This window comes from Ictalurus furcatus, chromosome 15 (genome assembly GCF_023375685.1).
Source record: "Ictalurus furcatus strain D&B chromosome 15, Billie_1.0, whole genome shotgun sequence".
NCBI classification, from domain to species: domain Eukaryota; kingdom Metazoa; phylum Chordata; class Actinopteri; order Siluriformes; family Ictaluridae; genus Ictalurus; species Ictalurus furcatus.
In genome coordinates, this window is record NC_071269.1 from 18,383,075 (window position 1) to 18,610,574 (window position 227,500).

Consider the following 227,500-nt stretch of genomic DNA (forward strand, 5'->3'; position numbering starts at 1 on the left):
GAAAGCCGAATCTCATGAATGTACATGCACTCCAGCAAAGATCTGAAGTTCTGGACAGTTCTGTAGCAAATCCATGTTGTGTTCTGCTGTAAACTGCTCTAACAGACCCTCAGCAGGGAGTGCTTTACAGTTTCTCACCTATGTTGCTCATTTTTATGTCTAAGCTAGCTCATTGTACTGATGTTATAAATAGCAAATGAAGGTGGGTGAGTGAAATGATGGCATAAACCAAGGCAGCTAGCTACATTTAATTGATTATGTGACCTTATCAAACACTTGAAATATCTTGGAAGATTAGAAAGTCACTCCTTTTTAAAGGAGCTATTAACAGAACAAGTGAGGCATATAAGAGCACTTCATTCAGATGGGTAACTTACTGCAGGTGTTACAGCTAAATGAACAAAAAAAAAAGGTTTTCTTGAATGGAAAACTTTACTGCTGTATATCAGTACATTTCCAGTTTTTACCTTAAATTCTCTGCTTATACTTACATTACTTTGATTAATATGCTGGATAATTTCAGCTTGCAAGCTTGGTAGGTCAGTCAGTCATGACTCAAAGCTCTAAAGTCATTTCCTGACAGTAGTAAAAATCAGTATACCTGTAGAGATTATATAACTACAATTTAACATTTTACATATGAATTAATCAGGAAGTGTTGAGTTGGTTCAGTGGTTAAGGCATTGGGCTACTGATCTGCAGGTCATAAATTCAAATCCTAGCATCACCAACTGTCATGGAATCTCCTTCAGCAAAAATACAAACGTCTGAGTCTTCAGGTTTTTGATGGCAAAAAGAGGTTAGACTTTTTATTACCATAGTAACAAGAGCCGAGTTGGTCTGCAAAGCAACTGCCTTGGCACAATCATAGCTCATGTATATATACCATCTTAAAACAATGACCTTGTTGAGTGGGGTTTTTCCATGTTTTCTTCTAATCACATTTCTGTCATCACGACACAATTATGTTTCTTTCTTCGTATCTTATCTATAACTGAGGCGCAAGCTCAGCCAACTTAATTTTTAAAAAAGTTGACATTTTACTGATTTGCGTACAGACTCAATATCTCTAAGCAGGTGTAGAGAGTGAGCTGAGAAATGATAGAGGAAGTCTAGAAGAAAAAGATACACTTTCTAATCTAGGAATGTGCACTCCGTGATTTTACACGTTAGTCACACGAGCTTGACCTACTTTGATTGTAGTTTCCCTCAATAATATACTGATTCTTTTCTAATATCTCATACACTGGTCACACATGATTAGATCTCAATTTGATTTCTTAACATATACCAACTGATTTCTTGCATGTACCATTTGCTTTTGAAAATATACCATACTAACACACACACATATCCTTGAACATTGGTGCATCTTCTCTAACACAAGTGGTGCCTTATCAGTAGTTGCACATTTTCGCACACAGGCCTTTGCTTACAACATTCTGTATTTATCTAACTTCTGCAGTTTGAACAATAGCCCACTCATAAAGCTTTGCAATAATAGTGGATACACACTAACAAATGACAGATAACAAATTAGCGAGCTCGGAAGAAAAAGATACAAACTGCGAGTGAGAACTGTATGCTCAGTGATTTACCACAAGCTGGAGTTACATCAATTTGTCCAAGTTTCACCTACATGAATATTCACTTATTATTTTATGATTAATAAAATATTCCATGTACTATTACAACATAATCATGTTTAAATGCTGATTTAACATTAAGTCACTCTCTCTTCATGATTGAAATGCATTTCAAAGTCATTATTAGACCTTATTTCAACTCTTCTATACCACTGTTGGGTCCTTGAGCAAGATTCTGCTCAGTTGTATATTCTGTCTCAATTGTAAGTCCTAAGAAGCATGTGAGGTCAATGTAAATGATGCCATGTTGTCCACCCATAAATACAGTCATACCAAATACTAGGGTATTACACAGATTCAAATAGGCTAAGAACTGAGCACAGGGCTAAAACATTACAATGGAAAATAGAAGCGAAGCAAAAATGTAAAGCAGTAAAGTAAATGATAAACATTTTGACATTGCCTTATCATTATTTTCTTTGTTTAAAAAGTGACAGTTTGTTAACCTTTCATGTTTTATGTAATACGAGCAAACCATGTGCTAACATTAATGTAAAAAACAAACAAACAAGATTTTATGGAACATAGCACCAGGCAGCAGTACCAGTTCAACCAGCTCTGACCAGTTAATCCTGGCTGGTACACCAGCTCTCCTATGCCTATTAATCTCTTCTGGACTGGAAGAGAGAGAAGACATGGTGTTTCAAACACTGAACCAGTCCGCTGTCCCTTGGCTGTTTCCTGTCCTGGTTTTTGTAGCACTAAAACATAAATTACAACAAGGTTAATTAATGCTCAGTGTTTACACTTATGACATTTGAAAGACAAATTATTGAAACCGTTATTGTGCAATTTTTGCTGAAAGCTCTTGACTTTATTTTCCCTATCCATGACTGATTGTTGAAAGTAGGAGCAGCTATTATCAAAAACTCACCAGCAAATAACCTTGTAAATCAAAGATAGGCTGCAGGAGTTATAATCGAGACAGATGATGTTGTAACAGATGTGCCTGAGCAAGGTCAGCTTTCAGTAGCAGAGCTTGCACAAGAGAGCCATGGCCTCTAGATACTGAAATTATAACAAAAACACATGCAATAGCTGAGTAATATTGCTCAGAATATTGAATTTAAACTCTTACATTTGAGCAAGAAGAAGTCAACATGTCAACAAGAAATCATCTGATACTGTTGTGAGAGACCCAAAAGGACCGATGGTTGACATGGCAGTAGAGACAGAAACCTTTGAAAAAGGTTTATAATGAAAGCAGTGACCCTTGAAACTAGTGAGGCAGTGCAGACTGACAGTCGCAGATTGGACAGGATACAGAGAAAGCCAAGTAGTGGCATTCACTAGCATCTCAAAATGGACTGCCTTCCACTAATATTGGCACCCTTGGTAAATATCAACAAAGAAAGCTGTGAAAAATTGCTTTTATTGTTTAACCTTTTGATATTTTGTTAAAAAAAAAAACAACAACACAAAAATACTCTGCTCTCATGGATATCAAACAAATGCAAACACAACACAGGTTTATCCAAAAAAAAAAAAACTTTGTTAAATATAGCTGTGCAACAATTATTGGCACCCTTTTAGTCAATACTTTGTGCTTCCTCCCTTTGCCAAGATAACAGCTCTGAGTCTTCTCCTATAATACCTGATGAGGTTGGAGAATACATAGCAGAGGATCTGAGACCAGAGCTGTTATCTGTCTGTGTGTGTGTGTGTGTGTGTGTGGTGTGGTGTGGTGTATGTATACTGCATTATACTTCTATGTACAAAAAAGCTCAAATTATTTATTAAACCTCTGTTCATTTTCACATCTGTTTTTGTTCTGCTTAAAAAAAAAACATGTAATGGAAACGTATGTAATGGTGAGTTTAAGTAAGAAATTTAAGGACGAAACAGTATCGCCATCAAAGAGAAAAGATGGTGACATGTTAAAAAAGAGTCATTGGCTTATTTGTCCTACAGACATGTCTGAAGGAAATTCCAGTGCATTTCTGAGCACCCAGAGCAATGCAGTGACACATTTCATCAAGCCAAAACATACACCCATTCTCCAACTTTCATACATAAGATAATTATACTTCCAGGGTTTCAATATTCAATAGCTGAAAGCACTCGGCTTCTAACCTGGTAATGCAATACTCCTTAATACTTAACACCAGTAACAGCAGGTCATGCAGGAGTTGACTGTTTCAGATTGCTCTCCAAAGACCTGATGAGAATCCAGTGGGAGGACATCTTTCACAAAGATGACAGCAGATCATGTTGAATCGAATCTCAATATTTTTTTTAAACAATACTCAGAGGGAGTTGTGGGAGAAAGATGAGTGACTTTTCCACATTCATTAGGTTAACTCAGAAGATGTACTACCACAAATGAGTCCTAAACACATCAGACTATGACCACCACCATTGGAAAGCCTATCCCAGAAGCCTGACACCACTCATGAAAACAATTTTCATTACAAATTATATTATTGACAACAACCTGAGTGAAAAGAAGAATCTTGGAAATATTTACATGAATTTCAGAGCTTCTTACTATTTGGTATGTCCCCTTTTTGCATTAATGACAGTGTGCAGGCGAGCTGGCATCGACACAAGTTTGTGCAAAACCTTATGATCCATTTTAGATCAAATCCATCGGAGTGTCCTCTGAACACATGTCTCAATAGAAGAGATTAGGCATGAGCAAAGTCTCACCTTTTGTACAAAGCAGTTAACATGGTCATTATCATTTGCTTATATTTCAGTAGGAACCTATAAATAGTGCTAAATATTAAATAATTAAATATGAAATATTCAAGAAATTTAACATTTACTTTCTTTGTTTTAAATATTTCAGATTTCTATATTATATATACACAGTGCTGTGAAAAAGTATTTGCCACATCCTGATTTCTTCTGATTTTGTGTATATCTCATAGTAAATAGTTTTAGCTCTTCAAATGAAATACAACATAAAACAAAGGCAACCTGAGTAAACACACAATACAGTTATTTATTTATTTATTTATTGGAGAGAGGGGAAAAAAAGAAAAAAAAAGTTAACCCAACACCTATCACCCATGCGAAAAACTAATTGCCCCTTTAAATGCAAAATGTGGTTGCGCCACCTTTAGCAGCAATAACTGCAACCAAAAGCTTCCGATAACTGGAGATCAGTCTTTCACTTACTTCTAGGACTAGGACTTAGTCCTACGCTTTGGATCTTTGTCTTGCTGCATAATCCAGCTGTGCTTGAGTTTCAATTTATAAACTGAAGACTTGACAATCTCCTTTAGGATTTTGTGGTAGAGAGCAGAATTCATGTTTCCCTCCATTATTGCAAGTTGCCCAGGCCCCGAAGTAGCAAAGCATCCCCACACCATGACACCTCCACCACCATGCTTGACTGTAGGTATGATGTTCTTTTTGTGGAATTCGGTGTTTGGTTTATGCCAGATGTAACGGGACCCCTGTCTTCCAAACAGTTCCACTTTCAACTCCTCAGTCCACAGAACATTCTCCCAAAAGGTTAGAGGATCATCAAGGTGTATTTTGGCAAAATTCAGATGACCCTAATGTCTTTCTGATAGTGTAGTCATGAACCTTTATTGATGCAAGAGAGGCCTGTAGGTATTTTGATGTTTTCCTTGAGTCTTTTGTGACTTCCTGGATGAGTCTTCACTGTGGTCTTGGAGGCATTTTGGAATTTTTTCCATTTGGAGATAATATCTCTCACTGTGGTCATTTGGAGTCCCAGAGACTTTGAAATAGCTTTGTAACCCTTCCCAGACATGTATTTCAATCACCTTCTTTCTCATCATTTCTGGAATTTCTTTGAACTTTGGCATAGTGTGTTACTGCATAAGATATTTTAACCAACTTCATACTGTTGAAAAAGTTCTATTTAAGTGTTGATGTGATTGAACAGGGTTTGCAGTAATCAGGCCTGGTTACATCTAGTCCAGCTGAACCCCATTATGAATGCAGTTTCATTGATTTGGGGAATTAGTAACTATGGGGGCAAATACATTTTCACATAGGCCCAGTTGGTATTGGATAACTTTTTTGCTTCAATAAATAACATTATCATTTAAAAACTGTATTTTGTGTTTACTCAGGTTGCCTTTGTTTTATCTTAGCTTTTGTTTGAAGATCTAAAACAATTTAGTATGAGATATACACAAAAACAGAAGAAATCAGGATGGGGCAAATACTTTTTCACAGCACTGTATGCTGTAGTTTGTCTCATACCATCACACCCTTTGGATGTCAGTGCCCAAAATTCACCCAGAAGAAATGGCTAATTTATTCAACTCACTTGTGAATGACACACCATTAGTGTATAGTTATGATATGGCAATAAAAATCCAGTTGTCTTGAGTGGTCTTGATTGGAAGCCTAAAGAAGAAGAGCAAACCATTGTTATGTCAATGTGATTTATTGTTTGGACATTCTCCAAAGCATTAAACTAAGAGGTTAGGGTAAGTTGGTCTTCTACTGTACAATTTAAAATAGTTCTGAATACAAGCACTGTCCCAATCCATAAAGTTTAAATAGCTCTAAAGAATTTTAGTATACAGTATGCATTTTTGGCTCACAAATGGGAACAGTTCAGGGATGAGTTGATGGATGCATTTTTATATTGAATATTTTTTTAAAAAATGTAATGTTTCCCACAGCTCATCAGTTGTCTTACTTCTCTTGAGCATTTGCACCCTGACTGATGTATTGGGAAATCTCTTGACATGGCAAATTAAAAAATATTAGCATGCATGCACCAAAACAGTGGCCATATTTAATAGTGTTTGTGTGTGATTGAAATAAAAAGAAAAATATGTTGAGGATTATTTTGTCCTGTTTTCATCTATATTGGTCAGTATCGTACTCTTGGTATGAGAATGACTTTCTATCACAACTACCATGTAAGGAAGAAAAACATGATATTTTTCACAGTCCACATTTATCAGGAAACTGCTGTGTATTTGTAGTTTAGAAATGTCCCAGAGACTGTAAACTGGACAGCCACATTTCAGTTTCTGCAGGGACATCAGACCTAGACATGAGAAATGGTAATAGGAAATTTTGTTGCTAAAGGTAGTGAGAAATATCACTTCTCCACAACAGGGCCCAGTTGTGCTTCAACTGCACTTTTAATAAAACAGACATTTCATCTTCACAACAGCAATGTCTGGAGATGGAGAGGAAGTGGAAAGTGGGTCAGGGCTCTTTCTGCTGCCAGGCTAGATGGACTCATTTAACTATAGAGTCATTTAAAAGGAGACCTGTAAAGGTTATTGGACAGAGTCAAGGAAAGACAAGGCAAGTGCTGAAGACTCTGTAATTCAACCAGTCATACTCAGTACAGCACAAAGAGTCCTGGCCGCTCATATGTTTCCCTCCCTCTCCTTTATTTACAGATAAAATTAAATACATTCATTTATTTCACTAAGTAACAAATCTGTCAATCGTTATTTTACAGAGATGTCTTTTCATCCAGTCAAACAATTCATATCATACTTTTGTTTTCAGACTTTATTTTCCACACTCCATTACTCTATTTTCCTGGCACATAATGTATTATTCATTTCTAACATTCCCTAACCCTGTGTTGACTTAAGTCCCATAAAACAATATGTAGAACTATTTACATGAGCAATCATCTTGAACTATGCTGTCACAAAACCACAATCATCATCCCTTCTCCCTCCCATATGGGTTCCTAAATCCATTCCACAAAACAAATGACCAAAAAAAAGAAAATGAAGTGACGCAGTTCAGTCTCGCTGCCCCATTTAACGCTGCATGTATTTGTTTCCCCCCACCCCCACCAATTTTAAAAGTGCATGCCTAGATTGAATTAAAAAAATACCTGTACAGAAAAAAGACTCTCAAAATGTTACCAACCCCACCACTACCAACCTACCCCTCCCTGACCACCCCACGAACATGGTGTGTGGAAAAAGTTATGATTTCTTTGTTCTTGAGTCTCAGTTTTTGAAATCCCAAATATTGAATTGCAACGAATGGCTGTAGAAAGTCAAAAAAGTGGTTTGGACTGTAGTGGGACTGTTGAAGAGGGTCTCTGAGGCAGCATTTAATAATGGGGCAGTAAAGGGGTTTGTGGGGTTCAGAGTCAAAGGTGACGGGGGCTGGGGTGACCGTTATGATAAAGCTTTTGCTTGATATGCACCATGTTTCCACTGGAGTCTTCCAGCTGTCGTAACTGTGTACGTCTACGGAGATCCCGCAAGTTGCAGAACTGAGGGAGCCAGGACCAGGACGGTGTGTCTGTAAAAAGCAAATGAGAAAAAAAAAATTTTTATTATCAATGTGCACCTCCATAGTCTTGCATTGCATATACAGTCCCCTCTGAAACTATTGGGACGGCAAGGCCAATTCATTTGTTTGTTCTATGTTACACACCAAAGACATTTGGGTTTGAGATCAAAAGATCGATATGAGACAAGAGTTTAGGATTTCAGCTTTTATTTCCTGGTATTCACATCTATATGTGTTAAACAAAAAAAAACAATATTTTTTGATATCTAGAACCTTTTGTATCAGACTACCAGTTTTTAGGCAGGCTAAAGTATAGGAACAGATACGTCTTGAAGTAAAGTCAAGTAAATAACACAATATTTGGTTCCATATCCCTTGCCTGCAATACCTGCATCAAGATTGCAACTCAGTGACATCACCAAATTGTTGGTTTCTTGTTTTGTAATGCTTTTCCCATGGCCTCTTTCAGTTGTTGTTTGTTTCGGGGGGTTCTCCCTTCAGTCTCCTCTTCAGGAGGTAAAATGCTGCTCAGTTGGGTTAAGGTCTAAAACCTTCCATTTTTTTCTCCCAGATAAAATCCTTTGTTGATTTGGCAGTGTGTTTTGGATCATTGTCTTGCTGTGTGATAAACTTCCTCACAATTAATTTGGATGCATTTCTCTGTAAATTGGCAGACAAACTGTTCCTGAAGACCTCCAGAAGCAGTCACACAAGCCCAAGCCATGACACTACCTCCACCATGTTTCACAGATGAGCTTGTATGTTTTGGATCATGAGCAGATCATTTCATTGTCCACACTTTGGCCTTTCCATCACTTTGGTAGAGGTTACTATTGGTTCTAGATATTTTGTGGATTATCTCTTTATTTTTTTGCTATTTCCAATCTGGCTTTACCCCTGCCCTGTGGAGGTTGTTGGTGATGTCACTGACTGTTGTTTTCGGGGTTTTCTTCACAACTTTCCCAAGGTTTCTGTCATCAGCTGTTGTTTTCCTTGGCCGGCCCATTCTGTGTCTGTTGCTCAGTAGACCAGTGTTTTTTTCCTTTTTCAGGACATTCTAAATTGTTGTATTGGCCACGCACAATGCTTGTGCAATGCTTCTGATTGATTTTTCCTCTTTTCCCAGCTTCAAAATGGCTTGCTTTTCTCCCATAAACAGCGCTTTGATCTTCATGTTGGCTTAAGAAATGCAGTCTTCACAGATGAAACTGAAGGCTAAAACCAAGAGTAAATGTTCAGAGCTATTTTTGTTTAAATAGTCAATCTAACAAGACATGCCTGGGTAACATGAAACACCTGTCAGTCACATGTTCCAATATTTTGTTCACCTACAAATTAGGTGATCCAATACAAAATGTGCTATGTTCTATGTTGTTTAGCACATCGAAATATAAATACCAGGAAATAAAAGCTGAAATTCTAAATTCTCTTCTCGTGTTCATATTTTGATAACAAACCCAAAATGTTGTCAGTCTACAGCAAAAACAAATGAATTGGCCTTGCCATTTTGGAGGGGGCTGTATGAACATGATTGCTACAGATTGCAACATGATTGCTACAGCAGACTGACATCATCCATTCATTCATATTCAGTAATTACTTTATGCTGGTCAGGTTCACCCTGAATCAAGAGCCTATCCCAGGAACACTGGGAGAGAGCCTGGAATACACCTTGAATGGAACTCCAGTTCATCACAGGGGACCCACATATACATTCATACACCCATTCACACCTATAGGCATTTTAGCATATCCAGGTCACCTATTGGTTTGTTGCCTTTTATGAAGGTTATTGATTGAGTAGACATTTCGTAGACAATTGATATTACATACTGACATATATAAATTTGTTCTAACTGGAGAACAGCATCTGACTTGATCATAAAATACTCATATGTGATACACAAGTAACACACACACACATAGAGAAAGAGAGAGAGAGAGAGAGATCAGTCTGCCCTGCTGGAAGGAGGGAGTAGTTATTTATAGCAATCTAAGGGTATGCCATCCACAAGGACTGTTGTGAAGGGTATCAAGAAGAAGCGAATAAATAAAGGGCCATTTAAAATCAGTATTTTCAATAAAACCCCAAGCTCCAATCAACACACATATAATTTGAATGTCAATGATAAGCAGATGATGGTATGGAGGCAAAACAATAGAGGCTGTGGATAAACTGGAATAGGAGACATCAGTGCCAAGTCACTGGCCCATGCTCTGTCATATTTACATTTTTAATGATCAAATGCTCACAATATAAAACTCTAGATGCAGCTGTACTGTTCACAGGGGGAGGGGGGATCAAAAAATAGTGAATGGATTAAGGTGAAAGGTGGCAAGTGGAGGAATGGATGGGGGGGGAATGGAATTAGAGAATGGGAGAAATGGAAGAAGCAAAAAAATCAATGTGTACCTCTCTATGCTGTGTGTGTGTGTGTGTGTGTGTGAGTGGGATGGGGGTTTGTGGAGGGTGCTCACTCACACATGTCTCCCTGTTGCTTGCCTTCTCTTTCCAGCTGCTCTCTTTCTATTTATAGCTCTCACGAAGCAGGAGCGTGCAGAGGGACCGGAGGGACAGAAAATGTGTGTGTGTGTGTGTGTGTGTCTGTGTGTGTGTGTTGGTGTGTGTGTGTGTGTTTGTGCTCATAAATGGGAGTGGGGATATGACCGTGTCATTCCCCTCTCTCTTCAAGCCTCACCTTCACTCCCCATCTCGGAGAGGCTAAATGAGGTTGGCCTGCCATAAGTATCACTGAAAGCCTTGGAGAGCTCCACTAAAGGGGCATCCCCACTACTTTTCATTAGCTTCAACCATTTATAGAAATATTTTCTTCTTCTATGCAGACAGAAATGTCATCCCATTATAATCATTGCTATTTTAAGCCATTTCACTACTGAAGAAGAAAAAAACAGGATTTTTTTTATATGTGTTGTGCCCATTATTAACTATACAGACTATACATATCACAGGCAATTGCTTTAGGACTGCATGGGAAGTCCGGCTTCTCCTAGAATTTCATTAAAATGTTGCAATATAATGTTTACCAATGTGTCTATATTATTCACCATTCTGGGTGAAATTCATTATTTTAAAATATCAGATATCTCACTGCAGTATTGTGCTGTTCGCTCATTTAACACAACCTGTTTTTGGTGAAAATGTGAAACTGTCTGTAGAAGCCCATAGATGCACCTCCACATGGCTTGAATGGAATCTCATGGCAGACTGTTTTAATGGAGCAAATAAATAACGTTCTCTGGACAACAGCATTCTAATGTATCATTCTGGGTCCAGCCTACCGCTACACTGGGTGTCAATGAGTGTGTGGGTGGGTGGGCGGGCTTTGCATAGAAAAATATATCTCAATAATTATTGGACAGTGCGGTCTTCATAAATGCATTTTTGTCCTGTCCAGATGCATGGCTTTTCCATATGATGATTGGGAGGGATCTCAAAGACCTCCCAAATCATTGAAACAGTAATGAACATGACTTCCATCTCAAACTTAAACATATCAGCCCCAGTCAGACTCACAGAGTGCTCGGAACTGCAGTAGTCGGTCAGTTGAGTAACATAATCCATAACAATTTTACACAACTAGTATAGCTTATTATCTTTGCAATTTGTAAACAAATTGTAAGTGTACATTTACGTTTGATTATTCCTTTTGGAATTTTTTTGTTTATTTATAGGACCAGCTACCTTCTTCATTTAAATTTAGCTAGCTAGTTAGCAGCTTAGTTGCTTTTTAGCATGATGAGGCAGACACCGCTAATCTTGTCGACCTGATTTTGGAAAAGTCTTTTTTTTATGCTCGTACTTATGGGTCCACAGACAGCTGTGCTTCTGGAATTTTAAATACCACCAGCCACCACTAACACGTATATCAGTGTTATTTAAGTTATGCTGCTTACTACATTATGGTTTGTTTAACCTGATTTCATAAATAAAGTCATATGAGTTTAGTAAGGTTGATGTGGTTGGACTTAAGTTTTACTTAAATTGAAAAGGTACGAACACCAACCTATTCCTATTCCTAGGGCAGTGGATTAGACATTGGATTATTGATTGGACGGTCATGAGTTCAAATCCCAGGATGGCTGCGTTGTCATTGCTGGGCCCTTGAGCAAGGCCCTTAACCCTCAACTGCTCAGTTGTATAAATGAGATAAATGTAAGTCGCTCTGGATAAGGGTGTCTACCAAATGCCATAAATGTAATCTTAATCTTCAGAAGGCTACATATGAACTGAGTCATGCAAGTTTGCAATTCATTATACATTACTCACCTCTGACCCTTATGCCTTCTCTTTCTTTGGGAAAGAGTAAATATAAGGGGAAGTAATATGGAATTAAAATTGTGCCAAATGTACTGAACGTAACTTTTCAAGAAACAAACAAAAAATATGCACTGAGGAAGAAGATAAAACAATCTGAAATTGAAAACAGTGAACTTAGTGGTAAAAATTTAACAGGGTCTTCAAATAAACAGCATTCTTTGTTGATAATTTTCTAAGCTTCATTTTTGTTAATCATGGTTTATGAATGCTATGCCAGAGTGTTTGTTTATGCTTTTAAACTTTTCATTTATGCTCTGCAAGTTTATGTTTGCCATTCTGGAACAAAACTTTCATATGGGTGGGCTTAACAGTGATTTACTCTCATTGGCTAATGAGATTTGTATCGACAGCTCTCTGACCTGGAAGTAGAGACTTCAGCGTCACGAATATTGGAGAGTGTTCTGGATGCGGTTCTCTGTATAGTTATAGTATTTGTACTTTGAAGTGGAAATTAATTACTTACTTAGTCAGTATATTAGTTCGTAATTAATATTTGAGGTTTGGGTAGTCTCATATCACTACTCATACATATTGTTTTTGGAGATGAGCTCTCAAGAGCAGTACAGAGCGGCACCGTCATTGCCATCATCATCGTCATCATCATCCTCCTCCCCAGCTAGACACTTGAGATTCACCCACCAAATCTCACTAGCCACTGAGAGTAAATCACTGTTAAGCTCCACCCACACATGAGATTTGTGTTAGAATGGCAAATGTAAAGTTGCGGAGTGTAAACAAAAACTTTGAAAGCTTAAACCAAAACCCTGGCAGCACATTCATAAACCATGATTAGCGAGAAGGAAGCTTATAAAACTGTTAACAAAGAATGCTGTTTATTTGAAGACCATGTTTCATTTTTGGTACTGAGTTGACTGTTTTCAGTTTCACAGTGTTTTTCTTCTTTTTCATTGTATATTTTTTTTTGTTTTATGAAAAGTTATGTTCAATACTTTTTGCACAAATTTAATTCCATAAAGTAACAGGTAATATGTAGCACATATGTATATGATTGCTACAGATAGCAACAGCATGCTTCCTTTTTGTTTTCCTTTTGTTCTACCATTTTAACTCCCATCTACAGATGATAGGTTATTAATGATGAAAGTTAAAAAGCTTTTTCTTTTGAAAGAACACTTCCATTTCCACTCACTACATACAGTATAAATCTGTGTTCCTCAGCAGCTCAGGTCACTATAACAAACAACTGTTAGTCTGCTTAGTGCTTTAGATACATGGACTGAAAGTGTACTGTTCACTTTCATAACCTTGACATCATAACCTTGACACCATAACTATGACAGCGACATAGGGAAGGTACTCTCTTCCACAGTATATAACCTATGTGCATGTGTCATAACAGGAATATAAATCATGGATTTATCCGTCCATCCAGCCATCCTCTATACCGCTTAATCTTTTTCAGGGTCACGGGGAAACCTGGAGCCTATCCCAGGGAGCATCGGGCACGAGGCGGGGTACACCCTGGACAGGGTGCCAATCCATCGCAGGGCACAATCACATACACACTCACACACCCATTCACACACTACGGACTCTTTGGACATGTCAATCAGCCTACCATGCATGTCTTTGGACTGGGGGAGGAAACCGGAGTACCTGGAGGAAACCCCCGCAGCACGGGGAGAACATCATGGATTTATCTCACTGCTTTATGGAGATGATCATAAATAGCAACCACGTAAAGCTTTTTAGTCAAATCTGTCAACCTATATCATTTTAAGAATTCCTAGTCATTTTCAGAAGAAAATCTAGGCTATAGTCATGAAATTTGAAGTTTACTGGTTAAAAGTTGCATAATCATATCTTTAGTCATGGTATGGAAGACCAACTGTAAAAGTCACTGTTCCTAGCTAACAATTAGGACAAAAGTTTTGCCATACTGTACCAAAACAAATGCCATACTTTACTGATCAGGAATTGTCTGGGTAATGTCTGGGTAACAGAGTATTCATCAATCTCTTTTCTTACGAGATTCCATCTTATGTGAAGTGTCTTAAGTCACATTTTTACCATTTAGCCCAAATTGTAAGTTAACACATGATCATGACAAGGGCTAAAAAACTGTAAAAGTAACAGAAAATGCATATACAGTACATCTTTAAGCCAAATGTAGACCTAAGGATAATTTCAAACATATAATCCCCAAATAATGTGTAAAATTGTCTTAAAGTTCAGTCAGAGATTAAGATCCCCATGAGAGAATCTTTCAGATCACTTTTTAATGTGTATTTATGTAAAGCCAATGTAGTGAAATCACCTGAACGTGGTGCTATTTTTCTTCTTTTTCAAAAGTGTCACATAGATGTAAGTAGGAAGAATTAATGTCATGACTCCTCTCTCTCTCTAAAGGTAAAAATAACACTGCTGTTGAGAAACAGGTCATTGATTAAAACTGCCTGTTTCTCATACAGTACTGCACAAATCGTCTTAAGCATTAGTTCATCTCCCAACACTGTAGCAAAAATTCTCATTGTAAAATTACTGAATGCCTAACGACATCATTTGCTCACCACTCTCCTACACACTGTCCAAGACCTCTCATTATACTACAGTAACGATGAGTAATAGAAATCTTTCGCATTCTGATGCTCTTAGGACTTCATTTATCACGACACTGGACATAAGGGTTGTCAGTTTCAAGCTTTCAAATTATTCTCTAATCAGAAGAGGTGTTAGAGTGAATTACTTCTTACATATATTTATTACTCATCAAGCATCCTACACGATATACATTGATGGACATGCATCCTTTAGTCATTATACTGATAAATGTATCCAGCACATGGCTCCATTACACTCACCATAGTAGCGGCTGGCTCTCCAGGCCCGCACAGCACAGTGTAATGCTCCATCTAGCCACAGCAATAGCCAGCTGATGCAGAAGCCCAACAACAGCCCCAGCATGAGGTCCATCTCCTGCTTGGTCACACTGTCACTCACAAAGTAGTTCTCCGATGAGTCCACCAACGAATGGTCCCCATCATATGGAATTACATAATGCACATGGTGTCTGAGAGAGAAAGAAAATATAAAGTGTTGGAGTTTGAGGAGTCCACTGGTGTAAGAGTCACCCCAGTCACTAAATAGCTAGTGAATAATTCATCATAGTTAATGAATAATATGATTTATAATGAATAACTGAATAATAAGTCAGAATTGTAAGGGTTTAAATAGATCCCTTTGATTAAGAAAAAACATTAATACTCTATGGGCCCTATTTTAGAAGACATGCGTACTGTAATATAACTAGCTATGTCATATAGGTATTGTGTAATCATGATTTATATATAGCAGGGTGATTTATATAGCATGGCCTCTGGTTTGATCCTAAGCACAGGTTATTGTCTGAGTGGAATTTCTTTGCATGTTATCCCTGTATCAACGTGGGTTTCTTTCGGTTTTCTCCAACCTCCCAAAAACATGCCAGTAGATGGATCAGCTACTCTAAATTGCCCCTAGTTGTTAATGAGCGTGTAAGTGTGTGTGCATGTTGCCCTATATATATATATACACACACACCCTCTCTTCATTACCAGTATTCCTGGGACAGATTCTGAATCCACTGCAACCTTAACCACGATACTGGTAATGAAGAGAGGATACACACATATTCACACACTCATTTAGCTTCAGGTATTAATATTTAGCCATTATAAAACTTTTTATTGTTCAGTTCTTCATTTCAAAGTATATTATTCATTAGTTATAATTAATTATTCAGTTACTACATTGAAAAAGATTGGGCCTGTTGATACTGGGTACTGGAAGTTCAAAGTAGGACATAAAATGTTTCTCTTCTGGTGTCTATGTGGCATTAAAAGTAAAAAAATATATATCAAATTGCTGAATATTTTACTGAAAAGCTAGCAATCCTGGTTTCCTTTTCCAATGCACAAAATCTATCTGGTTATTAAGACATTAATTTAAAGTTATTCCAGATTATCCTTCAAAAGAAATAGGTTAATTATTTGTCTTACACTTGATACCACTTTACTGAAACTTAGTACACACTGTGTGTTGCTTTACATTTCACAAATGAGGGTAAAAGCAGTGGCTAGATTAAATTGTATTTGTAAGAGTATGTGTATTGGTGGGTTGCATGCTGGTGCAGTGGGTAGTGTGGCCACCTCACAGTTCCAGGCTCCCTTATTATCCCTTCGATCCTGAATAAGTATGCATAGTTTTGCATGTTCTCCCAGTGTCCGTATACTGTAGGTTTCTACCAAGTTCTCCGGTTTCCTCCCACCTCCCAAACACATGCCAATAGGTGGACTATCTGCACTTAATTGCATCTAAGTATAAAGGAGTGTGTAAATATGTGTATGCATGGGGCCCAATAATGGACTTGTGTCCAATTCAGGATGTATTCCTGCCTTATGTCCAGTGTTCTCAGGATAGGCTCTGGAACCTGACCAAGATAAAGGGCTTACTCAGGAAGACAATAAAAGTTATGATATGATTAGAAATTAGAAATTCTATGCTTTAGAATGTACCTTGTGTGGCTGAATGTGACCTGTAGTTCTTCAGATATTCTGTTATGAATATGATGAATGAATGAATGAATGAATGAATGAATGAATGAATACTGGCATACTAGTACTACTAGGTCAGGGTTCAGAGTACATAACATGAGATATGTACCACCGACACTGACCAAAAAACTACTTAGCTACACTGAGTTTCTAAAAACACAGAGATCACCACTAAATGGTAGCATGAGAATCACATTACACACTCTCATTATACCAGTTAAGATGGTCTTAACTTTTCAATGCACTAAGAAAATGACCCACAATCTCCTAAGTCCCAGTATTTTTACTGACTAATATCCCTTGAACTATTTACATTAACTGTTTCTTTATTACTGAAACATCACTGTTATACTGGTATACATACATTTGAGTATAGAATATCATACCAGAATGTCATCACCATTAAAAAGCATAATAAAGAACCTTCACAGGAATCATCACTGAAATTTCATAATGGATTACACAGTGTCTGTGGTATGATTTCAGTCAACAGATCAGCTGTGCTGTTGTGCAGCAAGCACAATTAGCAGGTCAAAGTTGAGAATAATTTTAGGCTGACCTGATTCAGTACCCTTGGGTAGAGAATACAGGGCACTTAACAGAGAATTCAGTTGATTAGTCTACAGAGATAAAAATGTTGAGTAAATGGTAATACTGAATAGAGCATGCACACTAAATACAAACAGCCAGATATACATTTTATGGCCAAACGTTTGTGGCCACCTGACCATCACACCGATATGCACTTTTTGAATAGTCCATTCCAGAGTTATTCCTCAATAACCTCCACTCTTCTGGGAAGGCTTTCCACTAGATTTTGGAACACGGCTGTGGGGATTAGTCCATTTTTCCAGTTTTTCCACTCTATCCTTGGCAAACCATGTCTTTATGGACCTTGCTTTGTGCACAGGGAACAGGTTTGAGCCACTTAGTTCCAGTTAAGGATAATTGTATTGCTACTGCATACAAAGACTTCCTGTACATCCTATATGCGGGCTGCTGTGGCTAAAGTGGTAGAGCGGGTTATCCAGTAATTGTAGGATTGGCGGTTCGATTCCCGGCCCACATGACTCCACATGCCTCCACATGCCGAAGTGTCCTTGGGCAAGACACTGAACCCCAAGTTGTTCCTGATGGCAAGTTAGTGCCTTGCATGGCAGCTCTGGTGTGTGAGTGTGAGTGTGTGTGTGAATGGGTGAATGAAATACAATGTAAAGTGCTTTGGATAAACGCGCTATATAAGTGCAGACCATTTACCATTATATACAATTGTGTGCTTCTAACTTTGTGGCAACAGTTTAGGGAAGAACCACATATGGATATGATGGTCATGTGTCTACAAATGTTTGGCCACACAGTGTAGCACCCTGTATATACTAATATACACTCTCAGAAAAAAAGGTACAAAACTGTACTTTTCCTTGTTGCTGGGGTGGAATCATCAAGCATATACCTTTTGGGGTTTTTTTTCTTTTTTTTAACCTTTAGTACGGTTGTCCAATTTTATCCCCAAATGGCCAGTGTGGGTGCAGGTTTTCATTTCAGTCAAGCATGAGCCACACCAGATTCCACCTGTTTATTCAGTTGAGCTTGGCTTTCAATAGACTCAGGTATGGCTTCTGCTTTGTTGGAATGAAAACCTGCACCCACACTGTAACTTTCCTAATAAGATTGGACAGCCCTGCTTCAGTATATATCTCTTACCTTTAAAACAAAATCTATGGTACACAACTGGACCTTAAGGACCACTGATGTACCTTTAAAGCTTTACTATAAAGCTAATAAAAGGTCCACTACATGTACCTTTACAGGTGTAGAGCAAAATACTTGCTTAAGGTACAAAAGATTTACCCGTGATGGTACCATCCCAGTGACAAGGAAAAGTCCAGTTTGGTAGTCCTACCTTTTTTTTCTGAGTGTATAGTCTGATTATAACTATTACCACACCTCTGTGGAGGAATCCATGTCATGTTATTTGAATGTTGCATCTTTCTGCACTTTCTCCGTTCATCTATGGACATTAGATTCAATTCAGTATTCTAATGATGAAGCCTATATATATATATATAAGAAAATTCAACTGACAAAGGAAATTTTCTTCTCACTCCTCGTAACCTTTTCGTCATCAGCATTTACTTCGCAAAGCTCAAGAAAGATCAAGTCTGCACATTGCGCATTGTGGCGAACGCGAACGCACCAGGCCAATAAAAGAACTACGTAGCCTACTATGTATCATATGGTTGTGCTTTGGAGAAACACACACCTTGATACGCAAAAACCAAGAACCCCCTCAAAACACCGACACTGACAGATAGCAGCTCAGTCCTGTTAATATGCCAACGGATCGTTCAATCATCGCGCAACCATGAGATCAGATGAATATGAGGCCTATAAGCTATCATGCATCCATGTATGGATATAGATTGATTTAGATTGATGGGGGTAAAAACAGTCTTTCGGAGGTATGAAAAATGAAATGGTAGGCAGTATAAGGAATCCTCACAGGCCCCTGTTCTGTTTTAATAGATGAGAAACGCTTAGAGGCGATTGATGACAATGCTTCTGTAATCAAGTAAATCCTTAATGATAGTGTTTGGGGTTTTTTTTTTTTTTTACCTTCCACAGTTGCAGTGGCAGACGCGGTCCTCCCCTCGTAAATGCGGTAGGATGTAGTTGTGAAAGCGGTCCAGCAGCGCGTTCATGTCCATTAGACACGCTATCGCCTGCAGAGAAGCAGTCGAGTCAAGCTGGACATCATGACAACACTAGCACCAATCTGCTATTATGAGCAAAATATCGATGGATATAATTGAATAAACATATTTTCCCCAGGCAAGAACCGGCTCGAGCTGCTTATTATTCCTTTAATATGGCTGTGCATTTATCAAGGTTTTGAATGGACTTTACACGGTTTCTTATGCGCTTCTACTTTCTGGTGCTCCCAAATGATTTTTTTTTCCTCTCACCCTTAACTTAACAATTGACATTGTTTATGGCGATGCTGGTGCGTATTTCTTACCATTACAACAGAAGCACCAAGGATCATAAAAATCATGGTGGTTGTGATCATATGCATCCAAACTTCCAAATGCGCCGCTCTCTCTCTCTCTCTCTCTCTCTCGCTCTCTCTCTCTCTCTCTCTGTCTTTCAACCCAGAGGAGCCTGTCTTTTCAACAGAGCTGTATGTTTAAAACACTAAACATACAGTGCTAAAAGAGTCTGTCCCAGGAGAAGACGCTCATGGATGCGCCTTTACTGCACCTGCCTCTCAGTCCTGAGCGCGGATCGGCGCATAAGGTTTCGAGTGGCCCGGTCTCACCAAACCCCCCTATATTACCCACGGTTTTATTGTTGTCTCCATTTAGCACTGTGCTGAATCGAGCCTTAAATTTGCTTGAGCTTCAGGACTGGTGTTGAGCAAAGTGTCCTGCTCTACAGCTTGCTGATGCTCTTTCCCCGCTGCGTTCCAGCACCTTTGAAAATTTCCCAGCGACGATTAGCAAGATCAGGGAGAGCTCTAGAGGTTTTCTCCCCCCACACACAGATCTGGCTTGGAGTGCCGCTTCTTAAGAAATCGTCTGGTCGATTCCCCGTCTAGTAATCCTAGTAATCCATGTCCGTCTTTCATTCCTTATGACATGCAAGTTGATCAAGTTGTGGCGAAAAAGCTTAACGATGCACCAGTGGTTCCGGCCCAGCATTGATCTTGTTTTATAAGACAGGCGACACTAAGACAACACGGATCTGGATTCAGCCTCCTTCACTTCCACCGCATCTGCATCAACCACACACCCGGAGCCACACACATGATTATACAGTCCTGTTTCAGCCGTCGTGGTAACCAGGGGCATTTTAGCGATATGACTCTGTGTGTGTGTGTGTGTGTGTGTGTGTGTGTGAGAGAGAGAGAGAGAGAGAGAGAGAGAAGGCGGGGGACGTGTGAGTAGCCTACAGAGGTGACTAAGAGGTGGCAAATATATCTTATACATTCATTTCGCTCGAGCTCGCAAATCACTTTGAAATAATGAAACAGTTTGTGTGGGTTTTAGCTATAAGACATGTTCTACAGCAAGACCACACAGCTTTAACCTGCTCCATCCGCCCACTGGCTCGCTCTGCAGTTCATATTGCGCCATTTCAGTCGGTCTGTAGTGGAGCGTGTGTAGCCTCGCCTCCTTTGCTCTGGTATTCAGCAAGACCGCTGCATAGGCTGCTCACTATTTCAGTGACTGACCAAAGACACGTAGAGAGATGTCAGAGATACATTGTTTCAATCCTGCAGATTATTATTATTCTTTTTTTTTCTTCTTCAAGTTTGGCACCTCAAGGTTTGTGCTGGGTCAGTTGAAAAATTGCGAAATTGCATTTTATGCATACTATTGTCAGTACTCTTCTTTATCACTATTCAATTGCGTTTAATTTTTTAAAATGTCCAAACATCCACATATATGCTACATTTCTTGAAGGTCAGTGACCCTTTTTGCATACAAGGGCGCGAACACTTGCATTTCAGCACCCTGGATAGCAGCTACGATAAAGATTTACTGCATGATGCAGTAACCTCTCTCCCTCCCTCTCTCTCTCTCTCTCTGTCTCTCTCTCTGTCTCTTCAAATAGTATTACACTTTGTGTCTCTGTAAATTATTTGATAGACTACAGTAGTATTACGTTCACACCACCCAACTCTGACCTACAAATGTTTAAGGCTGGGCCTGGGAGACAGCTTTTATATGTGTGTGTGTGTGTGTGTGTGTGTGTGTGTGTATATATATATATATATATATATATATATATATATATATATATATATATATATATTTAAAATAATAAAGAAATATTTCTTTTTCAATCTGTGCAACAAGTGGAAATTGTTAAAGTATCTACTCTCAGTGGCAGCTCGTTCATATGGGAAACAGCCATTCTGTGAATGTTAATCTTCATAAAGTCCTCATACACAACTCCAAACATTTTAAACTCCATTGAAATACTAAATAACTCTTTTGCGTGACCAACGATTTTTAAAGCATTGCTATCTGACAAATGTAAGCAGATGTTATATTGATTTGCTCACCTTTCTAGATGTTGTGCAATCATGGGGCAGCACTCTCACTGCCCCACTTAGCTTCCATAGAGTTATTATTGCAACTAGTAGTCAAAACGGAACTGCAAAAAGCACTAATAGAGGCCTATTGAGGCAGGAATCAAAGGGGTTAACCAGATTGGGCTATTTTAAAACTACTCCATGGCCACTGAGATCTTGTTTTATAGCAAATAATCAAAATTAAATTGCAGACATCGTTTCTATGATGTACATAGAAACATTTATTATACAGACATTTATGGTGGATAATGTCTGTACATCAGAAGTGTTTATCATAGAGCCCTTGTTTCCCATGCAAAGACTAGGGGGGAAAAAGAAGAAAAAATGTGTCTGCCTTTTCAAATTCCCAGATTATTTTGAAGACTTTCAAGTCTTTTCTGTGGATTTTTAGATGTAGTTGGGTTAGAAAGTTTGTGGAAACTGGCAACCATGGTTAATGATATTAGCATTATTATGCATAAATTGTTTTGGAGAAATGCAGTGTTTATAGTATCAGTGTGGGACCATCCACTGCATCAGAGAATGAATCACAAGTGCAGAAAGCTAGAAGTAGGCATAAAGTATGAGGACGAATCAGTTTGGATGGTAGGAGGAGTCACAGCAGTAGATGTGTGTCAGGATCGAGTGCCTGCATCACATCAGGCAGCAGAAGTGCACAAACAACACACACACACACACACACACACACACACACACTCACACACACACCAATAACAACAACTCAATGTATGTCTGTCTGTTGAAAGCTTTCTAAATGACTGAGCGTGAACTCTTTTATTTAAATAAATATATAAATAATGTTTTAAAAGTTTTTTTCCTTTTTTATTTCTCGAAATATCGGGTGCTTCTCAATACACAACTTGATGCTTCCTCGTTTCCTCGCTCCTCCGTCCTCCAGCCCGTGACCCGGAAATCGATCGACGTCAACCATCTTGAAGGACATATCAATTCTCTAATTGCACCATGAGGAGGCGAGGAACGTGGAGTGAGGAAGCTTCCAGAGGAGCTAGGAGCGAGGATACACAGGTGTATCCTATAAGTGTTGATTGTCGAAAAGCCTGACGCAGGTATAAATTCCCCTCCTCCTTTACATCTGCAACAATCTCAAACAAAAAGTCCTTTGATGATGTGATGGAATGTTGTGTGAAATCTTATTAAATAATAATATGTTGACAAGGAGTAGACTATTGTAATTAATTGATCCTTGCATGTTTGGATATGCAAAGTTGCACAAACGATGCAACCATTTATGTATTGTTTATTAATTAATTGTTGAATAGCCCAGACATTTCACATAGGCTACTATCAGTGCATTTTGCTTTATTAAGAATGTTGTTGTTAACCAAGCTCCAACAACATAACGGCACATCAAACAAACAAACAATCAAACAACAAAAAAAAAAAACCATAACGCAGATCCCTGAAGCGCAGTCAGGTCATCCAGCTGAGCACAGTCATCATTAATTGACGTCGCTTTGAAGTGACGCTTGAGAAAGCGAGGATATTCCTTTGGTCTTGCTTCTATTCCTCTCTCCTCGCATCTCATCCTTGCGTCCTTCCCTCACATCCTAAGGGGGTGGAGCTAAGATTCAAGGAAAGGAAGCGAGGAAAGGAAATGAGGATGCACAAATAAGAAATGAGAAGCACCACAAGGGACGTGCACAATGGGGGGCTCTGGGAGCTCGAGCCCCTGCCCTTTTTCTAAATTATTTAAAAGTACCCCCTCAACATTAATTAATAAGCAATTATATTATGTAAAAAGCATTTGAATTCAAATTAGCATGAGAGCATGCACAAAACAGTAGGAAATGAAATCACAAGAAAGTCGGAGAATGTTTCTATTTATTTGTCCGGTGGAGTCTGCAGTCAGATAGTCTCGTTGTCATGACGCAATCGCGATGCGTCCTGCTTTAACAGGCAGACAGGTATGCTGAAACCACTAGCAGTATTGTATATGCTTATCACCGGTAGTTTTCAAATTGTTTATTGTTAATTGATAGTAACCCGCCGCAAAAATACTGCGCCTCTTGCTCTTCTTAATAAGTACTCTCTTTATTTATTTATTTATTGCTCGAACCGGACTCTTACCATTAGCAAATATTTTTACCGTTACTCTCTCTCTAAATTCTTGATGATTCCTACCAGTCAGTGGGTGCCCAGCCAGGAGATGCCAAATTGTCATTGAAATTCGACAACACTCGCAGACTTGTCCTCTTCAGGCAAAAAAAAAGAGGTTTATTACAGAACGATGGTTAATACAGGATAGAAAAAAGCAGGTTAGAATAATGAGAGCGCTCTAAAGCGCTTGTGCTGAACCACTACTATATATATGAAACGCACAGCATGACACACTTCTGTGTACCGATAAGAAGCAGTTTGAGGCAGTTCAAACAGGCTTTATTTTAGGATCTTAGAAGATGTGCAGATGAACCTTGAACAGAAGAACATGTTTGTGTCTCTGTAAGCAGATAAACATTCTGTACTAATCTCAGTGACATGACATGGCCTTCTTAGGCATTATCCTCCGATGAACATGAACAGAACAAAATTACTAAAAAGTAAAAATGAGTAATTTCCCTCACACTCTCCACTAAAAGTTGCCGTTTTGTTGTAATTATTTCTGTAAATGTAAAAAAAATAAAACACCATTAGGTTATATTACTAGTGTTATTCTCATATCCATTATTGTGACCACACAGTCTGTTTACAATGTCTATCAGAGTGATAATAATATGTAGTTAAGTTAAAGTTAATAGTAAAGTAGTAAAATTGGCTCATTGGTGATATAGCCCCCCCATTTGTTTGTTTGTTTGTTTGTTTGTTAACATTTGAGCCCCTGTCCATGAGGAACTCTCTGCACGTCCCTGAGCACCTACCGTATTTGTTCCACGACGTTTCGTTGCGCAAATCAATTCTAAAGTCTAAAATGGCCCATTAAGGCCACCGTATATCAGGAAGTAGGAGTCTGTACGTAGGTAAATAAAACCAGCCGATCGCTTTTATCAGACAAAAAGATTCTGTAAGGAACGTGATATCTTCTCACTCAGCAGTGTGAGTATGAATGTTTATAAATTTGTTGCTAAAGTAATTGCGAGTATTACTTAGTTGTTAATAATTTTAGTTTTTAGCTAGCTTTGCTAGCTACACAGTTGCCATGCTTTACCTAAGCAGCTATCTGTAGAAGCAGCATGTACACTGTTGAGTTTAGTCTGTCCTACATTAGCGTGCCTTGTGTTGTTAGATAAGGACCTGTATAATAATACCAATTTAGCTCTGGGATGCTGAGTAGCATTTCTTCTTGCTAGGATTTCAGGTTAAGCTAGCATACAACTCTTAATATTTATGGTAGCCTAAACTGTTGGCTAGCTCTTACTCACTTAGTTAATAATTGCGAAATTATTTGTCAGTACGTCAGTCGGTTATTTTAAACATAATGCTATTTTGAAACATCTTTGTAATTGTATTGGCTAATTAATAATACACGTTTTCTGTTCCATTACTGGAGCTAGCTAAGCTAGCCCTATTTAGCCTACATGATACACAATACTGCTATAACTGTCTTCGTTTGTGTCCGCATTTCTGTTTTGATTCCTAGACGATATAATGTCCTATGGGGTTGATTCTGGGCATGATGACAATGACGTTATTTGTTTTATTTTTGGTGTACTAATAAGTTGTTTTGTTGTCATAAAGCTTCATGTTTAGGTTGCGGTTGTACGTGGCTGTCATATAGATTTGATGAACTCCCATCAGCCGTTTCACTGAAGTCAGTGAAGTCGGGGTTGTATACAACACATCGCCATGTCGAGAAAGCAGTCAGGAAAACCTGTACGTGGGAACAGGAAATGTGAGCTGGAGAGAAAGAGGGATGAACGCGCAGCCCGTAGGGCTCTGGCCAAAGACCGAAAAAATCGGCCTCCAGGAGAGGAGGAAGGAGAGGAATTTGTTAGTTTTTCCAACCAACTCAAAGCACTTGGTCTCAAACTAAGAGAGGTCCCAGGAGATGGGTATGTTGAGATTTTTTAGTCAGAATATTTTCACACTCAGAACCCGAAACATTATCAGCTGACTTTTACCCGTCTGTGCATGCATCCCTTCACACAAGCCGAGAAAAACAGTACTAATTTGTACTGTTCCTTGTTGCTGGGGTGGAACTCTCAAGCATGCACATTTTGTGCCTTTAGTATGTAGTTTTTATGCAGAAAGGTGCATATAAATGTACCTTTACTCTAAAGTCATTATGGTCCAATTGTGTCAAACCTTTTTTTAAATTGTACACTATACAGATCAGTCATAATATTCAAACCACCTGCCTAATATTGTGTAGGTCCCCCCTGTGCCTCCAGCATTAACTTTCAGTAATTTTTTGGTACCCATGACCCTGTCGCCGGTGTCCTTCCTTGGACCACTTTTCATAGGTACTAACCACTGCATACCGGGAACACCCCCAAAAGACCTGCTGTGTTGGAGATTCTCTGATTCGGTCGTCTAGCCATCACAATTTGGCCCTTATCAAAGTCGCTCAGATTCTTACACTTGCCCATTTCTCCTGCTTCCAACACGTCAACTTCAAACTGACGGTTCACTTGCTGCCTAATATATCCCACCTTTTGACAGGTGCCATTATAACGAGATAATCAATGTTCTTCACCTCACCTGTCAGTGGTTTTAATGTTATGCCTAATCAGTGTATGTCCACATTTCCTGGTGAAAGATGCATATTAAAAGTTCAAAAGATAAGGGTTCCATCCCAACAACAAGCAAAGGTACAGTTTAGTACCCTTTGTTTCTGAGAGTGCAGGGCATATTTACTAGGATGCATGCATTTATGTTAACGTTGTCTTTACGCTGATAATGTCTTTAATTATGAAAGATGAATGATATTTTAAAGCTTCCCTAAAAGATGTCTATGCTGAGAACAGACATGCACTTTACGTCGTATACAACATAGAAACTGCTTGTTCCGAGCTTTGGCGGATCAGCTGGAGGGACACTCACGAGGTCACTTGCGTCTGCGCCAGGAGACTGTTCAGTACATGACGTCTCACCGGAAGGACTTTGAACCTTTCGTTGAGGATGATGTGCCATTCACTAAGCACGGTGAGGAATGGGGTTGTGAGTTTGGACGTGAAAAATAATTCTACTAGGAAATACTCAAAAAGAAGTGTTTGAAACACTTTAAACAGTCTTGTGAATTGAAAGCCATCCACTGTTCTGTGTAAGCCTGATATTCTGTACTTTTGCCTCAAATTATTTGAGATCACGTTACTTCATACATAATGAATTTTGTTGATTAAAAAAATGACACTAAATTGCCTGACAATTGATAGATAATTAGCCTTCTCATTTAAATACCCATGTGATGGACCTCCAGTGAGTTTAATTATAAAGAACATTTAACTCCTGCATGAGTTATTACCCTTCTGAGATCTTTTTTCTAATTAACAAATTACATGTACTGTCACTTGCAGCTACAGTGTATTCTGTATATTTATCCCACCCTACAGAGAAATGTCAGTAATGTCATACCAGTTGTAAACCGCATTAAACGTGCTTAAAATATTTTCTTTAAAGACAAGAACTCGACTTTATTTTTAACAGTAATGTTTTCTGCTAAATGCTGTAAATTTAAATATATTCTCTTCTCATCCTCCAGTGTCAGACCTTGCAGAGCCAGGGACCTTTGCAGGCAATGATGCAATAGTGGCCTTTGCTCGCAGCCAGCAGGTGAAAGTGGTCATCCATCAGCTGAATGCTCCATTGTGGGAGGTGATGTACAGCTGTTTGACTCTTATATTACCTGACTCTTGTTTAGATTCTTACCATCAGTAGAATTTAAATTATTTTGATGCAACCTCTAGGTTGTGGGGGAAAAAACAAGCAAAGGTAATGTGATGTCATCTTTTAGATAAATGGATCAGAGAAGCCATTATGTCAGGAGCTTCATATAGCGTACCGTTATGGTGACCATTATGACAGTGTCCGGCAGATTGCAGACAACTCTGAGAGCCCTGCCTGTCTGCGTATTGCGGTTTGTAAATAATCTTTTTTTTCTTTCCTCCCCCCACAGGTTCCCAACCTTGGTCCTGGAGTACCCTTTGTCCTGTACAACTTCAAATCAGAAAGGGCTGTTGATTAGCTGATTAATCACATGCAAGGAATACACTAAAATGTGCAGGACAGGGGAGTGGGTAATCCAGGACCGGGGTTGGGAACCTGTGTTTTAATGATTAACTAAACAGATCAAGCAGTACAAGAACAATTATGTTGCCTATTACAGATAGTACAGGTTATAGACTGATCTTACATACAATGTTGTTCTGCCCTTATGATAGAATCTAAATAATTCAAGACGGTTTGGTGATGGGGAGAAGGACAAACAGAGAGCCCCCTCCCCTAGCCATTCTCCCTCTGACGATGAAGATGTTATCCTGAATTCCCTGAAGACCACCAGCCCAAACAGTAAGAGAGACACTCTCTTTTTCCATACTCTTATCTTGGCCTTGGTGGAGTTCTTGTCTCCCCACACTGTTTCTGCATTTGGTTTGCATCTTTCAGGTCAAGCGGTAAATCCGTGCCAATCAATTGCAACCTCACAGACGTGCCATGCAGAATGGCTTGAATCCGAGCTGAAGAACCAATCATCACCCTGTGGCTTTGGAACAGGGAAAATGCCCACAAATCAAAGTGAACGTAGTGACCGCGTGTGTCTGCCTGAGAGTGGTACCAAATACAAACCCAAGGTTAATGCTGGTTATATTATTTATGTTTAAAAGCAATATGTGGATTTATTGCTTGGGATAAGGATATGTGTTATCTGGCATTCCCTCTTTTTGGGTTTCTAGATGTCTAATAAACAAAGGAAAGAGCAACAGCGTCTAGAGAAGAAGAAGAAGCAGGAGGAAAGGCACAGACAGAAAGTTCTTCAAGGCAAAGGTTCACATGACCATGACCAGAATCAGAATCTGCCTGAACCGGTTACACTTGTGCCAGCGCTCAACACTCTAAGCATCTAAAATAGTCTTGGACAAATAATTCTAAAAGGTGACTCTGCTGCTTTTTATTCAGTTATCCAAGTATGGCAAGAAATGGGTAATCTCTACATTGTGTATATGTGGAGAATGTGATTAAGTGCATGGAAATGTGCTGCCATCTTAATGACAATAAGAGGAAATTCTCTCTTTCGGGTAAAACCATCATGGTATGTGCTATGGTTGCCTTAGCTAAACTATCATATCTTCACTTATTTTTTTAAATTCACTATTATTTAGAACCAAAGAACAGTCCAAACTGTAACTGGGCAGTATGGAGAATAGCATTACGTTATGGTTGATGTTGGTGAATTGAAAGAAATTGTTTTTTCCTTTGACTTATAAGGAATTAGTTTCTGCTCCTGATAAAGGCTGCCAACCTTTATTGAAATTAGTGGGGTTCTTGTTTGGTTTACATTTTTGCATTCCCTTACAGAGGATTTGCCATCTTTATATTTTGAAACATAATTACATATTGAGAATATCAGCATGCATTCAGTATTTCATGTGAGGAATCATTCATTGCATATTCATAACCTGAAGAATTGTTCTGTAATTCTAGTCAATATTCATCTGTTCATGTTACACAAATGAGTAAGCATCACAATTTTATACGGAAGTGGAAATCTATTTATTTAAAATCAACAATAAAGTTCGGGGAGTCTTGTACAGTATAAGACATTGTGTAATGTGTATATAATTAAATATTTTACAAGCATGTTTTTGTAATGCAATACATTTGATATACCTTGATTAAGACAGTGTGCAAGCATGATGAGTAGTTTAGCGAACAGTAGGAAATGAAAGTGCTAAATTCCGAGTCATCTTATTTACACGCATGTTAAACTTTAAAGCAGCTCTTCATAATGTGGACATTATGCCAATAGTTTGAAATAATAGAATGTACTGTATGTATAAACCATAAAAAGCATCAATATCTCTGATAATCCACAAGGAGGCAGTAGAGGATTTCTGTGCCGCAACCCCATACTGGAAATGTGCAAAGCAAAAAAAAAGCACAACCATTCATGAACACATCCTGAAATGACAAGATGCAGGAGTAAAGTATAAAAAGCAAATCTTTATGTGCATCCCTCAGTAGACGTGTGTAGGTAGTGGATTGTGCCGCTGAAGTTTTCTGGAAACTGATTAAGGCCCTTCTTGACCACAAAACACATGTTACACCCTCTCATTAGTAGCTACAAGGAACTCAAAATCTGTTCCTTATTTTTATCAACCTTACAATCTCATAGAGAGATAATTATAGTGGCCTAAATGAGTGGTTTCTAACCCTGATCCTGCAGGACCCATACCTTGCACTTTTTGTTTTGTTGTGATGTTTTCCCTCCTCAAGTACCCCCATGTCAACACAGGAAGGGTGTTAATTAGTAGATTGTTTGAATCAGGAAAAACAACATGTAAGGCAGGGGAACTCCAGGAACATGTATAAAAACCACTGGGATAAATGGCCCTAATCGTGTGCCTTAACAATACATAATTTACTTTCAGGCAGTGTTTTAGATGTGCAACATTAGCTAGGTGTGTGTCCTAAGTTAACTTAACTATTAAAAGTATTTCATTGTTCCCTTTTCAAACATAAAATGTATAGGGCTGTAAGCCAACATATTCAATTAAATTCAATTCCATTACTAAAATATATACACGACAGACAAACACATGCTTTTGACTGATGTTCTCATTGGACATTTAATGGTTTCATTACCATCTTAACTTAAATACTACCAATTTTTCATTCTTTTTTGTGTTTAGGTGCATGCATAGTGTGTTTGCTGGTTTAAATAACTTCAGTTTGTCTATTCAGTGCAGTTGGTGTAATTGCTTTAGAGCACCTCTCTGTGGACAACAAGTGCTATAACTGTATGAGTTATAACCTTTTCTCTTCCCCTTTTTCCATCTGTGGTAAGGTTTTCAGCTCTTCATCCATCTGTCTGGCAGAACTACAAGTTGTGACTCCAAGTAAATGCAGCTGTAGGAAAAGTTTATTAGAAAAACAGAATGCTCAACAGGCAACATATTGTAACTGCATGCTACCAAAATTTACGCACAATTAAATTCAATATTTTTTAAATGTCGTAAATACTGTGAAATACAGAAACGGTATTAAAATGTCACACTACCAACCTGAGCCAAAGTGAGCCGTACAGCACAGGCCTTCTCCCCGAGCTGACTTGTAAACAGGGGAGACGCACACACGGGCATCGCTGGGTACGTGGGTAAGGGTTGTAGAGAGGAGGTGGGGTGGCAGGTATAAAGTGGAACGCTGCCTAGAGGATCGTATAGACTCGCCTTCCCATGTCAGCCAGTAACCACGTAAACCTTCAGCACCTCCTTTCCACTTGACCAGCACGGAGTCATTTCCCACTGTAGTGAGATGCAGATCTGCTAGAGCTGGCAACACTGACAAAAAAGACGGAAACTTAAGCTTTACTCATTCTGCACCGAAAGAAAAAATGAAGGAAACAGTTTTTGGTTGGATTCAAATAATATAGATTTAGAAGGAGTTACTGTACAACATGTTTAAATGTTAACACACCAATACCTTCTTGAGTGCATGCTTTGACAGACATGGCTTTCTCTTTGCCAGAGAAGTAGCTGGCACTCACGGTGACCAGGTACTGTGTCCCAGGCTGCAGGTTAGTCAGTACCGTTGAGTTCTGCCTGTTATTAACAGTGAGCACATGGAGTTTCCCTGTTGGAAGGGTGGAGTACTCCACCTGGTAAGTCTGTACAGATTTAGGCTGCAGCGGTCCCCAGCTCACTCTCACACTGGTCATGGTTGACTCAGAAACCGTCACTTGCACCGGGCTCTGGATCTCTGTGTCAGAGGATATTAGGGAAGAGAGGAGGTGTTTAGAAAAAGGGAACATGGAATGTAAACAGTTTTTGCACGGACACTATTTATCACTGTATTTAAACAACTTTAACCCATCACTTCACTTTTTGTATCAAAACACTCTGTCTTAATTTCTACTGAACTGTAGTGTAACTACCAGTCAAAAGTTTGGACACACCTTCTCATAGAAGGGTCTTCATTTTTTCTATTTTCTACTGTTTCTTCTTCTTCTTCATAATAATAATAATAATAGCACAATGGCATGTTCTCAAGGTGCTTCCTGAGGAAGTTTCACCCAGAAGGCTTTTCTTAAATAGGAAGCACACTTTTTGTTCTAAATAAAATGTAATTTTAAGTTAAAACTACTTATTAAAAATACATTTGGATTTGGTAATAAATTTATAGATGGGCCTTAACTTGACTACTTATATTTGTCTATAACAAATTCCAAGCCTTTATCAAAATGTCTCTCGTGTTCCTCCTGTCCCTTATTTCCTTATATTGTAAATTGAACAATGGACATATGAATCAAATTTCAATGTTTCAGACAGCATCCACTTCACAAATGAACCCATTGCTGTTCTCACCTGGCTGTGTGGTGAAGGTGGTATGTAGGGTGTTAAAGGCCTCTAAGTTGGATCGCGGTATTAGCGAGACATTGTATGTGGTGTCCGGACGTAGGTTGCTCAGCCTGGTAGAGCTGGAGTTGCCTGGGCGGGTGATTCTCTGATAGGGGCTTACAGCTGTGCTTTGGTCAGTACCATTCTCTTTCATACTCGTTTCTGTATGTCCCGAGTGAACAGGTCCAAACCGGATGTCATAGTACCCGGTACCTGCAAGCACAGGCCTCCAGTGCAACTCTGCACTAGTAGAGGTGATGTCTTGAACCTGCAGCCTCTTAGCACGAATGATTTCTGGGTAAGCAGAGGGAGAGGCATAAATAAGCAGAACAGTAACGAGAGAACAGAGTTTAACAAGGAGTAAGCCAAGAGGAATGTCTCTCAAAATAGAAAGCTCAGTCAAATGTGACAAATAGCAGCGTCATGAGCTGCTATGGGTATGGGTGAGCGAGTGTATCAGACAAACTCTATTAGGGCACCATGCCATGCCATATTTGATATTCCTAACCTGATCTGTATAATGTGCTTATGGTGTATGTGTAAGAGTCTAAAACTGGGCACTTACGTGACACTCAATCAGTAAAGAGGATTACTTATTATTAATACCTGGAGGCCCTAGGAAGGCTCCAGTAATTTTTTTTTTATAATTAGCCCCTCTCTCATTACAGTGTATATTGCTCTGTCCCTTTGCCTTGAAGACTAGTGTTGCTGTCTCAAGCTATTTGTGTCCCTGAGTTGTCTGGCCAAGGCGCCCAAATTTCTACAGCACGCACCGGTGGAGGCTGGAAGACCACACATCTACACCCATATACAGTGGATATAAAAAGTCTACACACCCCTGTTGAAATGGCAGTTTTTGTCATGAAAAAAATTAAACCAAGATATATCATGTCAGAACTTTTTCCTAAGCTCAGTGTGAAATTATGATCAGAAACATTTTAGGAAAATAGGAGAACTAAAATTGTTACAATAACCAGGTTTCACGCCCTTTTATAATTGGCAATGTGGCTGTGTTCAGAATGAACCAATCACATTCAATCTCATGTTCAAAAGTAATTATCTTACAGCTGTCATCAAATAAATTATTCAGACTAACCCCAACTAAATGCCTTTTTTTAATCTTGTTTCATCTGATTGCTGAAGTCATGGTCTGCAAAGAGCTGACAAAGCCTTACAGGGTCTCACTGTTGAAAGGAATTGATCAGGGGAGGGGTACAAAATAATTTCCAAAACATGAAATGCACCATGGACACTAAAGGCTCCCAAATTTACAAAAGGACACAACAAAAACTTACCAGGGAGGCTGCCAAGAGACCTACGGCAACATTAAGAAGCTGCAGGAATATCTGACAAGTACTGATTACGTTCTGCATGTGACAACAGTCTCTCATATTCTTCACATGTCTGGGCTGTGGGGTAGGGTGGTTAGAAGTAAGCCCTTTCTCACAAAAAACATCCAAGCCAAACTAAGTCACCTCAAACCATGTGATAAAATGTATTATGGTTTGGCTAAAAAAAAAAGCACATCAGCAAAAGAACACCACCCCCATGGTGAAGCATGGTGTGGCAGCATCATGCTTTAGGGCTGCATTTCTTCAGCCAGAACTGCAGGTTTTATCAAGGTGGAGGGAATCGTTAATCACTACAAATACGAGCTGATTCTACTGCAAAATATTCAGGTGTCTGCTTATAAGCCTAAAGCATTCATCCAAATCAACAAAAGAATGGCTTAACCAAAAGAAGATCAATGTTTTTGAATGGCCTAGCCAGAGTCCAGACTTGAATCCAACTAAAAATCTGTGGGGTGACCTGAAGTGGGCTGTGCGCAGGAGATGGCCTCACAATTTGATGGATCTAGAATGTCTATGCAAAAAAGAGTGGGGAAAATATTGCCAAGTCAAGATATGCCACGCTGATAGACTCTTACCCAAAAAAGACTGAGTGGTGTAATAAAATCAAAAGGTGTTTCAACAAAGTATTAGTTTAATGGTGTGCACACAGGTTGTTGTAAGTCCCCCCCCCCCCATAGAAGTTTCAGATTGTTTTTCACTTTATTTGTATACTTTGCAATTGCACATTAAATGTGAGAAAAGATCGGACATGATTTGTCTTAGTGTCATTCTTTTACTTCATAAAAACCTGCCATTTTAACAGGGATGTGTAGACTTTTTATATCCACTGTAGTCTGTCTGCTCTTATTCTTTTTTCCCCACGTCTATATTCAGAGGTTGAGCAAGATTAAGCATCTTTAAAGTGACTTGTTCTCTTTTCTCTTTTACAAAGTAATATGCTGATTGTTTAGGTCATTGTCAAGTCTCTACCTATTCCTCTTTATATATGTTTGAACTACACTAAATCCGTTTTTCTTAAACTAATTTCCCTCTGTTTTTCCAAATAAGCTCTTACCAATGATGGCATTCCTCAAGTCCTCAGTGATGATACTCATGTCTTCGATATCCACAAAGTGCAGGTGATCCTCAGCAGGTGGACTCACAACATCCCTTAGTACCTGGTAGTTCCCTCGACCAGTGGACACAGCCAGCACATAGACACCCTCGTTCCGCAGCTCAGTCATGAACTGCTGCACATCTCCAGGCTCCACACCATCAGTAAGCCACACCAGCACTCTTGGCAGTCCTTCTCTGGCTCCTCCTGGGATGCCCTGCTTCAACACCTCCTCCTTGGCGATCAGAAGAGCTTCCTCTGTATTGGTGTCTCCCCCAAGTTTTTGAGTCCTCTGCAGTGCTTCCTGAAGGTCCTGCTGCCTGCTATAAGCCTCGAAGCCAAACTCCAGGTGTGGCATTGTGCCAACCTGCAACAGCGCCATCCTCACCTGGCCATGACCCAGAGAAAAAGGCTGCACAAGCTCTGACAGGAAGTTTAGCATGTGCGAAAACTCAAACATAGAGACACTGCCCGAAGAATCCAACAGGAACAAGACATCGCCTTCACAGCAGTTCAAAACTGTTGGTGTAAAGGAAAGATCAGAGGTTTATGATAATGTTTAGGAAAGAGGTTTAGAAGATGTTAATACCAATCAGGAATTGATTTAGAAGGTCAGGCTCAGTCACACTTAATGTCCAAATAGCATCACACAGAGCAAAACAACAACTTACAAAATAAAGAGGTTCATCAAAGTAATATCTATCAATTTCACTGAACAGAACAGTTGCATAGTTTTGGAGTTTAATATTTTAGTACTGAACAAGATGTCAATTTCTCAAGAACACTACCAAGTGCTGTAAATTAGGAAAACGTGAGATGCAATTTCAACCATTACTTGTATCTCAAGGGGAACTGAGGTTAATCGAGCCATCCAAAGCACAAAATAAAATGTTTCCACAAAAGGAAGAAGTAACAAATGGTCTATTCTCACTGGCATCGTTTCTCCGATCTTGCTGTACTTTCCAGGGTTTTCCTCCCTGCTCCCACGCACTCCTTGACTCACACACACGCAACTGTATGCTACTGCACAAAATCTTCACTCCTTTGCTTTGCTGCTTTTTTTGGAACACCACAGTCACACAGTTATTAAAGTTCCACCAAAGGCAATAAAAATGGATAAAACTCAAAAGCTTAAGCAGAATGCCAAGTAGAAAAGGGAAAAATAAGAAAAATCCACCTTGAAGTGGCATAGAAAGTGTCAGATTTATAGGGAAAAAAAGGCTGCATGGTTTGATCAAAATATTTAGACTGAGCCAAAAAAGCAATAATGATCTGCCAGCAGTTATGGATTTCCTGGCAGAGAAAAGCTCCTTAAATTAGAGTTGAAAAATAAACAAACAGATGGTAAGTGGTAGCAGCAGGACTACTGGATACCATGAGGGTTAGCGGGGGGGTTAGAAGGGGCAGCGTGAGGGAGAAACAGACAGTAAAGGGGGAGGTGAGGACTGTGAGTCTCATAAGAATGAAAGGAAGGAATGCATTTTCTATTCCAGAGACCACAGTAGTGAGAAAGAATGAAAGCTGTGTGTGTGAGGGAGATACATCATAATAGGAGAGTGAACCCATGCCCAATAAGACAAGTCACTAACTAATCAAAAGGTCTAGTAATGCCTGCAGGCAGGGCAGCCGTGGGTATTCAGATTTGCAAGTAAACAGGCATTTTCTAATGCCCACTTTGTGCCCTTCGATATTTTGAACAAAGCCTCATTTTAGTGTCACAATACAATCCTTCAATAGTTTGCGAAACACTTGACTGCACATCGGCACAGTCAGTCTAACCAGTGACTCTTGAAGAATTCCCAAAAGCATTCAACCATCTCGAGATGAACCAGACAATGGGAAATGTCCTCATAATCCAAATACAAGTGACCACTACGAGGGCCGTCTGAAGATGAGAAGTAGGATAATCGAAGTATACTCCAAGTCACATTGGCTAGGATTTAATGTCCAACGAGGCATACTGACAATGATGAAATATAGCCTGACAAGTACATCACTGACTTCCTATAATGATGTGGGAAAAGAAAAGTATGAATTTATTTCCAGACAAAACCAGAGCAAAATACACGATCACACACCCACACGCTGTCTCTGCCTACACACATGCACACACAATACATAGCGTACATATGGTTGAGTATGAATTTAGTTAGCCACTTAAGCATCTAAAATGAATTTAATGAAATAATCTCTGTGCACCAAGTGACCTTCAATATTAAGACATGAACTGGGAGGATAGCGCCTGTGATTGAGAGAGCAGTGTAAAAACCTGTTGTGTGAGCAATGGTTAAAATTCAATAAAATTTTATTTTTATAGCGATTTTAACAATGGACACTGTCACAAAGCAGTTTTACAGAAATATATAAATTCATGATATAAATTTTTAATTGATCCCTAATGAGCAAGCCAGAGGCGACGGTGGCAAGGAAAAACTCCCTGAGACAATATGAGGAAGAAACCTTGCCAGGAAACACACAACTAATATACACCGGAGGTCAAAAGAATGGAAGAAAGTTGAGTTTTTTTTCAATTCCCAAACTATTTTACTTTTTTCATTTGCCAGACAACAGCACTAGTCAATTGATAGCTTGCCAATGTGTACTATAGAAAATCAGCTGGCCTTTCAGTGGTTAAGTTAAATACTCAATGTAATAAAAAGTAACAAAAGCATCTAGACCAGCATCTTACCAGCTGACATTCCACAGGCTATCATTAAAACAACATGATGGATTTTTGATGGCTGAAGAATTATTCCCATTTAACTTATACAATTAAAAAGTGTAATTTTTTTTAAGTATATCCTTTTAGTTGAATTTGAGTAGACTGGTTGAGCAGACTGGTCACCATTCCAATTTTCACCGGAAGTCAGGACCTGTGGCGAGGTAGTTTTATTTAATCATGTTCCAGTGTGCAAACACAGATAAGGGGAAGGGATGTGTTTCTACTTTTTTCAAATTCATAGAATGAACTTTGACTGATGATTGATGTTACTAGACAGGGTCATGGTGAGTCTGTTTCAGGAATGCTGGGCACCACCCGTGAATGCACCCTGAATGGTACTGCAAGGCGCGCACACTCCTCGACATGGAGATTTATAAAATCACCATATCAAACTTTAAAAACGATGGTGTTGGGTGACTTAATATAAAAACAATTAAAGAATCAGCCAGTAGTTTGTTATTTCTTTCTTGTCTTTTTTTTTAACTTTTAATTTATTTATTCATTTTCATATGATACATTTACATGTGATTCCTTTTCATGTGATTCATATACATGTGATTCAGTAGTTTGTTATTTCTGCAGATATTTTTTTCTGTATTATTATTAGGTTATTGTCTGTTATCCAGTGTGATATGGGGTGTGTAGTTACAGAGACCCTGGGTGGCCAAGGAGGGGCAACAGGGGTACCTTCTAATTATGTATACGACAAGTTCACCCTGTGTTTACCTTGTGAAAACGTTTCATGTTTATTTGCACAAAGTTAAATATTGTCTGTACTGTACGTCTAAAATTTGTTTCTCAAACTAAGAGAAATAATTAAGTTCAGATTTGATTGGTGTAATGTATGTAAACTGTGGAACTCACCTGAACCGGAGCTCGAGCTCTGCGACTTTCCCGCGCGCAGGTGAAAGCTGAACAGCAGGCATGTGAGCACGAGCCGAAACTCCATCGCGCGCTTCCCTGTGTTGTTTCCTGAGGCGCGGAATAGTATATTAGACTACTGAAAACGGTCACATCCACGGCAGGTAATAACCATGTTTCGTCCAGAGGTTTTGCCCTAGTAGTCAACCTTGAAAATGTTAGCAGGTCTTGCTTTGTTACACGCCTCCTTTTTCCCGAAAGAACACAATAAGTGCACACCTGTAGCTACAACTTCCGTCGACTGACTCACCCGGACTGCTGTGTCTTGCGGCAGGCTAAACCAAAAACAGATTGAGACTGTGAGAGCTAGAGCTACTGAATTTGCAACACTCCCTCCCTCCTTCCTGTAGTTTCTCCCCTTCCCTCCCCTCTTTTCTTTCGTTCCCTCCCTACTTTCAGTCGTGCTGTAGCCGACTGACCAACCTTCACCGGCTTGGAGTCAGTCCCAGCTTTTCCTCACTGTCATCTTTCCCTCATGTTGGCTTTGAATGTGGCTGCTACTCCTGCAGCTATAACTGGGCAGTGTCGTCTGAAAACAGAGTTCTATCTTATTTAGATTAGTTGTTTTAACACTGAAGCGGGAATATTTTTCATACAATAGCATATAAAGCAACTCAAAAATCACATTTCAACAAATATGGAAGAAGAGTGTGAAACATATGAAAGGCTCCTAGACAGATAACATACCACACAATTAAATGTATTTACCAGCAATTTGCTTTATTTGCATTGTCCCCAGAAGCTCTGGGGCCATTTCCGGACTGCACATGTCCAGATTTGTGTGTAGCGGAAATTAGTTTTAGAAAGTCTTGATGCTAAAACCCCCAGTGAACTTCAACAAGGGGTGACGTGGACCAACACACCCAGTAAGCAAACACAGACTAGTTGTAAAAGCCCAGTCTGGTGAGCATATATTGTCCTCAATTTTCAGCTGTACTAACATACAACAATTAATTTCTAATTCTACCTCTTCCACCTAGCAGGATTTCGCTATTAACTTAATTCAAAGCTTACAGTGACTTGCATATTGTGTGCCATGAGTCCAGCAGAAGCAGTAAATCAAGATCTGTGCACCTGCTAAAACTTTGTCCTGGCATGTGTATGGCTGTCGGATATGCATGCACGTTAGAATACACATTTTAGACACCAGATTCCTTGGGGCTGTTTGCAGTCTGAACTTATACATTATCGACATCGATAGCCATGATAATTTTTGATGTAATTTAGGATCTAGAATACAAGTTACCTCAAGAGCACCATACCTCATATTCAGCTAGATAAAATGTCAAATATCTACAGGCTTTAATACCCACTCATACCCTGGAAAGAGGTCTTTCCCAAAGTCGTAGGGGTTTGTGAACCACTTGGAGGCAAGTATGGACCTGCTGCAGAGATGAGATAAAAATCTCCAGCAACGCAGACCACGAGTGTATACAAGCAGCTCTGCATATTTCGCCATGGAGTTTTGTTTTGTTTTACACAGAAAATATGATGTAATGGCATTGCCCAGATACTATGAATGGAAATGAAAATTTCCATTGCATAAGAAGGCATCTATGGCAAAGAAATACTGATATGCATTTCAAGTGTTGTTTAACATAATTCTCAAATGAAATGGATCGGTTTGTATACTAAGGAAAAAGGTTCAATCTAGAACCCTTAAGGCTTCTTGTCTTTGTCTCTTTGTGTCAGGCGGCAGATACAGATGCAAATGCAGGTAAACAGTCGCTTTATTTAACAAGCTGGCAAGAGACAAAAAAACATGGTTAATAAACAGACAATGGTCAGGTGATGAACAAGCAACCTGAACTACACAAGGCAAAGGCAAAAACATGAAAATCAGAACAAGATCAATGACCAGAAAGATGATACCAAGATAAAGGCTTGGTATCAATTGGTATGCAACACAGGGCTTATACTTCGCACTGAATGGGTGATGTAGAGTCCTTATATAATGTGTGGCTGTGATTGAGTTCAGATGTATGTATAAGCCAGTGAACGTTTCTGTGGTTGTTGGGTGTTGTTGTCTGTGCCAGCCATGACTGTATGCCACGTTGTGTTCTGTTGAAGTTGGACGCTGTTTCCAGAGTTGACATGACACTAGAACTCTACACCAGTGTTTCCTTATCAGAGAGGGTTATCAAAGGGTTGCCCCTTTAGGAAGCTAAGAATCCTTAACTATCTAAAGAACCCCTGAAGAATCCTTTAAATTAAAAAAAAAAAAAAACAGTACCAAATGGTACATATGTTTGAAAGTTAAATCATTTAAATTTTTTGGGTGAGAAAAGGCACTTATAGGAATTAAACATGTTCTTCTAATAAAACAACAATAATATTCATTTAATCATTTATTCACTTATTCAATACAACCTGGATGACCCCTGGACATATTCATTCACAACTAGGTCCAATTTAGCGTCGCAAATCCACCTACATGCATGTTTTTGGGTGAAAACCCTGGGAGAAAATGCAAAATTCCACACAGACAGTAACCAGCTCAGGATCAACCCTTTAGCTTCCCACTGCACTGTGACATTCACTTGCTTACTTGCTTATAAACTCCCATTTGTAATAAACCTTTCAATGAAGACCAATATAATATCAAATTTACTACCCTAAAGAAAAGTGTTATGAAATACCAATAAGTAGAACTGCAGTGAGTTACACTTTGAGGTAGGTTTGCATCATTAAAGAGATTGTAGCAACATTCAAACTGAATATAAAAATAATCTCACCTGTCAGATTTATTGGACTGTGTCATTGAAACATGAGAGAAGTATTGGCATAGATGGCAGTGGGCACAGTAGCAGAAAGCCCAGTTCAGCTTTCCTGGCACAGGAGAATGGAAATATATCATAAATGACAGGACACAAAACTAAAGATTCAAATAAATATTTTTTAATCTCTTTTTTTATTATTATTATTTTGACAGGTTTAATGCTTCAGCTAAATGTTTTAAGAAATATTGTAGAAGTTGCTCTAATCAAAGCATTACTTCCCTCCAACATCTGGTATAATCATGAACATTTATTGGTCCAAAAGTACTGCATATCTGTATATGCCTTGTCCAGTGTCAGTGAAGGCCACTGTTCTATGCAGGAATAATTAAACCAAACACCTTATTTTACTTCATTTCACCTCACACGGCAAAAGTTATACAGATATACTGTTATACAAAATTATTTAGATTTCAAATACAGTACACCTGTGCGATCAGTGAATAGATGATAAATGGTGTAATATATGTATAATTGGTTTCACTATTATACATGGTGTCCCAAAAGTCTCCAAATTAACTTTTTTTTTTTTTTTACCAAAATGTAATTCTATTTACAAAACATCCTCTACATAATTGCTATGTCTTTGTAAAAACACATGTAAATGCATGTCCATCGCAATCTTGCGACAGCTTCCCAATCCAGCCATGAGAAGGATTTCAGTCCATTCTTCTTTTCTCTTAAAGGCTATCGAGGAAGAAAAAAACATAAACTAAGTATAAAAAATTTTGGAAGACATGTATGGAGACTTTTGGGACACCCTTTATAATGCTTAAATGAGTACACTGAAATAATGAAAGGAGGAAATCAGCTAAATTTGTAGGACAGGGGAACTCCAAGAGATGGAAATAGGAAATAACACACTAGGGCCTTAAGGCCTTTTGTGACCTCTGTGTTAATGAGCATTGGGCAGATTGAATAAATAATTAACATCCTCCTAATACCGAAAATACTCTGGAAACTCAAGTAGATTGTCCAGCCTTCCATCCTGTGTTTGTTATGAATTGTCTGAATGCCCCTGGTCTTCCTGGACTTAAGTACAATTTATCGATACCTGCGTCACCATAATTTCCCCTCACGCCAGTCTTTCTATCGACCCTGACTTCCACGTCTCTCTTCTCAAGGTCTGCACTCCTTCTGCCAGGAATGTTTCATGGATTCCTTTCTGGCCTCCATCTGCAGGTATGCAAGCTTTTATTTATCAGTTAATGTTGTTTCCCTTGGCTATGTGCAATATGTTTCACTGCATTAAGTTGCCACTGATTTCTTTTTAATTATATCTTTATTTAACCAGGTTACTTCTATCGAGAGATTGAAATATATGACAGTAATGTACAGATGTTAGAGTTAAAGCCATCACATCAAGCTAAGCTAAAGCTGAAGTAAGTAACTAAGTAAGTAGGTAAGTAATTTATTTCAAAAGCACATTTAAAACAACCAAAGTTGAAAACCAAAGTTCTGTACATAGTTAAGATCACATAGAAGCACATAGAAGTATAAGATGTCAATATCAATTAAACCATTTATAAGCAATCAATTAAGATCTTTACAATTAATGTAATTCCATTTGAGTAACAACCTTCTGAAGTCCATGAAGCAGTAAAAAAAAAAAAGCCTCAGCTATATCCAAAACTCTGGAGTAGTTATTAGCACACAGCCTTCAGACAATAACCTATGAATGAAAACTGTTGTACATAAGCAGGATATCCTAATATTTCTTGTGTAAAGAATCAGATTCAAATGGAAGGAATTTAATTCTACATAATGCACTTCAAAAGAGCGAGCCTTTGTTTATTTCCATGTGTCTAATAATTAGGTAATATAGAGTATTTTACAGTCACATGCATGTCTGCCTTCTTCCAAAGGTAGCAGAAAATGTTTCAGTGATTTTGCTTTTTAGGGTTCATTCTTTCCCAGTTCTCAGGGACCAACACCCATTTTATAAGTTTTCCATAGAGATGTTCCATGATGTCCCTGGCAAGTGAAATCTGTGTAGCCCTTAACATGTTTTTCCCTTCAAATGCGAATGTGACAATGTCCTGTATTGTTATTTTAAAAAGTTGTGTTTTTTTTTGTTTTTTTAGCAGAGCTAGGGTTTCTCCTTATGAATGACCAGCTGAGGTTTTTATGACATTCCAAAGGCAAGGGAAGTGTTTTACGTGCCTCAGAAGAATTCCTAAAACATATTTTAGGCTAGAGAAAATGTGATAAAGAAGAAATACTATGAGTTTGGGTGGATGATTTATTGTAATGGTTAAATTGCTGTGAATTCTATCACTCTATCTGCATAATGACATGTAAGTTAAAGGGTGAAATGATTCATTTCCTCCTCCTTTTCTATATTTGATTATAATTACTGCTCTCCATCACCAAGAGGGAGTGGTGTAATCATGAACTGTTTAGCTAATGAGTAAGCTTACTTAAAGGTCACTGACATAATTGTGTAACAGGTATTTATTTATCCTATGAGGAGAATCTAGCAAATGCTGCTGAATCAAATCGAGTTCAATGAGGCAGAAAATTCCCCATTTACTTGTTCTGTCAAGAGGTGGTTATATTCGCCTTCAGATCTGCAAGCATCTTTAATTCCCAGTTTCTTATTCTTCTCTTTTGGCATTTATCCTTTCAGATAATCTGCTTTCTTGTGTTCCTCTACAAGAATAAAAGAAAAACATCCATCCATCCATCTTCTACCGCTTACTCCTTCTTCAGGGTCACAGGGAACCTGGAGCCAATCCCAGGGAGCATCGGGCACAAGGCAGGGTACACCCTGGACAGGGTGCCAGTCCATCGCAGGGCACAATCACATACACACTCACACACACCCATTCATACACTACAGACACTTTAGACACGCCAATCAGCCTACCATGCATGACTTTGGACTGGGGGAGGAAACCGGAGTACCCGGAGGAAACCCCCGCAGCACGGGGAGAACATGAAAACTCCGCACACACATGGCCCCGGCGGGAATTAAAAGAAAAACAGTATTATTTATTATGGAATGCTACATTTGCGTTGCAAATCCTTATAAGGTTGTCACTTTTTTTTCTCTGCTTGCCTCCTCATACCTCTCTTCAGTGAGTGATAATCCAAAACAAAAATAAAAGAGGTAATACGTTCAATCACTCTTTTCAAACACTTTCCTTATTGCAAATCCATCTGTGAATGTCTGTCTTGTTCTTTTTATTTTCCTTGGTTTAACTTGGCAAGAATGTAATACAGCTGCACTCGCCTTTAGTTTATTCCCCAGTTTATTCATGACCTATTCTGACTTCCTCCCACCCCCAGGATTTCCTCAAGTGTCCAGCTGACTCCTACTCATGGTAACATACATACAAATGCTGTGTCCACTCTTCTCTACAGTATGTATGCATGAGTACATGTGGAAGGGAGAAACTGCCCCCACTGTTGAGAATAGTTTTGTGGAGTTTGGTCCAACCCCAAACCCGCCCCCATCTTTGGAGCCATAATCAACAGGGTGTCCCAAAAGTCTACATACGTAGTGGAAATGAATACTTTTAGCAAAATGTCTTCCAAAAATTTTCATACTTAGTTTATATGATATATTTTTTTTCAGATAGCCTTTAAGAATGCCTTTGACAAAAGAAGAACCTATTGAAATAATTCTCATGGCTGTATCGGGAAGCTGTCCCAAAAAATGTTGCCAAACTTATTAACAAGTTCAAAAAGACTTGAAGTCTTTCAGACCAACCTAAAAGTGAACATGCATGAACATCCACTGATGAACGCACAACTGACGTGGTGCTGGCAAACATAGTCCCGTACGTATAGTCTTTTTGTGTGTGTGTGTGTGTGTGTGTGTGTGTGTGTGTGTGTGTATGTGTGTGTGTGTGTGTGTGTGTTCTATCTCTTTTAAGTTTACTTTAACTGAATTGGTGGATGTCAGAGGGGTGTGTTTATTATATTTTGCCTTTGATCAAATGCCAAACTGTCTGAGAATAGCCCCTTGTAGGGAGGATCTGTCTTAACAGATCCTTGTGCGGATGTACTTGGAAAAACACAGACCATAGTCTCGCCTGGCATAAATATCACAATAGCAATGACTAGTGGTTATTAGTGAATATGAGTGCCTTAGTAAAGCAAAAATGTATGCAAAAGGATATGAAATTCTGGTGAAAATGTCTATTTATGGTAGCAGAATAATTTATTGACTGTCCCTTTTGTGTCATCTACTATCTCATCATTGTTAAGACTCCCTTTTTTGGCAATTGTTGTGTTCCTTGTTTCCAACTTAAACTTTTTAGTTGTGTCTCAAATTGAATACCACTGAGCTGTTACCTAAACACATTTATTAAACACTAAGATTAAGACCCAAAACATAATTTTATGTTTTTTACATGAGAGATTCATAAAACATAAATACTAATTGTTTTGTACTTGATGGTGTTGATTGCATTCAGTGCTACCTGACGTTAGCTAGCTAACTTAACCAACAGTTTTTGCTGTACTATGCACAATTGTAGACAGGAGTGGTACTACAGATTTTGATAGCTACTGTATATCTGCCACAAGCCTTGGCCTTCCTTAATGTTAGGATGATAGGAATGCTTAGAGCAAAAAAGTGTCCACATTTGTTTTGTTCTGTGAATACAGTATATCATTTGGGCCTTTATACTACATTACATTTGTTCTATGTGAGTACACCGAATATTACATTATTTGAGACACAGACTCTTCTCATTGTTTTTGCATATGATTTAAAGCTGTCAATCTCTCTATGTCCTTCCTTTTCTTAGTTTCATCTGTTTTTTTAATAAGTTCCTTATTTATAGTGTTATCTAGTCTTAACACTAATCTTTTCACAGGCTTACTGTCTTTCTGTGTGTCTAGTCTGTACCTGCCTGGCTGACACTGCCCTTATTACACATCACACTGAGTCAACACACTTCTGCTGATGACTCAAAGAAGACCGTTATTGTTAGACTACATCATAGTTGATCTGCTTCATATAATTATTGATGTGCCAAAAAAGCCAACTGACTGTCACATCAGTATTTCATTAAATCACATTCAGAGAGATTAATTACACAATGACTGACTTTCGCACCATGATACACATTCCTTTTTTTTGTGAACGAAATAGAACAATGTGTGAATAATAATTCCCGAATGCGGTGAAAACCCAGCTCATGTGAGAATTCAGTATGGAAAAAAGAATGGGAATACGTTTCAGGAATGTGGCCTAAATTCCCCAGTCATCTGTTATAAACTTTGTTGCAATTTGTCCAGCTTATTGCAGCTGCTTAGCATGCAGATTGTTTATCAGTGTGATGGCATAATAGCAAAAATATTTCCACATTACCTTTTGTTGAAATCATTTTACCACTGACAAATACTGAGAAGGCTGACCTGCATTTTCTATTGTTAAAAAAATGAAAGGTAAGTCTAAAACAAATATTAAAACATGAACATTTCTTGATATTTTGCCTTGTACATTCAGTCTGAAGTCACTTGCAATGACTGTCATTTGAAGTCACCTGAAAATAAGGACTGTTATACCATAAATCCTTTATCATGCTCCAGATTATGTGGGCACAGGCATAACCAGTCCTCCCAACTAAATATTTTTAGTACAATGAAAGATTTAATAAGCAATTTACAGGGTCGTGCAGTTCACAGCCTATCAGTGGAGATTATGACAAGCGATTATGGTGAACTACCTTTACATTCCTGTAGCATGTACAAACAGGAGAGCTACATAGCAAAAGAATAGATATTCTAAACAATCATCAGCAAGCCATAATAATAATCATAATCATAATAAAGGAAATACATTTCATTATGATTCCCTTATCTGACATTATATATTAGTTTACATGAACAAACTATGTACTTCAGCATGAATACACTATAACTCTATATTGTTTTTTTAAAAAATAATTAAACCAACAGCCTGAATAAAACAAAGTTCATGCCATCACCAGTATGAACTCCTTTTTGATCATATGTAAATTTGTTAACTGTAAAATTCTAAATTGAATAGCAATATATACAGTCCGATATTTACACCAGATTTCAGTAAGTTAACAGCATTTAGGATATGCTGTAATGTAATTTTGGATAATTTACAAGGACTTAATTTACGTGAATTATTTTTAGTTATTTACTAAATAAACATTAATCAGTGGGGTATATTTCACTGACATTTCAACAAAGGTCAATCAATACATGTGGTAACTTATTTTGTTACTTGGTTAACATCACTTGCAGTTTATTAATGCAGTATATAATGTTAGTTAAGGGAACCTTAATGTAACCATAATTTTAAATGATTTTAGGAGTATAAAAAGCTACCGTTTCTGGTGGTTTGACCTTAAAATGTCAATAAGACAGCACGTGGTTTTAAAACCATATTTGGAACACAATCTGTGAGTCACTGTAAGGCAGTGCTAAGATATTGCAAAAAAACAGTAAAAGACTTTTGAAATTCTGAATGAAACAGTGTAACAATAATGACACTCACATAGGCACACTTATTTTTGAACATGTGTGATGAAACATCACAGGAAAACGTTTTCTGAGTAGCAGTAGTTATAAAACTGTCTTGGAATGGCTTGTTTTTTAAGCTTAGTTAAAATTCTCCTACATAACTGTACATTCCTTCACACAGATGCAGATGTATCATTATGGATGTATGGTACCAGGCAGGAACAGGACAAATGAAGGTGGGGTGTAGGAGGGAGAGAGAGAGAGAGAGAGAGAGAGAGATTGGCAGTGTTATCGTCCCACTTGATGTAAAGTGCTTACATGGTTACACATCCATCCAAATACTGTATGTGATGAATCACATACAGATGAATCACATGAATCTGCTTGAACAGCCTTTTTTGTTTTTTTCACTTTGTGGTTACATTCATGTTCACATTTGTAAAAGTAATTCCCCTGATCTACAAGACCAAATGTGGCTTTAAGAGGATAAACATGCTTTGTCAAATCCGGTTATTGTGCATAGTGCCAAAGGCAATGACAAGTGTATTGTGTGCCAAAAGGGGCCCAAGTATAAGCTGGCACATTTAATGTTGCCACAACATTTGGATTCTGGGCCAAAATGTCCTAAAAGCAGCCAACCATATTTAATGACTGTACAGTATTTCAGTATGTTCTTTCCTCAGAAATGGATTTTGAATGGTGTATGTGTTCTGGCAGCCAGATTCAGATAAAGTATTCAACATCAATTCCTTGAGGGTATGTGGGCCAGATGAAACAGTTGCTTGATGCTCTCTGAGTTAAACTTCATGAAAGATATTAAAGAATCTGTTGCATCAATGCATTGTAATCCTGAATCTGAATTGTGTTTGTTTTTCTGGCTTTAAGGTAACATTCACTTTGACTTGTCTTACATTTTCACAGAAGATGACGAGCCCTGCGGGCACGGCTTAGTGGTTAGCACATTTGCCTCGCACCACCGGGGTTGGGGGCTCGAATCCATACAGAGCTTGTATGTTCTCCCTGTGTTTCAGGGGTTTCCTCCGGGTTCTCCGGTTTCCTCCCCCAGTCCAATGACATGCATGCATTTCCAAACTGTCCATAGTGTGTGAATGTGTGTGTGATTGGCACCCCATCCAGGGTGTCCCCTGCCTTCCTATCTGCACGACTACAAATAATTTTGTCTTTTGAAAGTGTTTTGTCCTGACTAGCCTTAAATAGTCATTCCTTTCAGTTACATCTGAACCTACATGCTTTACACTGTTTGACTTTTTTTTTTGTTAAACTGTACATGACTCATTCATAATCGCCTTGAACCCGATTTGAGGAGACAAAAACGCTTTTCACTGCAAATTAAAGACAAGACCTTAAATAAAATATTTGAGTCAGTGCTGCCCCCTTCTGCCCAACCCGGGTATCACACTTTTATTTTTGCTTGTTTTTGTTCAGTACATTTCCTCATTGTCAGTTACTTATGTGTCAGCCATTATGTGCGACATGCACCATTGTAATCTCATTTTCGTTGTTTAAAGTTTTCGAATTGAAAGTTTATGGTTCTGTAAACCTTAAAGTGGGTTAAATGAGTTTGTAGGCTTACAGCTGAGAGGGTTTGGATTGGACACGTACATGAGGGAGGAAACGTTACGTGTTGAAAAACTGAACTTTGATTTGACTCATAAGTAAGTACGTGGATAGGCATGGATGTTACGGAGTGAAACACGGGGCTTAAGGGCCAGCCTTGGGGAGCATGGACTCACCAGATGGAGGAAGCTCGGGTTTAGCTTTAGGTAAGTGAACGGGGCTCATGCTAGCTTTGTTAGTAGCGTGAAAACTTCCTCCAGGCAACTTGTTTAACTAACTAGCGTTAGCTTTCTGAAGGAATGTGGGATTTAGTGATGTAGCAGAAAGTACCCATTACTGTGTTTGCACTAAAAACTGTGTTTACACTTTATCTTTGTTAACTGTCATTACTAAGAACTGCTTTTTAGTCTGCAGAGTTTTATGTTGTTAAGTAGAATAGTATGAACACTAAGGCTAAATTCACACTAGGTGTCACATTAGGTGTCAAACGAGGTTCAAGCTGATGTTTACTGAAAGTAGGTCTGACAGTAACAGGGAACTCAGAGTGTTCACACGTTTCAGTCTGGTTGTCGTATCCCTTAAATATAATAACTAATAATAATTAGTAATTATAATTAGTAATTATTTTTATATATATATACACACACACACACACACACACACACAGTACTGTGCAAAAGTCTTAGGCACCCTATTTTATTTTAGTACAAACTTTATCAGATTTTTTTTTTATTTGATGACTTCTACATTATCGAGTCAGTACAAAAACATTTTAGATTTCAAAATTAAATGTTACCAAAAAAATGTTTGTATGTCAATAAAGAAAGTAGCATATTATGTAAGAGACCACTTTTCAGACAAAAGACATAATGAAGGCTGCTGGATTTTGCTGCAAAAATAAGAAACAAGTGCGACAGAGTCAAAGTCTCGAGAAGAACCGTGACTGGTTCTGCAGGGAGCTCAATAAGACTTACAGCTCATTACCTTATAAAACTGCACAGATTGTACCTGAAACTACATGTTTTTTAAGCAAAAGGTCATCACACCAAATGTTGAATTTGTTTAATTTAGTACTGTTTACTTTTTTTTAAAGTATTTTTTTTAATGTAGAAACATTTAATTTCATTATTTTCTTTAATTTCAGCATTTATTTGCATGTGACTTTTGCACAGTACTGTTTGTATGTGTGTGTGTGTGTGTGTGTGTGTATATATTACTGAATAATAAGTTTGTTTTCCTAAGTACAAATTTGTAATTATATGTAATTCCTAGTATAATAATTATAAAGTTTACTATTACTAGAGTTTTTACTGTCACTTTATAGTTATTTTTTTTTCGATACTTCGATGTGTATGCTAGCATGTGCTACTTAAATTAATTATGCGCTGTTTTTTTTTTTCTTTTCTTAATAGATCCAGGAGGAAAAGAATCCAAACTAAATGGCAAAGCTGAGTCAACAGCAGATACGCCATTTGGAAGGCAGCTCAGTGAACCAGGTCGATTTGCCTACGCCGCATTGTGTGGTGTGTCTCTCAGTCACCTTTTCCCAGGAACAGAACAAAGGTACCAGAGCAAACATGAGTTAAATCTGATCTTTTTAGTTGTACTTTATTTGTTAGGTGTTTAAAGAACATCTTTGTACAACATGAATGGCATGATTTCTTTCCGGTAGGTCGTTTCGGGAGCAGTATCTGGAAGGCTTAGTGCAATGGCTGGGTCTTGACGAGTCGGTCATGCCAGTTATGCAGGCCTTCCTGGCTGGACTTGGGTGTGAAGGCAGTGACACCTTCCTGTCTATTCTTCAGGCAGAGCTGCTACTCAGCACTGGATCTTTGCCTATTACGCAGGTGTGTAAATGCACACAGGTTTATCAGCCCATAGTGGCGCTTGTGTAATCACAACCCTGTTGGTATTGTAACCACCTGCTCTGCTCTGTTTTTATTCTATCTCAGGATCTTGTTTCCTTCTCGGTCAAAGATGGTGAGGGTCCCTTTTCATCTTTTTGACTACCTCTTATGATTCCTGTTGTGAAAAACCCTCCTACTCTTCTGCTCTAGGTGAGTATGATGCCAGGGCTCGCGTCCTGATCCGACATGTCAGCTGCCTACTGCGTGTGTGTCCTCAGCAGCTTGAAGATTTTGAGGAGACGCTCGGAGAGCGTTTGAGACAGGGAGAGGAGGAGAGCGAGTAAGAGATAAACATGCATACTTTTGTAATTTATATTGGTATATTGGTTCAGATATTGAACAGCATTAATTTATTGCTGAGTAGAGTTTTTGCATCATGTGTTTGAAGGATATTGTCTTATGGAAGTAGTTCAGCCATACACAGTTTTTCACTAACGTAAATGATCACCAAATATATTTGCCTAACAGATTTTGGATGACAGACTTTTCTTACTTGTTATCTTCATGAGTCTTGTAACTCCAGTGCAAAATCATATAAGGGGATAATTGGTTACATTTTATTTCCTTTATGATGCACTAGATCCATATGAAAATATTTATGGTCTCGTGGCAAACTCATACCTGTCTGTAGTCAATGTCAGAATGATTCAGTGGATTGTCATACACCATGTAGTAACCCTGTCTGTCTAATGAATCGCTCAGATCAACAAGTAGTTAGTCTTTGAGCAGTCTTAATGAATAACAAGTAAATGACTGTTTTGTTTTATTTTTGTGCCATGTTGCTTTCAATCTGGATTTAGTATGAGAGTAAGTACAAGGTTTGGTTTTCATCTGCTTTGCTCATGACCATATTATATTATTATTATTATTATTATTATTATTATTATCATTATTATTATTGTACACTTTTTCTTAATCTCTTCAGTTTGGGCAATACTAAGGGGTTTAGTATTCACTTCCAACGGTGTTCATTGTTTCTTTTTAAATAATTATGATTGTAGCAATCTGACCATTTTATAAAATGGTGTCTCTGTTCTGTTCTATTTCCGAAAATCTCTGTAGGTGTTTTGATGAATCACGGCATTCACACAGTCTAGCAAGCACACATAATTTGAAATAAATGCAGTCTTTAAGCATGTTATATCACACCTGTTTTATTTCCAAGCGAATCACAATATGTAGCTGTTTGTTGAAGTTCACTGTATTTGTGCACAGAGAAGAGTCATCAAGAAGAAGGAAGAAAGAAAGAGGGCGTGCACTGCGGCGTTACTTGCTGATAGGTCTTGCCACTGTTGGTGGGGGTACAGTACTGGGTGTGTTTAAACACATGCTTATTCGTTTGAATGCAAGCAATACTGCACAATGTACACTTTTGTGAATAAACAAGCATGTCATTTTCAGATCAGAATATAGTAGAAACTGTCAAAATTTCAGCATATGAAGCGTGGCAACATATTATGAATGTTTATCAGTGCTATTATGCTGCTTGGGTGATAAAATATTTTAACTACTTATAGTTTAACTATCACCTTGCTACTGAAAACTATAAACAAACTATTGGCTAATTGTAGTGACGCTCGTCTAATTAATCAGATTCAACAAATTTATATAAAATTATATTAAATGACTCATGCAGAACTGGAATTTTAGATAAGTGCATGTAAACACACTGATCTTATTATAGCCAAAATATGATCAAATTATTATGTACACTTGTACAATTATTTTGGCACTAGGATCATATAGTCGTTGTATATCATTATTTATTCGATGCTATTCCCTAACAAAACAACGGTACAGTTCTAAAGGTAACGATTCATCTTAAATTTGAGTTAAATATAGATATTCAATGCAAAGGGTGTCCATAAACTTTTGACCATGTAGCGTATCCCAGTAATGGCTGGTCAGCAACATTGCATGCCCCATCTGTTTCTGTAGCGCATTTTAGCTGAGCGATACTTCACGGGAACAAATATATGCTTTTCTGTGTGTTAGGTGTGACGGGGGGTCTGGCTGCACCTTTAGTGGCTGCGGGAGCAGGTGCAGTGTTGGGTGCAGGAGGAGCTGCTGTTCTGGGCTCAGCTGCTGGTATTGCCATCATGGCCTCCTTGTTTGGTGCTGCAGGAGCTGGATTAACTGGTGAGCTGAATTCCATTGCCTTATTGTTTTTCATTTCATTACTTTTAATTATCTGGCAGTTGCTTTAGCTAAAACAGTTTGCAGTTGAAATAGGAAAGAATGCAAAGATATAGTGGAGCAGTTGAAGGTTAAAGGCTTTGTTCAAGGGGCTGTCTCACTGGCCAGCCTGTTGTTTGAGCTCACCATCCATCAAATCACAAGATTAGAATGGTTTTTGATCTCCTTGAGTTATTCTTTGCTTTTGCACTTTTGATGTTTGACTTTGTCACTACTGAGATTGTGTTTTGTCATTGCTAGGTTATAAGATGAACAAACGAGTGGGTGCAATTGAGGAATTTGAGTTCCTTCCTTTGAACTCAGGGAAGCACCTTCACGTGACTGTGACTGTAACAGGATGGCTGTGCAGTGGCAAATACAGTCAGTATTCATTCCAGCTTTATTAACCAATTACAACACCGTAACAGACTTCCTATGAGTTACCTACAGACATTCTTTTCAAATATATTTCCATGAGAAATTTGTAGGCCACTCTTTGATTTTTGTTTTTTAATCTTCTGTGAAATGTGTAAGACACATTGGAAATGGGCAGAAATGACTTGAAAAGACATTTTGTCATGTATTGACCCATCTTTTTGTCTATTATAGGTTCCTTTCAGGCTCCATGGTGCAGTCTGGGTGCCTGTGGAGAGCAGTACTGTTTGAAGTGGGAGTCCCGCTACCTACTGGATCTGGGCTCTGTCCTGGACACACTGTGGGATGGGCTGGTCAGCGTTGTGGCCCAGGAGGCCCTTAAATACACAGTGCTGTCAGGTGAGTTGTTGAATTACATCATTGATCTGGATGCTATTTTGACATTATTTGAATGCACTGAAATTAGTAACTTTACATAACTTTACAGACTGACTATGGGTAATTCTAGTACATTTTATTTACGTATGACAGACTCAGTGTGTTTACATGCACACAGATCATTACCCTTTTTTGGCAGTTAAATATTTCCTGATTTTTATTCATTACAGAAATAAAAAAAATGTTAGTAAACCTAACTTTACTAATGTGCCCCATGCTACTTTTAATGGGGGCACGGTGGCTTACTGGTTAGCATGTTTGCCTCGCACCTCTGGGGTTGGGGGTTTGAATCCCACCTCCGCCCTGTGTGCATGGGGCTTGCATGTTCTCCCTGTGCTTCAGAGGCTTCCTCCAGGTATTCCGGTTTCCTCCCACAGTCGAAAGACACGTGTTGTGGCTGATTGGCATTTCCAAATTATGCAATTGATTGGATTGGCAGTTCCAAATCGCCCCTGAAAGGGTGTGTGTGATTGTGCCATTCTGCGATGAGTTGGCACCCTGTCCAGGGTGTCCACTGCCTTGTGCCCGAGTTCCTTGGGATAGGATTCAGGTTCCCCTGTGTAGGATAAGTGGTACAGAAAATGGATGGACGGATGGACGGAAATTATGTTATTCGTTAACAAAACAAGTGTAATTTTGTAGAACACAAAAATGTAAAGTTTAGTCTTAAATTCGAGAAGTATATACTTAATGCTTTATTGCCTGAGCACCTCTGAACATTTCTGGTCTTCCTCCTGCACAGGCATCGTTACTGCGCTCACCTGGCCCGCGTCTCTGCTGGCGGTGGCGAGCGTGATTGATAACCCATGGGGAGTATGTCTAAGTCGCTCAGCAGAGGTGGGAAAGCATCTGGCGCAGGTGCTCCGGAGCAGGCAACAGGTTTGTGAGGTGTTTTTTCACTTTACTTTTAATGACTTACAAGTGTGCAGCTCTTCACATTTGTACAGATTGTACATAAGTTCTAATTAGGATGGTATCCTTAGTGTGCTCTTTTCTGCTATCTCTGTTTGAACAAAGGGCAAACGGCCTGTCAGTCTGATTGGTTTTAGCCTTGGAGCTAGAGTGATCTATTTCTGTCTGGAAGAACTTGCCAATGATCAAGGTACTTTTCTTTTGGTCTCTCATGTATGATGGAAAGGTGAAATATCAATTTGCAGTGTGTGGCTACACTTGCAAGCCTTATCTCCTCCTGCACATTGAAAGACATGTCATATCTCATTCCTGGCCAGGTAGTGAAGGTGTCATAGAGGATGTCGTTCTGCTCGGAGCGCCTGTGGACGGATCAGAGAAAACGTGGGACAGGCTCTCGAAGGTTGTTGCTGGGAAGATTGTCAATGGTTATTGCAGGTTAGGAGAAGACATGTTGCATTTATACCTATATTTCAAGAATACATTGGAATTGATGGGGTTTTTTTCTCTTTTTTTTTTTAGGGGAGATTGGCTTCTTGGATTTGTGTATAGAAGTTCATCTGTTCAGCTGTCTGTGGCAGGGCTACAGCCGATCAGCTCAAATAATCGCCGCATATTTAATGTGGATCTGTCTTCTGTGGTGAGTAAAAGGCCAACATACAATCACCAACTTCATAGGAGCACATTCCTCTTAATGAATATTCTAATGAATATGGGTTGGAGCTATATAACCACCTTCAGCATCTATCTTTAGAATGTTATGGGATTACTGTATCCCCAGTTTAATCATGGGATCAAAATGTGCACAGCTCTACTAAATTATTTACAGGTGTTTTGGGATCTGTAGTAAATTTACATAAGTACGCTAAACCTGGATTTGAAAGTCATGGCACAAAGTATAGCCAGGCACAAATAATTACATTCATATAACATAGCAGTCATGCTGTCATATGTTGAGAATGACGGTTAATGATGCAATGAATACATTTATGGGAAAATGTATTTAAAGAAACAGACTATTCAAATATAGTTTATTTTATGTTACACAAAATAACACAGTACGCATATTTTACTCCGATTCACCTAGGGCTGGGCGATATTACTGAGCAAAAAAAATAATAACTTTTTTTTTGTTCTTACATAATGCAATTTTAAATAAATCGCATAATTTTTCAAAGTTTTATTCATTAGAATGAACTTTGGAAAATGTAGATGTGCAAAAACAGTAACAGCACCATCTATAGCAAATAGTGCCAACAACGGTTCTTTTCAATAAAGAATATTTAAAGAAAGTAGAATCTTCATACTCTTCTTTAAAAAAACAACAACAACATTGTTTGCATAACTTGGTGAACACTTGTTTCTCAGAGTAATTGGGGACCACGTCTTTCATGACATGAAATGCCACCGCAACTGAGAAGCCAACTTGGGGTATTCTTCTCAAATCCGAGTTCCTTCCCCGTTTACAGAGTGCCGTCAAATCAGCATGGTTGCGCACAGCATCAGAAATACACAAAGTAAAACATCTTACCTTTAAATGATTTATACTGTATATACAAGTATTAGCTTTAGATTAATCAACATAAAGACTCGTATTCGTTTGTTAAATCTAAAACATGCACTATACAGTTTGCTGTTCGAGAGAGATAATTTACATTACTCATCTGAGTTAGCTGCCTAGCTTGTTGCTAACAAAATACAAATGTTGCTAACAAAATGCAAACATGGGGGCATCAACTGTCGAATGTGCTGAAGTCGAAAATGACATAATTCCGACTGGGGAATTACCGCTTAGGATGTAATGCGGCATTACATTTTATATAAACTTATTCATCTGACTTGTCAAACTTATCAAATTCCATATCTCTGAAGTGATATTTGAACCTTTCTTTGCTGTGAGCTCAGACCTCAGTGAAGTGCTGCCTGATTATCTTGGCTATTTTTTATTTATATATATATATATATATATATATATATATATATATATATATATATATGTATGTATGTATGTATGTATGTATATAAAACACACACACACACATAAATATATAATAACATGTACAATCTCGATTAGAACATTTTGAAAATCGCGCTAAAACCAAAAAAAAATACAAAAAATAATTTTAAAAAATTTAATGGAATTAACCAAATTAATTGTGAAAATCACCCAGCACTAGTTTCAACCCTCTTTCTGCTGCAGTTTTGTGAGAGGTCACTCTGCCTTGTTTATTGAAGAGCACATAAAACAAGAGTCCATGTGACTGAAAGTAAATAAAGAATTATGTGATAAGGAAACTAGGGATGCACCGAATGTTTGGCAACCGAAATTATTCAGCCGAAATAAGTGAAAAGGTCGAATAAATTTGACCGAACAATGATGTGTTTGATGCCGTGACCAAATAGCCTAGCAACCAGAGTGAGACGCGCGAATGTCACGACCTCCACTTCCGGCAGTGCGCTCGGAGAGATGAGGGGGCGCACGCGTGCACGAGCTACATGCACAAGTGGTCAGCGAGCTCATGCTCTTCGGATGTTGACAACCGTGACATTGTTTACTGTGGACACGTGCGATTGTTTTGTTTCTGTTCCGGAGTATTCTGTCATGTCGCGAGACGTAAGGGAGTAGGGTACGGAAGCAGGTAAAGACTATCAACAAATCCAAATCGTAATCCAAAAAACGTAGTCAAGTCAGGCAAAGGGTCGGGCGATCGGCAAACAGGCATAAACGGGGCAAAGCAGGAACCAAAGTCGCGGTCACAGAAAACAGGGTCAAAACACAAAACAAGAAACATGAAATAGTACTATGGACTGGGAGTGGAAAAACCAGCTGGGAATAAATGAACTAATCTATAGTTTAAACTAACTAAATCTGTCAAGGTCATAACATTAACAACGTATCTATACTATATATAATACTCCACGAGGTGTACAAGGACGCGAGCGGTATATATCCCCAATATAATCAGCCGTATATAACCGAATATAACCATTTTTTGCACTCTTGTCAATGCACTTTTTAATGCACTTTTTTGTTGTAGGCTACAGTGTTACATTCTTTCAGCAGTCACTTATAGGCCTAACATCGGCTATTCAAGGGGGACTCAAAGATGACCACATAAAAATATTTTATTTTACTCATTTATTTATTTAAAGTTATATTGTGCCTTGTTGGTAGCCTATGCCTACTGGAATGAAAAAAAATGTTCAGTGTTATATAAATATTTTGAAATTGTAGTTTGTGTAATTGATTTTTTTTTCTTTGAAAAGCAAGACAAAATAGTAAGAAGCACATTTTGACTATTTAATTTATGCAATGGTGAAAAAAATGGCAAAATAAATGGAAAAAATGCGAAAAAATGTGTTCGGTATTCGGCCTTCGGCCAAGTTTTTCATTATATTCGGCTTCGGCCAAGAATTTTCATTTCGGTGCATCCCTAAAGGAAACCCATTCATTGATTAAAAGCTGCAACAGAACCATGGTCAACCAGCAACAGAGTAGTAATCAGCAGAAAGATGCAGCATAAAAGGCACACAGTATCAGGAACACAGCAGAGAACTTTATGTCTGAAACCTACTGGTATCAGTATTATTGGGGGTTTTTTGTTTTTTTTTTTTTGGTTTTTTCTTGTGCATAGGCACTCCTGCTGGTATGGTATGTCATTACTTGTTATTGCAATATCGGATATTACGGCAATTCTGCTATTGCAAAAGGCTGCGAATTGCAATTGAGCCCTCTGATAAATCACAGCATTTCTTTAATTCTGTACTGCGAGTGCAGTTCAAATAGTTGGAGGTTCAAAATATTGCAGGTCGATATTAAAACACCACAGATCCAGTTTATAGCAGTAAAATTGCAGTATGGTGTTTTTCCATGTGTGGTGGTCTGGGAAAACACTTCACATGGTAAAATCTTTTAATATTTACTTATGAACTAAATTATGTTTCTCTTTTGTGCATATCTCAGTCACAAGTAAAGTTATGTAGGGAATAAAACATAACAGGACATGCTGTTATGGGCAAATAATTAACAACGCGATGGTATGATGACCCAGAATTTATTCTTTTCCAAGAACCCTACATCCCGAAATGTTTTATTCCTCTTATACCACAGCAATTTATCAATGATTACTTTATGAAATAATAACAGATCACACTCTTAACCCTTTTATAGTTCTCTTTAAAGTTGTGGAACATCTGCAACACAAGTTACTGTTATCACTTATGTTATAGCAGCCATAAACAGACGTCCCCTCACCAGCCTCTCTCTCTCTCTTCCTCTACTGAAGTTAATAAGGCGAAAAAATGCAGCTTGTCAGGTTACCAAGAAACTAGAAAGCGCAAAACCTTACTGACTGTTACAGTCCACTGACACCCGAGACACCATACGAGTCCCTGTGAATGAGTTGTTACTATTCAATGATAATGTATTGAAATGACTGCATTAATATAAACCTGTGATTTGAATTACAGCCAGCACTATTGTCAGAGCTGCTGTTATAGAAAATTAATCAACACCTTCTGATCAATCTGATTCAAGAATTCAGCAATGCTGTGGTATAAAGCATTTTAAAGTCAGGTTACCCAAAAGTGAAAAGATAGAAAATTGCAATTAAATAGTCTACACCGGTTCCACTGAAAGACATCAACACACATTTATTTCATTTGCATTTATTTTAACATGTAATAAATTTTTAAAAAATTATAAATGTGACCATGAAAAATGTGTGTTTTTCCTGTCTTTATTCATAGATTATATTTTTGCAGCAGTGTTTGTTATACTGACTAATTAAAAAAAAAAAAGCCACCTACTCTGTGCACTTTGCTTTTCTGGAACTCAATTAATAGATATTGTATGGTAGCATACAATTTGTATTGTTCTCTGCTTGATATATCGCTTTGTTTGTATTTCTTCATTTGTAAGTCGCTTTGAATAAAAGCGTCTGCTAAATGAATAAATGTAAATGTAATTTTTGCAGAAAGCCCAGACAAGTTTAGAAATGTTTCTTAAAGTTTTGGTGTCAAATTATTCTATAGGAAGGAAATCCCAATTTTTAAAAAAAATTTTTTTGGTCGAGTTGGCTGTTTGCCAGAATTTAGCAGCAGCAACATTTGATGGGTTTTCCCAGGCCACCCAATATATTGTTCAGCTCACAGTCATTAAACGGAAATGAATCCAGGGACATTGTTTACTTTTTAAATTAATGTGCATGAAATGCAATAGTAATGAACATACATTCTCCTCCGAAACTATCGGAATGGCAAGGCCAGTTATTTTATTTTTGCTATTCGTTGAAGACATTGGGGTTTGAAATCAAAAGATGTATTTCAGAATTTCAGCTTTTATTTCCTGATATTTATAATTAGCTAAACAACTTAGAACATGACACCTTTTTGTTTGAATCCACCCATTTTTCAAGTGATCCAAAATATTGGAATATGTGACTGATGGGCATTTTTTCAATCGATTGTTAGATTGATTGCTTAAAGAATTCATATCTCTGAATGTCTACTCTTGTTTTGAGCCCTGGGTTTCGCCTGTGAAGACTGCATTTGTTGTTTAAAAGGATAAATCAACATGAAGATGAGAGAGCTGGAACAAAAGCAAGCCATTTTGAAGCTGAGATAAGAGGGAAATCAACGAGAGCCATTGCACAAGCATTGGGCATAGTTAATACAACAATTTGGAATGACCTGAAAATAGAAACAACCCAGTGGTGTGAAAAAACCCCCCAAAATAACAGCCAGTCACATCACCAAAAACCTCCACAGGGCAAGGGTGAAGGTATCACAATCCAACGTTCACAGAAGACTTTGAGAGCAGAAATATAGAGGCCATAACACAAGATGTGAACCACTCCTCAACAGTAAGAATGGGAAAGCCAGATTGGAAATTGCAAAGAGAAATGAGCCTCAAAAGATCTCAAACCAAGATTAACCTCTACCAAAGTTATGGAAAGGCCAAAGACCTGCCCATGATCCAAAACATTCAAGCTCATTGGTCAAGCACAGTGGAGGTGTTATGGCTTAGGCTTACATGGCTGCTTCTGGAACAGGCTCACTAATATTTATTGATGATGTAACTCAGCAGACTGAATTCAGAAGTCTGCAGAAACATTGTGTCTGCCAATGCATCCAGTCTAATTAGGAGGAACTTCATCATGTAGCAAGACAATGAGCCAAAACACAATGCCAGCACAACAAAGGACTTCACCAGGAGAAAAAAGTGGAAGGTTTTAGACTTGCCAAGTTAATCAGCAGACATAATTGATCATGCATTTCACTCCCTGAAGAGGAGACTAAAGGGAGAAAGCCTCACAAAAGAGTTATGTTTTGTGTGCCTTGTGTGTAATTGAGTTCCTTACTTAAGTACCCAGCAGTGGGTCAATGTCTTAATCACTGAGCTACTACTGCCCCAGGAAGAAAAATGCAACAGTTTAGTGATGCCAGTGGGTCACCGGCTTCATGCAGTCATTGCTAGTATGGGATATGCAGTCAAATATGAAGCGTTATTTACTTTCAGTTACTGTGAGTCTGTGGCTGCATCCGAAATTGCGTACTGTGACACGGGTTGAATATGTCCCAGACATACTACATCCGCCATGTTGGCATTGTCATGTGACATTCAACGTCATCATAAACACAAAAATCTTAAAGGGGCCACCAGATTAAAGCTACCACACTAACGGCAAAATGCACATCAGGATCATTAACTGAATTGGTAATTTAATGCCGGCAGTGTTAACAGACTGAGATAAATTCATTACCGTTAGCTTGGCTAGCTAAGGCATGAGGGAGATCACAAAAAAGCTTTCAAACACTGTGACACCTGTTTTCTTGTTTAAACCTTCAACAAGTTAATAATTTATTCAGGTATTGTTAAACAATTCATGTTTAACCAAGGTTTAATACTTACAAAGACCTGAAGCACTGTCTTCCATGATTTTTTTTCCTGAGCTCGTCCGCACCAGTCCTGTTGCATTATGGGACTGTTTGACTCATGTAGTGTCCATCGGTTGCATACTGCAAAATCTCGCCGAAAGCAGTACGCCATCCGGGTATTTCTCGCCTACTGAGAATTCGGACATACTACCCCTCTGGCGTACTGCTTTTCACCTACTGTGTAGTAGGGTAGTATGCGATTTCAGACACAGTACTTTTCTCACCTAAAAATTGGGTTGTCTGCCACTAAAGGTGCCATGTTCTAAGTTGTTTAACACATCTTGATGTAAATATCAGGAAATGACCTTACCATTCCAGTACTTTCTGGGTACTGTAATTGTATCAAAATTCCTAAAAGATACCAGATCTAACCTTTGCCCTAGCCTTTCTTTAAACATAGAATTTGCTCTTTTCCAGGTCAAAGGTCACTTGGACTACATGCGTCAGATGGACACTATCCTTGTAGCAGTTGGCATTCCTACCAAGGAGGGAGTTGAAACTACACCTGGCCATTCTCACTCAGTGATGTTAAGTGAGGGGAAGCTGGACACTCCAGAGGCTCAGACCTTCAAAGAGAATGGACAACATGAGGAAAACCTTATAGAGGCTTCAAACAAAAGTGAGGAGACTAACGTGAAGAATGAATTAACAGAGACTGAAAGAGAAGAACAATGTGCTGGGAGAGCGCAGGAAAACGGCTGGGATATTCCAGACATATCTGACTTGCTAGACTCATTAAGTGTCTCAGAGTCTGAGCAAAAGGACAGCAGTTTTTTCACTTGCACTGAGAGCTTTGCAAGGTCAGACCATCAGTGCACACAGGAGGGTCAAAGTGACACAGACAGTGAGTTCATTTCCTGGGAATGGGACACCAATCACTGGACTACAGAACATACGATCACACACCACTCTAAAAGTACTGAATGTCCCACGCAGAATCAAGTAGCCAAAGGCAAACAGCCTTGTTCTGCAACACTGCCTACACACTCGCTTAAAAGCCCGGTCACAGAACACACAACAACAGAGCACATGGATTCAGATGAGATTAAAGGTTAAATCAGTGCCTCATGGTCCTTCTACTGGAGTACCAATATGCTGCTGTTTAGTGCTTTTTTGCTGTTAAACACCTGATACATCTTGACTGCTAATTATAAAAGCTTTGATTCAAGAGTTGATTCAAGTGTGTTATAGCAATAAAAAACATAAAAGTAAATGAAACAGTGGTGCATACTGGAATAAAACAAACTGGAATTTTATTTGGAAGCTGAAATTTCTTTAAACTTGTCTCAATTAATGGAAAATCATTTTTATGTTAATTTCTGACACTGAAGTAGATACAGTTCATTTTGTGCAAACTCCATTCTGGAAATTAGGGCTGCACCATGTATTGTTTGTTAATCATATAACAACACTGCTATTTAATTAGCCTGAAACATTAAAATGAGCCCATTGTGTACTGTGAACCTTCTGACCAATCATAGAGATCATAGAGATTCAAGATATGTTTTCTTTGTGTTCATCAATTTACATATGCTGTTTTTCTTCATGCAGATTTAGTCGAAATTGTCTAAACCGTTTCCTGAAAACCAGCGTAAAGTCTTAATTAAAAAACGTATGGTTTAACAACAACCACTTGAGTTTATGGTATCGATTCGTTCATTTCTTTCACTCTCATCTTGTCTTCCATCTGTTGTTGTGGTTGTTATGGCAATGCTAGTAGCAATAGGTTTGTTGCTGCCTGTGTAATTCAGTTTTAAATGCATCATAGGCTTTGTGCATGCTCATCCTCAAATCGTGATGTTGTCTTGGTTTGGTTGTCTTAACACCGCCCCCACACAGTTTTGGCAAGGATGATGATTTCAACATGCGGCCTTAATAGAATGTTAACACTTCTGTTACCGCCATGTTTTCTTCCTATTGTGTGTCAGGTATGTGCATTCATATGTCCACAGTGGTTTTTTTTGTTTGTTTGTTTGGTAGTATTTTTGCTCAGTCTATCAGCAGGAGCACCCTCAGTCTAGCGTATCTACCTGGTTGGGCAGAAGTAAAGGCAGGTGAATCTCGGCGTGTTCGGCATCAAGCAGGTTTACGGCGTCTGTGGCTGTAGCAGGAGGCTGTGGCGGTTCGGAAGCAGTCGAGGGTGGCTCTATCTGTAATTGAGGCTCTCCTGAATTGCGCAGAGAAAGAGAGAGTGGAGGAGACGGACGTCTGGGGATGTGAGAGGTACAGCAGCATGGCAACAGTCGCCCCAAGGCTCTCTTAAAATCCCGCATGAAAAGTGGGTAGATAATAGGGTTCATGGTGCTGTTACAGTAGCCTAGCCAAGTAATGGCATCAAACAGAGAAGGAGGCACGCACTCGCACACAGCCTAAACAAACAACACACAAATGTCACCATGAGGAGCAAGAACGGGGTCAATATGCAGAGCAGGCTAGAAGAAAGGAAAAGGTCACTGATGTCTAGTGTGTGCAGAGAAAAGGTGAAGGGGAGGCTTGAGGGAAGATGAAAAGGGTAGAAAGTGTGTATGAGAGAGAGAGAGAGAGAGACAGAGAGATATTCACACGCCATATTGAGTGTGAAGGAGGGAAAGACAGACGGGGCCCAAAACGCTCCATGCCGGCGGTGTTTTCTGTGGGCGAAGAGTGTCAGTGCAGATGGGGGGTGTAAACTAGTGGATTAGTGAATGCAAAATGGGTCTAATTACAGATTTAAATAGGGGAGTTTATTTGTCTTTCAAACATCAGGCCATCATGCATTGTTTGAGCTAGTGTTGAGGTGTGTAATTAAGCTTAATTAGAAAGAAAGTGTGCCTTTCGAGTAAACTTAAAAAGGTCAAAAATCAGGCATGGAACAAATGGCAAGGCAATTTGTAATGGCCAAGGAGTTGGGGATGCCTACCTGTGCCATATTGGTGATGAAGAAGGGAAGCCATGCACTGAAGAACAGTCCCAACAGCACTCCCAGTGTCAGACTAGCCTTCAGCGCCTTCTTCCCCTGCCTGTGAGCCAGACGCCGTTCGCTGTTTACCGAAAGCTGTGAGAGGGAAGGCCACACGCATTCATACAGACTTGACTAATGTTTAATTTTTTCTTAAATGAGGTATGTTGGCAGTGATTGCTTATGTTCTCAGAAAATTATTTTGTTTAGTTTTCAAGAACATTATGAATACACTCTTTGGACTTTTTTTTTTTAAGCCCTTTCAAGGTTTTTCTTTGATTATTTGAAGGACATCACCAGCAATTGCTTCATTTTTATGTACTGGAAAATACAGTAGAAGAGCAAAAAGACAGGGTTACAGCAAGAACATATGGTTGCGTAATTTACTTGCACTTTAAAAATTTGTCCAACAATTTCAACTTTTTTAAAATTTATTTCATTTTGCCTTCGTTCACCTGTTTCTATACCACGCATCACTGCTCTCACTTCCTTAATTGCCTGATTTATGTTCTCACCGGAGCCTGGCGCATTACTGGAGGATCCTGGTGGCTGTAGTCATCTACTTCTTGAGCAGCGTGTCCGAGTGATGGAGGACGGGACGGTTCTCCAGGTGAATGTTGCGGGTATGGAGGATATGTGAGAGCCTCTACTTGACGTGCCTGCCTCCTTGCGGCCAGCAGGATGCGGCAGTAAGTGAAACAAATGGCCGTCGAAGGGAGGAAGAAAGTGAGGAAAGTGGCAACCAAGGCAAAAGGCAGAGTGACTCGCAGATGGCATTGTAAAGACAGTGTGCCTGAGTTGGAGAGCTGGAAGTATGACGGTGGATAGTAGGAGCTCAACCATGGGACTGTGGTGTTGATCATGCCATTCCCGGAGTGGTCCTGCATACGGCCCAGACTGTGCCAGTCCATCTCTATTGGCAGGAAGGAAGTTAGTGCTGCCAATCCCCAGGCACCGCCCACGAGCAGCAAAGCCCGGGGAGGGGTCATGCGCTGCTTGTAGCGCAATGGAGAGATAATGAAAAGGTAGCGGTCCAGGCTGATCACACACAAGTTCAGGATGGAGGCGCTGCAGCACATGACGTCAAAGCAAAGCCAGACCGGGCAGAACCCGGGAGAGAGCACCCAGGTGCCGCAGAGCACGTTCAGCATGGCAGGTGGCATCACCACCAGAGCTACCATCAAGTCAGATAGAAAGAGGGACACGAGGAAGCAGTTTGACGTGCAGCGCAATGAGCGGTGGGCGAACACAAGCCCTATCAACAGGATGTTCCCACAAGCTGTCACCAGAATAATGAGGGACATAATGACCGCCAGGAGCCACGGACCACTTCCATTGATGTTACGATCCACACCTTCTGCCAACGAAAAAGTGGAGTCATTCATCGTACAACCCCACCTGCGGCGCCCGGTCTCATCTGTTGTCTTTCAGCCACATGGAGATAAAGTGGCTAAACAAACATCTCCAATTTACCTGGTTCAGAAAGTCTGCAGGTCACATGCTTCTCAGGTGAGCAGTGATGGCATGCTGCATTTGTAGGAATCCACTCCAGTCTCTCTCGAGCATGGTTAGATCAGTTTCTCGATGTTGCGTTCAGAAGCTGAAGAATTCAGTTCAGAGAAAAGCTGATTGGTAAAATTGCACATTGCCGTGTCGATGTCTGGCTTCTTCCAAGCTTAGCACCGGTGTGAGTAATCCTGTGCTTGTCAAGTGTGTTTCGAAGCACCGTGTCATGATGACACACATTGGGGGAGGGCAAGCAAGAGGTGGGCTTCACTGTGAGCGTGTGTAAGAGAGAGAGAGAGAGACGCGGCACTGTGAGAGCACAAGAATCCAGTGTTTTATACATGTAGCACCTGTTAGATAATTAAAAGGATAATGATATGCAATTTATTTCTATTATAAACTCCAGTTAGTGTATGTGCATTTGTGTAGTGTTGTATCTGGAATTGTCTACTGGTGTGCTACAGCTTTTTGTGTTAGTGCACTTCTTTTTTTTTTTTTCCTTCCTCCTTCTGGCTCTTAATCCCTGTGTCTTCCACTCCAGTGTGCCGCCTAACTGAGCATGCTGTTACCGAGGACAGAACGTGTCTGAGCATCGCACTCTTAATGCATGCTTTCACAGTCAGCGCTAATTCCGAATTAATGAAGAGTGGCCTTTTTTTAATACTAAAGAATAATTTAGAAACATTTATGCAAAGGATTTTTTGTTTTCATGTACATCACTAGAGCCACTTTTTTAAATTTATTTCTACAGTCACATTGATGTGTTTTTCCATTCTCTTTGTTCTATCTAAATTGAGTAGGTGAGTGTTTCTGGTGCAGTAAATTAATGGCATGGGAAACAGTAAGCAATTAGATACTTGAACTGACTTAAGCAAATATCTAAAGTATCTCAATATAACTAAACTCTTACGGCAAGTAACTTATTTTTTCCTGACAACGATGTTAACTCACAAACTAGTTAAACTTCTATTATACGCTTTGTTTTGTTTTTTAAACCAGTAATTAGTTTTAGTCTGATTTCATCAGACATTTCTGTCCTATATGCACTTTGCACATTATTTTGGATTTTTATTTTTAAAAGACAATTTACAGTTATATAGCACTTTACATAGTATGGGGGGAATCTCCTCAGCCACCACTAGTGTGTAGCATCCACCTGGATGATAGACGGCAGCCATAGTGCACCAGAACGCCCACCACACACCAGCTATTAGTGGAGAGGAGAGAGTGATGTAGCCAATTCAGAGATGGGGATTATTAGGGGACCATGATAGAGAAGGACCAATGGGGGAATTTCGCAAGGACATGGGTTTATACCCCTACTCTTTTACAATAAGGGATTTTTAATGACCACAGAGAGTCAGGACCTCGGTTTAACGTATCATCCGAAAGACGTAACGTGTATATCTAACGTCATAGGTGTGTTTATAATGAAGAGGTGACTCACAGGTTGGCACTTCAACGTGGAAACCAGAAGCTGCTGAATACTCGCCACAATTTCAAAAAGAGTGTTCAGGATGATTTAAAGTTTCTGAGCAAGTGCAATGTTTGACTACTGTATTGTTATATTAAACAAAATATCAAAGAGGGCACAGATCATGTCATAAAATATTGTTTTATAAGTGCATGAGTTCCACGGAATATCATTCTCAAATCTACATTATCCAACAATATCATTATAAACAATGTGATTAAATGAAGACAGGCACAGAGCTGTTGGATGATGAGAAATCTGCAGAAAGATGTCGGTCAGTCGACTCTCACATACGCAACAGAACACAGATGAAATCCTGCACCGGTCCGATGCTACTGCTCCTGAAACAGAACAGTCAGTTGTTACAATAAATCGTATAAACTTACTTCCTATTTTAAAAAAAAACAAAAACAAAGGGATAATAAACAAACTGAAACAGCGGGTCTTATCAAAGACTGCCTCAATGTTATGCTCCCAGATGGAAGCAAAATTACAGTGTTTGGCATTTCTTCCAAAAATATCAGCTGCTTGGCCTGCAAACTATGACTCATTGTATTGATTCTTTTCTTCCAGATGACTTATTTAAAAGATTTGAACGGTGAGAGGTTTGATTCATTTGATTCACCACCCCGAGCGATGTCCAGATATATTGAATAAGTTCCGGTATGAATCAAATTACTGTATAGGATCTACACGCACTGTTTATTTTATCAGCTGATTATGTTGCAGCAGTAAAATAAATATAATCATGCAGATACAGGTCAGGAGATTCAGTTAAAGTTTACATTAAACTTTGGGGAAAAGTGTGATCTCAGTGACTTTGACCGTTGTATGTTTGTTGGTGCCAGAGAGGCTTGGTTTGAGTATTTCAGAAACTACTGATCTCCTGGAATTTTCACACATGGCAGTCTCGAGAGTTTACACAGAATGGTGCAAAAAACAACAACAACAACAAAAAACATCCTCTGAGCAGCAGTTCTGCGGGTGGAAACACCTTGTTGATGAGCGATCAAAGGAGAATGACCAGACAAGTTTGAGCTGACAGGTAACTCAAATAACCATTATTTACAACCGTTCTGAATGGAAAAGCAACTCAGAATGCACAACACTCTGAACCTTCAGGTGGATGGGCTACGACAGCTAAGAACAGAAATCTGCAGCTACAGCAGGCAAAGGCTCACTGAAACTGGGAAGTTTTTAGATTCCACAAGTAAGGATCTTAGAATGCGACCATAACCAAAAAATACAAACCAGTACAGCACTATTTTAAGTGTTCACTCCAAAGCTACAACGCCAAAAACACAGACACACACTCAAAATAGGCTGAAACGCCTGAACATAAGTGCGAGAAAGCTTAATGAATGGCAGGCGAGTAGAGACACCTGTATGTCCTGACTGGTAGGTTCCACATCGTAACATTTTATTGGAAGCTGCCAGGATGTGAGGAGAACTCTACCAAACATTACAAGGTGTTTTCACTTAAAAAACAAGCAATAAAAACACTTTCAACCTAGCTAAAGCCATGCCAAGGGCTTCCCAGTAATGAGGTTTTGGCTCATCAGCATTCCTTTTGCTGGAATATTATTTGATTCATGCAGAGTCATTAAAAAACAAAAACATACAAACTAAAATGCTGCTTTGGAGAAAACTCCCATCACTGTCCTATGACACTGATAACAGAAGAGCCTAAAACTGGATTCCATCATTATACTGGGCCATTTTATATAGTTCATTTCTTTCCAATTGCAAACTAGTATGATATGCATCAGTCAACTTTATCGCCATACTTTCATGCTTACTTACTTTTTTTTTAAGCATGCATACTTGCTTTTTAAGTATGCATATGTTAATACATAGTTTCATAATTTTGTACTGAAATAACTCGCACACCTTGTATTTTTTATTCATGCTAACATTCCCTACAAGCTTCTATTTTTCTGGCGCTTTTCCCCCTATAATTAGAGAGAATTTAAGAAAGTGTTAGTTCCTTTTTTTTCCTAGAGACAATTAGAGAACTTTCCGCAAATCTGTTTGTTTTACAGATTACTGATATAGAACCATACTTGACTCTGTTTACATACTTATTTTTTTGAGCATGCACAATTATTTTGCATGCTAAACTCTAAATGATTACACTCCTGCCAGCTTGATTCTAGTCATTGTTGGGTTTTCACACTAATAACTCCTGAATAATTATTTGATGTATACTTATTTTGAATTTTATATATATATTAGCCTTTTTTTAATTTTTAGAAAAAAAAATTAGTAATTTCTATGATTTAGGTGAGCAGAACTATCTTTTGTATAGAGTAATGATTCATCCTTCATGAGTCACTTGAAGCTAGTTAAAACTACAGGATGTAGATGTTCTTTGGAGAAAGAAAAAAAAAAAGAGTCGTATCTAGTGACTTTCTGAGCACGCAATACAGCTCTCCAGCTCACATCACAGCTGCTGGTTGTAGGAGTTGAGAGATCAGGTTCAGCTGACTCACCTAAATAGTTAGTTTGGCTCTATTGTGTAAATATGTAAATAGATCATTTGTGGTGCCATGACCAAAGAGGTCATCTTTCTACAAGAAATAAATTAAAATCTATTATATTCTATTATACAACAGTTACATAGTCCACTAATTAGATTTTTCGAGCAGCTTTCCAAGAGTGCTCATATTTAGTATAATATAGGATGTTTCACTGTGTGCATCACTTCACTCATCTGTGTTCGCCACATTAAATTCCACTTCCTAGTGGAACACAGTAGAGTTAGCGACATCTTCATAGCAAACTATACTCATCATCATTGGAAAATGAAAAGGAAGATGGGAAGCCAATTTCACAGGAAGCACGTTTAACAGGAATCGATGTGCTACAAAGTGAGTGTAGCTTCTTGGGGATCTACTTCCACTAGCGGAGCAAAGATAAACAGAATATTTAGCCATATTGTGTCTGAAATGACAGTTGCTCGATATTCATTTCTTGTTTAAAGAGCTGTTGTTTAAAAGCAACTGAATATCGGCCCAGCTGTGTTTGCCTACAGCACTCGCCCTATACCGAATCGCAGCAGTGCTGATATTCAGTATAACCTCACTCTTGCTTGTGTGATATTGTTTAATTCTAATAAAACACTATTCTATTCTTCCTACTTCATGTAATACATTTTTATACGTAAACATTCATGACGATTCACTGACTATGTTTACATGCACGTCCAACTCCGTTTGAGGTCTATATTCAGGGTGTATTTGGAATTACGATGTTTATTTGTGTACACTCGCCGGAATATTCCTGTATACGTGGTTGTTGTAAGTATGCCTGTGTTGCCATTCCTAAATACCTAGCCTACCCTAAGCATCTGTTAGCTCTCACAATTCCTCATATTTCCTTTCAGTGGATTTTCCGAATAAGGTGTTTCCATGCAACAAATTTCCGATTAAAACAGGCATATCCCGGGGTAGGGAATCAGAACTTGGTCTTAATCTGAATGGGGCGATCATTTACATGACTCAGTACTAATTAGAATATTGACAAATTCTGATTAATACTGATGTGCACGAAAACGTAATCAATGAATATGCAAATCTGCTGTGACATCATCTTGCTATGTCTAGGGGCTTTTGTGTATGATTTAGCTACTTTCTCCTGAAAATAGCTGCTCCCATCACTATCCTCAACTGATATACTGACCTTAGTAGCATTGCTGTACAGGAGATATGGAGTCCTCAGGTCATTCTGGCAGTTGGAGTAAGCCATGCCCAGTCCTGCTCCTGTGCCAAATGTGATTGGCATTGTCCTACCTGTAATCACAGGTCAAATGCTCTCACAGTACTCATCATTACTATAACTAATGCAGGGTAATTATCACACACTTACGTTTGAAGAAGACCACAGAGAAGACGATACCTAAACCAAGACCAGCACCTACAGGGGCCAAAAAACACTGGTTTACATGCAAATACACAGATTTATTATTATTATTATTATTAATAATAATAATAATACTAACAACAGTCACGTATAACTCCAAAGGGAGCTTGTGAAAAGGATATGTAGTGTTGGGACGGTACTAATGTCTAATAAGCCAATGTTTATTACACACTAGCTTTAAATCTGATATCAGTATCGAAGGTTACGGCTCAGCTAGTAGGTAGCTAAAATAGCTAAGTGCATTACAAAAACGTACAACAGAGTAACTATGTAGTAACCTTGATCTGAAGCACTTCAGTCGGTTCATCCTAGTGTCCCATGAATCGACTCCGATAGCAGTCAAGCTACACAGCACAGCTAAGCAGCTAGCATAACCCTGACTGAAGGTAACGATCATTACGTGATGCAGGCTAGTTTATAATGATTACAGGACGCGCTTACCAACTTTGATAGCGCAGTCCGCAAGGCAGCGGTCCCATTTCTGCCCCAACTCTTTCTCAGACATGCTGAATTTGATAATAGTAACAGGTGAGGTCGAACTGACTTTTCAATCAGAAAGGCTACGCTGTCATGTTTTCCCTGTGAGTGTGAGGTCACATATACAGTACTGCACTACTGCCACCTGCTGGACAGCCGAGGGAAAGGCGTTTATAGTAAACCATACACTGGTGCAGTCACGTTGTCTTTGAGATAATTCCAAGAACAAATTTGTTTGCCATAAAATATGTCAATTTAATACTTCTAAATTTGTTAACATGCTTTATTTGTTATTCTTTACTGCCAGAACCAACGAACAAGTACTACAGCAGTATTATCCACATTTCCATAATCAGTTGTAGGCACATTATATTCTGGCAGTGGACTTGATAAATAACTCAAGATGGGTATATATGTATATATACCCTTAGGTTTTGTACATGTATCATCCGTCAATTTTCTATGACTCTTATCCTACTAGGGATAAGTGTGATGATACGAGTGTGATGGTCAAGTGTCCACAAATTTTTTGGTCATATAGTGTACCTAAAGCCTACACAAAAAAAGGATAAAAGGGCACCAATTGATCGACATGAATCACTTACTATAAATTGCTTGAAATGCAAAAATACAAAAAACTTACCATCCCCTCTGATTTGTCACTAGCTGATTATCATGAGTTCTCACAAAGTTCTTAATGAGTATATATCAGCTGACTATCATCTGTCATTCACTAACATCCCACACAAATTTATGCCTTACCCATGCAGCAAGAAAAGCTAAAACTCCATCAGTCCTAAATCCTTTTTTTCTCCTTTTTTATTTCTCTTTCACTCTATCACTCCAGCACTTTCACACTTGCTCGCTCTCTCTTTCTCCTGATTGACTGCAGCTTCTGTCAGTCACTGTGTAATCATACTTCTTTTGTGCCTGAAGTTGGGGCATAATGACTTTTGATGTACCAGAGTTGGTGAACAGCATATGAATAAAAATAGCCCACCAATTTGGACCAGACAGGGGTGTCTGGTCCAAATTGGTGGGCTATTTTTATGCAACAGCAGTGACTATGACTTTACTATGACTATTACAAGACTGTCAGAAGTTTACTGGAAAGCAGAACTGTCCTGCATACTTAATGATGTATTAAGGTTTTATTCTTTTGTTTTTTCATTGTTAATGGAGTAGAAGTTTATGGCATATCATTACGTTTAGACATTTCAATATAAGTATAACTGTTGTATACAGTTGCATATTTTCTTCTTAAATTCTAGTACAATTCATATGTATATCCTTCAAGCTGTCTAATGTCCTACAAATTAGTTTTTACGATGATAACTACAATGTATATTATAATTTTACAAGTGTCAAAACACTACTGGGAAAGAAGCATTCAGAATTTTGCTTATTGTCATGCACTTTAATGATTTAGTATGCATACCTGTTTTTCAAGCATACTTAATTAACACACTACTTTCTTAATAAACATACTTATTTTGCATATTTTTTAGCATGCATGCCTCTGTACTTAATTCACCTTAATGGCAGTAGATTTCTGTTCATGCCTCTCATAATCTCAGACACTCACAGCGATGCCCACAGCCTGCAAAGCGTATGATACTTGTACACTTCTTTGACACAAGCTCTAGATTCTTGCAGGCTGCAATCTGATTGGCTGTCTGTACTTCCTTACACCAGTTTTGAACAATGAGCTGCGAACTTCTAAGATATAGTTATTTGTGGATTTGTGGCATCACATCTTTTAAAAATAGAAGAAAAAAGTTTTCCCTTTGTGCTTGCTTACAGCTTATGAGAAGACCAAATATTTCCTCTTAAAGGCATCTCTTAGCCATATTTACTGACGGAATCAAGCATATAGCACTCTACTGAATGACAGACATCTGGTTTTGTGAGGGTTTTCTTTTTTAAGTTTATGGTTCCTGTTGCAAGAATATAACCTTTAAAGTGGTGTTCTACAAATGTGTGATAATAAATGTTGGCAACATTACTTAATGACATGTATAATGACAATATTGAGATAGAAGCATTCTGGATTTTAATAAAATTCAGACTCCTCTTAACGGTTACTAAGTTACCATATCTTTATTTCTTATATTTTTATTCTGTTTGACATTTTTATTAAAAAAAAAAAAAGACAGATAAAGACAATAAAATGCAACAACCTAATAATACAAGGACATGCACAGCACTAAAAGCTTTGTTCGTGATCTTTGAACAAATAATGTTTTTTAGTTCATACTCATCATTATAAATAAACCACTGTCTGGACAACCAGCACCATTTTTAACCCCAAATCCATATTTTGGATTATTTAAAACCAAAAGGTTCATATTATAATAAACAAAAAAAACAAAAACAAAAGAAAAATTGTGCTTGATGAAGCGAACACTGAAACACAGAACAAAAAACCTGTACACAAACATGAAGTCTATGGAATTTATGTGGCCAAAGATTTTACCCAACCTGTAAATGAAATAGAGGAAATGTATTTATTTGAATAAAGGCTACTGCATGTCATTCAGACACAAGGTTACATAACTAATAGGAATAAGACACACAAAAAAACAACAAAATGAATTAGTGTCTTGCAAAAGTATTTAACCATCCAGAAACTTTTATATTTAAAACATATTTAAGGGTAAACACACAAGGTTATGCTGAATAAAAATGAGTGCACTTTTGCACTTCTGCAAACATTCAATCCCCTGCTATGCTGAGTAGAGGAATCAAACTGTTTCATTAATGTATGATGTGTTCACAAAGAGCTCTTAGAGAGCTTTTTGATTACTTCTTCAAGTGACTAGTTTACTGCCATCCTAGGTCACGAATCTCACTAACCTTTGTGTTTCCTTACAAAATTAGCTTCTCTCTCCTCCTTTCCAAAACATATGTGGGTGGAATCATGAAAATTTAATTTTGTAGTCAAAATGCCAACAGGATTGTCAAGAGTGCACTGGACAGAATAAAATTCATTAAGGATTCAGTTTAAAAACAAACTATTGTTTATAATCAGCATGACCACTTTTGTTTCCATGTCAATGCATTACAATGTGTAGGAAATTTAAATCCTTTTGCAAGGCACTCTATGTTGAGGTTAATTTTGAAGGCCTATATAAACATGTTGCATGAGTATTTCAATTTTCCATAGATTTATCTTCTGTTTAAACAGACAAACTGAGACTGTAAGCCTTTCCTGAGAGAAACAGAAAGCAACTTTCCCTCTACAACTCTATTCAGTGGGTAAAAAGAGACCAGGTTACACTGAGACCAGTCAGCAACACCAAAAAGCCACAACAAACATGTACACCAAGAGACCTGAGAGGGTACGACAGACATTGCACTAAACTGTAGCCATAAAGCAGAGCAACGTTTCATGTCTTCAGACGGCATCACTCCTTGTCAATAACTTTGGGCTTGGGCTCTGCGTCAGGGTGGCTCACCTGTTCTCGCTGTGGTTTCAACATATTCTTACTGATGGCCAAGAGGTCATGCAGCTCCTTGTTTTCAATCTGAAAAATATGCAGCAAGTTTCATAAGAACAAACAGCAGCCGACTGAACAGTACTAAAAACGGAGACGAGACAATTATTGTTTGAGACGAGACGATTATACATTATTATTTTGTTTAAAAATCTTTTTAGTTCCTTCCATCAGAAGCTACATAAGATAGTTACATGTTCTCAGAACACAAAATAATAATGTATGCTGATCACCCTGTTCAAACTTTCACACACCCCTGGCTCTTAATATGCCCTCCACTAATATTGGCACCCTTGGTAAATATGAGCAAAGAAGGCTGTGGAAAAATTGTGTTTATTGTTTGACGTTTTGATCTTCCGTTTAAAAAAATTCACAAAAATTCTCTGCTCTCATGGACATCAAACAATTGCAAACACAACACAGGTTTATCGAAAAAAAACCCTTCATTAAATATAGGTGTGCAACAATTTTTGGCACCCTTTTAGTCAATACTTTGTGTTACGTCCCTTTGCCATGATAACAGTCTTCTGCTATAATGCCTGAGGAGGTTGGAGAATACATGGCAAGGGATCTGAGACCATTCCTCCATACAGAATCTCTCCAGATCCTTCAAATTTCAAGGTCCACGCTGGTGGACTCTCCTCTTCAGTTCAACATGTTGCCTTCTTGAGCATCTGTTAATGTTTGCACCTTTGGTAATAGCTGTTTACAAGCCCCTCAATTGTCCTCAGTGTGAAAAGATGGATCTCAAAATCATATTGCCACTGTTGGAAAGGGGTCAATATGCAGAAAATTCTGGATAAGCAAAGAATGTGCAGGACCTGGAAGATTTTTCTGAATAACAGTGGGCAGTTTAACTGTTCAGGACAAACAAGGGACTCATGAACAACAATCACAAAACGTAAAAACAGTTGTTGATCAACACATTACAACACACAGTATTAGTAATCAAGCATACGTAAACCTCTGAACTGGTTCATTTGTGTAAATTCAGTTATTATTGTGTCTTGTGGACTATATGTAAACATCTGTTGTGTGAAATAGATTATTCAGGACGGTACTAAATAAAAAACAAAATGCAATTTTTATTATCCCTATTATTTTATTTTATGATTTAATTTTATTTTTTAATGGGGCAGTAGTGGCTTACTGGTTGAGGCTCTGGATTACTGATCAGAAGGTCGGGGGTTCAAGCCCCAGCACTGCCAAGCTGCCACTGTTGGGCCCTTGAGCAAGGCCCTTAACCCTCTCTGCTCCAGGGGCGCTGTATCATGGCCGACCCCGCGCTCTGACCTCAGCTTCCTGACAGGCTGGTGTATGCGAAGAAAATAATTTCACTGTGCTCTACTGTATATGTGACCAATAAAGACTCATTATCTTTATCATTAATTATTAACATTCTGCAGATTCTGCAAGGACGTACGTAAACTTGTGACCTCAACCATACATGCTACTAGTGACACAGTAGTCACAAAAACACAGAAAAAGGCTCAAAACAAGAAATTGCGACGCGACTGCCTTTATAACTCTGCAACTTGGTGGAAATAGAAACCTAGAACTGTACAGGTCCTCTTCGGAATACTTTTCCTGACCTCCAGAACATCAGTGGAAATGTCCCATAAATTACTTTTGCAAAGCTACAGAGACAAATCAGACATGGTTCAACATATTACCTCCAGCTGAGCCAGTTTCTCTTTCACAGAGCAGTAGTGCTGGTCATCCACCTGTACTGCTCTGCGCATCACCTGGCCCATTTCACAAATCCGCTCCATTTGGCTCTGCACCTCCTAGGCAAACCACAAGAATGAGTTTGGAGAGTATTTGCAGTAGGATACAAACGTCTTATTACTAGTAAACCAATATAATTTTGTGTAACTGCACTGCTCAAACAAGATAATGATTTATTATTAATATTTCTAAAATGTGAAAATATATTGCAATTATAAACTAAAAGCAGTATACAAGAATGATTATGTTTTAGATATGTACATGGTTTACAATTTGTATACAATATATAGCTCAGAACAATCTCATTATTATTAATAGGATTACTCTATGAATAATAAGTAACTGAAAATATTGTATTAACACTTGGTGACAAATAAAATAAAAACTGTTTTTGTTTTTTTTAACCAGATGCAGACTTTTTGAACAGTAGATGCCATATAGTTGGATCAATAGAAAATATGTACTTTGGCATGATCCTCATGAAGGCTGAGCACAGGCCTGGTATCCATCTCCTTCTTTTTCATCATCAGCTGCAGCATTTGTTTCCGATATCGGCCCATGATCAATTCCAGAGCGTACTGGTGCTCTTCTAAAGAAAGCCAAAGCTCTGTGGTGGAAGACAATGATAAATAAAACTAAGCAAATGTTCACAATGTTCAAGTGCACTAAGCATCTGAAAATCAAGTTATCAGAAATGCCTATTAGATGTGAGGGAATTAGGAACCTTTGTTTTCTTGCTGAAGTTCCTTGATTTGGGTGTTCTCCTGGGTCAGGAGAATATGCGGTTTGGATTTGGACAGCTCCTGATATCCTGGAACTGTCTCCATGTACTGGGGGGGAAATAAGAGTCAGGCTATTGAGTGTTGTTGAGGCCAGGTGGTGTTAGAATCCAGTACCGGAGGATCAAACTGCAAAGCTTAATATTCTACCCCATTTTTAATGAGCAGTCTATTTTGTCCAAAGTGACTTACAAGTGAGGAGAAATACAATATAAGCATAAGTTATAGAGCCCATGCTGAACTGCACAACAGTGACTAGGAAAGAAATACTCACTAGATTCAGCTCATTTAGGACAAATTCAGAACACTAATCTCTACATGGCTGTAGCCGTCAAGAACACTGAGACACCTCTTTGCTTACACTGGCATCAAATCAGCCTCCTGCTTGTGTCTAAAATTCAGGCTTACCTTGTCAGGAAGAGCATTTCCGACTTCCTTCATGCAGTGTATTCTCTGGTTGAGAGAACTGGACTGCTCGATAAGACTCTCGGCTGCATTGTCGTGCTCTTTTAATCGCTCCAGCAAAGTCCGGGCATCAGACAACACCTTTTCCAGGGTGCACGACATGGCTATATTTATATAATGTACAAATTAAGGCGAAATTATGCCCGTAAATTGGGTATCGTTGTTTGGAAAACTTAGCTGGCTAGTGGTTGTAAACACTGATATTAGCTTGTTCGTGACTAGCTAGCTAGCAAAAACATAAACAAGTAATGAATTGTTTAGATGTAGCTTCATTAGCTACATATTTTCTGCCTGCGGTCTTAGACTGAAATATAAATGTTATTGAGATTAGCAACTACCAATATAATAGAAAGCAAAAATAAATAAATAGATAAATAAATAAATGATAAAAAAAAACCCCAACAACTAAAACAAACTTTTAATCTGATCCTTCAGGGCTCTAAAGGCAAACAACGGCGCGCTTTTCTGACGTATTTCCGGTTTTTCTGTCACCAGGGCTTTTGAGTTTTCAGTGTAAAAAGAAAAAAAAGGCCCAACGATTAATCAGACTCACACGTCGTGATGTAAATAAACTTTATTAATTAATACTGTGGCTCACAGTATTACGAGAATTATTTAACAGTATGTTAATATTTAACTGTTACCATTGGTGTTGCTGTTAATGTTTGCTTCAGTATTTTCAGATGCGTTAATGATGTATTGATTCATTATTACAAAAATAGTAGTGAAGTATTATATTAGTATAAGTATAGTATTATATGCTTATTTTGGACTTTTAATATTAGTGACCAAATTATTGGAGCTTGATTATTGGAACTTTTCACCTACAGAACCAAAACCTGTTACATCATCCATCTATTCATCCATTTTCTATACTGCTTATCCTACAGGGTCGTGGGGAACCTGGAGCCTATCCCAGGGAGCATTGGGCACAAGGCGGGGTACACCCTAGACAGGGTGCCAATCCATTGCAGGGCACATTCACATACACATTCACACACCCATTCATACATTACAGACACTTTGGACATGCCAATGCAGCTTACCATGCATGTCTTTGGACAAGGGGAGGAAACCCCCGCAGCACGGGGAGAACATGAAACTCCACACACACAGCAGCGGGAATCGAACCCCCAACCTTGGAGGCAAACGTGCTAACCACTAAGCCACTGTGCACCCCTTTTACATCATGCTAAAAGTTATTTTGTATCACATTATTAGCATTTTTCCTAGTTTTATATAAAAAATAAAAAATAAAACCAAAAATTTTCAAGAGGACATTTTTATACTTGTTTTTAAGTTATTAAGGTTTGGTAACATAAGCTCATACCTTCTGCATATCACAGAACTTTCAGTATTTTATTTGTTTATTTATCTTCTTCTTCTTCTTCTCCATCCATCCATCCATCTTCAACCGCTTACTCCTTTTCAGGGTCACGGGGAACCTGGAGCCTATCCCAGGGAAGATCGGGCACAAGGCGGGGTACACCCTGGACAGGGTGCCAGTCCATCGCAGGGCACACAATCACACACACATTCACACACCCATTCATACACTACGGACACTTTAGACACGCCAATCAGCCTACCATGCATGTCTTTGGACAGGGGGAGGAAACCGGAGTACCCGGTGGAAACCCCCGGCAGCACGGGGAGAACATGCAAATTCCGCACACACAGAGCCACGGGAATCGAACCCCGACCCTGGCGGTGTGAGGCGAACGTGCTAATATTATTATTATTATTATTATTATGATTATTATTATTATTATTACATTGTTTTAAGCCAAGATGGCTTGGAATATACTCTCTGAACTCAAGGGCTAAAACATAAAGCAAATTATTTGATGCTATATGATTACCATATGTTTCACAATATGTCACCTAGAAATTAATAGTTTATTTAAAACAGAAAGTGAGACAGTTTACTCATCTTCAGTAACCACATTATCCTGGTCAGGGACATGGTGGATCCAGAGCGAATCCCAGGACTGCTGGGTCGGGAATACACTCTGGAAGGGACACCAGTCCTAAGCAGGGCACCATGCATATACAGTTACACCTAGGGGGAATTTAGAATGGCCATACCAACTCACCAACTACCAACATGTTTTAGGAGTGGGGAAGAAACCAGAGAACTTGCAGAATGCAAACACAGGGAGAACAAGCAAAACCCCACAGTAACCCAAGCTCAGGATCTAACTGGAGACCCTGGACCTTTGAGGCTCTGTCACCATGCCACTGTACTGTCTTGTAATATTACTAAATTATCTATATTACACTATCAAATTTCATGGGTCCACTTGGCCATTTAAAGTACTGGGTCAAACAATCCCTTGCTTGTTCCCATACAATATTTATCTAGTTAATTAATAATTTAAGAAATACACATAACCTTTGATGGTCCCCTCATAAGTTTGAAGCACTTTATAAGATCAAAAGGGCAATGTTATATGAGATAAATTTATTTACAGTTTTTTTATATAGCTTTTGACACTCGTAAGACTGTTTACTGTTAAGGCTTCTAACCCTCTATGTCAGTAGATAGTATAACAATTCAAAAAGAAAACATAAATAGCTTTTCTATATCTTGGCTGTAATACATTAGATTAAGTATATTATTAATGTAAAAATATTGTATATATACTGCATTTAAAGCTGTCAATACACCCAACAGCAATCCACTTTGTACAACCCCAATTCCAAAAAAGTTGGGACGCTGTGTAAAATGTAAATAAATGTAAATAAAAACCATGCAATGATTTGCAAATCTCATAAACCAATATGTTATTCACAATAGAACATAGAAAACATACCAAATGCTTAAACTGAGGAAATGTACCATTTTAAGAAAAAATAAGGTAATTTTGAATTTCATGGCCGTAAGAGGTCTCAAAAAAGTTGGGACGGGGCAACAAAAGGCTGGACCAGTAAGTGTTGCGAAAAAGGAAACAGCTGGAGGTTAATTGGCAACAAGTCAGTAACATGACTGGGTATAAAAAGAGTATCTTAGAGAGGCAGAGTTTTTCAGAAGTAAAGATGAGCAGAGATTCACCAATCTGCAAAAAACTGCATCTACAATTTGTGGAACAATTTCAGAATAATGTTCCTCAATGTAAAATTTTGAAGACTATGAATATCTCATCATCAACAGTACATAATATCATCAAAAGTTTCAGAGAATCTGGAGAAATCTCTGTGTGCAAAGGACAAGGGGAAATTCAATATTGCATGCCCGTGATCTTCAGGCCCTCAGGCGGCACTGCATTAAAACCAGGCATGATTCTGTAATGGACATCACTGCATGGACTCAGAAACACCTCCAGAACTCATGGTCTGTGAACACAGTTTGCCGTGCCATCCACAAATGCTGGTTAAAGCTCTATCATGCAAAGAAGAAGCCATATGTGAACATGATCCAGAAACACTGCAGTCTTCTCTGGGCCAAAGCTCATTTAAAATGGACTGAGGCAAAGTGGAAAACTATTTTGTGGTCAGACGAATGGAAATTTGAAATTCTTTTTGGAAATCATGAACGCTGCGTCCTCTAAACTAAAGAGGACTAAAGAGGAGAGGGACCATCTGGCTTTTTATCAGTGCTCAGTTCAAAAGCCTGCATTTCTGATGGTATGGAGGTGCATTAGTGCCTATGGAATAGGTAGCTTGCACATCTGGAAAGGCATGATCACTGCTGAAAGGTATATACAGGTTTTAGAGCAACATCCAGATTCCATCCGATCTTTACTTCTCAGAGATTCTGCCTCTCTAAGATACTCTTTTTATACCCAATCATGTTACTGACCTGTTGCCAATTAACCTAATTAGTTACAAAATATTCCTCCAGTTGTTTCATTTTAGTAACACTTACTTTTCCAGCCTTTTGTTACCCCCAGTCCAAACTTTTTTGAGACGCGTTGCGGCCATCAAATCCAAATTTGCCTTCTTTTTTTTACTTATACAGGTACATTTACTCAGTTTAAACATTTAATATGTTTTCTATGTTCTACTGTGAATAACATGGGTTTATAAGATTTACAGATCATTGCATTCTGTTTTTATTTACATTTTACACAGCGTCCCAACTTTTTTGGAATGGGGCTGTATTACAATAAGTCTTCAAAATAATGGAAAAGGCTGAAAATATCCCAATGAGACATTTAAACATTTAAAAGGTATCTGCTCCACTTTTTTAAAGTATCCTGTCAGCTGTGTATTGGTATCAGTGTGCATGGTGATGCCGTTCCATCACTGAGAAAGCAGATTCCCTTTCCCACAAGCTGCTGTGGGGTGGAGCTTACAATGGTTGTGGGCATGACGAAGGTTGGTGCGAGACACTCGAGCGAAGCAGGAAGCTAGAGTTCGAGAGCTGCAGCCACAGGGGCCATCCTTTAAGGGGAAAGATTGAGTGTCAAAAATAAAGAAAAGAGAAACATTCAAAGCTAAGAACGCACTTCAAAATTCTTTTGGCAGCACTATGTTAAAAAGCATAACTGCTGATAGGGATCAGTAATGCAGAACTAGACACAAAGGTCTACACTCATGCATAGCTTACAACTCCTAGTTGTTACACTTATTATTTCTTACACAGTTAATGTTACCTACCTCCAGAGTAGCAGGGCCAAAACCCTTGCCCTTACTCATGGGTGTCTTGATCTGGTTTTGACACTGACCCTGTGTTTGTGTCCGGGTTGGTCGTGGCTCATCCTTCCTACCCTGTTTCATAAATCTGTGATTAACGATTCTGGTGACACTGTCACTCCTGCCCAATGGCACTGTGGGAATCCGAGAAGGAGGTCCATCTGTTTTCTTTAATCTTGCTGAACTTGCACGATCCCTGCGTATTTCTGGCACTTTCTCCCCTCCTGGATTTGGTGGGTTTGGTTTCTCGCCACGACCACACACATTGCGGAAAAACTCTTGAACCAGGCCATACTTGTGGATCCCTGCAGTCCTACGGCCAGCAGACTTCTCACTGCTACCTCCGAATGCTGAACTGGGTTTCATGTTGCTAGAACTACACTGAGGAAGACCCCATACACTAATATCCTTAGGGAGCTCCAACCTGGAGGAACTGGTCAGAGATGATGATGAGGATGAGGAAGGTGAGTTGAAAGAATAAGAGGAATTTGTAGTGTTGGAAGAAGAAGAGCTGGAGGAAAAGGGGGATGAGGTGGAGTGCCTTCTCAGTTGTTTGGGTGAAGCTGAGCAAGGTGGAGGCTTTTCTAATGGCCCAGGCATCCTCTCCAAGGAAGATGAAATGTTTTGGGAGCGGGCAGACACAAATGAGGGGACCCTCAGAGACCGGTGTTTGCTTGCACACACACTTTGATAGATGTCAGTCTGAAGTCCAACACTATTCATCTGTGGCTGGGTATGAGTCTGGGTTCCTATACTGATTACTCCAACAGAGTGGCTACCCAAGATACTCCTTCTCTTCCTTTCACGTACACTAGCTGTCATTTCTTTCATGTCATCACTCAGATTTTCTGAGACCTCCCATCCACTGAAAGGCAAGCAAGATGAAGATGAAACACCAGGGGACTGGATACCAGAACATGAATTGGATCTAATAACAGCAAATGGACCCTGCTCTATTATGCTCTGACACTGAAAAGGTAAAGTTCCCTGTCCGGTATCACAGACATTCATTTCATTTATATGTTTAGAGTGGTGACAGTGTGGTTCTCCTTTCTCCTGTTTCTTCTCACATTTGTTCTCATCTTCAAATGGCACAGCATTTTGAAGAATCCTGCGGGCTGATGGGGGACTATAGTATATACGGATAGTGGTTTTCTCTGGAGCTGTGTGGCTCTTCTGTGCTGTTGTCTCCATTAGATTCAGACTTGAGAAGCTGGGTGGCATGATGGGACAATCCCAGGTTTTCCATGGATCTTCTCTGTCCACCAAAGCAGCCTCTTGGCTGAGGTATATCCAATTCTTGTTGGACCTGTGTGTTGATGGAGCAGCTTGTTGAGTCAATCTGTGGACAAACTTTTACATTTTAGCTAATGAAAATTATGTGGCCAATTTAACTGATGGTGATAGTTTTGTATGAAAATTATGGAGGAAAAAACCAACCTCTCAGTTTCTCCTCTTTTCTGGGGGCTCTTGAATGCCTGAGATTGAAAGTTAATTATATATCTTCAGTCAAATAAATTTTCTCCATTGTAAAAACATATCTGTGAGCAGTGTAAATTATGTTATGCACAAAATAAAAACATTATCACAAGTCCTGATCGCAGCTGTCTGTGCTCATTCTGCCTTACCAGTCCAGGAAGTGATTAGCCTAAATTTTACCCTCATACATACCTAAGTACACACACCTAAAGTCGTCAATATATAACCAGTGTTCCATGGGTTTGAAACAACAGTTTGAAACAAGGCCAGTCCGTGAGTAATATTGTGTTTTATGATAATCACTGGTGTTTGTTATGTAAGTGGAAAAATTTCATACAGTGCAAGATGGTCTAATGCAAAAAAACAGAAAATAATATTCATAATGGCAAACATGACATAAGGTTAATTCAAACAAGAGATACATTTACCTCAGTGTTCTTGCTTTGCTTGCCCCAGTCCAGGTGGACTTCACTTAGATATGTTAGGATCTCCTGAGGTTGGACGTTCCAGTTGTGCTCACACATTTTCAGTTGTCTAGTCACATCAATGACTGCAGCATGGGACTCATCTAAAAGGTTCTGAAGCTCCTCAAAATAATCCTTCTGCAATGCCATATTTACATCTGGAGAATCCTTTGCCTCAGATGGCTCCTCCAGCTGCATGCATAAAAACGCAGAGAAACACTTACCTCACATTTCAAACACCTTTAAACTCATTTAACCTCATTTAAATGTAATCTGGTGCAAAGCTTTGGGATCCTCAATACATGGATTCAGTCTTGTTTCCTGATACAGCAAAATTAAGAATTTTATGATTTCGATTTCTTCCTGATCAGAAAACAGTCAATGTTTTCATGTTCAGAAAACAGTAAGCCACAAGATATGAGAGTTTGGCAGTATTCTGATTCCTTACCCTGCTTACGAGGCTCCTGAGCTCTGCACATTCCACAGTCCATGCTGCTTTAGCTTCTGCAAACTGTTGCGCAATGTGCTGGCCAGCCTGGTTTTCCTCCTGCAGCTCACGACATAGATCCTGCAGTGTTGCCGTCAGATCTGACAGAAGAGTACTGCTCAACTGGAAAGATTATTTGAATAAGATGAGAAATGTCTGGTGTATCCAACATGGTCAATATAAAACCTGCATATAAAATCACCAAGTTTACACAAATGCTGTTCTGCTAAAATCTTTTCTGTTAAAATACCTGCTTGTGGCACATTTCATGAGGTTTTGCTTCTCTAAATGAGTTGCAGGTATTTTTGGATCCCAGTAAGTCAGCCTTCATTTGAGGATAAAGATCTTTCTGGAAGTCCATCTTAAAAATTATATACAGTTATACAATTAGCATATGCACAAAATGAGCAAATAATCATCTCAGCATGCTGTTTCTGGCTCCTTGTACAAAGAAACACTATTATTCTCTAGGGACACAGGATTCACTTTTAGCAAGGACCCAAATATGGTATTCTTCTGATTTCCATAGACAAGAATTACATAATTAACAGCTCCTACTTTGACATAGACCAAAAAGTACACTATTCTTCTCAGTAAATATAGCATTACCTCAAACAGGTTCTTGTCTTCTCCAGATGGTCTCTCCCCTTGACGCCATTTCTGGAGGAACCAGCGGAGTTGTACCGTGAGTAGCTCAAGACTGGCTTGGTTACAAATCTGCACCTCATTGCTGCTGGAATGGCAGGTCTTTTTCTCAGCAGGACATTGCTGTGCTTCTTGTTCAACTGTCTCCAGCACCTTTTCTACATTTGTATCTTGACCAATTTCACTAGGCACAGAAATTACCAGAACATCTAGCTTTGCAACAAGGCTATGTAACTGGGCCTGTAGCACCTCCAGTCCACTGGTTAGGGGACTCATCATGGGATCCAAAACCCATGGATTATTCAGGCAATGAGAATCAACCTCAATTTTACTGAGGAAAGCGTGGCTAGAGATAAAGTTATGGTTGGACGTTGGTGAGAAACCATTTTTTGCTGGTGGGATTAGGAACTGGATAATGGATCTAACTAACATAGCCTGGTCGCGGATTGCAAGCAGGGCTTCTAGGTTCTTCAGGCTAGCAGTAAAACCCTGCTCTTTTTCTGCATTCTCATCACATATATTTTGGTCTTGAGGATGGTTTGTCACCACACCCATTGACTCCTCTCTAAGGATGTGACTTAATGGACAGTTTTCTACTCCTACTACGCCCAGTGACTGACCATTGCATTCAATTCTTTCTTCAGACTCTGGATGTCCATTATGTGTAACACCACTGGCCCCTTTTTCTTTCCCTACAGACAAAGACGTAGCTAGACACTTCTCTTTGCCCTCTATAACCTCGTCTTCCTCTTCTTGGCCCCATCCAGCTCTCTCTTGAATTTCATTCATCTCTGCCCTCAGCCCTCGGTTCTCCACTTCCAGCTCCACAATCCGTCGGCTCAGCAGTGTAGCTTCTTCTTCCACCAGACGAAGATGAACTTTGACCTCTGCTTCACGTGCATGGACAGAGTTAATGGTCCCTGCTGCAGCCTGAGATGCATCAACATCGCCATAAAGCTGTCTGTACTTGGATAATTCCTCTCTCATGGTCTCACCTTCCTCGGCCATCTTAGTCAGCTTCTTGCACATAAGGGCTGATTCCTCTTTGGCAAAATGTAGCTGGCATTTCAGATCTGCACTATCATCCTATTAAACCCAGAAATTTTTATTTCTGTTATATGTTTAGTGTAGCAATTCTGTATTACAGTATACATTATTATTGGACTGCAATGTAATGTGTAATGTATGCACCTGTGGGGAAATCTTCTTTTCACTCTTGCTCCCAGCAGATCTCAAACTTCTCCTCTTTAAGGAATTCTGTGAAAACAACTGTAGTGGAATTTAGCATTGTTTATGTATTTAATAAATGAAAGGAAAAAAGCAACTTGAGAGTGAGATGAGATAATAAAATGCAGGTATGCAGGTAAAGAAAGTCCACAAATCTTGTCATGGATACACAGTGTGTGCTTTGCCATTTCGGAAGGTTGAACTATGATGCACTGCTCCACACACACCACTGCATTACTAAATGAAAAGCTTGCACTTTTGCATAAACACCTCCTAAGTAGGTGTATGTGTGTCTAAGCTTGATCCTAACTACAAAGAACTCCTGTTGTGTTCAGTACAACTTTGTGTCATAGATGAAGTTCAAACATCAACAAGAAACATTTTCATTATTTAAGACAATCAATTCAAAGGAGCTTAGCTTGCTAATAAACTAATATAAAGGATGTAATTTTGTTTCTTATGGTCCTGGGAAGACAGGCACTGGCAATATAGTACTCTAATACGCAAATGATCCCAGCTCCCTCTCTTGAAAATGCAAGCTTTTTACTACAGGTCATTTTAAGAGGTAGTCCGTTTCACAGTTGTGATGCCTCTGTGTGCAATACTGAGTCATTCTCATGAAGTCCAGGCTCAAAGACCTGGATTCATTACAGCAGGCTAAGCATGCATGCTGCTCTGAGAATGAGAGGAATCTTAGCTATCGTTAGTCTCTTTGTCTTCTGTTCTGTCTGACTATCTATCTAGTGTTTAGGCAATTACTGCATGCTAAAGCAAAAAAAAAAAAAAAAAGTAGAAGTACATATAGCCTCAGTTATGTCCATGTTCCCAGTGGATATTATAATACTGCACACTAGTACATAATCAAAACCACTGAACCATATATCAACTCAAGCTTATATATATTCCTTTTACAAAAATAATGAAAATCTTCCTTTCATTTGGTGTTTCCTTCAAAACTGGCTTTACAAAAATCACAAAAAAAAAATTTGTGCAATAGAAGCTGTTGCAGTAGAAACAACTAACCACAACCATACATAATATTCATTTGCAATATAAATCTACCCCATAAATCAGAAACAGATTACAGATGTCTTCATTTTGTGGGTTTATTGATTGCCGCTGAGTTGACTGTAGAGCTGGATAATCTTCTTGTGACTGATTTGCTCAGCTCATGAGGATCAGAGCAGGGCAGCAGCTGTTTGAGATGAGTGGCCTGAACTGAGCTGCTGCTATCTGCCACTAAGCATCGAATCCTGGATTAAACTTTGTAGCAATGTTGTTGAAAAAATCATTCTCATGACGGTTCCCTGGTGGACTCATCGCTATGACCCAGGTTTGATTCCTGGTCACGAAACCAACCCCAATACGAGCCATTGCACTCTCACTGACTGTCCCAAGTCCGGAAAAGGGGTAAGATCAGGAAGTATTTAAAACTTGTGCCAGAATCAATATACAGAAGGGAGCAGTGGAAAGAGGAAAACTTTATATATATAAAGTATATATATATATATATATATATATATATATATATATATATATATATATATATATATATATAAAACACTTACATGGCTAACTGAAGGGCAAGATGCACATTTAGACGCATGCATGCCACTTTATAGCTATGGTGCACTGGTAATGACTTCCTTGGCAGATTAATGTACTGTGTCCTTCACCTTCTCTCTATCTCCCTCTTTCCTATCCTTCCTCTTCTCTTTCTCATCTTTTTTCTTTCCCTGCACCCACAAGTGAGAATGACAGCTGTGCCTTGAATCCTATCCCTCACTTCTCATAGTACTCTGCCTTGCCCAGAAAGTCAGCTGTTAGTCACACCCTTCATACCCATAGTCAGGGTCAAGGCCGGACTGACACCCTAACCTTCTGAGAGAGGAGGAGGATGGGTGCACAAACTTTATGGGGAACATTTAAAACACTTGTCATAGTTGATAGCTGTACTATATAGAAAATGTTTTCAAAATCCGGTGTATGTGTTCATGCAAAAAAGCAGTTAGATAGAATCATCTCCCTCTGTACCTCTCTAGATTTGTTCATTTCTGCCTGCAGGACCTGCTTTGCCACCTCAAGATTCTGGAGCCGCTCCCGCAGCTCTTCGTTTTGCCACTCCAGCCGCAAGCTCTTCTTTTGCACTGCCTCAAGCTCAGTGTGCAGGCGCAGGGACACGTTTTTTGCTACCTGAAAGAGGACAAATTATATAGGACTAATCCAATAGACAACAGACAACATCCAAACCTCCTCCATGAAAAAACAAGCTTTCCTCTCCTCAGGTTGCACAAAATGGAATTCCCTTGAGCTAAAATATGAATGTGCTCTATTCAATACAAGATGTCAGTGCTCTGTTGTGCTACATTTGAGATATTAGTGTTACGAGGATAACACGTGAAATGTCTCCGGTGGCAATATCCAGGGTTAAAGTTTCATGTGATTACACCATGATATTCAATGCAGGGTTCTGCTCTGTGCTGGTGATTGTTGGTTTCAAGATTGTTACTGCATCCAAAGAACAGCACTGTATTGCACTTCACTGTTTATGGAGAATGGTTAGAGCATGTTGCTAGAAAGCACAAGTAATGCACTTTAAGAGAGAATCCATTGAGAAACCTGAAAGCTAAGCACATGCATACATCCAACTGTTCCAGATTGCACAAAACATACTGGGGGTATCTATTTCTCCCACATGTCTCTAAAATAGACTGCTCATGGGCATGCTCACTGTGAACACAGACAGCTGCCAATAGACTTCCTCCACTGATGCTGCTAACCTTGACATATATTCTTTCTTTCTCTCTTTCTGTGTGTCTCTCTTTCTTTTGTTTCCTCTCAGGTCTCATACACAAAATCAGATTTTTGCCTAAACACACCAGTTACTGAGGGGAGCCTTCTACACAATGCAAAGATTTTAGAATCTTGTTGAGTTTTCAAAAGATCAAAGATTGTATGCCTTCAAAGTATAAACAGTTTAAAACCAAAATTGTTGCGTAGCATGGGGCAGTCTTCAAGGAAAGTACTGATGTGGACTACCCCTGCTGTGTTGATTAGCTTTTAATGTTCCTGCACTACACTCTTCTCCTGATTGGCTGGTGAGTTTAAACCAAAAAATGCTTGTGTTGTGAGTGGTCTGCCACAAAACAGCATCTGGCAAGCAGAACACTCAGGATTTTTCCCTCTGTTTTACCGTAAAACATAATTGAACCACATCCAGAAAAGAAAGACTCTCACTATACGTACTATAATGAAATCTCAAGCATGTTTATATAAACTTGAATATCCTTGCCCTGAAATGTTATCACAGCCACAATCTTTAGTAAAGCTTTTAGTAGTGTGACTCTGTCTTGTAAAAAAAATTTTCCAAACTCCACAAGTTTCAGTGAAAGGGTACTGAATCACAGAGCCATGATTCATTTGTCAAGACTTACAGAGCAACACTTAGATGGTCAAGCATTGTAAAAACTTAGCACATGTCTTGAATTGATGAGTGATGTGGATTGGCATCCATCATAGTGTTTTTCCAGTGAAAGGAAGTCACTTGTTAAATCACAAGTTAATGTGAGGAAAGTCTATGAGTGGACTGACTAAATTACACACTGAAAGTAAGTGATACAATAAAAGGAATGCTTGATCTTCCCAGAAACATTGTGATTCATAGAATTTGAGAGGCCTGCACAAGAGCCAATCTGTTGGATTCCTCACACATTTACTTTAACTCCGAATGGTCTCTGTTGAGAATACTAACCCGGACATCATGCTCCAGAGTGCGGATAAGCTCGCCATCGACCTGGCCAGTCTGGGCAACACGTAGACTGCGCCTCTCAGCCTTGCGAAGGCGATACTGCAAGATGCGACACATCTTGTTGGCCTGTTCCAGTTGCTGCTTGAGTTCCTGTAGCTGGTACATGTCCTCCTCCATATAGAGGTCCCTCATCTCCAGCATCTCCGAGCGCAGCTCCTCCAACTCATCCTGAATGAAAAGCAAATCTCATTACCGCACACACCATGGCTTCATTAACTGTCTACATTAGCGCATTTGTAACTTTGTAACTAATTCTTAGTATAATATGAAACTTAAGCCATTGTTTTATATTACATTCTTTTGTGAAATTCATGAATATCCTCATCATAAAATGCCTGTGTTATATCAGTAATAAATAACAAAGAAGGAAAATAGTTTCTTCTTTGTGTGGGATTTGTCTGCTCCTTTAACAGAAATCTTGATGTGCAAAGAGAGCAAAAATTTAGTATATAACAGAATCAAGGTCACCAGGTTGAATAGTAGGTACAACAGAGGGCTTGTAGATGAGGGTATGCACAAATGTACAGTCTCTTTTTAAATCAAAGGTGAGCATTCCATTTTTCAGCTTGAAAAATTCTTCAGAGCTGTGTAGTGTCCCTTAAAATGCTTCAAGCTAATCACAGTAATCACATCACCTCCTGATTGACCTTGTCCTTGTGCTTCATGTCAGTGACAGTAAGAGATGATTGGACAGTTAGACAGTATTAAAGGTTCTTTTTAAGAGAGAGAGTAAATCCTAAGCCCTTTACGAACATGTCACGTGCAATTTGCTCCCAGTCTTTAGCACTGGCTCCTTTAATATTACCTTAAACTTAAAAGGTACTTATTTCTTGTCTCCAGGATGGTACCTTCAAATGGAAGCTTTGTTATTGTAGCATGTATCTTTCACCTCACCTGGGAGAGTGAATGTAGTGCATCTTTAAAACTGATAAATGTAAGGTACCTAAGAGAATCTTAAAGACCAGTACATTCACTCCCATGTCAGAGATACATACTAAAGGTACAAGAGACGCACATTTAAAGGTATTATCCCAGTGACAGATAATGGTACAGTTTAGTGAGTAGTCTAGGTACTGTTATAATTGACTGAAAAGTTAATAACTCCAAATTTCAGTTAAAAATTCATTTCATATATGTATATAGGACAACCGACCGTAACATTGCAATACTTTTTAGACATGCCCAGTTTTTCCTAATCGTACCTTTAAATATTCATTTTCTGATCGTAAGTCGTCGATCTCCCTCAGCAGATCATCATGCGCTCCGTCGCTGCTCAACTCCAAAGTTCCCGACGCGCTGAACTTCCATCTGCCGTCCATGGAGGTGAAGGGAGAAATGCTTCTCTCTGCTACACCAAGTACTGGAATCAGGGTGCTGTGACAATCTTCGGCTACTTCTCCTCCACAATCCTCTGTCCTCTGTGCATCTGCGCCTCCGTTGTCTGTTTCAAAGTTGCTGCTCTGCACATCATTATTAGCTGCTCTGTTTTCCTCCGAAGTGCAATCGGAAGTCTCTGAGCTGCTGTCCGTCTTTCCACCAGAGTCTTTATTCAAACCATCATCTGCGCTGTTGGCATCTGAGACTGTCCTGCGGTCGGAGGGTTTGTTTCGACTCTTCATTGACCCGGGAGCCGATCGCCTGGCTTTCTCATAGCGTTTGACCTCCTTACGGCTGCTGCTCGTGTCTCGCTTTGGTTGTGAATGCGCGTCTTTCGGTTTGATTTGGTTCATCTTGTGCGCTTCTGCTTTAACTGCGCCGGATAGGAGGAGCGCGTGAACCGGAGAACTAGCCTCGACTTTTGCTTTCGTCATATGAGGCACGCTCTGAAAATTAAAGAAAAAAAAAATATAGTAAAATGAATAACGTGACAAAATGAAAAGTTAAACAAGTGAGCCTTTGTCCATATTTTATATAGAGGCGCGTAAAACTGAATGGTGCGTCTGCGCGTAATGAACTGGTCGAGCTGTTACACGACGTTTCAGCACTCCCACGTTGGCATGCGAATTTAACTCCATCCAGGTCCTTTGAAGTGTGTGTGTATCTGTGTGTGTGTGTGTGTGTGTGTGTGGGTGGGTGTAAGCACTTTTGAATGTAGCTCCACCCGCCCCCTACGAGTTTATTCTCTCTCTCTCTCTCTCTCTCTCTCTCTCTCTCTGTTCATATCATCTGCAATTACAGATTATATTCTTTATTTAGTCTGTTTTATGTAAGTTTGTTGAATGTAGCATTTTACGGATTCTTGCATACTTTTTCTACTTGTGCAATAATAAGCTATATAATAACAACAACAACAACAACAACAACAATAATAATACTAATGATAATAATAATAATAATAATAATAATAATAATAATAATAATAATATGATACATAATAATATAATAATAAGATTGAGCATCTCTCTCTTTCAGTATCTGGAACAGGTATACCTGACCCTGGGAACAGCATGGGGTGGGAATACACGCTGGGTGGGTTAGGCACCCTACACACACACACACACACACACACACACACAAATTATCTTCGCCAGTCCACCAACAGCATGTTTTTGTGAAGCAGGAGGAAACTGAAGAACCCAGAGGAATCTCACACAGACACTGGAAAACATGCACAAAAACTGCACACAGACAGTCACGGGACCAGGAGGTTCAAGGCTGCAATGCTGTCAGCTCCACAACAACAACAACAACAACAAAATAATAACAATCCATCCATTTTCCATACTGCCTATCTTACTCAGAGTCACGAGGGAGCCTGGAGCCTATCCCAGGGAACTCGGGGCTTAAGGCAGGGGACACCCTGGACTTAAAAGGTACTTATTCGCACACACAGTGGACAATTTGGAAATGCCAGTCAGCCTACAGCGCATGTCTTTGGAATGAGGGAGGAGACCCAGAATACCTGGAAGAACGCAGTTTGTTATCAGTTATCATTTTATTTGTTTGTCATTTATTTGTTTGTTTTATCTAACCGGTTCATAGCCCTTGTTTTGTATGGTTAAAACTAATCAAGCAGCCAACTCGCCATCCAGATGTGTTGAGGAACGCTAATTGGATGATGAAAAGTAAAAATTCAAATGTCAAATGCCACATGTTTTTTGATACATAAATACGAGTACAAATGAATCTAATTATAAAAATACACAATGTAAGGATTTAATCACCAATATTTGTTTTACAGCAGCAGATCTGTCCATAATTTCAAGGCTGTTAAATATTCTTTAGTAGCCTATCCTTAAGATTTGCTTCAAACATTTCACACAGCCTAGATCTATCAGATATTTAACTAGCCTATATTTAGACTATAGGCTATTGTAAGAGTTATTAGACAGTAGGCGCCCACAAGTGGAAGAGAGCAGCTGACAAGAAGGATATTTATCACAGTGCATAAAAATAACACACATCCATACCTTTTTAGTACCGCCCGTTTATGTTACTTCAAAATCCCGCCTATTTGGACGAGACCTGTATCCCATCTGTCAATCAGTAATGGACCCACCCCTTTCCTAAAGCCTATAGGCTCCTTCACCTGTCAATCACCTTGCCCTTGCGTAATAACGCCCGCTCTTATGTCTGTCTTCCAAATTGGACACTTGTTCTGTGTTTACTACTGGAATAATAACGAGGTATTAGGTGACGTAAGACATTTTTGTATTCATTTAATTATTCGTAATTCATTGTTTAACCGTTCTGTCAAGAATGTAAAGAAGTCCCGCTTTTTGGACTGGCGCGCGAACTACGCTGTCAGGCTGCGTGCACGTAGCTGGTTAGCTTAGCTAGCGTTGGCTAACACAGGCAACGTCAACATTACTCAGCTAGTTAGCTAGCCAAATTAGCTACCTTTTAACGGTATAAAATGTTTCTGAGGCTCGACACTGAGCTGACCAGCTAAGCGCATTCTTTATATTGCCAAAGTATGGCAAACTTGCCCCCAGTTAGCTCGCTAGCCTGCAGTGTTATTGACGGTTGTTATGCAGCTTGTGGTGTAAACATGTAGAGTTTGGGTTATCCTGGCGTCCAGTCATGTCAACACTTAGTTATGTTATAGAGAGAGATTTATGGGGAGAAACAGTTTGAGATGTCGAGTATGACATTAGGTATGTATAGCTAAATTAAAATGTTAAGTTGTTATTAAACGTGTGCATCTAATTCATAAGAAAAATGTCATTTCTCCCTCTTGTTCAGCCTGGGATTTCTGGGATGGACATAATGACACTGAGTGTAGAGTAACCCTCAGCTAGGTGTTTATTAAAAGACCATTTGAACAGTCATTATGAACCCTTTCAGGGATTTTGTCTGCTTAATTTGCCATGATGTGTGGAGCATCTACACAAACGTTCGAGGTGTGCTCAGGTTATTAGAGATGGGGTGGCAAAAAGGTGGGCATGAGCCTACTAATGTGCCTAGTAATCAGTTGTGTTTGTACAATACCTCAGTTTCTTATTGTGGCCCAATGGTTAAGGCTCTGGGTTACTGATCAGAAGGTTGTGGGTTCAAGCCCCAGCACCACTAAGCTGCCACTTTTGGGCCCTTGAGCAAGGCCCTTAACCCTCTCTGCTCCAGGGGTGCCGTATCATGGCTGTCCCCGCGCTCTGACCCCAACTTCCTAACAAGCTGGGATATGCAAAGAACCGATTTTCACTGTGCTGTAACGTATATGTGACAAACAAAAACTTCTGCTTCTTCTACAAAAGAAATGACGGTCCACATAATAACAATATAATATTGCTTTATAGTTACAAAAGATTTGGTCAAAAATGTACAGTCATTAACTTACAACATTAATATTTACAACTTGATTTAAATTAACATGAGCTAGATAGGATTGAAAAATAATTGAATAGATCTCTCATATGTCTGATTTGAGGTCAGAGAAGCCTGTGCTATATATTGACTGATCTTGTCATAGCCACCATAAACAGCACATTGGTGATCAGCTTTCCTTCTGTACACGAAACTCTTCCTCTTTTAATTGTTGCTGAAATGTAATGTAATTTACCCTGAACCTGTCTAAGCCAGTGGCTTATTATTGGAATTGTTTTTGTTTTATGTGTGTTTGTGTTTGCACAGATGTAAACATCCACACTTGATCAGTTTTGACCTACAAAATACTAAATGTGGTTATAATATGAGCTGTTTAACACAAAGGTTGTATCACCGGTAAAACTGCTTTCTCTGGAAGAAATGATGTTCATGTCAGCTGTTTTCAAGGGAAAGACCTTTGATTCTTGCATAGCGTTGCATTACCTGAGTCTCACTTCGTCACTCTGTTCTCTATCACACATGCGCACATGCACATGGGTACACAGGTTACAAGGTCCTGTTGTTGTCACTAAACACAGAGAGGACAATGTGTGTTTGAGTGCAGTGTGTCATGTGTGTGGGTGTGTATATGCAGAACAGCTTGTGAGCGTTGGTCCTCCAAGAGGCCTCTTGATAGAGAATTACTTTCTAGTCCTCCCGTCGAAGTCCCGTCTGCTCCAGCTCATTGCTCGGCTCTGGCACGCTCCTGCAGTGGCTGGCGTGCATCCACGTGGCTCTCTGGCTGACCTTTACCACAGAGCGAGTGACGAAAAGGATCTAGGATGGCCCAGACCACCGTGGCTTGTTCCACCTGGTCCTGCGGAAGTCCTTGCTCATGATCCACTCTCCGGGCTTCCAATCATACAGCGGGCCTGTGGCTGGAGCTGGAAAGGCTGCCTTTACATGCTTGTGGATAGAGTGCAGAGCAGAGGACAGGGTTGCACAGTAATTTAACATTGCATCATCACATGCTGCAGTGTCGGGAAGAGGGGGTGTTGCAGGCCCAATTCCTGTGTGTGGAGGTCTCCCAAACAGTATTCCAAAGAGGCTAAGCCCATCCTAAGCCTGTTTCAGAACAGCATGTGCTCAATCTGTTTTTTACAGTCCCATTTTCTCTCTGTACCACCCCACCACTAGCTGGATGATATGCACAGTGCTGTTTCAAGTCAATACTCAAATATTCTCCCACCTACTTATGGGCATGGCTCATAAAAGGTGTGCCATTATCACTGGAGATTATCATTATCACTACCGCATCTGAGTCCTGTTTGGACATAGGGACGTGGCCTTCTCTACCTTCAAACCTCAACCCACGTTATGAGTTGCGCAAACATCATCAACAAATTTTTTATTTTATATATATATATATATATATATATATATATATATATATAAGAGAGAGAGAGAGAGAGAGAGAGAGAGAGAGAGAGAGAGAGTAAGCCTTAACAGGTACTGTGATACAGTCTCTGAGTCTTGTTGTTTACACTTTGCTATTTTTGTCATGTTCAGTCGCACAGGAAAGGTATTCGTCAGCATCTGCTGGAGCGCCGCGATTTGTGCTCTGTACTTTGCGTTGACTCCATCATCCCACTGTGGGTTGATCAGGCGGACATCGTTCTTTGGGAATTCATGTGAAACCTTGCCCCAGTCTGTGCCAAGTTTCGCCATGAGCAGTCGTCGTAGTTCATGAGTGGTGGGTCTGAATTCTCTGCAGAATATCTGAAGTTCATCCCCAAACTTTCGTCCTCCTACTTCGCGGAGCGCCGGCAGATGCGTCATGCTGTTCCTGATGTCTTCCAATGTCCAGGGTCTGTGAACTAGCATAGGGCCTCCTTCTCCGGCCACTTCTAGCATTGGGGCATTTACCATGGCATGCACTGTCCCTTCTCTGTCCAACGTTGTTGGTCTGAAGCCCTCAGGCAGCAATGTTGTTGGTCCCTTCACTTGGGATCTCGTGTGTAACGCCACCGATGAAGCTAGGACGGCTGGCGCATAGTTCGGTGGGGGTTGGTGGCTCAGTTCTGACAGGTTTGGATAGAGTGGCGTAGGCTGGGCCGCTTCATCGTGAGAAGATGCCTCTGAAACTGCAGGTTCCTTCCTCCTTCCTGGCTGTGGGCGTCACGGTGGGGCGGAGTCCAGGTTGGGATCGGCTTTCTGCAATTTAGCACACTGAGAAACAGATGAGGGCCCTGCCTGACATTTTTTTCTCTCTTTTATGTGCCTCACTCTGCCATTCAGCAAATGCCTTCCAGTCTGCTAAAAACTGCACTTAGCCCTTTGTTTTAGGGGTCTCTCTCTCTCTCTCTCTCTCTCTCTCTCTCTCTCTATATATATATATATATATATATATACCCCCGTCAGTATATATCTTAGTTTTGAAGCTGTGATCTAAGAAACACCAATATCTCTGCCATCGCAGGGGCGAAGTTCCAGGAACTTCTTATAAGAAATCGCTCCATGTAATACTTCATTGACTATATAATCATTGACTCCCTTCCTTACAGACAGCAATACACAACAGGGCACCAGATGGTGACTAAAATGGTCGCCAATGCGACTAACTTTTTAATTTTGTGACCATGTTTTTTCTGCCAGTGGCCACCGTTACCCACAAACAAAACTTAAAAACAAATTAAATAGAAATTACCATACGTCTTGTTGTGTTAGGCTACTGAACTCTCCTCTCCTCTTGCACTTGTGTCTACCTGCCCTATCGCGTGTACTCCTGTATGGTTTCCAATAAATAAACTCTGCACTCTTGTCCTGCAGTGGTTTTAGCATCGGCTGTATAGATTAAACAGGTTTAACGTCACGTTTATCGGGTTAAAAAGTTGGAAGTGTTAACTTTATTAAAGGTGTTTAATTTAGTTTGATGTGGTTTAGTTCGTTGTAATTTGAATTTATATGTCATATGTAGGGCTCCCTGGGATAGGCTCCAGGCTCCCCGCGACCCTGAAAAGGAGTAAGCGGTTGAAGATGGATGGATGGATGGATGGATGGATGGATGGATGTTATATGTAGGCTAGCTAACTGCGTAGTTAACTAACGTTAGCCAGCTGACAAGAAAACGAAATGCGCAAATGAAAAATATCAGACTTTCTCATTCCCTGCCCGTCCAAACCTTGTCTCCTCTACATCAGATGCCGATGATGTTGAGACCAACTTGACCAGTGAAAGTTCTCAAGTGACATTTGAGTCATCCCAGCCCATTTCAATCGGTGTGCAGTCCTTTACAGATGATGACAGCCAAGCGCAGTGAGTTGAGTCTTCTTCTCCCGTCGCTGTGGCTCCCATCCCGACAAGACAGTTTAAATTAGCTTGGCTACAAGAGTTTGCCTGGTTACGTTATGACAATGGATAAATGTACTGCACCTTTTGTGCTAAAGCAGGACAAGATATTGATGGTAAAACAGAGTTCATTACCGGTTCGAGTCATTTTAAAAAAGAAACCGTGAAGAAGCATGGTGACAGTAAAAAACATAAGAACGCCAGGGATTGTGTCATTACTAGGTCTGCCCCTCGTGCCACCCCAATCGTGAAAGCAGTGCAAGGTGCTAGTGATAGTCGCAGAAAAAGAGATGAGGGAATTGAAAATAAAATTCAATGCAGCCTACATGATTGCAGTGGAAGAAATACCATTCACAAAGTTTAGTTCTCAAATTCTATTGATGAAGAAGAATGGTATGGATGTATCAAAGACATATGATAATGATACAGCATGTGCAGAGTTTGTAGGATGCATTGCAGATGAATTGAAAAGCAGTGTGCTGGAGGAGACTTTAAAGGCAAATTACATCTCTGTTATAAGTGATTGTGGCACAGATGTCTGACTAAAAGACAGTGTTATTGTATACTGTAGGCGCTTATCTGATGGAAAAGTTGTGACCTGTCTAGTAGGGTTGGCCGAACTTATCACAGTCATGCAGAAGGAACTCTAAATACTATCAAGTTGCTGCTTGAAAATGCAGACCCACCAAATCCAAACTGGTGTGTACACAAAATGAGTGCTTTTGAAGTGGATGGTGCAAGCGTTAATATGGGTGCATCAGGGGGAATAGGGGCATGTTTCAGAGGTAATATAGGTGAAAATGTCCTGTCCTTCCACTGCCTACCTCATTGTCTGGAATTGGCAATGCTAAGCACTCAAAGGTCAGTGCCAATGATTGAGAAGGTCTATGACCTTTTGCAGCTTGTGTGGAAAACCTATCACTTCAGTCCCAAAAGCAAGTGAGAACTGAAAGCAATAGGTGCAGAATTGGGCTGTACTGTACGAAACCCTTCAGCTGTTAAAACTCAGCGCTGGCTGCCACACATTTATCGGGCACCCTCAGTTTTCCTTCAGTCAAATTATGCAACAGGACAGGGGCAATACACTGTTGTGCATCATCACATAGAGCACCTTGCAGCCACATCCAAAAACATTGACATAATGGGACGGGCAGAGCACATTGTGCTGCAAATGGGACGCCTGTCTTTTGTTGCCTTTTGTCACTTTTTGCATGATCTTTTTTCAGAGGTCTCAAAACTCAGCCTCACACTTCAGAGCAATTCTCTGATCCTCCCAAAAGTGGTTGCAGCTGTTGAGAGTTGTCTAGAGACAGTTAAAAAGTTGAAGGAAAAGCCACTGAGAAAAGGGAAGCTCCAGGAATTATTACAGCACATAGGGAAATATTCTGAAGCTACAGAGAAGCAGGAAGTACTGCCAGTAAGCAAGAGACGGACAGCTGCAAGTAACCCCACTGTCATAACCTTCCAAAATGTTGAACTGTTGAATTTACTGAATGCATCTGATCTGAATGCAGTCATTGATAAAACAGTTGATATTACTGTAAAAGAACTAGAGAGAAGATTCGGAAACATGCTGGTGAATGTTACAGAGAAAGGACATGCAAAGGGATCAGAGGTCATCAGGTCATTTTCAGTGTTCTGTCAAGATGCATGGCCAGAAGATGTTACGTATGGCGAGGAGCAGGTTGACACATTAGTAAATTGGTACAGAGAGCTCTTGACAAACAGTGGATGTGATGTTACAGCTGTGCAAAGGGAATGGAGAATGCTGAAAACATAAGGGAAAGGTCAGTTCATGGATAAGACGTACAACGAGTTATGGAAAGTGATGCTAAGGAAGGAGCCATTCTGCACAGATTTTAAGAACATTCTTCACTTAGTTGAAATTATGCTGGTTCTTCCCATATCTGCAGCTCAGTACGAAAGAGGATTCTCAGCACAGAATATAATAAAGTCAAAAGTGCGCAGTTCCTTATGTGTTGAAACACTGGAAGTGCGGATCAGTACAGAGGGCCCCTCACTTGACCGGTTTGACCCAGAGCCCAGTGTGAAGCGCTGGTTGGCTGCAAGCAAAAGAAGGCACAGACCTAATTACACTGGTTGGCCAAGTGACATTGACATGGTGGTGGTGGGAGATACAGACTCTGAGCGTGAATAAGCAGGAAACGACTAATTGTACATAGTTGAATAAAAAAGTGAAAAAATAAACAAATGACTGGACATTTAAGTATTTACAGTAATATGATTCAATATGATATACTGAACATTGCACATATTGTGTATGTAAAGAATACATTGTGTAAACTATGGGAGGCAGAGTAAACAAATTCAATTCAATTTTATTTGTATAGCACTTTTTACAGTAGACATTGTCTCAAAGCAGCTTTACAGAAATATCAACACGGTATACAGATATTAAAGGTGCGAATTTATCCCAACTGAGCAAGCCACTGAGTGGCGACGGTGGCAAGGAAAAACTCCCTGAGATGTTTTAAGAGGAAGAAACCTTGAGAGGAACCAGACTCAGAAGGGAACCCATCCTCATCTGGGTAACAACAGATAATGTGAAAAAATTCATTATTGACTTATATGAAGTCTGTATGGCCTTAGGAGCAGCCGTAGTCCCAGCAGTCTGGAATTGGAGAAGATTTGACCTCCATCCAGAGGCAGAAAGGATCTGAATCTCTAGTATCTTCATAAAATCGTGTGTGGCTCGGCAGAAGGAGAGAGGGAGAGAAAAGATTATTAGGACTGGGAATTAGTATAATAGAAAGTCTAGTCAGGGTAGGCTTGAGTAAACAAATACGTTTTTAAGCCTAGACTTAAACACTGAGACTGTGTCTGAGTCCCGAACACTAATAGGAAGACTGTTCCATAACAGTGGGGCTCTATAAGCGAAAGCTCTCCCCCCTGCTGTAGCCTTCACTATTCAAGGTACTGTCAAATAGCCTGCATCTTTTGATCTAAGTAGGCGTGGTGGATCATAGAAAACCAAAAGGTCGCTTAGATATTCTGACGCGAGACCGTTTAGTGCTTTATAGGCTAATAAAAGTATTTTATAGTTAATGCGGGATTCCACTGGGAGCCAATGCAGTATTGATAATATTGGTGTGATATGGTCGTATTTTCTAGTTCTAGTTAGGACTCTAGCAGCTGCATTCTGGACTAACTGGAGTTTGTTTATATTCCTACTGGAACATCCAGACAGTAAGGCATTACAGTAATCTAATCTAGAGCTGACGAATGCATGAACTAGTATTTCTGCATCATGTAGTGACAATATATTTCTTATCTTAGAAATATTTCTGAGATGAAAGAAGGCTATCCTAGTAACATTATCTACATGAGCATCAAATGATAGGCTGGAGTCAATAATCACTACAAGGTCTTTAACTGCTGTACATGTTGAAACAGAAAGTCCATCCAGAGTAACCATGTGATCAGAAAGATTATTTCTAGCTACACGTGATCCTAATAATAGTATTTCTGTTTTATCAGAATTAAGTAAAAGGAAGTTAGTTAACATCCAACGTCTAATGTCCTTTACATAATCCTCAACCTTACTAAGCTTCTGTCTGTCCTCTGGCTTCACTGAAACATACAACTGTGTATCATCAGCATAACAGTGGAAGCTAATTCCATGCTTACGAATAATTTGTCCTGGGGTAGCATATATAAAGTAAAAAGCAGTGGGCCTAAAACAGAACCCTGTGGAACTCCAAAGGTAACCTCAGTATGCGTGGAGAAGTCTTCATTTACATCTACGAACTGATAACGATCGGTCAGATAAGACCTGAGCCAGGAGAGGACTGTTCCCTTAATGCCAACAACATTTTCTAATCTATCAAGGAGAATAGTATGATCTATAGTATCAAAAGCTGCACTAAGGTCAAGTAACACAAGCAGCGAGACACAACCCTGATCAGAGGCCAGTAGTAGATCATTTACTACTTTAACTAACGCTGTCTCTGTGCTATGATGAAGTCTAAATCCTGATTGATACATTTCCTGAATGTTATTCCTATCCAAGTACGAGCATAACTGCTTTGCTACAACCTTTTCTAAAATCTTAGAGAGGAAGGGGAGATTTGATATAGGACTATAGCTGGACAGTTGAGAGGGGTCAAGGTCAGGTTTTTTAATCAAGGGTTTAATAACTGCTAATTTAAGTGATTTAGGTACATAGCCAGTGCTAAGGGAAGAATTGATTATATTTAAAAGTGGTTCAATTACTCCTGGACGAATCTGTTTAAAGAAACATGTAGGTACAGGATCTAGTATGCAAGTTGATGAATTGGCTGAAGAGATTAATGTAGCTAGTTTGGTGTCTCTAAGCGGCGCAAAACACTCTAAACATTGATCTGATATTGCTACATTATCATCTAATGGGTTTGTTACAGTACTGTCCAGTTTTAATTTAATGGCCTGTATTTCACGTCTAATATTTTCAACCTTATCAATGAAAAATTTCATGAAATCTTCACTGCTATGTAACGATTGAGTGTTTCTCTCTGTAGTGGTTTTATTCCTAGTTAATTTTGCTACCTTGTTGAATAGGAATCTAGAATTGTTTTTGTTATCTCCTGTTAAGGTGGAGAAATAGATTTTTCTAGCATCGCCAAGAGATTTTCTATATTTCAGTAGGCTCTCCTTCCATGCTGTTTGGAATATCACCAGTTTGGTTTGACGCCATTTCGTTCTAATTGTCGAGTTGTCTGTTTTAAGGTACGCGTTTGATCGTTATACCAGGGTGCTAATTTTTTCTCTCTAATTATTTTTCTTTTGAGTGGAGCCAGACAGTACAGAGGGGAAAGAAAAGGCAGTGTGAGGTAGCCGTTTAACAATATCATCATATGTCATATGACATCACTATATTTTGGCTCCTGAAAATTTGTTTGGCGCCTAAATATTTTGGGTTTAGGAGCCAATGGCTCATAGATATGATTTTTTTGCCTGGAGGCCTGCACAATGACTTTATAAAATTCTAATTCTACAGTATCTCACAAAAGTGAGTACACCCCTCACATTTTTGTAAATATTTGATTATATCTTTTCATGTGACAACACTGAAGAAATGACACTTTGCTACAATGTAAAGTAGTGCTTGTACAGCTTGTGTAACAGTGTAAATTTGCTGTCCCCTCAGAATAACTCAACACACAGCCATTAATGTTTAAACCGCTGGCAACAAAAGTGAGTACACCCCTAAGTGAAAATTTCGAAATTGGGCCCAATTGGCCATTTTCCCTCCCCGGTGTCATGTGACTTGTTAGTGTTACAAGGTCTCAGATGTGAATGGGGAGCAGGTGTGTTAAATTTGGTGTCATCGCTCTCACACTCCCTCATACTGGTCACTGGAAGTTCAACATGGCACCTCATGGCAAAGAACTCTCTGAGGATCTGAAAAAAAGAATTGTTGCTCTACATGAAGATGGCCTAGGCTATAAGAAGATTGCCAAGACCCTGACACTGAACTGCAGCACGGTGGCCAAGACCATACGGCAGTTTAACAGGACAGGTTCCACTCAGAACAGGCCTCGCCATCATCGACCAAAGAAGTTGAGTGCACGTGCTCAGCGTCATATCCAGAGGTTGTCTTTGGGAAATAGACGTATGAGTGCTGCCAGCATTGCTGCAGAGGTTGAAGGGGTGGGGGTCAGCCTGTCAGTGCTCAGACCATACGCCGCACACTGCATCAAATTGGTCTGCATGGCTCTCGTCCCAGAAGGAAGGCTCTTCTAAAGATGATGCACAAGAAAGCCTGCAAACAGTTTGCTGAAGACAAGCAGACTAAGGACATGGATTACTGGAACCATGTCCTGTGATTTGATGAGACCAAGATAAACTTATTTGGTTCAGATGGTGTCAAGAGTGTGTGGTGGCAACCAGGTGAGGAGTACAAAGACAAGTGTGTCTTGCCTATAGTCAAGCATGGTGGTGGGAATGTCATGGTCTGGGGCTGCATGAGTGCTGCCAGCACTGGGGAGCTACAGTTCATTGAGGGAACCATGAATGCCAACATGTACTGTGACATACTGAAGCAGAGCATGATCCCCTCCCTTCGGAGACTGGGCCACAGGGCAGTATTCCAGCATGATGACAACCCCAAACACACCTCCGAGACGACCACTGCCTTGCTAAAGAAGCTGAGGGTGAAGGTGATGGACTGGCCAAGCATGTCTCCAGACCTAAACCCTATTGAGCATCTGTAGGGCATCCTCAAACGGAAGGTGGAGGAGCACAAGGTCTCTAACATCCACCAGCTCCGTGATGTCATCATGGAGGAGTGGAAGAGGACTCCAGTGGCAACCTGTGAAGCCCTGGTGAACTCCATGCACAAAAGGGTTAAGGCAGTGCTGGAAAATAATGGTGGCCACACAAAATATTGACACTTTGGGCCAAATTTGGACATTTTCACTTAGGGGTGTATTCACTTTTGTTGCCAGCGGTTTAGACATTAATGGCTGTGTGTTGAGTTATTTTGAGGGGACAGCAAATTAACACTGTTACACAAGCTGTAAACTCACTACTTTACATTGTAGCAAAGTGTCATTTCTTCAGTGTTGCCCCATGAAAAGATATAATCAAATATTTACAAAAATGTGAGGGGTATACTCACTTTTGTGAGATACTGTAAATTCTTGATGATTTCTACCAGTCAGTGGCAAGGCTGCGTTGGTCTTCCGCTCTGCACAACAAAGGGCAAACCGCCTGCGTGTCAACACAGACTTAAGGGTGAAACTTTTCCATGAGCGTCCTTCGGTTTGCTTGTTGTCCAGAAAAGCTGAAAAGAATCGCGCAGCCCAGCCAGGAGATGTAAAATTGTTGTGGAAATTAGACAACACTCACAGACTCGTCCTCTGAAGGTAAAAAAAAAGGTTTATTACAGAAAGATGGTTAATACGGGATAGAATAAAGCAGGATAGAATAATGAGTGCTCTGAAGCGCTTGTGCTGAACCATTACTATATATATGAAACGCAGAGCATGACACACTTCTGTGTACCGATAAGAAGCAGTTTGAGGCAGTTCAAACAGGCTTTGTTTTAGGGTGCAGACGAAGCTTGAACAGAAGAACATGTTTGTGTCTCTGTACAGCAGATACATATAACATTCTGTACTAATCTCAGTGACATGACATGGCCTTCTTAGGCGTTATCCTCTGATGAGAATGAAACAGAACAAGAACAAAACTATTACAAAGTAAAAATGAATAATTTCCCTCAAGATGTAAACGTCCACACTTGATCAGTTTTGACCTATAAAATACTAAATGTGGTTATAATACGAGCTGTTTAACACAAAACTGCTTTCTCTGGAAGAAATTATGTTCATGTCAGCTGTTTGCAAGGGAAAGACCTTTGATTCGTGTATAGCATTGCATTACCTGAGTCTCACTTCGTCAGTCTGTTCTCTATCACACACGTGCACGTGGGTACACGGGTTACAAGGTCCCGTTGTTGTCACTAAACACAGAGAGGACAAGCTTATTTGCCTGTAGTGATGACCTGTTTCTCATCCGAGCCATTGTTAACGAGTACGGGTGTGAAAAACAGGTGGCGGTAGCTTAGACTGACTGCATACTTCTCAAGAACTGTTTTTTTTTTGTTTGTTTTTTTCAGTAAAACAACTGATTTACCGTTTCTCAGACTTGTGCTTGCTTGTTCCATTATATTCCTTTATCACCATTGTGTAAAGTTTATTCATATGAAATTCAGGCTTACAAAGAATGAGTTATAAGGTATGATAGATTAGGCTGATTTGGTTGGTATTGTCCCATTGTTTTAAGTTTGTTAGAATAGAATATAAGGCCGTAATACCAAGTATTGCTGTGCAATGTGATGATATATAATATGATTATTAATATATAGTAACAACATGATGCAGTTTTCTAAGTATTGTCATTATCATCCAGTGTCTGCTTTTATAATTTCTTTGTAACTTATTGTAACAAGTAACTGATTGGACATGAATATGTTTTTGTATCAGGTACTTAATTTTCCTCCTTTTATTTTGTGAAATATCTTTATGCTCTGAACTCATAGTGGCTCTTGCCGGTCTTTTTTATGATTATTTTATTTATTTATTTATTTTTATCAATTACACATTGGTTCTTTGAAACAGGAAATGATTAGAGCCACTGTTGGACTTTTAAGCAAAACCTTTAAACTTTTGTAGACTGGTGTATATTTGACACATGACACTGAATAAACAGAGAGAAGCAGCGGCAATACGAGTGCCATTGTGCATAATTCACGTCGTTCACTAGGTGGCACATTAGAGCCAAAACCTTTCTGTCCATCTGGTTTCTGAGTCGAACTGTAGTGCTTTCTCCTGTCATCATGATTGTTGTTATGAGCGGCATCTCAAATGGAAAACCCTTGTAAAGTCTTAAATTCAAAAGTATTTATTCATCTAGAAACTATAGAAAACCAGTACGCAAAATGGACCTTTCAGAATACACGAGGCGGCCGTCTTATGTGTTTGTACGCGTAAGCTCAGCTCAGCTATGTACTTGGAGAGTATACGGTCTCATTTGTAAGCCGCTTTGGATAAAAGCATTTACCAAATAAAATATATATATATATTTTTAATTACTAGGTCACTGTCTCAGCATTTGTTACCTGTACTACGTTTTAGCAGCATCACACACTGAATGCCTCAATTATATTCTTCCTAATTAAATTGAAATATTTGGTGCAATGCCTCACAGCAATTCACATTCCCATGTGATAGCTTTGCATGCAGCATTTCTCTTATTGAATATGCCAGCACAGTTCCTTCAAGAGCAACTCCTCATTTCTCTTTGCTGTATTTTTGTAGGACATATACAGACTGCTGCTTTGGAGGAACAATGCTCTTTCACTGACGACACCATTATTAACTGTCCATCATGAACAGTGAAGAGGAGTTTTATGATGCAGAGACAGGTGGGATTGGTGGATCGTACTAAAACTTTAGCTACAGTCTGTATATTTCGTCTCTTGTAATCTTTTTTTTTTTTCTGCCACTCTAACAGGTTTGGAATCAGATGACTCCTGTGAAGTCAGCTTTAAAGATGCCTCTGGTTTTGAGAGCAAACAGGCATCTAATGGTTGTGTGCGATCAGAGAATGGAGTGTGGGAACGAAGGTATGTCGCAAAGTTTTAGGAAGTCAACTTGTTAAAAATGGATGTATTTCTATTAAATATGTGCCTTTCTGTTTCCTGTGCAGGAAAACCCTCCCTGCCCCTATGTTCTCCAGACATGACTTCAGTATTTGGGGCTTCCTGAAGAAATGCATTGGCATGGTAGGGGGAATAAATATTCTGAATAATGGCGATCATATCGTTTTAGTCAGTAGCACTATGGGTTATGTGGTGATGATGTGGTAATGAGGTGATGTTAGTCTTGTAGCTTTTTTTTTTTTTTTTAATGTGTGCAGGAGCTGTCCAAGATAACTATGCCTGTGGTTTTTAACGAGCCACTGAGCTTTCTTCAGAGACTTACAGAATACATGGAACACACTTACCTCCTTCATAAAGCTTGCACACTATCTGATTCTATAGAGCGTATGCAGGTAAGCATTTAGCCTCTAAATTATTTATTTCCTGTAAATGACTTTGATGTACCTAGTAAATAATGTCAGTACTGAGCTCTTGGGTCTTGTTCGTTAGCTCGTTGCTGCATTCGCTGTGTCTGCTGTGGCATCACAGTGGGACAGAACTGGAAAACCTTTTAACCCTTTACTGGGAGAGACCTATGAACTAATAAGGTAAGCCAACCCCAATCATGTGTATCTCCCAGCAGCCTGCTGTCTATTTCAAAGTTTAACTGAACCTTATGGTCAACCTTGTGGTGATTTGCGGCTTTAGGGAAGATGAGGGATACCGGTTGATCTCGGAGCAGGTTAGCCACCATCCCCCAATTAGTGCTTTTCACACTGAATCACTCAGCCAGGACTTTCGGTTCCACGGCTCGATCTATCCCAAACTCAAGTTCTGGGGCAAAAGCGTAGAAGCGGAACCCAAAGGAACTATGACACTAGAGCTATCCAAGTAAGTAGCCTATAGATGTAATGAACAGCCCTTATATAATGTATATAAAATAATACAATATTTTTGACATGCATGTCTTGTCCATAGGCACAAAGAGGCATACACTTGGACAAACCCTATGTGCTGTGTGCACAATGTCATCATAGGCAAATTGTGGATTGAACAGTATGGAACAGTAGAGATCATCAACCACAGGTAATGCACTCCATCTGTCTCTCAGAGATTGGCCAAAGAGCAAACTGTCCTATTTAAAAACAGTAATTTTCTTGAATAATGATAGTGTAACTAAAATATGCAAATACCTTTTTGCTTTAAATTACTGAACAGGGTTGGTTGTGTCCTGTTAACTATTGACTGACTGTGATTAAATGTTCACTTGTTCTGTCTTTTTTTTTTTTGGCTGAAGCACCGGGGACAAGTGTGTACTCAATTTTAAGCCTTGCGGTATGTTTGGCAAAGAACTGCACCGGGTGGAAGGTTATATCCAGGACAAGAGGTGAGTTGACATTAATATGAAATGTCGGGCAATGTGGTTCACAGGGATTTATTACCATCACATTGTGTCTGGGCTTCTATTTTTCCTCTGTCACCTGTAAAAGGTTACTACATGCACTGATGAGACAAAACATATGAACACTCACAGATGATGCAAATCATGTTGATTCTCATAACAGTGGCTCATGTCAAGGTCTAGGATATATTAGATGAACAAACAATTAGGGAACAATGGCCACTTGTAAATTCCTGAGCGACTTTGACAAATAATTATGGCAAAAAACTGAATTTGAGCATCTCCAAAAATGTCAAGGTTTGTGGGGTGCTCCCAGTCAGTAGTGGTGAATACCTTCCTACAGTGGGCACAGTGTTCACAGTGGTCTGATGAGGGGCAAATCACGAACCAGCGACAGGGTGTTGGGCACCCAAAGCTCATCAATGTGTGAGGGCAACATAGGCTATCCTGTCTGTTCAGAACTGAAAGAAGGGCTACTGTGGCACAAGTAAAAAAACAAAAAAAGCAAACAAACCCAGCTCCACCATGCACCTTACAGGATTTAAAGGATCTGCTAACGTCTTGGTACCAGATACTCCAGGGCACCTTCCAAGGTCTTATAGAGTCCATGCCTCAGGACCTCAGAGCTGGCATGTGGAGGGCCAACATAATATTAGGCAGGCGGTCATAATTTTTTGGCTCATCTGTGTAAACTAACCGGATTGTGTGATCAAGACATTATCCATTTGCTTGTGTTTGGTCATGAGTCTTTATAATTATGAATCAAATTTAATTTACATTTATTATGACACAGTAAGAAGAAGTGGCGTGTTATCTATGGGAAGTGGACAGAGTGCCTGTACGCTATAGATCCAAAGGTCTATGAAACAAACAAGAAGGCTGAAAAGAAGAGTGGAGATTCTAAGAAACACAAGCAGGTAAAGAGAATTGTTTATGCACTTAATAATGATGCATATTATTACGAAATGATGTACTTAATGATGTTTTTGAGTTGATGATTGCACATGTGACACATAACGGTCTTACAAAACATTTCACCTTATAAACTGCAATAATGTTTTGCAATAAAGTTCTAAAAGATGAAAACATGTGAGCTGCATTTCAAAACGTTTTTGTTATGTATAGTTATTGTGTTGGTGTATGTATTATGAGGTCCCAGGGAACGGTTATCATTTATTTCACAAGTGGGCAAACGATCTGCAGGTAAAGTTTTAAATAATTAATGATTTTACAAGATCTACATATAGCATACATGGCTGTATTTTTAGGTCTTTGTAAATAGAGTAGTCTTTCTTAGTCAAAAAAGAAAAACAATGTTGTTTGTTCATCACAGGTAGCTTTTAGCAAAATTTAGCATTTACATGTGAATGTTTTCAAGTCTGAGTAGCCTTGCAAGCAAAAGTTGTGTAGGTATTGTAGTGCTGAACAGTTGTGATTCTGGATCTTTGTCTAGAATTCTACTTGACTAGTGTAGCAGGCTAGGAGTTTCAGCCTGAGGGGTGTCTGTCATAATGCTACACAAACGGGTTGATTTAATGAGCAAATTCAGCTACTTTTGAGCAGTGTTTTATCATATTTTTTTTCATTCAAACTTTGCTGAATGTTTAATATAACATTTCTTAATACTGTGCTCTGTATTCTCTGGGATTTTTACTGCTACCATAAATCTCCAGTGACATGAAGTGTGTGTGTGTGTGTGTGTGTGTGTATAGTTTAAAATGGACAGGGTGTTAAAGACAGTGTGTTTTTGCTTTAAGGAACTGAATACTGGTAGTGATGCTGATGAAATGCCAGATGTCCAGGAGACAGTCGCTATGATCCCTGGGAGTACATTACTGTGGAAGATAACCCCCCGACCTGCGCACTCAGATCGGGTAACTTCATCTTGTTCCTTCCCTCTGCCTTTGCAGAGATGTTCAGCTTTTATTATTTCTGGAAGGCAATTTGCCAGTGTTTCTGTTCCTTGCATTCCTCTCTAGATGTATAATTTCACCAGCTTTGCCATGACGCTCAATGAACTGGCTCCTGGCATGGAGGGAGTTATAGCACCTACAGACTGCCGCCTGCGACCAGACATAAGATCAATGGAAAATGGAGACATAGGTAAATACAGATTTTTTTTGTTGTTGTGTTTGTTTTTTATTATTATTATTTTTTTATTATTTTTTTATTTTTTTTATTTTACTTATAATCATACCATTGGTGTGGAAATTTGATTCCTGTTTTTCAGACACTGCAAGTCAAGAGAAGGAGAGGCTGGAGGAGAAGCAGAGAGCTGCACGTAGAGAACGTGCTAAAGATGAGGAGGACTGGTCCACCAGGTAAAGCCTAATCCCTCATTAGTATACCTATACACACTCGGAGCTCCTTGAATTGAACATAATCTGTATATGGGTGTTGCTTTTTCCAGATGGTTCCAGCAGGGCACAAATCGTTATACAGGAACCTCAGATTGGATCTACACAGGTGGTTACTTTGACAGGAAGTACTCTGACCTCCCTGATATCTACTGATTTGCTGGGAAAAGAGCAAGGGGTTTGGTATACCTCTGGTCTCTCCATCACCCGGTCCTTATAATCATCTACTCACAAAAAGCCTTTTTTTTCCCCAACTATCAAAATGTGAGACACATGAATAATTTACTGAACTGAGTAACAAAACATCTCCTACCCACATAACAACAAATCTTTATACTGGAAACCTGGAACTCGATACGACTGAATTAACTGAATTATTTGAAATCTAGAAAATGCAGTACATGGTAAAACAATGGGAAAGGCTGAGTACATGTATAGTGAATAATGCACAAATTGTTGCCCACCTTATCATATATCATGCTTGTTAAACTCAGGTGTTTTATGGGTACACAATATTCATGATGGCTCTACTGCATTAACAGCAATGGGGATTTATGAGACTCTTTTAGCTATTTATGATCAGACTAATACAACTATTTTATCATTACTATGATGGTGAATACCTTGTCCAGAAATGTGACTTTTGTAAGTGTAAGCAACACTTTAGGATTTCCAGTAATACAATTAGTGCTGTTAGAATTCATTTAGTAGATCCAGTAGATGAGTGAATAATAGCTCCAGAAATAATTAGTCATTTTAGCATCTTTCAGGCAGAACTTCCATTTATCTCCAGTGATGCACAGGAGTTTACTAAAAGTTGCATGCTCATTCCTCACATGCATGCTTTTATGACTAGTCAAATATAAAAGCTGCTTATTGACCATGTTTACTTTATAAATGAAGAGGTTTTAATGGTATAGAAACTAACTAACACCTTTCAATAACAGAGAAGTCTAGTGTATCCTTCTGTTGAGATTTTAAGTTGATTATGGTTGCCAAAGTGACTCTCTTTTTGTGGAAACTAAAGCCATAAAACTCATCAGGACTGCATGTATGTTTTAGACAGTCTCGCACACTTATGCACAGGCTTCATTTAAAGGAAATGGGTGCTATATAATGTTTTCAGCACTAGTTACTAAAGAATGTTTCACTTTAACATACAATCAAAGTGTATAAAGTACTCAAATGCTGCTTGGTAGAGCCTGATAGAAAAGGTGTTTTCTTACTAATTTGTATGTGTGCTCCTGAAAGACTTATAAAATGGGCATGGTGCACTACCACAAGGTGTTTCAAATGATCTCTCGGATGATACTGTCTTTATCGCATACTGTGCTTCTCTCCCTCTCCTATTCTCTTGCACACACACATACACACAGATTAAATAATCTATGCAGACATTCATCAGAATGTAAATTGTATCTTCAAAAGATGTAATGTGACATATTTTTGCAACTGTGTTGAGAATGTTTGGTATATTCCACTGGAGTCCGACATTACAAAGAAAAGGCTGGTGTGTTTGTCCCATCCAATCACTCTGTATATCTGCAGTCTTGGTCCCAACCAGCTTATGTCACACATGGTCACTTTTTAGAGTGAGATACTTTTTGTTGTATCCCACACTGGCCCTTTGTAAAGATTGAACTTCATTGAGTGTTTGCTTAGATTTGTAAACTGTTTTTTGGCTGTTTTTGGCAACATCTTTGGCCTGAATTTTCACTGATGTATGTTCTGCAGGATTCCGCTGCATTTGACCAGAACAGTTAGTTGCTCACCAAAGGGTGCAAGTGTAGCAACTTATACATGTTCCATATAGTTACAATTTCCTTACCCAAACCTACATGCGATAAGTAGGTCATTCAGTATATTATGGCAGGTTTCAAAATGAACCATTTGTATTCCATCGTATATTATTGTATATTACTGTAATTTAAATGGCCGTTAAATGATTCTATTAAATTATATATTATATGAATATAATTATATACCATTCTTCATCACAGCCGTAATGTAACAGTCGTAAAGGCTACTGCTATAATGTGAAATTCAGACGGTTAATGTTATGCTGATCCTGTGCCAGGTCCCATAGAGTGCAGCTACATAAAGCAAACATTGTCAATATGGTAAGTAAAGCAGGTGGAAGCATGTTGTTACTAATAAACATTGTATGTGAAAATACAGATCCACTGCATCACAAACAGCACACCTGAAATGACCTATGTACGCTTTATATAGTTGCGCTGAATATAACTTTTCTTATATTTTGTATAGATCATATTAACTGCGACATGTTGTCTAACATGATGTAAATCTGGTCCTTCAAAAATTAGCAATATTAAATGTAAAATAGAAAACAAATAAATTCCAGTGAATGTAATTGTGTACATTTGCGTTATTGATAGCATGGTGAATTGTTCAAACACCGAGTGCAAACATTTCAATACTACAGAGACAAAAAGAAAAACACATTTAGTGTCAAGTTTCACAAAGGTTTCTTCAGCATTACAAGTAGCAAAAATCTTGAAGCAGCAAATAACCCCCCTTTTATAACTTATAACAGTATAACAAGAGTCTTCATGTCTGTGTTATAGGTTGATAGGTTGAGGTTCCATAAGTTTTATGGAAGACAGAGAGGCAAAGCTGTACCAATTCCAGAAGGTAGTGATGATCGTGACAGCAGTGCATCAGACAATGAGATTATAGTAAGAAATTATCAAGTTGAGGATCAGGAGCATAGCAGCAGTGAGAGTGAGGACAGGGAGGAAGAACGTAATCAGGAGCAGCCACCAACATGTCGTAGGTTGTTGTGGAAGTCAGGCATTCGGATTCATTATCCGATGCCAGTTTGGAAGATGCGTCTTGCCTCAGCAGAGAAGGTGCATTCTCCAAGTCATTACTTCAAGCAGATGTTTTCCTCTGAGTGTTTCAAACATATTATCCAGCAGACAAACCTTTACTCCATGCAAAAACAGGTTAACTCACCCCTGAACTGCACAGAGAAAGAAATCGAACAGTTCGTTGGGAATGCTTTTCAAATGTCCATCTATGGAGTTCCTGCAACACATATGCTGGCAGACCCGCACACACATTGATAAGATGCCTGATGTAATGCCAATGAAAAGATGGGAACAAATCAAGAGCAACCTCCACTTCAGTGTCAACACTTTAGACCTTGGCAATGATGACTCAAATCGAGATCCTCCCTTCAAAATAAGACCTTTCCTCAACTTTGCTGTAGAACGAATGAGAAGCATTCCAATGGATGAACACCTAAGTGTGGATGAACAAATAATTCCATACAAAGGAAAAAGTCGACTGAAGCAGTACGACAGCAAGCCCCATAAATGGGGGTACATGGTTTGTGTGGTTTGGCTGCACATGCTTGCATACAACTTTGAGTTCCAAACAGGCACAATACTACCAGTCAGTGGAATGCCTGACCTGGGAGCCAGTAGCAACATAGTTCTACGTCTGGCATCCATCATACCGAATTTCAAGCTGTACCATGACAATTGGTTCACAAGCATAGGCCTTGAAGTTCAAATGGCAAAGAGAGGGGTCTACTGCCTTGGTACAGTGAGAATCAACAGGTTGAACGGGTGCATGTTGAAAACTGACAAGGAAATGAAAAGGGCTGGACGGCGCACTTTTGATGAGAAGGTAGCCATGTGTGAGGATGTGCAAATAATCACAAGCAAATGGCAAAACAACTGCACTGTCACCCTTCTGAGCACATTCACTGGGGCCTACCCAGCTTCCACTGTGCAATGCTGGGACAGGAGGACAAATCAGAACATCAATGTGAACTGTCCATCCTCTGTGGTGATGTATAATTAAAAAATGGGAGGTGTTGATCTGATGGACTCCTTGCTTGCATTGTACCAAACAAAGATTCGGTCACGGAAATGGTACATTCCTATTTTCTTTCATATCCTGGATGTACTGTGTGTAAATGCATGGCTGCTGTACTGAAGGGACAATGATCCCTCTCCTAAACAAAGCGAGGAACTCAGCCTAAGAGAGTTCAAAACAGCAGTTGCAGATGTCCTCTGTAGACAAGGCACAGACAAAGTGAAACGTGTTTCACACCCAAAAAGAACTGTCTTGTTGATTTTCACATGTGAGTAAAAATGAAAATCACATGAAATCAATTACTGTAGCACAACATAAAACAGAACTAGAAGAGCGTACTGTTTTTAAAACTCTAAAACATTGTTACACTGCTGTTTTTGATTCACTAAGAGTGAAATTGCACTTCAATTTGTCTCAAGTTTCAGACAATTTTACACGAGTTCCAAAACAAATATAGTAGCATAAGATGAAATGCAATGTGAATAAAGATTTTTTAAAAATGTTTCTGAAACACCAAGACACAGGCTAACTTCTTTCTAGACAGTGAAAATACATTTGAATGTGTGACATTTCAGAAAATTTACCAAAAATCTTTTACCCAAATGGGACAAAGTCAGTTATAAGTAACGGTACCCTAAAAAAAGATCAAAGGTCAAATGTAGAAAACAAGTTTTGTAAAATGATTATAGCCTTAAATACACTAAAAAAATATAAAGTAATACATTTTTTTAGCTGTGATTTCATGATTAGTTCCATAGAGGGTTAAAATTTAAAAACCCCGACAGCTTAATTGACATGACAGACACTACAATAACCAGTCAAAATCCTCTGGAGGTTTGTACGTGGAGCTGAAATCCCACCCATTTGGAGCTGACTCCAACCTGCAATATAATATAATATAACACACATAATATAACAAGGTTACTTGCATGTCTGGAAATGTAACAAACTTGAGTAGCTAGTACTTACCAACATATTCCCTCTCAATTGATTTGAAAACTACCGGCGATAAGTATATAAAATACTGCTAATATTATGAAAAGGTTAGTAGAAGTAGTCTCAGCATACCTCTCTGACTGTTGAAGCGAGACACATCATGATTGCGTCATGACAAAAATGGGACAAATAAATAGGAAAATTCTCTAACTTTCTTGTGATTTAATTTGCTAGTGTTTTGTGCACTCTCTCGTGTTAATTTGAACTCGGATGCTTTTTACATAATATAATTGTTTATTAATTAATGTTGAGAGGGGCACTTTTAAACTGGCATAAAGTTGGTTTGACGTTGGACATTCAATATTCGCAGATATGCAGAAATTAAGGGACCATCTCTAAAGTTACATACGACATTGTTAAACATGTTTATAACTTCAATAGCATTTGAAGGGAATGACTTACAGTCACACAACCAACTGTTAAGTGTTCATGTAGTAGGTGTCAGCTATAATTCACACCTTTTAGATTTTTTATATTTAATCAAATAAACTATTAAATCATATATAAAAATTGCCATGTATTTTATTACTGCATGGGCTCATACACAAAATATACCATAATTTAAAGCTCAATAGCATTTGAAGGGAATGACTTACAGTCCACACAACCAACTGTAAAGTGTTCATCTAGGTGTCAGGTATGACGCACACCTTTTTGTGTGTATATATATATATATATATATATATGTATATACACACATATGTGTATGCATATATATACAGTATCTCACAAAAGCGAGTACACCCCTCACATTTTTGTAAATATTTGATTATATCTTTTCATGTGACAACACTGAAGAAATGACACTTTGCTACAATGTAAAGTAGTGAGTGTACAGCTTGTGTAACAGTGTAAATTTGCTGTCTCCTCAAAATAACTCAACACACAGCCATTAATGTCTAGCAACAAAAGTGAGTACACCCCTAAGTGAAAATGTCCAAATTGGGCCCAATTAGCCATTTTCCCTCCCTGGTGTCATGTGAATTGTTAGTGTTACAAGGTCTCAGGTGTGAATGGGGAGCAGGTGTGTTAAATTTGGTGTTATCACATACACATATATGTATGTATGTATATATATATATATATATATATATATATATATATATATATATATATATATATATATAATATATAATATAAAAGGTGTGCGTTATACCTGACACCTAGATGAACACTTTACAGTTGGTTGTGTGACTGTATGTCATTCCCTTCAAATGGTATTGAGCTTTAAATAATTTTATATTTTGTGTATGGGCCCATTCTGCAGTGATATTCATGTCTAATTTACATATGATTTAATAGCTTATTTTAATAAATATAAACAATCTAAAAGGTGTGCATCATACCTGACATTTAGCTGAACACTTTCCAGTTGGCTTCATGACTGTACATCATTACCTTCAAATGCTATTGAGCTTTAAATTATGGTATATTTTGTATATTGGCCCATTCTGTAGTCAAATTCATATCAAATTTACCTATGATTTAATAGTTTATTTTGTTAAATATCAAAAATCTAAGGTGTGCATTATAGCTGACACCTAGATGAACACTTTACAGTTGGTTATATGACTGTAAGTCATTCCCTTTAAATGCTATTTGAAAGGAATTATTGCACATAAAATGTCGAATTATACAACTATGATGAAAAAGGATTCACATTTAATTCTTGCGTGATAGTTATATATTTAATTTGCGAACTAGAGGTAAATTAAGAAGACTCGTTTCCACCCGGAAATACCGGGAGTGAACACTTGGGTTGTACACGTGGGACACTGAGTCTTTTCTTTATTATTCACTCGGCCATCATGACGGTGCACGTTTGGCCAACCGCCCTTGTATGAAGTTTGAATGACATGCGCAGTAACCAATCAGCGTTAAGACAGAGTGGTTGGTTGACCAATGACGTAGCACGCACTCGTCATTTTAGTTCTAAGTTTGTCGTCTTCCCTGTTCCTGTATAACTGTAGCATTTCAGTCAAAGAAATGTAAGTTGTTATGTCTAATTTTGCTATATAATTTGCAATACTAACAGTTTCGTATGTGATACGTGATTTATTGCAATGAAATTCAAGAGGTTTGTCTGAAAATATCAATTCGGAGGTATTACTGGATAGCAATGTAATAGTTGGCTAGCTCGTGCTAGCATCGGTTATTTATCCAGGTAGCTATTATATTTACAGTCACGTTTGTTAAAACTAGTGAAATATAAGCCTATTGTTTTTGTTTTGTTTTGTTTTGTTTTTATTTTGTTTTGTTTTGTTTTTATTTTGTTTTGTTTTTATTTATTATTTAGTTAGCAGCAGTCAGTTGTCTAGCAAATACGCATTCCTGTACAAAGTGCATGTATTAGCTAATATGTTCAAGCTAACCTTTCACTTCCTCCAGTTCACGAAACATGGGAGCGAGTCGCGTTAAAAAACAAACAAACACTAAAACTACATGCCGACTTATTTAACCAAGAGTTTATTTCACTATAAAGACTTTTATTGTGTATTGTTTACGCATAAACTTACAAATAGGGATAATTACGTTTACCAGGTGTGTGGGAATTTTAACGCAGGAGTACTTGTATACGTCACAAGGAGTTGGAAATATCGCATTTTCAAACCCTTGACCGTTTCCCGATAATAAAACAGTTAAATAACATATTGCACTGTTATATAGAATATAAAAACTAGTGTTATTATTATTTGTACACTTATTTATTTATTTATTTATTTATTTATTTATTTATTTATTAATTAATTAATTAAAAAGCCGTATATAAAACAATTTACGATCTACATGACAATAACATTATCGATGGTTTTGGGGGAAACGTTCTGTCTTGACTGATTAAGCATTAATGTCAGCATACAATGTGAGTCAGTCTATTAAAAAGAACAGACTGTACACAGCCTAGTATTATTATTGTTCTATTAAATTGGGGAAAGGTGCTAATACATGCTTTAGAGGGCGCTAGAGAGCGCAAGATGACATCATTGACTCATTTGCATGTTATTTGCATATTAAATTGTGTTACGTAAGGAAGATTACAGGGCATTCAGAGTCCAATAGAATTTCCAAGAAATTGTTTATCATAGTAACAATAGAAAATAAGAATAGATTTTATTTCTTATATAAAGTTTTGTTTGGCCATAGCACTACAAACCAGTTACATATTTACAGATTAATTTCTATGGAGAATGCAGAGGAAAAAGAAGCTGTATTAGTAAGTAGTCTGAAATAGACATGAAGGAAACTGATACAGATGCAATAACTCACGTATATTCATTGTAAACATTGCCAAGAAGACAGTTTAAAACTAAGAACAAAGTAATATGTGGGTGGATAAACATTGATAGTCAGTGATTGGAGAAAATTGGTGATCAGTGGCTGGCCATTGGGAACATAGGCTTGTATAACCACAACTCAATCGGGTCAATCGAACCTGCTCTCTCAAGTCATATCAGTCCCTCCAGGATTTTGCGATTGGAGAAATTAAAACGTGAGATCACGCAAGCTCTATGATATTCGGAGGAGCTTGCAATTTTTCAAAATTGCTGCAGATTTGGGCCAAAACATGTATAACGTCATCTAACGCACATTCAGCCAAAGCCCTCTTCAATTCACATGTGTCCAACATGAGTACAGCTAGATGGTCTCATTTACCAACAAACATCACTGCGAAAGACTATGCAAAACAATTTTGTGCAATTTATTTATTTACTTTGCAACAATCACAACAAAAAAACTGCAAAATATTGTACACACTGTCATATAACCAGCAGCGGTGATGTCATGAGTTGTATGGAGTGCAGGACAGCCGCTCACATCTGCGCTAAAAGATATGGCGCTGGAATTTTTTTCTCAACTAAAAAAATTACAGCCACTAATTTGCCAACACTGTGTGTGCAGAGCGTGGTCCACAAAATCACCAAGTCGCATGTAACAGTATTTGCAGTAAATACAACTGTCGTTTGGCCATTTTCCCTGGAAACTTCTTGCCAAGCTGCCACTGGTTCAGAATAATACTGGCAGTTATCTGGGGTTTATAGAGCCACATTTACATATGTGTCTAGCGTTCTGTTTCACACCTCAGCCACAAGGGGTGGTGAGAAGAACCTGGATAATGACCCACCTTAGGACTCGCTGGAAATGTTTTTGAAAATAACCACCACACTAACATCATTGGGACTGGCGAGGTAGTCTTGTAGAACATGGAGAAAGTGCACGGTGACACTCGGGTAGCAGCAGAACGAACATCCTGGAACAGCACACCTTTAAGCACTTCCTATGAAGAGGACACACTGCTTGTTGCTCAGCTTATCACCTTGGCAAAGTAGCTAGAATTAGCATTATCTAAACGCAGATTAGTACCAAAAAAATCATACACAAATCTTACCCATTTGAGCATGTGTTTTACTGCTGTTGATGCTTCTTAAATCTACGAACACTGATTTATAAACAGCTATAATAATTGATATGATTGTGATGTTCTCATTTATAAGATTAGCCTTCAGCATGTTAGTTTTAACCCAAAGCAACATCTGGACTTCTTATACATATGGTTTTGATAATTAAAGAGAATTAAAAGAGAAGCTAGACAAATTTAGAGATCCTTTTGGGCCTCTGTGCTCTAATTAGTGAAGCAGCAGTTAATGAGGCTAGTGCAGGCTTGCTATAATGTTCAAACTTCAGTATAATACACTGAAAATATACATCGAATAAATTAGCTCTTTTTGTACAGTCTGATCAGTGTTGCGTATGTGATCCTGCTCTTTTAGTCCTAATTCTGTTTTTGTATAAAGGTGATTTAGTAATCTTTCTGTTGTCTCACTGCAGATGTCTTCTGGGGCCTTGTTTCCAAGTTTGGTGTCTGGGTCACGGGGCTCATCCAGCAAATACCTGGTGGAGTTCCGTGCTGGAAAAATGAGCCTGAAAGGAAGCGTCGTGACCCCTGACAAACGCAAAGGTCAAGTTTACATTCAACAGACTGACGACTCACTTATTCACTTCTGCTGGAAGGACAGGACAACTGGGAACGTGGAAGATGTTAGTACTGAGCTCTGTAGTGCAGTTTTCAATTAGCCTAGATGCCATGCTAATAGCTACATATTAGTAAATAATGTATGAAACATTATTAGTGTATATAACATTTTTATGGATATGGATATTATTTTTTTTTAATTCAGCATACTGTGAACTCCACTGATCATACAGTGAATGTAAGAAGTGTTCAATCATGCTAATGCCAGAACTGATTAAAACGCAAGCTTATCTGTAGGACTTGTCATTAGTGAGAATGTTAATTGAACACGCAAATTATGGCTTATCAGTGTGCTCGTTTTCATATTAGATGCTGTGATATTATATTTATACTTTAAAGGACTTGATTATTTTTCCGGATGACTGCGAGTTCAAGAGAGTCAGTCAGTGCACAACAGGTCGCGTCTACGTGCTGAAGTTTAAAGCTGGTTCCAAGCGGCTATTCTTTTGGATGCAGGTGTGTGATTCACATTTTTGGTGCTTATTTGGCTTTTTTCTTTATACTCATTTTTGTCAGGTGATTTAGAAGGCTAACTAAAAGCACAACTCTGTTTTTGTAGGAACCCAAAACGGATAAAGACGATGAGCACTGCAGGAAAGTAAATGAGTACTTGAACAATCCACCCATACCCGGTTCCCTTGGCGGTGGAGGCAGCAGTCATGAGCTTTCTGCTTTAGGAGGTACACATGCACACACTTCTGATTATATAAATGTGATGTGTGCTCCTTACCTCTGAATCCCTTAGAGCATGACTATTCATTAAGTGTTCTGGGCCTTGAGTACATTTTTACAGGCTCTTCGATTTATTTTTGCAAGCTAATTGAATGGGGAAAAAAGGTTTTTGTACAAACATTTTCTGCTACATAAGTAAACTTAGCTGATGAAGAAGCAAAAAAGAAATTATAATATGGTTTCTCAGGTAATAAATATGATATAGCTAGATAACAATTTGAGTCTGACTTCACTGATATTATTCATTCACAACAACGGGTAACAAATGCAGCATGTGTATGCAAATGTGGTGTCAAATGTGAAATGTCTGAGGATGAATGTATGCTGCCACTTGAATAGGGAAATGCATTTGTATGGCTTTCATACATTGTGCTGCGTCTGTTTTTGTAATCTGGCCCCCACACTGAGCTACAGACTTTTTTTAAAGAGTGTGTTAAACTGACTAATGTCTCCTTTCCACAAGGTGAAGGTGGCCTGCAGAGTCTTCTGGGTAATATGAGTCATAATCAATTGATGCAGCTGATTGGACCGACTGGACTTGGTGGGCTTGGTGAGTCAGGGTACTCATCTTAAACATAGTCATAGAGGACTGGTATGAGCATGTCTTGTGTGTACATCTTGACAGAAAGGTTAGACATGTTAAAAGTCCAAAATATTGCAGTAAAGACATACCGGCTCTTGTGACTGAGACAAAAAGTCTTTTTCTTTCCTGTGCAAGGGGGTCTGGGGGCTTTAGCTGGACCTGGACTTGCCAGCCTGCTGGGAGGCAGTGTTCCAGCGACCAGCAGTTCATCTTCCAGGTAAAACTTGGAAATAATTAACGTTTACATGTATTATTCAGTTATTCATCATGAAGCAAATTATTCACTAGCTATTCACTAGCGAGTCTTTCGGTAACTACAATGAAACTAATAATAAAGTTTTCTAGAAGAGAGAGGAACCTGAGTCCTGGGGGTTCAGAAGGTTAATGAATTGCAGGCATAATTACAGATGAACATAAGTATACACTTATGGGCCATTCTGTTTGGTACACCATATTTGCCAAGCTAGTCCACACTGCAGAGCCAAAAGTCCTAGGGGCAGAGCTGGACTTGCAAACACAGTGTGTTGTCTCCATCACCTGGACTTTTTGGCTCTTCTGGGAGGGGATCTTTCGTTAACCTGCTCCTCCAATCAGCAGCCCATACTACGCCTTGACTGAACTGTTATTGATCAGACATTAGAAAGGACAAGACACATGATCTGAGGCACTCTGACCATTGTCTTATGGCCCAAAAAACACAGACCAAAATATTTCCATGCAGAACACAAAGTTGTTCAGGATTTATATGGATGTATCAGTTAACCTGAAACTAGCTGCCTTGTTTATAAACTAATGTAAATTAGCATTTCCGATTTCTCAGTAGAAATATGAAGTACATTTGGCTAGTAATTTAATTGTTTTTAAGTTAACTTGCATATTATGCCTTACCTACTTCATGAACTTATAAATAAAATAAAACTAAATTTCCTCCTTTCTACAAGCTCTCGCAGTCAGTCTACGGCTGTCACTCCTTCCTCCACATCAGCAGCTACCCGCCTCAGCTCCTCTCAAGTTCCGACCACTCCCACTACCCCCTCTGCAGCCACTGGAGCTTCACCTGTGACCACACCTACCACTCCTGCAGCCCCGGTTCCCTCTGCCGGAGCTACCAGCCCCACCCAGCCTATCCAGCTCAGTGACCTGCAGAATATTCTGGCAACCATGAATGTTCCTGCAACTGGGCAAGGAGGTGAGGGTTGCATAAGAAATTCTGAGTTAAAATGAACAAATAGTTTGTTTTTGAGCTCTCTGCTGCCCATGAGGACAATTACAAATGTGATGATAACACTGACTTTACCTGCTCTGTTAAAACTGTGTATGCCTTATGAGCTACCTTTTTTTTTTAAAAAAGGACAGCACTGAGACATTCTCTTCTGGGTCAGCTGGGGGCAAAGCATATTTCCAGGCTAGAAAAAACACAAATGAAAGTCTGGCATCACATTGAACTTCACACACTAGTATGAGGCTATGTTTTTGCAGCCATCATTAGTCTTATTGTTGTACTCCTCTTTAAACAGTTGATCTTGCCAGCGTTTTAACACCAGAGATCATGGCACCGATCCTGGCGAATGCAGAGATTCAGCAGCGGCTACTTCCCTTCCTTCCATCTGGAGAGTCTCTTCCTCAGAGCTCAGACGAGCTCCATAACACGCTCACCTCACCACAGTTTCAGCAGGTCAGATTATCACATGGGTCATGTGTTTCCATGGCAAAGATGTTTTCATGAAAGGCAGAGGCCATCGTTTTAGCTAGCTGATACATAAAGCTTGATCTTGCCTGATGATCTGAGGCTATTTTTGGTCTTGGTCAGATGTAGTGCAAGATAACACAGTGTGCTTTAGCTTTTTAGCCCATATTTAGCCTTCTGCTTGATACGCAAGGTTGTATCCTTCGAAACAGGTGATCCATTCCCTGCACAGATTTGTTTTTGGTTAATTATTGGTCTAGATCAGGGGTATTTGACTAAGGGTAAGTTTACACGACAATGATGTACTAAAAATGGAAAAGTTTTTCCTTTGCATTTTTGCGTACAGATGACAACAATGGTAAACGCGTCTCCCCTGGTCATAGTAATGATGCAGTGAATGTACACGTTGTTGGAGAAGCGTCAATAAACTCAATCTTAAGCAGGACAAACAGGACTAATACACAATCTGAAGAGCTGTTCTCCTCAATTTGTCTCTCTGTGTAGGCTATGAGTTTGTTTAGCAGTGCTCTAGCATCAGGACAGTTAGGACCCCTGATGAATCAGTTCGGGTTGCCCTCAGAAGCTGTAGATGCAGCCAATAAAGGAGGCAAGTATGCATCATTTCCATCCAGAACAGGTGTACCTAACCACATCCTTTATATACAAATTGTAACGTGTAGACTTACATTGACTTAATGTATGTTTTACAGATGTAGAAGCATTTGCCAAGGCTATGGAAGGTGAAGCTAAAACTGAGCAAGAAGGAAAGCCTAAAGACAAGAAAGATGATGAGGAAGACATGAGCCTTGATTAGTTTAACTTTGATTTTTGTGTGTTTTACTTACTTTTAACTTACATATAGCTCAAATTCTGACCTGTGTCTATTCAGTTTAATTTAGTAATTCTCTTTACACATGATCAGTGCTGGGATGAAATAAATAATCAAAAGCAGGTGACAAAATCACTTATTGCTGTGTGTCTGGTTTGTCAGTTACTCCAAGAAGAAGAGATGAGCGTGATGGCTTATAGTTCATCATATTTAATAATTTGTCCCCAAGTTGAACAGTTGAAATGTTTATAAACATCACATACATACAGCACAAAACATTTTGGCATTATACAGAAACTACACTACCACTTCATGTCATTGAAAAATGTGTTTTGGCAAAAAGACTTAATACACAAAATACAAATGTGCTCGAGTTATTCTGTTTGTGCAACATCTCACAGTGTATTATACAGTGTCGGACCATGTGCCATCCAACACGCCTAGAATGTTGGACTGTCGCAGGCGTTTTACTATTTCCAAAGCTGGTGACAAAATATTGTGGAATCATACAAATGTATACGTAGAAGAGGATTAATGGCACCGCAGCAAAGTGATCAGTGAAATAAACAAGGCACATCATGCTGAAATAAAAAAGATTTATGTTAAAAAATAAATAGCTATTTCTAAATGACTTTAATAACAACAAGAGTTTAAAATGCTCTTGTTAAAAGTCGCAAACAAAATGCAGAGTTCATAAGACATACAGTTCACAAAGAAAGTGTTAATATCAGAAACCTTCCCTGAGAGAAAATGTTAAGACAACATCCATCACAGTCAATTCTTAACAACTGCGTACCTCAAAACACAGGGCTGTGGAAAAGTATTTGCCCCACCCTAATTTCTTCTGTATATCTCATTAAATTGTTACTTTGAAAAAAAGGCAACCCGAGCAAACAAAATACAGTTTTTAAATGAGAGTCTTTTATTGAAGCAAAAGTTATCCAATACCAATGGGCCTGTGTGAAAAATATTTGCCCCTGTAGTTACTTATTCCCCAAATCTATGAAACTGTATTCATAATGGGGTTCAGCTGGACTAGATGTAACCAGGCCTAATTACTGCAAATCCTGTTCAATCAAATCAACACTTAAATAGAACTTTTTCAACAGTATGAATTTGGGTAAAAGGTCTTGCACAGTAACACACTATGCCAAAATTGAAAGAAGTTCTAGAAATGATGAGGAAGAAGGTGATTGAAATACATCAGTCTGGGAAGAGTTACAAAGCTATTTCAAAGGCTCTGGGATTCCAAAAGAACCACAGTGAGAGCCATTATCTCCAAATGGAAAAAAAAAATCAGCACAGTAGTGAACCTTCCCAGATGTGACTGACCATCCAAAATTCCCCCAAGAGCACAGCAACTACTCATCCAGGAAGTCACAAAAGAGTCAAGGACTACATCAAAGGACCTACAGGCCTGTCTTGGACCAGTAAAGGTGACTGTTCATGAAATACACTAGGGGGGGAAGGCATCCCGGGAAGTGTGGCGAGGCGAAAACCACTGCTAACCCAGAAGAACATTAAGGCTTGTGACAATCTAAAACTTTAGTACGAGATATACACAAAAACAGAATAAATCAGGATGGGGCAAATAGTTTCTCACAGCACTGTACAACTGAACTTCATTTGTTGGTTCATAGATAAATTCCTAGGAAAATAAATTATAGCAGTCATTCACAGTGGTTCAGCCTTATCTACTGTGGACTGTTAGGCTATAGCTTCTGTCTTCGTTCCAGATAAAATAAGTGTGACTATGTACAGCATACAGTACATTCATATGACGAGTACACATTGCACCAAATGCAGTACATCACAATACAACACAAACAGATCACTGGCTCGCTGATGGTTTTACCTGTTACTCAGGAGACCACAGGATCATAAACAGCGATTTATCTTTTGCCATACAGTGTTTGGACTAACCACCAAACCCCTATTAGTCAGTGGTGATTAAATACACACAGAGCACAGCGATGTCCACACAGCAAAGCTTTTCAACATGCACTTTGTACCATTTTCAGAACTACATACTTAAAGTTTCCATTTTCGACTCCTTTGTGCAATACAGTAATAGAAAAAATGAATAACTTAATCTCGTTTCAACCAAATAATTACAGGCTGGTCTAATTAAATTGGCACTCTCGTATCTAAAGCTACAGAACATTTCAACATTAGAATCACATACACTGCTCACACAACATTTCACTGCACACTCAATCTACAGAGCGAAAAGAGACGAAACCATATAACTAGGTAGCGCATGGAACATCTGATAAGGACGGCACAATTAACGTGCCTGAAAAACGTCATCTCTAACATAGAGTCATTTTCAGGATATGCTTGAGAACATTACACAGACAAAATACACTCCACATTACCTTAAGTTGGGGGGGAAAAACAGTCAGTCCACATATATAAAGATAAAATCTATAAATACACAGTTGTATTGATAAATAAAATATTGAAGAAAAATGACATAAAAAAGTCATAAGTAAAAACACTTCAGAAAAAAAAGTGTGATAAATGTCCAGCTCCAAAACTTACCAGCACTCCAACCATGAGGGTTATACTACATGGAAGACTGAAAATGCTTTTGGACGATCACACAACTGAATTCAATAAGGTCATTAGAGTCCTGTGTTTAACCGAATTTGTTTAGGGTTCAGCAGCTGGAGGGTCTTTCTCCGATTCTACACCTGCTGCACCAACCTGCGATAGTGTGGCATGACCTTACTTTCCGGGAGGTAGAGAGCCATTTCCAGTGCAACCAGAACGGGGAACTCCAGGGGGATGAGCTCCCGATGACTTATTCGAAAACGCTCCTCCAGCTTCTGTTCGCCAACACCAGCACAGAGACAAAGAATGAGCAAACAAAATACTCAATTACTATAATTATATCCTGTATGTTTTATGCAGTGCTGTGAAAAAAGTATTTGTCCCATCCTGATTTCTTCTGTTTTTGTGTATCTCTCATACTAAATTGTTTCAGAAATTAAAACAAAAGCTGAGATAAAACGAAGGCGACCTGAGTAAACACAAAATACAGTTTTTAAACGATAAGATGAAAGACACTGGGTAAAAATGGCGTCTAAGGAAGCGTGGCGTTGGTGATGTGATAACAACTGCTAACCCAGAAGAACATTAAGGCTCGTCTGAATTTTGCCAAAATACACCTTGATGATCCTCTAACCTTTTGGGAGAATGTTCTGTGGACTGATGAGTTGAAAGTGGAACTGTTTGGAAGACAGAGGTCCCGTTATATCTGGCATAAACCAAACACAGAATTCCACAAAAAGAACATCATACCTACAGTCATGCATGGTGGTGGAAGTGTAATGGTGTGGGGATGCTTTCTGCTTCAGGGCAACATGAATTCTGCTCTCTATCACAAAATCCTAAAGAAGAATGTCCAGTCTTCAGTTCTTAAGTTGAAACTCAAGTGCAACTGGATTATGCAGCAAGACAAAGATCCAAAGCATAGGAGTAAATCCTAATCCTAGAAGTAAGTGAAAGACTGATCTCCAGTTATCAGAAGTGTTTGGTTGCAGTTATTGCTGCTAAAGGTGGCGCAACCAGATTTTAAGTTTAAGGGGGCAATTACTTTTTCACATGGGTGATAGTTGTTGAATCACTTTTTTTTTTTTGCTTAAATAAATAAACTCAGATTTCCTTTGTTTTATGTTGTATTTCATTTGAAGATCTAAAACTATTTAGTATAAAATATATGCAAAACCAGAAGAAATCAGGATGGGGCAAATACTTTTTCACAGCACTGTATATTAAATACACATGATATACATATACAAGTCAAATGAAAACCTTAAAAATACAGAAGTTAGAACGGAATCGAATTTTCTTCTAGAGGAATCTGGACACGTGTGTAGAAAAATGATACACGTTTGTGACATTGTGCAATAAATTAATGCTAATCTTTTTTAAATTAAGGTTTATTTGACTCACTTATGCAGACAATTCATTTCTACAGTATTAATGTATGTAAGTGTTTTCCCCCCCAAATCTTTGTTTTTATAATTGTTATTTTCAAAGGTATGTTTTGTTATTTGAATATACCGTCCCATCTGAAGGTATTGGAACATCAAAGCCAATTTTTTTGTTTTTGCTATACACTGAAGACAAGATACGCTAGTAAATTAAGTAATGATGTACTAGGAACATGTAAACAAGGGTCATGGAAATAAACAGAGGAATGTGTAAATACAGGTGGAATTTGTTTTCAATGAAATACGAGTAAATCAAAATGACAAGGATTAATATTCAACCAGAAAGAGTCGGTATCCAACTTGTCATAACATTTTTTATCTGGCCAAATACCACTTACATCTATCAGCTGTTTGACCTCCAGTTTCTTGAGGTCACTGCTGATCTTGGCTGCCAGCAGCACACACACCGCAGATACGAGTTTTCTGTTGGGTTTGTTCAGTCGACCCTGCAGAACCAGCTTCTCAAAGTACACATAGGCCATCGCTATGGTAACCGGCTGTAGACCACACTCCTCGCTCACTGCACGCATGTCTCTCTTCAAGCTGAGTGTCAAGAAACAGTCAACCACAAGTGGCAGAGGTGTAAGAAGTGTTACATATATATAGTACCAAAACAAACCTCTTGCCTTGGGTGAGGTTTTTCTACCCAGCTTGCTTTTACTAGGCAATCGATTTGGACAATTCCACAATAACTGGCACTCCATTCTTCATCTCTGGATAATTATCTATACTAAATATCTATTCTGCTATATATCTAGACTATTTATCTATATATTCATACTTGTGCAAATGAATTTTGTTATAGAAAAAGGTAAGTAACGTTGACCGCCTCACAGTTTCAAGACCCCCAGTTTGATCCTGAGCGGGTTACTGCCTGCATGTCCGCGTGGGTTTCCTCAAAGTTCTCTGGTTTGCTCCCACCTCCCAACAAGCATGGCAGTAGGTGAACTGCTAACTTTAAATTGCCCCAGATATGACAGTGTGCGCGAATGTGTGCGGGTGCCCTGCGGTGGTCAGGCATCCCATTCAGGGTGTATTCCCGCCTCATACCCACTGTTCCTGGGATAGGCTGAGGATTCACAGTGACTAGGATACAGTGCTTACTGAAGATGAATGAATGAAAAGGTAAGTACGTATGCATACACTATTGTATACTAATTGTTTCTGAACACTGCCTTAGAGGGTGCCAATAATTCTGGAGCTGATGGAATATTATTCTGTATATATTTAAATATGGGCACATTTAAGCCACAGATATACGGTGTACTGTCCCAAGCTTACCTTCTAATCTTGCTCAGTGTCAGCTTAATATGGGGAAACTTTTCCTTGAACGTCTCATTCATATCTTTCTTCAAGTCAGATGGTTTTACGTATTCAATCACAGTTGTCTGAAAGAGACAAACACATGTTTGTTTAAGATTTACGTCATACAGACTTTAATTCATGATCAATGAGTGACTAAAATACAAGCAGTTACTGTCAACGGATAACCTGGTTTACAGTGTTTACAGAGATCAGAGTGTGACAGTCCCTGCAATGTGGTTTATAACGTGTGCCTCTAGCCAAGCCTTTCAGCTAATTTCCTCATCATATGACCTGCTAATGAAGTCACATGATGGCCTAATATAGTGCTAAAAGCATAAGAAATTACTGTGCCCTCTGTACCCATTAATTATAAATGCTTACAATTAGGTAATATGCTTGTAAGACATCAGTGAATGATGCTGGTGCTCCAGAATGAAAAAGCTCACCACATAAGAACTAAAGATCAAGACCCTCTTGTGCTTCCCACATGGCCACTGAGGGTCACTCAACAGGTTGGGGTCATAATCTGATAACTCGTCTGCACCTGTAGAAGAGACAGACATGATATGCAAAATATGTCAAATGAAACTCTTCTCATCACTACTGTGAAGGTGGCTGCTATATTGTTTCAGTGTCTCGGTAACACACCAGCTTCTTGTCCGACGGTGCTACTGAAACGTTGGTGAGAGAAGTTCTTCTGGCCGTTTATCCAGTTGCGGGACATCGGTGTCTGAACAGTGCCGGTATCCAGAGGGGCACTGCTTTTCTGCCTGACCAGGGCATTGGTAGGAAGTAGGAACCGGGCATAAGATACTGTCTGTAACACAGAGATAAACAGACGCAAACACATAAGAAACCGACTGTGAACACTTCAGAATTGTTGGATGTCTGCACTTGTAATTCTTACATGACCTGCAGTCATCTGCAATTGTAAATCCTAAATTATGTTAGTCGCGAGTTTGTTTGTGTTGTAAAGCGGTCTGCTTCATCTGTAACAAAACCTTGGCTCCAAGAAAGATGGTATATAGATGTGGGTAATGAAAGTACTCATTTCTTGCATTCGTACTTGATTTGTGATTGTTCCTTCTGCTGTTTGGGGTTCTGGTGCAACAACTTTAACAGCAAATTAGCAGCAAACTATAGCAACAAGCAAAATTGAACCAGCTGCTTACTTAATCGTCATGTGACTGCATAAACTGAGCAGCATAAAAATGCAACAGTATACACGAAAAAACATTTTTGTAGTAGACATTTTCAACTACTAATGGATAGATGTGGGTTTAGGTTAAAACATTAAAGCTACATTAACACTTCTTTGTTGCAAATATTCATATCTTTAATAGTTTGTAGACTGAAACCTAATGGCACTTTACAGTTGCACTAGGTTATGATCAAACCTGTTCCATTGGTGCAACTCATTGCTGAGATAAAATATATAAAATATAATATTTTATATATATATATATATATATATATATATATATATATATATATATATATATATATATAAAAATGACAGCCTTATTAATATCAATAATAAACACACTATACACCAATTTCTTTCTTGAATAAATGGTTTACAAATAAAAGTCAGTCACGGCAAAAAAACCCAAAAAAAAAACAGATCATCCTCAAGTATAAAAATGTTTTGAAAGTATGGTAATTGCCATACAAAAGCACACAAAGGTAGTACTTAAATAAGACTGCAGTTAGGATCTCATAGCTGTACAACTGCATGAAGCAAGCTGTATGGAAAAACTCACTCCCAAAATATGCATGCAAGATGACATAAAAATAACAAATAAATCCCTTCTTACCTTCCCCAAAGCCCCCAGTTCCACACCCTCCAACACAGGAACCGTATCAACTGCTCCTCCTGATGGGTTCCTCTGTCTCTGGGCCTCCTCACTGGATTACATGGATATCTAGTTAGACAGCTTTACTCAACATCACCAGCACATTGCATAGTGCTCAGTCCAGATTTGACACAGAGAGAGTTACTAAATAAGGCACTGTGCTCCATGTCTAAAATAAGATTCACTCTCGGGGCTTGTCGAATGCTGACAAAAGGCTTCCTTATCAAAAAAACCCCACTGTTTTTAATATGCTGTACTAGAGAAGCTGCAACTGAAAAAGTTGCTGCAGGTATTTGGGAAGGCACACTTTATGTTTCTGGTATCTTCAGCGATACAATAAAGCACTTTAAGTGTTGGATTTATGATTTCTTATGTAAATGATGACAATGGAGAATGGATGAGAGGTGGACAAATACATGAAACTGATTCTGATTTAAAACAAACAAACAAACAAACAAAAAAGGCTTTAGAGGATGAACTTCACACAGAAAAATCACAGTGTTTATTATAATCAAATTTTTAAGGAATCAGTTTATACCTGCACTAATAATCACACTAGGCTTGTTATAGAAACCATAAAAACCCTAGATGTCAGGATCAAGATCTGATTTGCCCAGCGGGAGATAGAGCTTTCTGCAATATCTCATTATGTTGCATGTTCCATTAAATAGAGGAACTATTTTGAGAAGAAAACCAAGCCTAGGGGACAAACGATTTGTCCATCCCTGTAATAAAAAGTGTTCTGTGGCTGGCTGTGTGCAGTTCAGTACCTGATGTGAAAGCTCTCCCCATAGGGCAGTACAGAGAAAGCAGCACACAGAGACCGTTTGGCACATATCACAACAATCCTGTAGGACACACACACACAGCAAATACAAACACAGAACACACCATCAGTGCCAGGGCTTTAATCCAGCATCAGCTAACAAACAAACAAACAAACAAACAGACCCAAATCTTAATGTAACTAAATCTAGAAGTAAACTTAACGTACTACTATTTAGTGCCATGTTTGCGTGTCTGCTTATCGAGACAAATGCGGTTACTTAGTTACAAGCCAAACTTAGCCAAAACTTTAACCTAAAGCCTAATCCCAAACCATATTGACAACATGCAGAAAGATACAGAAACAAGCACATTGGTGCTCAACGTTGTGTCTTTAAGGGGAAGTGAAAACCAGCAAAATATTGGCTAATTAAAATAAAAATAATACACTATACTATGATTGCTACAACCAGATATTTTGCCATTTATTCCAAGGGTGGACAAATTATTAGCCCAAACACCTAGGACAAGTACAGCATAATATTCCTGCGCAAGAAATAAAACACAATGGGGTGTGCTGTTATAGGAAAATAATCAACCAACAATGGGGTGGTGTGATTATCTTATAAAAGCATGTCCTGAAGTGTTTTATATCAATGTCAATGTTCCAACAATTAACTTTTCATCCATTCATAGTTACATTTATTGTTGTGGAACATTCAGCTTGTCATGTTATCAAGAAACCAGAAATCTCAAAGCCCTCTGTTCTGAAGACCTTCTCGGGAAGAAAAAACTTCAAGTTTAACCTCTGAATTTTAGAAAGCACTTACACCGGAGACTCCTTCCAAAAACTTCAACTTATCAGCAATTACACATCTTTTTAATCCATTTATGTTGATCGTCCACTATACAAGTCCTGGTATTATTTAACAGTAACGTATCAGGATAGGTGCTTAATTTTTTAACACCATTGCCAGCATCAGGGGCTATATTCAATGGCAGGAGCAAAGTAATAAAATAAAATAAATACACAAACACACAAATGACTAAATAAACATTCAAATAAACACAATTAAAAAGGACATTTTAAATAGAGATTTTAAATAGTAAAAAATATTCCATACTGAGCAAGTTAAAAATCATTTAAAAATTCTTTCTGGTGATAATGATAACATATTAGAAGAAGTGCATCAATATAAACTTGGATTTGCCTTGCCACCAGCATTACTGCAAAGATGTGCTGATTTGCCCAATCAGAATCAAGAATTCAATGCCACTGTGGTGTAATAGCTTTGGATTTCAGCTGCTGATAAACAAAGTTGTTGACTGGACATAATGTGCTTCACTTGCTTGCTGGTGGGGTGTCCTATATTCTGTCCACTGGTAAGTCATTTTTATTATTAAGGTAAATCATGTTAAACACCAGTGGAATGGACTTAACTGGTAAGTAGCTCATATTTTTTGTGTGGAATTACATTAGACACCAATTTAAGGCCAGCCAATTTCATATCGAGACAACAAGAACACGAGACTGGGGCAGCTTGTTAGGCTTGATAACGAATTTATGATTCATCAAGCCCTGTATGGTACTAATCGTTAGTACTATATGTGTGTGCCTAGTCATTGTGAAAATGAAGAAAACTTATTCACAGTAGAGACTCATGCAGTCCTTTTTTGGTCAATTCTACCCTACTGCCCACTTTTACACTCTGACTCACTTACTGCCTTATGTGGGAAGCCGATCTTTGCATATCAATAAGCTCATGGAGCAATGCCATTTTAAGAAGTCTGGCTCAACCAAACTTCTACAATTTTCAAAAATCCTTGGAAGTGAGAGGGGATGGGACAAAAATATAATATCAGCCAATCATGTGTCAACAGTGCAAAGCTAAAAAACCATGCAGATACAGAGCTTTGGGTAATGACCGAACATCAGAATGGGGCGGGGGGGGGGGGGGGGCTGGGGGAGATATGATCTCTGTGACTTTGATAGTGACATGGAAATTGGGTATTGGGATAGATGGATATGGATATACCGACCCTCCGCACTCAGGATGTTTTTTGTTTTTCGCACCAGTCTGTAGAGACTCTAGAGACTGTTGTGTGTGTGAAACTCCCAGGAGTTCAACCGCTCCTGAAATACAAGCCCTTACAAACACCACACTTAGAGGATGTTCATCTGGCTTTTTTTTACTTGTTTATTTTAGCAAATAAACAAATCACAAATATGACGCAAAATTTTTTTTGTTTAATAGCTGAACATTCTGCCTTTGTGAAACATACCTCAAACATTAAATTAAACTAGTTTAATTAATGGCATGTTTTTCCCCCAGATCATAGTGTGTTACTGGGTAAAACCTTTTAACCAACTTCATGCTTATCTCAGGTTTTGTCTTAATTTCTGAAACAATTTAGTATGAGATATACACAAAAACAGAAGAAATCAGGATGGGGGCAAATACTTCTCCACAGCACTGTATATAAATAAAATTGAATTCAAATTAAATAAACCTTTAAAAATAAGGTTGTTAACACTTCTGTTTACACCACCGTGCTGTTGAATTCATTACACCACTGCAAACCACAGTTTTGAAATGATAGGCCTAGAATTGTACCTTTAAATAAATAGTGCTATACCACAGTGCTGTTGAATTCTCCAATCTGATTGGTCAGAAGGTGATTAATTTTCTATACAGCAGTTATTAAAAAAAATAACAGTGCTGGCTTTATTCAGTCGAATATGTTATCATTTCTATAGTAACAGCTCATTCACAGGGACTTGTATGGGGACTGATGCTCTACATAATCTAAAGCTGATAAACATTTTAAACACGAGTCATTTAACAAATAAAAAAAATGCATAACCATTAGTATCTTAATTAATATAGAAACTTTTTCTAAGGAGACACTTATTTAACATTTATGGAAGGAGTCTCGAGTGTCCACGCTTTGTAAAATCAATAAGTTTTCCTCCATGAGAGCGTATTCAGGACAGCAAACTTCGTGCTTTCTGTTTTCAAGAACAGAACAAGTGCTTTTTTGTCTTATTAACTTCAACAGAGAGAAACAGGGAAGCTGGTGAAAGGATGACTCTTTATAACTGGAACAGGAACTATCTAGATTTATGGATGCACCACAACCTGAAGTGTAACTGTAAATCGATAAAATATATGATGTCATTTATTACTAAACTAAAAATATTAACTGTTATCAAATTATTGAGGTACAAGAGAAATAAACATTTTTAAAAATAAAATAAAAATAGATTTTTTATTAGATAAAAAATAGATATAAAAATAATGCGCTGGCCTGCATCACATCACCCCATTGTTAATTATTTTCATACATAACAACATGCCCTGTCATGTCAAATCTCACGATTTCTAGGCACGGACTATCATTAGCAAAAAACCTCTGTCAGGTTGCTCAGAGGTTTATACAATAGCAAAGCAACACGTCAGCAGCTTATGACAGAGTGAGCTGGGTGAAGATGAAGGACACATTAGACTCAGGCAATGTTGTATGGCTAAAGAGATGAATGACAATCAATGCTTTGACACTCCAACTTGTGTAATCTGCCGCTCACATTTTTGCAAAAAAAAACAACAACTAAATCACAGGGTCAGACCAGGTTAGAAAATATTAGAACAAAACAGATATGTGAATTGGTGAAAGAAGGTATGGACAAGAATTAGAGAAGTGACAGCTGTGAGAGAGTGAAAGTAAGAAGGAGAAGATGAATGAGTAAGAAGCTTTGGAAAATTGGAAATGCTGATTGTGAACAAGTATGGGTTGGCATGAGAAAGATCAATACAGGGTTTGTAGTGATCAAAGAATTAATTGTTTGTCATGCATAACAGGATTTTAATGTCATGGGAAGCATGGGGTTCAATTCTGAGAAGTCGTCACTTCCCTTACAGAGTTTCTCAAGGAAAGTATGCGTAGTTCATACACTGCAAAACACCTCATCTAATCAAGTGCAAATATCTTGAATATATCTGAATTCTCATTATGGGATTATGATTTAAAAAAATACATATAGTTCAAATGCAAATACAGACTTGCTCATTCCTAATATAGTCCAATCGTCTGTGCTGTCTCACACACTCGGACTCACCTGCTGCCTCGAGTGTCATACTGCCGCATGTTTTTGATGAAGTGCACCTTCTTATAAACCACGGGCCCAGGTGACCCTGACTGATTACGTGTTCTGCAACAAAGCAGCAAAGATAACTCAGTTAATGAACATACTAATAAATTATTACCATTATCATAAGAAAGGTTAATTGCTAGCTGCTTTAAAAAGGTAGCTGTAAGCAAGCATTTAAATAACTTTCATTTGTCATCTGTGTTCTTAACTATTAATATTATTAAACAAACTCAATCTTTCAAACTCAAAACAAAGGTTCCAAAAAAATTTTTTTTTTAATCTACAAAGTTCTACCAACAGTCATGGAAAATTTGTTAAAGTACAACACGGTCATGTTTATTGTTACAAATACAAATACAAACGCAAACTGTCAGAAGGTACCTGCTGTACTTGTTACAAACTAATGGCAGCACAAACACCACTGATTGTTTCCTCTCACAGGCCACGTGACTCCTTCAACTCCTTTAAGATAAACCCCTTGGACCAAGAGCAATGCTCTTACATTGAGATGCATCGTTACGTATCATCCAAGACCTTACGTAAAGACACGATTGCCTCCTCTTGAATCAAGCACAGACACACCCAAAACAAGTTAGGGCACGCAAGCAAACAAACTTACTGGCTGAAACTTTGAGATTAGTTAGATCAGACTTCTAACTAAATATCACTGGATCCCAATCCCAAGTTTATATTTTCAATAAGACACGCATATCAGAACTCCAAGCATCAACCAACATCCAATACTGATCCAATGCTTACAGCCTTATAGTAACGCAGAGTGGCATGATGGGGTGAGCTTTAAGGTCACTTAGTACTGTGTTCATGCCAGAGATGTGTGTTGTCACTTAACTTCGACACATGTCTTCATGGCATAATGAGCACATATTTACATTCACATTCCTGGTATTTGACAGAGGCCCTTATATAAAAGTGGCTTACAAGTGTAGTGCTTTGTAATCTCCAACAGAAAAATGACTTCATGCTAGTACAATTAGGTCAGAGTCAAAGAACTCTGTCAAGCTAAAACCATGTTAGTGAGGAGTTAGTTTTTATTTTTTTAAGGTTGATCAGATGAATAAATGTAAACACCAATCCAGTGTTCCATGCCAGTACTGGTCTGATATTGACAATAACTATTGTATCTGTGCATTCCTAATTAACAGTTAACTTTTTTTAACAGGACTAAGATAATGGATATTTTAATATTCCTCTATTCCAATATTCTTATTCTAATGACTGAGTGAGAAGAGTTCTATCTTTGAAGTCTATTAACAGTACATGATCATCTATTCCTCCTAAATGAAAGTTTTGATTCTCCAAATTGAAAATGAAACTCTTATAAAAAGCCGGAAGTTGAGATTTTTCACTGTTAGTGATGAGTGTATATAAATCATAGGGAGAACGTTTTGTTTGCTTTAAAGATGTTACATACTATTAGGTGATGTAATCCAATTTATTTAAGTGTGACTATAAGAAACAATGAACTCCTAAGTGATCTTATATACAGCCTTGGTTTGTGTTTTTAACCAAAAAGCACAGCTGGGCTGTTACTGATGTCTCGGAGGTGGATGATTGATCCCTCTTCTGTTATGAGCAAAAGGTTTCTGTTAAACAGCTCTGTGTGTGTGTGTGTGTGTTGAAACGTGTGACGTTAGAAACATACCGATACGGTTACAGACCTACCCGGAGGGATAAAGAAAACACTCACCGCTGTCGGAGATCCAGAGGTCCGGAGTTCGCACCTGACACCACGGCCGGAGATTTAGCGATGATCGGGTGCTGGTTTTGAGCTCCGGAGGTCGGAGGAAGAGGGAATCCTACAGATGACAAAGGATCCATTCTTCCGCTCTCCAAGGACACCTCACTGCTGTTTCCCCCTTGAATGAGCCCTGCTATCGCTGTCAGGGGGAGCGGAGCCGGGGGACAAGTGTTAGTCCTCGGTAAAGCAGTTCCACTGAACGGTGACAGCTGGCTGAAATTTCCGCAGCTGCTCGCCGTCGACACCGGGAGAGAAACCGCCGGTGGTCCGACTTCAACGCTTTGGTTCCAGGTTTCTCCGAGGCCATTACCGAGAGCGTAGACAGGCCGTCCGTCTAAAGAGATGTTATTCAAAAACAGCAGGGCCGCTTGTCTCCGACGTGAATCTTTACTTTTCCGTGGAGGTTCTTTGTGTGTCTTTGCCGTGGCGCCGCCGTGAAGCCCGCAAAACGCAGCCGCCATTCTACAGAACGCTGGCAGTGGCGCACGCGCACACACACTCACTCACACAAACCTATTTACTCAGGAAGACCCTTCAAGCTCCGCCCACTTACATCTAATTGGTCGAGCTCGCTACAATCATGTAAATTATTGACTGCTAACCAATAGGCTGCGAGACGCCTGTTCTTGAATTTGAACATTGTTTCAGTGTGTACAAAATTTATATTTTGTCTATTTATTGAAACCATATATATATATATATATATATATATATATATATATATATATATATATATATATATATATATATGTGTGTGTGTGTGTGTGTGTGTGTGTGTGTGTGTGTGTGTGCATATATCTATATCTATCTATCTATCTATCTATCTATCTATCTATATATATATATATATATATATATATATATAGAGATAGATAGATAGATAGATAGATAGATAGATAGATAGATAGATATAGATATAGATATACCTAGAGCTTTTTATTCCTGAACTATATTGCACAAATTCAAACACTCAGGCTTCCTCCACATGGCTGCACTTTGGGATGTGGTACAGTGTTTTTGCTGTACCTGTAATCCTGATCCTCTTTGGTACTGACTCTGATGTCATTCCTAAAATATGTTGCAGCCAGTCTTCCAGTCTATGGAGCCTCGAGTGCTCCTGGAACACCACTGTTTAACCTTGCATATTCTCGGTAGTTCCTCTTTTAGTTCCTCATATTGTTGCAGTTTATCATATTCCATCCTTTAGATGTTCATATCACTTTGCTAGAGTAGCATCACTATTATTATTACCTGTGCTGTTTTCAGGGTCTTCATATTAACATTGATTCTTCTACTTATTATTTCTATTTCTGCTGATGCTTATTAATCTGTCTGTACATGAAGGTTCCACAGGATATTTGTTGTTTCCTCCATTGGCCTTGGCAATGTCTAACCCATATTCCTTATACTTGATGTATATAACCAGGGGTGGCAGAAGGAATTTTTGGCCAACTGACCTCACCACTGGGCAAATTTTCTTCCAGGAGAGGGTCCGTTCCAGGGGAAATCTATCCTAGGAAGAAGTTCTGAGGTTCCCCACCTTCCCCACATTTGTGGTGCCCTAGTATATGATCCTTATACGTAATTGCATAATTGTGTATTAGGTTATGCCTCTCAGTGTATGCTGTTGCTGCCTGCATCTTGTGCTCAGTTGTCTAAGGGGTTTCTTTAAAACTTGGAATTTAAAAAGACAGAAGACACAAGATGTCAGGAGAAACAAATGAACTCACGGTGAATTTAAGAAATGTAAGTAAGAGTATGAATAGAAGTAATAAGAAGTTATGAGAAGGCTTAAGTGGTTCAATAGAGTATGGTTGCTAGGCTTCTGCACTGCCTTCTGACTTTGCTGGACATCCAAGCTAATAAAAGTTTAAAAACCAATAATTGTGCCATCCTTGTGCAACTCATTCTAAGAATGGTCTGGTCTTTCAGGTGCTATTCAGTATATTTCCACATGAGTGCAGTATTACCATCCTAATAAATTAATTGAGAAAAAGAAATGGACATAAACTGAGACTGAAATAATTTGTTTTCCATTTATACAACTATGTTCCATTTGCATTTTCACTTCATTATTGAGGAATGCATTTCCATTATCAGCAAACAGAAGACACTCTCCAGAATTAAGCTTTGGTCAAGCCAGTAAACACATTGTTTTTTATTATCTTCCAAATAACACACACACACACACACACACACACATACACACACACACACACACACACACACACACACACACACACATACACACATGGCTTAAGTCCATCGTCTTTTTTTTTTTTTTTTTTTTTTTAATACAGCAATCACAGATTGACATGAGCAGTGTAAGGCTTTTCATCTAGCTAATGTGTCTCAAGTTCAATCCACCATAAACCAGTGTACCTAGTATGGTCTTTATAGATTTAATATGGCATACAGAAGGCTGTGCTGATGTGTTACAGCTAGCACCAACATGGTAACACAGTTCTGAGACAGTGGTAAAGGTAAAGATAATGTAGTGTTAAACATTATGTTTCTGTATTTATGGATGCACCGTCTTGCTTACCAGCACCACAGATCCATGCTATTACAATATACTGCACTGATACAATAATTTCTTATTATTAAGCCTTTCTACCTAAAACTCATCATCCTTACTGAGCTCAAATGGAATTTTGTCTCTTGAATTATGCACCTATTTTTATTATTTAAAAGCTTAAATCCCATACTTATACATTCTGAAAATAGAAAACAAGTTGAGACATACAGCTATGGTTCAAATGGTAGTGTATGTGTATTTATGTCACACATAGCCATTTGGTGAGAGACAATCAATTTAGAAACTGTATGTAAACATCATGCTAGGTATCACATATGATGATCAGATGCTTTTCTCAAAATGAATGTAATGAAATCAGTGAAATGATGCACCAACAATTTACAGATATGTTGGTGGGAAATCTTTCTAATTACACTTTTACAATGCAAGTACTTCTGATTTTATTGCTCATTTTGATCCAATCTTCATGGCCATGTAACCATAATGCTAATGTTTATTAATTATAAAAAAGAGAATGACTTTAAATATGTAAACATACACTACAGTTTGATTCATCGCAAACGCATTATAGTCCAGTTGGAACCTGAAACATTTGAGCCCTCTTAGCTTTTAGACATCATCTGTCAAATACTGCAGAAGTATATTAAAATCATTTGTATGAGGAATGTCTTGTGTCTGCTGAGGGATTCAATCCTTAAGAAAAAATTCCATATTTGGATAATTTTGATCTGGTGAGTTTTTGTTTTTTAATCTGCTATATTTTTTATTTACATGGGCTGAACACTGATGAAAAATCTATTTGTTCATAAATGTTACCTCACCTTAAAAAGCTACAATACCTCAGTCTACATGAATAAATAGCAAATAAAAGTTAAGAATCAGGCAAATATTTTAGTTGCGGTTTGGAACAGGACCAATTTTATGAAGATATTTTAGAGCATCATCACTGTACTTGACCGCAACATCATGTATTCTTCGTAGTCCCCAATATCTTTGTGTCTTAACCTCTTAGCCGAACGCTCTGGGTCTCTGTAGTAGACATGCAATATAATCCTTTTATCCAGTAGCCTGTGATATTCTATGGGGCTCAATATGGGACCAACAAATAAAGCATACTACAACACTTTAATGAACAATGTTCATTAAAGGAATAATCCAGCATTTTCACCCTATTCTGTATCTACTGCATCTGCAGCATATGTAATCTTTAAAATGTGTGAATACTGTACAGTACATGTACATGTGCATCTACACTACACTATTAGCCATTTTATCAAGTAAATGACAAAGGCTCACTTTGTAGATTATAGCGTGGGATGGGCAAACTTTTTCTGAACGAGTGTATCAGGTGTAGCGTTGCTATGTTATTGTTGTTGTTTTTTTTTTATGTAACCTCAGTTTTACTTGTGTGTTTTGAAAAGGCCATCAACGAAAACTATCCAACTATCCAGCCAAAAGCAGTGCTGTGATCAGAAACTGACACCAATGGTGACACCAGAGGAGGATTAAAATAAATTGTGCATAGAGATAATAATCCATCCATCTACTTTCCATACCGCTTATCCTACACAGGGTTGCAGGGAACCTGGAGCCTATCCCAGGGAACTCGGGGAACAAAGTGGGGGACACCCTGGATGGGGTGCCAACCCATCTCAGGGCATAATTGCACACACATACACACACCCATTCACACACTATGGACAATTTGGAAATGCCAATCAGCCAATAAATCTGGCGTACCCGATGGAAACCCTCGAGGCACAGGGAGAGCATGCAAGCTCCCTGCACACAGGGTGCAGGCGAGATTCGAACCTAAATCCCAGAGGTGCGAGGCAGGTGTGCTGACCACTAAGCCAGCCCCCCCGAGATAATATTAATAAAATTTTTCTCTAACTGTATGCCTGTAAGGTGGTGTAAGGTGGGCTACAATCAGTAACTGTATACAGTCCTGAACTGCTAGGTGAAATCATTAGAGTAGAACCACAGAGAGGAAAACATACTCAAGTCATACTCAGCCAAAGATGCTATCATTCGCTGTTAGAATAAAATAGTGCTGTTAGGCTTAGTTTTGGGGAAAAACAGAGAGAGAATTTAAGTGAGGAAGAATTTGTACTGTAAAGAGTCAAGTGAAGATACATCTATTCTTTGGCACCTCAGGTTTAAACAAGATGACTATTTTAGTTCCAATAGAAAAGTGTAAATTCTGTCAAGCAAAAGTGGCTGAATAGCCAATGACGTGCAACTGTCATGTGTGTCATTGTTACATGTGTGACTGTAATGCAATAATCTTCTTGTTTTAAATTTATTATTATTTGTGTGAGGTGTGAGCAGTTGAGCTGTTTTTTGTTCTACCCCCCAGGGGCTGGGGAAGTCTGAAATAACAGAGCTTGCATATGAACCAAGAACACACTCTATGAAAAACACCTGTGATGTTTCATATAAGTTGGTAACTAAAGCTTCAGAACAGTTGCCCTGGTTACTAAGAGGTTAGATAAAGATTAGGCTGAAAAAAGCTGGAGTATTATGGGTTTTGCAGATGCTTTTAGCCAAAGTGACTTACCACTATAGGCAGAAAACAGCCTGTGTATTTAGCCCAGCATTCAATGGATCTTATTCAAAAAGCCCAAGAGCACGGGGGTCTGAATTCAACACCTTACTGTCACTAGCAAGAAGCCTTAACCACTCAGATACCAATAATGTTCATAATGCATATTTCTACAGATGTCAAAGATTTAAAAAAAAAAGAGGTCATATGATGTGGAGATCTGACCAGCACTGTTTGTACACTCTTCTATTTCTATCTCTCTCCCCTCTGCCTGTTGCAACTCCATTTGCACCAGGGTGATCTGACTGCAGTCTGATGCAATGACAGCTTCCTGCATTCTGGAGTAAGACAGTAGGTAGCCTCTCTTGTGAGCATGTGTGGCATTCACACTGTCGTTTCATACTCCATCACCTCCTTTGGTGTGCCCAAACAGCGGTACTGGATCCTGGGTGTGCCTGGTGCTGCACCCTCTAGGACCAAGATGGTCTTGCGCAGCCTACGATCAATGAAGTGAGCATCCCAGGCAGGGTACTGCTTCCTGGGCAGGTCAATTCGAATAACGGGCCCTTCTGTCTTTGGGGTGGGGCGGGGTGCAGGAGTCCTTAAACCAGCAGGGGGGCGCACCTGAAAGACGTCCGCCCCCTCACCTGCTGCTTCTTGCTCTCCTCCTCCTTTAGTCCTCTGCAACGTCCTGGGTGGGCTGCTCACCATATCTGGAGGAGGAGCAGAGGTCGCTGTTGAGAGACAAGCTTCTGACACAGCACCCCCCTCCACTGTGCAACATCCTAGATGGGCAACCGTCACAGGGCCATCTGGGTGCAGCAGGCAGTAGTACACAAACATAAAGAAGGTACCCAGGGCGTAGCTACAGGCCACCACGCACACCACCACCACAGCATAGAAGTCAGAGATGCGTGGGCCACGGTACAAGTACCAAGCAGCAGTGAGGGCCACGTTCTCAGCCAGTACTATAAAGCTGTAGAGAAGCAGGCGGCAACGTGTGGGTCCCTCTCGCACACTGAACCAGCAGAACACATACACGATGCCCACCATCATGTTGTAAATGATCTCCTCCCACTTGGACATGCAGAAGTCAGTCTCACCTTGGATGATCCAAAACGTCATGGCACACCAGTGGGCTACGATGAAGATCCCAAAGTAGAGTTGGAAGATTGAGGCGAACAGCGCAAACGCCATAGCACGTGCCCCAACCATGAACAAGTGCCAAAGCATCTGCACAACTGCTGCTTTGTAAGACATGGGCAGCTTGTCATCACGGGAGTCCCGCAGAGCCTTTTGGTAGGACGCCATCATCCAGGCAAGAGACACCAGTGAGGCAGAAGCAGACAGGCCTATGAAAGAGAGGAGAGGAAGCAAGAAAAAACTTTATGACGCTTTATAATAAGGTAATATGATGTAGCACCATTAGTGACAACTGATATTTGCCGGTAACATCAGCAATAGTTTTCTTATCAGAACACAGAGGTACAAGCTAATAAAAGTCAGGAATGAAAATGAGTGCATATGGGCAGTGCAATATGGGAGTGCTCTTGTCACTACTGCTTAGTGTCAATAATGACCTGCACTTAATCGAATGAGAGGAAGAAATCAATATCAAGCATAAAACACATACCCCGTAAAAAAAAACAAGAAAAAAAGAGTGGCTGTATTTGTGAGTGCTGTGGAGTGATATCATAAATATTTAATCAGTATCTGGCAGTTCTTCATTTGGCCAAGAGGAAGCAGAACTGAGGGAGTTTTGCTAATGAATGCCACAGACACAAGCCCAGGCAATTCCACAGCTCTTTAAATTTTCTGAATTAGCCAAAAGATCAGAATGACTCTTACTCTTGTGTGTTTTAAAGTGGAAAAGCAAAAAAGCAGTACAAGAAATGCCAGAACTGTGCTGCTGACTAAAAGTTTTAAACAGAAACTCTATGCCATCATTGTGGTGTGATGGTTGAATATATTTACTAAGTTTCTAGAGCTCGCTATAGACACATGATTGCCTGTATAAATATTATATTATAATATGCATTACTTAGCCTAGGTGAATGGATGCTGATTCATGCCACGTAAACACATAAATCTTTTGCAGATATAGACAGAAAGTCATCAGTTGAAATAATAGCCTGTCAACAGAGATTGCACCTCAGGGTATTCTCTTGTGTCAGAGTTCCTCGTTTACCATTCGGATAAAATGCCTCTAAGTGTGTTTATTTTAAACTGTCACTCAAAGCTTCTTTTCTTGGAGCTGTCCAAATGCAGCAAACATCTAAAGCCTTGCAATCAAACTCATGTTCCAGCTGGACTTAACACTTGGGTCATATCTTGGTACTGAACATAGATATTAAATGCTAAATATCAGAATCAGCTTGATACACATTAAATATGTACTGTCCTAGATGAATGGATATATCTCTGTACCATAAAACATAGTCTTTATCTATATTTAGTTAATCTAAACGAAATGTTTGTTATAGTTTGTATAGACAATGAATATACAATCAGATCCATAAGTATTTGAACAGTGACACATTTTTTTCAGCCTAATGGCCTCCTTCACTTGCACCTCTTTGGAACGTATATTGAGAGTTCCCATGAACACCTACTGTGCCAAATGCAAAATCAATACTTGGAGTCGACTCCAAATCTTTTATCTCTTTAATTCTTCATGAAATAATGAGGAAACAGGCCACACCTTGCCATGAAACTGCTTATCAGTCAATTGTCCAATTACTTTTGAGCCTGTGAAAATGGAGGGTCTCTGTAAAAAAATGACTGTAATTCCTAAACAGCTAATGCAATATTCATGTTTAAACCCACTGAATTAAAGCTGAAAGTCCATACTTTAATGACATCTTGATTGCTTAATTTCAAATCCATTGTGGTGGTGGTGTACAGAGGCAACATTACGAAAATTGTGTCACTGTCCAAATACTTATGGACCTGACTGTATACAGCACATTAGTTTAAATGTTCATCCTTATGTGTAAACTTTTTTGAGCAATTCCTCTTAAAGAATATCTAAATTCAGGAAGACTGAAACAAATCCTAACTTTGAGAGTTTTCTGTTCTTATCCAAGCTTGCATTAATATCAAGCTATCATAAACCTCTAAGTTATATGATATTTATTCACTTGGCAGGCATTTTTATCCAAAGTGATGCAGAATACAATTGAAGAATTATACTGCACATATAATATATTGTGATTTAGTGTGATAAGTGTTCTCGCCTGTGCTGTAATTCGTGTATACTGTTGGGTGATACGGTTGAGCAGTCCAACATTTCCTATGTATACCTGTCTTATGATTCTCGAGCAATTTCTAATGGAAAAATTAAATGCAGGACTGATCACATTCAAATTCAGATTGCTATGATTGAAAATCTGGACATTTGAATTCATAACCTGTTGGTCACTAGCACAGTACATTGCACCACAGTGTACATTTCTACAGAGTACAGCCCAAGAAGCAAATGTATCTTTCATATTCTATTATAGTGATTATAAGTGAGCTGTTCCAGCTAATTAAACACTTGATAAAAGCATTGAACAAGATTTTTCAATACTTTTATCTAACATCAACACTGTTAGTGTTATGCATGCTCCTTATGCTTATGACACCTTTTAACATAAGTGCTCTATAAGCAGCAGAAATCTCTCTTCAGCTAATTTGCCGATTGACTGAAAAAGAACTGCAGTGTAGTGCCATGCAGAGTAACGCAAATCTGGTGGATATATTCATTAATGATTGCTAAGTGAATCTAAGTTTCTAAATGAGTCCCGCTGTGGCAATGAATACTAACCAGATACAATCTAATAATCAAAGCCTGAAGTCAGTCTGACTGCAGCTTGCAATACTGATAAGCAGAAAGAGATTGAGTTAGTCACTATGGACTAAACGTGACACAAACAGACACAAAGGTTATAAAAAGACACATATTTGAAGATATAGATCTTTTGATCATTTGCATCATTTTAAATATGCCATTCTGGTGGTTTGCAGTTCATACCTGAGCTCAGGTCCTTTCACACTATGCTGAGAATTTCACCTTTTAAAGACAGGCCTGTGTACTGTAACTCACCTTGTAAAGGGAGGACCTGCATGGCCTGGACCATGATGCTGAGCTGCAGGACAAGTTGAGGAGCGCTCTTCAGGAAGGTCTCCAGCAGCCGTAGCATGCTGATGTCCGCACTCTCGAACATCAGGCGCCAGTAAAAGTGTCTGTGTCCTCTGTCCCCCCGCCATCGGCTCTGCGCTCCCAGATACAGGGCATGGATGTACCTAAGGGGCACCCCAAGATGCAGGACATTGGATGCAGAGAGGTGGATGGAAGGGAAAGAAAGAGTCAGAAATAAGTCTGAATTATTGGGTGGAAAGAGAAGATGCTTCAAATGAATCAGGTTTTTATCATATAAATGCAACATTCATAGTGTCATTGTTTACATTTCTTTAATATTTGCACTATATGAGAAAAATCTGGAAAAAAACATTGAAGAGAAGCAGTCTCTTATTTGCTGATGTACACACAGCAGAGTACTGAGCATCTGCAGAGCCTGCAAGCCAGAAATCAGTACTACTCCCACGAGTACCGACATGATGCAGAAACTTTGTAGTGGGGCTTGGACATGATACAGTATGTCTACAGAGAATACACATTTGTGGCACCCAAATATAGGCTTAATCTCATAGAATGAATCCAAACAGTTAACTATTAATCTAAGATTGTTTATAAGAGAATTCCAAAACCTTTCAGAAGTAAGACCAAAAGAATGTATGAGTGTTTGGAAAAAAAACTGACAAATTCATAACCAATTACTTTCGTAGAAACAAAACACTTCTCAAACATGCTTATGATGCAGAAAAGTGCACCCTAATAAGCAAACAGGAACATGCACTTTTACTGGTATTAATAAAGCCTGGCAGAACAAATGATCACAGTGAGAGTAAGTGCAACTTTTTCTATCACAAGTACGAGAATTCCATATCTCAATGTAGGTATATAGTATCTGGAATCAGCCCCTACCTCTCTTTCAAGCCAAAAAATATACATAAAAAGGTAGTTCTGTTTTTGGCTTACACGTGGTCTTATTTGCTGTTAACAAATGGCTTAAGGTAGGATGTTTTTGTGGAAACCAGGACAAAAGTACCACAAACCTTCATAAAGTAAAAAATGTATTGAATAGTATAAAGTAGAGGCTGATTTCTTTAAAACTCAGAGTGCAGATTCATGCTGTTTATCGTTGACAAATCGAGTCAACCAAGTGATAACACATGGTGAAATATCACTTATTTTTCATGTTCATAAGAGCTAATTTATTTAAGCCCATGTTGCTGACACATCCATAATACATCATCCTTAGCAGTGACTGGGTGCGGAGGGGGGTCTGGCAAGACCAAACAAGAGAGAAAACTGAGGGAAAATCAACACTGATATTTACGGATGCTGTAAAATTTTTCATTAGGCTATCTGGCAAGGTCCTTTAATAACTGCAATCACCTGGAAACATCCCTACCCCATGTTTGTGCAAAATGCCAGTGAACTTTAGTGAGTTGTAGCACACTGTACAAATACATTTTGTCCTTAGCTCCAAAGTTTCAGCCACATACATTTATATCTAGCCTGTGTTAATGCATGAATACACACAGCAATGGAAGAATAGACACCCTAGATTCAACACTTCTAATGATGACTTTTTCTTTACATAGCTGCTTAATACTATGCTTCCTATAGGCTTATTGAGCTTCTGAAAAACAGCTGTGTAGTGAATATAAACAATTAAAGCAAACAAATGTGAACATTTTAGAAAACTTATCACATTGTCTACAAGCTAGGATAAACAGTTAATAAATCGAACTAACTGTTCTAAACATTTTCAACCTCCATTCATTTGTGTTAGATTTGCATCTCTTGACAGGAAAGAGACAAAATGTGTAATTTTCTCGCAAAGAAAATAAATGTAATAAGAGTGCTGGCTGGAAGCCAGGAGATTGGCATGATGATTCACCTCCGGATGATGATTAACATAAAATTGCTTTACAACCTCCTCTTGGCTCCCTCCATGATGAACGTGAGTGAAAAGACAGCTCTTCAAAAGACAATCAAGCAGCAGACATCCATGGTGCCAGAGCTGACAGCATGAATAGCTCACATTTGTCAAGTGGCGCTAATTTCACTTTTTGTTTGAAGCTGAAGCATGTTCTTGGTAAAGCAATAGATCCCCTAAAACCTCCTTCCTTTGAGGGCTTTTTTCCAGTCTCTCTGGGACTGAGGTTGTTATGAGATAAAACCAAGCATTGCACATGCCAGTCTCTTATTAATTAAAAAATATCTAGCTAGCACATGTAAACCAAGAAGGAATAGGACAGCTTCTTATTAAGGAGTATTTAGACAATCATTGAAAAAAAAAAACTCTTTAAAAAAATCTCTGTACTGACCATTAGGGCTCAGAAATGCAGACATTTGCTCAGACCAGAACCAATATTTTGGTTTCACTTTTTGCATATTCTTAAACCAGTTAAAACAAAATAGTAGAAATGATTGATTCTGTTCATTTTTCAGAGGCTGAATGTATGCTTATTATTAAAAAAATATATACAGTACTGTGCAAAAGTCTTATACAAAGAAATGCTGTAGGGGAAAGATGCCTTCAGAAATAATTAAATGTTTCTATATTTAAAAAAAAATATTATAACGAACAATAAACAGTAATAAATGAAACAAAGTCAATAATTGGTATGATGAGCCTTTACTTTAAAAGAAAAGAAAAGAAAAAAAAGAGTAGTCTCAGGTACTACTAATTAGTGGCGTTTTTATAAGGAAATTAGCTGTAAGTCTTACTGAGCATCTTGCAGAACCAGCCACAGTTCTTCTGGAGACTTTGACTGTAGCACTCCTTTCTTATTTTTGCAGCAAAATCCAGCAGCCTTCATTATGTTTTTTTCTTTTTTGCCTGAAAAGTTATCTGTTACATAACATGCTGCTTTCTTTACTGACATACAAACATTTTTCACATTTAATTTTGTGCTGGAAATCTAGTGTTAGGAAATCTAAAATGTTTTTGTACATTTTAGATTTATAATGTAGAAGTCATAAAATTTTAATCTATAACATAGTTTGTACTTGAATAAAATCGGGTGCCTAAGACTTTTGCACAGTACTGTATATTAGGATTGGTGGTGTTTGTGTCCACACACACATACAGTTTATGGAATTTTGCAGTTTGTGCTCCAACAAGTAGCTATGAAATAGCTGATAATATTTAGCGGAGGTTGCTATTGTCAAAACATTGACACCTGGTATAGCTACCAAATTCCATGCTTAAAAGTACATACACATGCTCGCTGGATAAACACCCATCCCTAATCTGGGGTAGATATCTAAGCTGTTTTTCTCACATTTTCACAAGTACAGCAGAGGTTTGGTCATCTGTCTAATGCAAATGTTAATATAATTCAGTTTATGATGTTATATTGCCTTTAAGCTTATTAAGTTACGTTGTTTAAGTTCAATTTTGAGTTAAATTTTTTCTTCATCCCTACACTAAAGGCATGTACAACTATAACCTATGCTACACGGGGCATTTGGAAGTTTGAAGGTAAGACATATAATAAGCAACTGCACAGGTGTCAAACTCATTTTCAGCCAAGGTCACAATGAAACACAGATTTCGTATAAGAATGGTTATGTTTGTTTCCAGTTTTGATTTTTTTGTGAAAACTGGCAACCATTTTTGCTTACGTGCTTGGGCTGTTATTACTTTACTTAACAATAAAACATTCTGTGACACTACTCAATTTCACACAGAGATTGCACATGGCATCTACAGAGAGGTTTTTTTCTGCTCAGCCTCTCTAAACAAGGGCAACTCCACAGTTTGTCAGAAATTATTGATTTCTGTCCCTTGTGTTGTCGAGCACTTGAAGCAGGTTCACTAACCCAAGTGCTGTGCAGTTCATCTTTGGGTTGCAGGAGGCACTAAACATCATAGCTTTTTGCCAATCATCAGAGAGATCAATTAACCTACTCCATTACTGAGAAAACACGGCTGGTCAATTGACCTTCAATATCAACTGGCTCCATTTCTTCAGCGTAAAATATCTGGTCAATACATAATCAGTCTCCTTTGCCTCTTAAATTACTCCTTTTTTATAAGGCTCAATGAGGTCACATGGGAAGGAATACAACAGCCCTGCACAAACAGCATGCTTAGAGATTGTAATGAAGTAACCATTTTTCTTACAAGAAAATGGAAAAAATCTTGTAATGGACCTTTAGCTGGACTTGGGTTAATGGTTCCCAACAATAGGTTCCTCTTGTCATGAATTCCACCTCTCAAGTGCACACAGTACAGTTCCCAGCATGACAAGCACAGGTCTCGTTTGTTTTGTTTTGTGTTCATGGCATGCACTGTATTGTGATTTGACACATGCGGGGGCATGGTGGCTTAGTGGTTAGTACATTTGCCTTGTACCTCTGGGGTTTGGGGTTTAAACCCAAACCCCAAACATCCTCTACATTGTGTTTGTGGAGTTTGCATGTTCTCCGTCTGCTTTGGGGGTTTCCTCCAGGTACTCCAGTTTCCTCCCCCAGTCCAAACACATGTGTTGTATTCATTTTCCAAAGTTTGTGATTATGCCCTGCAATGAGTTGGCACCCTGTCCATGGTGTCTAGTTCCCCAAGTTCCCTGGGAGAGGCTCGAGGCTCCCCTGTGACCCTGTGTAGGATAAGAGCAATACAGAAAATGGATGGATGGATGTGCCTTTGTCCTCTCTCTGCCCCTGACCTGTCATTGGTCTGTTCAATATTATGTGCACTTGTTCTCATTTAAGCCCTTGATTAGTTTGTCCATTTCTTCCCTTCTATTCCTTTGTGTTGTTGCAAAGCCTTTGAATGCATTTGTATTGATAATGTTCTTTGCCATGTTTTCCGGTTTCCTTTTTGTTCTGTTTAAAAAACAAACAAACTCTGATCACTGTTTATCCCGGTTTGCTGCTGTCTGCCTCTAACACCAGCCTGCAATATTGACAATGATTACTGGATTTGCCATATTAAACAACATGCTGAGTTTACGCACTTGTGTCCTTCCTCTTACTCAGGCATGTTAGATCCATTAGGAATTTTCTTATTACTAATTAGATACCACCAGAACCCAACAGGGCCTTTTTAGGTAGATGATGACCATCAAAATAAAATTAGATAAGCTATCAGGAGCCATTAGAAACAATGTATTCCAACTACCAATACAGACCAGCAGAAATACATCAACACCCTCTAAAGGTTTCTACTGATTTTTTTCAGCAGTGGTTAACTTGCCAGCTCATTCATTCTGTTGGCTCTGTGTTGAGTTCTGATTGTGAAGAACAAGCACTGTAACACCAAAATTTCGCCAATCAGGTTGGCGATGGTCAAACAGTCTGCTGAGAGATTTAGCATACAGTCAACAGATGACAGCTGATGCCCAGCTAGCTGTATTCTGTAAACATCTGATTAAATCAACATCAGGTGCAAATAAATACATGGTACAGCCACACACTCAATATAACAATTTGATAACATCTCTGTTTGCTCAATAAAGAAGCAACCACCACTACAGTGCTGTTCATCTGTCAATTTTTACAGACCAAAATCTAACAGCTTCTACTTCCTCTGTTTTTTTTTTTTTGTTCTCATGTTTTCTCCCACGTTTGCTTTATTATGTTATATTGGATGAATAAAAACTGCTGGCAGTTGTATCTAAATGTGGTCTTACACTGTGGTCTTCTTTACTGATTAACATGACTGTGTCAACTCATTAAATACAGCATGCAATGTGTCTTTGACAGCAGTTGGCAGCTTCTTTCTTGAGCAAACTCAGCCAAGGATGAAATGTAACACTCATTAAACAGAAATGCTAATAAAGTAGAAGTTGGTAATTTTCTTGCACCATTGTTTTCCTCATTTCTTTTGTGCTGTTTGGTATTGCGTCTGTATTAGGGGATCTGCTGAATTTAAAACAGCAACAAAGCTTTCGCTTAAGTGCTCAGTAGTCAGTATGTGGACAGTCTATATTTCTGCTTTAATGAACTGGCCTAAAGAATATTTGGGCTGTATAATAATGTGCAGATTCAAATTTAAAATTGGCATAAATCAAACACTAATCCAAATATGGTCAAATGTACAATCTGAAGCAGGCTAAGGGAAAAGATCTAATAAATTAAGGAAGGAATAACAAAGTTTGGACCGTGCTGTTCTCTAATCATTTTTAAATACAAAAGGAACGTGTAAGTGCTGACAATATTCCAACAATGTGTAGAGCCTTTTGGTAAAGGTTCTTTTGCAAATGTTCTTTTGGCCAGTTCATTAAAGCAGAAATTCAGAATAGGTTAGGGTTAGGGTTATAGTGGCTGCTGAGCACTTAAGCAAAAGCTTGAATGGTCTGCACTTACACAGATGCATCTAAAAAAAATTAGAATATCGTGGAAAGGTTCATTTTTTCCCGTAATTTCAGGCAACTTTCTGTCTGTTACAAAGCCCTGATACTGAAGACTCCTTCCATAAATGTTACTTAAACATCTCCTAACAAAAAGCTTCTCTAAATCAGTGATTATATGTTTTTCTTTGTCAAATGGAAACACTGTTTATTTTATACTTAGATTATTATGGATCATCCACCGCACAATTACTTGTGAATGAGCTGTTAGGAACAATAACCTATTTAAAATGATTAATATAATAAAATTTTATATAAACCTTCATCATTATTTTACAGATATAACTACTGTCAGAGCCATGCTGTCATTAATCTACACCTTCTGACTCGAGAATCCAACCTTGCTTTGGTATAAAATCACTTAAAAATATGACACAAAGGTCTCGATAGGACATCAATGTTTTTGTTTTAAACTCTTAAACAATACCAAAAGAAATATCAAAGGAGTTTATTTTGCTTAATAAAATAGTCAAAATCGTGATATTTCGCACAAAATCATTAAGCTCATACGTAGCTTGAAGCCTGCATATGTTTCTCAAATGGTATTTTAACACTTGAGGAGAATACTGTCATTTAGCTTGGTAACAGCCTGCATGTGAAGCTCTTGCTTTGAGTCTTATTGTTTCAACAGTCATTAATGACCATTTAAGCATAACATCATTTATCTACACACACACACACACACACACACACACACACACTCAAAGACTAAACAAAAGCTCAGCACTTCAACACACAGCCTATAGCCCACCCCTGCCTAACTCACACCCATTAACCACCTTATTAAATTCATTTCCTGTCACAGCTAGTCTTTGGGCTTCGGAATTAATGGTTTTATTGTGAAATCCTGAAATGTGTCTTAAGCAGGATTTAAGCTCCCAGCTGCTGCAGACATGACAAACATCACTTCCATACTTCACCCATCGGGGAGGTTAACTTTGAACGTTTACTGACTTAAAATTATCGCACCATAACAGATGAGAGGTTTCTCGTGTGTTGTCTTCGTGCTCATACTCACACACTAATACTCCACACACGCACACACACACACACGGTGTCCATTTGAATCACAGCCCAGTTGAAAGGGAACACTTTCTGAGAGATGTATCTATTTATAGTCCTATTTGCAAGAGCCATTTGACTATAAACTCCCCATTGGTTTATGGCAAACCATAAAATTTGTGTAAGAGTGGCTTCATTTAAAATGATTCAGCAAAAAAAAAAAACTCATCTTGATATAACACCAAATGCCAGGTGAAATGCAATTTCTCTAGTCATCTTCTCTTAGTTGACTAATGCAATTCTATGAATCATATGATCCTGAAGTAATAAACTACTGGTGCAATCTGAACATAACTTTATAAAATTAAATTTGGTGAGCAGCTATGCTTTGCTATGCTTTCACTAAAGGAAAAACAACTTCAGAAGAAAATAGTGTTGTGATATCTTGTTCTCACATTGTTCTCATATTTTGCAAACCACTTGTGAATTGATCATTTGCATATGCACACACGCACACGCGCACACACACACACACACACACACACACACACACACACACACACAGACACACACAAACTCGGTGCACCATTGTACCATTGAAAGCTTCCTCACAAATTGCATCACAGTATGGTACAACAGCTGCACGATATATGACCAGAAGGCACTACAACGGGCAGTGAAACTGCCCAACACATCGTTGGAACACGACTGCCCAACATTACGGATATTTATCAAAAGCATTACTTGCGGACAGCGAGAGGTATTATCAAAGACACCTCCCATCCCCACCATGAACTGATTGTATGTCTCCCACCAGGAAAACGCTACAGAAGTCTGAGTTGACTCATGAACAGCTTTTTTCCTTCAGCTGTACTAATGCTGAACTTAGTGTCTAAGCATTAACTACCAAGCATTAACACTTAACAACTAAACATTAGCATTAGACACCATACCATACTATATTATACATTACTGCTATTATCTGCAATTATTTGCTAGTATATTTGCACTTTACTGCAATTCACTGCCATACTATAATTATTTATATTAGGCTGTTATATGCACATTATTGCTATTTGTACATCTACACTCACTGTAATCCACTGTATGTATCTATTGTATCATATTACATTGCATCTATCTGTATACTGGTTATCTCAATTTATCACACCATAATTCCTGTTTATTTCAGTTAACCTAATTGCCATTTGCATTGCTGGTATGCATCATTCTGTTTACCCTTTTCTGCACACTGTTATCTAAACTTATTGCACCATGACCTTATTCATTTCATTTAACTTATTTGCAATTTGCACTACTGGTTGGATGCTAACTGCAATTCTTTGCCTCTGTACTTGTACTCTGACAATGACGATAAAGTTGAACATAAACCTAATCTAATACACACATGTGAAGCAGAGGGCTATTATCACCTGAAATGTTTTATTCCCTTTACAGCAATTTGCCAATAATTGGAATTCTTATTTTATTGATAAACGTCATGTTGTACTTTTTAACCATTTATGGTCACATTTAACGCTGTGGAATATCCATTAGTCATATTAGTTCCTGTTATCACTTACATAATTGTAGCTGCGAAAAGTCTCTCTCTCTCTCTCTCTCTCTCTCTCTCTCTCTCTCTCTCTCGAAGTAAATAAGACAAAAAAATGCAGATTGTCATGTTGTCATGTTACTGAGAATCTGAGAAATGCAAAGTGTTCTGTCCTGAACACTTTCCTGTGACAAAAATCTGACCATTACAAAGTGTGGACACCAGAAAGTTTCCAAAAATGTCTCCTTATAGAAAGCTTCACTTTATCACCAATTATACAGTCCCAGGTAAGTCACAATCCCAACACACACCTATCTCTATGGCCACGTCTGTTTCACATTGAAACCCAGCACACTGTTTCAAATAAGTAGCATTCTTATAGTGTTCCCACTTCTGGGCTACAGATAAAAACCTACATCAGTAATCTCTCTAATGCAGGTCTGTGATGAGCCCAGTCCCAGTGTCAGCTTTAATGGCATTAGGAGTAATTCCAGTCAAACGAAGCCAGAAGACAGTACAGGGAGAGCTCTGTGTGCAAGCTTTATAACAAAGTCTCATGTTGAGAACCACTGAGGAGAGTGGCAGCAGTAGGAATCTGATCATTCAGGTTTATCACATGGCACAATGAAAAGTGAGACTGAGTTTCTCACCACACAACTGAGGTGTAAACTTTAAGCCATCTGTGCATGTGTGAGAGAAAAAGAGGAACATTTTAGAACTTAGTACTGAAACTGAAGTGTCATTATTTGCAATTTATAATCGTTGTTAGCAATATAGCAGCAAAACAAACATTACACCCAACGTTCTATTCAATACTTACATGTAACCAGGCAATTTCTTTAGATAAAATAGAAAATAAAAAATATATATATTTTAAATAGCGTGTATATATATATATATATATATATATATATATATATATATATATAAAATACTGTACAAAAGTCAAAAGGCACATTCAAAGAAATGCAAAGACGCCTTCAAAAAATGAAATCAAATGTTTCTACATTTAAAAAATACCATAAAGAGCAGTAAACAGTAATAAATAAAACAATAATAAATATATATTTATGTATATACTTAATTTGATTTTGTTACATTCAGATGAAAATGGCCAAACTATCTCTGTAATATAAATGTAATTTGTCAAGCAATACATCCTCATCTTGAAATATCACATCTACAATGCATGCGTAGTTAATATTTTGACACATTTCCTAGCAGTGAGAAAAGTACAGGGAGTTTTTTTTTGTACTCAAAACTTACTGAGAAAAGTACAGAGAGTTTTTCGTACTCAAAACTTACTTATAAAAGAATTCTAATGTTTCTGTCATTCATGTATTTTTGTATAATGTGAATAATTGTTCATGAGTTTTCAGTCAAATTTATTCTATATAATTAATATTTTCAGAGGTGGGACTACTTTTTCAAAGTACAAAACCATAGTTGTGTGTCTAAAGGTGGATGGATACCACACCCCAACTCTCTGGGGTATTTTTATTCTAGTGTTTGTTGGATAAAACACCATAAGAACAGCTCTGGTAATACTTAGAGTGCAAACTTAATTTGTAATTTTAGAATTCATGTTATATAGTCACATATTTTAAATGTTTACTGCCAAGGTTCAACCTCTGTCCTGAGACTTCCTTTAAAGTGATTTTGGAGTAAATAGGTTTTCTGTTCTTTTCTCCATAACATCAAAAAACATGATAACCTTTTACAAAAGAACGGGACCAAACAGAACATAAAGGTTGAAAAATTGTCTCTTTTACTAATCTTTCTTTTTGTACCTACAATACATTATGTATTGAGTGTCTGTAGAATGAAACAAAAGGGCAAATTAATTTGGCTGACGTGGCTGGCAGGCCCACACTGTCACCAATAGTAAGCATGATTAACCATTCTCCACATTGCAGGTCAGCTAGCAACAGTGTGAGGTCACATAACAGCTCGGCTCCATCACAATCAGACAGCGCACTCACAGACTGACAAGGAGAGGATCCTGCCATTGGTTTATAAAAGTCCAGCCTAAGATTACATTCACAGTTACTTTATATCTTTCTTACCTACAGCATTTAGTATGCAAATGACACTGTGTCTGAGTTTTGCCCTTTTGGAAACTATTTATTAATGTGGCAAGAAACTTGAAGTTTGTGAGCTACACTATGAAAACTGAGCTACACTATGAAACATTTATGCTGGCTGCACACATTACAGCTGTACACTTAGTAGAGCAGATCATCAAGCAATAGAAAGAAATGTGATTTCACAGGGATCTGTCACAGATAGAACAAATGAAAACCACATTTATATCAAAATGTGACAAAACCTGAAACATTTCTGACATGTTATGAAAGAAAGAATAGTTCTGTATTTAAGATCAGATAACATTATGGACTAGAAATAGAATTTATTGCAATACGTATTACAATATCATCCTAAATATGTGCGTAACCTGGGAATACCCTTCACATGGTAAATGTCTGACATTTTCTATTAGTTCTGAAAACTGAAGACTTTCCTGAACTATGCAATATGAAATAGGAAAATGGATAAACTTACATTTAATGATTTCATTCTGACTGCAGTAAAGGAGCATCATGGACATTTTGACTCAAGGTATCTGACTACAAACTGACTGACTGAATTGAATAGCGTTTGGATATGGCACTTAACTATAAACAACTTGATCAAAATGTGACATTCACTGTGTGAGGAAATCGTTGTATGCTATAGCAAGATTTTAGATATCTTAAGGCAGGCTGACTGCTTTTACCACCATGTTTTTAAATTTGCTCATTTACCAACATGCAACAAGCAGGATGATAGCATAAGCAAGATTGGGAATACAATAAAAAACAATTCCACATAATTTTCATGAAAGATATTTAAGGTTTTTTAAATGTGATGTGTCAAAGTATATGTTATTGGCAAAAAAAACCCCAACAATTTTAGACAAATCCATATTTTCCTTTTTTGTTTTGGCTAAATTCAACAACACTTACATCCAGTGGGTTTTACCAAACCACCACACAAATATGTTGCCAGTTTATTAGCCATTCCTGCCTTGTATCTACACTAGCTGGCCAATTTTAGCTGTACGTACTATACACATGCATTTTGCATACAATTATTGATTGTAGCCCGTCTATGGCCATGCCATATTTCTATCATATCGCTGAATGGAAAGGAACCACCTCAGGACCACCACTGACTACTGACAGGTTCATTATATTTGATGGATCATCCTTAGCATAGCAGTGACAGTGACAGTGTAGTGTTTGTAGTGCTGGCAGGCACCAAGTTGCTTGGGTTTTTAAACAGTTTGTGTCACTGATACTGACTTCATAACTGTAGCAACCAAAAATAGTATCAGTGGTCAAAATAAAAGAAATGAAAGACTAGCTCACTATTAACATGTGATGTGATTAACAGTGCATGGAAAAAAATTAACTATAGTCTCTAACTGCACCCCTTCGATGCAACCAACAAGGTTTGAGTGTCTAACAAAGTGGTCAGTTACAGTGTTTAAAACCCTATCAATGATTCTGTACCTAATCCACCCATATCAGTCCCATACACTACCATGTCAGGTCAGGTGTGGTCAATGATATACAACGTAAAGGCCATTCTGACAAACTGTACATAGCAACAGACTTGCTCAGTAATTGTATACCTAAAAGGCATAAAGGACACCTGTATGATAAGTTATACATGTTTGATTCATTCAAAACAAAATGAACAGAATGACCAATGTTTAACCACCACCAAGGCCAGGGCAGATACAGTAATCTCATGAAGTGATGTTGATTTTTTTTTCATTCCTTGTAAAAACATACTTATAGAAATAAAATAAATGTATACTAAAAATCCCAGCTTTTCAGTCTTCAGCTTGTATCCTAGCAGGTTGAAAAATCGTTTTTAAAAGTAAGGAAAAACTTTCCTATTGCTCTGAGCCTGTCTTCTGTGATGTTCAAAAGACAAAGGGATTTTAGAGTGTGCTTAAGGCGATTTCTGCCTGACAGCCTGAATAAGCAGATGAGTAGACGATTCTCTCTGGGAGATTATTGACCCAGAAGCTCAGGAGAGGAAGAGGAGGAGGAGGGGCCCGGAACCACCATGGCTAGGAGACGATGAACTGGCACGAGACAACAGGAAATGCTGGACAGCGATAATGGAGATGATGTTTCTCCACAACAATCTCCATAACTCAATCTCAGCTTGGGATAGCCCCCTGACTGTTGGCTACTACAGGGATGTGTCCAAATTTGTATGGCATACATTAGATTTTTTGTGTAGATAAATACATTCTCGAATAAATTTTACTGATAAATAAATTTTAATGTTAAGATCAATGCAATGAACCCTGGAAGAGTTTGTTTAAAGATTAGGGAGTTTGCTGTGTGAGCTGAAATGTTAAACAAAGCATGCTAGATTTAATTTCAAACAGCCCACTGTCAGCATCACCAGTCATCCTTCAAAGCCATTAACGTTGCTCTGAGTAATGTGTAGCGGTCCGTGCTTTCAAGTGGGTGTGTTGCTTTAGATGAGAGCAAAAGCTGTCTGAAGGGAAAAAGAAAAAAGAAAGGAAATGCAATACACTGAAGATTCAATTGCCTTGCACATTTGATGGATTATCCGACAGAGTGAGCTCACACACAGCCTACTACACATGATGAACTAGTTTCCTCTCATCGTGCTATCATGGCATGAACGCGCCTCTGTTTGCGCGTTAAATCACATGATCATGCATAATTTAAAAACATATATATATATATATATTTGTGTATTGCTTATGTACTTATCCGGTTCTTACCTCCAGACCTGAGCTAGCTGGAGGATGTGCACGATGCTTTGGAAGAGCCAGGCGCAGGCTCTGCAGCAGCGGGTCCGGGCGCCGCTCTCCGCGGTGCTGAAGCGCCTCTGAGCTCCGGACGCTGCCACGACGGCTGCCGCGGCGGAACCGGCGCTGCTCGACTCCGAGAAGTCATACGCGAACCAGCGGAAGCTAAGCACCTGCACCACCACAGACGGCACGACCACGAAGACGAGCGTGAGCGCGAACCAGCGGTAGTCCTGCCGTAGGTAGTAGTCGGCGGCCAGCCACAGGTCGGAGGCCCCGTCCGAGAAAAACACGAGGAGAGCGCCGAGCGTCCAGCAGCAGTCCAGCAGAGAGTAGCGGCCGCGCGGCGAGCTCAGCCCGGGACTGCGCACGCACAACGGCGGGATGTCGTTCTGTAACGGCACGGCAGCGCCGTCCGACTTCGCGGCCATGTTTGTTGTAGAAAAGAGAGTAGAAAGGAGTGAGGTGGGAGCGATTGAGAGAGGGAGGGAGGTAGGGAGGGATGGAGAACTGGAGGGAGGAATGGAGGGATGGAGAGATGGAGTGGGGGGTTGAATGTGCATGCGTGGGAGGGACGTGGGAGGGAGAAAAGGGGCTGAGATACAGTGGGGATCGTTTTATTCCATTCTGAGCATCTGACTTTCGTCACTTTTCCTATGGGATAGATCTATCTCCGAGTAGACTGTGGTCTGGATACTGTAAAATGAAAATAAACCATTGAATCTGATGTAGGCTATTAGTGTAGTCTATACACAGCAATATTCCCTGTGTTTGATTAAATCGTCCAGTTGTTCCCAGTGGGATTTACATGAACACAGCAGTAATATAACACTGGGAGTTATACAGTTGTATACTGGACTAGACTGAAGCGTATCATGTCCTTATTTTGCTTTAGTTATAGCGAATTCAACCCACTTTAGTTATAATTCAACCCACTCGTAAGAGTTAACATAGTAACTATACTAAACATATTATACTTCTGTTGATCTAATGCACTGTATACAGTCACTTCTGAGAGTATTGGAACAGCAAGGCCAATTTGTTTTCACTATATATTGAAGAGATTTGGGTTTGAGATCAAAAGATGAATATGAGACTATAGATCAGAATTTCCACCTCATTTCCTCATATTTACATCTAGATGTGTTAAACAACTTAGAATATGGCACCTTTTGTTTGAATCCACCCATTTTTTCAATTCATCAAAAATATTAGATCATGTGACTGATAGGTGTTTCTTGCTGCCCAGGTGGGCCCTATTAAATTGACTGTTGAAAGAATTAATCGTTCTGAATGCCCTAGGTTTCACCTGTGAAGACTGCAGCTGTTGTTAAAAAGGATAAACCAACATGAACACCAAAGAGCTGTCTGTGGGGAAAATCTATCAGAGGCATTGCACAATCATTGGGCATAGCCTATACAACAAATTGGAATGTCCTGAAAAAGAAAGAAACCACTGGAGTACTAGCATCAGATTTTGTTTAAAAATAAAAAATAAAAAAAAAGAGCTGCAGTCCTACCAATACCTGGTCAGCAATGATTCAACAACGCCTAGAACTGGTTCAAGAGCATTCAGGAGTGGCGATGAAAAAAGGCCAAATACCACCTAGAGAAGGCAATTAAAACAGCCAAACAAATGTAACCTGAGAAATCACTTTTCAGACAATTACCCATTCTCATTATGGAACGGAATGAAAGAAATCACCAAATAAAAAAAACAACAACAGTGATCTCACTCCATGGGGGACCCTCAACTCGCTATCGACATAAAACAAGTATTGTCTTGTATTGTATTGAAGTGGAACTTCACCCATGGCAATACACCTGACATGTATGGACAAGCAAACATTTGATTATCTTTGAAACAGCGCCTATTAAAGAAGTTGATATACTTGAACAAAACCACAAGGAAAATAAGTTTTTTCAATCATTTATTCAACAGAAATATCAATAGATGTGATATTCTTCTGTGGAAAAAGTAAGTACACCCTTGGCCTCAGAAGCTAGTATTGCCCCCTTTAGCAGAAATGACTTCTTGTAGGCATTTTGCATAATTGTCCATCAGGCTTGCTGGAATTTTTGACCACTCTTCCATGCAATATTCTTTCATTTGCAAGATGTTTGAGGGTTTTCTTGCATGTACTACCCGTTTCAAATCCCACCCACAACATTTCAATGGGGTTCAAATCCAGGCTTTGACTAGGCCATTCCATAACATTCCATGTTCTTTGTGAGCCATTCCTTGGTGGATTTGCTAGTGTGCTTAGGATCATTATCCTGTTGAAAGGTACGCTTTCGTATGTGAGGCTATTCAACTTTCAGACATATGGCCTCGCGTTATCTTCAAGCACTCTTTGATATGATGCAGAATTCATAGTTGAATCAATGAATGCAAGCTGTCCAATCCCTGAGGCAGCGAAGCAACCCCAAACCATAACGTTTCCACCATCATGCTTCACAGTTGGTATTAGGTGCTTCTCCTGAAAAGCAATCTTTGGTCTGTGCCAAACAGGTCTGCTGTTACTCTGGCCAATCTTTGATTCATCTGTCCAGAGCACATTATTCCAAAAGGCCTGGTCTTTGCCTATATGCTCATTGGCAAACTGTAGTTTTGCAAAGGCTTTTTCCTAGCATGCCTCACATGCAGGTCACATTTGTGCAATCTCTTTCTGATTGTAGAAGCATACACTTCGACACTAACAGTTGCAAGACATATTTGCAGATAATGTGATGAAATTTTGGGGGTTCTTGGAGAATTCTTTGTGTGTCAGATGGTCTGCTCTTGGACTGAATTTGCTGGGATGGCCAGTCCTGGACAAATTGGCAGTTATTTGAAATACAGTGGACTGATGCATTTCAAATAACTTAGAGATCTTTTTAAATCCCTTGCCAGACTCATAGGCATCCACAACCTTATTCTGAAGGCCTTACAGAACTCTTTAGATATTGGCATGATGACACCACACATCTCAATAACAAAAGGAACACCAAACATTATTTATGAGAATAGTATAAATAAGACAGGTTCCACCTGCACTCCCTAATCAATGACACCCAATCTTGAACATCTCATTCTAATTTCATGGATTTGAAGGTGTGATAAATGTAGGGGTGTACTTACGAAACCACCCCCCTCCGCCTCCCCCACTATTCCTAATCTCAAATTTTGCATTGTCAGCCTGTCAGTCTGTTGGACAGTCTCCAAATGAGTCCATTCTGCAACTAACTACCTTTTGCTATAATAAGTGCAGGAGTCAGATTTGAGTAGCTAGGGCTTTCTGAACCTGTTTGTTGCCAAGCTTGAGGAGAGCAAAACTGTCTGTCACTGCAAGGTAACAAGCAAAACCTGTTATGGATTTTTAGAGAGGTGGCTACTGTTACGCAATGAAAGTTGTATGGATTAATTTGGAAATGACTCGAATATTGCGAGATCATCCGTTGAAAAAAAACCTCATGTCCTGAGGTGAGGGCGGTTATGACACAGCATTCAGATGCTCTTGAGCACATATCATATAGATGAAAGATTTACCACTTTGTATTTGAGGTAGGATATCATAACATATATATATATATATATATATATATATATATATATATATATATATATATATATATATATATATATATATATATATATATGTAAATGTTAATACAAGTGTGCAAAATTATTGGCACCCCATGAATGCATATGAGAAAAAAGTATAAAGTATAAAGTTTAAAGTTTAAAGTATATTCCCATTTATATTTTACATGTTTTAGTACACCTGGGTGACCAAGAACAGGAAATTGTTCAAACATGGCTTCCTGTTTCACAGGGGTATAAATATGAGGCAACACATAGGCCGAATTCCCTTAGTCATTCATAACAATGAGTAATACCAAGGAATATAGCTTTGATGAGGCAAAAGGTTGTTGAGTTTGACAAAATGGGAAGTGGCTACTAGAAAATAGTACAAGCATTGAAATGCTAATTTCCACCATCAGGGAATCAGGGGCAGCATCCAAACATCCCAGTTTACTGTAACACTCGCCTATGAACTGTAATACGCCTATGAACCCTCTAGATATTTACCTAAGAAAAAAGCTATAAACAATAGGTTAATAGATTTTCAGCCTGGACTTAAAGACTGAGACTGTCTGAGTCCTGAACTCTAATTGGATGGCTGTTCCATAACTGTGGGGCATTGTAAGTGAACACTGTGCCCCCTGCAGTAGCTTTCATCATTTGATCCACCGGACTTTTGGTCTCTTATGATCCACCATGCCTGCTTCAGTCAAACGGTGCCAACAAAGAATCTGCACCGTTTGACTGAAGCAGGCATGGTGGATCATAAGAGACCAAAAGTCCGGTACTGCAGCGTAATTATTAGTAGTTCATCAAAGTGAAATTTTACTGGGAACCAGTGTGGATAAGATGTGGTCATATTTTCTGGCTGGTAAAGCTTCTGGCTGTTGTATTCTGGACTAACTGGAGCATGTTTATGCACCTACTTGAGCATCTGGACAGCAAGGCATTATAATAATCCAACCTAGAGGTAACAAATTCATGGACTAGTTTTTCTGCCACATGTAGTGACATTATATATCTCATCTTAGCAATATTTCTGAGATGAAAGAAGGCTATCCTAGTAGTATTATCTACATGAGCTGCAAATGAGAAACTGGAGTCAATAATCAACCATGTCTTTACTGCTGCACATGATGCAATTTAAAGGCCTTACAGAGTTACTATGTACTAAGAAATCTTGCTTCTAGCAGCCTGTGGTCCTTGTACAAGTACTTCTATCTTGTCAGTATTAAGTATGAGAAAGTACCTCAGCATTCAGTGTCTAATATCTTTTACACATTCCTTAACTTTATTTATTTTTTTTTAATATTCATGTACTTGACCTATTTTTTTTTTTTGTAGTTACAAAAAAACTTACACAGGGACTCCTCATAAGATTAAAAAACATGGGATGTAGTGTGAAGACATTTATTTATTATTTTTGGAAGGAGTCTCCAGTGTCAGCACCACTGTAACAGCTGTATCTTTTCTGTAAATTTTCCAACATGGGAAAGTCCTCAGGATGTTACAGTGTCTAATTCACAGGGACTCATTTGATGTCTTGGGTGTCAGCACATTGTAACAGTCACTAAGCTTTTGCATTTTCTAGTTTCTTGGTAACTAGAGAATGAAAGAGAAGAAAGTGAGGCTTATGAGGGAACATCTGTTTATAGCTGCTATAATGTAACTGATAAGAGGCACTATTTTGTCTCACATTACACAAAATAAAACAGAACTGTTACAGATAAAAGTACATGCCATTCTTTAATTAATGAAAAGTGTAAGTGTTGACAAACTACTGTGGTATAACAGCAAACAAAAAACAAGAAATTTAACAAAGCTGATGTGTCCCAATCTATGAGACAAGAAACAGGTGTTATAACAGTCAGTGCCATTAAATTGGACTTATCAGCAAATTGCTGTATGTGCTGTATTGTATTGCTTTATTTAACTAATATCAAAGCATTTGTTGAGTTAAGCTTAAGAAGGCAGCATGGTCTTGCTCTTAATAAGAAGGTTTTGGCAGCACAGGCTGAACGTTGTAGTAAGTCATAATCAGTGGAGCAGAGCTGACATCTGCTGGGGGCATACAGGAACAAATCGCATTACATTTGTTAAAAATAAACTGTGTATGTACTGTGATAAAATGTGTTAGTGGAAGAGGCTTGATGATTTAATGAACTAATGGGCTACAGCAAAAAAACAAAAAACAAAAAACAAAACAAACAAATCATGCATTTATGCTGATAGGCCTATCTGTGTTCAGCAGCAGGTTAGTAATCCAGCATTCACAAGAAACAGGAGTGGGATACATAAAGACATAGAATTATTAACATTATTCTGTTCATTTTTAAATGATTCCATCGTGACAAATGACAGTTCACTCAACAAGCCAGCACTTTATACAGTATCTCACGAAAGTGAGTACACTCCTCACATTTTTGTAAATATTTGATTATATCTTTTCATGTGACAACACTGAAGAAATGACACTTTGCTACAATGTAAAGTAGTGAGTGTACAGCTTGTGTAACAGTGTAAATTTGCTGTGCCCTCAAAATAACTCAACACACAGCCATTAATATCTAAACCGCTGGCAACAAAAGTGAGTACACCCCTAAGTGAAAATGTCCAAATTGGGCCAAAAGTGTCAATATTTTGTGTGGCCACCATTATTTTCCAGCACTGCCTTAACCCTCTTGGGCATGGAGTTCACCAGAGCTTCACAGGTTGCCACTGGAGTCCTCTTCCACTCTTCCATGACGACATCACGGAGCTGGTGGATGTTAGAGACCTTGTGCTCCTCCACCTTCCGTTTGAGGATGCCCCACAGATGCTCAATAGGGTTTAGTCCATCACCTTCATCCTCAGCTTCTTTAGCAAGGCACTGGTCTTCTTGGAGGTGTGTTTGGGGTCATTATCATGCTGGAATACTGCCCTGCGGCCCAGTCTCCGAAGGGAGGGGATCATGCTCTGCTTCAGTATGTCACAGTACATGTTGGCATTCATGGTTCCCTCAGTGAACTGTAGCTCCCCAGTGCCGGCAGCACTCATACAGCCCCAGACCATGACACTCCCACCACCATGTTTGACTGTAGGCAAGAAACACTTGTCTTTGTACTCCTCACCTGGTTGCCGCCACACACGCTTGACACCATCCGAACCAAATAAGTTTATCTTGGTCTCTTGGCTTTCTTGTCCATCATCTTTAGAAGAGCCTTCCTTCTGGGACAACAGCCATGCAGACCAATTTGATGCAGTGTACGGCGTATGGTCTGAGCACTGACAGGCTGACCCCCCACCCCTTCAACCTCTGCAGCACTGCTGGCAGCACTCATACGTCTATTTCCCAAAGACAACCTCTGGAAAGGACGCTGAGCACATGTACTCAACTTCTTTGGTCGACGATGGCGAGGCCTGTTCTGAGTGGAACCTGTCCTGTTAAACCGCTGTATGGTCTTGGCCACCGTGCTGCAGCTCAGTGTCAGGGTCTTGACAATCTTCTTATAGCCTAGGACATCTTTATGTAGAGCAACAATTATTTTTTTCAGATCCTCAGAGAGTTCTTTGCCATGAGGTGCCATGTTGAACTTCCAGTGACCAGTATGAGGGAGTGTGAGAGCGATGAGACCAAATTTAACACACCTGATTCCCATTCACACCTGAGACCTTGTAACACTAACAAGTCACATGACATCGGGGAGGGAAAATGGCTAAATGGGCCCAATTTGGACATCTTCATTTAGGGGTGTACTCACTTTTGTTGCCAGTGGTTTAGACATTAATGGCTGTGTGTTGAGTTATTTTGAGGGGCCAGCAAATTTACACTGTTATACAAGCTGTACACTCACTACTTTACATTGTAGCAAAGTGTCATTTCTTCAGTGTTGTCATGTGAAAAGATATAATCAAATATTTACAAAAAATGTGAGGGGTGTACTCACTTTTGTGAGATACTGCATCTCTGACATGTGCATTTGATGCAGTTAAGCTCACACAAAGCTCACACTCTTTCTTAACACTATCACTGACCTTGAGCATTTGCTGAATTCTTTACTCAATTAAAGCCTTTGATCAGTGCTTCTCGGAGTGGGATCTGATGATGCCCAGGGATCTGTGAAGTATAGCCAGGGGGTCTGTGGATTTTATTATTATTATTATTATTATTATTATTATTATTATTATTATTATTATTATCTGAGACTCCAATAAATAGCCACTGTATATTTGAATAGTTGTATTAGATTGGCTTGTTAGTGTTGTTTTGGTGCAGCACGGCCCAGCATGTTATCAGTGTTGTTTTGTTGCTGTGTTTTAAAAATGAGAATAGCTCTTTCCGTACTCGTTTAATAAGAAGCCACTAGATGTCTCCCTCTGTATGTTCATACACCTATACTGAGTTGCAATTTTATCAAGTACACTGACCATATATAGTAGTTGACTACAATTACTGACACTGATGAAAGGCAGAGGGTGTTAAATACAAATTCAGCACAAACTGATCAGGACTTCTTCTTTGTCATCCCATCTCTTTTAAGACTTACATAAATGTACTGAAGAGAAGCTGAAACATGCTAATTTGAATCGGTTATGTATTTCATTAACCATCTATTCCACACTGTACCTTTTCTCTTAAAAAAAACAACAACTATATTTTCACTATTTGGCCTTTTTATAGTAGTTGTGGTTTAGATCCACCAGGCTTCTTCTTTGCCATTCTCAGTGATGCTCATAAAAGCTCTGCAAATTTCTATCATTTATTAATACTGCAAACATTTTTGCTGCACACAAAAATTGCAAAAAATCTCATTTTAAGGAGTTAAATATTCCAAATGCAATGTTTAACTCTGCTTCAATAGTGAAAAAAAGAGATTAAAATATTCTGTAGGCCTACTTTTATTCTTGTGCAATTTTGCCTTATAGCAACATGCCCTAAAATACCCCCAAACAAAAATTAAATAAACATTTTGAAGGTCATTTGAGGTTGTAAAATGCAACATAATAATGTGTGCAGTAAAGGGTTTTAATTTAATGTTGCTTCTTCAGACAGTCTTTATCTCTGAGTCAGCCTCTATCTAATGAACGTCAGTTCTTTGCCTCCAGAAGCTCTACACTCTACACTGCACTGGATTAGATCCAAACACATCAGCTGGGGAAATAATAAAGTGTCTATGCCAAATGATCTCAAGTCGATACAGTCACATTAAAAATTCAACTGTCCTAAAACTTCTTGTTAATCACGATTGTAATTGTTATCATCACAGCATAAAGCACAGTTTTGCAAAAAAAAAAAAAAAAAAATTGTAATTCTTATGAAGAACACAAAAATGTTCATCAATGCTGTGGTCAGTAGCTGAATGGCCGTGGCCTAAATGGTAATACTCTGATGGTAAACGCTCTTTAAGAGCACCTACAAGATCTGACACCAGGTTAAACTATCTGATGACATTTTGTTGACGTCTTTATTGATATCTTGGAAGGGAACTTGCAGATACTACACAGCAAAATCACCAGTGTTGATTTAACACCCACAGTGTTGAATTTACACCCTACAGTGTTTATATAAGTCCATTGGACTCAAATGAACACCCTGGGTGTTAATTCAACACTAGGGATTTTACTGTGTATACTTGGATGGTAGTACTTGTATATGATAAAGGTGAATTTAAAGGTGGATTTATTTATAATTGCACTATCTGTTGTCACGCAGATATTGGATGTGTTCCATTTTGAGTCTGGTTCCTCTCAAGGTTTCTTTCTCATATAGTCTCAGGGGTTTTTTCCTTGGCACTGTTGCCTCTGGCTTGCTCATTAAGGATAAATTTATACATTTAAAATGTATATCCTGAATTTATTTATTTCTGTAAAGCTGCTTTGTGACAGTGTCCATTATTAAAAGCATTATACAAATAAAACTGAATCGAATTTAATTAAAAGCTTTAATTTGCTAGTATATACAGAATATAAAGAAGTGGCTCTGTGAGAACATTAATTTATTTTGCTGCTATGGTTTGTGTGCTCTTGTCCCCTTTATCATATGATAAACATTTCTATCCTAATGGGAGTCATCTCTTCCTTATCAACAGTGCATGAGGGGTCAATGAATACAAGAATGAAAATAATGTGAAACATATTCTATCGCTTTCACTGTCACCAGATTTCAACCCAGTTGAACACTTATGGGGGATAAGTGTTCATCCCTCTAGTACAGTTCCAGAGACTTGTATAGTGTATGTCAATTGAAGCTCTTCTGGTGGTTCATGCTGGCCCAACATCTTACTTAGTCATTTTTATGGGGGTTTTTTCCCCTTTAATTTGACACCCATTTTTATATTGCAATATTTTTAATACATTTGAGCTTGACATTTTATATACGTGGACCATATGGATTCTGAAATGGATTCTTGGCTTAAACTTGGCACAGGGTTCTTGGCTTAAACTTGGCACTGTGGATGTGACAGCTAGGACTATTTCTTGATTCCCAGAGATAACCCGGCCCCAACATGCATGCTGTCTGAGCTGCTACAAAGCAGGCTAGGAATAGAAGAGGACATTCTCACTGCAATCTGTGCCTGTAGTTTCTATCGATTTCTTGAGTTTGGTTGACGGCAGTGAACATCTCTACAGCCCCTAGGTCACCTGCTGCTTGCTTGAGGTGATCTTGGACACCAAGGTTGTTCTAATTGACAGGAAATAGTATAGAAGAAGCTGGGATTGGGTACAGATATTAAACTGTCATGGTCTGATGAATTACATTCTCACTGCAGGTGCAGGTGAAGGCTAGCTGAGACTGATATAAAATCTTTGATTAATTTCTTTATATATATATATATATATATATATATATATATATATATATATATATATATATATATATATATATATATATAAACAGAGCACATTTCCATAATTGTCTTTTTATTTGTAGCTCCTTTTACAGCTGCATTGGAATGTATTTTTCCCCTGTCTGTTTTGAACGGCTCTATCTTTCTTCAAATTTGTTTAGCCTGCTGAGTGCTTTGGTTTAATTGGCTCATTATGCCAACCTTTGCATAAATTAGGCAGTGTGCCATGCAAATTAGATGCATAATATGGGTAAACTGGGGTATTTCCTATGCATATACTGTATAAATAAGGGATTTGTGGGAGGGCGCTTGCACTTACACAGCTGAAGCTGATTCATCATGCACTTAAGTAACCAGCTGTTGTATGCATTTTCAAGAATGAGTCACATTTCTGCTCCTTTGAAAATTCATAAGCTCAAATCTGTACTTATATATACACAACTTTGATAAATAAGTCAGGGGTAGTATCTCAACTAGAGAACTAGAGATAGTCTAAGAGCATTGCTGACAAGTACAAAGGTGCTTTCTTTGGCTCCTGCCTGAAAACTACAAAAGTGTTGTTCTTTTTCTCAAATTGGCTGGATGAAAATATATTAACCCATATGACTAGTATATGATGATTAAGAAACAAACCTTTCTCTTTTTTTCCTGACTGGAGTACAGGCAGATAAAATGAGAACTATTCTTTCCCACCTTGACTGTTCCAGAAATAACGATGAAAAGAAAGTCACCCTGATATGTCCTACTATGGGCAGGAAACCTTTTTTTTTTTTTTTTGTAAATAATGCAGCACATACCAGATACACAGCACTGACATTATATGTCATATGCAGATATTTAATAATTACAATCATGTACAGTTACATACTATGTTTCTAGACATGCCATTTATTTACATTAGGATTTTTTAGCATTTAGGACTTTTTCCATGTTCAGAATAAAAGTCAATATTACAACAAAAATGCATGCTGGTTAAAAAACTGCAAAGGGCTTTGCATTATTATGGCCATTTAATCAGTTACATAATACCATATACTATATATGTTGTAAATGTAAAAATACCAACTTTGTTAGAACCCCTCTACCTTGATATTATTTAACTATAGATGTTTTGTCCATGCCTAAATTGCATTACTCATCCTCTAGCCCTTCATTTGTTATATTTTTGCTTGATGGATTAGGTAGAGGTTGATAAATTGTGCATAAGAACAGATCAGTAAGTAACTGTATACCTACTTGTGCTATTATATATAAAACAAAGAATGATCAGTTTGTGTAAATTGGTGATTAAATGATTTTGGTATAAAAAGACATAGAATAAGCCCCTTTGTCCGAAGCCATGAGACAGTTTACTGTTGTTTAGTCCCATAGCTAAACAACACAGGAAAGCACAGATGGTTAAATTGCAACAGAATTTTCCAGTAAGCTACTTTTACAGCAAAAGCTCAATCCATAGAATGGTTCAAGGCTATGAGCATTCACATAGAGCACCTTTATTGTCAAGCCCATTTTACAGTTCTACTCCTCACACCTGGGAATGGCACCAGCTTCATTAACCACTCCATTTCCTATGAACTCTTGTTCCTCTGGTTCCTCCTTTCTCACTGATTTTCTCTGTTGTGGTTCCAGTTCCACATCTGTGTTGGTTTGCACACAGAACTCACGGAAGCACCGTTTAAAATTTTCATCCAGGAAGGCATAGAGCACAGGGTTGAGACTGCTATTAGCATAACCCAGTGCAATGCAGAAGTGCATTGCTGCTACAGTGGTCTGGCTGCCTCCCAGGTTCACCTTCCTCAAGGTCTGAACCAGAGTGAGGACCTGAACAGGCATCCAACAGAGCACAAATGCAGCCACCACAGCCAGCACCATCTGCGAGATCCTTCGCAAGTTCCTGTCCTTGCTGCGGGAGCCGGAGAGGAGACGTACGCTACGCAGCCGTCGCACCATCAAGCCGTAACAGACGCTAATGATAACCACTGGAATTAGAAAAGAGAAAAGGAACACACAGATGCCGAATACAGGCTCAGAGTAGCTTCGAGGATCAGGAAGCACCACCATACACTCAATATCTGAAAAGAAAAAAGCAAAAATGTAAAATAGTATTGAAAATTAGCCTTGAATAAATCTTGAACTTGTACAAAGAAATGAGTAAAGATGAAATAATGAAAGGTTTGTATAGTTATACTGTCTCTTAAAAAATTTCCCTTTCCCTCAATTACCCAAATAAGAGACATAAATAAAAAAGTCCACCAACTTATGGTTCAAACCAGAGGTTGAAAAAAGGATAATTACTAAAAGTAATTAAGTAATAAGAGAGTAATATGAGATGGATGAGCACAATGATTTAATTCTTGGTGGACTTCAGCAAGGAAAAATGAGGCTGAATGAAGGAGAAAGTTAATGATTGGTGAGGACTACCACTGGACTCGACTTCCACTTGTCCCATGATCATAACAGGTACTCCTATGGCAGAAGCCAGTACCCATACTGCCACATTGACCAGCTTGGCTCTTTGGGGCATACGCACTGCCAGCGAGTGCACTGGGTGGCACACAGCGATGTAACGGTTCACACTCATAATGGTCAGAGTGAAGATGCTGGTAAACATGTTGTAATAGTCAATGGCCACCACCATCTTGCACAGGGCCAAGCCAAAGGGCCAGTAGCCTAGTAGAACATCTGTGCCTTGGAAAGGTAGAGTGGCCAGAACCAGGGCATCAGCCAGCGCCAGGTTAAAGATATAGATGTTGGTGGCTGTCTTCATCTTTGTATACCTGGATGTATAGTTAAAAGACACCAAAACTTTCAAATCAACTACCATCTCCCTATGACTATGACCAAGTTATACATAAATATATAAATATGTTATGTCTTTATAAATAAAATAATCTACTAAATACTGAAACAATTTATAATGTCAAATGTTCAATAAATGATTTGTATATACACAGAGTACACTCACAAGCCACTTTAATAGGAACACCTGTACACCTGCTCATTCATGCAATTATCAAATCAGCCAATCATAAAGCAGCAGCAGAATACTATAAAATGCACATCAATAGTTTCAGTTAATATTCACAGCACACTCATAAGAATGCGGAAAATGTAGTCTCAGTGACTTTGACCATGGCATGGTTGTTGGTGCTAGACTGATTGGTCTGAGTATTTAAGAAACTGATGATCTTCTGGGATTTTCACACACAGTCTCTAGACTGAAGCAAAAAACCAAAACACAATAAAACAAAACAAAACAAAACAAAAAACAAAAACAAAAATTAACTTTTGAGCTGACAGGAATTCACAACACATCAAACCTAAGGTCACATTAGACTCCACTCCTGTCAGGTGATACTTTTCCATTCTTTAGCTGTCCAGTTTTGTTGAACCTTTCCACTATGTAGCCGCAGATTCCTGTTTTCAGATGACTATTTTTGGATAGAACGTGATGTGGTCTTTGGCTTGTATTTATGCACTGTACTGCTGTTACATGATTGGCTGATTGGATAATAGCATCAATGAGCACATGGATAGGCATTCTTAGTAAAGTGGAAAGGGGAAAAGGCATTCTATGTTCATAGAGTGTAGCAGAAATGTTTAATTAATTTAATTTCTAAATAAATATTGCAATGCAAATTTAAAACTTTTATACTGTATGTCAATAGCTGATGTTGGTATAAATTATATTAAATATTGTTAAAATACAATTCCCTCTGCTAATATTGGAAACCTTGGTAAATATGAGTAAAGAAGGCTGTGAAATTTTTTTTAGTGTTTAACCTTTTGATATTTTGTTCAAAACATTCACAAAAATTATCTGCTCTCATGGATATCAAACAATTGCAAATAAAACACAGGTTTATAAAAAAATCTTTGTAAAATATAGGTGTGCAATAATTATTGGCACCCTTTTAGTCAATACTTTGTGCTACCTCCCTTTGCCAAGATAACAGCTCTGAGTCTTCTCCTATAATGCCTGATGAGGTTGGAGAATACAAGGCAAGGGACGTGAGACTATTCCTCCATACAGAATCTCTCCAGATCCTTCAAATTGCAAGGTCCACGCTGGTAGACTCTCCTCTTCAGTTCACCCCACAGGCTTTCTATGGGTTTCAAGTCAAGGGACTGGGATGGCCATGGCAGGACTGTGATTTTGTGGTCAGTAAACCATTTTTGTGTTGATTTTGATGAGTTTTGGATCATTGTACTGCTGGAAGATCCAACCACGGCCCATTTTAAGCTTTCTGGCAGAGGCAGTCAGGTTTTCATTTAATATCTGTTGATATTTGATAGAGTCCATGATGCTATGTATTCTAACAAAATGTCCAGGTCCTCTGGCTGAAAAACAGACCCAAAACGTTAAAGATCCACCACCATATTTAACCGTGGGCATGAAGTACTTTTCCATATGGCTACCTCTCTGTGTGTGCCAAAACCACTGCTGGTGTTTATTGCCAAAAAGCTCTATTTTGGTTTCATCTGACCATAGAACCCAATCCCATTTGAAGTTCCAGTAGTGTCTGGCAAACTGAAGATGCTTGAATTTGTTTTTGGATGAGAGTAGAGGCTTTTTCTTGAAACCCTTCCAACCAACTTGTGGTGATGTAGGTGACTTCGGATTGTAGTTTTGGAGACTTTCTGACTAACTTCTGCAATTCTCCAGCTGTGATCCTTGGAGATTTTTTGGCCACCCGAACCATCCTCTTCACAGTGAGTTGAGACAATATAGACAGACATCCAATTCCAGGTTGATTCATAATATTTCCAGTTGAATGGAACTTCTTAATTATTGCGCTGATGGTGGAAATGGGCATTTTCAATGCTTGTGCCATTTTCTTATAGCCACTTACCATTTTGTGAAGCTCAACAACTTTTTGCCACATATCACAGCTATATTCCTTGGTCTTACCCATTGTTATGAATGTGACACAGGAAGTCATGGTTGAACAATTTCCTGTTCCTAGTCACCCAGGTGTATTAAGAATTGCAAAATATCAAAAGGGACTATACTTCAAATATATTTTTCTCATATGAATTCATAGGGGTGACAATAATTGTTGCACACCTATATTTAACAAATTTTGTTAATTTTTTTTAAATAAACGTGTTTTGTGTTTGCAGTTGTTTGATTTGCATGAGAGCAGAGTATTTTTGTGAAGTTTTTTTTAACAATAAACACAATTTTCACAGCCTTTGTTCATATTTACCAAGGGTCCCAATATTAGTGGAGGGCACTGTACAGTGGCTTGGCACAGAGACACTTTTCAGCCTAATTTAAAGGAATGGTCAACAGGCAACAAAGGAATTAAAATTGCTTGGTAACAAGCATAGCAACATGAGTATTAAAATAGGCCCTCTGCTGCGACTTTGTCAAGGCTTTCATCTGCAACCACCTATGTGTGAATGTACACAATGTCACACAGTGCAAGCTCTTTCTTTTTACACTAGACTACACTAGTGCTAGCATTATTTCTATTTTCTGAATTGTAATTATGAAGCAATTAAGTCGGGGCATTAGTCAGGCATGGGATTCTTTCTTAATTATATGTTTAATGACAATAAAGTGAGGGAAATAGGCAAGACTGTTCTTAAGGTTGTGCAAGCCATGCAATGGCAAGTAAAAGATGAGAGAAAGAGGAACGTGTAAAGAAGTAAAATTGGGTGTAAAATGGTTCTTAGTGCTCTCTCAGATGGTCCATGTTTTTTGTTGTTGTTGTTCAGCTCCATAATTTAGCATTCCATCAGCCCAGAAGGTTTGAATATCAAATAAATCAAATAAGTTTATGAGTCTGTATGTGAAAATGAGAGCTCTCTAAGTGGGCATGCCTTTAAGACCATACATGGGAATGTGGTTGTGTCTTCATGTACTTATATGAAAGTATTCAAGTGGGAATAAAAAGGTATTTTTTGAGATCTGGTTAGCCAACTAGCTACAGGATTGACAAACAGAATACAGGGATATTCAGAGGAATTCAAATTTTGAAATCATGTTTGCGAAGGTTCAAATTTCTTACAATAGCCAAATTTCTATTGTGAGCTTTGGTTATATTCATAAATGTTCTTAGTCTTTACCACCAAAGTTAGTGTACTAGCTCACATGAGCTAACCTGATATTTTCATATTAAGTCATATACTCTCAGAAACACGGGTATTAAACTATACTTTTCCTTGTTGCTTGGGTGGTACCCTCAAGGTTATATAGTCTACACATTGTATCTTTGGCCTAAAAATGTGCATTAAACTAATGATGGTCCACTAATTAAGGTACACTATATCCACATTTCCAGGTAACGGATAAATATTAAAGGTACAAAGAAAGGCGGAGTTTAGTACTAGCTCCGTGAGTGTATTATTAAATTAATATACAGTAATATTTACTCCTAATGCTAGCTCTATTGCTGGATTGCTATCAGCTAACATGATGGGATCTTTCATAATTGTTCAGTACGATCATACAATGATTCCTAAACAGTAACAGACTCCTAAATGTACCACTCTGCAGACAGACCGTTGCCAATAAATCACTATGCACTTACTCTGCAGCCTAATCAACATGCAAGGTGGCATACTGGGAGAACCAGTGTTTAACCTTTGGGAGTGGGGTGTTGGATATAGAGGACATCAAAGATAGGGATTCAAGTGTTTATTTTTTTTTTCCTTCTTAGACTAGCTTTCTCTCCCTTCCTCTATGACTCACGGACGATGCCAATAACAGCTTCTATCTCCTGCTGCAAGTGATGATAATTTAAAAGTATTGATTTCCAAGAGGACCTTGTGGTCGATAAGGCTTTGCATGCTGAACGTTAAATCAGATGTCTTTCCATCACCATGGTCAAATCTATAATCTTTAGGACAACTCTACACTGGTATGACACATTATTATACACCAACTATGCTCACATTACTACTGCACACCCACACACACACACACACACACGCACACTTTCACACCTCTATCCACACATCCACTTACTCCTTCATCCTGAATTCACACTCACATGCACACTTACTCAATCACTTAGTTGGGGACATATTTGGTTGAACTTCAGAACATCAGGACATGCTTACCTGATGATCACATACATGACCAGGCAGTTCCCCACAAGTCCCACCACACACACGACGCAGTAAAGCGCAACCACAGTGGTCTTAACTCCTGTTGACAGAAGGTCATCCTCTTCGTCCAAATCGCTCATATTTCGGCTCAAAAGCGAGTCATTGAGCAGATGAAGAGCTAGCTCATCTCCAACACTGTCCAAGCTGTCGGACAACCCCATGATGAAGAGGTCCAACACTTAAACAAACAATTAACACGTCAGTAAGCACGAACAAACCCAGCCGCACAAACAAATCCCAAGTTGCGTCTTACTCACGCCATGCGCAGCGTTTATGAAACTATGTCTTCTATACCCTAGTGCATACTGTGTCCAATCGGGAGTCCGCTCTGCTCATGCCTTTCAATCACCGCTCCAGAAAACAATAATGATCTCTCTGTAAATTTACCTACACCAATTATTGTGGCACTTACCCGGAGCCGGCGCAGCACTGACGTGACAGAGAGGGGTGGGGGGGAGCACGCGCGCACGAACACGACTGAGTGATGAAATGATATGACATTTTTACAAGTTTTATCAATAGTAATTATCACAATTGAGTACAATCTCTCGCTCTCGCGCTCGCTCTCAGACACAGTTTGCTTTAATATCCCTGCTGAAAAAAACAACAGAAATCCTAATAGAATTTGTAATAGTTTAATGGTTATAATGGGAATTGTATTGGTTTTAATGGAAACTGTAATGGTCCCTGTGGGTCTCTACTGGTAATTTGTTGCCTTCTATTGGTGGCATGTTATGTCTCATGGATACCATTAAGGACCAGTAATGGTAAGGGTTTTAATGGTTAACTGATGGTTTGTAATGATATTTGTAGTGGAAACCATTCGAATTGATGTGATGGGTACTATTGTTGTTGGGTTTTTTTTCACCATCATCTGAATTGTAAAGATCTTCCATTGACATAAACATTAATACAGTTAATGATTGATACCTAAACTTAAACGAAACCTTAGTCTCATTAACCAAAAAGAAACAATTTGGCTCTTTTTAAAAAACAAACAAACAAACAAAAAACATACACATATGATGAAACCATACACGTGATGAAACCAAGACGTTTTATTGTCAGATATTATTGCAAATGTCTCTGGCATTATTTCCCTGGTTATTTGTCTCCTGGCTTATGGTCATACATTTGTGCCTGTGTTTCCTCCATTTCTGAATTATGGATTTCTCTGTTGGTAATGGTAGCCCTAACACTTGTCTCCAGCCCAGTATTATATTATTTTGTTTTATGAAATCTAATTTATGCTCCAGTGTTCTAAAGTTCTGAGAGTGATGAACTCTTGCTATGGCAGCAGGTCATTGTTGCCATAGCAATGACTGCTGACAACTAGCAGTACTAACAAAGATGTCATTAATGTTAAGTCCACTGCTGAGGAAGTGTCTTGCTACTGAAAATGAAAAAAAAATAAGATGCTTGATAAATAATTAGCAAATGTTACTTTCCCAAATGTTCAGAAATACACAAATAAATAAATAATGTTGGTCCTTTGTTGTCCTCCATAGATATAATGTTTTTATTATGCCTGTTAGTATTATTAGCTTGCACGTAGTTACTTTGGCAATGTTGCACACTGTAATGATAAAACTCATTAACTTGCGTTAAACATTTGGTATGTCATTTTTGCTTTGGGCTCTTTAGCTGATAACCCTTGATTTGGAAAAATATGATGATCCCGGGGCTGTGAACAGACTGAAGGGAATATAAAAACCATAAAAACTATGAAAATCTTTAACTCTTTCCCAGAAAGCTCAGTGTAATTAACTTTAGTTCATGATATGAACTAAAACTTCATGATATGAACTAAAACTAAAAGTTCACGATGTGAACTAAAACTTTAGTTCATGATATGAACTAAAGTCATGAAGTTCATGATATGAAAAAGAAAAGAAAAAAAAAGACAAGAAGCAATTAAAGGAATGGTTTGTAGTTTTGAATGGTAGAGTAGAGCCCTCTGCTGTCTCCAAGGGAAATTTTAATTGCAATGAAAACACAAGCTTTCCACTTCTCACCATGCGATCACACATCCACTGTTGAAACTACATATGCCTCATTAGTTGCCTTTTAAAGAAAAGGTGGTGGCACCGAGCAGTTTCATTTCAGCTGGGGCCAAAGCTTATGTCAAAAGAAGCCTGAAATATAGAAACGAGCAAGATTGTACATGACAATGACATGACATGCTATTCACAGTTTTGAAATGATATGATTATAGGCCGAGAACTGTAGCTTTAAATAAATAACATACCACAGCGCTTTTGAATTCATAAATGTGATTGATCAGAAGGTGTAGATTAATCTTCTATAACAGCAGCTCTGAGGGTGGGCTGACTGTAAATTCAATCACAGGTTTATATTCGTATGCTCATTCTAATGTTATAATTTCCATAGTAATAGGTAAATCACAAGAACTTGTATGGTGACATCTGATCTTTTATGTGGTGAACCTTTCTGTGAGAAGACATTTATTTTAACATTTATGGAAGGAGTCTCCAGTGTTAGAGCTTTGTGCAAGTCAGAGGTAAAGTTGTAACTTCAGGCCTAAGGACTAAAGACCCTGGACTTTGTGCTTTGTGGTTTCTCTACAACAGGCTGGGTTTTATTCTGTCTTATTAATTTCATGAAAACGATGCAGTTTTTGTCACTTTCGTCACTTTGTCACTTAGAGAAAGTAATACAGTTGCAGTTTTCATGTTCGAATGAGAGGAATTAGAATGAGATTTACGTAGTATGCTAAATGTTTCCAAGTTCTCTTTAATATCTATTTTAAACTGAGGAATTTAGCAAAGTACACATCTTAGCTAAATAATGCTCTAACATCACTTTCTCCTGACATGCACAGAAAATCCAGATACTTTATTCAATTACAGAATAAAAAATTCCTGTCACACAGTCATACACTCTATTCAAGTCCAAAATTATTTCCTCTTATCCAGTCAGATATTACTTTACTCAATTCCAAGGTTAAAATGTTCTCTTCCTTTCAGAACTCAAGGCAGCTGATACTGAGACCAACCAGCAAATCGGCAGTAAGTCACTGTACAGTCATTGTACTATGTGGTTGAACAGACGATGGTGAAACAGTCGACTCATAAATGTTTCTTGCTAAAAGCAGGCAATTCTGATGAGCCTAACTGAGACCGTGAGGAACATGCTGAGGTCATGGAGGCATATGATCCTCGTCCAGCTGCAAAGAAGCAGAAAATTCATACAGTGACGGAATATGTGTTACAAGGTAACTTTTGGTGCTTTTTTGAATACATTTCAATCTACTTAAATGAAATATTATAAAATAAAATGTTATTAGTAGCTGTGTGAAAAAGTAATATTTTTCATTACTGGAAACTAATGAAAAATATTCTCAGCTGTTTGTTGCATTCATAGGCCGGTTGACTCTTTTATTTATGTTTATTTAATTGTTGACTGTATACAAAAATTAATTAACATAGGACCGGAATCCTGCTCTAAACTACAGTCCCCTCTGAAAGTATTGGAACAGCAAGGCCAATACTTTTGTTTTTGCTATACACTAAAATTTTACATCAAAAGATGAATATGAGACGATAAATCAGACTTTCGGCTTTCATTTCATCATATTTACAGTCCCCTCTGAGACTGGAGTGGCAAGGACAATTCAGTTGTTTGTGATATACACCAAATGTATTTCCTGGTATTTACATTTAGATGTGATAAACAACACAAAACATACAGTGCTGTGAAAAAGTATTTGATTTTGATCTGATTGCTTCTGTTTTTGTATATAGCTCATAGTAAATAGTTTTAGATCTTCAAACGAAATACAACATGAAACAAAGGTGACCTGAGTAAACACATAATACAGTTTATTTATTTATTTATTTATTCATTTTATTGATGCACAAAAAGTTATCCAACACCTATCACCCATGTGAGAAACTAATTGTCCCCTTCACCTTAAAATCCAGTTGTGCCACCTTTAGCAGCAACAACTGCAACCAAACTGGAGATCAGTCTTTCACAGCTATGTGGTAGAATTTTGGCCCACTCTTCTTTGCAGAACTGCTTTACTTCAGACACACTGGAGGGTTTTCAAGCATGAACTGCCTGTTTAACGTCTTGCCACAGCATCTCAATTGGTTCAAGTCAGGACTAGGGCATTCCAAAACCTTGGATCATTGTCTTGCTGCATAATCCATTTTCAATTCAATTCAATTTTATTTGTATAGCGCTTTTTACAATAGACATTGTCTCAAAGCAGCTTTACAGAAATATCAACATGGTATACAGATATTATATTTGTGCTTGAGTTTCAACTTAGAGACTGAAGACTGGACATTCTCCTCTAAGATTTTCTGGTAGAGAGCAGAATTCATGTTTCCCTCAATTTTTTCAAGTTGTCCAGGCCCTGAATCAGCAAAGTATCCCCACACCATCACACTACCACCACCATGCTTGACCATAGGTATGATGTTCTTTTTGTGGAATTTGGTGTTTGGTTTACGCCCGATGTAATGAGATTCTTGTCTTCCAAACAGTTCCACATTTGATTCATCAATCCATAGAACATTCTCCCAAAAGGTTTGAGGATCATCAAAGTGTGTTTTGATAAAATTCAGATGAGCCTTAATATTGGGCAGAGGTGGGTAGAGTAGCTATACATTTTACTCAAGTACAAGTAAAACTACTTATAAAAATAATTTCTCATGTAACAGTAAAAGTAATAATGTTCATAATTACTTGAGTAAGAGTAATAAAGTATCCAATGAGAAAACTACACAAGTAGCAAGTTACTAGCTACTTCAGAAATGATTAAAATGAAGGGAAAATCCTGAATCTCAGGGCGTTTTCACATTGGCTCATTTGGAGCGTTTGTTTCAGAACCTGGTGCATTTTCTCCCTTGGTTTGGTTCGTTTAGACATATATGAACATGACAATCTCACTCGGATCCTCACAAAACAAACAAAAAAATTGCAAACGATCTCTGGAGCAGCTCACGGTTAGTGTATAAATTGTACGTTGACTTTCAGCTTTCTTCAGTTTGCCCAGATTAACTAGTTCGTGTGATGCAGATGCATTCAGTGAACCGCTGTGCTGTAACTCTTGTGTGCTGTGCTCTTGGAGGAATTTTGGACTAATGCACTGGTAATTAAGTGAGCTCTGAGAAAGGCAGAACGTTCATTATCCAAGTATGTCATTTGTCTTTGCCTTCTTCTTTGTCACTGAAAGTGAATTAAGTCCAAACGGAGGTTACATTTATCCTTGAGAGAAAAATGGTTGTTACCTTTACCAGTGTCATGCATCTTTAAATGTCTTCACTCACCTACTGGTTGCTGCCCAGCAATAAAGGTGATGGGGAGATAGAGAAAAGAAACAAGATGGGAATATTTATAGCTGTGCTATGCAGCACAAGCGATCAGGTGTTTATAAAGCAGCATGCACATCTGAGTTGCTGTGGCTCAGAGAGGAGATAAATGTGTAAGATTTTGTGGCCTGGGAAAGAACACTCAGTAAAATGTGAAACAATCAATCTCCTCCCGCAGCCACTGAAGAGCAGCCAGCTCTTGGTTCAGAGCCAGAAAAAAAAATGAGCCAATGTCCTGAAGTGGGGGATTGGAAATGAGAGTGGAACCTGAAAATGGAGCCCATGGTGGCAGATGGGGGAGAAGGGGTGACAGAGGAGCACTGATTTCAAATAGGAAGATGCTCATTTAAAAGACTACCCAGGAGAAACATGTTTTAGAAGCTGATGTGCTTTATGAGTGTATATATTTGTCTGTGTGGCAGTGAGTAAGTGTATCATAAATACACCAAGATATGCATTATTCATCCATAAAAGCCAATTACTGCAGGAGGGTAAATTTTGCAAGATTACGTGGAAAAGAAGAGACAGGAACATTTCCATGAGAACACAATAACACTACTCCCTAGTTATAATGCATTATGCACTAGTGTGTATGGGGAATTTTGCAATTTTGTAGTGATAATAGGAAATATCCTATTATTACTACATTCATTAAATCCCACAATGCCCTGTAGATAGATGGATGTACAATAATATAATCTGTCTGTAGCTTGTAAGGAATAGGGAAAAGGGAAAGGGATTAGGGTACCATTTGAAACACGGGTTTCACTCACCCTTGTTGAGTAGCTGTGCAAATAATGCTGAGATAAATACATGCCAGCAGCATGTGCTAGAAAACCAATTTCCTGTAGTCCTGCAGTGCTTGATAGGACTTTTATTTACACACACCAGAATGTAGATTAAAAACAACAAAACAACAACAACAAAAACAACAAAATATTTACTGTTGGAGTATGAGCATAACCTCTATTTCAGTCTAATGGTTTAAAGTCAGAAATTAAATTCCGTAAATATTATAGTATTGTGTTTTATTGTAACAACTTAATTTCATTTATACATTATTTCAATGATTTTCAAAATCAGTTGTATCATCCAAGAACTGATGAGTCTGAAATGGGTGAATTAAAAGTATAAATTATGTACTGTGTCCCAGGGGTGCAATTGGAGTCTTTTACTGTGAATAATTCAAGTACGATATGTAAATGTAAGCAACATTCTCTGGGAGAAATTGCTTCTGTTAGCTATGATTAGCAACAGCATCAGACAAGAAAAGCATGCCTTAATGAATTAAATATCCAATTTGGACAATGTATTTAACATTGATAGTAAAAGAAAAGAAGCGGTGGGATACAGGAAACCAGCGCATAATGCTGTACTGCTCTCTGCTGGTGTTGTAAAGCATTACACCAGGACTATTAAAGCAAAATATTATTGCATTAATGCAAAAAACATAATCATATGACTATTAAAGTAGAGAATAATGACCAGTTAATGTTAGGAAGTGTGAAGTGCTGTGTTGCTTGTTAAAATCCATATGAAAAACCAGTAATTTACCTGTCCAAATTATGTCCATAATTGCTGCAGGAAAGACATGCCCTTTTTTTTTAGTATGTAGAGACTGCCCCTGGTATTTAAATATATATATATATATATATATATATATATATATATATATATATATATATATATATATATATATGTGTGTGTGTGTATGTGTGTGTGTGTGTGTGTGTGTGTGTGTGTGTGTGTGTATATATATATATATATATATATATATATATATATATATATACATATATATATAAAGTAATGATGAATTAAATAAAATGTCATTTTAATTTGGGTTTGAAATGAACAATGAAACGATGAAACAATGATAACTCTGAAACTGTAATTATTAGGAATTGCAGGCTTAATTAATCTAAATGTATACTAGGTGAAACATATGTAATCACACCCCTTATTATACATAATGTTCCCATTGTGTGTTCAATTTAAAAAAAACTTACACATACATAATTTACACATTATTAATTATTAATTGTCTAAGTATCTTTGGCAAAAATACAGTATGTGACTTGGATGGCTGAAGGGTCCTAGATTCCCAAAGAGTTCTACTTGAAACTGTTTCTGAAAGAGGACCACTCAGTGGTAGTGTTCAGTGTAAAAACTTTAAGGGTCACCTCAGAAGGATTTACCAAAACATACACGCTCATCTATGAAACATGGAGGTGGTAGTGTCATGGTGTGGGTTTGCATGGCTGCTTCTGGAACAGGCTCACTAATCTTTATTGATGATGTAACTCATGATGATAACAGCAGAATGAATTCAGAAGTTTACAGAAACATTTTGTCTGCTAATTTACAGAGAAATGCATCCAAATTAATTGGGAGGAAGTTTATCACGCAGCAAGACACTGATCCAAAACACACTTCCAACTCAATAAACTTTATCAGGTAGAAAAATTGGAAGAGGTATTAGACTGGCCAAGTCAATCACCAGACCCGAACTCAATTGACTGAAGGGAAAAAGCCCCTAAAACAAACAACAACTGAAAGATGCTGTCATAAAAGCCTGGAAAAGCATCACAACAGAAGAATGCAACAGTTTGGGTCACCAGCTTGATGCAGTTATTGCAGGTAAGGGATATATAGCCAAATATTACGTATTATTAAACTTAGTTCACTTCAAGACTTACCTGTTCCTATACTTTTGCTAACTGAAAATGGGGTTGTCTGATACAAAAGGTTATATCCTTTATGTTGTTTAACACATCTAGATGTAAATACCGGGAAATAAAAGCTAAAATCCTAAACTCTCCTCTCATATACATCTTTTGATCTGAAACCCAAATGTCCTTGGTGTATAGTACAAAAATTGAATTGGCTTTGCCGCTCAGTTTGAACCTCTGTGTGTCATTGTGTAATTTGCATTCAGATCAGGTCAGTACCATGATGTTTTGGGATGTGGGAATTATTTAAGTCAGTCAATTGAGCTATTTCCAAATGTTTGGGAACCGCTGATCTAAAGGTCATTCTGGTTTCTTTATTATATTATATTATATTTAAAAATAACCTGAGAAATCAATCATTTTGGGCTAAAAAGCACTTCTGTTGAAGTGTTTCCGATTTACCCAAAGCAAAAAAAAAAAAAAAAATTATTTTATTCACTACTATATGAGTAAAGGAGCACTATAGTTGCCTACAGGTAATTACAGCAGAATGAACAACAGTGCTTAAATGCTTAAATGCTATTATTAAGTAAAATAAATAAAGAAGCATGTTTCATGTTTGGCAGTAAACATCCTATTCTATAGGTTACAACACATCTGTGAAAAAAGTGTTATTCAGTTATCATAGACTTGGGGAGCAAGCATATACAATGAAATAAGATCCACCAGCAACTCCAATCTCACTACAATACAAATACACTCTCAGTTCGAGATTTATTTCATAATAACAGATGGAAAAGTCCTTTAAATCTTCTCTGTGTTGTAGCATAATAGTTCACATATTTACACATGTCTGGGAAAATTTAAGTCTGATAAATTGGCTACACAACATACATTACAAACATAGACTCAACAAAACAGTTCATAAACATTTTCCAAGGTACAGTATTTTTAAAGGATGTAGTGTCTATAGCTGCTGGTATGGGACAATTTTACAGACACATCGTTGTGCATTTGCATTTCATGTAGTCCTGTGTGTCGTGCTGCAGTACTGTTATGTGTCATACCATGGTCCTAAAGAAATGACAGAGGAAGGAATAAAAACCCACTTCATTTGGTCTATTGCTGCCTCAATACTGTATGTTTTTCCTTAAGATGAGCCTACCTTTTTTTTCATCCAGTGTTGTCCTTGAAATTGACCTTAAGCTTTTATCTTCTTGTCCCTTTCGCATAGATCAACACTCCAGCATTTTCTTAAAAGCTTTTTTGAAACTGTCATCCAGGAAGGCATAAAGAAAAGGGTTGAGGCAGGAGTTAGCATAGCTCAAGCCTGTAATGAAGTAGGAGATGCCAATGACCAGTGGCGTTGTGGGCAGGTCTGTAGTCAGGGCCACCACCGTGCTCAAGTGAAATGGAGTCCAACAGAACAGACACACTGCAAGCACAACAAAGACCATAACGGTCACCTTCTTCTTGGCTTTATCCAACGCCTTGCCATTGGAATTCAGATGTGTATGCCTCAACTTGTAGAGCATTAGACTATATAAGACACAAATTGTGGACACAGGAAGGATAAAGCTGAAGACCAGGGTGTAGATCCGGCTGGCTTTGAACCAGAAGCTCTCAGGGCTAGGGAAGCTCAACACACAGCTCTTCCTGCTCTCGGCATCATCAGGGCTCACATAAATGCCAGCAAAGAAGGTAAATGGTGCCACGATGAGGACAACAAGAGCCCACACACACACACTGACGATTTTTGCGAACCTGTACGTGCGATGGGGCATCCGCTTGGACTGCAACGTGGAAAGCACTACCAGGTAGCGGTCGATGCTCATGACTGTGAGAAAGTAGATGCTGGAGAAGATGTTGTAGTGATCTATTGAGAGGATCACTTTGCAAAGAAGCTCACCAAATGGCCAATAGTTCAACAGGTGCTCTGCGATATTGATAGGCAACACCAGTGTGAAAAGGTCATCAGCGATTGCCAAGTTCAGGATGAACAGGTTGGTGACGGTTTTCATTTTCGGGGCTTTCAATATGACATAGATGACGGCCGTGTTGCCAGTGAGCCCTACGGCACAGATGACCGAGTAAACCACCGGCAACCAGATGTAGAAGTCTGGGTAAAATAGCCAAGGTGGAGATGTGCTGCAGTTAGGATGTGAATAGTTACTTGAGTTACATGGAGAAGGCATACTCCCAGGAAGTGACACATTATCCATTTTCTTTTCTTCAGTGAAGAGTAAGACCCACAGAAGTCATCCAGCTTTTCGGGTGTAAAGATTCCAGATAATAATATCTGTAATATAAATATTGTTTTTCGATTTGTAAAAAAATAAGTTTTATATAATTTTTTTTTTTTGATTGGTCCACTATTATAAAACGTCGAAAATGAGCAAACGATTACATAATTGGTTTAGTGACTAATGCATGGACCTTGGCAGCTCAAAGGAAGCTTTAACTGCAATGTACGAAAGAAAGAAGGAAAGAAAGAAAGAAAGAAAGAAAGAAAGAAGGAAAGAAAGAAAGAAAGAGAGAGAGAAGGAAAGAAAGAAAGAAATCACCTTGCAGTTGACACATCTTAAACCACAGTACACAAAAGTTAAAACTGCTTACTCAATCGGGTGTATGAAGCAAAAACTAAGCCCAAACAAAAAGCGTAAAATGCGCACATTATATAAATCAAGACTCTCCGGTTTTGCGCACTTGACTCAGTAGTATAGTCTGGTAAAAATCTTACCTGTAGAAGTTCATGCATGCAAGTCCACAGCGTCTTTGCTGAATTAACAGCGTGGAAGAGGTGTTAAGGATGAAAAGCGGTTTGAGGGATGGTGGGAGGGAAAGAGCGTGATGTAAGCTGAAGGAGCGATGCGCTCTCATGCAGCCGCATTATAAAAGATTACTCTAAGCGATAACGCTGCTGTGCTTCTATTAAAGTCGAGCAGCAGTGCTGAGTGCAATATCCTCCAGGCTCTATGGAAATAATCGAATCCACAATCCACATGTTTCCTTGCTCTTTCAACAGAAGAAAATGTCAAACCTTTTGAAAAGTCCGGATTTTTGAGCATCATAGACAAGAATGTTAATGTTCCAGATTTCCTAGACAAGCAAAGAAATATAAAACAAATACATTTCCTAACTTTCCTAGAGAAGCAAAGAAATATCACAACGTGTGTGAAAGATAAGCAAATAAAATGTGTTGAGTGCTATTGGTTAATATCTGAAGCACTTATATTAAAGAAAAGACATTTTATATTATTTAAAAAAGATACATGTATATGTATACAAGAAACCCAAACCCTGCGCATGTCCTCTGAATAGATTAACGTCATTGTTAAAACTTTCAGTGCCATAATTTAAACTTAACAGGAGCTCAGTAATACCTACACATTCAGTATTTTACATAGTCCATCACTAAATGTGTGATTTTGTGACTCCTGATCTCCATTAAAGTTCACATAAAAAGTCAAACAGACATAAAATACATTTATAAAAACAAAGACTGGGATTGTGTGTGTGTGTGTGTGTGTGTGTGTGTGTGTGTGTATGTATATATATATATATATATAGAGAGAGAGAGAGAGAGAGAGAGAGAGAGAGAGAGATGTATATATATATATATATATATATATATATATATATATATATATATATATATATATATATTAACCCTCTGGACTTTATTCTTTAATATCTATCTCACTAGGTAGGTAATATAATACTAGTTGCTAAGGGAAAGAATTGGTTTATTAAGTGCAGTTTCTTTCTGTACTGAGTCCTCAAGGCCACCTTGTTTTTGTGTTCGAAATGTCAAATTAAAGCCTCTCTTACATTTATTTTTTATTTTTTTGGTTTATTTTTATCTGGGTTGCTATACGGTGTTAATCTCAAATGAAAGTGCAGTAGCACTTTTTTAATTAGTAAACTCTAGTTCACAAGACTGGTAAATGCATGAAAAAAATGAACATGTGCTGTATTTGATGTATTTGTATTGTTATTAGTACATGTATTGGTAATGAATTACTGCATGTAGAAATTTCCTAACAAAGCTAAAAGGTTGTGGAGTAAATTGCAAGACTATGATGTAAAATATCAGTGCTCATGTTAGCTTTTGTATCTCATGGAAACTGATGGCGCATCTTTACATGTAGCAGTTGTCTGTCCTTGACTAAAATAATCACATTCACCCATCTCATAAAGCTTTAGCTATTTGAGAGTAGTATCTTGAAATGGTGAGTACAGAGATGTAATGATGTGTAGCACATGATTATGCTTTGTGCGTTAATGTAAAATTTATCAGACTATTACAAACAATAATGCAGCCTGTTTATATAAGGTTGTTGACGTGTGGTTATGAATTATCACATGCAGTAAGACGTGACCCACTGAGCTGATGTGTGATGAGCAAGCTTTTGACTGACAAGCACTTAAGAGGTCTGTCGTGGCTGGGCAGATGAGAAATATGAAGATTAAAATGGGGTGTAGACAGAAAGAGCACTTTACATGGATATGCACTTGATGGCATAACAAAAGGAGTGATTGATAGAGGAACAAAAGTGCCACTTTGTGCATGGCTACACTTCAGTACTTGGAGAAAAGGATTCGTTTTTACATAACAAGTGGGCAGACTTATTAGGTGGCGCTCTATTGTTTGCATATTATTCATTACATTTTCTATGGCCTTCGTCATAATGACATTTGAATCAGGGGTTAGATCACAATGAATGTAATGTAAAATATGTCCCCAAAAAGGAAAGAAAGTTAATAACAGGAACTAATCTTTAGTCCTTTTATCTGTTCATGATGTATTTGAATGTAAAATTTCATATTGAAATTTTCATCTTTAAATATTGAGTCGACGCTTTTGTTTAAAAAAGGAAAATCGGTTTAGTTTAATTCACCAAAACAGTTAAATAAAAGCAATTATAGAAAAGAAAAAGGGAAGAAAAGCAGAAAACAAGTTTGCATTATTTCAGAAAAGAAACACCACACGAGAGTGAAGAGTAAGTGAGGAAGGGGTGGTATTAAAAGCCAGTGTGGGTGGTAATAACTCAGTAGCAGTCAAGGTTAAAAGGCCATCTTTGCTTCCTGCTTGCCTCCAGATGGCACATTCTGTATGAGAAAGGCGTGTCTTTCTTGCAGTTTTAGAGGTGATATGTCAGGGTGATTTGGACAGGTCTGCATGGCAGTAGCAGGGATGGATATTACTTTCCTGTTGTGAGTGATGTGCTCAGACCACTCAATAACCTCTGCTACACTAAGACTTTTATAGTAGAAAAATAGCGCCCAAAACTAATGTGATGCAGATATCTAGAAAGGGACTTCGGCATTGTATGTAGTCTTGGTTTATTCCATGGGGATTCCTACAGAAAATTCCCATGGTATTCTTAAACATTTTTCCAATGTGATTTCAAGGGAAATCCCATGATGAATTGGTGTTCATTTACTTCACATTGCATTATTGTTATTACACAATCCAAATAGATTTGTAGAGTTTTAGGTTTTTAGGGATTATTAACATTGTCTGATTTCTATGAGGTTCTTATGGCTTAGTCATTAATAGGAAATTCACATTCTTATGGTAACCCTTCAATTTTACAGGAGTAGCTAGCGTTATCTTCTCTCCACTGTCCTGAAGTGTAAGACAGAAACTTTGGGTTACAAAGGATTTCGCCAAACTTTGTTATTGATCAGCCAAATGGCTGAGACAGTAGCTTAGTGAAATCACTCAGCACATTCACTGTCCTTCCTTTCTAAAACTTATGCCCTGAAACCCATGCACATGGGACTAATTAATATTCCTCTCATAGAAGTGAACAAGAGAAACTATATATATATATATATATATATATATATATATATATATATATATATATATATATATATATATACATTTATACATGAATGTATGTAATTAAATTCGTTATACAGAATTATTTAATTCAATTTAACATCTAGGACTACATTATATAATTGAGATCATGCAAATTGAGAATCTAATGGACCAAATCCAACCACTCAACTATCGATTTTAGTCAAAGCTAAACCTGCTGGAGTCCCCACTTGCACTCTGATCACAGTGTACACCTTTTTACCTGATGATCTTGCCTCTCTCAGTGTTGAGCACTATGTAAACTCCTGCTGTCTGATCTGTGTTCCAGAAACACTACTCACTGTGTTCCAGACACAGTAGGGTGGTTTCTCTCACCCTCTGGATCTTCGTTAGTCATCCTGATGCTCTACTTCTGCTTGGAGCTCTGCAGTTGTAACTCACTTTCTGCTACTGTGAATTGTCCCACATGGATACCCTGACCATATCCACCTTCCAAAAACAGTTTTATACATAAGAACTGCTGCTCTAAACATAAAGACTAATCTCTTAACACTTCTACACATGGGCAGTTAGTTTTTTATTCATTGTATACTTCTCATAGCAAAACATGAACTCACCCTCTGGATCTTCGTTAGTCATCCTGATGCTCTACTTCTGCTTGGAGCTCTGCAGTTGTAACTCACTTTCTACTACTGTGAATTGTCCCACATGGATACCCTGACCATATCCACCTTCCAAAAACAGTTTTATACATAAGAACTGCTGCTCTAAACATAAAGACTAATCTCTTAACACTTCTACACATGGGCAGTTAGTTTTTTATTCATTGTATACCAGAAAAGGAAAATTTTTGTGTCTGGTTCATCTCAAGGTTACTTCCTCATGTCATCTCAGGGAGTTTTATCTTGCCACTGTCTATTGTCAAAAACAACAAAACAAAACAAAACAAAAAACACTACTGATCTGACTACTACACAAATATAAGGGATTTCAAGTATCTTTGTCACAGTAACATTTTAAAATTATTCATGTGCAAGCATACTAATACTCACTTTCTGAAGTCTAGTTGTTGCTCTTGATTGCACAGCAGTGTGATAATTAATAAAGAAAACTTTCCAGTCTGATAGTGATGGATAATAGCAAGTTATCATTCAAAGGAAGCAAAGTGGAGGAAGCAATGAGACAACCATCTGAATGCATAATTCAAACAGACATATCTGCAGAGTGAATATTTAAATATGTTTAAAATTAGATACATTACGGAATATAGGTCTGGAGCTTTTCAGATAATGTGTCTGGGTGAAACTGAAACCTTTAGCCTACGACATTTTGGCCATAAATTATACTGGGCCCTCCTTTCATGTGGACTCCATTTGATCCATATTTAATACCAACTGCAAGTCAAAGATGGCATTTTTTTTAGGCTCATGCACCCTAGAAGTGCTGTGATGATCTATTACATAGACTGGATTATGGATGTGCTCTGGGTGAACAGTGCCCTCCACTAATATTGGCACCCTTGATAAATATGAGCAAAGAACGCTGTGAAAAATTGTCTCTATTGTATCTTTTAATCTTTTGTTAAAAAATTCACAAAAATACTCTGCTCTCATGGATATCAAACAATTGCAAACAAAACACAGATTTATCAGAAAAATATATCTTTGTTAAATATAGGTGTGCAACAATTATTGGCACCCTTTCAGTCAATACTTTGTGCTACCACCCTTTGCCAAGATAACAGCTCTGAGTCTTCTCCTATAATGCCTGATGAGGTTGGAGAATGCATGACAAGGGATCTGAGACCATTCCTTCATAAAGATTCTCTCCAGATCTTCAAATTTCAAGGTCCACGCTGGTGGACTCTCCTCTTCAGTTCACCCCACAGGATTTCTATGGGTTTTAAGTCAGGTGACTGGGATGGCAATGGGCAAATGGACCTTGATTTTGTGTTCAGTAAACCATTTTTTGTGTTGATTTTGATGAATATTTTGGATCACTGTCCTGCTGGAAGATCCAACCACGGCCCATTTTAAGCTTTCTGGCAGAGGCAGTCAGGTTTTCATTTAATATCTATTGATATTTGATAGAGTCCATGATGCCATGTATCCTAACAAAATGTCCAGGTCCTCTGGCAGAAAAACAGACCCAAAACATTAAAGATCCACCAAGAGGTACTTTTCCATATGGCTACCTTTCTATTTTGGTTCATCTGACCATAGAACCCGATCCCATTTGAAGTTCCAGTAGTGTCTGGCAAACTGAAGACGCTTGAGTTTGTTTTTGAATGAGAGTAGAGGCTTTTATCTTGAAACACTTCCAAAAAACCTGTGGTGATGTAGATGACTTCGGATTGTAGTTTTGGAGACTTTCTGACCCCAAGACACAACTAACTTCTGCAATTCTCCAGCTGTGATCCTTGGAGATTTTTTGGCCACTAGAACCATCCTCTTCACAGTGCGTTGAGACAATATAGACACACGTCCAATTCCAGGTTGATTCATAACATTTCCAGTTGTCTGGAACTTAATGATTGCCCTGATGGGGGAAATGGGCATTTTCAATACTTGTGAACGGTCTGCACTTATATAGCGCTTTTTTAACCTTAGCAGTTCTACAAAGTGCTTTACACTGGTTCTCATTCACCCACTCACACACACACACACACACACACACACACACTCACACACACACACACACACACACACACACACCAATGGTAGCAGAGCTGCCATGCAAGCCACTAAGTTGCCATCGGGAGCAACTTGAGGTTCAGTGTCTTGCCCAAGGACACTTCAGCATGTGGAGTTATGTGGAGTCATGTGGGCCAGGAATCGAACCGCCAACCCTACGATTAGTGGACAACCCACTCTACCACCTGAGCCACAGCGGCCCAATTAGTGGTCCAATTATGTCTGCCCATACGTGAGGTTAAAAAAAAATTCTCCTATTTTTCATAGTAAGGTGGAGAGAGTCAACTTGGCGCTAGCTTTGTTGCAGTGGTCACACTTCAGGGTCACCCTGAGATGACAGGTAGGGGTAAAATTATAGAAATTAAATGTGCTTTAATATATTTGTATGAAATATTGTTAAATCTGAAATATTGTTAAATTGTTAAATATTGTTATTTTAAGTATTTTTAAAATACCTGAGCATTTTCAGTTGAATTTGGGGAAAGTATTGAACTATTTGAATTGAAATATTTCAGTTGATTTTGTTTGATTCGTTCATTGCAAACAGCTGAAAGTCTGTACATTTTGACAATAAACCTGATTTGCAATGGGAGTTGAATAATTTTGATTGCAACTGTAGTACAGCATCATTAGTGTTATTCTCAGAAACTCAGGGGAAATAAACATTCACTGTTTTTCACATGGCTACTCTGCAAACAGAGTATATTCAAAGCTCAAAAGCTGCAATGTTCATATCTGATTTGTTTTTGTTCCTTACTTGATGGAATCTATGGGATTTGTATATTATCATTATTATGTACTAATTTCCTGTCACGTCTGGCCCACATGTGCATGTGGTGCAATATTGCACTGATAAGATCTGGCTGGATATGACTATGAGAATAAAGATCAGAAGTACGTGAGTTAAACATCACGTTCATCTGCCTTTACCATGTCTTTAATAATTATCTGTCTTCTTCAGCATTTTTCCACTTTAATTTCACTCCAAATTAGGAAGACACATAACGGCTACCAACCGAGGAGGGAGAAGGCTAACACTTGCTTCCACTGAGACACATGGAGCCAGCCAACCACATCTTTTTTCAAACTGCTGCAGAGTGTGTTGAAAGGAAAGTGCTATCTACCCTCTTCTGCATACATGAGCTCAAAGATGCCTGCAACTGGTTAGTGTCTCTGTGATTAACAAGGAAGAGACTATAACATTCCTCCCACCCACAGAGTACGGCTGATTTTACTCCCTTGGCTCCCAGCTACAGATGACTGCTGCAACACTGGGATTCAAACTCGCAACCTCTCTAGGACATTTCGCTGTCTACAGGTTAATAATAATATCCTTGCAATAAATCACCTGTGTTATTCAAATGTTAGATAAATTTAGGACTTCTGCAAGACTGTTTCTGGATTAGACATGTGTTCAACTGTTACCTTGACCAAGATAAGCAGTTACTGAAGATTAATTAATGAATTCATGTCTTAAAGACCAGCAAGCAGTTTAAGCTTATACATATACACAGGAATAAATCTAGAAATTCATGATTGCCACTCTTGTCATTCATAGAAAGAACTTTGATTTCCCTGAAATAATTAATGAATACGTATTAAAGCAATATGTTGCAAGTGTTGAACAATAGCTTGCCATGGTCAAATATTTATGTTATTGTTAAATGCATTTGACGTAGATATTTGGTTTGTCTGCACCAGAAGGTATATAACTTTATAAATGTATAACATCTTACACATGGATTAAGCAAAACCTGTACGAATGCCTGCATTTTTCCCACACATACAATAGTACAAGCAGTATGTGTGCACATATGCACATGCACATGCATGAGGTACATTATGCTAAAGCTCCTGCAGCTTTACCTGAGGCAGCAATGCTGTTTGAAATTCAGGAAAAACACACAGGTCCATGCCAGAGGCATATCCTATTTTAAACACTCTCGAACACTCACTGTGCAGAGAGGCTCGAAACTATTGCCACTTCAGCGCACACTTATCTGCTACTTGTACCTACGTACTGTGGAGATTAAACCGGGCTATAAACACGTTAACATTTTGCTCAGTTTACTGTAGGTGCAAACTAAATTCTTTCCTTGTGCAGTCCAGTTCATCATTTTGACTATCATTACACCCATTGTAAGCTGTTAGTGCAGGAAGTAGTTTTATGTTGTTATGAATTTTAACGTTGCCTGAAATATGAACGCAGGATAATGAAACCATGTGCTTGCTTGCACCCTTGTGAGATGAAAAAGACAACAGGGAAATGCCTGCAGCTCTACTCATTTTGAGATATTTAGAATGCAAAAATAAATTTCACTTCCTTTTGATTACTGTAACATTATCAGAATGTCTGCATGGCTTTGCTATAAGATTGTTTTGTGGTAAAGCAGGACATGTGTGATCTCTCTTGGACATGAATCTTTGTGACTATGAAAATGTGTATATGAAAATCACTGTATGTGTGCAGACAGGAATGTGTCTTATTTATTTCAGTGTGTGTGTGTGTGTTTGTGCAGCAGAATGATCAGGAATAATGATGGACTGATGGCTCAGCTCTATCACAGTTAAAAACAGATTTTTTCATGCAAAACATTTTAGTTAATTTCCAGTTAAATCTGAGATTTATTTTCCCTTTCCCATGAAATTTAGCTGTTTTCTTGAAACTCATTTCTTTGTACATGAATGTGCCCTGATTGTGATAAAGTGTCACAGCAGCTAACAGCAAATGTACTGCCAGATCCATCAAGCAACAGCAATGACCATAATTACAGGTCTCTGCACTGCAGAAGATTTTTTGTGATCGTTTCACTCAAAGGAGGTTTATGCATAAAAGTGTAAATGTGCTTTAAGCAATGTAGAGATGATGGTCTGTTAGAGAAGTACTTCTGTGGGTGAGAAGTATGGTAATTATGTAAAGAACAGTGAACAGTGTGGTTATTGTGCTTAACAACCTTGAATTACCCAATGAAAGAGAAAATGACACTGAGGGTTTTTTTTTAATTCTTTTTTGGGGGGGGTTGTTTTTTTAAACTGTGTGTACACATCCAGCTTTGATCTTCAATTAAATATCAAAAGATTACTTTGATCTTTAAAAGAAAACGAAAAAATATTTTATTTACAATTTTCAAATTTGCTTTGCACTGGTTTCTATGCAACACTAAATCAAATTCTCTGGCTTTCTGGTATATTTAACAAATTTTACAGGTAAATTATGTAAATGGTTTAGTATGTACAATATGTGGTTTACTTAAGATCCCTAGAATGTCAAAAGAAGGATGAGACTATTGTTCTCTTTTATTTACAGTGCAATAGTTGTATATCCACTTCTGTTCATAGCAAACATGTATTATGTTCAAATGGTTGTCAGTGTCTTTGTCTTTGCTATCTTATTGAAAATATGTAAAATTTATAAGTACACCAAGAGCTCAGCAACTGAATCAGATCCTTCTTATACTCTAGTGAACTTGGCCATGGTTCTGGTTTTGAAGCATTCTACTCTCTCTCTTTTTCAACTGGTCCAAATTACAGCAATTTCTTTCATAATAATGTCAAAATGAAAGTAACTGTTGCTGTGTGTATCTGGAATGAAGGGTCGTTAGGAGAAAAATTGCTCTGCCTCTGCTTTAGTAAATGTTCCCATCTAGATGTCAGGAACAAACATTTGGCTTGTTGCCCAGGGAAACAGAAATAATAATAATAATAATAATAATAATAATAATAATAATAATAATAATAATAATAATGTTCCATCTCTGACCACTTTGGCCTTCAGGCTTAACATCAACATTATTAGTGTAATTAGTCTTTTCAGTATTGATGGCAACCTGAATTTACCTTGTCAGTGTTCAGACTGCTGCTGCCCCCTACTGCTCCTCTGTGCAATTTGTGTGCTTAGATGTCCTCTGAAAGAATAATTTCAAGCTACATAAAAAGTACAATGGTAAGTTAAAATAGTCTGTATTATTAGCACTATCATGTACCATTAAGATCCCCAATGGTGTACTGCTGTGAAATAGAAAGACATAAATTCTCTTTCTCTCTCTATCTCTCACTCTCTCTCTTCTTTCTCTCTCTCTCCCTGCACTTTTGAAGCAACCTCAGGCTACATCAGAGGTCAAATTTGTTGGAGCATGCAACCAACAGGAGGTTTTCTTGTAATTCGGTTTTTATAAAGTAAAGCACCTCAAGGTAATCAACTGAGCTTTCATAATTTCATATCAAAACACTGATTGCAAACTGTTCTCTCATTAGATTCTTTATAAGGAGAAAAAAATGAGAAGCGTCTACAGCAGTTTAGCAAGTCTTACTCGGCTTTTGCTCAAATTGTCACTATGATGGCGTTATAAGGAGTTCTTTTCCACCATAAAACATATTGCACATAATTTTACCTAGGTAAAATGTTGTCATGCTCCTCCAATTCATTGTAATAATGGCCATTCCTTGTAACATTGCAGAACTCAGCATAAATCGTTTACTCCAAAGAAGAAAAAAAATCTTAGTGGAATTCCAACCAGGTTAAAGATGACAGCTCTGTATAGTCATAAACAACAGGTTGATGATGATATTAACTGCTACTTGAACTCCGCTGTTTAAAAAAAAGAAAAGTAGGAATGCATAGCAGGGCTTGACTCCTGAAATTGCACTACTAGGGTGCAATATTTCTGTGCTAGAAAGTGATTTAAAAAAAATAGTTTAAGCCATTGTCTCAGAACAAGTGTATTACCTAGCTGGGAAAAAAAAAAAAAAAAAAAAAAAAAAAAAAACCAGTTTATTATTTGGATTGGGCTCTTGTCAGTCATTTTATAGACACGCCCCCAACATCACTTCACATCCTCATAAATCATCATGAGGATGTTAATAGGATGTTATATTTGCATGTTTATAGAATTGTTACTTCGCTTTCAAGCAGTTGAATGTCCCAGTCCGCTGAAGTGATGTCATGGCAGTTCTTGCTAATAAAAACTTTAGTTAGCATGCTAACTCTGAACCACCATAAGTTTTGGGGACTAAGCTGTGTGTACATGGATGGAAATTGGTGCTCAATGAGTAAAAAAAAAAAAAAATCATTAAAATCTTATTTAACTCCACCCATTTAACCATTAGAAACCTACTTACTAGTCTTACTTAATGCACCTTTAAGTATTAGCTTGTACATTATGTATCAGAGTCAGTGATGGCAAGTGGACCAAATGTACCAAACCAAAATAAAGTGAACATTATAACAATAGATAAAATTTGGGGAAAATTTGGCCAAAGGCTGCCAACTATATCTAATGCCAGTAACACATTGAAATATTGGGCTAACTGTGACCCAACTGTATGTTTGGGAAGTGGTAGCTCAGTGGTTAGGACATAACTGATCAGAAGGTCGTGAATTCAAATCCCAGCACTTCCAAGTTGCCACTGCTGGGTCCTTGAGCAAGGCCATTAACCCTCAATTGCTCAGTTGTATAAAAAAAATAGATAATTGTAAGGCGCTCTGGATAAGGGTGTCTGCCAAATGTCATAAATGTAAATGTACGTGTGGGCTAACACTGGGCCATCACCCATACCCAAGCCCCCACAACCCAAACATCCCCCACCCCTTCCCCCACCAACCGATAGACTGCTCTGTAGTTGTTTCCTGACTTCCAGCAGGATAAGACTGTGAAATTACTGTGGAAAAGGACAGTGCAAAAGCATTTATCTGAGGTAATTTCAGTTTCTGTCGCTAGTTTTACTGGGTTCTTTGTAAATGAAAGTTGATACATAAACCAGGAAAGTCCATTGGACTCATATAAACACTCTAGGTGTTAATTCAACACTAGGGATTTTACTGTGGTGGTTTAACACTTCAACAGTAATGGGCATAACATTAACGATATCTCTGTTTTAATTTCTATGTAGTTGCTGCTCATTATTACTGTTATTTCTGAAGTTAACTGCAGTTAACTCTTGGATTCTTCATCAGAGGAATCCATTTGGAGGTATGTTATTAAATATTTGTGGAATAATATGTATTACTTCAGATTAGTTTAGGAATTTCTACTGGAATGAGAGTGTAATGTATTACACAGAATTACATTAAATGTATTTGTACCTTTGGTTATAAACCCAACAGAATTACAAGTTCTAAATCTCTCAAAATTTAGTGTATTCATTGCTCTAACCTTAAATATTTACACTGCTAAACACTTCGCTTATAATTGAATGATTTTTACTACAGTTTATTTTGCAGTAAATACTATGAATTATACAGTAACAGTGGTATCAAGGAAAGGTAACTAATTAGAAGAGTAATGAATACTGTAAGTTTGGACTTTCTGATGGGGCTTGAACGTTTCAGGGGTTCATTTGTTAGCTAGGCATCAAATCTTTTATGGATTGAATTGGACTAGAACAGGGAGAATTATCAAACTTAGTAGTGCAGGGTATCTCACTGATAAAGACTGAAGAACAAGCTGAAACATAGCCTGTACTCTGTCAGTCAAAATGTACGCTAAGATACACATACACTCAGTATTATGTACTAGAATGCAACACATAAAACTACTTAATGTGTACAAACATACAATAACTAATCAACTGGAAACTCAGTTTATGGCACACATTGATGCTGACAACTCATCTGACATGTTTTACGAGTTTGTTCTGGAGGAGGAAAACCATAAAAGGTGAGACCACTCTATTTGTTTGATACAATGAATGTGTCTAAAGCATAATGTGGTTGCTGGGGAGTTAGTGTAGGTTAAAAGGAAGGATGTCGAGTCTTATCTACAAAGAGCCAGCATGGATTTAGGTTTTCATTCCAACCAAGCAGATTGCCTACAACTCATTAGTCATTTAAAGACCAAGACCAACTGATTAAAGGAGATGAATCAGTGTGCTTGGTTAAAATGACAACCTGCAGCTACACTGGTTCTTTGCAGATAAGACTGCACATCTCCAACTAAATTAGCTTGTAATTAGTGAATGTTGTGAATTGGGTTCTAAATTGATGGGAAAGTGCAGCTGATAGCATTAGCGTGTGAAAATTGGCTTAATAATCCAATACAATGATGTACCATATACAGCTGTGTATGAAAGTGCCATAAACAGCTGAAGATATGTAAGGGAGTAGTTTGATGAAGAGAAAAAAAGGTGATAAGAGAGGTGAAAAGAGAAAAGGTGGTGACAAGGCCAACTTTAAATTCCACAAGAACAATTTAAAATAAAGTGATCATTGTAATATCATATTGAAAGATGTGCAAGGATGTGATCAAGTGGAGGTGGAGGCCAAATGATTGGTTATCTCTATAGGTTACACCATGCAGAACTGCTATGAGGGAAAGCACCAGCTTTCCTTTTTTCTTTGGTAATGGATGGTATACAGGATACACTAAAACTTTATGGTATGATAACAGTTAGTCACTTATGCTACTTTTAGCTGATTTGTGTAGACATTTTTTTAAATAATTTTTATTGCTATTGCTTCCAGTTTTAATTTATTTCTTTGTTGTCAACATGCAGTCTGGACTAAAAATGATACAATAGTCTCATGTATTCGATGCTTAATAATAAATAAAGGAAATGCAACTGTGTACATTGCATGTTTATATTAATTGATGGCATGGTGTACTTCACTGATTGACAATGCCTGGCAAGGTGGATTTTGTTAACTTATATTTGACAGCATGTTATGTAATATAACAAAAATCATTTCATGCATGTCATAAATATCCCATCCATGATGTTCTAGCTAGTCATAAACACTTTGTTTATGATTTATATGCTAGCCCATGGTTCTGCACACCACACCATGAGAAGTCAGCCATGGCAATCTTATTTACTCCTGGGAAAAAGATCAAAACCTACTATGATTCTTTATTTAATTGCATAATTCAGTATTACTTTTATTTTTGTTAAAACTTCATGGGCTCTGTATACACCGCAACCCTGATAAGGATAAAGTGCGTATTAAGTAGTAAATATACAAATTTTTACTACATTAACAGTGCTTTATTTAGTGTTATCAAATTCTTACATTACATATTGTCGATGTTGTCCTTTTTTCTTAATTCATTTCAAATGAATTGTATTTGTATAGCCATTTTAACAATAGACACTGTCACAAAGCATTTTAACAGAAATTCATCGATTGAGATTCCTAATAAACAAGTTAAAGGTGACAGTGAGGTAAATGATTAGTAAAATGATTTTAACCTGATAAATGTTTTCTCAATCCACTGTCTCAGCACAAGATATATAAAAAGACAATACTTTATGAATGACTGCTCATAATGGTATGTGTTCAGAACAAAGCTCTTTTGTACAACACACACTCCAAAATACTACCAGTCCAAGACTAAATGTTTGGACAAGTTTGCTAATAAAAGAGTTGTCTTCATTTTTTCTATTTTCTACTATTTTAGAATAATAAGGAAGTCATTTACACTATGGAATTGCACATTTGGAATTATGCAGTGACCAAGAAAAGTGTTAAACAAATCAAAATGTGTTCAATTTCAAATTCAGAACAGCATTTTTGATGAAGATTTGTTCTCAACCAGCTTCTTGATGGAGGTTCACCCAGGAGACTGTCCCAAGTAAACCAAGCTTCCCACCAAGCTCACTTCACTATATGTTTGTGTACAAAATGCTTATAAAAATATATATTTTTTACATTTCTTTTAGAAACAAATTTAAACTATAAGGCTTTATCAAAATACCTTAAAGACAGAATATTAAATCACATGTCCAAACGTTTAACTGGTAGTATTAGACAACAGTCAAACACAACAAAACACACCGAAAAAAAGCCTAACAGGTTTAACATACCAAAACGAAGGAAATGGTGTAAAATGTTTTTCAAATTATTAAAAAATATTGGTATGAATACCAATATATTATAAATAATCAAATAAAGTGTCAAATACATTTCCATTAAGAGTAGTTCTTAACAGTGGTGGAAAGTGTACAGAACATGGTGACTTAAAACATAAAAGTACTGCTACTGTTGTAATAATTTACTTGAGAAAAATTTGTGATCAAGAAAATTATTCAAGTAAGAGTAAATAAGTCATCTGATGAAAAGTTACTTGGTAATCACTTTACAAATACTCACATGCATTGACACAACAAATCCGAAAATGCTCTATTCTATTCTTATGTTAACTAACCTAAGTGCCTAACCTAACTAAGTGAGCTACGCTACACAGTATTTAAATAAAGGTAAAATTAGCTGGATAGCTATCTTAGCTATATGTTTCGGAGTTTCTGTAGGTTGCCATATTTGTTAGCTAGTTAGCTCATGCTAATTCAGACATGTTTCTAGCTATGTTGTTAGCTATCTAGCAGATATGTTCCCTACACATTACCCTAGTGTTACCTATAGGTTATAGCAGCACTATAACACTATAACTACCAAGCATCGACATGACATCTTAAGTTTAATACAGAGCTTTTATACTGTATTTCATGCTGCTTTTGACTAAGCATTTAATGTAGCAGTTAATTTTTTTTTAAAACTCAAGTAAATGTACAACGATTTAATTATTCTCAAAAAGTGCCATTACAGTGATCTGTGTAATCAAGTACTGTAATGATAGAACATGTAGTTTGCTCCTTTCCACCCCTGATTATTAAAAAGAAGCAGGTAGCACATACAAAAATAGGTAAAAATATGAGAACATGAAATTAAGCACTGATAAGGTGCTGTGAATAAATGGCTAATAAATCAATAGAGTCTGAATGAACTCTATTTTATCACTAGACTTCCATATTTTTTACACTGTGGAGAAAATGAGTTGAATAGCCTGACACCGCCTATGTCCTTATCTAAGTGCAGTGGTCACAGTGATATGCTTCCAGGTCCTATTGTGTTGACTTTATGGTACAGGAGTCATTCAGTGGCCCTGCTGTTTATATGCCCAGGGCCGTTTCTCCGCTCTTCCTCGTCTTTCTCTTTCTCTCCTGTCCTTCATTCTCTGTTTCAGGAGCATATGTGACAGGGGTGTGCTCTGCTAATTAGAGGGCTCTTTTGTTTGCTGGTATCTCCTTTGGCCGCTCTTGTTGTTGTGTGCTTTGTCGGTGGAGTATCTCTAAGAGTCCTGTCATCCTAACAGAAGGTTTTTATTGGGTCCTTAATGAGTTTACCTCGGGTGGTCTCTCCTACAGACTGCCACCTCTGACTCTTTCAGCCCCAGCAGTCCTGTGCAGAGCCAGATTTCAGCTGCCGCAATCTTATCTCTCTCATTCAGCAAACATGACTAAATGAATGTGTTTGAGTGAATGCAAATTTGTATAAAGACACTCACAGGTCCACTGATAAAGATAAAACATGTAGTGTAAATAGAGAGCGGTATTGAGACAGATATCTTTCTGTGGATTTCACAACATTTATGATCATTAAAGGTCACACATTCACTATAGGACAAGCTCTTATAGAACTAAAGTGTATAGCCTTACTTAAGATGTTAACCTTTAAATTAAATCGATGAGATCTTATTTTTAATGTCAACTGACTGAAACTTTAGTCTCGGGGGAAAATGGCACGTGCGCTGATTCCAAATGTGGCTGACTGACACTGAATGTTCTTATCTCCCTCAGTGGACATCTCCTTTCCAGCACCTGCTCCTATAGAGAATGGGCGGTCATGGAAGTCATGTCCTGTGTGTACCATACACCTTCTGAGGTCAGAGGTCAAGCATTGACCAGTGGGGTTAAGCTGTCTCCGAGTGATGCTGATCTTCGTTTGCTCTGTTGTAACAGGATCTGGAAAAAAGATCACATGCTGACAGGAGGGAATCAAGCCCCAGTGTGACCCTTGTTGTCACTCTGATGTCTTTGTCAGTGTGAAAAATAATTACTCAGCATTAATAAGCATGAAGTTGGATTTCAGTAGAGACTGGTGTTTGAAACAGCAGACTTGTTCCATTAAAATGTAATTAATTAATATAGAAATGCATCAAAAATCATTTTAATTTGCAGGCTTGTGAAGGCTTTTTAATGCAGTGTAGTTTGTGCATGTGTCTCGCATGAGCTGTGAGAGGGTGCAAGTGCTATTAAGTGTTGTTGTTTGTTTTAGGGTTTGCTTGTTTTTTTTAAAGAATAATCACTCAAGGAACATTTGAAGTGTGAATGGAAATTTTCACAGCGACAAGTCAGCTGCTGATGGTTGCACCATATCACTAATTTGCTCTTTGTAACAGTTGAAACCCTACACAGTCCGACGTATAGTTTCTATACGACTAGGACTATTTGCATACAGATGCCCAGACAGTCTTACTATAGAGCCGAAAGTGGTGGGGGAAGGGCAGTGCAGGCCTGATGATGGGCCAAGGCAAGAGACTTGCTGACTAGCCCATCATTTGTAGCTATGGTTCTTAGCGTGATGATGACCTTCTCGTCACCAGAAAGGCACAGGTGCCATCTCGATTACCATGGATATTTCAGAGAGAGAGAAGTTGGGGGGGGGGGGGGGGTTGAGTGTTTCATTGATTGCCCTCTCCCTCTCAAAATGCTATTAGTACTTTTGGGATCATTAAATTTAACGGGGCTGGCGATGCAGGATTATGTAATTGCATAGCTGAGACTTACCGCAGATGGGGCAAGTGTTGAAAGGCGTGCGTGTTGTGGGGGTGAAGTTATTCATCATACTGGGGGGGGGTAAATTGACTAATCAAGCCTTGACTTGTGTCCAGAAAGTGAGTGTGTTTAATTAGTGGAGAGGACTGGGGGGCTGCAGGAGCAGGTGGAGGAGAGGCAAGAGATGAAGGGAGATTGTCTTGTGCAAAGAGAGCAAGCAGGAGGGGCTGAGAAGCCTGAAAGGAGCTTGTCCCCTGCTTCTTCAGACACTTTTGTCTTATTCTCTCCCTGAGACAAGAAAACCTATACTTTACGACATCTGCTAGGCTGATTTTCCCAGAGCTTAACAGCTCAAAGGGCTTAGCACAAAAACATCATCTTGGCATGGCTGTAGTTCAGAACTTTTTTTAAAAAAAAAAAAACTCTGTAAGTTCATATGGCAGTTTTGGAGACAATGAAAATGGTCCCTGTCCTCATTTGTGTCAAGTTGATAAGCTGAATAATAAATAAGTTATCTGTTACTTTTGCTCATGGTAGAATTTCATTGTATATCCACAAGTTACCATATAGCAATTTTCATGACAAACAGTGCACCTTTAAATCTGCATTTCCTGCAGTGCTTTTTAAATAAAAATGTCTCTATTATAAAACTATTCCATCAGTATGATAATAGAATCTTGGTGTAAACTAATTGTTGTTTTTTTTAACATTTATTTATTCTATCAACAATTGCAAGACGTTTCATTTTCATTAAGCTAAATTGACTGTATCTACACAGTATTTTGAACTTTGGATTGTTATCACTTAAAAAACGCCACTATTATTCACGATCTTTTTAAAGAGACTAGGTGTACTCTCTTGATATCATCCAACAGGGTCACAGCTGTGCCAAGTAGCACTTTTTCACACACACACACACACACACACACACACACGCACACACACACGCACACACACACACACACACACAAAGCTTATTAAGGGAGCCTCTAGCTCAGTGGCCTGGAAATCGGCCTCTTAGCTCCGCCCCAAAGTGTGGACATCCTTTGTTATTTTAATGGTGGCACTGGGTGTGTGTGTGTGTGTGTGTGTGTGTGAGAGAGAGAGAGAGAGAGAGAGACAGAGAGAGAGAGACAGAGAGAGGTGAGGAAAGAGAGTGAAGTGGAGGTTTGGACCTAAACTCCTAGACTGGAAAAAGCCCACACTTATGTGGAGTTCAGCTTTTTTGTCCCCCAAGATATTCTAATAATAATAATAATAAAACAAATATAAAATAATAATAATAATAATGATGATGATGATAATAATAATAATAATAATAATAATAATAATAATAATAATAATAATAAGTATTTGTGGAATTGTATAAAGTTAACGTATATATCATTTTATGACCCCAATTTATATTGTGTCTGTGTAGCTTATAGTTACCCTGCATTAAACTTGTGTACATATCTTTATGTAGTTACCAATACATATTGAATTTGTAATTCAATACAGTATGTGTAACAAAAATCATTTCAATGATAGTTCTACATGTTGTTGACTAAATTAATTATAATCTTTTCATTACAACAGAAAGCAAACTATGCAACATACTTCTACAGTGTACTTCTACAGTGAAGTACATTGAAGTAGACTTTTTGTTGGCGTGAATATGAGGACATTTAATACCATTAGCACTTCTGGAAACATTAAGTTTACTGAGGCTGGCGTTGTTTCTTTCATTATTGGAGCTATTATTTATATATATTATTTATATAACATATTGGTGGAATTTTTTCACAAATTTTCTCATTTTCCTTGTGTTTTAAGTCATTAAACATTTTTTTAAAAAACATTTAATGAAATTACAATTTTAAAAATTCCATTTTACAGATTTATGAAAAGGTGGCAAGTACACAGAAGTCTGTGATGAAGTCTGAGAATAAATCAGAAAACACCAGCTGCTCAGTTTGAGTTCAGTGACTGGAGAGTCTGATAACAAAAGCAAATAAGATGCACACACGTTTATGTGCTTCGCTAGAGTAAGAGTTACAATCTTGTCACTATTTGAATGTGTAACTATTTTAATAGTGTGTATTTGTTGAACATTCATGCTGTTTGATGCATCAAATGAAATTGCTCTTATTTATACTAAACTAATAAAATAACTAGCCTGTTGATTTATCTGATTACTTTAGAAACTTTTTGGAAACATATAGTCAATTTTAAAATTTGAGCATGGACATATTACTCTTCATTAGAGACATGTTTTGTTTGTGTCTCTGCTGCATGGAGCTAATTCTTCATCTCTGCAGTTACATGTGTAGAAACAAAGGAGTCTGAAAAGGGCAGCTGTACGCAGACCCACACCCTCACACCTTCATTTCCAAAACTCTTTTTTAAACCAGGCTCTGAAAGCTTTGTAGACTTTTTGCAGGCCTGGTGTCCACTAAGTGTGGATGCCTTAATAAGCGCCCCCTGGCTCTTTCCATGCTTCAGTCCCCCTCCACCCCTCTCTCACTATGGCAACAGCAGGAAGGGGGGTATGCTGGCATCATTATCAGCAGGGCCATCTGTCATGGGGAGCTGAGAGTTTAGCTCATGGACTGGGGATACCTCAGTACCTCAGCACATATGCCTCTGCACTGGGCTAATGGAGGGAGGGAGAGAGAGAGCACAGATTAAGACTGTGAGAAAAAGAGAGTGACTGAATATCCAGTAATATTGCTTTCAATGGAAATCTTGTTGAATGCTTGATTGGTTGATTAACTGGCTGATCAAGACATCTTTTGAAGTGAGGACTATCATGACAGAAAAGGAGAAATGTTGTCCACTTCTACTTTTTTTATTATTAACCTGTGTGATTGTGATCATTTGCAGTAGAGTAAGAGTAAAATGCAGTTCCTTTGTGTTAGTTTGATGTTCACGGTTTATGTAGTGCTACATACGCATGAGTATATAAATGAATAATCCATCACAGTTTTTTTAACCAGTTTTCAAACTACTATAAAAAGTTGTATGTAGACATGAATAAACGCAAATTTTACATGAATTTAAGAATTTCTTAGTACTTATAAGGTGTGAGCCCTGCTTTAATGACAGTGTGCACTCGAGCTGACACAGACTCTACGAGTTTGTGCAACATCTTATGATCCATGTTAGATCAAATCCACTGCACTGTAAAACCGGATAAGTTCATTTAACTCAAAAAATTTGAGGAAACTAATTACCTCAAAATTTTTAAGTTGATAAATCAATTTCTTTAAGCTAAATACACTTAAATATAACAACAATTTAACTCAAACTTTGTAATTAAAAATTAATTTTTGTTATATTTAAGTGTATTTGGCTTAAAGAAATTGATTTATCAACTTAAAAATTTTGAGGTAATTAGTTTCCTCAAATTTTTTGAGTTAAATGAACTTATCCGGTTTTACAGTGCAGTGGATTTGATCTAACATGGATCATAAGATGTATATATATATATATATATATGTGTGTGTGTGTGTGTGTGTGTGTGTGTATGTATGTACATATATTTGTGTGTGTATATATATGTATGTATGTATGTATGTACAAATATATACATACATATATACATTGTATATATACAAATATACTTATGTACAATATTTTAGTTTCAGTATGTAAATCAACTTATATTGACATAAAGTACAGTCCCATCTGAAAGTATTGGAACAGCAAGGCCAATTCTTCTGTTTTTGCTCTACACGTGGGTTTGAGCTCAGAACCTCAGCTTTCATTTGTGGATGGATTGAACAACTTAGAACATTTCACCTTTGGTGGCAGACCACCCAGGTTTTAGGTGAGCAAAAGTATTGGAACAGATAGACATAAAGTAAATGAAAGTAAATAACACTGAATGTTTGGTTGCAAATCCCTTGCTTGCAGTAACTGCATCAAGCCTGTGACTCAGTGACATAACCAAATTGGATTCTTCTTTTGTGATGCTTTTCCTGGCTTTTCCCCAGTCTCTTTCAGTTGTTGTTTGTTTTGGGTGGGGTTTCTCCCTTCAGTCTCTCTTCAGGAGGTGAAATGCGTGCTCAATTGGGTTAAGGTCTGGTGATTGTCTTGGCCACTCTAAAACCTTCCACTTTTTCCCCTGATAAAGTCTTTTGTTGAGTTGGCATTGTGTTTTGGCTCATTGTCTTACTACATGATGAATTTCTTCCTAATTAGACTGTAAATTGGCACACAGAATGTTTCTGTAGACTTCTGAATTAATTCTGCTGCTACCATCATGAGTTACATCATCAATAAAGATTAGTGAGCCTGTTCCAGAAGTAGTCACACAAGGCCAAACCATGACACTACCTTCACCATGCTTGACCGATGAGCTTGCATGTTTTGGATCATGTGCAGACACTTTGTTTCTCCCCACTTTGGCCTTTCCATCAGTTTGGTAGAGGTTAATCTTGATATCAGAACTTTTGTGTCTCATCTCTGTATTTCTTTGCGAATTCCAATTTGGCTTTCCAATTCTTACTGCTGATGCATGGTTTGCATCTTGTGGTATGGCCTCTATATTTTTGCTCTCAAAGTCTTCTTGGAATGGTGGATAGTGATACCTTCACCCCTGCCCTGTGGAAGTCTGTTGTTTTGGGGTTTTTCTTCACAGCTTTCCGCAATATAAGAAAAAATAAAAATAAATAAATAAACAATTGGCCTTTCTGTTCCAATATTTTTGAAAGGGAACTGTATATTCTGTATACCAGTTCAAATTAAAATTTTAAGTTTTAAAAAATTTTAATATGAAAGCTGTTTCTATTCATCATAAGTAATCATAGTTTGTTATTTATTATTATTATTATTATTATTATTATTATTATTATTATTATTATTATTATTGTTGTTGTTGTTGTTGTTGTTGTTGTTTTTATGATGATGATGATGATGATGATGATGATGAAAGGTAGGCCTATACTCTTCTGGAAACTGAATAAAGAACACTGGTGAAACTTTACACAAAAGTTTTCTCTACAACTATTCGGTGTGAGTTGGGACAGATGAATAGAGAAGTGGTTCCCCTTTGCCGTATATCTGCTTTTGAACAGAGCCAGTCTGCACTCTTTTGTTTTCACTTTCAATGGTCTTTGTTTGCTTGTTTGAGAAGCTCTCGAGCTCAGGATCATTCTGATTGGCTCTCCTCTAGGACACCGATGACGCAGGCAGGATCTGATTGGTTGGCACGAAGAAGTCTGTCCCACTCCGGCAAGTTTTTCTCCAAGTTATACTTTGTCTCTGGAAGCAAAGTTGAATGAGTTTGAAAGCTGCGAGAGTGTGAGGAGCAGCCGAATCACAGCCAAGATGAAGCTGTGTAAAACATTTCTCGGTGAGTAGACTGTTATTTTTATTTAATTTTGTTTTACTTCTGCGTTTACTCTAACCCATGCGCTTCCGGGTATTTAACAATGCTTTGGTGTGATTTGACAGAAATGTTTTGGACTGTGTGGTCATTGTGTGATTCCTTAAACACTACACAGAAGTACTAACAATAATAATTTGAAAAAAAATATATACGTAAACTAGCTTGCTACGTCAAAATAGACTGATGTTTTTGGAAATAAAAGTGTCTGGTTATGCCATTATGGTTTTCTTATGGTGAGCCACATCAACAGTGTAAACAATAGATTGATATTATAATAGTTTATAGCGTCGTAGTGACATTTTTAAAGATACCCTGCCTATAAATATTTATGTTTCATATATATATTCAGTTATCTTCATCTGTATGCTGCAGGACAGAATCTTAGTTTCATAAAACTTTCACAACACATATGGCCGTCCAGACAGTTCACAAACAAAGGGAACTTTTGTTCCCAGAAGGGATTTTGTGTCTCAACTCTGTGGGGACTTCAGGACACTGCTGTATAGACCCGTTAAAAAGTTTGTATGAGGGAGGGACTTATATCAGTCCATCTGTCCATGTCCATGGTGTGTGTGTGTGGGGGGGGGGGGGTGCAGGGCTATGGGCTCCTTATTCGCTCAGCTGGCACGTATGTAATATTTATACACGGTGCCTGGCCCTGAAAAACAGACCGCGAAGTTAATTGTATGCTGGAGCAAACACGGCTGTCCATCTGTAGCAAGGTTTAGGATGAGACCGGGTTCAACAAAGTTCCAGCTGGTAACCGAAGAACTTTGCCCTGATTAAATATGCAGAAACATGCTGAAGAGGGTTTTTTTTCTTTTTGGTCACAAGACCGATACTTTCCCCTAAAACTTTTTTTAAATCTATTTTTATAAAGTTGTTGTAACTCAGTTCGCATCCAACAGATTTATATCCCATATAAACACTCTTAAGTGTGCAGTAATATCTGCATTACATTTTTGGACATTTTCTTGTGGTTTCATTCTCTGTTTTAATTTTCTTTTACTCCTTTTTGACCCTCTAATGTGAAGTCAGAATATGCTCACACCCGGAAGCATGCAGTCCTTTTAGAGAGATAATACGGGTATCTTTTATTATACCATGCAAAACAGGAACTAGTAGGTCTAATTATAGAGTACAACGTACAAGCATCAAAGGGCATCATAATATATTCAACTAACAAACATTAAATGACATTTTGCAAAAATATATTGCAGTGTACTTCCCTGTCGCTGTGATCTATTTCACATAGTTCGTGTTGCTGAATCGAGGCCTACTGTAAATCAAATGTATCACTGCGCATGATAAAGTAGTTCCAGTCCGTGTCCCTGATCATCTTTTTTTAAAGGTCGTAAATTCTTCTCAAAAGAAATTCTTCTCAAAATTATATACATTCAACACGGCGGTAGTGCGTCTAATCATCTGTCTTTAATTTGGTTAAAAATGATTATCGCTGATGGAAAAGAAATAACTTTTTTTTCCCCCTGTCTGGAGTGAACAGTCGTCCAGTGTAGTGTAATATTCCTATTCTCTGTGCACCATTAGAGGGAAAATAGTTCAGTCTCGGTTGTAATGATGCTTTGTGCTTCGGAGGAAGCTGCTGTGTGAAAGAGCTCCTGTCCAAGGTGCTGAAATAAGCTTGAGCTGTCTAGAGTGCTGAACTTTACAAAAATAGGCCAGCTCACTATTAAAAATATGACCAAGTGCACAATGCTTTATAATCGTGGCTCTGTAAACATGGGAGAATGATGTGTGTATGATTATTTGTATCATTGTGGATCAGATCGTAATGTGGAAATGTCGCGTGCGTCCTTTTTACCTTTTAGATCAGGTCAGAGAGATGAGTTTATATGAGATGTGTATATGTTTAAGGTTTGTGTGTATACGCGTGTGTGTGTGTCTGTGTGTGTGTGTTTATTGGGGGGGGGGGTGTATGATAGAGCCCACCCCCTCCTGTATTGTACATTTTACTATGATGATGTCACAGCATTGGGTAGAGGAGGGGTGAACAATGGGCCTGTGAGCTAAAGGTAAGTTCATATTATTCTCGCCGTCAAACGTTAAATAGAAATGTTTTGACGCCTATGGGATAATATTCAAACGTCAAAATTGGATATACACGACTAAAATCCTAATATGAAGAGGTTTCGCACGCGTCCTGGTCGGATTATTTACGGTTTCTAACGGTCAAGGCTTCTATGAAAAGGCGAAGCGGAACAGCACTGAAGTTACAGCTACAAAGAGCAAAAGGCCGCTTGTATCTCATCGTCGGAAGCAGAGCCAAGCTTAGGGTAATGTCCTAGCACGATGCGGTTTATTGATGCTGGTTGCAAAAATGGTTGCGTTTTCAGTCGGTTAATCTGCTGCCTATCCGTCGCGCTCGGTTGTTGTCGTCTAATGGACGCCGGCTCTGTAATCTTTTAAAGAGACATGTTTCGACCTGGTTTTCTCTTGCCTCGGTTTCATTCCTCATTTTATTTTTTTTAAGGAGGAGGCTGGAGTACAGTAATATATTTGGGCTAAATAGAAAATACCGGGATATACTATAATACCAACTTTCTATGGGCTATATAGCCTACATATAAAAGGTGTAGGCTAATTAGATAGGATGCAAAAGGTGTAATTAGATAGGATATGTTACTCGTGTGTGGTTATTATGTGTCGGAGAAGCCAGATTGTTGGTTTGTTGTGTGCTACTTTCAGAGAAACGGGCCTGAAATAGGCTACTGTCAGTGAATTTGTCCATGACGTGAGCAATGCTAGTTTAAAGTTGAAGGCATCTCTGACAACACAACCAGGTGAAGTTTGTTCAGCGTCGACGGACTTAGTAATATATCTTTAGTGTGATTTATGTAACAATATAGAAATGCAGGAGAACGACGAATAACGAAGTTTAGAGTGATTTCCAGTTGTTTTTGCATTCTGCCAGAACTTAACCGACTTAAGGGCATTTTACCACTCAGAACGTTTACATGATGTGTTTTATTATTTTTTTTTTTAGTTATTATTCCCAGTTGTTAGAGCTGTATTGTATTCTGAATTATATAATAGATCTTGATTTTCCTTAGAGCTCCTCGCTCTTATTTATAGCCTATCTAGCGCTTGTAAATAAACATATTTCGCTGTTGACAGCCTGCATCATGAACATGGGTGTGTTACTAAATGCTCTTTGTGGCTGTGTGTTTATAAAGTAGTTATGACCAGGTTCGTGTTTCAATTAGGATACTTGCTTATCTCTATCATGTAGGCTTGGTGTAGGCCTAATGGACCTTTTTTTTTTTTTTTTTTTTTTTTTTTTTTGTGTTTTGTTTTTTTCCTGCTCGGATGATGGAAGTAATTCAAAGGCGTGGGCTGCGTCCATTAGCCTACTCTATTGAAGGCGTACCATTTTAGTTTATTATCTTATGATACTATGGTTTGTTTGTTTTTTTGCTGTAGAACACAAGCTCGTGAACCATTTTTGCAAGTCTGTGCATGTGCATCATATTGCCAGCTTTTACATTTCTTTGTCAGACTACGACATGACAAAAATAATAATAAATAATAAATAAATAATAAAAACACCGAATTATTGCTCAGTAGTTTTGTCTAGTGCATTTAACTGAACCGGAAGTGGCCTGTAGTTGTATGAAGCTTTTGTGTCTTATGGATAATCGCGTGTAAATGTTTTTTGTAACTCATAGGCACATAACATATCCCACTTGGAGACTCTTATGAGCCGTGAGAAATAATTCAAAAAGTTTAAAGGACAAACAGTGTGTGTGTGTGTGTGTGTGTGTGTGTGTGTGTGTAATGGAGGCAAATTTCTCTGGGGACACCCCCCACCCTCCTTCATGAGAGCACCAGGTGCCAGCAGAAACCAAATCGGAGTGCTACGTAATAATGGCCGAATGGAACAGCTGGCTCGCGCTCGCAGAGCTGTTCATTCACAACACACAGAACCAGCTCCATTCAGGAGTGCGCGTGCACTACATGTTCCACCACCCGCAGAGGCCACGCCCACCCCAGTAACAACCCGGAAGAGTCCTGAACGGTGGCTCTAATGTACTAGTTTAATATAGACGATTTTTAAATGATGCATAACTGTCGAGTGTGTTCCCACTGAGAAATACGCACAAATGTAACTTAGTAGAAAACACTGAGACATTTTTCACACCACACTCTGAGAAATATCTGTTGCATAGCATGCATGTTTAACAATTACTTTCCAACATAATATTAAGAAGTAGACTAGGTCATAGTAGCCTATGCAATCTGAGACCCAGCTAAAGTGTGTGATATATAAAATAAATATGAAGTCATCACACACATAAATGACAGTGTCCGTAATTGTTCTATTGTTGCATAATCTCAGACATCTTGAGTTTAGTTCTAATTTTGAGATTGTTTTAGGAGTAAAAGTAATTCATAAATATTGAATGGGGTTCATCATACAATAAATGAATAAAATGCTTCTTATATTAGTACATCTGTTTAAAAATGTCCCAAACTTTCTGCTGTTGTTTAACGTTATCTTTCCTATAAGTTTACTGTTACCCATTGCTATTATTCAAACGTTAATATGATTTGTGCTTAAGAACAACAACCCCCCCAAAAAAACTGCATTCATAGTTGAAAACAAACATGCAAAAATCTCAACTTTGTATTCACAATTTTTTTGTTGATACTTGGGATACGTGGGTTTTATTTATGTTATTTTGACAACATTCATTGTCCAGCAGTTCCAATTTCAGTTCTCAGAGTCTTCCTTTTTGCTGAACCCAACAATCAAGATCCCCAAAATGTACTGGAACTGTAGTGCTAGATGTTGAATAGACAAATCATGCAGCCTTTCAGGGGCTATCCAAGGAGCGGAAAGGAAAATAGTTGCCTCTAGTCACAAATGCACACACACACATACACACTGACTCGTGCTTACTGAAGAAACTCATAGAAGTTGACCATTCAAAAATATTTGCCAAAGTTTTTCCTACTTTTGCATATTGGTTTGAACGATAAGCTGTGATTGATTGTTTCACCTGCTGTTTTGTAAAGATGTGTTTATGATTGTGCTGTCATTAGTTTGTGGCATGGCACTGCTCAGCTGGCTGTAAATAGCAACATAGCAACAAATAGTTTACATCACATTTTATACATTTATAGCCAGGTCTAATGCAACACATTAGGCAAAAAAACAAAACAAGTCTACAAGTCTACTAATCATCAGTTTTACATGCTACATTTGATTGTCAAATATTATATATAATATTTATAAAATAATATAAAAGACTGTTCTGTATATATTTTGCTATATAAAACATACTGTACATTATACTTGGTTGAATACTATTTATGAATGGTAAATACTATTCAATGTGCCACAATATCTTTCCTCTGCTCGTCCTGTAGAGAATGAGTTCCACGGGCAGCTGCTGAGTCAGAGGTGGACAAAAGGGGATCGGATCAGCAGCTGGGCGAGCAAGAGGAGCAAAAGAATCAAAGTGAGATATAGATACGTTTTCATTATGAGTATGTGGGTGTGGATGTTCTGTTTATACCCCCAGTATAGAACTGCTTCCTTTTCATTTCCTATAATGAGAGCTATCATGCAGTGAATAACCTTGAGTTATTCTTCTTCTTACCCCTTCAGTATTAAGTGCTACAACTTCATTGTAATCTGATATTTTCTAACCCATAATGGCTTTGCACTGTTCTCTCCATTTCAAATTATTATTATTCAATTTTGCTCTTTTTTCTTCCAAATCATTGCTTTCCTTGTGCCCTGAGTATTTCTTTCTTATATTTTCTCTCCCACATCCTCTTGCTAGGTCATGTTATGCATCTCAAAGGAACTCATTGGAAGTGTATTATTGATTTTTGCTGTTTCACTGAGTTTAAAGGATACAACGAGCCACTCTAGTTACTTTAGCATCTCACTGCTCAGCGAACATGAGATATTTCACTGAAGGAGGAAAAAATAGAGATCCTGTCATAAGAAATTTTGTTCTAAATGTAGAAGTAATAACAAATGACACAGAGAATGAGACAGTGAAATTAGAGCAAAAAATGATAATAAGCTGAGGAATTAAGTGCAAATGTTTGTATTTTCATGTACTCTAGATGAGCCAAGACACAGAGGAGAAAAGGACACGGACCCGCTCCAAAGGCATCAGAGGTGAGGCTAGTTCACTATATGTAACGTGATGCTGGAAACCAAAGACATATCTTCGATCTGTCTGGCCTATTTATGTGAAACCCATGATATATGCATGTGATGTGATATATGTGCTAATGTTTTTAGTAATAAAATATGAGGAATGTCTTTTCTGTTTTCTCTTTTTTAGTTCCTCTTGAGCTAGTGGGACAAGAATACAGGTGTGTTGGTTCTTCTTTTTATAACTTGCAAGTTTCATGTTATTCTATACCAATTTTATATAGATTAAAAATACTGAATGCATATTATCATTAAACAAACAATTACATTTTTCTATACCTTTAGTTGTCCGACTCCAGGATGTGATGGTTTGGGTCATGTCAGTGGAAAATATGCTCGACACAGAAGGTACCATTAAATGAAATGTTAAGCCTTTGACAATGTCAAATTAAGTTGATACAATCGACTTTCATACTAATGACTGTTGTTGTTTTTCTGTTCATCCTATAGTGTATTGGGTTGCCCATTAGCAAAAAAAAGGAAACTCCAGGAAGCAGAAGAGAACCAGTCAGTCTCTAAGAAGAGGCCGAATCCCCTGAAGCTGGCAATGGATGATGGGTTCAATGCAGACAGTGATACAAACAGTGAAACTGAACCAAAGGATGAAGCAGTAGAGTCTGACGAAGACACAGCAGAGAAAGAGGAAGAGCCTAAGAAGAAGGATCATACATCAGACCTGCCATTGCCAGGTAGGAAATACGATCATTAGGTTTTGCCAGTTATTTAATCATAATGTGATTATAATTCCCTCAGTCTTCATATATCTAATCACACACTTGTTTCTACAGAAGTCATTTCACAAGAGGAACCTGAAGATAAAAACACAGAAGTCAAAGACATTTCTATTCCAGCACCTGAAGAGGAGTCTAAAAAAGAACACCTTGAGCCTGAAGCGACTCCCATCCAACAAGTGACTGTGGAGACTGAAAGCGATGAGGGCCTTCAAGTTGCTGCAGAGATCCAGGCCGGAGAAGAGGAGGAGGGAGATGGAGCAGAAGAGATGACAGAAGAAGAAAGAATGACTCAGCAGCTAAAAGCCACTGATGACCCTGAGCAGATATCAGAAGAAGATGGTGAGGAAGAAGAAGAAAATGATGAGGAACATGAGACCCAGTGCTCAAGTCAGAAGAACAATTCAGACCACCAGTACTTCAGTGGAGACTTCAACAAAGTCCAGGCCAAAGAAACCGATGAGAAATTGAACGATCAGGAAGATGATATTGATGAAATGGAAGAGGAGGAGGAGGAGGAGGAGGAGGAAGAGGAGCAGGAACAGGTAGAGCCCAGACCCTCTCCCAGCACTGTAGCCACCAACTTCTCAGCTCAGGTATCAGAACCAGATGCCATGATGAATAGTGGTGAGAAACCAGACACTCATTTAAGTGAGGATGAGGAAGAAGAGGAAGAATATGAAGAGGAGCGAGAAGATGCATCTAACAAACCCTCACCCACAGTGGTCATAGAGTTGCAATCTGACGATGAGGAAGAGGTTGAGGAGGAAGAAGAGGATGATGGTGAGGATGAAGGGGAAGAAGAGGTAGATGAAGCAGAAGATGAGGAAATGGACAGCGTGTCTCACAGGTCAGAAGTGACGGATGAGTCTGAGACATATGACATGACACGGGGAAATCTGGGGCTGCTAGAGCAGGCCATCGCACTGAAGGCTGAGCAGACAGCACGCAGTTCTGAGGAGAGTCGCTCTCCTGAGCAGCAGAGCTACCACAGTGCAGATGAGAGGAGCAGCAAGATGGCTGAAAACACACCACGCAGGGGATACTATGGTAAAGGTACAGTCAGCACACATCATGGTCTTTATCCATGGCTGGGAGTTCAAAAATTGGCCATTCTCTCCAAGTCAAAGGATGACATTACTTGTTCAACTGTCAATCAGAACAGTGCTAGCCAGTTGTTAGCATCTGTATGCTGAAGAAAAGGGTCCAGGTTTATTCGTTCCGTTCCACCACACGAGATCCCCACAGTTTGAGACGTCCCAAAATGCGATCTCAAAAACCAGAGCTGAAGCTCTTCTATTTATACGGTTTTCTTAGGGTCAGGATGACCCAGACACCACTATGTTTAGAGTTAGCTGTCCCAGAACACCATTACGTATGTTAACCCTTATCTTGCAGGTGCAGCTTGGCTCCAAAATATATTTTGTTTTGTTTCACTTTTTAACAATAACCTGACCTTATCTGTGTCACTGTGACTGGATTTTCGTCGAGAACGGACACTTTCAAACACACCATCTCAACATTATGAGTAAATTTTATGTTTGTTCTACATTTCTTTTTTTTTGTTTGTAGTGCTTGCATGTACATTACCCTATAAGAGTTTTTCATGAAACAGAATATGAAACAGATTAATTTCTGTTTTCTGCATACACACCAGGCCTCTGTGTGTGTGTGTGTGTGTGTGTGTGTGTGTGTGTCTTAGGTGAACATCTGTTCATATAGTCCACCAGCCCAGTGAATTCTCAATAAGTTTACATATTACTCATACTAGGTCTCCCTTGTGTTTATTTCATGTATATTTTATATACAACAGTACTTAGTGCTTTCCTCCAAGTGTGCTCAGCTGCCTTGTGACATAGCATGAGCTGCACTTTGAAACAATGCAGAGCCTTGCCCTGTCTTGGAGGAAGCACATGCTATCCTTTACCTTTCCTGGTTGGAAGCTAGTGTATGATAAGGAACAGTTAGCAAGTGGATGGAAATTGGCACAATTGGTAAAAATCCCATCATTATAAGTACTCCATTACTGCTACATTGCACAGAGCATGCAAGATTTCAGGACTCCCAGATGTACATATCTTACTCTGATAAGGCCAGGGGTAGCTTTGTGGATAAGGGTTTGTGCTAGTCGCCTGAAGGATACAAATTCAAATCCTACTATTGTCATACTGTACCACACTATTGAGGCCTTGAGAAAAACTCTAGAGGCATTGAGGCACACAATAGCCGACTCTGAGCTAAGACTCAAACTTTCTTCTAGTTGCGCTATGTGAATTGCTGAAGCATTCCAGAAACACATTCAGCATTTTCAAGTCATGGCGCTAAAACTGTTACTTTCTACAGCATTGCTTTTAAATTATTCAAATAGTACTTTTGAACAAGAGACCTTGATGTACGTTTGTGCTCTGCTCTTTCCTTCCTGCACCACTTTCATCATAGAAGGGTCCAGATCAGAGAAGAAGGAAGTAAAGTGTCCAACACCAGGATGTGATGGGACAGGTCATGTGACTGGACTGTACCCTCACCATCGAAGCCTTTCTGGGTGCCCACATAAGGACAGGGTACCACCTGAAAGTATGTACAGTAACAAATACACACTCTATTAAGTATTACTAATATGAATATACCTATTATTATATTGTTGAATCTATTGTGTACCTCTTCTGTTAGATTGATTTCATACTGACCATGACATATTTTGTCATCTGCTTAGTCTTGGCCATGCACGAGAATGTGCTGAAATGTCCAACACCTGGGTGCAATGGCCAAGGCCATGTCAACAGCAATCGTAACACACATCGCAGGTACTATTCCTCAGTCTGTCAGTCAATATTATCAGTGAATAGTTGGTCAACATGCATCAACAATCCTAATAAACAGTATTATTTACATTCAAATTGTTCTATTTTCAGTTTATCTGGCTGCCCAATTGCTGCTGCAGGGAAACACTCAAAGAATTATGAGAAGCCATCTCAGACCCAGGCTTCAGTCAGTGAGCAAGCTGTTGGCGGTTCTAATTCAGACAGAGTACTCAGGTAAGCTGCCTGCTCAACATTGATCTCTTCTGTGTACCATCTTAAGATGTAGATCATAAAATGAATTAAGAAAAGGGGGGATTTTCAAGTGTTTTGGTTAAAAATTGTTTTTATCATCTCTTCTATAGACCCATGTGTTTTGTGAAGCAGTTGGAGATTCCTCAGTATGGTAGCTACAGGCCTAATGTGGGACCGGCCACTCCACGAGCCAACCTGGCAAAGGAGTTAGAGAAGTACTCCAAGGTGTCCTTTGACTATGCAAGCTTTGATGTGCAGGTGTTTGGGAAGCGCATGCTTGCCCCAAAGATGCCTGCCAGTGAAACCTCACCTAAAGCCTTCAAATGTAAGTTTACTTTACCACTTTAGCCAGTTTCACTGAAGAATGTCATGACATCCAATAGCATCTAACAATGTAGTTCCTTCATAGTAGTTTTTTAATTCACAGTAGATTTTATGTATATTCATGTCACTGTATTGATTCACAGCAAAACAATTCCCTGAAGCTTCCTCCCCGAACCAGAACTTATCTGGAGGCTACACCAAGAGCAGCTCTTCCTCCACGTCCAGCGGATATGATTATACCCATGATGCCGAGGCTGCACACATGGCTGCCACTGCCATCCTTAACTTGTCCACACGCTGCTGGGAAAGGCCAGAGAACCTCAGCACCAAACATCAGGAACAGACCAGCAAAGTATGGAGCCACACCTCAACTCCCACAATAGTTGGAACTAGCAGTGCATAAACTGGAGTACACTGTGGTCCTCTAAGATACTGTCAAATTTGGCCATTTTCATAGATTTCATTTACATTGGTTGAATTTTCCACAGGATTTGGATATTGAGGTTGATGAGAATGGCACCTTGGACCTCAGCATGAAGAAACCCAAAAGAGAGGGTGTGAGGTCACCTGACCCTTCTTCCTCATCGTCATCTTCCTCACAACAGCATGGAGTCACCTCACCTCACTCAGGCCACGCCTACAAAATAGAAGAGTGGGAGGGGCCAATAGACTACACCAAGACCACCCGACAGAAGGAGGAGGAGCCTGAGGAGGTTATTGTTCTTCCATTTACTATTAACTACTAATAATAATAGATGTCAGTAGTAGTCAGTAGTACAAATTATAATAGTCAAATACTCTGAACTTTATAGCGAGTTGGTCCTACTGAACCAACTTTAAGTTTTATCTAATTTATTCATTGTGACCCATGTTTTGACTTGCAGGTGGATTACGCCACACAGTCTTATGCTTCTTCTGATGGAGAGGATGATGATGTAACACAAGAGGGTCTGGAGGACAGGAAGTACCCTGGTGAGGTCACCACTTCCAGCTTTAAGGTTAAGCTCCCATCCAAGGACAACAAGAAAGAGCTCCTGCTGTAAGTGTCCTCTTTACAGTCAGCAAAATAAAAGTAACATAGAATGGGATGGGACTGAAATCGTTAACTTCTACTGAACCATAACACCATGTTTAACTTTGTCTAGATGTCCCACCCCAGGATGTGATGGCAGTGGTCATATAACAGGAAACTATGCATCTCATCGCAGGTATAACCCAAACTATATGGTAGCTCTGGTGCTTACTAATCCTATGTCTATTCTCAGGAAAGCATGCCTTTCTCTCTCACCCTAACACTGTACTAAACCTTTCCCATCTCTGTCTGTGGCACATGTGAGCAACATAAATAAATGCATCAATAGCATGCATTTTCTGTTTACTCTGGCTATTACTACTTATACAATAATACTATACAAAACAGCAACATCGGTTATGACCATTCGTTGAAGAGCAGAAGCAAACCTAATCATACTCCCATTCGTTGAAGAGCAGAAGCAAACCTAATCATACTCCCAGAATTATACCAAATCTTCCTTTTCTATCTTACACAATTTCTCTTTTGTCTTGTCTTTCTTCTTCTGCTCTGCATTATTCTTCCAGTCTCTCTGGGTGTCCTCTTGCTGATAAAAGTCTTCGGACCCTCATGGCTGCCCACACTGGTGAACTCAAGTATGTCTATGCTGATCTTCCCTCTAATGAGTCCTTGCACGTTGCTTTTACTGCTTAACTGTACTGTAAACTGCTGTTTCTACTGAATTCTTTAATACAATCTAAGAATGAAGGCACTGTGCATTAATACCATTTCTTGTGCACTGACAACAACCTCAACACTTCTCAGTTATGCTTGTCACTGTTTCTGGTCACTGGTACTTCTACAAAAAGTGCACTCTAAAGAACGCTGGCGTCCCTTAAACTACACTAATATAAAAAGTTTCATTCAGAAAGAATAACACTGAATAATCATGATTATTCAGAACTGTTCAGTTAAGTGCTTCTCTATCAGATAAGGCTGTTATGACTGCATTGACCTATAAACTCTCTGACCTCCAGATGTCCCACTCCAGGCTGTGATGGATCAGGACACATCACTGGAAACTATGCTTCACACAGGAGGTACATCACTTTTATTAGTCTGTCAAGAGTCTACCGCAAACGGTCTACGCAGAAGAGAATCAGAGAAGCCTTGTGGAAAATGTCGTTTTCAATATCAGAGGCAATATACCACGCTACATTAGTTTCTAATACTATAATGTAATATTCACATCCATACTGTGTGCTGTCAGCAGGAAGCTTTCAAGCACCATTCAGACAAAATCCAGTTAGAGCAAAATGCAAATCTGGTATTAACATTGAGCATGGTTTTCACAGTTTGTCTGGCTGTCCTCGTGCAAAGAAGGGAGGAGTGAAAACAACCCCCACCAAGGACGACAAGGAAGATTCAGAGTTGATCAAGTAAGTCCCTTTAGTGAAAAACAATCACATCATCTTAATGTTACACCATCAGTACTCTTCAACACTTACGTTTTATCAAGCGTCAATGCCATGGTGCATGAGCGTGATTCAATCTGAGACTGCTGAGGTTCTATATGATAGTTATTTTAAGGTACTGAGCCATAATGTTTTGAGCCTCAATAAAGTCAAAGCAGATACACGTTTTCGACTGTATGTAGTATATTGTATGTTTATAGCATTAACTTGTTTTTGACCAAAAGGGGGGAAGGGGACATCAGACAAAACCTTACCAAAATCTCTCTGTGTTAATGTTAGATGCACCATGCAGTTCATGATGTTTGATTTCTGAGGTATTCATTAGTGTAAATATCTTTGTTCAGGTGCCCAGTTCCTGGCTGTGATAGTCTGGGTCATATCAGTGGGAAGTACGCCACTCATCGCAGTGCCTATGGGTGTCCGCTGGCAGCACGCAGACAGAAGGAGGGCCTGATGAACGGCACACCTTTCTCCTGGAAGTCCTTTAAGACAGAGGGCCCGACCTGCCCCACTCCAGGGTGTGACGGCTCAGGCCACGCCAATGGCAGCTTCCTCACTCACCGCAGGTACAGTACATGAGTCTAATAAACTGTTTTGTGCAAGTTATCATAGGTAGTGATACATACTATGAGGATAAAAAGTATATTAGTAAATATATAAATAGAAGTAATATAATAATATATGAAAAGAATATAAAAAATATAAGCAAATC

General features: G+C 38.5%; 15 protein-coding genes and 1 long non-coding RNA gene across 26 annotated transcripts in view; 5 read left to right on the forward strand and 11 right to left on the reverse strand.

The window, feature by feature from the left end:
* Window positions 1-6,706: 6,706 nt before the first annotated feature.
* On the reverse strand, window positions 6,707-20,535 carry tmem240a (transmembrane protein 240a). The gene is made up of 4 exons (XM_053644342.1): window positions 19,771-20,535; window positions 19,368-19,474; window positions 15,021-15,229; window positions 6,707-7,868 (listed from the first exon to the last, which is right to left on the reverse strand). Exons 1-4 carry the CDS (start codon window positions 19,825-19,827, stop codon window positions 7,714-7,716), a joined length of 528 nt encoding a protein of 175 aa, XP_053500317.1. The 5' UTR covers window positions 19,828-20,535; the 3' UTR covers window positions 6,707-7,713.
* A 2,072-nt stretch (window positions 20,536-22,607) lies between these two features.
* LOC128619487 (uncharacterized) lies at window positions 22,608-24,758 on the reverse strand. Of its 2 annotated transcripts, none has more exons than XR_008387944.1 (3): window positions 24,729-24,758; window positions 23,995-24,065; window positions 22,608-23,434 (listed from the first exon to the last, which is right to left on the reverse strand). It is a non-coding gene; the product is annotated as an uncharacterized LOC128619487 (long non-coding RNA). The 2 variants fall into 2 exon arrangements; XR_008387945.1 differs by lacking the exon at window positions 24,729-24,758 and adding an exon at window positions 24,193-24,283.
* Window positions 24,759-24,771: 13 nt separating this feature from the next.
* On the forward strand, window positions 24,772-30,259 carry otud3 (OTU deubiquitinase 3). The gene is made up of 8 exons (XM_053643693.1): window positions 24,772-24,903; window positions 25,546-25,859; window positions 26,804-26,952; window positions 27,509-27,621; window positions 27,761-27,883; window positions 28,188-28,314; window positions 28,411-28,595; window positions 28,698-30,259. The coding sequence occupies exons 2-8, from the start codon at window positions 25,654-25,656 to the stop codon at window positions 28,866-28,868; spliced, it is 1,074 nt and encodes a 357-aa protein (XP_053499668.1). The 5' UTR covers window positions 24,772-24,903; window positions 25,546-25,653; the 3' UTR covers window positions 28,869-30,259.
* On the reverse strand, window positions 29,491-38,766 carry vwa1 (von Willebrand factor A domain containing 1). The gene is made up of 6 exons (XM_053643691.1): window positions 38,389-38,766; window positions 34,764-35,321; window positions 32,325-32,651; window positions 31,444-31,719; window positions 31,026-31,301; window positions 29,491-30,870 (listed from the first exon to the last, which is right to left on the reverse strand). Exons 1-6 carry the CDS (start codon window positions 38,471-38,473, stop codon window positions 30,842-30,844), a joined length of 1,551 nt encoding a protein of 516 aa, XP_053499666.1. The 5' UTR covers window positions 38,474-38,766; the 3' UTR covers window positions 29,491-30,841.
* Window positions 38,767-49,111: 10,345 nt separating this feature from the next.
* Window positions 49,112-63,625, forward strand: tmco4 (transmembrane and coiled-coil domains 4). 2 transcript variants are annotated; one of them, XM_053643535.1, is made up of 14 exons: window positions 49,114-49,459; window positions 50,666-50,816; window positions 50,926-51,100; window positions 51,206-51,233; window positions 51,311-51,440; window positions 52,376-52,473; window positions 53,156-53,299; window positions 53,597-53,716; window positions 53,945-54,109; window positions 54,891-55,027; window positions 55,166-55,250; window positions 55,378-55,495; window positions 55,580-55,697; window positions 62,414-63,625. In XM_053643535.1, exons 1-14 carry the CDS (start codon window positions 49,420-49,422, stop codon window positions 63,050-63,052), a joined length of 2,148 nt encoding a protein of 715 aa, XP_053499510.1. In that variant the 5' UTR covers window positions 49,114-49,419; the 3' UTR covers window positions 63,053-63,625. The 2 variants fall into 2 exon arrangements, with proteins under 2 accessions (XP_053499509.1, XP_053499510.1); XM_053643534.1 differs by having other exon boundaries at window positions 49,112-49,459; window positions 55,378-55,697.
* Window positions 63,626-63,676: 51 nt separating this feature from the next.
* Window positions 63,677-66,407, reverse strand: htr6 (5-hydroxytryptamine (serotonin) receptor 6). Its single transcript, XM_053643537.1, has 3 exons — window positions 65,450-66,407; window positions 64,896-65,030; window positions 63,677-64,365 (listed from the first exon to the last, which is right to left on the reverse strand). The coding sequence occupies exons 1-3, from the start codon at window positions 66,317-66,319 to the stop codon at window positions 64,009-64,011; spliced, it is 1,362 nt and encodes a 453-aa protein (XP_053499512.1). The 5' UTR covers window positions 66,320-66,407; the 3' UTR covers window positions 63,677-64,008.
* Window positions 66,408-68,036: 1,629 nt separating this feature from the next.
* On the reverse strand, window positions 68,037-72,438 carry micos10 (mitochondrial contact site and cristae organizing system subunit 10). Its single transcript, XM_053643536.1, has 4 exons — window positions 72,277-72,438; window positions 71,782-71,829; window positions 71,596-71,705; window positions 68,037-68,255 (listed from the first exon to the last, which is right to left on the reverse strand). The coding sequence occupies exons 1-4, from the start codon at window positions 72,338-72,340 to the stop codon at window positions 68,247-68,249; spliced, it is 231 nt and encodes a 76-aa protein (XP_053499511.1). The 5' UTR covers window positions 72,341-72,438; the 3' UTR covers window positions 68,037-68,246.
* Window positions 72,439-74,455: 2,017 nt separating this feature from the next.
* On the reverse strand, window positions 74,456-79,275 carry sike1 (suppressor of IKBKE 1). The gene is made up of 5 exons (XM_053644264.1): window positions 78,725-79,275; window positions 78,262-78,367; window positions 78,002-78,144; window positions 77,483-77,596; window positions 74,456-75,839 (listed from the first exon to the last, which is right to left on the reverse strand). Exons 1-5 carry the CDS (start codon window positions 78,881-78,883, stop codon window positions 75,720-75,722), a joined length of 642 nt encoding a protein of 213 aa, XP_053500239.1. The 5' UTR covers window positions 78,884-79,275; the 3' UTR covers window positions 74,456-75,719.
* Window positions 79,276-82,765: 3,490 nt separating this feature from the next.
* si:ch211-197l9.2 (protein SOGA1) lies at window positions 82,766-93,587 on the reverse strand. Its single transcript, XM_053644272.1, has 11 exons — window positions 92,732-93,587; window positions 91,473-91,697; window positions 89,756-89,914; window positions 87,686-87,763; window positions 86,459-87,580; window positions 86,100-86,210; window positions 85,811-85,972; window positions 85,327-85,554; window positions 84,860-84,897; window positions 83,384-84,761; window positions 82,766-83,167 (listed from the first exon to the last, which is right to left on the reverse strand). The coding sequence occupies exons 1-11, from the start codon at window positions 93,338-93,340 to the stop codon at window positions 83,027-83,029; spliced, it is 4,251 nt and encodes a 1,416-aa protein (XP_053500247.1). The 5' UTR covers window positions 93,341-93,587; the 3' UTR covers window positions 82,766-83,026.
* A 1,463-nt stretch (window positions 93,588-95,050) lies between these two features.
* Window positions 95,051-114,485, forward strand: osbpl2a (oxysterol binding protein-like 2a). Of its 4 annotated transcripts, XM_053643404.1 has the most exons (15): window positions 95,110-95,155; window positions 99,473-99,587; window positions 108,443-108,549; window positions 108,639-108,750; window positions 108,834-108,909; window positions 109,044-109,178; window positions 109,276-109,373; window positions 109,474-109,656; window positions 109,744-109,851; window positions 110,063-110,152; window positions 110,961-111,084; window positions 111,925-112,041; window positions 112,147-112,270; window positions 112,398-112,488; window positions 112,578-114,485. In XM_053643404.1, exons 3-15 carry the CDS (start codon window positions 108,513-108,515, stop codon window positions 112,678-112,680), a joined length of 1,398 nt encoding a protein of 465 aa, XP_053499379.1. In that variant the 5' UTR covers window positions 95,110-95,155; window positions 99,473-99,587; window positions 108,443-108,512; the 3' UTR covers window positions 112,681-114,485. The 4 variants fall into 4 exon arrangements, with proteins under 4 accessions (XP_053499375.1, XP_053499377.1, XP_053499378.1 ...); XM_053643400.1 differs by lacking the exon at window positions 99,473-99,587 and having other exon boundaries at window positions 95,051-95,155; XM_053643402.1 differs by lacking the exon at window positions 99,473-99,587 and having other exon boundaries at window positions 95,062-95,162.
* Window positions 114,486-119,223: 4,738 nt separating this feature from the next.
* LOC128619324 (proteasomal ubiquitin receptor ADRM1) lies at window positions 119,224-126,367 on the forward strand. Of its 2 annotated transcripts, none has more exons than XM_053643443.1 (10): window positions 119,224-119,357; window positions 122,197-122,406; window positions 122,741-122,857; window positions 122,961-123,081; window positions 123,597-123,683; window positions 123,852-123,933; window positions 124,658-124,905; window positions 125,234-125,391; window positions 125,908-126,010; window positions 126,114-126,367. In XM_053643443.1, exons 2-10 carry the CDS (start codon window positions 122,197-122,199, stop codon window positions 126,215-126,217), a joined length of 1,230 nt encoding a protein of 409 aa, XP_053499418.1. In that variant the 5' UTR covers window positions 119,224-119,357; the 3' UTR covers window positions 126,218-126,367. The 2 variants fall into 2 exon arrangements, with proteins under 2 accessions (XP_053499418.1, XP_053499419.1); XM_053643444.1 differs by having other exon boundaries at window positions 123,603-123,683.
* Window positions 126,368-126,469: 102 nt separating this feature from the next.
* cables2a (Cdk5 and Abl enzyme substrate 2a) lies at window positions 126,470-140,630 on the reverse strand. 3 transcript variants are annotated; one of them, XM_053643439.1, is made up of 9 exons: window positions 140,018-140,629; window positions 138,277-138,369; window positions 134,165-134,242; window positions 133,356-133,446; window positions 132,187-132,355; window positions 131,985-132,082; window positions 131,515-131,621; window positions 130,572-130,776; window positions 126,470-129,063 (listed from the first exon to the last, which is right to left on the reverse strand). In XM_053643439.1, exons 1-9 carry the CDS (start codon window positions 140,527-140,529, stop codon window positions 128,923-128,925), a joined length of 1,494 nt encoding a protein of 497 aa, XP_053499414.1. In that variant the 5' UTR covers window positions 140,530-140,629; the 3' UTR covers window positions 126,470-128,922. The 3 variants fall into 3 exon arrangements, with proteins under 3 accessions (XP_053499414.1, XP_053499417.1, XP_053499416.1); XM_053643442.1 differs by lacking the exon at window positions 138,277-138,369 and having other exon boundaries at window positions 140,018-140,630; XM_053643441.1 differs by lacking the exon at window positions 134,165-134,242.
* A 4,906-nt stretch (window positions 140,631-145,536) lies between these two features.
* Window positions 145,537-163,640, reverse strand: xkr7a (XK related 7a). The gene is made up of 3 exons (XM_053644217.1): window positions 162,999-163,640; window positions 149,240-149,439; window positions 145,537-146,504 (listed from the first exon to the last, which is right to left on the reverse strand). The coding sequence occupies exons 1-3, from the start codon at window positions 163,586-163,588 to the stop codon at window positions 145,537-145,539; spliced, it is 1,758 nt and encodes a 585-aa protein (XP_053500192.1). The 5' UTR covers window positions 163,589-163,640.
* A 10,795-nt stretch (window positions 163,641-174,435) lies between these two features.
* On the reverse strand, window positions 174,436-181,099 carry LOC128619697 (delta-type opioid receptor). 3 transcript variants are annotated; one of them, XM_053644034.1, is made up of 4 exons: window positions 180,794-181,099; window positions 180,489-180,714; window positions 175,839-176,194; window positions 174,436-175,489 (listed from the first exon to the last, which is right to left on the reverse strand). In XM_053644034.1, exons 2-4 carry the CDS (start codon window positions 180,695-180,697, stop codon window positions 174,936-174,938), a joined length of 1,119 nt encoding a protein of 372 aa, XP_053500009.1. In that variant the 5' UTR covers window positions 180,698-180,714; window positions 180,794-181,099; the 3' UTR covers window positions 174,436-174,935. The 3 variants fall into 3 exon arrangements, with proteins under 3 accessions (XP_053500009.1, XP_053500010.1, XP_053500011.1); XM_053644035.1 differs by having other exon boundaries at window positions 180,949-180,953; XM_053644036.1 differs by having other exon boundaries at window positions 175,842-176,194; window positions 180,489-181,099.
* Window positions 181,100-189,294: 8,195 nt separating this feature from the next.
* LOC128619033 (neuropeptides B/W receptor type 2) lies at window positions 189,295-191,236 on the reverse strand. Its single transcript, XM_053642874.1, has one exon. The coding sequence runs from the start codon at window positions 190,770-190,772 to the stop codon at window positions 189,786-189,788; it is 987 nt and encodes a 328-aa protein (XP_053498849.1). The 5' UTR covers window positions 190,773-191,236; the 3' UTR covers window positions 189,295-189,785.
* A 22,314-nt stretch (window positions 191,237-213,550) lies between these two features.
* Window positions 213,551-227,500, forward strand: part of myt1a (myelin transcription factor 1a) — a 16,728-nt gene continuing 2,778 nt past the window's right edge. Inside the window, exons 1-18 of the mRNA XM_053642872.1 lie at window positions 213,551-213,961; window positions 219,389-219,480; window positions 220,100-220,154; window positions 220,324-220,354; window positions 220,479-220,541; window positions 220,644-220,882; window positions 220,982-221,980; window positions 223,364-223,498; window positions 223,638-223,728; window positions 223,837-223,959; window positions 224,088-224,302; window positions 224,445-224,653; window positions 224,790-225,014; window positions 225,186-225,340; window positions 225,447-225,509; window positions 226,351-226,413; window positions 226,669-226,752; window positions 227,133-227,354. Coding sequence (XP_053498847.1) covers window positions 213,937-213,961; window positions 219,389-219,480; window positions 220,100-220,154; window positions 220,324-220,354; window positions 220,479-220,541; window positions 220,644-220,882; window positions 220,982-221,980; window positions 223,364-223,498; window positions 223,638-223,728; window positions 223,837-223,959; window positions 224,088-224,302; window positions 224,445-224,653; window positions 224,790-225,014; window positions 225,186-225,340; window positions 225,447-225,509; window positions 226,351-226,413; window positions 226,669-226,752; window positions 227,133-227,354 — 3,089 coding nt within the window. The 5' untranslated portion in view covers window positions 213,551-213,936. The remainder of the gene's footprint in view (window positions 213,962-219,388; window positions 219,481-220,099; window positions 220,155-220,323; window positions 220,355-220,478; window positions 220,542-220,643; window positions 220,883-220,981; window positions 221,981-223,363; window positions 223,499-223,637; window positions 223,729-223,836; window positions 223,960-224,087; window positions 224,303-224,444; window positions 224,654-224,789; window positions 225,015-225,185; window positions 225,341-225,446; window positions 225,510-226,350; window positions 226,414-226,668; window positions 226,753-227,132; window positions 227,355-227,500) is intronic.

What these genes read in the sequence shown, in the direction of transcription:
- htr6 (XM_053643537.1), bottom strand. Translation starts at nt 66,319, where the DNA reads ATGAATGACTCCACTTTTTCGTTGGCAGAAGGTGTGGATCGTAACATC. An exon ending in CAGTAATGCGCCAGGCTCCG is followed by an intron (nt 65,031 to 65,449) that starts GTGAGAACATAA and finishes TCCCTCTCACAG; the next exon opens with CTTTCGGTAAACAGCGAACG. An exon ending in TCATCACCAATATGGCACAG is followed by an intron (nt 64,366 to 64,895) that starts GTAGGCATCCCC and finishes TTGTTTGTTTAG; the next exon opens with GCTGTGTGCGAGTGCGTGCC.
- otud3 (XM_053643693.1), top strand. Translation starts at nt 25,654, where the DNA reads ATGTCGAGAAAGCAGTCAGGAAAACCTGTACGTGGGAACAGGAAATGT. An exon ending in TGTGCCATTCACTAAGCACG is followed by an intron (nt 26,953 to 27,508) that starts GTGAGGAATGGG and finishes CTCATCCTCCAG; the next exon opens with TGTCAGACCTTGCAGAGCCA. An exon ending in GTACCAAATACAAACCCAAG is followed by an intron (nt 28,596 to 28,697) that starts GTTAATGCTGGT and finishes TTGGGTTTCTAG; the next exon opens with ATGTCTAATAAACAAAGGAA.
- cables2a (XM_053643439.1), bottom strand. Translation starts at nt 140,529, where the DNA reads ATGGCGGCTGCGTTTTGCGGGCTTCACGGCGGCGCCACGGCAAAGACA. An exon ending in TATGACACTCGAGGCAGCAG is followed by an intron (nt 134,243 to 138,276) that starts GTGAGTCCGAGT and finishes TGTGTCCTACAG; the next exon opens with GATTGTTGTGATATGTGCCA. An exon ending in CACCGTCGGACAAGAAGCTG is followed by an intron (nt 132,083 to 132,186) that starts GTGTGTTACCGA and finishes TCTCTTCTACAG; the next exon opens with GTGCAGACGAGTTATCAGAT.
- sike1 (XM_053644264.1), bottom strand. Translation starts at nt 78,883, where the DNA reads ATGTCGTGCACCCTGGAAAAGGTGTTGTCTGATGCCCGGACTTTGCTG. An exon ending in TTCATGAGGATCATGCCAAA is followed by an intron (nt 77,597 to 78,001) that starts GTACATATTTTC and finishes TGGTTTGCCTAG; the next exon opens with GAGGTGCAGAGCCAAATGGA. An exon ending in AGAAACTGGCTCAGCTGGAG is followed by an intron (nt 75,840 to 77,482) that starts GTAATATGTTGA and finishes CATATTTTTCAG; the next exon opens with ATTGAAAACAAGGAGCTGCA.
- LOC128619324 (XM_053643443.1), top strand. Translation starts at nt 122,197, where the DNA reads ATGTCTTCTGGGGCCTTGTTTCCAAGTTTGGTGTCTGGGTCACGGGGC. An exon ending in TGAGCTTTCTGCTTTAGGAG is followed by an intron (nt 123,082 to 123,596) that starts GTACACATGCAC and finishes CCTTTCCACAAG; the next exon opens with GTGAAGGTGGCCTGCAGAGT. An exon ending in ACCAGCAGTTCATCTTCCAG is followed by an intron (nt 123,934 to 124,657) that starts GTAAAACTTGGA and finishes CCTTTCTACAAG; the next exon opens with CTCTCGCAGTCAGTCTACGG.
- tmco4 (XM_053643534.1), top strand. Translation starts at nt 49,420, where the DNA reads ATGGACTCACCAGATGGAGGAAGCTCGGGTTTAGCTTTAG. An exon ending in TAAATACACAGTGCTGTCAG is followed by an intron (nt 54,110 to 54,890) that starts GTGAGTTGTTGA and finishes CCTCCTGCACAG; the next exon opens with GCATCGTTACTGCGCTCACC. An exon ending in TGCTCCGGAGCAGGCAACAG is followed by an intron (nt 55,028 to 55,165) that starts GTTTGTGAGGTG and finishes GTTTGAACAAAG; the next exon opens with GGCAAACGGCCTGTCAGTCT.
- xkr7a (XM_053644217.1), bottom strand. Translation starts at nt 163,588, where the DNA reads ATGCACATTCAACCCCCCACTCCATCTCTCCATCCCTCCATTCCTCCC. An exon ending in CAGCTAGCTCAGGTCTGGAG is followed by an intron (nt 149,440 to 162,998) that starts GTAAGAACCGGA and finishes GGTGCCCCTTAG; the next exon opens with GTACATCCATGCCCTGTATC. An exon ending in GCAGGTCCTCCCTTTACAAG is followed by an intron (nt 146,505 to 149,239) that starts GTGAGTTACAGT and finishes TCTCTTTCATAG; the next exon opens with GCCTGTCTGCTTCTGCCTCA.
- micos10 (XM_053643536.1), bottom strand. Translation starts at nt 72,340, where the DNA reads ATGTCTGAGAAAGAGTTGGGGCAGAAATGGGACCGCTGCCTTGCGGAC. An exon ending in GGACTGCGCTATCAAAGTTG is followed by an intron (nt 71,830 to 72,276) that starts GTAAGCGCGTCC and finishes TGGCCCCTGTAG; the next exon opens with GTGCTGGTCTTGGTTTAGGT. An exon ending in CTCTGTGGTCTTCTTCAAAC is followed by an intron (nt 71,706 to 71,781) that starts GTAAGTGTGTGA and finishes CTGTGATTACAG; the next exon opens with GTAGGACAATGCCAATCACA.
- LOC128619697 (XM_053644034.1), bottom strand. Translation starts at nt 180,697, where the DNA reads ATGGGGTTGTCCGACAGCTTGGACAGTGTTGGAGATGAGCTAGCTCTT. An exon ending in GTCATGTATGTGATCATCAG is followed by an intron (nt 176,195 to 180,488) that starts GTAAGCATGTCC and finishes CTATACATCCAG; the next exon opens with GTATACAAAGATGAAGACAG. An exon ending in AGTGGAAGTCGAGTCCAGTG is followed by an intron (nt 175,490 to 175,838) that starts GTAGTCCTCACC and finishes TTTTCTTTTCAG; the next exon opens with ATATTGAGTGTATGGTGGTG.
- si:ch211-197l9.2 (XM_053644272.1), bottom strand. Translation starts at nt 93,340, where the DNA reads ATGACGAAAGCAAAAGTCGAGGCTAGTTCTCCGGTTCACGCGCTCCTC. An exon ending in CTCTGGAGCATGATGTCCGG is followed by an intron (nt 89,915 to 91,472) that starts GTTAGTATTCTC and finishes GTCCTCTTTCAG; the next exon opens with GTAGCAAAAAACGTGTCCCT. An exon ending in AAAAGAAGATTTCCCCACAG is followed by an intron (nt 87,581 to 87,685) that starts GTGCATACATTA and finishes TGGGTTTAATAG; the next exon opens with GATGATAGTGCAGATCTGAA.
- tmem240a (XM_053644342.1), bottom strand. Translation starts at nt 19,827, where the DNA reads ATGCATATGATCACAACCACCATGATTTTTATGATCCTTGGTGCTTCT. An exon ending in TTGGTGCTTCTGTTGTAATG is followed by an intron (nt 19,475 to 19,770) that starts GTAAGAAATACG and finishes GCTTCTCTGCAG; the next exon opens with GCGATAGCGTGTCTAATGGA. An exon ending in GAGAGCCAGCCGCTACTATG is followed by an intron (nt 7,869 to 15,020) that starts GTGAGTGTAATG and finishes TGCTTTTTACAG; the next exon opens with ACACACCGTCCTGGTCCTGG.
- vwa1 (XM_053643691.1), bottom strand. Translation starts at nt 38,473, where the DNA reads ATGGAGTTTCGGCTCGTGCTCACATGCCTGCTGTTCAGCTTTCACCTG. An exon ending in GAGCTCGAGCTCCGGTTCAG is followed by an intron (nt 35,322 to 38,388) that starts GTGAGTTCCACA and finishes TTACACCAACAG; the next exon opens with TTTTGAACTGCTGTGAAGGC. An exon ending in TACGGCTCACTTTGGCTCAG is followed by an intron (nt 30,871 to 31,025) that starts GTTGGTAGTGTG and finishes CTTTTCCTACAG; the next exon opens with CTGCATTTACTTGGAGTCAC.
- LOC128619033 (XM_053642874.1), bottom strand. Translation starts at nt 190,772, where the DNA reads ATGGATAATGTGTCACTTCCTGGGAGTATGCCTTCTCCATGTAACTCA.
- osbpl2a (XM_053643400.1), top strand. Translation starts at nt 108,513, where the DNA reads ATGAACAGTGAAGAGGAGTTTTATGATGCAGAGACAG. An exon ending in GAGACCTATGAACTAATAAG is followed by an intron (nt 109,374 to 109,473) that starts GTAAGCCAACCC and finishes TTGCGGCTTTAG; the next exon opens with GGAAGATGAGGGATACCGGT. An exon ending in ATGACACTAGAGCTATCCAA is followed by an intron (nt 109,657 to 109,743) that starts GTAAGTAGCCTA and finishes TCTTGTCCATAG; the next exon opens with GCACAAAGAGGCATACACTT.